The sequence below is a fragment of the Heterodontus francisci genome, chromosome 8 (assembly GCF_036365525.1).
Source record: "Heterodontus francisci isolate sHetFra1 chromosome 8, sHetFra1.hap1, whole genome shotgun sequence".
In the NCBI taxonomy this organism is placed as follows: domain Eukaryota; kingdom Metazoa; phylum Chordata; class Chondrichthyes; order Heterodontiformes; family Heterodontidae; genus Heterodontus; species Heterodontus francisci.
This window is the reverse complement of record NC_090378.1, coordinates 51,758,942-52,047,299: the sequence shown is the minus strand read 5'-3', so window position 1 is coordinate 52,047,299 and position 288,358 is coordinate 51,758,942. Positions and strand designations below refer to the sequence as shown.

The following is a 288,358-nucleotide window of genomic DNA, read 5'->3' as shown; positions in this document are numbered from 1 at the left end:
AAAAGTACTTTAGAACCAACGTATTGCTTTAGAAGTGTAGTCACCATATATAACACTGTGCATGATCCCATTGCATCCTTAAGCAGACCTCTGACATAACTGTGGGAATAAATGGTCCATAGACCCAAGTGGGAGAATACCTCCTAATTGGACTTCTTATATTTTGGAGTAGTTTTATCCTGTGTCTGTTATTTCAACTTTCTCCCTTCCTCCTGCCTCCATTATAAGGTCATCTATCGAAATATCCAGAGCGAACTCCATGGTGAGAGCTCTGTGACAGAAGGGTGGGAAGCACTAGGTTTCCTTGATTGAAACTGCTGAAAGGCAGTCCACCTAAATCCTTTCTTAGTTGCATAGCTGAGAAAAGACTTTATTCAGTCAAAGCTAGTCTTTTAGCTTAAAATTGGGCATCCATGAGGTGCTGTGGGCTATCAGCAGTAGCAGAATTGTATTGCATCACAATCTGTAACCTCTTAGCCCTGTATATCTCTCATTACCATCAAGCCAGAGGATCAACTCTGGTGCAATGAGGAGTGTAGAAGAGCATGCCAGGAACAGGACCAGGCATATCCAAAAATGAGGTCCCAACCTGGTGAAGCTACAACACAGGACTACATGCATGCTAAACAGCAGAAGCAGCATGTCGCAGACAGAGTTAAATTTTCCCACAACCAAGAGATCACATCGAAGCTCTGCAGTCCTGATGCATCCGATCATGAATGGTGGTGGACAAATAAACAACTAATGGGAGGAGGAGGCTCTACAAACATCCCCATCGACAATGACGGCAGCACTCAGCATGTCAGTGCAAATAACAAAGCTGAAGTCAGAGAGGTACAACACCGAAACAAGCCCTTCAGCCCACCAAGTCTGCGCTGACCATCAACCGCCCGTCTATACTAATCCTACATTAATCTCATTTTCCCTCTCACATCCCCACCTTCCCTCAATTCTCCTACCACCTACCTACACTAGGGGCAAATTTTACAATGGCCAATTTGCCTATCAACTCACAAGTCTTTGGCATGTGGGAGGAAACCGGAGCACCCGGAGGGAACCCATGCGGTCACAGGGAGAACTTGCAAACTCCGCACAGACAGTACCCAGAACCGAACCCGGGTTGCTGGAGCTGTGAGGCTGCGGTGCTAACCACTGCGCCGTCCTTTTTTAACAATGTTTTAATGGCCATCATTAGACTAGCTTTTAATTCCAGGTTTATTAATTTAATTTAAATTCCACCTTCTGCTGTGGTGGGATTTGAACCCATGTCCCCAGAGAAATACCCTGGATCTCTGGGTCCAGTGACAAAAGCATTACGCCACCACCTCCCTTTATCTAATTAGTGCGATCCATCTTGGCCACCTGAGGTCCCCAGCATCACATATATACTGGGGAAGTGAAAATTGATGCAGAAAACACACATGGAGTAGGAAAATAAATTGGAAAGTTTGGATATGATTTGGAAAGTTTTGATTATGACTTTTTGGCCAGAAGAGAGAGGTAAATGTTGATGTTGGAAGCAAACAAATAGGAATGGCAGTGAAGGCAGGAGGAATTCAGTCGAACATATTGGTATGAGGTGACTATAATACAGAGAGGATCATAGGACTACTCATGTTGAGGCACAAGAGTTGCTTTAAACTAAAAGCCCCATCAATCATCCCTTCATTTACCTGTCTGCCCAGCCATGTATCAAGCTCAGCAATACTCCCTATCTCCTTTTTCTGCTCATCTTGTTCTTCTTTGCAGCCTAGACTGCACATCCGCTTTCCATCCCTTCTGGCTGAAGAGGATGCCCACTACAATTAGCAAAGTTGTGCAGCAGAAGCAGATGATCTTCATCAGTTTTTTGGGGTTAGAAAGAAGAATCAAAGGGTGTTTTAACATGCCAATTGTATGTTCCATAAGAAATTGGATGGCGATGTGAGCCTTATTATGTTTTTGCTTTACCTTTGGTGTGGGAGTTCCTCACTTATATTAATAACCAAGGGAACAAGGGGTAGCTGTGTTCCCTCAGCAGCCATCCATCCATTCTCCCTGCTTACTCAAATATATGTGGCACCATGGACTGAATGAAGATGAAAGTATCCTGCAGTCACCGAAATTATTCTGTTGTGGTTCCAGACCACTTGGATACTAATCAAATCATATTCCTTGTGATTCATATCAGCAATGGGATTGTTGTTTGGCACCCTGATGTATACATGGGTTCCACCAGTGAACTCCTGCACTTTTGGGAACCTTTGTGAAAACTCTATGCCTTCCTTGGGTTTTTCCCTACTGTCCGCAGGGAAAGTGAAAGATCTATTGCTTCTGACAAATGAGGCTTTGGTATATTGCCTAATACAACAGTGTACGAACGTCTGACTAATCTGACAAATGTCACCAGTGGTGATTTGAAGTGCACAAGTAACATAAATATTCAGTGCAATGCTGACTTTGATTGCAATGGGCAGGGCTGTCCCTATACTGGATGTGGTCTGCAGGACATTCGCAAGTAGACAGCACAACTTGGTGACTGCCTTCCTGCTGAACTGTAGGCAACATGTCCAAGTAGTTTTGCATGGGTTGTATCATTAAGTCCTGGTTTGAGTAAGGATCAGGCACATTTTACTTCCCTCTCTCTGCAGAAATTCACTTTCCACTATCGAAATCTAGGACAGGCATGTCTGGCCAAATGGAATTACTCTATTGGATGGTGTGTGTACAACTGTCTTTATTTATATGATAACCTCAACTGCCTTGGGGAAAAGAGTACTTATGCCTCGGCCATTCCCGCTGAGATTAAACTCGAAGCTCTCCTAGGTGTTCACACTCTATTGGCCTCTCACTAGTCCGCTTCATCCAAACCATTATAATAGGGGAATTACCATTACAAAAGAGATTGATGCCGTTTGTGTTGACAGGTGGCAAAACAATTGACTTAAATTGCCATAAAATTTCAAGAGAACAAGACAGATGAAGAAAAATGGTTAAAAATGGCTAAGTCGCCCCTCATAATACCTTCTTCATTGGCTGGATGTTAATTTTTGTCTAAGTGCACAGCTGTGGAATGCCTTGGGCTGTCTTTCTGTGTTGAAGCTGCATAAAACAGGTCACTGAAAGTGGCAACGCAGGTGGATAAGGTAGTCAAGAAGGCATACGGCATGCTTGGGCATAGAGTATAAAAATTGGCAAGTCATGTTGCAGCTGTACAGAACCTTAGTTAGGCCACACTTAGAATATTGTGTGCAATTCTAGTCGCCACACTACCAGAAGGACGTGGAGGCTTTGGAGAGGGTACAGAGGAGGTTTACCAGGACGTTGCCTGGTCTGGAGGGCATTAGCTATGAGGAGAGGTTGGAAAAACTCGGATTTTTTTCACTGGAACGACGGAGGTGGAGGGGCGACATGATAGAGGTTTACAAAGTTATGAGCGGCATGGACAGAGTGGATAGTCAGAAGCTTTTTCCCAGGGTGGAAGAGTCAGTTACTAGGGGACATAGGTTTAAGGTGCGAGGGGCAAAGTTTAGAGGGGATGTGCGAGGCAAGGTTTTTACACAGAGGGTGGTGAGTGCCTGGAGCTTGCTGCCAGGGGCGGTGGTGGAAGCAGATACGATCGCGACGTTTAAGAGACATCTTGACAAATGTATGAATAAGAAGGGAATAGAGGGATATGGGCCCCAGAAGTGCAGAAGGTGTTAGTTTCGGCAGGCATCAAGATTGGCGCAGGCTTGGAGGGCCGAATGGCCTGTTCCTGTGCTGTACTGTTCTTTCTTTCTTTCTTCTTTAAATGTAAGTTTGTGTTGTTACAATGGTGTTACAATGGTGTACAGGTCTGACATGCCTTCAAATCAACATTAAAATTAGGTGTTAACTAAGCACTTCTATCATTACTGGTTCCATTCACTAGGAGGTCTGTCAGGGTGCAAACAGAGTGCATGTTCTAAGACTTGCACTGATTTATGCATCTCACTGCTATAATACCATATTTTGGAAGGTGTATTATAATTAAGGATTCCTGTCATTATCCACCTTTGTATTCCTGGGAAGCAGTGTTGCCAAGGCAGCAGAGCAAGGCTTTAAGTATTAAAAATCCACCAAACTAATGAGATTGATTGCACTATGTACAGAGTAATGTCCAAAAATTTTAACTTAAAAAAAGTATCCCTTCCAGCCTGGAGGCTACTGCCATGCTACACTGCAGCAAATGTGCAGTCATTTTCCACCCCCTCACCCAAGGTAAGGCAACCTGGTAACAGCACAAATATTGTATTGCATGTGTTAAACCAATAAGAGGCCTAATGCTTTTTTGAAGCTCCCTGTGTAAAATTGGGTTTACCCTGACAGCTGCTGCCTACAACCTACGGCCTAACAGGCGAACTTTAAAGGGATGGCTGCAGGCCACCACCAAAAGGGTAAGATTTTTAAACATACCTACCTGAATTTGACACACCCTGGCTTCACATTCAAGCTACGTGGACTGCTGCTGGCTACCTGTATTGTGACCTTGAGCTTGCCCGATAGCCATTGCCACCCTCCCGATTACTGCCACCACCTTCACCAGTCACTCCCCACCTGATCATCTGTCTTCCCCTCCTGTTTTCACCCTCCTCCCATTTGTCCTCTCTCCCAGTTGCCCCCCTCTCCTTGTCCCCTTGAAATATTTATCTGAGGGCCACTGCTGGTGATGCAGGTGCCCGATCTTCGAGGTCTCATCCCTAGCCAGCTGACTAAGGACTGCCACTAGGGGCTGAATTTTATTCGGGTGCTGCGCTCTGTGGCGGCACCCTTTGAACTTGGTGGCGTGCCCACATTCAGCAGCCACCACCGAGCCCCCGCAATATTACGCGCCGGGGCTCATTAGCATCACTGCAGCGAGCGGCCCCCACACCACTCGCCCCCATATTATGTGGGGAGAGGCGGGACATCTGCCGCAGTGAGGGACCATTTGACAGCTGTGCAGCAGGTGCTGGGGCCCTATTTAAAGCGCCCCAGCAGTTGCTTCCTGATAACTGTCAAAGAAATACTAACCTCACTGTTGAAGAGTGAGGATTCTTGACCAAGTTCACAGATCTGAAAGTTAACTCTGCTTCTCTCTCCATAGATGCTGCCTGACCTGCTGAGTTTCTCCAGCACTTTCTGCTTTGTTGCCACATACTTACCCTGCTGTGTCCCAGTGTCCTGTGAAGTTGCAATCCTCTTCTTCCATTCAAGTGTTAAATTGCTTCTTGTGGGCAGGCCGCACCTGGGTGAATAATCTTAATGTTGCACGTTCCAGGACGTGAGACTTAAATGTACCATAAAAGGCCAATACACAACAGAAATAAAACCATAATTGAAGAATATTTACATACTATGGGCTTCTAATCATCTGACTGTGAAAAGCCACAGATTAATATGTATTTGGGATCTGTATTCATTTCCCTGCTAATTGTTATGTGAAAATATATGTAACTGCAATTAAACAATCTTTGTTAAAAAACAGGAAAATATGTTCATATTCTAGCTGCATTACCAACTAGAAATATTACTCCAATAACTATAATCAGCTGCTGCAGAAGCAAAGTTTTCATGTGTAATAGTTGTAAAACCATGACAACAGCACAGATTTCCTCACTCGTCCTGCATTGGTTTTCAAACGTGTGCAAGACAAACCTCGGAGCCAGAAGTTAGATTAGTTACATGATGGAGTCACCTTTGCATTTAAAGGACCACACCAAAAGCAGAGGATGGCAGAGGTGTGCTCTAGGGGGGCCACATAGTGCAGCGAAGCCTCCCTGCTCACTCTCCTGCAGGCAAGGTAGGCGATCCTTTTCACGAGCGACCATAAAAAGAGGCCCTCCTGCCTGAACAAGGCAGTCTGGCTGGCAGAGGTGGTGAGTAGCCGTGGGGCCATCCGGCATCAAAAGTTCCAATGCTAGAAGGGGATGAACAAGCACTCCCCCAGCCAGCCTCTAGGCCTGGTGTGCACAGGGTATGAGCACCAAAGTCATCCACAGCCAAAGGGCAATCAGGTCAGCAGCCTTCCTCCAGTCAGGCTGCTAGTGCAGAGGTTTCACCGAGAAGGGGCACTCGCAAGCATTTACAGAGAACACACTGACACAAATGGAAATGCATGGGTGTCACAGCAATGTAAATATGTCTTTCACTCATGTGTGTCCTTTTCTCTGTGTGAATGATGTGTGCCAGCATGTAACACCAATGTCACATCCCTTTGCACCGTTGGCCCTTCAGGAGAGCCAACGTATGCAATAATATCATTGCCATGTCACCATTACACATGAGCGTCTCCACGGATGCAGTGGCATGGACATTGGCTCAGTCAGCTGTTGCCTCTAATGGTTTACACAGGGATGCTGCAGATGTGGACTGTGCACAGCAAGTGAGCGAGGGTGATGTGTGGCTTGCAGAGCTCATGTCAGTTCCTATGGAGCAGAGTCTTTGTCTGATAAGCCACTGACGTACATCCCTAGCTCACTGCTAGCCCTGCATGCAGAGCCTGGGTGCCATTTGCCCTCCCATGTGCTTTTCCTGTTGTAGGTCCTCAGGGTCCTCATAGTCTGAGGAAGAATCCTGTTGACATCTCTCCCCATCATACCAGGCCTGGCCCCTATTGGGTGCATAGTTGTGCAGAGCACAGCGAGCAGCAAAGAAAGGAGCTGGCCTTTTCGGGCTGTAATACAGGACATCACCCTATCCATCCAGGCATTGGAGGCATTCTTTCAGCATGCTGATCTCCTGCTCAATGGTGGCTCTTGTAGCTCGGTGGCTGGCGTTGTATCTCTCCTCTGCAGCAGTGGTGGGGTCTCTCACTGGTGTCGGGATAGCCCTGGTCTCCAAGAAGCCACCCCTCCAGTTCAGTGAACAGTGGTGGGAGCTGGGACTGGTGTCGGACCCAGGTGTAATGGCAGCTACCAGAGAAGCGGGCACAGATTTGTATGAAGCATTTCCGGTGATCACATACCAGCTTCACCTAGGTCTTTAATAGTGACATTCGCAGGTGGAGGCTGGCAGGAGGCCTGATGGCCACACAAGTGCAGTCTATGAACCCTAAAACCTTTGGTTATCCGTCAATGGTGCCGAAACCAATTGCCCTCTGGCCCTGACTGTGAGGGTCCATTCCTGAAGCGGACATACTCACTGGCCCTCCAGTGCAGGGCATCGGTGACCTCCCTGATGCAGCAGTGCACTGCTGACTGTGTAACCCCACAAAGGTCTCCAGTGGGCCCCTGAAAAGCTGCATAGGCATCAAGCTTGAGAACTGCCGCTACTATGAGGACCGCAGGCATAGGATGTCCACCGAGGCCCATGGGCTGCAGGTCATCTTTGATCAGAGCATAGCAATGTGTCACCACCTTCTCTACATGCACTATCACCTCTGACACTAGTCCTCTGACATCCAGTGGCATATGTGGGGCCTGTAGATGCATGGAGACTGTAATGGCGAGCTCCCCTTGGGGGCTGCTGATAATGACCGGCGGCCTCTACTTGGACCGCACCTGCCTGATTTTGGCTCTGGCACATACGGATCTTCAGGAGCAGAGGATCACACAATGTAGGATAAGTTCCATTTGATAAATAAAGTCAAACCCCTTCATTTATTGGAAGGTTCCTAACAGGGCAGGGATTGGTGTTGACGGGTACACCAGGTGCTTTCATGGATCAGCTATGTGGTATGGCATAGCATTGTGCATCTTGGCCAATGCTGAGTGGCACAGCATAACCACATCAAGATCCTAACAGCTGCATCGATTGTTCCCACCATCCATATAACCTTAACACTCATACCCTTTCTGGTACCCTCCCACATATAGGGTGACTAGAGTGCCATTGCTCCTTCACACACACACAAACAAACTCAGAGCGTACACTGTTTATAGAGGGAGGGTACACAGTATCTCCCTTCATGCCTGCAGAGCTTTCCCTCTAGTAATCTCAGAACCCTCCCTCCTCCGTTCCAGTATGCAGGGTAAGACCCCAGAATATCTGACCTTGCCTTCGGTAGAGAAAACTTCTGCCTCTGATGACCCGCTGGCTTTTCTGTTAGGGAACGGGACGGCACATGATGGCCACCCGTTCAATGTAAAATCCGGAAGTGTGCATCGAGTGGCAGCTGGCTGCATTATCTGCAGAGGTAAGTACGGTTTTGAATATGGTAATTGGGGTGCCACCGCCAAGCGGCGGGGGGCGGGGAGCTGCACCGAGGTCTCCCTGCCGCCAGTAATATGCGGCGGGCCCTTCTCGACATCAGGCATTGAGGCAGGCCTCTCCCTGCAGAATTTTACCTGCACCCGCTGCACAACCCAGGGCATCAAGGGTCCAGTAAAATTCAGCCCTAGTTGTCCACAGCTGGCCACTCCAGTGATATGGGGGTCCAAGGCCTAATATTAGGTGTGCCTCCAGCCTATCCATTCAGGTGAAAGGTTTGTTTCCTGTGCCTTCTGGATATGATTTTGGGTATGAATGAACTTTTCCTACATAATCTCAGGATTACTCTTATTCTAGTCAGTATCGGAATAATAAAATAAGGGTGTTAAATGCATAGCTGGAGTGATGGAATAGGATGGAGTGGTTCAGATCACTGACACTCGGTCTATTTCTAGATAAGCTGGAATCAATGTCCTGACAGGGATAGTGGTGAAGGAAGGTTTAAACTAATATGGCCAGGGAAGGGTAAAACAAGCTGAGCAAGCAGAAAGGGAAAACAAAAGGGGCAAGGAATGCAGGAAAAATAAAGAAAAAAAGGAAAAAGTTATAAAGAACTTCACAAGGGGAAGAGAATAAGTAACACAAAAGCAAAATATTGAGGATGCTGGAAATCTAAATAAAGCGGAACATGCTGGAAATACTCAGCAAGTCTGGCAGCATCTGTGCAGACAGCAACAGAGTTAATGGGCTGAATTTTGGTGGCAGTCCCGCTTGTCAGGTGAACAGCCGTGCCGCCGTGATTACGTAGCCTGTGGCCATTTTGCATAATGGAGGCGGCTGTTCCCCCCCCCACCCCCTCCACAATCACGTGGCAGGTGCGACAATGGAGACGTCGTTCCCGGCGTCACCTGATGTCAGAGTAGATGCTGACGCCATTTTAAAAAGCCGGCCAACTCTGCAGTCACTCTTGCAGAGTTCCCCCATTCGCACATAAACACCTTGCAGAATTACTCTGGCATGCATAACCCCCATAACTCATGGCAATGGCCGCTGTACTCCCCCCCTTCCCCTTTGCTACTATGATTAGGTTACCTTTCCTTTTGCAGCACTGAGGACCCTTGCCTAGGTAACACCAACTTTTCAGAGTCGTGAAACTGAAGGCAGGTGATTGCCACACGTCATCCACAAAATTGCGGGACATTTGTTGGATTGCAGTGAATTACATTCAAATTTACTTAAAACAGCATTTCAAGCATTTAAATCACGACGCTGTCACGTCAGGGTGTCAGTGCCACCATGGTACTTCCCCGCCTCCAACAGAATCGGCACACTGCAATAGGGCTTTTGTGGCGGATGGCTCTGTGGAGATTCTCCACCTCCGAATACCTGAGGCAATAGAATAAAATTCTAATGCAAATAATAACTAATACTAATAACTAAGCTCTGATGAAAGATCATCGACCTGAAACATTGGCCTGAATTTTACCAGTGCGGCAGCACGCTGTGAAGTCGGTGGCCTTCTGACCCAGAGGCACAATCCATAGACCCCCTGCGATATTATGCGTGGGGGATCATTTAAGTGGAGGGGCAGAGTGGCAGCTCCCAATGATGTAGAGGGGGTAGCCGCCGCGTCCTCGGCAATGGTGTTCGACACCACTGTGCAGGCGCCGGCGCCATTTTTAAAGGGCTTGAAGTCCTTCAGTGACATTTACATTTTTAAAGTGACACTGTTTCAATTCAATTAAAATAAAATTTTCTTAAAATTTCAAATCCCCTCTCCCACCCCCCCCATGCATAAATAACTCGTTTTATGCCCATCCCCATCAAAAAAGTATGTTCTCACTCACGACCTTCCCCACCCTCCAAACTTTATTCCCTTTGACCTTAAACTCCTTCCCACCATCCCCACAGCCAATAAGGATTGTTTTTCGCGCTTCCCCTCCCGCCCTGATTGTTTTATTCCTCCCTCCTCCCCACCATCAGTGTGGGACAGCCGCCGGCAGCAGGTAAGTTAATTTCCATTTTAAATAACCTCTTTTCCATATTTTAATGAAGGGTCCGCTGCCAAGCGGCGGGGGGACCACACCGAGGCCTCACTGCTGCCGCCAATATCCTGTGGGGCCTTCTCAAGGTCATGGGTCCCTCCCACATGCATTTTACAGGCCTCCCTGCCATGACTGGAGAATTGCAATTTTACACCTTTGTTCAAAAAACGATGTAAAGATAAGCCCAGCAACTACAGGCCATCAATTTAACTTTGCTGCTTGGGAAACTTCTAGAAAAAATAATTGGGAACAAAATTAATATAGTTACATGGACAAATGCAGGTTAATTAAGGAAAGCCATCACAGATTTGTTAAGGGAAAATCACGTTTAACAATCTTGCTGGAGTTTTTTTGAATAGGTAACAGAGAGGGTTGATGAGGGCAATGCTGTTGATGTGGTGTACATGGACTTTCAAAAGGCATTTGATACAGTGCCACACAACAGACGTGTGAACAAAGTTATAGTTCATGGAATACAAGGGAGTGTAGCAATATGGATACAAAATTGGCTGAGTGACAGGAAACAGTACTGGTTAATGGATGTTTTTCGGGCTGGAGGCAGGATTGTAGTAGAGTTTCCCAGGGTCAGTGTTGGGACCCTTGATTTTCCTGATCTATATTAATGACCGAGATCTTGGTGTACAGGGCATGATTTCAAAATTTGCAGATGATGCGAAACTTGGAAGCATTGTGAACTATGAGGAGGATAGTGTAGAACTCCAAAAGGACATAAACAAGTTGGTGGAATAGGTGAACAAGTGGCAGATGAAGTTCTGTGTGGAAAAATGTGAGGTGATTCATTTTGGTCAGAAGACCATGGAAAGACAATCTAAAATAAAGGGCACAGGAGCAGAGGGACCTGGGTATATACGTGTGTAAGTCATTGAAGGTGGCAGGACAGGTTGAGAGCACAGTTAATAAAAGCATACAGTATCCTAGGCTTTATTAATAGGGGCATAGAGTACAAGAGCAAGGAGGTTATGTTGAACTTGTACAAGACACTAGTTCGCCTTAGCTGGAGTATTGCATCCAATTTTGGGCACTGAACCTGAGGAAAGACATGAGGGCATTGGAGAGAGTATAGAAAAGATTCACGAGAATGTTTCCAAGGATGAGGAATTTCAGTTATGAAGATAGATTGGAGAAGTTAGGACTGTTTTCCTTGGAGAAGAGAAGGCTGAGAGGTGATTTGATAAACATATTCAAAATCATGAGGGGTCTGGACAGAGTAGATAGAAAAAGATTGTGCCCACTCATGAAAGGATCGAGAACAAGAGGGCACAAATTTAAAGTATTTGGTAAGAGAAGCAAAAGTGACGAGGAAAAACCTTTTCACGCAGCAAGTGGTTAAGGTCTGGAATGCACTGCCTGAGAACGCAGTGGAGGCAGGTTCAATTGAACCATTCAAAAAGGAATTAGACAATTATATGAAAAGCAAGAATGTGCAGGGTTATGGGGAGAAGGCGGGGGAATGTAACTGAGCGAGTTGCTCTTTCAGAGAGCCAATGCAGACATGATGGGCCGAATGGCCTCCTTCTGCGCTCTAACAATTCTGTGATTCTGTGAAAGGGACGAGGACCTGGTGGAGACTCCAGGTGCCTCGTTCCCCTCTCGCCTTGCCACTGCTGCATTGAGCTCATGGACAAGGTGAGGGTATGCAGATCTGCACGCATCTCTAGCATCCACTGAGTGGTCTGATATATCAGGCTATCCATGAGAATAGCCAATCTGTCGAAGGAGGAAGCCACGCATGCTCCAAAGACATGGCATCACTCAGGGCCTGGATGGACTCCTCCATCAACTGTGTTTGGGTCCACATAGCCTCTGGCATCTCTGTTAGATGTTTCCTTACCGCCAGCTGCAGCATTTCCCATGATGCTGGTGATTCCAGAGGCAGGTCATCAGTCTGGGGCTTAGCATGGCCCTGGCCTCCAACAGTCCACCAAGTGTCAGTGGTCTTGGCTGTCACAGCCTCCATCAGCTGTTTGCACACATCTGTGTTCACCAGGTTGTGTGTCCGAATCTAAATGCAAACGGTTACCCACTGACAAGATAGTATCTGTTCTGGTGGAGGGTGCGGGGGAATGATGTGATGGTGCACACTCTGATGGTTCCTCCTCCTCAGAGGCAGCCGGCTGTTCCCCAGTCTCTACAGCTCTTTGTTCTTGTTGATGAACATGACCTTCATGACAGAACAGATAGGTTTATGGGTTTTCCACTGCGACATTCCAACCACCCGGTGGTGGACACATGAGCATGATAGCTCGTTTGTACCACATATACCCTTGTGCCCCAGGACGTCCTCATTTACTCTCATTGGTGTGTGCCCCTGTCTTGCCATCTGCTATGGAGTGGCTACCTTGCTGCCATAGAGTAATTTACAGTACAGAAGGAGGCCATTTGGCCCATCGAGTCCATGCCAGCTCTCCACAGAGCTGTCCAGTCAGTCCCACTTCCCCGCTCGATCCCTGTAGCCCTGGAAGTCTATTTCCCTCATTTGGCCATCCAACTTTCTCTTGATGTCATTGATTGTCTCTGCTTCCACCACCCTTGTGGGCATTGAGTTCCAGGTCATTACCACCCACTGCATAAATAAGTTCTTCCTCATATTCCCCCTGCATCTCTTGCCCAAGACCTTCAATCTGTGTCCCCTAGTGCTTGTACCATTAGTTAATGGGAACAGTTTTTCCTTGTCTAACTAATCTAAGCCTGTCATAATTTTGTACACCTCAATCTCCTTTGTTCGAAGGAGAACAAACCCAGCTTTCCCAACCTAACCTTGTAACTAAAACCCCACATCCCTGGAACCATTCTGGCAAATCTCCTCTATTCCCTCTGAAGGACCCTCACATCCTTCCTGAATTGTGGTGACCGGAACTGGACACAATACTCCAGTTGGGAACTGCCTGTCAAATTCCATTGCCTCCTCTTCTGTTGGCTCAAGACATGCAAATGAGGTGCACCATCATGGTCTTGTCCTGCTCTTTTCGGCTGTGTACTGTCTTCTGGAAATGCAAAGAGGCAATGTTATTCTACTAGTGGAGATAAGCACAACAGCTATGCTGGTGGTAGTGCAGCAGCATGATGGGGGCACACGAATGTCTCCTGTATGTAGCCACTCTCGAGAGACTTTGTGGGGGAATGCAATGACAGACAAGCACCTCTCACTGAGTTGCAGCTATGCCTTAGGCAGCATTTCCTGCTGCCTTACCCCATTGCGCATGACCCTCCTCACCAAACGCTCCCTCCCTCTCTGCCACATGCAAGGCCCAAAGGGTCGAAGGTTCATTGAGCACTCAGCTTAGCAGACCAAATCAGGTCACTGACCAGCTTCTGGCACTGGATCCAGGTCCTGGGGGGTGACTCCACGGCTGCAGACCTGCTCCGCAGTCTCTGTTTAGGCTTACTTGGTCAGGCAGACCAGTCTCCTCCTCCTGTTCCTGGGGAAGAGGACCTCTCACCTTTCCCTTCCAGCCTGGAAGAGAGTCCAGAGGGAGGCATCCCTGAATGGCAGGATTCAGCCATCGTAGTTGGGCCTACCTTACTTCACCACAGTCTTCCAAAGATAAATGCAGTAGTGAAGGCAGGACTGACAGTCCTTTAAATCAGGTGCCAACACCTGCTGCGGGATTACCTGATGCCAACTTCGTTGCACCTCTGACTCCTAATTGGCTGGCCACCATTTGATTGCATGCAGCCGACTGCTCATTGTCCCAACGGAAGCCGCACCCGACATCGGGACCTGCGGCCTCTGAAAAATATTAACCCATAGACCTCTTCCAATTTACTAAATAAGTCTGCAGGCTGGATGCACCTCAGCTGGTGTTAATGAGAATAGGAGTGGTGACTAACTCCCTCAGTTGTGGCACAGGCCCCTGAGGCATCTTGGAGAAAGAGAACAGGAAATTTTAATGCTTGAAATATAGTTTGCAGCATAATCAGTGACACAATATTATTTAAAGTCTAAGCATTGTGGCACTGAATGAGCAAGTGAATAAACAGGGGAGAAGAAAGATCTAGAAAAGGAGACAAAAGCAGAATACTGCGGATGCTGGAAATCTGAAACAAAAACAGAAAATGCTGGAATTACTCAACAGGTCAGGTAGTATCTGTGGAGAGAAAAACAAAGTTAACATTTTAGGTCTGTAACCTTTCATCAGAACTGTCAAAAGTTAGTAATAGGTTTTGAGCAAGTGAAAAGGGGGAGTAAGCTTGAGGAATCACACCTCATCTTTCGACTGGTACTTCACAGCCTTCTGGACTCAACACTGAGTTCAACAATTTTAGATCATAACTTCTGCCCCTTTTTTCTTCTCTTTTTTTTTGCTGGTTCCTTCCCCAACCAATCCTACACACCCTTGTTTCTTTTTTAATCCCTTTACTTTGTGTTCGGATGGCTGCTATGCTGCTGTTTACACCTCATCCAGATACATCTTTTGTTTCTTTACTTGTCCCATTACCACTCCCTTTGGCTTTGTGCCATGAAACCTTTTGTCATTTAATCTCTCCTGTCCTCCACCCTATCACAGACCTTCCCTTTCGTTCTTCTTCACACTTTGAGCAAAGGAGGGTTCTGATGAAAGGTTACAGATGCTATGCTGAACCAAGGAATTATCTCCGCAGTGTTCTGGGATGGTTCTAATAAGGAAATCAAATGGGTCTATTCGGATTTGTGTGGAGTTAACCCAACTCAATAAAGCAGTAGTGAGAGAAATTCACCTGATGACATCAGGGGGAGGGGAACCTGAAGAAGCACCTGGATAAGGCCCGCCATGGACCTCGACGCTGGCAGGGCCTGGCCTGATAATACCGGTGGCTGCGAGGCCTTGTGGTGGCCCCCACCGCCCACTCAGCGACAGGACCGCAATTTATATATTTAAATAAATTAAAATACCTGCATTAATTACTGTCCTGTCGCCTCCTGAAGTCCCGCTGCGATCTTCACCCCAGCGGCACAACACTGGTGGGAAGTGGGGAGAAGGTAAGTTTCTTAGTGCGGGGGGGTGGGGGGACAGGATCAGATTGGACAGGTTCAAATTAACGTCATGGATGCAGGGGATGATGGGAAGGGTGGTAGTTTAAAGTTTTTGCAGTTGGAGGGGGGGATGGTCAGATGGTAAAGGTAAGTGTTTTGGGGGGAAAGGGCAAATAATTAATTTAATTGTTATTTGTCGGGTGGGGGTGGGAGAGGAGAAAAAGAGATGTATTTATTTAATTTCATCTCATCTTTCTTTAAATATTTAAATTTTCTGGTACGGCGAACAGCCCTTTAAAAATGGTGTCAGTGCCTGTGCACAGGCAGCTGATGCCATTGCCTGGGACGGACAGCCCATCCCTTCCACGTGATTTTGGTGGGGGTGGGGGGGGGGGGTGGTTAGCCGCCCCGGCTAGTTAAATGAGTCGCTGCGGTTGGAATTGTGATGGTTCTTTGGCTTGCGGCCTGCATGGGCGGGCTGCCATTTTTTTCGCACGCCGCCAGTTCTCATTTCAGAGTTCCAGCATCCGCTGTGTTTTGCTTTTATATTAGGTCTGAGGATACAATCATCTCCAATGGTTTCAGCTCCTCCGCTGGCCACAGCCATAGTCCTGCAAGAGCAAGGCGAGTCAGTGAGTCTGGTGCAATATTTTTGATTGATGTAGTTGTCATGGTTGAATAGCTGGTTGTGTATGCAAGCTTTGAGATGTGGGTATGAGGTTTTCAGCAGTGCTTAAGTGTGAGGCTATGAATGCAAGGTATGAGTCATGATTGGTAGAGATTGTAGGTAGCTGAGTGATGCAGTGGGGTGTATTAAGTAGTGTGTGAGGCTAGTGGTGCTGTTGATGGGATAAGGCATTTGAAGATGAATTCACTGACTTTGGCCATTTGTGTGAGATTATTGAACTTCTTTTGGAACAGGGTCCTGAGGGCTAGACTCCTGGCATTGACCGCTACAGCCATCTGCTTTCGCACAGTTTGTCTGGCCTATCGATAGAGGACCTCTCTCTTCCTGCTCACCTCATCCACCAGGGCATCCAGTGCAGCATCGGAGAACCTTGGAACATGCTTTCTCCCCTGTTGCACTGTAATTCAGTATTCTTCTTACTTGCACTTCCTCTGCAACGGGTTCCAGCAAGTGTTCCAGCCAGAATGCACCTTCCCTTGAAGAGGTAGAGGCTGGCTTTAAGTCATTAAGTCACAGGTTAGTTTTAAGTGGTGGTGCTAACTTGTGGCCCCTGCTGAGATCTGCAGCCACTCAGCAGCATGTTTAGCACTGACTGTATGTAGCTATCATTCAAATCAGAAGGCAGCTCAAAGTTTGTGTGCAGTCTGCATAAGAAGCAAATAGCTCCGTTAATTATCTATTGCAATACCAACACTTGTTTTCAGACCCTGTCCAATTTTGTGGCTAAAGGGTGGAATCCTTTAATATTGATATAGATAGTGGCAACGTAAAATGGGAGCATATAGGTCCAAATGGTACAATCGGTAACTCCTTGGAACTGCTTTGGAGACATGCTTGCTTAAGCCAGCAGGAAATTGCTCGCTTGCTTCATACAGTTGTTTGGCTTATGTACCCAATGGTTGTCTGTATTGAAGTCACAGCATGACTTTGAAAGCCACTGGTTGGACTGTGACTGTGAATGGGTTTCACGGAGTACGTGGCATAACTGACATGGTGTTCCTTATAAAATGCAGCATCAAAAGGCATTGCCCCTTAAACAAAGGTATGCATACCTCTGCCCATAGATTCTGGAATGGCAGTACTGACGAGCGGGTACAGAATGTCTCGGGTGAAGTTTGACATTCCTGGTATCTCAGAATCACAGAATAATACAGTGCAGAAGAGGCCCTTCGGCCCATCGAGTCTGCACCGATGCATTAAAACACCTGACCTGTCTACCTAATCCCATTTGCCAGCACTTGGCCCATAGCCTTGAATGTTATGACGTGCCAAGTGCTCATCCAGGTACTTTTTAAAGGATGTGAGGCAACCTGCCTCTACCACCGTCCCAGGCAGGGCATTTCAGGGCACTCGGCCAATCTTTGTGTCATCCACGGACTTACTGATCCTACCCCCAACATAGTCATCTATGTCGTTTATATAAATGACAAACAATAGCGGACCCAGCACAGATCCTGTGGTACGTCACTGGACACTGGCTTCCAGTCATTAAAACAGCCGTCTGTCATCACTCTCTGTCTCCTACAGCTAAGCCAATGTTGAATCCACCTTATCAAGTTACCTTGTATCCCATGTGCATTTGCTTTCTTGATAAGTCTCCCATGTGGGACCTTGTCAAAGGCTTTGCTGAAATCCATGTAAACTACATCAACTGCACTACCCTCATCTACACACCTGGTCACATGCTCAAAAACTGAATCAAATTTGTTAGGCATGACCTCCCTCTGACAAAGCCATGCTGACTATTCCTAATCAAATTTTGCCTCTCCAAGTGGTGATAGATTCTCTCCAATAGTTTCCCTACCACTGACGTGAGACTCACTGGTCTGTAGTTCCCTGGCTTATCTCGACAACCTTTCTTAAATAGTGGGACCACATTAGCTGTTCTCCAGTCCTCTGGCACCTTCCCCGTGGCCAGAGAGGAATTAAAAATTAGGGTCAGAGCCCCTGCAATCTCCACTCTCGCCTCCCACAGCATCCTGGGACACAAATCATCCGGACCTGGAGATTTGTCCACTTTTAAACCTTCCAAAACCTCCAATACCTTGTCACTCCCTATGACAATTTGCTCAAGAACCTCACAGTCTCTCGCTCTAAGTTTCATATCTACATCCTCTTTCTCTTGGGTGAAGACAGATGTGAAGTATTCGTTCAACACCCTACCAATGTCCTTTGGCTCCACCCACAGATTTCCCCCTTGGTCCCTAATGGGTCCTACTCTTTCCCTGGTTATCCTCTTCCCATTGATATACTTATAGAATATCTTGGGATTTTCCCTACTTTTACCAGCCAGAGCTTTCTCATATCCTTTCTTTGCTCTCCTAATTGCTTTCTTAAGCTCCATCCTACACTTTCTGTACTCCACTAATGCTTCCGTTGATTTGCTCTCCTTGTATTTGCTAAAAGTCTCTCTTTTCCTTCTCATCGTACCCTGAATGTTTCTGGTCATCCATGGTTCTCTGGGCTTGTTGCTCCTACCTATTATCCTAGAGGGAACATGTTGGGCCTGTACCCTCCCCATTTCCTTTTTGAATGCCCCCTACTGCTCTTCTGTAGATTTCCTGACACGTAACTCTTTCCAATCTACCTTGGCCAGATCCTGCCTTATTTTACTAAAATTCGCTCTCACCCAATCCAAAACCCTTTTTTTGCAACTAATCTATTTCTTTCTCCATAACACAATAGCACAGTGGCGCAGTGGTTAGCACCGCAGCCTCCAGGGACCCAGGTTCGATTCTGGGTACTGCCTGTGCGGAGTTTGCAAGTTCTCTCTGTGACCGCGTGGGTTTTCGCCGGGTGCTCCGGTTTCCTCCCACAGCCAAAGACTTGCAGGTTGATAGGTAAATTGGACATTGTAAATTGCCCCTAGTGTACGTAGGTGGTAGGGAATATGGGATTACTGTAGGGTTAGTATAAATGGGTGGTTGTTGGTCGGCACAGACTCGGTGGGCCGAAGGGCCTGTTTCAGTGCTGTATCTCTAAAATAAATTTAAAAAATTTAAAAATAAATAAATAAATAACAAGCTTAAATTGTACCATGTTGTGGTCGCTATCACCAAAATGCTCCCCCAGCAACACATCAACCACCTGTCCGGCTTCATTCCCCAGAATTAGGTCCAGCACTGCACCCTCCCTTGTTGGATCCTCTACATATTGAGCTAAAAAGTTCTCCTGTATACATTTTAAGAGTTCCACTCCATCTAAGCCCTTAACACGATGACTATCACAATTAATGTTGGGAAAGTTGAAATCACCTAATATAATTACCCTATTATTTTTACACACCTCTGCAAATTGCACACATATTTGCTCCTCAATTTCCCGCTGACTATCTGGGGGTCTATAATAAACACCTAGCAATGTGGCTGTCCATTTTTTATTCCTAAACTCTACCCATAAAGCTTCATTTGATGCCCCCTCCAAGATGTCATCTCTCCTTACTGCAGTAACTGACTCCTTAACTAATATTGCAATGCCCCCTCCTCTTTTACCCCCTCCTCTGTCTCGCCTGAAGATTCTATATCCCGGGATATTGAGCTGCCAATCCTGCCCCTCCCTCAACCACGTCTCCGTGATAGCTACTATATCACAATTCCACGTGTCAATCATAGCCCTTAACTCATCCGTTTTACCTGCAATACTCCTGGCATTAAAGTAGAGGCCTTCCATCCTGGTCTTACTCCCTTGAAACTTACGTCCGCTGTATTCCCCCTGACTTGTTCGCTTTCCTGTGTTTAGCTGTGTCCCTGTTCTGCGAGGAGTCTGCATCCCCTCCCCCTGCCAAATTAGTTTAAACTCCTCCCAATAGCACTAGCAAACCCGCCAGCAAGGATGTTAGTCCCCCTCTGGTTCAGATGTAGACCGTCCCGCTTGTACAGGTCCCACCTTCCCCAGAAACGGTCCCAGTGGTCCAGGAAACTAAAACCCTCCCTCCTGCACCAACTCTTAAGCCACACATTCATCTGGGCTATTCTCCTATTTCTATACTCGCTAGCACATGGCACTGGGAGAAATCCAGAGATTACAACCCAAGGGGTCCTGCTTTTTAGTCTACTGCCTAACTCCCTGAATTCTTGATGCAAGACCTCATCACTCTTTCTACCTATGTCATTGGTACCAACATGTACCATGACCTCTGCCTTATCACCCTCCCCCTTCAGGATGCCCTGTAGCCATTCAGTGACAACCCGGACCCTGGCACCAGGGAGGCAACACACCATCCTGGAGTCACATTGACGGCCACAGTAGCGCCTATCTGTTCCCCTGACTATAGAATCCCCTATTACTATTGCTTTTCCTCTTTCCCCCTTCCTGTGCAGACAGGCTGCTTGCGGTGCCAGAAGCTTGGCTCTGTCCGCACTCCCTGGAGGAGCCAGCCTCATCAGCCTCCAAAATGGAATACCGATTTGCAAGCAGGACCTCAGGGGACTCCTGAACTACCTGCCTGATTCTCTTGGACTGCCTGGTGGTCACCCATTCCCTTCCTTCCTCAGGTCCCTTCAGCTGCAGTGTGACCACCTCTCTATACGTGCTATCCACAATGCTCTCAGACTCGTGGATGCTCCACAATGTTTCAAGCCGCTGTTCCAGCTCTGAAACCAGAGCTTCCAGGAGCTGCAGCTGGACACACTTCCTGCACACATGCTGGTCCCGGGGACTGGAAATGTTCCCGGATTCCCACATGCAGCAAGAGGAACAAACCACAGCTTCAAGCTCTCCTGCCATGACTAAACCCTTTAAATTTAAAACTTTAGAAGATTATAATTTTTTAAAAAACAACTAAGTCTTGCTAAAACAATGACTTACAATTCAATCCACTTTGAAAAATACCCACCAGGACTTATTCACCAGTCAGCTGTGCTCTTTGGAGACTCTCAGCTCCCCTCACTGAGGACAGGTAGGACATGAAAGGAGCTCCTCACTCCCTCCTCACCAAACTCCCTCAGTCACCAAACTTCCACTTTAACACTCTAATGCAACCCAAGTCAGCACTCCAGTGCTAATGATGTCCCGAATGATCCTCTTCTTCTTCCTAAAAGCACAGATTTACCATTTGGAAACCAATGGTGGCATGATTGCAGCTAATTGGAAAAAATGGCTACACTACAATGGTTGGTAAAAAGCCTGTGAAATACCTAAGTGACAGTAGCAAAAAAAAAACCAAGAAATTGAGAACTGTCTTAAAAATTAGAAATGCTATTTGCACATTGATGAAACACCAGATTATATAGATAGATTTTTGCAGAGAAGTGATGATAGATGCTTGATATGTTTATTGCAAACGAGCAAATCCAGTATTTCTGGGACCCTTCTACCATTGGATTCAGCCAAACTAAAGAAAGTTCCCAAACTGAATTTCTGCCAACTTTCAAACTCCTACTAAATAGTCTGTGAGGAAGGTCTTTGTGTAATTACAGTACTATGGTGCATCAACCTTAAAACTTATTCTAATGCAAAACATATTTTACTTGCTGTGTGTAAGGAATGCAATTTCTCATGTTCCTTTTACAAGAGTCCTGTAGAATTTTCTACCAAACACAAATACTTTAAATGCACAGATGTTGGTGTACATGTGGGAGTGAAACAATTTTGTGCATAATGCAGGTATCCTTTCTCTTTGTCCTTTCTGAATTCAAGATTAAAGTTACAGTTTGTAGCACACAAACATTTTTTTGTTATATAATACTGGTAATTCTGTGAGCTTATAAAAACAGTTCTTTATTGGTATTTTCCAATTTAACTGAAAAATGCTAAAAAGATTTAGTGAACTGTTAACCAGAAAAAAGCTCTGATTATACTACACCCATGGTTTTGCCCATTTGAAACTGATGAGTAAAGACATGTTATCAATCTGAATTTGCTCTTGAATCTTAAGCTATCTATGGAAACTTTGTAAATTCAAACTAACTGGAATCAAGCATGCAGATAGGCTAACTGCTGCACTGATATTTGTACACCTTTGTCTCACTTTGTGTTGGCTCAGTAATTAAGCAACATTTTCAAAACTGAACTGTTGATTTCAATGAAATCTGTATAACAAAAAAAATCATGCTTTTCAACAGGTCTCTGATAGAAACTTCACCAATAATTATAAAAATCATTTTGTCAGAAACTATCATAAAAATTGAATACAACATTTACATGTATGAGCTGGCTCAAAGGTTGATTTTTTAAAAAGAATATTACAGGTACACGAAGTGCATTTCAAAGGTATTATGAACTTTATTTTGTTCTGGGGATGTGGACATCGATGGCAAGACCAGTATTTATTGCCCATCCCTAATTGCCCTTGAGAACATGGATTGTGAGGCGCTTTCTTGAACCCTGGAGTTCATATGGTGTAGGTACACCCAGAGTGCTGTTGGAGAGGGAATTCCAGAATGTTGACCCAGTGACAGTCAAAGAACAGCAATATAGTTCCTAATCAGGATGCTATGTGACTTGGAGGGGAACTTGCAGGTGGTGGTATTCTCATGCATCTGCTGCCCTTGTCCTTCTGGGAAGTAGAGGTCGTGGGCTTGGAAGATGCTGTCAAAGGAGGCTTGGCATATTAACGCAGTGCATCTTGTAGATGGTACACACTGCTGCTACTGTGCACCGGTGGTGGAGGGAGTGGATGTTTAAGGTAGTGTATGGGGTGCCAATCAAGCAGGCTGCTTTGCCTTGGATGGTGTCAAGCGTCTTGAGCATTGTTGGAGCTGCACTCATCCAGGTAAGTGGGGAGTATTCCATCACACTCCTGACTTGTGCCTTGTAAATGGTGGACAGGATTTGGGGAGACAGGAGGTGCATTACTCGCTGCAGAATTCCCAACCTCTGGCCTGCTATTGTAGCGACAGTATTTATGTGGTTGGTCCAGTTCAATTTCTGGTCAACGGCAACCCCCAGGATGTTGATGGTGGGGATTCAGCAATGGTTAAGGGTTAAGGCACAGCGAGGAAGTGTTGCAAAATTTAATAGCCCCTGAAAACAGGCACGGGGATCACAATGTGGGATTAGCTGGGCCCTTTGCTCTGATGCAGGCAGCGTGCCAACTTTGTGCTGCCTTCTAATTTACATAATTGCAGCATGCAGCCAACGCTAATTGCTAGCCTCCACTTCTTAAAGCCATCCTGTGCCTCTTAAAGGGAGCATCTGCTAGAAATCATTCCGCAACTAATTCTGAACTGGGAAAGACACAAGGATGGTACAACATGGGAAAGGTTAGGCTCCAAGATTCTCTGCACTGGAGGCCTTGGTTGAGGAGGTACAGAGGAAGACAGATGTGTCCTATCCACAAGGGCCATGGGGCCCTTCAGACAAATTTCCTGAAGATAATAGGACCAGATAGCTGTGGTGGTCAATGCCAGGATTGACCCGAAGACCTGAATGAAGTGCTGTTAGATGCTGCACGTGTGGTCAAGGTAAATAAACCTGTCGTTAAATTCCATATCCCACCTACTGCACCACTAGCCTCACACATTGTTCGATGCACAACACGCCCATCACTCACCTACCAACAATCTCCATCAATCAAGACTCATACCTAATAGTCATGGATTCACTTCACCTTCACACACTTGGAACTGATGCCAGTCTCACACCCACATCTCACGGCTTTCACATACTACCAGTTATTCAACATGACAGCTACATCAGTCAAACGCATTATACCACACTCACTGACACACTTTTCACTCTCTTGCAGGATGAAGTGGTGCAAACTGAGGTCAGTGGGAATCAGGAGGAAAACCCTCCACTGGCTGGAGTCATACCTAGCGCAAAGGTTGTGGTTGTTGGAGGTCAATCATCTGAGCTCCAGGACATCACTGCAGGAGTTTCTCAGGGTAGTGTCCTGGGCCCAACCATCTTCAGCTGCTTCATCAATGACCTTCCTTCAATCATAAGGTCAGAAGTGGGGATGTTCGCTGATGATTGCACAATGTTCAGCACCATTCGTGACTCCTCAGAAACTGAAGCAGTCCGTGTAGAAATGCAGCAAGACCTGGACAATATCCAGGCTTGGGCTGATAAGTGGCAAGTAACATTCGCGCCACACAAGTGCCAGGCAATGACCATCTCCAACAAGAGAAAAACTAACCTTCTGCCCTTGACATTCAACAGCATTACCATTGCTGAATCCCCCACTATCAATATCCTAGGGGCTACCATTGACCAGAAACTGAACTGGAGTAGCCATATAAACACCATGGCTACAAGAGCAGGTCAGAGGCTAGGAATCCTGCGGCGAGTAACTCACCTCCTGACTCCCCAAAGCCTGTCCACCATCTACAAGGCACAAGTCAGGAGTGTGATGGAATACTCTCCACATGCCTGGATGGGTGCAGCTCCAACAACACTCAAGAAGCTCGACACCATCCAGGACAAAGCAGCCCGCTTGATTAGCACACCATCTACAAACATTCATTCCCTCCACCACCGACGCACAGTGGCAGCAGTTTGTATCATCTACAAGATGCACTGCAGCAATGCACCAAGGCTCCTTAGACAGCACCTTCCAAACCCGCGACCTCTACCAACTAGAAGGACAAGGGCAGCAAATACATGGGAATACCACCACCTGCAAGTTCCCCTCCAAGTCACACACCATCCTGACTTGGAACTATATCGCCGTTCCTTCACTGTCGCTGGGTCAAAATCCTGGAACTCCCTTCCTAACAGCACTGTGGGTGTACCTACCCCAAAAGGACTGCAGCGGTTCAAGAAGGCAGCTCACCACCACCTTCTCAAGGGCAATTAGGGATGGGTAATAAATGCTGGCCTAGCCAGCGTCGCCCAGATCCCATGAATGAATTTTAAAAAAACAACCGAAGGTGGCAGCTCCTAATTGACAGAACAGGCGTGGTGGCATGTCCTTACACCTGTGCAGGAGATGGTACTCACCATAACTGGCACGGCCATTATTGAGGCCATAGCCAGCAGCGGGGCTGAAACAATAGAAGATAATGGTATCCTGATACCTAATCCTTCTTCTCATATCCCACTTCCCCCTCATCCCAAAATCTCTTTTGATTTAAAAGCTGCAGATGTGCAAGCATGCATCTCTTAGTTTTACCCCATCCCCTCACCACTACCTTACCCTTGTGCCTTTCTCCTTTCAGATATCTAAGAAGTCACCTGGCCAAACAGTGGTGGAGAGCAACAGGTGGCAGAGCAAGAAGATATGATGATGAAGAAACACTAGGCTGAATTTTAGAATCCCGCTGCCGAAATCGACGGCGGACAAAAACAATGGCGGCCCACCCGTGCAGGCCGCATGTAGCGGAGCTACCATGATCCTAAGTATGGTGGCTCATTTTAAATAGCTGGGGCGGGCCGCTGTCTCCCCCGATCACATGGAGGGGGTGTGCTGTCCATAACCAGCAATGGCATCAGCTACCTGTGCGCAGGCACTGACGTCATTTTTAAAGGGCTTTGAGCCCTGCCGTTAACTTTAAATATTTAAAGGTACAGTGAATAGAAAAAACTAAATCCATTTATTTTGCCCCTCCCCCACCCCCCAATAACCATAAAATTAATAACTTGCCCTCTCCCCCCTCAAAATATTTACCTTGTCCACCTGACCTTCCCCCCTACAAAGTGCATGAATTTTAACCTCAAACCCTTCCCACCATCCCCTGCACTAATAATATCGCTTTGACCTTGCTCCCTCCCATCCCGCATTGAGAAACTTACCTCCTCCCCCTTCCTCACAAGTGTTCTGCTTCGTTTCCCTGGACGGGGATCTGAAGGTGGGGGAGTGCCAGCCAGCGGCAGGAAGATCGCAGCAGGATGGAAGGCAGCAGCGTAAGTATAATTAATGCTTCATTTGAATTTATTTAAATATGCAAATGGGGGTCCCGTCACCCAGCAGTGGAGGGACTGCCACGAGGCCTCACTGCCGCAGGTAATATCGAGCCGGGCCCTCCTGGCGTTGGGGTGCATGGCAGCCGTCTCCTGGAGGCATTTTCCGCACCCCCCCCACCCCCGCCATGAAACCACACGTCAATTTCACGCTCACAGCCACCAGCTCAGATACTGACACTGCGTGTACTTTTGAGGATAGTTTAGAGGCAGGATATTCATGTGGTGAGACACCGGACATGAGTATCATGCAGCCAGCACAGAGGGCAAGACTGGAGCAGATGCCAGCTCCCAGACAGTGAGATCACACATGGGTTCTACTGCAGAGGACTCAGATGAGTACTTAAATGGGGCAGGCTACAGAAGATGGCTGATAGGTATGCACAATGAAATGCTTTGTGAATTGGCAAGCCTACCAGAAAACCCGTGGTTAATATCCGGTACCGACTTTGCACAGGGCTTTGCAGAGAGGTTGGCACCCATTTGTTCCAAGTGGAACTGGTCCCTCTATTTGCATTCCTGTGGGGCCCAACCATGGTGCAGCATCCAAAAGCTGACGTCTCAGCTTCCACTGCAGCACAAGCAGATGCCACCCAAAATCTGGGTGCTGCAGTGGAAACTCAGACTACAGCTATGTGAGGTCAGCATGCTGCCATGTAAGCTCAGACCGCTGCCACCATGGCTGCAGTTACCAGTGTTCAAAGGGACTTGCAGGGTATCACAGCAGTATGGGTCATGCACTGGAATCATGAGACATGTCATCAACCTTGTTGCCCAATAGTCACCCTTTGGTTTGCTGTGGTGAATCAAATGTAGATGGCCCAGTGGACTGCTGTAGAATGAAGGTATCATAACTGCTGCCAGGATATTGGCCATTCACCTGTATGATTTGTTGCCTTACAACCGTGAATTCAAAAGTACTTCATTGGCTGTAAAGCACTTTGAGACATCCAGTGGTTGTGAAAAGTGCTTCCTTAATGCAAGTCTTTCTTTTCTGTGGTTGCACACGAGCTGGACTTTGAGGGAATTGAATCCTTTTCGGGTGCAGTACATCTCAGAGTTGAAATGTGCTGACTGTAAAGTGACATATGTGCAGTCAATGACACCCCACACCATAGAGAAGACTACAATCCTTGCGAAGCCATGTGCTTGCTCTATCTGTTTGTGTCTGGCAAGAGAGAATGAAATGTATTCAGCTCTTTTTGAATACAGAGCTTCAGTGACCTCCCTTATGCAACAGTGAATGGCAAACTGGAAGATGTTGCAACTAACTCCACCTCCAGCCTGGAAGGAGCCCGATGCATAAAGGTTCATGGCTTCACAGCCACTGGCAATGTGGTTTGAGGTTGCAATTGTGGCTGCAGCAGGTGACAGATTTCAATGAGGACATCCTTACTGAAGCACAGACGGCTCACACATTATTCCTTGCTGAGGTTCAGGTCGGAGAGTTGTTCCCTGAACATTCTGGGTGTACATGGCATCCTGCTGAGAGCCCTTCTCCCTCTCCTCCTCCTCCCTGTTCTAGTGGCTTGCCCTGCTTGGTGCCACCTCTGCTCATTCTCCCAATCATGTGGTATTCCAAGGGTAATACCTACTACTGCACCCAAGCCTGGGAGCAGCTGGTTTATGCAGAAGCCTTGAAGCCAGGACAAAGTTCGTCAGCACATGCCACACCACTCCCTATAGACTTTAGCAACTTTAAAGAACTCTAGAAAGCACCAAAGACTTGTACAATTGTAGCAACAGTGAATAGAAATCAATCAGCAACTATGCTGAATGTAGTTGATGAAATCTTTAAATAGCACTGGTTGGGGGAGCAGGGGTCCTTCCTGCTGCTGAACACGTGATCAGCTATGAGAGCTTAAGAGAGGGCATTAGCTAGAGCAATAGCTCTGAAATGGCAGTGTTGCATCAAATCAGCATTACTAAATGATTAACATCATAATCTGCCTACTCTGCATACTTCTGGTGGACGCTCACTGTGCACTTGCACCAATGCCCTCACAAACATGGCATTTAGCGCAATTCACACCAGACGTCTGCGGGCACGCCACAGATGCCTTTTTGGATCATATAGGTCACACATAATGCCCAAAGAATTTGTGCCCCTGAAGTTTTATTATTGACTTTTGTGTTATTTGGTTCTCCATCTTCTCTTAAGACTTCTCCTGCCATTTATAGTGGGTACTGGAGAAAGTTAATTTTTAGATTCAAGAAATTGATTTCCCAAAGGAAATCCCTTATTTTCTATGTCACGAGGAGGAGCAGGATGAAGGAATTGGGAGAGGTTATACTGAAGGAACATAGGGCTGGATTTTATGCTCCGTTGGAAGGCAGGTGTTTTGGCGAGGGGAGGCGGTGGAGGCCGAAGAATCAGCATGGAGTCGTCCACCATGGAACCTGACGCCACAATGCCAGTTTCTGATATTCTCGGAGGCGGCAAAGTTCTGTGGTGGCGATGCTACGGGATCATAAATGAAATCTGTTAAATACTGTTTTGCATGAATTTGTATCTAATTCACCGTGATCCTACCAGGTGTTTGCAATATTTTGCAAGATGTGTGGCACTCACTTACACATTTTTGAAAAGCTGTCAGCACCAAGGCAAGAGTCCTCTATACCTGCAAAGGTTAGATAAGTTATCCCTTGTTATCTTGTAGAATTTTTTTTTACATTGGGCATTGCCACTAAGCTCAATCTGCAAATGTGAGGGGAGGTTGGAACTCTGCAAGTGGATACTGTTGGGGGGGAAGGGGGGAACTCTGCCAGTGGATACTGTTGGGGGGGAAGGGGGGAACTCTGCCAGTGGATACTGTTGGGGGTGAAGGGGGAACTCTGTAAGTCGATACTGTTGGGGGGGAAGGGGGGATCTCTGCAAGTCAATACTGTTGGTGGGGAAGGAGAGAACTCTGGAAGTGGATACTTGGGGGGAAGGGGGGACTCTGGAAGTGGATACTTGGGGGGAAGGGGGGATCTCTGCAAATGGATACTGTTGAGGGGGAAGGGGGAACTCTGTAAATAGATACTGTTGGGGATATGGGGGGACTCTGCAAGTGGATACTGTTGGGGGGAAGGGGGATCTCTGCAAATGGATACTGTTGGGGGGATGGGGGAACTCTGCAAGTAGATACTGTTGGGGGGAAGGGGGAACTCTGTAAGTCGATACTGTTGGGGGGAAGGGGGGAAGCCTGCAAGTCGATACTGTTGAGGGGGAATGGGGGAACTCTGGAAGTGGATACTTGGGAGGAAGGGGAGAGCTCTGCAAGTGGATACTTGGGGGAAGGGGGGATCTCTGCAAGTGGATACTGTTGTGGGGGAAGGGGGGAACTCCACAAGTCGATACTATTGTGGGGGAAGGGGGAAATCTGTAAGTCGATACTGTTGGGGGAAAGGGGGAAACTCTGCAAGTGGATACTGTTGGGGGGAAGGGGAGAACTCTGCAAGTGGATACTGTTAGGGGGAACGGGGGATCTCTGCAAATGGATACTGTTGGGGGGATGGGGGAACTCTGCAAGTAGAAACTGTTGGGGGGAAGGGGGAACTCTGTAAGTCGATACTGTTGGGGGGAAGGGGGGAAGCCTGCAAGTCGATACTGTTGAGGGGGAAGGGGGGAACTGTGAAAGTGGATACTTGGGAGGAAGGGGGGAGCTCTGCAAGTGGATACTTGGGGGAAGGGGGGATCTCTGCAAGTGGATACTGTTGGGGGGGAAGGGGGGAACTCCACAAGTCGATACTATTGTGGGGGAAGGGGGGAAATCTGTAAGTCGATACTGTTGGGGGAAAGGGGGAAACTCTGTAAGTCGGTACTGTTGGGAAGGGGGGATCTCTGCAAGTCGATGCTGTTGAGGAGGAAGGGGGGAACTCTGCAAGTCGATATTGTTGAGGGGGAAGGGGGGAATCTCTGGAAGTGGATACTGTTGGGGGGGAAGGGGGGAACTCTGCAAGTCAATATTGTTGAGGGGGAAGGGGGGAATCTCTGGAAGTGGATACTGTTGGGGGGGAAGGGGGGAACTCTAAGTCGATACTGTTGGGGGGGAAGGGGGGAATTCTGCAAGTCGATATTGTTGAGGGGGAAGGGGGGATATCTGGAAGTGGATACTGTTGTGGGGGAAGGGGGGAACTGTGCAAGTCGATACTGTTGGGGGGAAGGGGGGATCTCTGGAAGTGGATACTGTTGTGGGGGAAGGGGGGAACTGTGCAAGTCGATACTGTTGGGGGGAAGGGGGGATCTCTGGAAGTGGATACTGTTGTGGGGGAAGGGGGGAACTGTGCAAGTCGATACTGTTGGGAGGAAGGGGGGACTCTGCAAGTCGATACTGTTGTGGGGGTGCAGAACACGGTAACCGTATAGGTTGTTTTTTTGGGTGTTGAGTGCAGGCAACTTAAATGGTATTGGTATGGTCATGATGACTTGCATTTATTGAAAAGTTGTGAGAGCAACATCAATTCATACCATAAAGCTCACACCTGAATCCTGCAGAACCAAAATTAACACAAACTTTGCCAACATCGGTATATTTGACCTTTTGAAGGAAGCCAAAGTTACAAGGAGGATAGAGATGAGTTTGATTCACCCTATTTTCTTGGATCCCCTTGCTGTGCATCTCTGTCAGTGGCGGGTCCAAGAGGCAGCTGTGGCTCAAGAGGATGCTCCTAGATGTGAGCAGCAGCAGCTGCCAAGGCAAAGCAGAGCCCAGATATGCCGGCGAGTCTATAGGACTCAGATGACATACCTGAAGATGTCTGAGCGCAACTGCCAGAGGCAACTGTGACTCTTCAGAAAGGCCGTCATACGCCTCTGCGCATTGTTGAACAATGATTTGCAAGCAATGGGTTTTGGTGGTCATCTTATGCCTGTGGCCCTAAACATTTCTGCCTCTTGCTCGTTCTAGGTATCCACTGACGACATGTGTGGGGTCTCTCCATCCACAGAGCATCGCCGCATCAAGGAGATGACCAATGCTCTGTTCAGGAGGGCTGGCGACTATGTGCGCTACAGGACAGACCCGGAGAGTCAGGCCCAGAGGGCCATTGGATTTGGGGCCTTTGCGGGATTCCCACAGGTCCAAGGTGTGGCATGCCTGTGGCCATCAAGGCTCCCAGGGACCAACCAGCCGCCTTCATAAACAGAAAGGAGTTTCATTCAGTTAATGTTCAACTAGTATGTGACCACAGAAAATGCTTCCTACAAGTATGTGCCTGCTTCTTGGGCAGCTGTCTTGACTCATACATAATTTGAGTATTGCTGAAAAGTATTGCTGTCGAAGCTTAAAGTAAGTTCTGTACCACCAAATGACAATACATAGTTCACCAGTCCCAGGTGTCACTGCTTTTCATTCCCCCCGCTTGCCTTCAGGGATGGATTCTTGGGGATAAGGCCTACTCCTTGATGACATGGCTTCTGACACCAGTGAGGAACCCCAGCAATGATGCTGAAGAGCGCTACGCCTGTCAAGGCTCCACCCGAGCAACAATTGAGCAGGTCATTGGTATGCTGAAGATGCAGCTCCGTGATCTCAATAGATCTGGTGGAGCCCTTCAGTATGTTCTAGACGGGGTTGCATGCACAGTTGTAGTCTGCTGCGTTCTATACAACATCTCACTACAAAGTGGGGAGGCCTTGCAAGATGAAGAAGTACGGGAGCATGAGACATCTTCCGACGAAGATGACACAAAGGGCACACAGGGCCAAGCATGCATGGAAAATCAGAGAGCAGTGATGGAGGCCAGACATGGTGAGCAGAGCATAAGGGAGGCAAGACAGGGATTAATAAATGTGTGTTTCCACAATCCATGAATTTCAATAAATATGTTTGCCACCAAAATTCACCATCATGCATGTAGCGTCAAGTCCTCTGCCTCCGTAACATCTGTCTCTGCAGCATGAATAACAGCAACAAACTGAGCATTGCCCATGTGACATCATTCGTGTAATTAAATATCATGCATATTGGCATGCTAATGATGTCAGTGGTCACATTGGCAATGCTGTAAGTCTTGTGATGGAATTGAAAGACACATAATCACTTCATGGTGGAATGTGGTTTTCAGACAATAAAGGCTGATGATTGGCAGGACAACACATTTAATTAAAGTAAACATGTCAGATATGTCTCACCTGTGAATACCCATTTGCTTCAGGTGTCTTTTTAATACGTTTTGTGGGTGCTCCTTTGTGGTGTTACCTCTGTGCAAGCAGCTGGACTGGAGGCAGGCTGCTGATCAAGACGCCCCTTGGCCTGGGATGACTTCGGCAGTCGTCCTCAGGGTGCTTGAGGCCTGGAGGGCCCAGGCTGCCCGAAGTCTTCCTGCACTGGTGCAAGATAGTCTTCTGGCAACGTGGCTGGAGCTGGACTCACTGGAGGAGGAGAATCCTGTGTCCACACTCGAATTGCCTGAGGGGAGACCTGAGATATGAAATCCTTTCCTCACTCTCAGGACTTGTTGGAACCTCCCTGCTCTCTGGAGAAGGGCTAGCAGCGGGAAAGCCCTCCAGGCTCCTGGTCCTTCTCTCGTCCTGCCACTGCTGATTTGGAGTCATGGTCAAGACGAGGGTTTGCAGGTCATTGCGCCTCTGTGGAATGTGGCTCTCCATGAGGGTCGCCAACCTCTCCATGGATGAAGCCATGTGCTCACACGTTTGAGACATGGCAGCAGTCATGGCATAGATGGACTCCTCCATCGTCCGCTCATGGCTGTGCATTGTCTTTGGCATCTCTGCCAGATGTTGCTGTACCTTTCTCTGTAACTCCAGCATGCCCTGTGCTGCCGACACAGAGGCTCATTATCAGCCTGGGGCTCAGCATGGGCCTGGACACCCACAGTCCTCCGATTGTCAGAGGCCTCGGCTGTCTCTGCTGCAGCCAGCTGCTCGGGCCTGAGTGTGATACTTTCACCAGCTTGTGACCTCGAATCTAATGCCGATCGGATACCCACTGGGGTGAAAGTATCTGCACTGGTGGAAGGTGCAGGAGAACCATGGGACAGTACATCCTCAATGTTCCTCATCCTCAGAAGCTGTTGTAGTTTCTTCATTGTCTCTAAGCATTTGCGAGTGCCAGCCTGCAAGATACAATGTAAAGAACAGACCTTTAGGTGTTATTGTACATGTCCCAATGATGATAGCATAGCATTTCTTTATAAAATGTAATTTTGATTCATTCTGTGTTTGTCAATAATCAGTCTCTTCAACTGGAAACCCGAGCTCAACATCGGATATGGCACATCCTCCTTGGCTCCCGGCTAACTCTAGCGCCTCCTCCTTGGCCTGAGACAGAGGCCGCAGGTCGGGGACCCCACCACCTGTCCTGGCCGCCATCCTGCTGTTGTGGGCCCTCTTCTCCTGAAAGATCAAGGTGCAGTTATTGTTAAGTTCCAAACGTCTCTATGTCATGTCAATGCTAACATCGGCTCCTCGTCTGCTCTCACACTGACTGTATCTGTTATGGGTCTCAATTGGACTAAGACAGGAACGAGGGAAACTGATCTTCCTTATGCAATCAGTCATCTGTTATCATTATGCTATGAGCTTCTTATCATTGGAATGGCTGTGTCAACTGTGTGTCTTCACACTTGTAGGTCGCAGATCGCAGCAAGCTATCTGGAACCGCGCAACTTACCTTGGCTGAGTGTAGGAGGTCATTGACCCTCTTCCTGCATGGCACCCAGTTACGATGGGTGACCTCACAGCTATTAACCTCCTCTGTGCTCTCCATCTAGGCTTGTTTGGTCAGGCGGGAGAACCTCTTCTTGGCATCGCTGGGGAAGAGGACCTGTCGCCTTTCCCTTGCAGCCTGGAGGAGAATCAGCAGGGAGGTAACACTGAAATGTATTGTCACCCTTGATCTGACATCTGACATGGTCAGAATGATGCCCGGAGGGATGTTTGCTGAGTTGCAAAATTATAGCAAACCACAGAAGTATTGCTTCAGTAAGTTGCTGTTCAATGCACAGAGTGTAAATGCAGGGCTGCCAGCCTGTTAAAGATGGCACCAGCACCTGATCCAATATCAGGTGACGCCATTAATGGCACTGCCAATGTTTCCCGCACCACATTACTGGGGGGGGGGGGGGGGAAATGGCTGCCGTCATCATGCGAAATGGCTGCCCACTGCGTAATGGCGGTGGCACGGCCTTAAACGTCACAGGCACCCGCCGCCGTTCCTGATGGCAGGATAATAAAATCCAGCCCATGGAGTGAGGCATCAAAGAAGACATTTATTTCCAACACATCAACACCCACACCATAGATTTACAGACCTAGCCAGTCCTAGTTAGAATTCTGTGCCAATTAATGCTTCGCAAGTCTGCACCTTCTCTTGGATGCTACTAAGGTTCTAGCTGAAGATTTGTAGCCCACTCCAGTGAAGAGAGCAGCACGCTCTGTAAGAGCGAAAGTGACTACAACCATGATTTTTGTTTGATGCTGAATAATCCTTCCAGATGTCCTTTGGTGATTTTTGTCAGATTGACAGGCAGCAGCACACCATTGTTGCTGTCTGCTGACATGCCTCAGAATTTCATGCCTTCTCCATGGAATGTGTGAAACACAGAGAACAATCCAACTCTACAAACTGTCAGGATTCCCACAAACTACAATTGATGGAAATTGTGAACAGAAAAGGGTTTCATTCAATTATTGTGCACCTATTGTGCCATGTCAATCATCTTAACATGCATTTTAATGCCCTGGAAGCTGTCATGACAGTTTCATCAGGTGACAATCCATGATCAAGCCCCACTAATGTTCGGTGATCAGGGATATGCCCTGCAGTCCTAACTTTTGACTCCTGTACAGCATCCACCAACATAGGAATCAGAACAAATAATGAGCCTGCATAACAAAAACAATAATATTGTGCCTTTAATGTAACAAAATATCCCAAGACACTTCACAGGAGCATTATGAAACAAAGAATGATACCGAGCCACATTATCAAAGATAAGGGCAGATGACTAAAAACTTGGTCAAAGATGTAGGTTTAAGGAGCATCTTAAAGGAGGAAAGCGAGGTAGCGAGGTTTAGGGAGGGATTTCCAGAGCATCGGGCCTAGGTAGCTGAAAGCACAGCAACCAATAGTGGAGTGATTAAAATCAGGAATGCTCAAGAGGCCAGAATTAGAGGAGCACAGATATCGCAGAGTGTTGTGGGGCTAGAGGAGATTACAGAGATAGGAAGGGGCTGGGCCATGGATGGATTTGAAAACAAGGATGAGAATTTTAAAATGGAGTTGTTGCTTAACCAGGAGCTAATGTAGGTTAGTGAGCACAGGGGTGATGGGTGAATGGGACTTGGTACGTGGTGCAGTCAACCATGTCAAAGGTTGCCGACAGGTTAAGAAGGATGAGGAAGGATAGTTTACCTTTGTCACAGTCACATAGGATGTAATTTGAGACTTTGCTAAGAGCCATTTCAGTACTGTGGCAGGGACAGAAACCTGATTGGAGGGATATAAACATAGAGTTCCAGGAAAGATTGGTACGGATTTGGTAGGTGACGACACATTCAAAGACTTTGGAGAGGAAAAAGAAAACATACTTATTGTACTTGCACAGATCTTTAAATCATGCATGCCACAAATATTAGAACTTGAGAACCGTCTGAAAAGTTCTTTCACTTTTCTTTGAATATTCTGTGATTTGAAAATTACTGCATATTTCGGAGCAAATCCAGTGTGATAGAGAAGATAGATCATTCTCATGCTGAAGCTTCCATTAATTTCCTTCGCTGTGCTACTACATTTTACCACATGTCTACCCTTTGTGACAAATTCCTTCCTTGCTTTAGCTCTAAACGTGCTCCCATACCTAATGAGAACTAGTCAAGAAAAAAGCAGTGAATTACTGGCAGACTCAACTTGGCATGCAGTAGTCCTACCATGCCATTGAACTTGTTCTGCGTGGCAAAACCAGCTTGTTTAAACTGAGCACAAAGCCCTGCAAGACTTGGTAGCACTATGAAGGAGTCTACCAACTATATCTATGTAGTCATGCACAACTACCTATTATGACCAGGTGAGAAAGAGGTCTAGGGTTCCCTTTCAGCCTTCACCTGGTCTTACTGTAACACTGTTTTCTTTTTAAACACACTGTGTTTTTAGCTCCCCCTTGGTGAATCCTTGTTCACCACTTTCCAATTATAATGTAAAGTAACGAGCACAAACAGGCTTTCTTAGGTTTAAAGAAGAAAGGTGAAATTTTAGTGAACTTGAACTCTAATTCGGTTGGCCCCTACGGATACACAACGCGTCCACGCTAGCATGCATATGCAATTCACACATGCAAATAGCGACAGAAAAGAGCAGAAGAAAAATTAAAGTGGAAAGGTTTGAGGCAATATCTGAAGAGTTGTTACGGTTTTTCGGGCTCACTGTATAGTCCTTGATTGTAGATAGGTCTTGCTTTTCGTTGGGGCCCAGTATTCTTCTTAAACCTTGTTCACTGTAGGAGATTTTTCTCTCTTGGGGTTCATGTGTCTTCAGTTGGTTTTTGGAGTTGCGTGAGAAAGAGATGGGAGCAGACAGGACAGGCTGTGGCGAGAAGGTCAGGAGAGGAGATCTTTTCAATCCAGGAGCAAAGAGCTTTCTGCCAGTTCAAACACTGTCTCTACAATTTAAGTACCAGTAGGGTAGTCATGCAACCGACTGGTTTGACCAGGTCTGTTCTGTGTATTGTATTGGAACGGGGGATAGCTCCTTTGTTCCAACACTGTCTATTAATATGCAAAAATGTCTTTCCAGCCAGGGGCCTGGCAACCCCTTGTAGTCTTCTCTTCTTCCCAGCAACAATTTGAAATTTTATGTCCATGTTGCGAAATTAATGTGCCTCATTTTTGGCAGGTGGGGACCTGCATGACATAACTATGATTAGTGCAGCATGGAGCAAGTGATAACTCCATAGGTATATGCAGTGGGGTCCCTGATGACAGAGGCCCACTGAACAGTGGGGGTATCTTTCATGAATGTTCACACTGCTGGTATGGAGGCTTTGAGCTCAAATGTACATACAACAACACCAACTTGCATTTATAAAGCACCTTTAATGTACAAAACCATGCCAAGCCTCTTCACATAAACAGGGGGAAATGGATGTCACATCAAAGAAAGAATGATTAGCTTGTCATCGACATAGGTTTTAAGGACTGTCTTAAAAGAGGAGAGGGAGTTGCAAATGTTGAGGGAGAGAGTTCCAGAGTGGTATCTAGGTGGCTGAAGGTACAACTTTCAATATTAGGGTGAGGTGCGGGGAGGTGGCGGTTGGTGAGATGCACAAAAACTCAGAGTCAGAGGAATGGGTAGCATAAAAGCCATCTTATTTAGCTTCAGCATATTAGGGAAATGGATTGAGACAGTCATTACATAAGGTTTCTCAAACCCTATTGCTGCTTTGAAGTCTGTTGCCATGAGAATCAGTAGGTGTGCTAGGAGAGTGCTCAGTGACAAGTACGTGGCACATGTAGGTCCAGATGAACTGATGTCTCACATTCAGCTACCTGTTTTAATGACAGAAGAAGAGCTAGAAAGTGATTATGGTATTTTCCCTGGTGAACAAAGCATCGGTGACTCGCTTGTTACATCTGTGCACTGTGCATTAACTAATGCTGCAGTGGGATATGGAAGGAATGGTACACTGGTGCAGTAAGGTATATTTGTCTGAGGTTGGAGCTGAGGAATGTTCTTATATAAAAGTACATGTTTCATGCAAGGTGCACTTAAATGCGAAAAGCTACAAGAGTGTCCTTATTTTGTGACTTGAAGTGCAAAAATCAGCCTTTATCTGTAACTTTATAAGAAATTTTTAGATTAGATTAGAGATACAGCACTGAAACAGGCCCTTCGGCCCACCGAGTCTGTGCCAAACATCAACCACCCATTTATACTAATCCTACACAAATCCCATATTCCTACCAAACATCCCCACCTGTTCCTATATTTCCCTACCACCTACCTATACTAGTGACAATTTATAATGGCCAATTTACCTATCAACCTGCAAGTCTTTTGGCTTGTGGGAGGAAACCGGAGCACCCGGAGAAAACCCACGCAGACACAGGGAGAACTTGCAAACTCCACAGAGGCAGTACCAGGAATCGAACCCGGGTCCCTGGAGCTGTGAGGCTGCGGTGCTAACCACTGTGCCACTGTGTAGGCATCTATAGTTCCTATTTGTATATGTCTATAACTTATTAAAAATCTTGCTTAGGTATGTGCTTCATCAAAATCTGTGACGTAAGTATTTTTAATGGAAATTTCAGTGCTAAAACGATAGCACTTATATTTACAGAAATCTAAGGGGAATTCTAAACACCCATCATGACAGGCGGGAGGTAAAATTTCAAAAATCTGAAACCTGACTCCAACCCACCTCAAATGCACCCATTTCCAGTTCCTTGGGAGATGGGCAACTAACCTGCTTTTGAGAGGTGAGTCAGCTATTTAAATATGTTAATGAGGCCATGTATCTCAGATTTTTGCAGCTATTTAGATTTAATAGCTGCAGGCTGTGTTCCCAGGATTCAGGAAACCCAGGAGCTGAAGAAAGGTGAGAAAGGAGAGATGCAGCTGTTAAGTGCAATTCCAGCACAGCTTGTGGAGCATAAGGAGCAGGAGTGCTTCCGCCCACCCCTGCTCCCCCAACCTAACCCTCGCAATCACTTCAACACCCCCTCAACCATCTCCCACAATCTCCCCCAAACCCATTATCTCTCACCTGCAATGTCTTCCCCAACTCCATCCCTTGCTCCATCCTTTCCGTTCCCAAGCTGCGCCTTCCAGTGCAGGCATTCCCATCAGATACCCAGCCAGGAAATGAAGGAAAATAAATTCAAATGAGGTTATGTTGGTAAATTCAGCATGAATTTTGCTTTATTCACATTTCTGGGTTACCTGTCACTACAACCACCTCCCGCCTCACCAACCCCACACTTAAAGATGCAATATGTGCAGCTTCCCACACATGGACATCACTATTGTGTCAGAATCTTAGTTGAAAGCAAAATCAAATGAATTATCCCCTCTAGTGCACTGCTTAACATACTCGATAAAGAAAAAACAATCATTGTCAGGATGAACAAATAATTCTGATTTGCCTCCCTCTGAACTAAGCTATTCAATGTAACAAGTTAGGCCTCAATAGCACTAAGTACAATTCTGGCACCATGCTTTAAGAAGAATGTCAAAGCCTTGGAGAGGGAACAGATGAGTTTACCAGGATAATACCTGGGATGAGTGGCTTCAGTTATGTGGAGAGACTGGAGAAGCTGGGACTGTTCTTAGAGCAGAGAATTTATAGAAACATAGAAAATAGGAGCAGGAGTAGGCCATTCGGCCCTTCGAGCCTGCTCCGCCATTCATTATGATCATGGCTGAACATCCGACTCAGTAACCTTTTCCCACTTTCACCCCATACCCTTTGATCCCTTTCACCCCATGAGCTATATCTAACTCCTTCTTGAAAACATACAATGTTTTGGCCTCAACTGCTTTCTGTGGTAGCGAATTTCACAGGCTCACCACTCTCTGGGTGAAGAAATTTCTCCTTATCTCGGTCATGAAAGGTTTACCCCGTATCCTTAGATTATGACCCCTGGTTCTGGACTCCCCCACCATCGGGAATACCCTTCCTGCATCTACCCTGTCAAGTCCTGTTAGAATTTTATAGGTTTCTGTGAGATCCCCCCTCACTCTTCTGAACTCCAGCGAATATAATCCTAACCGACTCAATCTCTCCTCATTCGTCAGTCCGGCCATCCCAGGAATCAGTCTGGTAAACCTTCGCTGCACTCCCTCTATAGCAAGAACATCCTTCCTCAGATAAGGAGACCAAAACTGCACACAATATTCCAGGTGTGGCCTCACCAAGGCCCTGTATAATTGCAGCAAGACATCCCTGCTCCTGTACTCTAATCCTCTCGCTGTGAAGGCCAACATACCATTTGCCTTTTTAACGCCTGTTGGACCTGCATGCTTACCTTCAGTGACTGGTGTACGAGAACACCCAGGTCTCGCTGCATATTACCTTCTCTCAGTTTATAGCCATTCAGATAATAATCTGCCTTCCTGTTTTTGCTACCAAAGTGGATAACCTCACATTTATCCACATTATACTGCATCTGCCATGCATTAGCCCATTCACTCAACTTGTCCAAATCACCCTGCAGCCTCTCTGCATACTGCTCACAACTCACCCTCCCAACCAGTTTTGTGTCATCTGCAAACTTGGAGATATTACATTTAGTTCCCTCATCGAAATCATTAATATGTATTGTGAATAGCTGGGGTCCTAGCACGATCCCTGCAGTACACCACTAGTCACTGCCTGCCATTCGGAAAAAGACCCATTTATCCCTACTCTTTGTTTCCTGTCTGCCAACCAATTTTCTATCCATCGCAAAACACTACCCTCAATCCCATGTGCTTTAATTTTACATGCTAATCTCTTTTGTGGGACTTTGTCGAAAGCCTTCTGAAAGTCCAAATAAACCACATCCACTGGTTCCCCCTCATCAACTCTACTAGTTACATCCTCGAAGAATTCTAGTAGATTTGTCAAGCATGATTTCACTTTTGTAAATCCATGCTGACTCTGCCCGATTCGACCACGGTTCTCTCAGTGCTCTGCTATAAAATCTTTGATAATGGACTCTAGAATTTTCCTCACTACCGACGTCAGGCTGACAGGTCTATCATTCCCTGCTTTCTCTCTTCCTCCCTTTTTAAGTAGTGGGGTTACATTAGCTACCCTCCAATCTGTAGGAACTGTTCCAAAGTCTATAGAATCTTGGAAGATGACCACCAATGCATCCATTATTTCTGGGGCCACTTCCTTAAGTACTGTGGGATGCATACCATCAGGCCCTGGGTATTTTTTCGACCTTCAATCAATCAATGAGGAGACACAATAGTTATTCAAAATTATGAGTGGTTTTGATCAAACAACTAGGGAGAAAATGTTTCTTCTGGCAAGTGGGTCAGCCACCAGAGGCCACAGATGTAAAATAACTGGCAAAAGAACTAAAGGGGAAATGAGGAGAATTTCCTTCACACAGAGGGTTGTTAAGATCTGGAATGCATGACCTGATGAGTGGTGGAAGCAGATTCCATAGGAACTTTCAAAATGCACCTGGGTGTGTGCTTGAATTTGCAGGATTATGGTGAGCAAGCTGTGGCGTGGGACTAAATTGTACAACTTTTTCAAAGTGCCGGTACAAGTACGATAGACCAAGAGGCCTCCTTCTGTGCCATAGGATTCTGTGACTATCAGACTACTTAATAGATGATAGTTAACAGCCTCCATGTCAGCATCATTACATTACTTTGCTACTCTTCCAATTATACTTCCTGCCTTACACCATTGTTTGGCCTGTCATGCCATTAGGTGGTGCTTTAATGTAACTTCAACTGTTAGTTGACAATCCAGAACTATCATGTCACTATGAGGAAGTTGAAATTGTTTAGGTGCAGTTAGATCTGAAAGTTTGCACTTGTTATAGACGTCTAGGTCAAAAAATTATTCAACTATTCAATAGTTCATTGAGGGTTGAAATAATTCAAGTGGATTGGAGGAAGGGTCATGTAGTTCCATTAATTAAGAAGGGAATCGAAACATGGACATGTAGACCCCTTAACTAGAGGGGTAATTTTGACTTTGGGTGATAATCGGAAACAGGCGATATCGATTCAGCGACCCGTTATATATCTCTTCTGATCTTCAAAAACACAAGTGGCTAGGATTTTACAGGACCCGGTGGGAAAAGGCTCAAGTCCAGATCAATGGCTTCCAACTCCTTCCTCCCTACAAATGAAAAATGCCTCACTCCACAGTTGCCGAATGCAGGAATGACAACAGCTGCTGCGCCGTTGCCACCCTTCAAAGCTTGCTGAGGCTCCAATGCCACTTGTCCCTGTGCTTCCTGTTAAATTCAGAGGAGCCCATTAAATCATGGTCTATTGCCTCGTTAACTATCTTAAATAGCTGTCAACTGCTCATTTTGAAAACGCAAGCAGTATCCCCATGCGGCTTCCCGTCTGCCGCTCATAAAACTCGGGCTCCGGGTGTGATGACATCAGGGGGCTGAGCTGACACCATTCCACACAATTTTACAGCCACCCTCACCTCCATTGCCGTCTGTTTCTGCGGTGTAAAATCCCGGCTACACAACTACTGACGTCTCGGTGAGCATATCCATCAGCGCTCTCCTGTAGGCCTCCCCATCAAGGTCCTCATCTGAGTCCTCCATAGCTGTACTCATTTGCAACCTCGCCCTCCAGTGAAGTGACAAACAAACCATACTTTACTCTGGTCTGGGTGTAGGTCACTCACACCTGAAGGTGGAACCAGAAGCGATTGGCCAAGTCCCTTCTGCTCCGACTCCTGTTTCCATAGTGATCTCGCACTGGACGGCCAATTGACAGCCAGCAGGTGGGGTGGCCGACCACTCAGTGGCTGGAGGCTGGAAGCTGATCTCAATCTCTACTGTCCTCTAAGGTATGTGGTGCTAGTATCTGAGCTGGTAGCTGCAAGTGAGGGGGCCTCTTCATGAGTGCCTTTTGTCCTCCTGGGATTGGTATGGATGGGCAGGCAGCAGTCCTGGGGTGTCCGAACGCAGGAACTCAAAAGGGGAAGTTTGGTGTGGGGAAGGGGAATGGGGTGGGAAGCAAGAAGTCCGTGGTCACACCATCAGCAGTTTGCTCATTATGACAGTTAGCAGGATGAGGGTGTGCTGGGAGTTGAGAAGGGCCATAAGGCAAAAACATAGGGTAACCCTCAATGTTCTCAGTGACGTTGGATGCCAGGGGCTCCATCACAGCCAGCCCCGTGATGTGGACGATCATCACCCCCATAGGGCTCAGGAGATGCCGGCATCCCTGTTCCCCACCACTTCATCTCTGCTTCCTTTTATTGTGTGCCATCTTATCCTGAAAGAAAGAGCAAATTATCAGTGATTGTGTAGCACGGTGTTTGGATGATTTGCCTGCCATAGCTAAATTGCTGGAGGTATGTGGAGGTAGGTGTGAGTCTGGTTGCAGTGGTAGGTCTGTGAGGGTGAGGTCGAGTATCTGACTGTTAGGGATGGGTCCTGGATGCCAAAAAGTACTGCTGTGTGAGTGATCTGGGTTTGCTGCATTGAACAGCATAAGAGGCTGCTGCTGTGGTGGGTAGGAGATGTCATGTGAAGATGCATTCACTGATGTTGACCACCCATGTGAGATTATTAGCCTTCTTGTGGCACTGCTGCCAGGTCCTTGGGTCCAGACATTGGGAGTGATCTTCCTAGCTACCTGCTCACACTCCCTTCTGAGGGTGATCCTCAATGGCCTCCTGGCCTCTCGTAGAACTGTGGTTTCTCTCCTTCTGCCCATTTCTGCCACTAATGCCTCCACACCAGATCTGTCACACTGAAATCCTCTCTGTCCCTGGTGTTCCATTTACCATAATTTAAATACATGCAAGCTTGATGCTGAAATAGAGTGCATCAAAGCTATCCTGCGGGATAATGGCTACCCCGATCAGATCATTGCTCGTTGTATATCGCGCATATTCACAAATGGGCCTAAAGCCGTCACTTTTGGACTTGAAAAGTGCCCAGTCTATCTCAAATTACTCTAGAAGGGTAAGGTCTTTCAAAAATTTGAGCAACAGGTGAAGCTAGCCATTTCACACTGCTACTATGCAGTAGCAACACTAACAGTATGCTGCCATCAAGCCAAAAAGACATTCTGCCTACCACACAACTGAATAATGTGATATATGAAATAAAAACAAGAAATGCTGGAAATACTCAGCAGGTCTGGCAGCATCTGTGGAGAGAGAAGCAGAGTTAACGTTTCAGGTCAGTGACCCTTCTTCAGAACTGGCAAATATTAGAAATGTGAAAAGTTATAAGCAAGTAAAGCTGGGGTGGGGCAAGAGATAACAAAGGAGAAAGCGTAGATAGGACAAGGTCACAGAATAGCTGACCAGAAGGTCATGGAGCAAAGGCAAACAATATGTTAATAGTGTGTTGAAAGACAAAGCATTAGTACAGATAGGGTGTTAACGGACTGAAAATTGAACAGCAGCAAGTACAAACATGAAAAAAAAACAGTGGGTAAGCAAACTGAACACACTAAGATGAAATAAAATAAAATAAACACAAAAAATTTTTTTAAAAAGGAAAAAGAAAAAATAACTAAAAATAAAAGTAAAATGGGGGGCCCGTCATGCTCTGAAATTATTGAACTCAAGTGTTCAGTCCGGCAGGCTGTGTTGTGCCTAATCGGTAGATGAGATGCTGTTCCTCAAGCTTGCTTTGATGTTCACTGGAACACTGCAACAATCCCAGGACAGAGCTGGGAGCAGGAGAGCAGGGGGGAGTGTTGAAATGGCAAATGTGATATATGAATTCCAGTGCCAGTGTTATGCAAGGTAGGTAGGCCACATGTTCCAATGACTGGTGGATCGTATCAAACAGCATGTCCCTTCTGGTGTTCACAGTAGGCAGAGTACTGACCGTACACAACCAGCCTATACTTGCAAAACTCAGAACACAATGTCGAACATTAGATTGATTCTGCAATTGGACAGCACTTAGAGAACAATCCTGAGTGTGCTAAGAATTACACTAACAATCAATTTAAGATTTTATCAGTCAGGCTCAGAACATGGCTCCCTTACGCTTGCTCGAAGCTACATATATTCATACGCAGGGACCTGCCCTCTACAGGCAAAAGGAACATCTCCAGGTGTTGCATCTTTTTTGAACTAAACAAAGCATGGGTGACAATAGTTCCCTGGTGCATTCTCCATGGCAACGCCTTGGCCAATCAGAGTCAACTTGCCAACCAATCAGCACCCTTTTCTCATGCAGTATAAATTGTAGCTCCCTTTGAAATTTGGCATTCTTGCCTGTCCTGATGAGTGCAAAATGAAAAGCTTTGACAGCAGGTCTCTTTTTTCAGCAATATATGCAACATTCTTCAGTACAGCTTCCCTTTAAGAGGAACAGCCTGTCTTTAAGGCTGGCTGGACCATGTGGTTTGCTAATAAAGTTGCCTGGCCTCCTGCAGAGCACAGAGGCTGCAGGAATCATTCAGGAGGGGAGAGCCACTCAGATCAATGCTACCACCATTCAGATTGGGTGATACACCAAATTTGTGTGTTGCCCACCTCAATGTGCACAAGCGTGGGCAGGCCATAAATTGTAACCCCCATGCCCAAAAATGGGCTATATAGCCCTCTGTATCTCAGCTTTTAAATGGCTGGTTTCTTCTGAGCTTTACAGCAGAAACAATCCTGAATGAGGTCATCAAAGTTCTGATTTGATTGCTATCGAAGACATAGCAATTAATGCACAGGATGTGGGCATCTCTGACAAAGCCAGCTTTTACTGCCTATCCCTAATTGCCTTGCAGAACGTGGTGGTTAGCTGCCTTCTTGACAACTTGCTAGACCATTTCAGAGAGCAGTTAAGAGTCAACCACATTGCTGCAGGTCTGGAGTCAGATATAGGCCAGATTGGGTAAGAATGTAATTTCTTTCCCTAAAGGACGTTAGTGAACCAGATTGTTTTTAATGGCAATCTGGTAGTTACATGGGGTGTGATTTTTATTTAAATGGGAGGGTGGGATCAGGGGATTGTGATTGCTTTAACCCACCCCTTGGGTTGGCATGCCAATTTCCTGATGCGAAACTAGCACGCTGTAAGTTTTTTGGCTCCGCTGAGAGCCAAAGTCCCAACCTGCCCGACATCACTAAACGGTCAGTTAAGCCACTTAACAAGCCTGTTAAGCTCATTAAGGGCTAGTTTTGCACTTTCGTTTGGAGGCACGGGATAAAGGCAAGGTCTGAACCATGACGGAGTAGGAGGTGCAAACAAAGTGGGAAGCCACTCAGAATGGCGGGAACGCAGCAAGAGGCTCCGTCAAAGACAAGACCCTCAATCACAAGTAACTGGTCCCACAGAGTCAGGAGAATTATCATTTATATTTCCTCACTCTTGACAAGGAAATTTTGCGGAGTGCGGCTTTTGGGGGGGTGGGGGGGGAGGTGCGGGCAGGGGTTGGTGGCGGGGGGCGGTATGCATGGGTCCCTCTGATTATGGCATTCATGGGTTCATGAGGGGGGCTCAGGAAGACTGCACATTCCAATAGAAAGGAAGGAAGGACATAACAGAAAATTGGATTAAGCTACTCTGAGATAAGGCCAACTAGCGATGAGCAGCAGCATCTCCAGGAGCAGAGACAGACCCATGGGCAACAGGGGCGCAGGGGTCAGGAACGATGGGCAGGACGGCAATGAAGGTGAAATCCCCAAAGGTCTACCGCCAACGGAGATGCTACCTGGACATGTTGGAGCATCAGTGATGTAGAAGGCTGCGCCTGTCCAGGCAGATGGTTCCTGACTTGTGTGCCCTTATTCAAAGTGATCTGAGGGTTTGCGGCAGCCATCGCTATGATAAAGTGAAGACACACATCAGCCTTAGTGCAATTACATGACCAGTGCTTTATCAAAGTACAGTGTGATATTATTCACAACAGATACAGCCAAATGACTCACAAAGTGACATTACCGACGTGGTGGCCTGCACTCATGGCCACCCCTATGAGGTACTCCCCCTGTGGCTGAGGATGAGGTGGAGACAGACTGCTCACTAATGCCAGTCTGGGTCTGAGATGCCCGTGGCGCTCGGCCTCATCGTGGAGGTGTCGGGGGCATCCCTAAAGGCTGCTGCACTGGCATCACTGCAGTGGCAGCCTCTGTCACAGGGCATGACTCTATAGGTGCTTCATCCAGTGGAGGGGCCATGGAGGTGGATGATGATGTCGGAGCCCCATGAAAGGTGGCCCTTCATGGCACCTTTGATCCCTGGAGGGAATCACCAGCTGGGGCGCACCCTCAGGATGCCCCTCTTTTGCACTCTGGTGACCAGGAGGCATGCCATCTAGGTCTATCTTTGGACTCACCTTTCCAGACCTAGGAATGTCATTGAAGAGTTTCCTACATTGCACCCAGTTCCTCCTCAGCAGTCCTCTGCTGCTGACCTCATGAGCCACCTTTAGCCATGCCCTCTTGGTATGCCTTGCAGGCTTTCTGTTGCCACTGGCAAGAAACAGGATGCTTCTGCACTCTGTCACCTCTGCCAGCAGCACCTCCAGTGAGGCATCAGAAAAACCTGGCATTGAGGGCCTCCCTTCACACTTCCCTCTGCTGTGCTCCTTCTTCAATCCTTTGGACGAACAGCAACTTCAGCAATGGCTGCTGCCTTCCCTTTAAATCAGGCCCGCTGCTGTCTATGTCCCACCTCCTTCTCGCGTCCACCGCTGATAAACTGGCAGTGAATGTAACTCTAGGCCAATTAGCTGCTTTCCATATTGAAATTACAACACTTGTGCACCGAGGCGGTGCAGGGTTGAGACCCAGAAGTGGCCATGGCATCGGGGTACTGACCCGGAATGTAAATCCTGCCCATGGTCACCATTCCTGATGCATTTGTTGATCTCAGCTCATTTTTTTCTCTTTGTCATTTGGAAAATGTACATTCTTGTTCACAATTTGTCACTGGCTTAAATCCAATGAATTTTCCCCTCTGAATTGAGAATTTGAAATGTGAAGGTCAGCATGCAATACATCTGACATTGAATCAAATTCTGTCCCATCATATCAATCAATTTGTCATAAATACTTGATGACAGTTAGGGGACTTATCTTTACCCTGTGTCTGAATTTAGTCATGTGATGAGTAACAAATGAATCAATTTGAGCAATGAACTCCGAAGTCCCAAAATTGTCTCCATTATTTGGAGAACTTAACAGCTGGTCTTGAACATGGAATGTGAGTCAGCCCTCCCTTAAGAACGACCACAGCTATCAAATGTTAAGAAAATCCATTGCAGAAATTCTGACAGAAACTGCCAAGGTAGATCTGCATCCACTGTACCCGTTGCCTTTGCGTGACAACTGTTTTGGTATTCCAAGCATATCTCATGTTACTGAATCTTTCAGTAAAGGCACACACTCTGTTGAAATAGGTTTGCAGGCAAAGCAGTAAACATTTCTAGTAGAGGACCAGTAAATATGCCACTCCAATATAACAAATTCACTCTTGTGCTGTCAACATGAAAATAAGATCTTTAGATAGTATCAGTTGCTTCAAAAGAACCTCACTTCTCCAGCTCCTTGAAGTATTGTTTTTTTTTGGTATCTTTCCCAGCAAGGCCATTTCTTTCATCTCCTTTTATTCTTTCTGCTTTCTCTCAGCATGCAACAAAAATGACAATTGCTAGAGGAAACCATCATAGAGTTTTGTTAACAGTAACTACAGTGTCAATCTCCTGGATAATTTTAATCACTCCTCTGATTTGTACAGCACACAGCTTGCAACAACTGATTGAAGCCACAAAATGTTCTGCTTGATCTAATCATGAACCAGACCATACACTGCACTGACATAGCACTATCATTCCCATATTGTCCTGCATATTATTTAAGCAGAATCTGCAGAAAATATATAGGGACCAAAGTTAACAAGTGTGTTAGCAAGATATAACCATTCAATTTAATATTAAGATAATACAGTTGAATGATGTCCAGGTACAGCCTATGCCTAAAGACTAAATAGCCAACCTTGTGAAGATCTGCAGAAGCTTCTAGAAGTTCTTGCACCATGTCTTTGTGCCTACTGTAAGGCTTCGATACCATTTTCCATAAAGTTCCACTCTTCCTGCTCTATGCACTCACTGCTGGTTACTTGTTGTGGCTCCAATAGAATCTTGCACCACCTTTTAAATGGTTGGGTTAACAGCATTTTTCGATTTATTTCTTTGACTGCAATTTTCTCCCCTTCTCTTCTAAAGGTGCTGGGTCATTCTTGGGGTACAGTTTCACAGCTGCTCACACAACTGGCCAGGCCATTCTTTATCTGTGAGCCAAATTTTGAGTTATGCTGGGCATTGGCCACATCGACCTACATGTTAATGTGGTCCTACAAACATTCATTGAGATTTCAGGCCTGAGATCTTACCATAGAAATCACTGATATAAGATCAGAAATGGGAAGCAGAAATAATTTAAATTGCTTTAAATGGCTTCAGTTCCAAAAGATACGATCAATGAGATATTTCAGGATCAGTGAAAATTTTACAAAGTTGATATAATGAATGTTTAGCTGGAGCTGATCTAAATGAGTTTGTATTTTAGAATGGTACTTGCTTCCTGTTGTGCTCTTATACGCCCATCACGAAGAACCATATGTAGGGTGTTCCTTGAATATACATACTCCAGTTGTGTAATTACAATGTAATACAGTCGAAGTAAAATGCATTCAATACCAGACTGAAGCTCTTAAAATCACACCACTGGTCCAACCACCAACAAAGACCTCTTTACTATAAACTTGAAAAGATTATTCAGTTGGTTGTGGCTGTTGATCTTGCTTGTGGAAAGGCTGGTTGCCAACTGCATTTTACTTCAACTGTATTACATTGTAATAACACAACTGTAGTATGTATATTCTCTTTGTAGTCTGAACAACACATCTGAGTAAGACGAAATATTAATTTTAACTATTAAGCAGGTGAAAATTTAATTTCTGAGGAAATAACCTATCCTATCTCAAAATGCAAATATTAAAAATCCTTTATTTTAAATGTCTCCCTTCCATCCTGCTTTTCTGAAAGCTTTAGTTCCTTGCTGAGGTATGGTTCCAGTACCTCATCCAATTGGTTCCCTTATCAGCACTATTTGAGCCTAATTCTGTTTTCACATGATTTCCACAAGTACAAATCTAACAGAGCTGGACAGCATTCATGAATTTTAACTCTAGTTTTACCTTCCGTAACTCATTGATAACAACTTTGGTGCTAATAGTGCACAAACCAGAGACCTCCTAGTTGGGACGTTCCAAGTACTTATTGTCTGAGCTATGAGGAGAATAATGAACTTATTTGGAGAAGAATGCTTAAGTTCTTTGTTTTTTATTTGAGGAAAAAAACATCTCATTTAACTGAACCCAAATCTATAAACAATATGTACCACTTCTGATTAGAGGGTCTTAAAGGAGGATAGGAAGGTGAAGAGACAGAAAAATGTAGGGAAGGAGTTTCAGAGTGAGGTGTCTGGATGGTTGAAGGCATCGGTGCCATTGGTTAGGTGAACGAAGGAGGGAATGTAAAAGAGGTGAAAGTCAGAGTTTAGGCAGGGAGGCTGTAGGGATACAACAGAGATAGGAAGGAACAAAGCCATAAAGGGAATAAAGAAAAAAGATGAAAGGTTTAAATTTGAGGTATAATAATACAAAAGCAAAATACTGCTGATGCTGGAAATCTGAAATATAAACAGAAAATGCTGGAAATGCTTGGCATGTCTGGCAGTATCTATGAAGAGAAACCAAGCTAATGGGCTGAATTTTATCAGTTCTCTGGTGATGGGCTGGGTGGGGGGTGGCCCTTAAAATAGTTTTTTTATTCATTCATGGGATCTGGGCATCGCTGGCTAGGCCAGCATTTATTGCCCATCCATAATTGCTCTTGAACTGTATGGCTTGCTAGGCCATTTCAGAGGGCATTTTAAGAGTCAACCACATTGCTGTGGATCTGGAGTCACATGTAGGCCAGACCAGGTAAGGACAGCAGATTTCCTTCCCTAAAAGGACATTAGTGAACCAGATGGGTTTTTACGACAATCGACAATGGTTTCATGGTCACCATTAGACTAGCTTTTTAATTCCAGATAAATTGAATTAAAATTTCACCATCTGCCATAGCGGGATTCGAACCCATGTTCCCAGACATGGGTCTCTGGATTATTAGCCAAATGACATTACCACCAAACCACTGCTGGTGGAAGGCTCGGGGGGGGGGGGGGCGGGGGTGGGGTGCGGGGGGAAGATTGCCTGTTACCTTCCTGAAGCCATGCAATATTCTCAGGGGCGAGAAAGGTTGAAGATGGCCTTCCCACCCAGAGGCCAATTGAGGCCCTTAAGTAATAAAAACTGAAAGTACTGGAAATACTCAGCAGGTCAGGCAGCATCTGTGCAGAGAGAAGCAGAGTTATCGTTTCAGATCTGTGACCTTTCATCAGAACTGAGGCCCTTAAGTCCTTGGTCTGTTGCAGTGTTCTCATGAAGCTCAACGCAAGCTCAAGGAACAGCACCTCATCTTTCGACTGGGCACATTACAGCCTTCTGAACTCAACACTGAGTTCAACAATTTTAGATCATAACCTCTGTCCCATTTTGTTTTGCTTCTTTTTATTTGCTGGTTTGGTTTCATTTCTCATTTCTTTCTTAATTCCTCTACTTTGCATTCGGCTAGCTGTTATCCTGCCATTTACACCTCCTCTCAACACATCTTTTGTTTCATTACTTGCCCCATTACAACTCCCTTTGCCTTTGCACCATTAAACCTTTTGTCATTTAATCTCTCGTGCCCTCCCCCTATCACAGACCTTCACTTTTGTTCTTCTTCCGACCTTGCCCCCTTTCAATTGCTCAAAACCTATTACGTTTCTAACTTTTCTCAGTTCTGATGCTTCAAGATGCCAATGGTCTGTTCAATGCAGGGCCATGTTAGGAGATGGCTCTGGTTGTAACACCTCCCTCCGTCCGGGACTGGTTTTTGGATGGGCGCCAGGAGCCATCTCTTTAGGGGATAACCCTTATCTCCCAGCAGCCACCCACGGAGTCTGGATGTGGGCCTGAAGAGGTGCTGCACCTGGGACTCTCACAGGATAAAGGAGTCATGACAGCTACCTGGGAACTGGGTGCACATCTGCAAGACTTGCTTCCTGTGGTCACAGACCAGCTGGACATTCAATGAGTGGTAGCTCTTTCTGTTCAGGAATCTGACTGGCTGGACTATCAGTGCCTTCATGGCTACATGGATGCAATCGATGACCCCCTGGATCTGAGGGATTCTATCAATAGCAGCAAAGCCCAAAGCCCTCTCTGCCTGCACTGGCCAATCTGTGACAAAGTGGATGTACTCCCCTGCCCTCTTGAATATGGCATCCATGACCTGCCTGATGGCGTGATGAGCTGCTGACTGTGAGAAACCTCCTCGGTCCGCAGCTGATCCCTGGAACGACTTGGTTGCATAGAAATTTAAGGCGGCGGTGACCCTGACCGCTGCAGGTAAGGGACTGCGAGGCCTCAGGTCATTATGGATCAGAGCACAAATGTCCATGACCATCTGTCTGGATAGGTGCAGCCTCCTACGGCACTGGCACTATCATTTCTAGATAGCTGACTCTTGGGCGGTTCACACGATATGCTGGGTAGTGTCTTCTTTCCCTTGCAGCCCACTCCTGTGCTCCTCTGGCCTCCTCTTGTCCAGGAGGATGCATTTGTTTAAGTTCATCCTGGCTGCTCAGTCCAATATCAGAGTAGCCTGTTCCCATCTGACCTTCCTCAGCTGGCACACGTTTGTTCACCAGGCCTTCCCCTGCCAATCCCAGATGCCCAAGTGATGTCAGTGGCCTCATGTCCCCTCCTAGATTTGTACCACTCACCACTGACAAATGCAAGTTTTTCAGCTCCAACATTGGCTATCCTGTGCTACTTTGGAGCAGCTGAGCTTTATTTTGGGCTACTGCGATATGTTAATCAGTCCTTCCAATAGGACGAGGAAGCAAAACCACAGGACATGCGCTATGCCAATATCATCACCCTCTATAAGAACAAGGGTGACCGCAGTGACTGCAACAACTACCGTGGAATCTCCCTGCTCAGCATAGTGGGGAAAGTCTTTGCTCGAGTCTTTTTAAACAGACTCCAGAAGCTGGCTGTGCATGTCTACCCTGAGGTATAGTACGGCTTTCGAGCAGAGAGATTCACCACTGACATGCTGTTCTCCCTTGGCCAGCTACAGGGGAAATGCCGCGAACAACAGATGCCCCTTTACGTTGCTTTCGTAGATCTCACCAAAGACTTTGACCTCGTCAGCAGATGTAGTCTCTTCAGACTACTAGAAAAGATTGGATGGCCACCAAAGCTACTAAGTATCATCACCTCATTCCATGACAATATGAAAGGCACAATTCAGTATAGCGGTGCCTCATCAGACCCCTTTCCTATCCCGAGTGGCGTGAAACAGGGCTGTGTTTTCCCACCTACACTGTTTGGGATCTTCTTCTCACTGCTGCTGTCACATGCGTTCAAAGTCTTCAGAAGAAGGCATTTTCCTCCACACAAGATCAGATGGCACCTTGTTCAACCTTGCAAAGTACGGAAAGTCCTCATCAGGGAACTCCTCTTTGTTGACGATGCTGCATTAACATCCCACACAGAAGAGTGTCTGCAGAGACTCATCAACAGGATTGCCGCTGCTTGTAATGGATTTGGCCTAGCCATCAGCCTCAAGAAAACGAACATCATGGGACAGGACATCAGAAATGCTCCATCCATCAATATTGGCGACTACGCTCTGGAAGTGGTTCAGGAATTCACCTACCTAGGCTCAACTATCACCAGAAACCTGTCTCTCGATGCAGAAATCAACAAGCACATGGGAAAGGCGTCCGCTGCTGTGTCCAGACTGGCCAAGAGGATGTGGGAAAATGGCGCACTGACATGAACACAAAAGTCTGAGTGTTTCAAGCCTGTGTCCTCAGTACCTTGCTCTATGGCAGCGAGGCCTGGACAACGTATGTCAGCCAAGAGCGACGTCTCAACTCATTCCATCTGCGCTGCCTCCGGAGAATCCTTGGCATCAGATGGCAGGACCGTATCTCCAACACAGAAGTCCTCAAGGTGGCCAACATCCCCAGCATATACACCCTACTGAGCCAGCGGCAATTGAGATGGCTTGGCCATGTGAGTCGCATGGAAGATGGCGGAATCCCCAAGGACACATTGTACAGCAAGCTCATCAATGGTATCAGACACATTGGCCGTCCATGTCTCCGCTTTAAAGACATCTGCGCAATGCGACATGAAGTCCTGTGACATTGACCACAAGTCATAGGAGTCAGTTGCCAGTGATCATCAGAGCTGGCGGACAGCCAGAAAGGCAGGGCTAAAGAGTGGCAAGTTGAAGAGACTTAGCAGTTGGCAGGAAAAAAGACAGAAGTGCAAGGAGAGAGACAACTGTGTAACTGCCCAACAACAAATTTTATTTTCAGCGCCTGTGGAAGAGTCTGTCACGCTAGAATTGACCATTATAGCCACTCCAGGCACTGCTCCACAAACCACTGACCACCTCTAGGCGCTTACCCATTGTCTCTCGAGACAAGGAGGCCAAAGAAGAAGAATAGCCCTCACCGCATTGTTCACAACTTCTACACCCTGCCCCTTTCCTGACATGGCGTTTTCACCGTGTCCTTCTACGGAGACTTGCAAACTGCTGCTGACAAGCCTTTCAATGAGCTCCTCAATGAGCTTCGCAGAAAATTAATTGGAGGCGTTCGCACTTCCCGTTCCCTCTCTCCCAGCATCTCTTCAAAAATGGCTTCACGTTCCGGAGGCGGAGTTACTCAGTGCCGACCTCCGAGAATGTGATCTTCAAATCGCGTACGCATTTACTCCCACTCCCACCGGGCTTTCAAAATCCAGCCGATTAACTGTCTTTCGCTCTCCACAGATGCTGACAAACCTGCTGAGGATTTCCAGTATTTTCTGTTATCAGTTTAAATTTGAGCTGTTGGGGAGCTGGAAGTTAATTAGGTCAGCAACTACAGCAGTTGCAGCCTCCCACCACTGATGACACTTTAGTGCCTCTGTCTCCTGTTGCCCAACTCCAGCATGTGTTGGTACTGCAGAGTCATCTCCACCACCATCAAACCTCCTGCTGCCCATTCTTTGCTGCCCACAGCCGCTCTATTGCTGGGTGGCCTTTGGGGCTTCCCCCTTCCCATTCTCTACTGCCACCTGGCCTGTTCTTGGCCTCTCACCAACTGAAAACCCACTTCTCTGACAGAGTTTGCTGCCTCTGCTCTTCCATAGCACTTCTCAGCCACTGTCTGGCCCATTCTAAGGACGTTATTGGTGTTTGGCCCGCAGTTTGCTCTATCCTGCCAAACACCACCTGTGATCGTTGTTAATTTTTGATTGTAGTTAAAGTAAATTATGAGATTGTTTATTGTAATTAGATTTGACTATATTTTGTTGGCAAATGCTACAGATGACTTGTAACTGTTGCAACCAATTTAACAAACTAGTTCCTTTGATATGAAAATATTTGCTGATCTAACATTACATGTATGATTATGTATCAAAGAGTCATTTTATTCTTAGAATTTTATTCCCTTTAAGTCTGTGGTGACAAGCACAACCAGAACTGAAACACTGTCTAACCACATTGACCAGAAAAAAGACTAAATTAAGTTATTGTCCAGAAACCACATTCAGAACCCTATTTTACAGGATGGAAATAAAATCCTTAATTGCTTCCTGCTGACAATATGTGAATCACCCAGCAAAATGTAATCATGCCTTTTAGTGATTTATTGTATTAATCCTGCCATTATTTCATGTACAGAATCATAAACAATGTCTGTGTATTTCAGATATAGAGTCCTGTTCTAAATCCTGATGCAAACAATGCTGCCACTTTTTTTTGCACTGCTATTTTAATGATCTTGATTGGAATAGAAAGGGAAGGGACAAAGAGAGTGAATTTCTATTGCTTTCTTCTGTCGTGATGAATCTTGCACCTTAAAACAAACATGCAAAATCTATAATAGTATAAAAAAATTCTAGCAATGTGCTAATACAGCACATTGCTAATTAATGCAGTTTTATCTCTGAATATTCATGATTAATCATCAAAAAATAGCTTCATACAGTCATACCACAGCATATAATAGAACTTTCATTGTTTTTTAGTTTGCTCCTCCAGTTATTTTCCTCTTCTCTCCTGACCGCTCTGACTTGTGATATGGTACATTCCCACAGGCACTGAACACTGTACCAACAACAGCCAAAAAGCACAGCCAAGCCTGCAGCTGCAGACCTCATTGCACCCGTTTCAGTCCCCAATTCCCGAGAAAAAGCCCCGCTAGGAAAGTGGATTTATGTTGGGGATGTGAACTAAATTTGGATGTACCTTGGCCTGGACAGAACTTGGCAGGCCTCCATTTATGATGCACTCCATCTGTCATGGGGAAGAGAAATATTGAGTACTATAAATTTTCTTGGAATATGAAGTACTTACATCGTTATTGGACGAAAAGGATTGAGGAAGCTCTCATTTAGTGTATTACATCATTTACACACCATTCATGCACAAGTTTCTTTGATTTTCTGGCAGCTTTGAAGATCTGTCTGCTCAAGTCCCTGGGGCTCATTTGCATAGGAACACCACTTACCTGATGCCACTGTGTCTAGGAATTCTTTCTTTTATAGCATGCTGGGAAAGCTAGACCCATAGAAAACAGCCATAGCTGCTCCTCCAGTCACCTGATTCAGACGGAGATGAGGGTTTTGAGAGTTTTGAACAAACCCCAAACTTAACATTAATTTCTGGCTTTGACATTTTTCAAACTTGATTTTTGACGGTTTTGCTCACTGAAACTTGCCCTTGACTCTGCCTCCCATCTCCACAGTGCTATAGTCTCACCCCATCCCTACATTTTTTGAAGCCCATCCCCTCCTTGAGGACTTGAAGGCTTTCCTGTTGAAAACTTCACAGCCAACCCTGTGGCAAGATACTGCATTGCCATGGAGCCCTGTGGGATCAGTTGGCTTGTGACTGCTCACGGTTCAGGCAAGTGGCACTACAGATGAGTGTGGCAGTCGCCATGGATTAAATGCAATGGAGTTGAGGAAAAAACCTCTGCAACCTCCCCTTGCTGTACCCAAGTGCTGTAATGAAGACAGAAATCTTTACAGAGACTGTGTCACTTCTGCACTGAAATTTCCTGGAGTCTAAGTTTCTCACTGCACTTTTTGGGCTGAATTTTACATACCTCCTGATGTCGGGGGTTGTGGTAGGGGGTGGGGGCTGGAAAATGCCTCCGGCAGAGGCCCGCCACGGGCCTCAACACCGGGAAGGCCCGGCCCAATATTGCCGCCGACAGCGAGGCCTCGTGGCGGCCCTCCCGCTGCTCAGCAAGGGGAGCAAAATCTACATATGTAAATACATTTAAATAAAGGAATTAATGAAACGTACGCTCCTACCGTCTGTCCCAGAGCGATATTAGTGCCGGTGGCCGGCATTCCTGCGCCTTTGGGTCCGGGGATCCAAGGTGGAACACTGGTGAGGAGTGGGGAGTAGGTAAGTTTTGCAGTGTGGGGGGTGGCAGGAGAATGGTGGGAGCAGCGTCAGACTCCTTTCTAGGGGATGGTGGGAAGGGGTAAAGTTTAAAGTTTATGAATTTTGGAAGGGGAGCTCAGGTGCATAACATGTTTTGGGGAGGGGCAGGTAATTAATTCGATGGCTATTGGGGGAGTTGCGAGAGGGTCAGGATCAATTTACTTTATCTTTTAGCATCACTTTCTCTTCAAATATTTCAATTGCAATGTAGGGCTCAAAGCCCTTTAAAAATGGCATTAGCGCCTGTGCAAAGGCTGCTGACGCCGTTGCCGGGAATTGACCGCCTGCCCCCTTCATGTCATCGGGGGGAGCGGTCCGCCCTGGCCATTTAAATGAGCTGCTGCATTGAATATCGCGGTGGCTCCACGATGTGCAGCATGCCGATCACCGATTATGGCAGCGGCACCACAAATTTCAGCCCTTTGAATGCAATTATACCAACATTTACATCACTTCATATACAAATTAAATTCACCCAGGTAACTTGCCTACTATTCTCTCTATTGGTGAACAGCATAACTTTCTGTGCAACAACTGTATAATGGATATTGAGGAAATGTATTTTTATATTAAAGGAGCACAGGTATATTGTTTCTCCTTCATCATATGCACTCTAAATACCCCAATGATCAGGACAATGACTGCACTGTACATCCCCTAAAACTAGTGCTGGTTGCAGTAAATTGGTCTACTGCATGTACAAGACCAGGCAAACAGCAATGCATTGGAGAACAAACCATTTCTGCTCACACTCTGCCATAGTTGGCATTAATACATGACACAGATCGATATACCAACTACTGGGGACAGCTAATGTCTAAGGATAATGATGACAGATGCAGGGTCTAAGAGTGACTGAGTGACCTTGTGCATCCAATTCACAGCATACTGCAATTTGCAAAGCTTGATGTCTGGGTACAAAGTTAATCCATGATACAGGCATGCAGAGTCATATTTAAGTAGGGAAAGTATAAAGATGTAGTCTTATTCCAAATCTCACTATTTTTGATGAGGCTGTGCTCATAGTTCACAAGGCCTAATAAAATAATGCATTGTCTGCTCAAGTAGACTTCTTAAAGGAAACTGACAATGTCAATGTTATTAAAAGTGATTTTTTTAGATTTCGAGTTATATTTTGTTGCAATTTTCTCTGAGAATTAGTTGGTTTTGCTAAATAAACTGTCATTTTTGCAATAAAAGCAAAATGCTGCAGATGCTGGAAATCTGAAATAAAAACAGAACGTGTTGGAAATACTCAGCAGGTCAGGCAGCATCCGTGAAGAAAGAAGTAGAGTTAATGTTTCAGGTCCGTTTTTATGTCATTTTTGCAAATCTTGCTTTTGGTTTCTGCTTGCATTTAAATCACACAACCCTAAGGCTCACATTTATAGATCCTTTCTTGTGTTTGCTATCTCCACTTTTCAAAAGACAGAATTTTGCAAATGCAGATGACCTTATGTAGGATTACATAGGATGACTCTTCCCATAGAATTGAAGGTTATGGCAACAAAGGCTAAGGGCTCTGACAACATTTCAGTTGTAGTGATGAAGGTCTGTGCACCAAACAACAACTTGTATTTAAATAGTGCCTTTAATGTAATAAATGTCCAAAGGTACTTTAAAGAGTCATTGAAGAGTTAACCAGGGTTAGAGAAGCTGTTCCAATACAGCTATGACATTGACTTCTAACTGACAATGTGGAGGATTGCTCAGGTATGTTCTATCCACAAAATGAGGTGTTGCAGGCAAAAGCTTAAAATTGTTCCTCGGGCCTTGTTAAAACTTATTGCACAAACTGCTGGTGCTTGTCGTGCTACTACAGGTAACTCACACATTTACTTCAGGAAATATTGGGTTGCTTACCTCGAGTATCTTAAAGTTAGAATCCAGGTTGGGGGTTGGAGCAGTCAACTGGGGGAGGGGGACAGTGATCATGATAACTGCTCCACGGGTACATTTGAAAAAAAAACTCATTAAAAAAACTGACCTTTAGTTGGCAGACACTGAAGATCCCTAAACAGGGCAGGCCCAACACCTGTCTGTAGCTGCCCAATTTCTGTCAAGGGTTTCAAAACAGGCATTAGGCCCCTCATAAATAGTGAGGAAGAAAGCCTTAGATTACAGGACAATATAGATGGGCTGGTAAGATGGGTGGAGCAGTAGCAAATGGAATTTAATCCTGAGAAGTGTGAGGTGATGCATTTTGGGAGGACTAACAAGGCAAGGACGCTAGGAAGTACAGAGGGTCAGAGGGACCTTGGTGTAAAGGCCTGCTTAGGTCGGGAAAAAGAACCTGACCCGAACCCGACCCGAGTAACTCTAATTTTGACCCGAGCTTGACCCGACCCAATCCCGACCCCACTCGACCCGATCTGAGCCCGACCCGACCATCCCTTCACTTACCTTCCGACTGGGAAGCTCCACAAAGCTGCAGTGCGTGCGTGATGACATCATAATGATGTCACTTGCTCACTGCGCAGACAAGGTTTCATCCCGGACTCCCAGCTCAGCTAAGTTTTTTATTTTTAATACTTACCAGCAGAGCACTTACCCTGTGTGTCCAGCCCGACCTGACCCGAGCATGACCTGGACCCGGCCCGACCTGACCCGAGCCCGAAAGCCGGACCCGGAAGAGGGGCCCGCCCCGACCCAAACCTGACACATGTCGTCGGGTCCCGTCGGGTTAGGGTCGGGTAGCAGGCACCTTGGTGTACTTGTCCATAGATCACTGAAGGCAGCAGCACAGGTAGATAAGGTGGTTAGGAAGGCACATGGGATACTTGCCTTTATTAGCTGAGGCATAGAATATAAGAGCAGGGAGGTTATGATGGAGCTGTATAAAATGCTAGTTAGGCCACAGCTGGAGTACTGTGTACAGTTCTGGACACCACATTATAGGAAGGATGTGATTGCACTGGAGAGGGTGCAGAGGAGATTCACCAGGATGTTGCCTGGGCTGGAGCATTTCAGCTAGAGAGACTGAAAAGGCTAGGGTTGTTTTCCTTCGAGCAGAGAAGGCTGATGGGGGACATGTTTGAGGTATACATAATTATGAGGGGCATTGATAGGTTAGATAGGAGGAAATTTTTTTCCTTAGCAGAGGGGTCAATAACCAGCGGGCATAGATTTAAGGTAAAAGGCAGGAGGTTTAGAGGGGATTTGAGGAAACATATTTCACCCAGAGGGTGGTTGGAATCTGGAATGCACTACCTAAAGAGGTGGTAGAGGCAGAAACCCTCACAACATTTAAGAATTATTTAGATGAGCACTTGAAACACCATAGCATATAAGTCTACGGGCCAAGTGCTGGAAAATGGGATTAGAATAGTTAGGTGCTTGATGGCCGGCACAGACATGATGGGCTAAAGGGCCTGTTTCTGTGCTGTATAACTCGATGACTCTATGACTATGACTCTATTTACATAAGAAAGGAACAGAACAACTGTTTCAGTTGGCAGCCAGTGCAGTTTAAAACTTGGGCACTCCAACTGAGTGTTGGACATTTTTCAGGTGTCTTTGCGGTGCAGGGCATTAACTCCAGGATTTTCCCTTTGTTGCGCCTATTGTACATCGATATAGAAGGTGCAATGAGGTCCAATTTCTACTCCGATAAATCCAAACAGGCTGATATGGCCATACTACTCGCCTGCCAATTAGCAAAGTGATGGAAAGAGTCATCAATAGTGCCATTTACTGATACCTACTCACGGATAATATGCTGACCAATGCTTAGTTTGGGTTTTGTCAACACCACATGACTCCAACCTCATTACAGCTTTGATCCTGACATGGACACAGGAACTGAGTGCCAGAGGATAGGTGAGAATAGCTGTCCTTGATATCAAAGCAGCCTTTGACCAAGCATGACACCAAAGATCCCTAGCAAAAGTGAGGTCCATAGGGGGGTTGTAGACATATCCCTCCAGTGACTGGAGTCATATCTGACAAAAGAAGATGCTTGTGGCTGTTACAGGAAAATCACCACAACCCCAGAACATCACTGTAGAGGTTTCTCAACAAAATGTTTTTTTTCCACATATGTATCTAAATCATCTATCGCTATGCTGTTGCTTAAAAGTGTTAGTCAGAAAACAATCCACACTTCCTTGTAATTTGTTTGGGAACTGATGTGATATAAATGCAGTATAAGCAATCATAAAATTTGGAACATGAATACTTAAAACACAACACTTGTCAGCAGGATATCAGTTTCACCACACTTGTGAGCAAAACAATAACAATCGAACCCATCAAGTTTTACTCATGGTAGAAAAATGGTATCCTGCATCTTTTGAAGCTTAATACAATAAAGAAACAAATGCTGAGAGAATATCAAGAACAGGAAAGCAGAGCAGGGGTCAAAAGACACAACTCAATCATTTATTTGGTTTATTTTAAATGTTATTTGTATGTGTTCCAGTATCGCTTTGCTTCCTGTTTGTGGTATCCTGTGCCAAGCACTCTCAAGTCTGACTGACGAGGTATGTGGGAGTTTAGTTTAGTTTAGTTTAGTTTAGTTTAGTTTAGAGATACAGCACTGAAACAGGCCCTTCGGCCCACCGAGTCTGTGCCGACCATCAACCACCCATTTATACTAATCCTACACTAATCCCATATTCCTACCACATTCCCACCTGTCCCTATATATTTCCCTACCATCTACCTATACTAGGGGCAATTTATAATGGCCAATTAACCTGTCAACCTGCAAGTCTTTGGCATGTGGGAGGAAACCGAAGCACTCGGAGAAAACCCACGCAGACACAGGGAGAACTTGCAAACTCCACACAGGCAGTACCCAGAATTGAACCCAGGTCACTGGAGCTGTGAGGCTGCGGTGCTAACCACTGCGCCACTGTGCCGCCCCACAGCTAGAGACCTTTCCATGACCTCTGCCAGTGCTACTCTGTGATCATTTTGTAGGTGGGGCCTGCTGAATTTCCTTGTCTCTGTATCTGAGGCACCATGCTCTTGCTGACTGTGATGACTCAAAGAAAAATAGCAATGCAAGGAGCATGAAAATTAATATTTTATTTTTCCCCATTTTAAGTTATCTCATTTTCTCCTCTTACGTTTTGCCTTGCCACACACAGTTTAGTCAGAGAGCTGTTCTAGTGTTGTCATCCCTTGCTGCAGAGTTTAGGGATTCTGGAATTTAGACCTCTGTTAAGTTTGCTGATGCTCAGCAAGGCAACAGTATTTTGGCAACCTTGACTACTGTCATGCGAGGCCCCCACCTGCCAAGAATGAGGCACATTAATTTTGTCATGAACATTGATTTTAAATTGTTACTGGAGTGCGGGGAGGAATTGTTGAACAGATCAGCCGTGGCTGAAAAGACATTTGCATAGTAACAAACAGTGTTTGGAAGGACAAAGCAGCCATTCCTGACATTTAACCCACAATGGACTTTTGATCACCAGACGTTGAAGGTGGGGGAGCTCGTATTCCAGGCTGACTGCTAAAATGGCCGAATACACAAATGGACATGGTCAAACCAACTAGTCACATGACTAACCTGCTGGACAACCTGAGTTTTTTGAATTTATACCAACAGTTTGAGCAGAGTGTCTGTTTACTCCTGGACTGAGATCTCTCTCCTGTCTGCTCCCATCTCTTTCTCACAAGCCTCTGAATCCACTGAAGACACATGAACCCCAAGAGAGAAAAGTCTCCTACAGCGAACAAGGTTTAAGAAGAATACTGGGCTCCAACGAAAAGCAAGATCTACAGTGAGCTCGAAGAACCGTAACAACAAATCTTCAGATATTACCTCAAACTTTTCCACTTTATTTTTGCTTCTGCTCTTTTCTGTCTCTATTTGCATGTGCGTATCGCGTATGCATTCTAGCGTGGGCGCATCATGTATCCAAAGGTGTTAACCGAATTAGAGTTTAAGTTCAATAAATTTCAACTTTTCTTCTTTAAACCTAAGAAAGTCTGTTTGTGCTGGTTTCTTTGCCTTATATTTGGAAAGTAGTGAACAAAGATTCACCAAGGGGGAGCTAAAAACACAGTGTGTTTAAAATTAAACCCTGTTACAATAAGACCAGGTGAAGGCTGAAAAGGAACCCTAGACCTCTTTCACACCTGGTCGTAACAGAAATTTGGGGGCTAGGTCCGGGATTTTACCCACAGACAAACGAGAGAAATAGGAAGTGCGAAGCCAAATTACTCCCAATCAAAAAGAAAGCAAGATTTCAATACAGGTTTTCTTGTGGTTATGTGTGCTTGAATACTAACATGTCTGCAACTGAAACTAATAGCTCTCCAAGCCAGGGTGAAGTAACTTGGGATAAGTTAAAAACACTGTCTATGGAGGGGCTGAGAAAAATGGCTGAGCGGTGTGGGATCACTGTATGTGGCAAAGCTAGGACTCAAGTCTGAACTCCTAAGGCTAGTGGCCAACCATTTTTCCCTTGAATCTGAAGAAGCAGAAACAGGGTTAGAAGCAGACCCATACAGGGTACTGCTAGCAAAGATACAATTGGAACAGAGAAAACTTGAATTAGAAGAAAGTGAAAGAGAGAGATAGGAGAGGGAGAACGAAAGAGCCTTCCAGAAGGAACATGAAGAAAATGAAAGACAGGAGAGAGAGAAAGAATATTCCAGAAAGAATGTGAAGAAAGAGAGTTGAAGCAGCTTGAGTTAACTAAGTGGCGACACAGTAACCCCAGTGAAAGCATGGCCAATATGGAGGAGTGTAATTCAGGGCTGGGTACAAATTGTTAAAACTAGCTCAACTAAATCCAAAGTTCAATGAGGAAGATGCAGAAGAATGTTTTGTGTCCTTTGAGAAATGAGCCAGACAGCAAAAATGGCCAGCTGAGACCTGGCCTCTTTTACTACAAAGCAAGCTCATCAGAAAACCCCATGAGGTTCATTCCCTGTTGCCAGAGAAGAGTTCATCAAATTATGAACTGACCAAAAATGCTATCCTTGGGGCATATGAATTAGTACCCGAAGCCGATCGCCAAAAGTTTAGAACCCTCAAGAAGCAAGCTAATCAAACTTATCTGGAGTATGAAAGAAGTAAGCAGCTGGCTTTTGACCAGTGGCTGAGGGCTGTTAAAGAACAGCTCAGCTATGACAATCTCAGAGAAGTAATTGTGTTAGAGGAACTTAAAAACTCTCTTCCACTCTCCATCAAGACACATGTAGAGGAGCAGTGGGTTCAGAAAGCCCAGCAAGCGGCCGTTCTGGCCGATGAGTTTGCTTTAATTTATAAGTCGGTTTCCCAGGGGAGAACCTTTCCTAGTCACCCCCACAAATCCGAAAAGGACAAAGGGTGGAAAGGTGATAGGAGCCCAAGCAGTCCTGGGAGAGAAAGAAAAGCAGGAGACACGGGGGTCCTCCTCTAGCCAAAAGGAAGGTGCTGTGAGCAGGAGTGAGACCCAGAGACCTGTCAATTTTCATTGTAATAAAGCAGGGCATTTAAGAGCTGACTGCTGGAAATTAAAAGGAAAACCTGTAGGGTTAATCAGGGCACACCCACTCAGTGAAGAAAGAATCCTGGAGAAGAGCACAACAGAGCAAGCTGTAGCTTTAACTGCAGCAAGAGTAAGACCCAGGATGTTTACTACTGCAAATGCAGGAAAAGTTAATAGGATTTCTGAAGGCTATCAGGGTTTTGTGTTTGAAGGAAAGTAACCCATATCCCTCGAGTGGGGCAAGCAAGGCCATAGTGATTCTCAGGGACACAGGGGCCACTAGATCCCTTTTACTGGGAAAAGGCCTGACCTTGCCCCCAGAGAATGCAGTGAACACCAGAATGGTGGTGAATGGTATTGGAGGGCAGTGTATGCCTGTACCTGTACACCGGGTACACCTGGAGTGCAACCTAGTTTTGGGACCGGTGACCGTAGAGATTGTCCCCAATTTGCCTGTTGACAAGGTTGACCTGCTCCTAGGTAATGATCTGGCAGGGGTGTTGAGCTGTGAGAGGTTCACAGAGGGCGTTAGCTGGAGTATTGAGTTCCAACATGGCAGAGCTGGTGTCAAATTAGCATTACACACTGATTGATGTCACGATCTGCCTATTCTGCATATTTCCAGCGGACCCTTCCTCCACGCACGCTAAAACCCTCACCAAAATGAGGTCCAATGCTGCTCCACCAGAAGTTTGTTTGCACCAAAACAGCATTGCAGCACTGAAAAACTGGGCAATGAGGAGCCAGATTTCACAGCTAGAACCTTTAAGCAGTCGATGTGAGCACCATCTTGTGGCACCTTTCTGTCAAAACATCTAACATACGAACGTACAAATTAGGAGCAGGAGTAGGCCACTCGACCCCTCAAGCCTGCTTCGCCATTCAATAAGATCATGGCTGAGCTGATTGTAACCTCAACTCCATATTTCCACCTACCCCCAATAACCTTTCACCCCCTTGCTTATCAAGAGTCTATCTACCTCTGCCTTAAAAATATTCAAAGACCCTACTTCCACCACCTTTTGAGAAAGAGAGTTCCAAAGACTCATGACCCGCTGGGAGAAAAAATGTCTCCTCATCTCTGTCTTAAATGGGCAACCCCTTAATTTTAAACAGTGACCCCTAGTTCTAGATTCACCCACAAGAGGAAGCATCCTTTCCACATCCACCCTGTCAAGACCCCTCCGGATCTTATATGTTTCAATCAAGTCGCCTCTTATTCTTTTAAACTCCAGCGGATACAAACCTAGCCTGTCCAACCTTTCCTCATAAGACAACCCACTCATTCCAGGTATTAGTCTAGTAAACCTTCTCTGAACTGCTTCCAACGCATTTACATCCTTCATTAAATAAGGAGCCCAATACTGTACACAGTATTCCAGATGTGGTCTCACCAATGCCCTGTATAACTAAAGAATAAGCTCACTACTTTTGTATTCATTTGCCCTCGCAATAAATGATAACATTCTGTTTGCTTTCCTAATTGCTTGCTGTACCTGCATACTATCTTTTTGCGATTCATGCACTAGGCCACCCAGATTCCTCTGCATCTCAGAGCTCTGCAATCTCTCACCATTTAGATAATAGTCTTCTTTGTTATTCTTCCTGCCAAATGGACAATTTCACACTATACTCTATTTGCCAGATCTTTGCCCACTCACTTAACCCATCTATATCCCTTTATAGCCTCCTTGTGTTCTCTTCACAATTAACTTTCCTATCTATCTTTGTGTCATCAGCAAATTTAGCAACCAACCATCGGTCCCTTCATCCACATCATTTATATAAACTGTAAAAAGTTGAGGCCCCAGCACTGATCCCTGTGGCACACCACTCGGTTTATCTTGCCAATCAGAAAATGACCCATTTATGCCTATTCACTGTTTCCTGCTGGTTAGCCAGTCTTCTATCCATGCCAATATGGTACTCCGTACACCATGAGCTTATATTTTCTACAATAACCTTTGATGTGGCACCTTATCAAATGACTTCTGGAAATCTAAGTACATCTACCGGTTCCCCTTTACCCACAGCACATGTTACTTCTTCAAAGAACTCCAATAAATTAGTTAAACGTGATTTCCCTTTCACAAAATCATGTTGACTCTGCCTGATTACCTTGAATTTTTCTAAGTGCCCTGCTATAACAGCTTTGGTAATAGCTTCTATCATTTTCCCTATGACAGATGTTAAGCTAACTGGTCTGGAGTTTCCTGCTTTCTGTCACCCTCACTTTTTGAATAAAGGAGTTACATTGGCTATTTTCCAATCTAATGGAACCTTCCCTAATCTGGGGAATTTTGGAAAATTAAAATCAACACATCAACTATCTCACTAGCCACTTCTCTTAAGACCACTAGGAGGAAGTCCATCAGGACTCGGGGACTTACCAGCCTGCAGCTCCAACAATTTGCTCAGTATCACTTCCCTGGTTATTGTAATTTTCCTGAGTTCCTCCCTCCCTTCCATTTCCTGATTTACAGCTATTTCAGGGATGTTACTTGTATCCTCTATTGTGAAGACCGATGCAAAATACTTGTTAAATTCATCTGCCACGTCCTTATTTTCCATTAATTCCCCAGACTCACTTTCTATGGGACAAACGCTCACTTTGTCAACTCTTCTTTTTTAACTATCTATAGAAACTCTTACTATTTGTTTTTATATTTCTAGCCAGCTTTCTCTTGTACTCTAATTTTTCCCTCCTTATTAACCTTTTAGTTATTCTTTGTTGTTTTTTATATTCTGTCCAATCTTCTGATCTGCCACCCATCTTTGTGCAGTTATATGACTTTTCTTTAAGTTTGATACTATCTTTAACTTTTTTAGTTAACCATGGTGGTGGGTCCTCCCCTTGAAAGAACCACACAGAGTTGGTCTATCCTTTAACTGTTCAAATCTGCTTGGCTCAGTTGTTAGCACTTTTACTTCTGAGTTAGTAGGTTGCGAGATTCAAGCTTCATGACCGGACATGAGCACATAGCTAGTCAATACATTACTGCTGGAGGGCTATCTTTAGATGAGATATTAAACTGCTTGTTCAGGTTTGAAGTAAAAGATCCCTTGGCACTGTGAAGAACAGCAGGGAGTTCTACTGGTATTCTCGCTGATGTTTGTTTTTTGACTAAAATCACCCAAAAAAATCAGTAATTTGTCTGATTTGCTTTGTGGGATTTTGTGGTGTACAATCAGCTACCACAACTATATAACAGCAGTAACTGCATTTTAGTCTATTGTAAAGTGTTCTGAGAACTTGATTGCTTTTAGGAATGTGCTAAGTATGATATGAATGCAAGTTCTTTTCTTTTAAACAGAATGAGAGTTTTCATGACTCTTGTACATTAAACATTGAACTGTGTTATTACAGAAGAACACAGAGCAGATATTTGTCAGTACAACCTGATATAAAATAGTACCTGGATGGAGCAGAAAGATTGAAAGTTAGCAAAGAGACTAACAACTGCAGTAGAGCCCACCTGACTTTCTTAATATTAATTTAGATCCAAGGAAAATTGGGCAGGTTCTGTTCTAGGTGTTTGATTAAAAGTTTGGTCAAAGAGATGGGTTTGAGGGTTTTAAAGGGAGACGGAGGTGTAGAGACAGAGGTTTAGGGAGAAAATTGCAGAGCTTTGCAACTGGATTGCTGAAAGCATGGGTGTCAGTGGTATAAATATTTTTTTTAACTTATATTTTTCTCATTATGCCCACTATTGTCTTAAGCTAAAATCAGCCCTTTCACTTTACAGGTTATTTTATTCCTTTTTATTAACACGTCCGTGTGTGTGTGTAAAAACCTCTGGTTTTATGAACGCACCCATATCCAAAATGTCAGATCCTCTGTTCTTTCCAAAGGTGCTATTAAATTAACATTTTTATTAAAAGGTGCAAAGAGTACAATGTCTTAGAGATTATGATAAATATGTACAAGCCAATGTTAAGGCTATAATTAAAGTACTGTGTGTAGTTTTAGGGCTGAAGGGCAATGCTTATGATGCCCTCAGATATTATGGACTGAAGCATAGCTCAACACCATCTGTTCATGATGCTGGCCATTAAAAATTTAATTATGAGAAAACATTCATGGTGTACTGGTGGTAAAAACAGATCGTAAAAACTTTTATAAGTACAAAAAAAGGAAGGGAGTAGGTAAAGTAGACGTTGGTCCCTTAGAGGCAGATTCAGGAGAAATCATCATGAGGAATGAGGAAATGGCAGAGGCATTGAACAAATATTTTTGTCTGTCTTCACAGTAGAAGACACAAGTTCCATACCAAAATGGGCAGTAATCTAGGGGCTAAAAAAAGTGAGGAAATTAAGGATATTGATATCAGTCAAGAAAAAGTATTGGAGAAACTTGAGGGACTAAAATCTGACAAGTCCCCAGGACCAGATGGCCTACATCCTAAGGTTCTAAAAGGGATAGCTGCAGAGATAGTGGATGCGCTGGCTATGATTTTCCAGAATTCCTTAGATTCAGGAATGATCTTGTCGGATTGAAAGTTGGCAAATGTTGCGCCGGGTTTCAAGAAAGGAGGTAGAGAGAAAACAGGGAACTACAGGCCAGTTAGACTTGGGAAGATGCTGGAAACTATTATTAAGGAAGTCTTAACATTGCACTTGGGAAAGCATAGTATGATTAGAACAAGTCAGCATGGTTTTATGAAAGGGTGATCCTGTTTGACAAATTTATTAGAATTTTTTTGAGGATGTAACTAGTAGATGTAGTATACCCGGATTTTCAAAAGGCATTCAGTAAGGTGCCACATAAAAGATTAATAGGCAAGATAAGGGCTCATGGTTTTGGGGGTGATATATTAACATGGATAGAGGATTGGTTAACAAACAGGAAGCAGAGAGTGGGCACAAATGGGGCATTTTCAAGTTGGCAGGCAGTGAATAGTGGGGTGCTGCAAGGATCAGTGCTGGGGCCTCAGCTATTCACACTCTATATTAATGACTTTGATGAAGAGACAGAGTAATGTATCTAAGTTTGCTGATGATACAAAGTTCGGTAGAAAGGCAAGCTGCAGGGAGGATGTAGAGAGGCTGCAAAGAGATATAGACAGGTTAAGTGAGTGGGCAACAAGATGGAAAATGGAGTATAATGTAGTAAATAAATAATGTATAATGTATAAAGTTGTTCTCTTTGGTCATAAAAATAGAAAAGCAGAATATTTTTTAAAAGGTGTGAAACTGGTAAGTGTTGATGTTCAGAGAGACTTGGGGGTACTTACTGTAACAGGGTTTTGTTTTTAAACACACTGTTTTGAGCTCCCCCTTGGTGAATCCTTGTTCACCACTTTCCAATTATAAGGCAAAGAAATGAGCATAAACAGGCTTTCTTAGGTTTAAAAAAGAAAAGTGAAATTTATTAAAACTTAAACTCTAATACAGTTAACGCCTACGGATACACACCTCACCCCACGCTAGCATGCATATGCGATATGCACATGCAAATAGACAGAAAAGAGCAGGAGAAAAATAAAATGGAGGTTTGAGGCAGTCTCTGAAGGGGGTTTCTTGTTACTGTTTCTGTGTTTCCAGCTCACCGTAGAATCTTTGATTATAGACAGATCTTACTTTTCATTAAACTTTGTTCACGTAGGAGACTTTTCTCGCTTTGAGTTCACGTGTCTTCAATGGGTCTTCTGTTCCGTGAGAAAGAAATGGGAGCAGACGGGAGAGAGGTGTTCTCAGTCCAGGAGCAAACAACTTTCTGAGTTTTAACCCTGTGGCCAGTTCAAATTCAAAAAACTCCAACAGTCAGTTAATCATGTGACTAAACTGGTCTGACCACGTCTGTTTGTGTATTCGTCCATCTTAGTAGTTAACCTGGAATGCTTCAACGTCTGGTATCAAAAGTCTATTGTGGATTAAATTGGAGCAGGCAGTGGCCGCTTTGTCCGTTCCAAGTACTGTCTGTTACTATGCAAACATCTTTCCAGTCAGGGGCTTGGCAATTCTTTGCGATAGGCCCTCTTTTCTTCCCAGCCACAATTTTAAGTTTTAAATTTCATATGGTGAAATAATGTGTCCCTCAGTCTTGGCAAGTGGTGGGGGGGGGGGGGGGAGTGGTGCGGGGGGCTTGCCTGACACTGTCAAGATAAGGAAAATTCCCAAACTATACATTCTTAATCAAGGATAAATAAAGTTCTATTTGCAGCATCTACAAAGCAAAGATCTAGTAATTTATATTTGTTACCAAAATTGGTGAGATTTATAACATTACATTAAATGTAGTTTATTTCCAGTTTCCTCTCCTTTATTCACTCATTTCTCTTCTGAAGGCCCCAGACTTAACACAAACGTTGGGCACTTTCCAGAAACTCGTCCAAGTGATCAGTCTTTATTTGTTCGCCCAGATAGTGAGTATTGGCAGGCCATTCTATCTTGGAGTGTATCAGAGTTAAATCTAATCCTAAACAAACTCAAAAGGTCTCGCAGATTGGATTAAAGGGAGGCTGCGCTGGTGACTAAAAACTTGGCTAATTGTTTGTTATGGTGTAGCAGTGTGGGAGGCAGGGGATAAGCCGGGGGCAGCAAAGGTCCAAACTTTACTTGTGAGGTCTGGGAAGGACTCAGGCCATTAGCCTACGAAAAAAAACTAGACAAGAGTCTTCGCTTAATGATCAGGCAGTTACTGGCCTAAATGAAGAAAATGGATAACACAGGTTCGAATTCCCTTCCAAGCACCAAATTCCTTTGTAGCAGTCATGGTGACATTTCGATACCTGCTAACTCCTGATTTGTCAGTAAACGCAAGGCTGCATTTGGAGCTTGCATTGCCAAAAAAACGTAGCCCGACTCTTCGGCGGGAAATGCGAACGGAAAGGAAAACCCACGAACCTTCGCGAGATTACAACATGTTGCGTCACAAAAGCTGCGGCGTGCGTCAGCAGTAGGTGTGTGTCGCGAGCGGTCCGCGTGCAGAGACAGTTGGGCTTCCACTATGGCGGCAAAGTGGGAATGGGGGGGGACGGGTGGATAGTAAGATTTCGTTTAACGCTGTAGTTTATTAATGGACGTTGATAAATAACGCATAAATGTTACGAAGGGAAACAGTCTCTTTACGTCCTCGGTTTTGAGACTGTTGGAGACTCGATGTTAGCGAAAAGCCAAACAAAACTCAACAGGTTTACTAGGGCAGGTGAGAAGTTGCTGCGTTATCTTAATCCGTGCTCGTGGCTGTTGACTGTAAAATTGTGCTTCATTATATACACTGATCATTGAACAAAAGTCGTATATAACGTTTCTGTGATTTACAATATTCAGATGACTTCAGTATCTTAACCTTTGCAAATATTTAGCTGAACATTTTTTTAAAAGATTGGTTGAAATATTATTGAATCTTCTGCATGTTGATTCCATGCTTGAGTCCCTACGTTTGGACGAGTTCTGTATGTGGTGAAACTGTCCAGCAACCTGTGTGCCTGTTTCTGGGACTTCATACTGACTTTCTAACCTTGCCCTTTTTAATTGAACACATTTTCGTGAGCAACGTTTTTTACATTCCGAATTACAGGGATGAACATAAAGTTTTGAATTTTCGAGATATAATCGCCACAGTCTTGTGATTCATCCTATTTTAAGTTTATTAGTTCCTGCATTTTCAAACTTTTTTTTCGTTTTCTACCCCAATTTACTTCTTTCTCATTGATTTAATAATCGGAGTCTTGCCTACCTTTTGTTTCTAATTCACCTTCTTTAAGTGTCATTTCCATATACCACAATAGGGCCTGAACAGAATTCAAAGAAATGTATATTTAAGAATGCATACAAGAGTAGATTGATTTCCCTTGACATATCTAAGAGCAAAATACTGTGGATACTGGAAATCTGAAATCAAAACAGAAAATGCTGCAATGCACTCAGTGGGTCTGGCAATGTTTGTGGGGCGAAAAACAGAGTTAACGTTTCAAGTCCATGAAACCCTACGTGGTGCCTCTGGCAATTTTCATGCTTGACAAAGAAATCGGATAGCCATGACCTGCAAAAGCTTTAAAACACTAAACAATTTTTATGATTCATGCCTCATGACAAAATGTGTTTTGAAAGCAACTTTTAAACTTTATTGAAAAATATAGGTAATGCTGAGTAAAATTTAAGACTTTTATGTGACTATTCTATGAATTACAAAAATATTGTAGAATTTCTGAGAAACATTAATACAAGTATTTCTAACCCAGAAACACACTCCTTTGCATTGAGGAAACATTAACAGAAATATTCTTGAAAGAAGATAAGATTGACTGGGGGATGGAAGGAGTTTGTCTCCAGAATAACAAATAAACTCAGGGATGCCTGAATAAAAGTAATTAGACATTAAAAAAGGTTCTTAACATAAGAAAAAAAAAAATGTACTTCCTAACTTTTGGCCCTTCACGTTGGAGTGTGTGGGCCTGCTAACAACAGGGCCAATTCCTCTCCCTTGTGATGCCAGGCAGGTGGTGTACGCTCCTGTTGCATGGATCTGAACCTGCCTGTATTTCTGGTTTCAGATCCTTTATATAGGCCAATCTGTCCTGGCTCAATCCCTCAGACAGAGCATGCCTGCAGTTACCAGAGTGTGGCCTCCACATCCTGTTCCTGGCCTAGAAAAAACCATGAGACTGGATCCTTTACTACTCACATCATTCTTATTCTCCAATTGGAGAGTGCGCAGAGGGCCTAAGGCAACAACTTCTTGGCATCCTGAATTTGCAGTACTTGGCTACGCCTTGTATTATTGCATTCGTCTTTACTGTTTCTTTTGTAAATGCATTGGGCGGCGCAGTGGTTAGCACCACAGCCTCACAGCACCAGCGACCCGGGTTCAGTTCTGGGTACTGCCTGTGCGGAGTTTGCATGTTCTCCCTGTGACCGTGTGGGTTTCTGCCGGGTGCTCTGGTTTCCTCCCACAGCCAAAGACTTGTAGGTTGATGGGGCAATTTACAATGGCCAATTTACCTTAGTGTAGGTAGGTGGGGTAGGAGAATGGTGGGGATGTGGTAGGGAATATGGGGTTAATGTAGGATTAGTATAAACGGGTGGTTGTTGGTCAGCACAGACTTGGTGGGCTGAAGGGCCTGTTTCAGTGCTGTATCTCTAAAAAAAAAAATAAAATAGAAGTAGGTCTCTGAAAACATCTTTTGTGGATTTACAACATTGTATGGGTAATTAACTGTGAGTAATGATGAGCATTTGTACAGAACTGTTTTTTCTGGGTTTCTTATAAATTGTATGTAAACAAATTTGATCTAAATTCTCAACTGATTGTTATTGTTTTGAATCATGATCTTATATTTACAATGTTTGGAGTGATCTGATTGGGTGATTCTTGTTTCATTGGTAGCTGTTACTACCTGCCCAATTTTGATTTGTAGTGATTCATTTTTGTTCTTGGATGCTGTTTTTGGTTAGTACATTGCAATCCTCTTCAGTTGTGTTTTGTTGCTATTTTATTAATATTAAATTTATCCGATTAGGTGCAAATTTTGATAGAAAGGTGTGGATGTAGCCTGGGTTGGTTAATTTGACAGGGATGTGGAAACATGCACTGATGTATTGTTTTACTACGTTTACTATCTGATTTTTGCTGCATTGCTTATTGTGGGTCAGGGATATGATTTAGTATATGGCATAATTTCCATATTATCGGGACTGATTTATAGTGACTAAATAAGTCAAATTGTGTTTTGGCACTAAGATCTTTATTGGTGGGTGTTTTGTAGAGCAAATTGTATGATTTTCAGTTTTTTTTAAAAAACTAACACTACGTACCTCACTCCAATCTGGTACATGCTGTGCACCATCTTGCTGTGTATCCTGGGCTTTGAAAAGAATGCTGAAAATTAAATAGATTTTAAAAAAAAATAAAGGCCACTAATTTGTAGTTTTCTTGAAAATGTAGACCAGAATTGTGGAATCCACTATAATCTATAACATACTGGTCTTCAACTTGCTGCAATGGCAATTATTGGCAGCGAACTGCATAATTTGAACCTTTTGTGCTCCTGAATCCTCCATTGGTGAATTTATGCTATAATTTGCCAGTAAAATTTAACAGCTAGATTTTGTGGGTTAGCGATGAAGTAATGGTGCTCATTGCTGTCCTCAAAACCATTGTTCATAAAGATCTAGCGATCTCTGGTGTGGATTTCCCCTTTCCTCACAGTTTTAATCTGGTTTCAAGTCAAGGGGATTGTCAGGGGTCCAGCAGCAGTGATGTCAACAAGCAAGATAAGTAGCCTGTCACATTGAAGTGTTCTCATAGACAGCAAACCAGGAAGTTAAAGCATTGATTATTCTTCACTGTTACATTTCCAAATAGCAAAATAAATGAATGTGAAGATAAAATAATTTTAAGTTGATATTTTAAGATGTGCATTTTTTTAATCATGGAGAAATTTGACATTCCACGATTGTAAGATTAGCTTTTCTGGGCCATTGAGGATGTTTAGCTGTAATTGAGCTTGATACACCATTAAAAGCCTAGTTACGCCTTATTCAACAAGGTGCAATTTTCAACCTTTTTCTAGTGAGACTAACAGCATTAAAAATGGAAATTCTCATCAATTCACTGATTACACTCTTGGACCTCAATAGTGCGCCCCTCCCGGAGGAGTGTAGAATCACTGACAGCAACTTCTAGATTTCCACATTTACTTTGCGCATTTGTGGATTCCCAAAGTTGCTGTGGAGTTTTAGTGGAGTAATGGCAATGAACACTGACAGTTTCACTGTCATTACTACCATTAAATCCAGCCAATTAGAATATGCTGCAGCAAGCGTAGTGGCAGTTTGGGAGTGACGCATCATGTGGAAAGTTAAAAATTTATTTTGATGATTTTTGCAGGAATGACAATCTAGTTTTTCTTTGTTTAGTCTGTCAATAAACTGCTAAAAATATAAACTAGGATAAATCTTGCCAAAAGAACAAACACTCATCTGTAACACTCGCACTGTCACAAGGCAATGGCTGGGAACTGTGTATTTGATGAGTGCTGTACTTCACGCATGAGTGACATCTGAAAGTGATTTTGTTGCAGAATCAATATAGAAAAGTACCCTAAGAGGCAATTTCACAGTCTTTCTAGGGAGTTATCCTCATTGTCCAGGCCAATATTTATCCCTCCCTCAATCAACATCACAAAAAAAGATTATCTGGTCGTTATGACATTGCTGTTTGTGGGAGTTTGCTGTGTGCAAATTGACAACTGCGTTTCCTAAATTACAACATTGTAAAAGTGCTTTGGGACATCTGATCATCATGAATAGCACTATATAAATGCAAGCCTTTTTTTCCCCCTTCATTACTAACACTTTTCTCACTGGAAACAGAATAAAAGCCCATCATGATTTTGAACACCTCCACTGTGTTGTGTGACACTACCACTGTGATAAGTGGGATAGATTCAGAACAGATCAAGTAGCTCAAAACTGGACATCCATGAGGTGCTGTGGGCCATCAGCAGCATCAGAATTGCATTCCACTATGATCTAACAACATGACCTGCTATATCCCTCACTCTACCATTATCATCAAGCCATGAGACCAACCTTAGTTCAATGAGGAGTGCAGGAGAGCACGCCAGGAGCAGCACCAGGCATACCTAAAATTGAGATGGCAACCTGGTGAAGCTACAACATAGGACTACTAGCATGCTAAACAGTGGAAGCCGAATGCAATAGACAGGGCATAGTGACCCCACAACCAACGGATCAGATCCGAGCACTGCACTCCTGCCACATCCAGTTGTGAATGGTGGTCGACAATTAAACAACTAACGGGATGTCATGCACGGAAGGAGCCATGATAAAATAAACAATGAAATGGAAGAATTATGAATTTAAATAAGTAAACTTCTAAACAAAATCACGAGCGCAGGCATTTAAACACAGTAAAAATGGAGTAGCGGCCATGTGACCTCTCCTGGAAATCCACAAATCCGTCTGCAAGGACGAGGCTTGTTCACCTCATCTGAAGTAGCTCTGGGAGAACCCCTTTGAAATTGTAAGGAGCTATTGTATATTAATGATTCTGATCAACATGTATATTAGCAGAGGATGCTGGATACAGTGTGGTTCATAGCCAAACCAAGATGAATAATGTGTGAAGCAGCAGCATCATAACCGATCAAACATCAAATGATGGCCAAGGTTATCCTGGCCCATTATGTGCTCACAACAGGGGAGAGGGCCATGTGTCTCCTAACAGAAACCCCAGTGTAATAGATTTTGATCTTAAAAAGGTAGCTCTCTGGGGAAAGAGAGGGGAGATCCAGTTGACATCACAGCCTGCAAGAAGGATCCAGCAAGCACGAACCTTGCTGACCAAGAGCAGCCACAACAGCACAGACATCACAAAGTGACTTTGAGACTGACCATCTGTGAAGATTATAAAATACCCAAAACCTGTTTTGGGCTGGATTACAACTCTACAATACTTTCTCAAGTTCAAGACTGCGAATAATCAGGCCTGCAAGCTTTTGGGGGAAAAAAGACTTTTCGTCCTGAGAAGATTCAATAATCTGTAAACCATGAACACTTGCCTGACTTGGGACTTTAAACTACCTTTTTGTCTTTTTTTACCCTTTTCTCTCTATCTATTGTGTATGTAAATTCACATGGGGTTAGGGGTGATTTATTAGCTTGGATGGAGGATTGGCTAACCAACAGAAAAGAGAGTCGGGATAAATGGGTCCTTTTTTGGTTGGCAGGATGTAACTAGTGGGGTGCCACAGGGTTTGGTCCTCGGGCCCCGACTATTTACAATCTATATTAATGACTTGGATGCAGGGATAGAAGGTACTATAGCTATATTTGTAGATGACACTAAAATAGGTGGGATAGTAAGTTGCAATAAAGAAATAAGAAATTTACAAATGGATATGGATAGGTTAGGTGAATGGGCCAAAATTTGGCAGATAGAGTTTAACGTAGATAAGTGTGAGATTATCAGTTTTGGTCAGAATAATAGAAAGACAAATTATCTAAATGGAGAGAAACTTCAGAGTGCTTCGGTGCAGAGGGATCTGTGTGTCCACGTGCATGAAACGCAGAAAACTGGTATGCAGGTGCAGCAGGTAATAAGACAAATGGAATTTTGGCATTTGTTGCTAAAGGAATAGAGTATAAAAGTAGGGAAGTGTTGCTGTAACTGTACAAGATATTAGTGAGACCGCACCTGGAGTATTGAGTACAGTTTTGGTCCCCTTACTTGAGGAGGGATGTAGTTGCATTGCAGGCAGTTCAGAGGAGGTTCACTAGATTGATTCCAGAGAAGGGGGGGTTTGTCTTATGAAGAGAGATTGAGCAGTTTAGGCCTTTACTCTCTGGAGTTTAGAAGAATGAGAGGAAATCTAATTGAGGTATATAAGATGATTAAGGGGATTGACAAAGTAGATGTAGAGAGAATGTTTCCTCTGGTGGGGCAATCTAGAATGAGAGGTCATAGTTTTAGGATAAGGGGTAGCAGATTTAAAACAGAGATGAGGAGAAATTACTTCTCTCAATTGGTCGTGAGTGTGGAATTCACTACCCCAGAGTGCGGTGGATGCCGGGACATTGAGTAAATTTAAGGAGGAGATAGACAGATTTTTAATTAGTAAAGGGTCGAAGGGTTATGGAGAACGGGCAGGAAAGTGGAGTTGAGGCTGAGATGAGATCAGCCATGATCGTATTGAATGGCGGAGCAGGCTCGAGGGGCTGAATTGCTTACTCCTGCTCATAGTTCTTATGTTCCTATGTATGTGACGGTGAATGTGTGTGCGGGCGAGGTTGCGATCATTTCGGGATTTATTTTTTAAAAAATGGTTTTTCATAGGTAAAAATAAAACTGTCATTAGTCTGTGTTTTTGTTGACCCTAAAGACCCCCTGGTGAAAAGCATCGTTTTAACAAAATATGATTGTGGTCAATTGGGAGGTGAACAGTGAGAACCACCCACACCCCTTACTACCCTGTCCGTAACAGAGAGGAGGCTCCGCGCACATTCCCATCCTGAATGATTGGTGGAGCCCAGCACATGAGGGCGGCGCAGTGGTTAGGACCGCAGCCTAACAGCTCCAGCGACCCAGGTTCAATTCTGGGTACTGCCTGTGCGGAGTTTGCAAGTTCTCCCTGTGACCTTTTGGGTTTTCGCTGGGTGCTCCGGTTTCCTTCCACAGCCAAAGACTTGCAGATTGATAGGTAAATTGGCCATTATAAATTGCCCCTAGTATAGGTAGGTGGTAGGGGAAGGTGGGGATGGGGTAGGAATATGGGATTAATGTAGAATAAGTATAAATGGGTGGTTGATGGTTGGCACAGACTCGGTGGGCCGAAGGGCCTGTTTCAGTGCTGTATCTTTAAATTAAAAAATAAATAAATGAGCGCGAAAGACCAGGCTGAAGCGCTTGCAACCATCAGTGCCCAGAAGTGTCGAGTGGACAATCCATCTTGGTCTCCTCCTGAGGACCCTGGCATCACATAAGTGATACTTCAGCCAATTTGGTTTTGGTTCACTCCATGGAATATCAAGAATTGGCTGATCACATTAGATACAACAAAGGCTACTGGCTCTGACAACATCCCGCTGGAGTGTTGGAGACTTGTGCTCCAGAGCTAGCTGTGCCCCTAGCCAAGCTGTTCCAGTACAGCTACAACACTAGTATCAACCCAGCAATGTGGAAAATTGTCCAGATATGTCATGTTCACAAAAAGCAGGACAAATCCAATCTGGTCGGTTACTGCCCCATCTGTCTACTCTTAATCATCAGCAATGAGATGGGTGTCAGCAGTGCTATCAAGTGGCACTTATCAGAAATAACCTGCCCACTGATGTTCAGTTTGGGTTCTGCCAGAACCACTTAGTTCCAGACCTCAACACAGCTTTGGTCCAAATATTGACAAAAGAGCTGAATTCTAGGGGTGAGAGTGATTGTCCTTGACCTCAAGGCAGCCTTTGAGTGTGGCATCAATGATCCTGAGTAAAATTTGAAGTCAATGGAAATTGGGGGGAAAACTTTCCACTGGCTGGAGTCATAGGAAGATGGCTGTGGTTGTTGGAGGCCAATCATTTTGGGCCCTAGATTGCAGATGTTCCTCAGGGCAATCCTTGGCCCGACCATCTTCAGCTGCTTCATCGATGACCTTCCTTTCATCATAAGGTCAGAAGTGGGGATGTTTGTTGATGATTGCGGTGTTCAGTACCATTTGTGACTCCTCAGATACTGAAGCAACCCATACCTGCATGCAGCAAGACCTGGAGAACATTCAGGCTTGAACTGATGAGTGGCAAGTGACATTCACGCCACACAAGTGCCAGGCAATGACCATCTCCAACATGAGAGAATCAAACCATCTCCCCTTGACATTCAATGGCATGATCATTGCTGAATTCCCCAGCATCAACATCCTGGGGGGTTACCATTGACCAGAAACTTAACTGGATGAGCCACATATACCATGGCTACAAGAGCAGATCAGAAGCTGGCAATTCTGTTGGGAGTAACTCGCCTCTTGATTCTCCAAAGCCTGTCCACCATCTACAAGGCCCAAGTCAGGAGTCAATTGGAATACTCTGCACTTGCCTGAATGAGTGCAGCTCTAACACACACAAGAAGCTCGACACCATCCAGGATATAGCAACCCGCTTGATCAGCACCCCATTCATTCCCTTCACGACGGCGCACAGTGACAGCAGTGTATACCATCTACAAGATGTACTGTAGCAACTCGCCAAGGCTCCTTCAGTAACACCTTCTAAACGTGACCTCTACCACCTAGAAGGATGGGGGGTGGGGCGTGCGGGGTAGATGCATGGGAACATCATCTGCAAGTTCCCCTCCAACATGCACACCATTCTGACATGGAAGTATATCACCATTCGTTCACCATTGGGTCAAAATCTTGGCGCTCTACCTAACTGCACTGTGGGTGTAGCTACACCAAATGGACTGCAGTGATTTGAAGGCAGCTCACCACTGCCTTTGAGAGCAATTAAGAATGGACAATAAATGCTGGCCTTGCAAGCGACATGCTGCACTCTAAATAGAATTAGCCCAATTTCTCTCGTCTGCATAACTGAAGTCTCTTGTCCCTGGCACCATTCTAGTAAATCTCCTCTACACCCCCTCCAAAGTCTTTACTTGTTAAAGTGCAATGCTCAGAACTAGCCACCGTAATTCAACTGAGGCCTAACTATTGTTTTATAAAGTTTTAGCATAGCTTCCTTGCTTTTGCACTCTGTGCCTTTATTTATAAAGCCAATGATCCCATATACCTTTTACAACAGCCTTCTCAACTTTTCCTGACACCTTCAAAGACTTGTTGTGTATGTTCACCCCCACAAGTATGATACAAGTCTCCAGCAAATCCCAGTCCATTAACTGTGTTATGTACATTGCAGACTCTTGGGTGTTGCCATTTCATCATCCCACTAGGTAGCTTTTAGATAGAATGTTACATGATTAAGTGAGCAGCTAACAGCTGTCAAATCATGCATGAAGCTGCATTTCTACTACTGCTTCAGAAGCTGCAGTTCCCCACAGATGAGGCTTTAAAGTTGTCTGTGCTTTAACAGCCCCAGAATGGAGCCACTCTTAAAGCTTTCCTGCCTTCATATGAAGTACAGGTAAACTGGTAGGTTTGAATTGTTCTAATATTTTAGAGAGAGAGAGAACAGCGGGAGCAGAGCTTTGAAAAGCGCGCCAAGAAATCGGAAGCCACAGAGAGAGAGAGAGAGAGAGAGAACAGCGGGAGCAGAGCATTTCTCGTGTATAGGCGGAGCGCACGCGGGACTGCTGGGTAAGTGAGGTTACATATTTGGGCGGTTGCTTTACCCGAAACACTACTCGGGTAGTGTCTCCCACCCATCCTCCTCCTCTAACCAAAAAAAAAAAGTTCTGTCCGTCGGATTTCTAAGCTAACAAGTTTTGACTTTTTTTTTTTTGGTTTTCAGTAGATTTGTTGGGAATTTAGAATAGTAGGAATGGAGGTGAAGGCAGTTGAATGTTCCTCCTGCAGAATGTGGGAGGTAAGGGTCGCCAAGAGTGTCCCTGCTGACTGCATCTGCGGGAAGTGCACCCAACTCCAGCTCCTCGAGAACCGCGTTAGAGAGCTGGAGCTGGATGAACTTCGGATCATTCGGGAGGTGGAGGGGGTTATTGAGAGGAGTTATAGGGAGGTAGTCACACCTCAGGTAAAAGAAGTAGGTAGATGGGTTACCGTCAGGGGAAGGAGAGGGAACCAGCAGGCAGTGCAGGGATCCCCTGTGACCGTTTCCCTCAACAACAGGTATACCGTTTTGGATACTGTTGGGGGGGACGACTTACCAGGGGTAAGCAATGGGGTACAGGTCTCTGGCACAGAGTCTGTGCCTGTTGCTTAGAAGGGAAGGGGGAAGAGGAGCAGAGCATTAGTCATTGGGGACTCCATAGTTAGGGGAACAGATAGGAGGTTCTGTGGGAACGAGAGAGACTCACGGTTGGTGTGTTGCCTCCCAGGTGCCAGGGTTCGTGATGTCTCGGATCGTGTTTTTGGGATCCTTAAGGGGGAGGGGGAGCAGCCCCAAGTCGTGGTCCACATAGGCAACAACGACATAGGTAGGAAGAGAGATGGGGATTTAAGGCAGAAATTCAGGGAGCTAGGGTGGAAGCTTAGAGCGAGAACAGAGTTGTTATCTCTGGGTTGTTGCCCGTGCCACGTGCTAGCGAAGCGAGGAATAGGGAGAGAGAGGAGTTGAACACGTGGCTGCAGGGATGGTGTAGGAGGGAGCGTTTTGGTTTCCTGGATAATTGGGGCTCTTTCTGGGGTAGGTGGAACCTCTACAAACAGGATGGTCTTCACCTGAACCAGAGGGGTACCAATATCCTGGGGGGGAGATTTGCTAGTGCTCTTCGGGGGGGTTTAAACTAATTCAGCAGGGGGATGGGAACCTAAATTGTAGTTCCAGTGTACAGGATGTTGAGAGTAGTGAGGTCAGGGATAAGGTTACAAGGACGCAAGAGGGCACTGGCAAGTAAGAACTTGGTTTAAAGTGTGTCTACTTCAACGCCAGGAGCATCCGGAATAAGGTGGGTGAGCTTGCAGGGTTGGTACCTGGGATCTCGATGTTGTGGCCATTTCGGAGACATGGGTAGAGCAGGGACAGGAATGGATGTTGCAGGTTCTGGGATTTAGATGTTTCAGTAAGAACAGAGAAGATGGTAAAAGAGGGGGGGGGGGGGTGTTAATCAAGGAGAGTATTACAGCGGCAGAAAGGACGTTTGAGGACTCGTCTACTGAGGTAGTATGGGCCGAGGTTAGAAACAGGAGAGGAGAGGTCACCCTGTTGGGAGGTTTCTATAGACCTCTGAATAGTTCCAGAGATGTAGAGGAAAGGATAGCGAAGATGATTCTCGACAGGAGCGAGAGTAACAGGGTAGTTATTATGGGGGACTTTAACTTTCCAAATATTAGATTAGATTAGATTAGAGATACAGCACTGAAACAGGCCCTTCGGCCCACCGAGTCTGTGCCGAACATCAACCACCCATTTATACTAATCCTACACTAATCCCACATTCCTACCACATCCCCACCGGTCCCTATATTTCCCTACCACCTACCTATACTAGTGACAATTTATACTGGCCAATTTACCTATCAACCTGCAAGTCTTTTGGCTTGTGGGAGGAAACCGGAGCACCCGGAGAAAACCCACGCAGACACAGGGAGAACTTGCAAACTCCACACAGGCAGTACCCGGAATTGAACCCGGGTCCCTGGAGCTGTGAGGCTGCGGTGCTAACCACTGCGCCACTGTGCCGCCCTATTGACTGGAAATACTATTTTTTCGAGTACTTTAGATGGGTCAGTTTTTGTCCAGTGTGTGCAGGAGGGTTTTCTGACACAGTATGTAGACAGGCCAACCAGGGGCGATGCCACATTGGGTTTGGTACTGGGTAATGAACCCGGCCAGGTGTTAGATTTAGATGTAAGTGAGCACTTTGGTGATGGTGATCACAATTCGGTTAGGTTTACCTTAGCGATGGGCAGGGACAGGTACATACCGCAGGGCAAGAATTATAGCTGGGGGAAAGGAAATGATGCGATTAGGCAAGATTTAGGATGCGTAGGATGGGGAAGGAAACTGCAGGGGATGGGAACAATCGAAATGTGGAGCTTATTCAAGGAGCAGCTACTGCGTGTCCTTGATAAGTATGTACCTGTCAGGCAGGGAGGAAGTTGTCGAGCGAGGGAGCCGTGGTTTGCTAAAGAAGTTGAAGCGCTTGTCAAGAGGAAGAAGAAGGCTTATGTTAGGATGAGACGTGAAGGCTCAGTTAGGGCGCTTGAGAGTTACAAGCTAGCCAGGAAGGATCTAAAGGGAGAGCTTAGAAGAGCAAGGAGAGGACACGAGAAGTCATTGGCGGATAGGATCAGGGAAAACCCTAAGGCTTTCTATAGGTATATCAGGAATAAAAGAATGACTAGAGTTAGATTAGGGCCAATCAAGGATAGTAGTGGGAAGTTGTGTGTGGAATCAGAGGAGATAGGGGAAGCGTTAAATGAATATTTTGCGTCAGTATTTACAGTAGAGAAAGAAAATGTTGTCGAGGAGAATACTGAGATACAGACTACTAGGCTAGATGGGATTGAGGTTCACAAGGAGGAGGTGTTAGCAATTTTGGAAAGTGTGAAAATAGATAAGTCCCCTGGGCCATTTGGGATTTATCCTAGGATTCTCTGGGAAGCCAGGGAGGAGATTGCAGAGCCTTTGTCCTTGATCTTTATGTCGTCATTGTCGACAGGAATAGTGCCGGAAGACTGGAGGATAGCAAATGTTGTCCCCTTGTTCAAGAAGGGGAGTCGAGACAGCCCTGGTAATTATAGACCTGTGAGCCTTACTTCGGTTGTGGGTAAAATGTTGGAAAAGGTTATAAGAGATAGGATTTATAATCATCTTGAAAAGAATAAGTTCATTAGCGATAGTCAGCACGGTTTTGTGACGGGTAGGTCGTGCCTCACAAACCTTATTGAGTTTTTTGAGAAGGTGACCAAACAGGTGGATGAGGGTAAAGCAGTGGATGTGGTGTATATGGATTTCAGTAAGGCGTTTGATAAGGTTCCCCACGGTAGGCTGTTGCAGAAAATACAGGTATGGGATTGAAGGTGATTTAGTGCTTTGGATCAGAAATTGGCTAGCTGAAAGAAGACAGAGGGTGGTGGTTGATGGCAAATGTTCATCCTGGAGTTTAGTTACTAGTGGTGTACCGCAAGGATCTGTTTTGGGGCCACTGCTGTTTGTCATTTTTATAAATGACCTGGATGAGGGTGTAGAAGGGTGGGTTAGTAAATTTGCGGATGACACTAAGGTCGTTGGAGTTGTGGATAGTGCCGAAGGATGTTGTAGGGTACATAGGGACATAGATAGGCTGCAGAGCTGGGCTGAGAGATGGCAAATGGAGTTTAATGCGGAAAAGTGTGAGGTGATTCACTTTGGAAGCAGTAACAGGAATGCAGAGTACTGGGCTAATGGGAAGATGGTAGTGTAGATGAGCAGAGAGTTCTTGGTGTCCAGGTACATAAATCCCTGAAAGTTGCCACCCAGTTTAATAGGGCTGTTAAGAAGGCATATGGTGTGTTAGCTTTTATTAGTAGGGGGATTGAGTTTCGGAGCCACGAGGTCATGCTGCAGCTGTACAAAACTCTGGTGCGGCCGCACCTGGAGTATTGCGTGCAGTTCTGGTCACCGCATTATAGGAAGGATGTGGAAGCTTTGGAAAGGGTGCAGAGGAGATTTACTAGGATGTTGCCTGGTATGGAGGGAAGGTCTTACGAGGAAAGGCTGAGGGGCTTGAGGTTGTTTTCGTTAGAGAGAAGGAGGAGGAGAGGTGACTTAATAGAGACATATAAGATAATCAGAGGGTTATATAGGGTGGATAGTGAGAGTCCTTTTCCTCGGATGGTGATGGCAAACACGAGGGGACATAGCTTTAAGTTGAGGGGTGATAGATATAGGACAGATGTCAGAGGTAGTTTCTTTACTCAGAGTAGTAGGGGCGTGGAACGCCCTGCCTGCAACAGTAGTAGACTCGCCAACTTTAAGGGCATTTAAGTGGTCATTGGATAGACATATGGATGAAAATGTAATAGTTTAGGTCAGATGGTTTCACAGGTCGGCGCAACATCGAGGGCCGAAGGGCCTGTACTGCGCTGTAATGATCTATGTTCTATGATCTCATGTTCTATTTTACTAGTGGATCTCCTTTGGTGTTGCCCTTGGAAAGTCAGGACAAAGTGAATTTCCCGGATGCTGTAGGTATAGTTATGGATGAAGCTCCAATTAGTAGTAGAACTGCGCAGCTGTAGGTGTAAAGGATTTTATTTTATATTTATTTAGAGATACAGCACTGAAACAGGCCCTTTGGCCCACCGAGTCTGTGCCGACCAACAACCACCCATTTATACTAACCCTGCAGTAATCCCATATTCCCTACCACCACTAGGGACAATTTACAACGGCCAATTTACCTATCAACCTGCAAGTCTTTGGCTGTGGGAGGAAACCGGAGCACCCGGCGAAAACCCGCGCGGTCACAGGGAGAACTTGCAAACTCCGCACAGGCAGTACCCAGAATCGAACCCGCATCTCTGGAGCTGTGAGGCTGCGGTGCTAACCACTGCGCCACTGTGCCGCCCTAAATAAATCTCCAATGTAGAATAAATCTCCAAAAAGGGAGATTTCTTAAAGCACAATAGTGCAGAAACAGACAATCATGGCAGAAAAAGCATTTTACAATGCATTTGGTACAGCAAAGAACACTGTAGAATGGGAAAATGGGTTCCAAAAGGCAGAGGGAGGTGGTGAGAACAGCCTGCAGAATTTATTGCAGAGAGCAAGACACTGACGTTCACTTTGTCAGCTGTGGCTTAGTGGTAGCACTCCAGCCTCCAAATTAGAAGGTTGTAGGGTCAAATCCCACTCCACAGACATAAGCACAAAATCTGGGCTGATACTGCAGTACTGAGGGAGCACTGTACTCTCCGAATACTGACTTCTGGATGAGACATTAAAACCTGCCCTGTCAGGTGAGTGTAAAAGATCTGATGGCATTTTATAGAGAGCAACAGAATTCTCCCTGGTGTTCTGTCCTATAAATATGTATATCCCTCGACCAACATCATTTAAACAGATTATCTAGTTACTATAAAAGCAAAATATTGCAGATGCTGGAAATCTGAAATAAAAACAAGAAATTGTTGGAAATATTCATAAGGTCTGGCAGCATCTGTGGAGAGAGAAGCAGAGTTAACGTTTCAGGTCAGTGACCCTTCATCAGAACTGGCAAATGTAATAGGTTTTAAGCAAATAAAGCGGGGGGTGGGGCAAGAGATAATAAAAGGCAAGGTGATGATAGGATAGAGGGTTACAGAGAATAACTGACCAGAAGGTCCTGGAGCAAAGGCAATGATATGTTAATGGTGTGCTGAAAGACAAAGCCTTAGTGCAGAAAGGGTGTTGTTTGACAGAAAAATGAACAGCCCTGGCCCAAAGCACAAACATGAAAAAACAGTAAGTAGGCACATGGTAAAAAAATGAATGATGAAACAAACTAAACTAAAATAAACAAATAAAGAAAAAAATAACTAAAATTAAAAAGGTGGGCCCGTCATGCTCTGAAATGATTGAACTCATTGTTCAGTCCAGCAGGCTGTACCGTGCCTAATTGGTAAATGAGATGCTGTTCCTCGAGCTTGTGATGATGTTCGCTGGAACACTGCAGCAAACCCAGGACAGACATGTGGGCTTGAGAGCAGGGTGATGTTGAAATGGCAAGTAACTGGAAGCTCGGAGTCATGCTCTCGGACTGAGTGGAGGTGTTTTGCAAAGTGGTCACTCAATCTGCATTTGGTCTCCCCAATGTAGAGGAGACCACATTGTGAGCAGCGAATACCGAATACTAAATTGAAAGAAGTAAGTCGCTGCTTCACCTGAAAGGAGTTTTTGGGGCCTTGGATAGTGAGGAGAGGGGGGTAAAAGGGCAGGTGTTACACCCCCTGCGATTGCATGGGAAAGTGCCGTGGGAAGGGGACGAGGTGTTGGGGGTAATGGAGGAGTGGACCAGGGTGTCGCGGAGGGAACCATCCCTTCAGAATGCTGACAGGGGAGGGGAAGATGCATTTGGTAGTGGCATCATGCTGGACGTGGTGGAAATGGCGGAGGATGATCCTTTGGATGTAGAGGCTGGTGGGGTGGAAAATGAGGACAAGGGGTGAGGGTTCAGGTGCGGGAAATGGGCCGGATACGGTCAAGGGCCCTGTCAACCACAGTGGGGTGGGAATCCTTGGTTGAAAAAGGAAGACATATCAGAAGTGCTGTCATGGAAGGTTGTGTTATCAGAGCAGGTGCGTTGGAGACTATGTAACTGGGAGAATGGAATGGAGTCCTTTCAGGAGGCAGGGTGCGAAGAAGTGTAGTTGAGTTAGCTGTGGGAGTCGGAGGGCTTATGAATATTAGCCTATCCCCAGAGATGGAGATCGAGAAGTGTCGGAGATGGACCATGTAAAGGTGAGATGCGTGGAAATTGGAAGCAAAGTTGCTAAAGTTTTCCAGTTCGGGGTGGGAGCAGGAAACTCACTGATACAGTCATCAATGTACCAGAAAATTAGATGGGGGAGGGGGCCTGAGTAGGACTGGAACAAGGAATGTTCGACATATCCCGCAAAAAGATAGGCATAACTAGAACCCATGCGGGTACCCTTGGCAACACCTTTTACTTGAAGGAAGTGAATGAAGTTGAAGGGGAAGTTGTTCAATGTGAGAACAAGTTCAGCCAAGCAGAGGAGGGTGGTGGTGGATGGGGACTAGTTGGGCCTCTGTTCAAGGAAGAAGTGTCTGAGAGTTGGCACTGAGCCTCTGCAAGGTAGATGTTGGTGCGCCAGACAACAACAGCACCACCCTTGTCTGCAGATTTGATGACAATGTCGGGTTGGACCTGAGAAAATGGAGTGTGGAAAGTTCAGAGGGGGACAGATTAGACTGAGTGAGGGAGGCAGAGAAATTGAGACGGCTGATGTCTCGCCGACAGTTTTTAATGAAAAGATCAAGAGCGGGTAAGAGGTCAGAGGGAGGGGTCCAGGTGGAGGGAGAATGCTGGAGGTGGGTGAATGGGTCTGCTGGTCTGGGGGATGCCTACCTTGAAGAAGCTCTGCTCTTCTCTCCGGGATTTTCGTTTGTCGCTTTTACCTTGTTCACCTTCATTGCTTTCTATTTCCCTCCTGGTATTTGATAAAGTGTCTACCAAAACTCGTTTTCACATCCACGTCTCCTTCCTCAGTGACTGTCTCCGGCTCCGACTTATTCCATGTGGATTCCAACTGAAGTCTCATCTTCATATTTTGAATCCACCCAGGATTACAGGTATCTCCGAGAAATTCAACATTCCTTGGACTGCTGTTCTCGCCACGTCCTGAGATCCACACTCCGTGCCATGTGCCGTCACATGTACAAACTGGACACCTCTCTCCAGAAGCACCGCCTCACCTTGTATCAAAACTGTTCTACTCGGCAGTTTCATTTTGTTCTTCGTTTTATCCAACGTATTAACAAAAAACATTTTGTCTTCCTTTCAGGTGTTAAGGAATGCAAGCTCCAGCAGCTGATGGGGACTAATGCACCTCCAGATCCTTCTTACCCTTCACTTCCCTCTGACCCCACCCCTTCTGATCTGACCCCTTGCTGTGTATTCACTATACATTCTGTACTCCGCAAAGGACTCAGTTTTATCCCCTTATATCCCCAGCTCAATGAATTTCAAGCTCGGCCTGTTGTTGAGCTCGTCTTCTGTTGCCTTCGCCTCCAGGCTCACTTCTTTGACCAGGAGTCCTCCCCTCAACCAGAAGACCCATTCACCCACCTCCAGCATTCTTCCTCTACCTGGACCCCTCCTCCACCTGGACCCCTCCCTCTGGCCTCTTGCCCGCTCTTGATCTTTTCATTGAAAACTGTCGGCGAGACATCAGCTGTCTCAATTTCTCTGTCCCTCTCACTCACTCTAACATGTCCCCCTCTGAACTTGCTGCACTCCGTTCTCTCAGGTCCAACCCCAACATAGTCATCAAACCTGCAGACAAGGGTGGTGCTGTTGTTATCTGGTGCACCGACATGTACCTTGCAGAGGCTCAGCGCTAACTCTCAGACACTTCTTCCTACTTCCTCCGGACCGTGACCACTGAACATCAAGCTACTGTCCGCAGGACTGTCATTGACCTCATCTTCTCTGGACAGCCCGCTTCTACCTCCTTCCTAAAATCCACGAAGAGGACTGTCCTGGCAGAACCATTGTTTCAGCCTGTTCCTGCCCCACTGAACTTATTTCTTCCTATCTTGACTCTGCCTTTTCTCCCCTGGTCCAGTCTCTTCCCATCTACATCCGTGACTCTTCTGACGCCCTACGTCATTTTAACAATTTCCAGTTTCCTGGCTCCAACCGCCTCCCTTCACTATGGACGTCCAATCTCTCTACACCTCCATCCCCCACCAGGACAATTTGAGGGCTCTCCGCTTCTTCCTTGAACAGAGGCCCAACCAGTCCCCATCCACTACCACCCTCCTCCGCCTGGCTGAACTTGTTCTGCCATTGAACAACTTCTCCTTCAACTCCACTCACTTCCTTCAAGTAAAAGGTGTTGCTATGGGTACCTGCTTGGGTCCTAGTTATGCTAGTCTTTTTGTGGGATATGTAGAACATTCTTTGTTCTAGTCCAACTCAGGCCCCCTTCCTCAAATCTTTTTCTGGTACATTGATGACTGTATCGGTGCTGTTTCCTGCTCCCACCCCGAGCTGGAAAACGTTATCAACTTTGTTTCTAATTTCCACCCTTCTCTCACCTTTACATGGTCCATTTCCGACACTTCCCTTCCCTTCCTCGACTTCTCTGTCTCCATCTCTGGGGATAGGCTTTCTATTAATATTCATTATAAGCCCACCGACTCCCACAGCTACCTCGACTACACTTCTTCGCACCCTGCCTCCTGTAAGGATTCCATTCCATTTTCGCAGTTTCTCCATCTCTGACGCGTCTGCTGTAATGATGCAGCTTCCACGACAGCGCTTCTGATATGTCTTCCTTTTTCCCCAACCGAGGATCCCCCCCCCCCAACCACTGGTTAACTGTGAGTATAGGAATACGAGGATAGAGCAGATAAATGTGTGGCTGAGGAGATGGTACAGGAGGGAGGGCTTTAATTTCCTGTACCACAGGGTCTGTTTCTGGCAAAGGTGGGACCTGTGCAAGTTGGATGGGTTGGACCTGAACCGGAATGGGACCAACATCCTTGCTGGGAGGTTTGCTTGTGCTTATGGGGGGGATGGGGGGGGGGGGTGGGGGTTTAAACTAATTTGGCAGGGGAATGGGATACAGAGTGGAAGTACAGTAGGGGTTGATGCACAGTCAAATATGGAAGAGAAACTGAGTCAGTCTGGAAGGCAGCACAAATATAGATCTGTTAAGGCACAAGTGAAAAATGCAAGGCTGGATTGCATTTATTTTAATGCAAGGAGTCTTATTAATAAGGCAGATGAATTAAGGGCATTGATTAGCCCATGGGATTATGATATTATTGCTATCGCAGAGAGGGAGAGGCAGGACTGGCAACTCAATATTCCAGGGTATAGAATCTTCAGGCGTGACAGGGGAGGGGATAAAAGAGAAGGTGGCATTACACTGTTGATCAAGGAGTCAGTTACTGCAGTAAGGAGGGATGATATCTTAGAAGGTTCCTCAAATGAGGCCATATGGGTAGAATTAAAAAAAAAAAGGGGCAATCACTTGGCTGGGTACTACAGGTCTCCAAACAGTCAGGGAGAGAGAGAGGAGCAGATATGTAGGCAAATCTCAGAGGTGTAAAAATAATAGGTAAAAATAAGTAATAAGGGCGGCACAGTGGCGCAGTGGTTAGCACCGCAGCCTCACAGCTCCAGGGACCTGGGTTCGATTCCGGGTACTGCCTGTGTGGAGTTTGCAAGTTCTCCCTGTGTCTGCGTGGGTTTTCTCCGGGTGCTCCGGTTTCCTCCCACAAGCCAAAAGACTTGCAGGTTGATAGGTAAATTGGCCATTATAAATTGTCACTAGTCTAGGTAGGTGGTAGGGAAATATAGGGACAGGTGGGGATGTTTGGTAGGAATGTGGGATTGGTGTAGGATTAGTATCAATGGGTGGTTGATGTTCGGCACAGACTCGGTGGGCTGAAGGGCCTGTTTCAGTGCTGTATCTCTAATCTAATCTAATAGGGTAATAATAGTAGGGGATTTCAACTTCCCCAATATCAACTGGGATAGTCTTAGTGCAAAAGGCTTAAAGGGGGCGGAATTCTTAAAATGCATACTGGAGAACTTTTTGAGCCTGTACTTAGAAAGTCCTACAAGAGAAGGGGCAGTTCTAGACCTAATCCTAGGGAATGAAGCTGGACAAGTGGTAGAAGTGTCAGTGGGGAGCATTTCAGGGATAGTGACCATAACACTGTAAGATTTAAGGTAGTTATGGAAAAGGACAAACTTGGGTCAGAAATCTCTTTTTCTCTTTTGGGCCTCCTTATCTCGAGAGACAATGGATACGCGCCTGGAGGTGGTCAGTGGTTTGTGAAGCAGCGCCTGGAGTGGCTATAAAGGCCAATTCTGGAGTGACAGGCTCTTCCACAGGTGCTGCAGAGAAATTTGTTTGTTGGGGCTGTTGCACAGTTGGCTCTCCCCTTGCGCCTCTGTCTTTTTTCCTGCCAACTACTAAGTCTCTTCGACTCGCCACAATTTAGCCCTGTCTTTATGGCTGCCCGCCAGCTCTGGCGAATGCTGGCAACTGACTCCCACGACTTGTGATCAATGTCACAGGATTTCATGTCGCGTTTGCAGACGTCTTTATAACGGAGACATGGACGGCCGGTGGGTCTGATACCAGTGGCGAGCTCGCTGTACAATGTGTCTTTGGGGATCCTGCCATCTTCCATGCGGCTCACATGGCCAAGCCATCTCAAGCGCCGCTGACTCAGTAGTGTGTATAAGCTGGGGATGTTGGCCGCTTCAAGGACTTCTGTGTTGGAGATATAGTCCTGCCACCTGATGCCAAGTATTCTCCGAAGGCAGCGAAGATGGAATGAATTGAGACGTCGCTCTTGGCTGGCATACGTTGTCCAGGCCTCGCTGCCGTAGAGCAAGGTACTGAGGACACAGGCCTGATACACTCGGACTTTTGTGTTCCGTGTCAGTGCGCCATTTTCCCACACTCTCTTGGCCAGTCTGAACATAGCAGTGGAAGCCTTACCCATGCGCTTGTTGATTTCTGCATCTAGAGACAGGTTACTGGTGATAGTTGAGCCTAGGTAGGTGAACTCTTGAACCACTTCCAGAGCGTGGTCGCCAATATTGATGGATGGAGCATTTCTGACATCCTGCACCATGATGTTCGTTTTCTTGAGGCTGATGGTTAGGCCAAATTCATTGCAGGCAGACGCAAACCTGTCGATGAGACTCTGCAGGCATTCTTCAGTGTGAGATGTTAAAGCAGCATCGTCAGCAAAGAGGAGTTCTCTGATGAGGACTTTCCGTACTTTGGACTTCGCTCTTAGACGGGCAAGGTTGAACAACCTGCCCCCTGATCTTGTGTGGAGGAAAATTCCTTCTTCAGAGGATTTGAACGCATGTGAAAGCAGCAGGGAGAAGAAAATCCCAAAAAGTGTGGGTGCGAGAACACAGCCCTGTTTCACACCACTCCTATCCTGGGTCAGAAATAAAGGTACTGAATTGGGGGAAGGTCGATTTCAATCTGATAAAACAGGATCTGGCCAAAGTGGACTGGGAGCAGCTACTTGTAGGAAAGTCTACATCAGACCAATGGGAGTCATTCAAAAAGGAAATAGTGAGGGTTCAGAGCCAACATGTGCCCGTTAAGGTGAAGAGTAGGACCAACAAGTCAAGGGAACCCTGCATGTCCAGGGATATAGAGGATTGGATCAGGAAAAAAAAGGCTTATGGCAGATTCGGAGCACTGAAAACAGTGGCGGCACTAGAGTATAGAAAGTGTAGGGTGGGGGGGTACTTAAAAAAAGTAATTAGGAGAGTGAAGAGGGGACATGAAAAAACCTTGGTGGGCAAGATAAAGGAAATCCTAAGGCGTTTTGTAAGTATATTAAGAGTAAGAGGATAACCAGGGAAAGAGTAGGGCCCATTTGGGACCAAAGTGGCAATCTGTGTGTGGAGCCAGAGGACATAGGTGAGGTTATAAATGATTACTTTTCATCTGTGTTCACTATGGAGAAGGACGATGTAGGTGTGGAGATCAGGGAGGGAGATTGCGATATATTTGAACATATTAGCATTGAAAGGGAGGAAGTATTAGATGTTTTAGCGGGCTTAAAAGTGGATAAATCCGCAGGCCCAGATGAGATGTATCCCAGGCTGTTATGTGAGGCAAGGGAGGAGATAGCAGGGGCTCTGACACAAATTTTCAAATCCTCTCTGGCCACAGGAGAGGTAACAGAGGACTGGAGGAGAGCGAATGTGGTACCATTATTCAAGAAGGGTAGCAGGGATAGACCAGATAATTACAGGCCGGTGAGTCTAACATCAGTGGTTGGGAAACTATTGGAAAAAATTCTGAGTGACAGGATTATTCTCCACTTGGAGAGGCAGGGATTAATCAGGGATAGTCAGCACGGCTTTGTCAGGGGGAGGTCGTGTCTAACTAACTTGATTGAATTTTTCGAGGAGGTGACTAGATGTGTAGATGAGGGTAAAGCAGTTGATGTAGTCTACGTGGACTTCAGTATGGCTTTTGATAAGGTCCCGCATGAGAGACTGGTTAAGAAGGTAAGAGCCAATGGGATCCAGTGCAATTTGGCAAATTGGAGCCAACATTGATTTAGTGGCAGGAAACAGAGGTTAATGGTCGAGGGTTGTTTTTGCGAGTGGAAGCCTGAGACCAGTGGTGTCGCACAGGGATTGGTGCTGACACCCTTGCTGTTTGTAGTGTACATGAATGATTTAGACGTGATTATAGGAGGTATATTGGAATTAGAACATTACAGCGCAGTACAGGCCCTTGATGTTGCGCCGACGTGTGAAACCATCTGGGCGGCACTGTGGCGCAGTGGTTAGCACTGCAGCCTCACAGCTCCAGGGACCCGGGTTCGATTCTGGGTACTGCCTGTGCGGAGTTTGCAAGTTCTCCCTGTGTCTGCGTGGGTTTCCTCCGGGTGCTCCGGTTTCCTCCCACATGCCAAAGACTTGCAGGTTGGTAGGTTAATTGGCCATTATAAATTGCCCATAGTACAGGTAGGTGGTTGGGAAATATGTAGGGACCGGTGGGGATGTTATTGGAATATGGGATTCGTGTAGGATTAGTATAAATGGGTGGTTGATGGTCGGCACAGACTCGGTGGGCCGAAGGGCCTGTTTCAGTGCTGTATCTCTAAACTAAACATCTGACCAAAACTATTACATTTTCATCCATATGTCTATCCAATGACCACTTAAATGCCCTTAAAGTTGGCGAGTCTACTACTGTTGCAGGCAGGGCGTTCCACGCCCCTACTACTCTGAGTAAAGAAACTACCTCTGACATCTGTCCTATATCTATCACCCCTCAACTTAAAGCTATGTCCCCTCGTGTTTGCCATCACCATCCGAGGAAAAAGACTCTCACTATCCACCCTATCTAACCCTCTGATTATCTTATATGTCTCTATTAAGTCACCTGTCCTCCTCCTTCTCTCCAACGAAAACTACCTCAAGTCCCTCAGCCTTTCCTCGTAAGACCTTCCCTCCATACCAGGCAACATGCTAGTAAATCTCCTCTGCACCCTTTCCATAGCTTCCACATCCTTCCTATAATGCGGTGACCAGAACTGCACGCAATACTCCAGGTGCGGTCTCACCAGAGTTTTGTACAGCTGCAGCATGACATCGTGGCTCTGAAACTCGATCCCCCTCCTAATAAAAGCTAACACACCATATGCCTTCTTAACAGCCCTATTAACCTGGGTAGCAACCTTCAGGGATTTATGCACCTGGACACCAAGATCTCTCTGTTCATCTACACTACCAAGAATCTTCCCATTAGCCCAGTACTCTGCATTCCTGTTACTCCTTCCAAAGTGAATCACCTCGCACTTTTCCGCATTAAACTCCATTTGCTATCTCTCAGCCCAGCTCTGCAGCCTATCTATGTCCCTCTGTACCCTACAACATCCTTCGGCACTATCCACAACTCCACCGACCTTAGTGTCATCCGCAAATTTACTAACCCACCCTTCTACACCCTCTTCCAGGTCATTTATAAAAATGACAAACAGCAGTGGCCCCAAAACAGATCCTTGCGGTACACCACTAGTAACTAAACTCCAGGATGAACATTTGCCATCAACCACCACCCTCTGTCTTCTTTCAGCTAGCCAATTTCTGATCCAAAGCTCTAAATCACCTTCAACCCCATACTTCCGTATTTTCTGCAATAGCCTACCATGGGGAACCTTATCAAACGCCTTACTGAAATCCATATACACCACATCCACTGCTTTACCCTCATCCACCTGTTTGGTCACCTTCTCGAAAAACTCAATAAGGTTTGTGAGGCACGACCTACCTGTCACAAAACTGTGCTGACTATCGCTAATGAACTTATTCTTTTCAAGATGATTATACATCCTGTCTCTTATAACCTTTTCCAATATTTTACCCACAACCGAAGTAAGGCTCACAGGTCTATAATTACCAGGGCTGTCTCTACTCCCCTTCTTGAACAAGGGGACAACATTTGCTATCCTCCAGTCTTCCGGCACTATTCCTGTCGACAATGACGACATAAAGATCAAGGACAAAGGCTCTGCAATCTCCTCCCTAGCTTCCCAGAGAGTCCTAGGATAAATCCCATCTGGCCCAGGGGACTTATCTATTTTCACACTTTCCAAAATTGATAACATCTCCTCCTTGTGAACCTCAGTCCCATCTAGCCTAGTAGCCTGAATCTCAGTATTCTCCTCGACAACATTTTCTTTCTCTACTGTAAATACTGACGCAAAATATTCATTTAACACTTCCCCTATCTCCTCTGATTCCACACACAACTTCCCACTCCTATCCTTGATTGGCCCTAATCTAACTCTAGTCATTCTTTTATTCCTGATATACCTATAGAAAGCCTTAGGGTTTTCCCTGATCCTATCCGCCAGTGACATCCCGTGTCCTCTCCTTGCTCTTCTTAGCTCTCCCTTTAGATCCTTCCTGGCTAGCTTGTAACTCTCAAGCGCCCTAACTGAGCCTTCACGTCTCATCCTAACATAAGCCGCCTTCTTCCTCTTGACAAGCGCTTCAACTTCTTTAGTAAACCACGGCTCCCTCGCTCGACAACTTCCTCCCTGCCTGACAGGTACATACTTATCAAGGACACGCAGTAGCTGCTCTTTGAATAAGCTCCACATTTCGATTGTTCCCATCCCCTGCAGTTTCCTTCCTAATCCTACGCATCCTAAATCTTGCCTAATCGCATCATAATTTCCTTTCCCCCAGCTATAATTCTTGCCCTGCGGAATATACCTGTCCCTGCCCATCGCTAAGGTAAACCTAACCGAATTGTGATCACTATCACCAAAGTGCTCACCCACATCTAAATCTAACACCTGGCCGGGTTCATTACCCAGTACCAAATCCAATGTGGCATCGCCCCTGGTTGGCCTGTCTACATACTGTGTCAGAAAACCCTCCTGCGCACACTGGACAAAAACTGACCCATCTAAAGTACTCGAACTATGGTATTTCCAGTCGATATTTGGAAAGTTAAAGTCCCCCATAACAACTACCCTGTTACACTCGCCCCTGTCGAGAATCATCTTCGCTATCCTTTCATCTACATCTCTGGAACTATTTGGAGGTCTATAAAAGACTCCCAACAGGGTGACCTCACCTCTCCTGTTTCTAACCTCGGTCCATGCTACCTCAGTAGACGAGTCCTCAAACGTCCTTTCTGTCGCTGTAATACTCTCCTTGATTAACAATGCCACACCCCCCCCCTCTTTTACCATCTTCTCTGTTCTTACTGAAACATCTAAATCCCGGAACCTGCAACATCCATTCCTGCCCCTGCTCTACCCATGTCTCCGAAATGGCCAGAACATCGAGATCCCAGGTCCCAACCCATGCTGCAAGCTCACCCACCTTATTCCGGATGCTCCTGGCGTTGAAGTAGACACACTTTCAACCAAGTTCTTATTTGCCAGTGCCCTCTTGCGTCCTTGTAACCTTATCCCTGACCTCACTACTCTCAACATCCTGTACACTGGAACTACAATTTAGGTTCCCATCCCCCTGCTGAATTAGTTTAAACCCCCCCGAAGAGCACTAGCAAATCTCCCCCCCCAGGATATTGGTACCCCTCTGGTTCAGGTGAAGACCATCCTGTTTGTAGAGGTCCCACCTACCCCAGAAAGAGCCCCAGTTATCCAGGAAACCAAAACCCTCCCTCCTACACCATCCCTGCAGCCACGTGTTCAACTCCTCTCTCTCCCTATTCCTCGCTTCGCTATCACGTGGCATGGGCAACAACCCAGAGATGATAACTCTGTTTGTTCTCGCTCTAAGCTTCCACCCTAGCTCCCTGAATTTCTGTCTTATATCCCCATCTCTCTTCCTACCTATGTCGTTGGTGCCTATGTGGACCACGACTTGGGGCTGCTCCCCCTCCCCCTTAAGGATCCCAAAAACACGATCCGAGACATCACGAACCCTGGCACCTGGGAGGCAACATACCAACCGTGAGTCTCTCTCGTTCCCACAGAACCTCCTATCTGTTCCCCTAACTATGGAGTATGATAAGTAAGTTCGCAGATGACATGAAAATTGGCGGTGTCGTAAACAGTGAAGAGGAAAGCCTTAAATTACAGGACGCTATAGATGGGCTGGCAAGATGGATGGAGCAGTGGCAAATGGAATTTAATCCTGAGAAGTGTGAGGTGATGCATTTTTGGAGGACTACCAAGGCAAGGGAATGTGCAATGGATGGTAGGACCCTAGGAAGTACAGAGGATCAGAGGGACCTTGGTGTACTTGTCCATCGTTCACGGAAGGTAGCAGCACAGGTAGATAAGGTGGTTAGGAAGGCATATGGGATACTTGCCTTTATTAGCCGAGGCATAGAATATAAGAGCAGGGAGGTTATGATGGAGCTGTATAAAACGCTAGTTAGGCCACAGCTGGAGTACCCTGTACAGTTCTGGTCACCACACTATAGGAAGGATGTGATTGCACTGGAGAGGGTGCAAAGGAGATTCACAAGGATGTTCCCTGGGCTGGAGCATTTCAGCTATGAAGAGAGACTGAAAAGGCTAGGGTTGTTTTCCTTGGAGCAGAGAAGGCTGAGGCGGCACCTGATTGAAGTATTCAAAATTATGAGGGGCATTGATAGGTTAGATAGGAAAAAACTTTTTCCTTTAGCGGAGGGGTCAATAACCAGGGGGCATCGACTTAAGGTAAGGGGAAGGAGGTTTAGAGGGGATTTGAGGAAAAAATGTTTCACCTGGAGGGTGGTTGGAATCTGTAACTGTTGAAGGGGTGGTAAAGGCAGGAACCCTCACATTTAAGAAGTATTTAGATGAGCATTTGAAACGTAATAGCATACAAGGCTATGAGACAAGTGCTGGAAAATGGGTTTAGAATAGTTAGGTACTTGATGACTGACACAGACACGATGGGCCGAAGGGCCTGTTTCTGTGCTGTATAACTTTATGACACTGTGACAGAGCCCTCAACAGTGTCCGGCCCATTTCCCGCACCTCTACCCTCACCACTTCCCCTCCCTCCCAGAACCACAACAGGGTTTCCCTTGTCCTCTCTTTCCACCCCACCAGCCTCCGCATCCAAAGGATCATCCTTTGCCATTTCCGCCACGTCCAGCATGATGCCACTACCAAACGCATCTTCCCTCCCCTGTCAGCATTCCGAAGGGGTTGTCCCTCCGTGACACCCTGGTCCAGTCCTCCATTACCCACGGCGCCTTCCCATGCAATCGCAGGAGGTGTAACACCTGCCCTTTTACCTCCTATCTACTCACTATCCAAAGCCTTCAACACTCCTTTCAGGTGAAGCAGCGATTTACTTGTACTTTCAATTTCGTATACTGTATTCGCTGCTCACATTGTGGACTCGTCGACATTGGGGAGACCAAATGCAGAACACCTCCACTCAGTCCGAAAGCATGACTCTGAGCTTCCGGTTGCTTGCCATTTCAACACACTCCCCTGCTCTCATGCCACCTTATCTGTCCTGGGCTTGCTGCAGTGTTCCAGTGAACATCAACACAAGCTCGAGGAACAGCGTCTCATTTACCGATTTAAGTGTGCTGCAGCCTGCTGGACTGAACATTGAGTTCAATAATTTCTGAGCATGATGGGCTTAACTTTCTATTTTTATTTATTTTTTTCTTATTATTTTTTTATTTGTTTTATTTTAGTTTTTTTTTTAACTTTGTGCCTACCCACTTTTTTCATGTTTGAGCTTTGGGCTAGGGCTGTTCATGTTTTTAAAAATCAATCTGCACTGACGCTTTGTCTTCCAGCATACCATTAACATACCGTTTGCCTTTGCTCCATAACCTTCTGGCCAGTTATTCTCTGTGACCCTCTGTCCTGTCAACACCTTGCCTTTTATTATATCTTGCCCCACCCCTGCTTTAATTGCTTAAAACCTATTGCATTTCTAACATTTGCCAGGTCTGATGAAGGGTCACTGAACTGAAACATTAACTCTGCTTCTCTCTCCATAGATGCTGCCAGACCTGCTGAGTATTTCCAACATTTCTTGTTTTTATTATCTAGTTATTATCTCATTGCTGTTTCTGAGGCCTTGCTGTGTGTGAATTGGCTTCCACGCTTTCTATATTACAACAGTGACTACACTTCCAAAGTGCTAAGCTTGCTGCAAATTGTTTTGGGACGTTCTGAAGCCATGAAAAGTGCGTATGTGACAAAGTACTTTCTTTAAGCAGCTCCTTACTTAAATATAGAAAATGGTTAAATTGAGATAATGGACAAAGAAACGGTGATTAGCTGCTTCAAATATTATTTCAGAAGGCAGGTTATGTGAATAATGCTGCTCCATGGGTATCGATATGAAGCTTCATCTAGTGGTGGACGTGTGAACAGGGTTCAGTGGTTGATGGAGCTTTGTGGTTGGGTACTAGTTTCAGGTTCGCAACTTTGGTGTTGTATTCGTCTCCAAGATGAACTTGGACCACATATCCACTCCATTACCCAGATAGCCTACTTTCACCTCTCTAACCGCGCCTGACGCGGCCCCTGCCTCAATTCATCTGCCTTTGTTGCTTCTGGACCTGACTATTCCAATGCTCTGATGGAAGGTCATCGAGCTTTTTTTCTCCACAGATGCCGCCTGACCTGAGTATTTCCACCATTTTCTGTTTTTATTTCAGATTTCCAGCATCTGCAGTATTTTGCTATTGTATTTCAATGTTCTCCTGATCAGCCTCCCATCCTCCACACTGCGTAAGCTTTAGCTCATGCAAAACTTTGCCTGTATCTGAACTCGTACCAAGTCACATTTGCGCATCACCCCTACACTCGCACTCTATGTTGGCGCCCAATCCAGCAATGCCTCAATTTTAAAACTCTCATCATTGATTTCAAATCCCTCCATGGCGCGCCTCCTTCCTATCTCTGTAGCCCCCTTGTACCTCCAAGCCTTCGATCTCCACACTCTTGTATTCTGGCTTCTTGTACATCCTTTTCAGTTGCTTAGACCCGAAGCTTGGGAACTCCCTAACCTAAATCTCTCTACCTCCTTCACCTTTTTTAGATGCCCTCTGAAACCTACCTCTTTAACCAAGCTTTTGATCATCTGTCCTAATAACTCCTTATGTGACTGAAGGTCCAACTTTGTTGATAACAGTCCTGTGAAGCACCTTGGGACATTTTTACGTTAAAGATGCAATATAAATGCAAGTTGTTTTATTGTAAGGTGGCTGATCCTTTTGAATGGGTGATTTCTTTTTTACGGTGCAATCCTGAAATTTATTTTCAGTACTGTTTTTGGGGGTGGGGGGGAGAAGCGTATGATGAGGGGAGACTCTCTCCTGGTGTCTGTGATTGTCTCCTCTGCACTGAGAAGGCATTGGTGATTTATTTTTAATCCAATATTGGCCAATATATATCTGTCACCCAATATCACTAAGATAGGTTATCTGGTCATTATCGTATTGTAGCTTGTGGGATATTGCTGTACTCAAATTGGCTGCCATGTTTCCTCCATTATAATAGTGACTGCTTCAAAAAGTGTTTCATTGGCTGTAATGCACTTTGGGATGCTCTGAGGTTGTGAAAGATGCTACCTTAATGCCAGCCTTTCATTCTAATTTATCTATGCCTTCCTCATACAGTGTTACTGAAGCACAGGATACTTTCAGTGCTGCTATAACCCCATGATCACCTCATCCCTCCAGTGATGCAAATCACCAGTTTCTTTTCTCCAACCTGATAAACGTTCCCTCCCATCTTGCTGTGTATTCTGGGCTTTAAGTGTGAAAAGAGATCAAATTTCACACAAAAATAATAATCAAGGCCACTGATTTAAAATTTTCTTGGAAAAATGGACAGGATCAGAGAATTCAATCCTGAAAACAATTGCAGAATATCATGTACTCGAAGATTTTCTCGGAGTCTGCAAAAAAATAAAGTTCTAGCTGACACTGTCCTCTGCTCAGCACCACCTTTTGCCACTAACTGGCAGCGATGCTCTTTGCGCCCTTATTTAGAGTAGGAGGGCAGAGCTTTGGGAGCCAATAACAACTGAGACTCTGTACCTCTCAGCCTATCCGTGTAGTTCACGCAGCACCTTGCATGGCCTGAGCCTGGGTTGTATGCAGCGTAGCCGCAATATGTCTGTAGGCCTGCACCAGTGGTTGAGACCTCTCGCCCTGAGGTGGGTGAGAAGCCATCACAGCCCTTTGTTAAATATGACAATGTAGACATATATGTGCTAGGTAAAGTGCTGACCTTGACCCTGGTACTGACTGCAGCTAAGAGCCAAACGCACAGGGATCTTTACAGAGCCTGGAGCATGCAACAAGATGACAAAAAAATTCAATTAATCTGTTTGCAATGTGCCTAATGGTGTAGGAATCAATCCAGCTGCAGGAAATGAATAGTACCAATTGAGGAGACTAATGTCAGGCGGACTGTAACATCGGGCTACTTGAGGGTCGTTGTATCAATTTTACTTTCTATTATTCTGAAAACTGGATTTTAATTTAATCACATGGAAAGAAAACTGAATAATACTGAAATTTCTTTAAGTGTCTTCAGTAGAAGCTGTATTCATTTTGCTGTTGCAAAGCTGGCTGTCCTCTTATACTACATCTGGGCAGCCTGCATGATCCCACTCGAAAGTTGGTCACAGGCTTTCCTGTGATCTTAAAAAAAAAAACTCCTTTGCAAATTTTGAGATTTTCAACTTTTAGAAAATGTTTAATATTTTTATAGACATCGCCACTTATGTTGGGATATGTAGGTTGAGAAACATGCAGCTATTTGTGGGACATAATTTTAATTTTATGATGAAAGCTGAGGCAAAATCCTCGGGGCATTTTCCTGCCGCACTGCAAGCTCAGACATTTCCCAGTCACAGTGTACCAGAATTGCTCTGCAGCCCCTCCGTTGAATACCACGGGACCACCAGTCTGACTAAACTGATTTAGTGCCAGTAAACTGCGGTCCTAAGACCTTTCCATAAGATCATGATGACATAATAATACTGTCCCGCAAACAACCCCCCCGCCACCTGCCAAGACTGAGGTACACATTATTTCACCACATGAACATTAAAACTTAAAAATTGCAAGCTCCTAACTGGAAAGACGTTTGCATAGTAACACAGTGTTGGAACAATGGGGACCCAGTCGTTGCTTCCCCAATACACAGAAGAAGCGATCAGTCCTGTTTTATTCACATGACTAACTGGCTAATAGAGGTTTGAACTGACAATTTTAATTTGGAGAAAACAGTGTTTGAAGTCAGAAAGCTCCTGGCTTCTGGTTTGAGAGCATCTCTCTCGTGTCTGCTCTCATGTCGCTCACACAGCATCGGAAACCATGGAAGACATATGAACACTAAGAGAGAAAAATCTCCTACAGTGAACAAGGTTTAAGAAGAATACTGGGCCCCAACGAAAACTAAGAGCTGTCTACGGCGAGCTGGAAACACAGCACAGTAAACCAGAAAGTCTTCTGAAATTGCCTCAAACCTCTCCATTTTGTTTTCTCTTTTCTGTCCCTATTTGCATATGTGTATCGTGTGTGCATCCTCGTGTGGGTGCATCGTATATCCGTAGGTGTGAACCGTATGAGAATTTAAGTCGGTTTAATAAATTTCACTTTTCTACTTTAAACCTAAGAAAACCTGTTTGTTTCTTTGCCTTATAATTGGAAAGCTGTGAACAAGGATTCACAAAAGGGGAGCTCAAAACAGTGTGTTTAAAATTAAACCTTCTTACAATAAGACCAGGTGAAGACAGTAAAAAAAAATCCCCTGGACACCTTTCTCACCTGGTCGTAACAATACAAGTGAGGTAGGCCATTCAACCCAGCTTAATTCAACCATCCAAGTTTCACATTAAGTAAAAAAAAAAGTGATTAATGGTCTAACTACATTTTCTTTTACAGAACAAATACTTGTGTTACGCTGTACCGTGGATTTTTTTATAAAATGGAAAGGGGGCTCAGAAGCAAAAAGGTTGAGAACCCCTGATGTATTAAAAATAGAATTTAACATATTTAATTACTTTAAATAATTTGTCCCTGATACTATATTGCGTGTTGTATGGCATAACGTCTGTGTTTTTATGAAACAGTGTAACATGCGCCACGGGAGATCATGTTTATGATAGCGACATAAATATTCTAATTACTTTTATTTTAATAATTAAAGACAAACTTGACTGTGACTTCGCACCTTGTCTGAACTATGCCACATGTACTTCATATCCGTTCAGTAGTCTTGGATTCCTTTGTATTTGCCCTCCTGGATATTATGGAGATTTGTGTGAACATCATAAAATAGGTAAGAGCTTGTAAATGAGTTAAATGTACTTCATTTCTCAAGTGACTTTAGTATTTATCTGCGTTATGTGAAAACCATTTAGTGTTTAGAGGTGACCTACTTGAAATTACTAAGACATTTTTTTCATGTGTTTTTATTTAATTTTATCCTTTTTATGATTCTAATATCCAAAGGTTAGGTAGTGATTTTAACCATACTCGGTGGCAGAAAATTGGATAGGCAGAATTGTTCACATATCTTGAGCTGCCTGGATACCACCAACCACAATTTTTTATGCAGACTTATGGATGGAGGACTAAGCTGCCTGTCCAAAGCAAATGAAGTCTTTTTTTAAAAATAGAGATTGGGGCCTGATGACATCATTGGGCTCCCACTGCAATTATAAGCTGAGGCCTGAGCAGGAAAGCTGCTATGGCTTTCCTGCCGGGAAGATGAAGGTAATTTTTTTTTTATACTCCTCTGGGGTCACGTGCAGCAATAGTACAGAGGGCATCACAAAGAACGTTTGGGCTTCCTTTGCCCTGGCTTTCCCCTTCCCTCCTGCAAGCCCTTCTCAGAGACTGCTTTTCCACACTTCTCTGAGTGAGAATTTTCCAGAGGCCAGCAGCTGCTTACTGCCCGGAATGGGGAGGAAGTGGACTGGTGGCATGTTAATAAGGTATGGGAGTCAAATAGCCCTGATTTCTGCAGCAGTGGGTGAATGCAGTGCTCCTCCTGTCAAATTACTTAAATGGCTTAAGCTGTCTCATGCCAACTAGTAAGAAATAGAAAATCTCAAATAACTGGTGTACTGCCATCAGCAATAAAAATAACATTGATAGCTCATCAGCAACTTGCCTTCCAAATACAAGTTTTACTTGTCCATCTGACAACGTGATTAGTCAGAGAATTACTGATGTGGGAGGAGATGATGAGGACCAGTTAGTCAAATCAATGAAGCAAAGTCCTTGGACTCCTAAATCTCTACTCCTCCACAGTTCCGGGTTTCTCACCATGATTTATCTTTCTTGGGTCCAAAATTGACGACCTCACACTTGCCCACATTGAAATCCATTTGCCATAGTTTTGTCCACTCACTTAATCTGCCTATGCCCCTTTGCAACTTCATATTCCCATCTGCACTATTTACTGTCCCTTCCAACATACTATCATCTGAAAATTTGAATATACCATTCTCTATTCCTTCATCCAAGTCAACAGTAAATCTGACGAAAAGCTGAGGTCCCAGGGCAGATTTCTGGGGAACAGCACGAGTCACATTCCGCCTATCAGAGTACATACCCTTTATCCCCACAACAAATGTTTGCACGACTAATCAGTGAGAGTACTGATGTGATAATACAGCACATGATCGTTTTCAACCTTGGGGAGCTTTTGACCCCATGTCCTCTCCATCATAAAGATTGTCCACTTCCACAACCATTACATGGCCCACCTCTTCCCTGACCCCAGCCCAACTGCAGTTGAAACTCTCCCAGATACTCCTGTCACCTCCAAACTTGGTTATTCCAATGCTCTCCTGGCTGTCTCCCAATTCTGCACCTTTTGTAAGCTTCAATTCATCCAAATGTCTGTTGCCCATAACCTATCCTGCGCAAATCCTGGTTGCCCATCAACCCTTTCCACAACCTGTATTGGTTTGTAATTTGCGTTTATATCCCTTCATGAACTTGCCCTTGCATATCTCTGCAACCTATTCCAGCCCTACACCCCCACCTTGAATTCTCCATTCCTTTGACTGGCCTCGTGTGCATCATCCCACCCTTTACCCCACCATTGGCAGCCAAGACTTCATCTGCCCACTCCCCATGCTCTGAAATTCCTTTCCTGAACCCCTCTGCCTCTACACCTCCCTCTCATCTTTTAAGATTCTTAAAACCCACCTCATTGACCAAATATTTGGGCCACTTCTCAAACATCACTTTCTTTGGGTGTGAATTTTTTCCCGATTATGCATATTGGACATATTTTGGGATGCTTTGATATTGTAGAAGGTTCCACATAAATGCAAGTTATTTTTTGCTGCAGTGCCCCAAAAAGGAGTTGCTTTGTGTAACAGTTGGTTTAATGTGACTGATGTAAGATATTTCCGGTGAGGCAGGCACCTGATTATCGCTAGATGTGGATGCTATCCCTCTAGTGTTTCTTTATTGAGGAGGGATAAGAATCATCTAGCACCTTGTAATTAAGGTCCTTTTCAGTTTTGCAGATTTAGCTTTCCTCTTTTTACAGCTTCCAGAACTGGAAAAAAATTGAAAGGCAACATGGGAAAGAAATTGGAAGACACCTGGTGCAGTGTGTGATTAACTGTTCATAATATTGTAGACAATACATTAAATTTGTGTTGCCTGCTCTTTTAAATTATTTGTGGGTGCAGCCAGTGCTCTCTGCACAGTTCATTGGATGCACGCATCAGCAGGGGGCCTGATATCACCAGCGTCCAGCGCTACTTAAAGAAAGACTGCACTTCTTAAAGGGGTGGTGTATTGTGGCTGCAACAAGTGGTGTGAGACTTTTTGCAGCTGAATCAGTGCTGTGATACTTGGAGCAATGGCTGAACATGCGTGCGAGAGAACTCACGCCAGGGTTTTCACACATGTACTGGAAGCCATGGTGCAAGAGGTGGAAAGGAGGAGAGAAGTCCTCTATTTGTGGGGGACCGTCCAGACACATGCACAGAAGGCAGAGGGAATAGCGGCGGTCCTCAGTGCCAGGAAAAAAATGCCTATCGATCATGGATGCAATGCAGGAAAAGGTTTAATGATCTCACGTGAGTTGTCAGGGTGAGTGACTTCATTTTCAAATATCCGACCAACTACATCAATGCCCTCATCCACTGCTCAATTCACTATAATCTCCATTACTCACCTACCAATCAGGACTCAATCCAAACATTCATATGCTTTACTTCACCCTCACACACTTAGCACTGTTGCAAGCCTCACACTCACAGCTCACACACAGCTATTCAACCATGACAGCCACACCTCCTAAACATATTGCTCAACACAATTCCCTCTTCTTGCAGAAGATGTGCATAACAGCAGGGTGAAGGAATTAGCTGGTACAGCACAAGTATGCCATACTTTAACCCTCATATAAAGGAGACAGTGCTGGCCATCATGGGACGAGGCATCACTGAGGCTGTTGCTGCTGAAGCGATTGATAAGGGTATGACATACCTTCTCCTTCTCTCATTCCACTTCTCCCTCATCTTTTTTCTGAGTGAGGGGCTGCAGAGGGTGTAAGCACACACTGCTTACTTTCTCCTCTCCACTCACCGCAACCCAAAGCTTGTCCTTTTTACATTTCAGATACCCAAGAACTGGAACTCGCCCAGTCAGTAGAGGAAGAAAACACTGAAATTAAAGAGACACTGTCACTCAATCTTACACTTGGAACCACCAGCTCAGATAGTGAAGCTGTATGAACTTTAGAGGTGGGATCTGCACATGATGAGACACCGGGCATATGGGCAGAGGGAAAAGCATAGCACAAGTGCCAGCTTGCTAGAGAGTGAGGTTGCACACTAATTCTGCTGCAAAAGGTGCTGATGAGGATTTTGTTTGGCTAGGCTACAGAAGAAGGCTGATGGGTGTGCACGCCCAAATACTTGGTGCTCTGGAAAGCCTGCCAGAAAGCCTACACTCTATGTCAAAGAGCTGGAGGAGTCCAACACTAACTTGGTATAGGGCTTTGCACAGAACTTACAGCATGTCCTTACTAATGTGAAATGGGTGGCCCCGTCTATCGGCACACCTGTGGAACTGAGCATGATTCAGAATCTGATGGCTGATGTGTCAGCTTCCATTGCAGCACAAGCAGCTTCCACCAAAGGTCTGAGTGCTGCAGTGGGTACTCAGACTGCTGCCATCATGGATTTGGATACCAGTGTTCAAAGAAGAGAAACAGCAGTCCATCAACCTGTTCACTGACAGGTTACTGGATTGCTGACACACTGCCCTGGGAGTGTTGCAATGGCCCCATGGTGTATGGACCTTCTGTCCTCTCTCATGAGGACAGCATTCATATTCCCACCCCTGTCTGTCAACCAGCCAGCTCAGGCTAGGCAAGATAGTGCAGGACGTGTCAGCCTAATCTGCTCAAGGTCAGTCTCCAAGGCCATCTGCAGTCTCCTCAATTGAATGTCAGCAGTCTTCCGTCACCCATGCTGCAATCGCTGGGGAAGCATCTCATAGGAGTCCTCGGAGAGGCAGAGACAGAAAGGGAATGCACAAGGGTGATTAATTTATTTTTGTATGCATTATGTCATTAAGTTTATAAATTTCGATTGGAATGTACATTTTACTGGTCGCTTTTATTTTCATGTTATCTAAAGAGGATGATGTGATGATTAGTGAAAGAGGAAAGATGGAAATGTGGGACTCTTGGTGAATGGAGTGTTATGGTTGAGGTTACTGGCATCGCTTATGAATTATTTGATAAAATAGAGCCTGGGAAGAAAGGGGATATCGACATTGTATCCTTTCTTCCTCATCCTGATCCTCTACTTTCTGTTGCACTTGCTCCTTTTCTTCCTCCTCATGCTTTTGCTCCACAGTTTCTTAACTGATAAATGGTGGCAAGGGCTGTTCCCTCAATGCCCAGGATTTGTAGCACATAGCATATTATGACACATCTTGCTAACCACTCAGCTGAGTACTGGAGAGTTTCTCCAGAGTGGCCCAAACAGTGAAACCATTGCTTGAGGGAGCCAGTGGTACGCTCTATAACGTTCCTTGTGGCAGCGTGTTTGTCATTGTATACCTGTTCTGTGTATGTGCATGGGTTCTCAACCAGAGTCACGAGCCTTGTCTTGAGTGGATAACCCTTGTCAATGGTCGGCAGTTGGGCAACTTGCGATGGTGGGTCAAATGCAGTTGGCACAAAGGACTGCACAGAATAAAGGAATCATGGCTACAGCTAGGATAGTAGGCCTTCACCTGCAAGATGCACTGCCTGTGGCCACAAAGCAACTGCAAATTGGGATGGTGGAATCCCTTTCAGTTCAGGAGTATAGGGCCAAATCTTATTCTCCTCCCAACAGTGGGTTTTATGGCCTGGGGGGTTGTGGGGGTGGGGTGGGGGGGGGTGGCGGGTCTGGCCGGAGAATCAGAGCTGCAGCAGCTGCCATGGAACCCAACACTGGGATTGCCGATTCCTATTCTTCTGGAATCGGAATAGGTTGACAATGGCCTTCCCGCCCAAAGGCCAATTGGCCTATAAACGACCACTTAAGGGCCTCTTGCCACCGCTGCTGGTATCTAGCCATTGGCGGGGGAGGATGCCTTGAAAATAAGACGCCTTTCCACGGGCATGTGGGGCATCGGGGTGGTGGGGGGGGGGGGTGGTGATGGGGGCGTGGGTCCCTCCATCGTGGGCAATTTGTGCACATCCCTGGCACCCCTCCCACCCATGACAGAGCACCCACCCCCACCAACGCCCCTCGCCGGGACCATCTGGACTGGCCCCGGCAACCCCGCCTCACCTACCTCTTCTCTGGGGTTCAAGTGCTGGGCCTGGGTCTGAGGCCTCTGCAGTTCCGGCAGTGGCCACCGCTCCCGGTAGAACTGCTGATTCCGCTGAGCTGCCGCCCTATGATTGGCTGGCAGCTCTTGGGGACGGGATCTCCATCCTTATTAACTCTTTAAAGGGACAGGGAACCTGCCTCCTTAAACATTCACCCCAAAAGACCACAGGATCAGTCCAGGGGACTGAAAAAATGCAGAGGCAGGACTTCCCTGCCTTTTTGGCCTAGCACCGGGAACCCTGCTTCCTGCACAAAATTCAGCTCATAATGTGGGAAAATGTGAGGTTATCCACTTTGGTAGAAAGCATAGAAAAGCAAAATATTATTTAAATGGAGAGAGACGAGAGAATGCTGCAGTACAGAAGGATCTAGGTGTCCTTGTACATTTTTAAAATTTATTCATAGGATGTGGGTGTTGCTGGCGAGCAGCATTTATTGCCCATCCCCAATTGCCCTTGAGAAGGTCGCGATGAGCAGCCTTCTTGAACAGCTGCTGTCCATGTGGAGTAAGTACACCCACAGTGCTGTTAGAAAGGGAGTTCCAGGATTTTGACCCAGCGACATGAAGCAATGGTGATATAGTTCCAAGTCAAGATGGTGTGTAGCTTGGAGGGGAAAATGCAGGTGGTGGTGTTCCCATGCAACTGCTGCCCTTGTCCTTCTAGATGGCAGAGGTCGCGGGTTTGGAAAGTGCTGTCTAAGGAATCTTGGTGCGTTGCTGCAGTGCATCTTGTAGATGGTACACACTGCTGCCACTGTGTGTAAGTGGTGGAGGGACTGAATGTTTGTGGATGGGGTGACAATCAAGCAGCTGCTTTGTCCTGGATGGTGTAAAGGCCTGCTACCTGACCCGAACCTGATGGGACCCGACGACATGTGTCTGGTTCGGGTCGGGCTGGACCCCTCTTCTGGGTCTGGCTTTCGGGCTCGGGTCGGGCCGGACACACACGGTAAGTGCTCTGCTGGTAAGTATTGAAATTAAAAAAGTTAGCTGAGCTGGGAGTCCGGATGAAACTGAGTGCGCAGTGAGCGAGTGACGTCACTATGACATCATCACGCATGCGCTGGAGCTTCCTGCAGGTTTGGTGTCAGGGAGGTAAGTAAAGGGATGGTCGGGCTTGGGTTGAGTCGGGCTTGTGACAAAATTGGAGGGACTCGGGTCGGGTTCGGGTCTGCTGTGGTTCGGTCGGGTTCTTTTTCCCGACCTGAGCAGGCCTTTAGGATGGTGTAAAGCTTCCAAGTGTTGGAGCTGCACCCATCCAGGCAAGTGGAGAGTATTCCATCACACTCCTGACTTCTGCCTTCTAGATGGTGGACAGGCTTTGGGGAGTCAGGAGGTGAGTTACATGCAGCACAAAGTAAACATGAGGGTACAGCAAATTAATTAGGAAGGCAAATTGAATGTTTGCCTTTATTTCAAGGGGGATGGAGTATAAAATTAGGGAAGTCTTGCTACAGCTGTACAGGGTGTTAGTGAGACCACACCTAGAGTACTGCATACAGTTTTGCTCTCATTTAAGGAGGGATATACTTGCATTGGAGGCAGTTCAAAGAAAGTTCACTAGATTGATTCCTGGGATGAAGGGTTTGTCTTATGAGGAAGCGTTGAGCAAGTTGGGCCTATGCTCATTGGAGTTTAGAAGAATGAGAGGTAATCTTATTGAAGTGCATAAGATTCTGAAGGGGCTTAACAGGGTAGATGCTGAGAGGATGTTTCCCCTCGTACGGGAATCTAGAACTGGGGGTATAGTTTCAGAATAAAGGGTCGCCCATTTAAGATTTAAGAAGAGGAATTTCTTCTCTGAGGGTTGTGAACCTTTGGAGTTCTCTACCCTAGAGAGCTGTGGAGGCTGAGTCAATATATTCAAGGCTAAGATAGGCAGATTTTTGAACTATATGGAAGCCGAGTGTTATGGGTAATGGGTGGGAAAGTGGAGTCGAGGTCAAGATCATATCAGCCATGAACTTATTGAATGTCTGAGCAGGCTTGAGAGGCTACATGGCTTGCTCCTGCTCTTATTTCTTATGTTCATGTGAAAATGGCTGAGTTCACATGAGGCACAAGCCAAGCAACGTTTGTGCAGTTAATGGCACCCTGCACCATGAGGAAATCTGCAATCTGAGCAAACTCTCATGCTTGCTCTGCCTGCTTGCCTCTGGCAAGAGGAAATAAGACGAAGCTGTCTCTTTTTGTATAGAGATACTCAGGATCCTCCCTTATGCAGCAGTGTAGTGCAAACTGCAAGATGTTGTTTATATCTTCAGCTACCTGGAAGGAGCCAAACACACAAAAGTTGAGAGCATGTCATCTTGACGGCCACTGGCAATATGGGCCTTGCCGTGCATTGAGGTTGTGGTTGTAGCTGCAACAGTTGGGAGGTTTCACTCACAGCCTCTTTAGTGAAGGGAAGACGTCTTGTGCATTGGTCCAGCTAAAGTTCAGGTAAGAGAATTGCTCCCCAAAGACCATGGCAGATATGGTCTCCTGCTGAGAACTCTTCTTCCCCCAACCTCGCCCACCCTTACTCCCTCTGACAGCTTGTCTTGTTCTGAGTGACCTTCATTTTCTCTCTTGTGCTCAATTCCATGAGGAAGGCTCACCCGGCCACCTATGTCTGGAAGCTGCTTGTTTCTGCACAAGCCTCTAAACCACCAAAAAAGTATTTCAGCATCAGCTAGACCAGTCCCTGTAGACTATTGAAACTAGGCAAGTATAGGAAAGATCCAAAAATGCATAAAATTGCACCAGGAGCTAAAATAAATAATCCAGCAACTAACCTGTAAATAATTCATGATTTCTTCAAGTAGCACTGGTGGGAGGTGGTGGAGGGGTGTCCTTCATGCCTTTGAACACATGTTCAGCTGTGGGAGGTAAAGAGAAAGGATTGGCTGCATCATGACATTCGAAAATGGCAGTCACGGCGTCAAATTAGTGTTGCATACTGATGTCATAATTGGTCTACTCTGCATGCTGCTGTCAGTCATTAGGTACATATGCAAACTACTGTACCAAGATGTCGTCTGGCACACTTCCCATCTGAAGTGATGGTACGCATCTAGAAACCGATTTTTGCCCTTTTAGGAAGCCAATTAGTGACTCAAAAAACGGCTGCTGCAAAGCCCAATTTCTCCCCCATAATCTAGTTTTATATGCTTGCAGAACTGAATGTTTTCATTAAAGGAAAAAAAGACAGGTGACATAATCAAGTTTAATATACTGAGAAGCATAGATGATTTAAAAGTAATGTTTAATGTTTAACTTGAACTGTAAGTATAGAATTCGAAGACACAAATAACAAAATTTAAGCTCAAAGCAGGACAGTGAAATAGGAGATTGTTCCCCTGCAGAGGATTGGTTATTTGGCACAGACCCATACTTTAAAATGTACAGTGTTGATTATGTCCTTCAGAAAAGAGCTGGCTAAATATTTGCAAAGAATAAGGATGAAAGCTATAGGAATAAATATAGACAAAGATGATACCATCCATGGAGAGCAGCAGGTTAGACTTGAATAAATGAGTTTTAATTGTGAACAGATATTGGGTGAATATTAGGATTTAATGCGTGCTGCCATTTTTAAATGCCAAGATACAGCCAATGCTTTCTCTTCACCTCCCACAGCTGAATACCTGTTCAAAGGCATGAAGGACACTCCCTCCCCCATCTCCCACCAGTGCTACTTAAAGGAATCATGAACTATTTACAGGTTAGTTGCTGGATTATTTCTTTTGGTTCCTGGTACAATTTTATGCGTTTTTGGACCTTTCCTATACTTGTCTAAAATTTCAATAGTCTACAGGGAGTAGGCAGCTGAGGCTGAAGAACTTCTTTGGAGGTTTAAAGGCTTGTGCATAAACAAGTTGCTTCCAGACATGTGTAAGCCTTCTCTTGAAATTGAGTATGACAGGGAGAATGAAGACAGGTCATGCAGAACAGGACAAGGTGTTAGAAGAGGGAGTGAGGGTGGGCGGTTGGGTAGGAAGAAGAGTTCTTAGCAGCAGGCTATTTCCTATTGTGCAGCGTTTTGCAAAATTATAAACCTCTTCCTGATAAGTGAGTTTACATTATTATAAACAGAATGCAGCGAAATTACATATATGAACACACAGACCCCATCGGGGATTTTTGATTTTTTTTTTTGGAGAGGGTCATTTTGCAACATTGCCTCCATAGATTCACTAAGTGGGTTAAAATCATTGATTGATAGGGAAATTGTACATGGCATGTGGAGGAGCAGCCTTGAAGACCAAATGACTTTTTCTTATCCATACTTTTTTTTTTCCCATGCAGAATGGTTTACCGCAGTTTCATTTATTGGAATCCTCATTATACTGATTCTCATTCTTGCTTTATGCTTTGCCATCTGCTGCCTTTGTCATCGAGAAAGGTATGAGATTTTCCCTTGCATTATATATATCCTGTATTAGGAAATCACTGGTAATGTAAACATAATATAACGAGTAATACTTGCCATTCTCCTTGCTAACTTTACAGAAAAAAACATCGTGTTTTTAAACAAATTAGAAGCTCAGAGAATTGTTTAAACCCGTTACCAGCTGCTTGTGCATCAACGTTTCCACGCTGTTCTTGCCCGCGTACTGAAGGATATCAGGTAGTGACTGAAATATTTCCAAAGGTATAGGTTCTGTTAACTTGCCATTACATTATTATTTCTGAAATCAAAAGAAAAATAACTTTTTAATAAATAATGTAAATTATATTGATTGACTTTAGAAATGATAAATATTATATGTAATCTTAGCCTCACTAGAGAAGACAAACAAGCATTATCATTATGTTGTACCATTTTAAACTGTAGTCTCATGTCTGTTTACCAGTGGAAATGCTTAACTGAAAAAGTAAAGATTTTTTATCAATATAGTAGGATCATTAGCCATTATGCCAACTTTGTTATCTGGTGACTACTTTGGTGAACTTCATTTGCATTATTTTATTTTCTTACTAATCTTCCAAGTGCAAAATCATTGAGGAGGATTTGCACCATCGCTAAAAATATGTAATTAGTTATATTTTGACGTCTGTACAAAAACTGGAAGATGATCCAGCTTGCATCCTCTATTATCCCATCTACGATCTTGTATTAGAAGGCAATGAGAAAGAACGGCTTCAGTGAGTGCTATGAAGTAAAAGGGTAATACTCTTGATTTATATTTTGTTTTAAAAATAACTCCGAATACCTTTCAAATATGTGGCAAGACTTTTGAATTTTGCATCTTCGGAAACTGAAGAACTTTTTTGGGCCAGATAATCTAAATGTTTATACAACTGTTGGGCCTTTTATTTTCTATAAACATCAAAGTATATGAAGCTGAGAAGAGAGGGGTCAGTGGGAGTGAATTTTTCATATACCATGTAAAAAGAGTGGGGGATTGATGGAGTAACCACCTTGCATACCCAATGATTTTGGAGTGTGCCTGGAACGATTTTCATGATTGAGCCTCATTACAATAATATCGGCTAGCTGCTAGTCCTGAATAAGTACGAACTCGCAGATTGATGAACAGGTGGGGGAGGGCAGGCATCTGGCACCTTTTCTATGGAGCTAAGATGGAAGGGGTGTACTTAACGGAGAGGAAACAATCCCAGGAAGAACTGGGGTGGCAAGGGACTGGAAGCAGGTGGGAAGATTTATAGGGCCAGGAGGAGCAGTCATAGTCTGGCAACGATTCACATTTAAAATTCTCATCTTTGTGATCAAATCCTTCTATGGTGTTGCTTCTCTCTATCTTTGTAACCTCCTCCAGCCCGACAACTCTGCATGATTTCTGCATTCCATCATGTTACGATCAGGTGAGGAGGGGTCAAAAGGCTCCACTCTTGTCCCTCCTAGTTTGATCATAACAGGGTTTTATTTGAACAGTGGATATGCTTACCAAGTCAGTATTTAACCCTTTATGTACTATGATTATGAAAGAACCAAAAGACAGATTTTCTTGAGTTTAAATAAGAAAGAGATTCTTATTTATTTTCTTAAAAAGAAAACTCGAACTAAGTAAAATATAAACTATGCTTCAACCTTCCCCCCCCCTCCCTCTTTCTCACACTCTGCCCCACTCTCTCTCTCCTCGCTCCCTCTCGCGCTCACGCGCGAGTGCTCTCCCCTCTCTCTCTCTTTCCCCCTCTCTCTCTCATCCTCTCTCTTCCCCCCCCCTCTCTCTCTCTCTCTCTCTTCCCCCCCCTCTCTCTTACCCTCTTCCCTCTCTTTCCCTCTCTCTCTTTTCTCTCTCTCTCTCCCTCTCTCTCTCTCTTCCGCCCCCTCCCTCTCTCTCTCTTCCGCCCCCTCCCTCTCTCTCTCTTCCGCCCCCTTCCCTCTCTCTCTCTTCCGCCCCCTTCCCTCTCTCTCTCTTCCGCCCCCTTCCCTCTCTCTCTCTTCCGCCCCCTTCCCTCTCTCTCTCTTCCGCCCCCTTCCCTCTCTCTCTCTTCCGCCCCCTTCCCTCTCTCTCTCTTCCGCCCCCTTCCCTCTCTCTCTCTTCCGCCCCCTTCCCTCTCTCTCTCTTCCGCCCCCTTCCCTCTCTCTCTCTTCCGCCCCCTTCCCTCTCTCTCTCTTCCGCCCCCTTCCCTCTCTCTCTCTTCCGCCCCCTTCCCTCTCTCTCTCTTCCGCCCCCTTCCCTCTCTCTCTCTCTTCCGCCCCCTTCCCTCTCTCTCTCTTCCGCCCCCTTCCCTCTCTCTCTCTTCCGCCCCCTTCCCTCTCTCTCTCTTCCGCCCCCTTCCCTCTCTCTCTCTTCCGCCCCCTTCCCTCTCTCTCTCTTCCGCCCCCTTCCCTCTCTCTCTCTTCCGCCCCCTTCCCTCTCTCTCTCTTCCGCCCCCTTCCCTCTCTCTCTCTTCCGCCCCCTTCCCTCTCTCTCTCTTCCGCCCCCTTCCCTCTCTCTCTCTTCCGCCCCCTTCCCTCTCTCTCTCTTCCGCCCCCTTCCCTCTCTCTCTCTTCCGCCCCCTTCCCTCTCTCTCTCTTCCGCCCCCTTCCCTCTCTCTCTCTTCCGCCCCCTTCCCTCTCTCTCTCTTCCGCCCCCTTCCCTCTCTCTCTCTTCCGCCCCCTTCCCTCTCTCTCTCTTCCGCCCCCTTCCCTCTCTCTCTCTTCCGCCCCCTTCCCTCTCTCTCTCTTCCGCCCCCTTCCCTCTCTCTCTCTTCCGCCCCCTTCCCTCTCTCTCTCTTCCGCCCCCTTCCCTCTCTCTCTCTTCCGCCCCCTTCCCTCTCTCTCTCTTCCGCCCCCTTCCCTCTCTCTCTCTTCCGCCCCCTTCCCTCTCTCTCTCTTCCGCCCCCTTCCCTCTCTCTCTCTTCCGCCCCCTTCCCTCTCTCTCTCTTCCGCCCCCTTCCCTCTCTCTCTCTTCCGCCCCCTTCCCTCTCTCTCTCTCCCGCCCCCTTCCCCCCCTCTCTCCCGCCCCCTTCCCCCCCTCTCTCCCGCCCCCTTCCCCCCCTCTCTCCCGCCCCCTTCCCCCCCTCTCTCCCGCCCCCTTCCCCCCCTCTCTCCCGCCCCCTTCCCCCCCTCTCTCCCGCCCCCTTCCCCCCCTCTCTCCCGCCCCCTTCCCCCCCTCTCTCCCGCCCCCTTCCCCCCCTCTCTCCCGCCCCCTTCCCCCCCTCTCTCCCGCCCCCTTCCCCCCCTCTCTCCCGCCCCCTTCCCCCCCTCTCTCCCGCCCCCTTCCCCCCCTCTCTCCCGCCCCCTTCCCCCCCTCTCTCCCGCCCCCTTCCCCCCCTCTCTCCCGCCCCCTTCCCCCCCTCTCTCCCGCCCCCTTCCCCCCCTCTCTCCCGCCCCCTTCCCCCCCTCTCTCCCGCCCCCTTCCCCCCCTCTCTCCCGCCCCCTTCCCCCCCTCTCTCCCGCCCCCTTCCCCCCCTCTCTCCCGCCCCCTTCCCCCCCTCTCTCCCGCCCCCTTCCCCCCCTCTCTCCCGCCCCCTTCCCCCCCTCTCTCCCGCCCCCTTCCCCCCCTCTCTCCCGCCCCCTTCCCCCCCCTCTCTCCCGCCCCCTTCCCCCCCCTCTCTGCCGCCCCCTTCCCCCCCTCTCTCCCGCCCCCTTCCCCCCCTCTCTGCCGCCCCCTTCCCCCCCTCTCTGCCGCCCCCTTCCCCCCCTCTCTCCCGCCCCCTTCCCCCCCTCTCTGCCGCCCCCTTCCCCCCCTCTCTCCCGCCCCCTTCCCCCCCTCTCTCCCGCCCCCTTCCCCCCCTCTCTCCCGCCCCCTTCCCCCCCTCTCTCCCGCCCCCTTCCCCCCCTCTCTCCCGCCCCCTTCCCCCCCTCTCTCCCGCCCCCTTCCCCCCCTCTCTCCCGCCCCCTTCCCCCCCTCTCTCCCGCCCCCTTCCCCCCCTCTCTCCCGCCCCCTTCCCCCCCTCTCTCCCGCCCCCTTCCCCCCCTCTCTCCCGCCCCCTTCCCCCCCTCTCTCCCGCCCCCTTCCCCCCCTCTCTCCCGCCCCCTTCCCCCCCTCTCTCCCGCCCCCTTCCCCCCCTCTCTCCCGCCCCCTTCCCCCCCTCTCTCCCGCCCCCTTCCCCCCCTCTCTCCCGCCCCCTTCCCCCCCTCTCTCCCGCCCCCTTCCCCCCCTCTCTCCCGCCCCCTTCCCCCCCTCTCTCCCGCCCCCTTCCCCCCCTCTCTCCCGCCCCCTTCCCCCCCTCTCTCCCGCCCCCTTCCCCCCCTCTCTCCCGCCCCCTTCCCCCCCATCTCTCCCGCCCCCTTCCCCCCCTCTCTCCCGCCCCCTTCCCCCCCTCTCTCCCGCCCCCTTCCCCCCCTCTCTCCCGCCCCCTTCCCCCCCTCTCTCCCGCCCCCTTCCCCCCCTCTCTCCCGCCCCCTTCCCCCCCTCTCTCCCGCCCCCTTCCCCCCCTCTCTCCCGCCCCCTTCCCCCCCTCTCTCCCGCCCCCTTCCCCCCCTCTCTCCCGCCCCCTTCCCCCCCTCTCTCCCGCCCCCTTCCCCCCCTCTCTCCCGCCCCCTTCCCCCCCTCTCTCCCGCCCCCTTCCCCCCCTCTCTCCCGCCCCCTTCCCCCCCTCTCTCCCGCCCCCTTCCCCCCCTCTCTCCCGCCCCCTTCCCCCCCTCTCTCCCGCCCCCTTCCCCCCCTCTCTCCCGCCCCCTTCCCCCCCTCTCTCCCGCCCCCTTCCCCCCCTCTCTCCCGCCCCCTTCCCCCCCTCTCTCCCGCCCCCTTCCCCCCCTCTCTCCCGCCCCCTTCCCCCCCTCTCTCCCGCCCCCTTCCCCCCCTCTCTCCCGCCCCCTTCCCCCCTTCTCTCCCGCCCCCTCTCTCCCCCTCTCTCCCGCCCCCTTCCCCCCCTCTCTCCCGCCCCCTCTCTCCCGCCCCCTCTCTCCCGCCCCCTCTCTCCCGCCCCCTTCCCCCCTCTCTCCCGCCCCCTTCCCCCCCCTCTCTCCCGCCCCCTTCCCCCCCCTCTCTCCCGCCCCCTTCCCCCCCCTCTCTCCCGCCCCCTTCCCCCCCCTCTCTCCCGCCCCCTTCCCCCCCCTCTCTCCCGCCCCCTTCCCCCCCTCTCTCCCGCCCCCTTCCCCCCCTCTCTCCCGCCCCCTTCCCCCCCTCTCTCCCGCCCCCTTCCCCCCCTCTCTCCCGCCCCCTTCCCCCCCTCTCTCCCGCCCCCTTCCCCCCCTCTCTCCCGCCCCCTTCCCCCCCTCTCTCCCGCCCCCTTCCCCCCCTCTCTCCCGCCCCCTTCCCCCCCTCTCTCCCGCCCCCTTCCCCCCCTCTCTCCCGCCCCCTTCCCCCCCTCTCTCCCGCCCCCTTCCCCCCCTCTCTCCCGCCCCCTTCCCCCCCTCTCTCCCGCCCCCTTCCCCCCCTCTCTCCCGCCCCCTTCCCCCCCTCTCTCCCGCCCCCTTCCCCCCCTCTCTCCCGCCCCCTTCCCCCCCTCTCTCCCGCCCCCCCTCTCTCCCGCCCCCCTCTCTCCCGCCCCCCTCTCTCCCGCCCCCCTCTCTCCCGCCCCCCTCTCCCCCGCTCTCCCCCTCTCTCTCCCCCAATACAATTATTTGTATAATTGTAGAGTTTAAGTAAAAGGACCATGAGTTAAATAGAGTAGCATAAAATGTATAAAATCGCATTAAATTGTATTTATGGAATATGTTGTATAAAGTGTGTGTTTATAATCTGTGCAGAGTAAATATTTTTATTTAATGTAATGTGACAAGTGTTTTATGCAGAGAACTATCTAATACATTGTCAGTCTTGAATCAAGAGGACACTTCTTGTTTGTCATGTTCATGTTTTGTTTGCAGTTACTGTTGAATCAGCAGTGAAAGTGTATTTGCTATACAATTCTTGGTGAATATTGTTCCATAAAGTAAACATAGCTTGTGCACATGGTGCATTTAAATTTCTAGGCCTATGCTCCCTTCTCAGAAATAAATGGGTGCGTAATCCAATACGGTGGGCATGCAGCTTGTGCTCATTTCAAGCCTGGAGTGTACCATTTTGGATCAGGCTTCTCCATAGGCATCCATAATGCTTGCGAGAACTATTTAAAACAATGTATAACTTAATCAAATTAGCATCTTATGCTCATTGGAGGACCCTTTTTCAATTTTGGTATGCCTGACTTGCCACATAATAAACCCGCCAAGAAACTTGCAGTTCTAACCAGCAGGAAGGACCCTTCACTGGTGCAATTTAAAGGGGTCATCCACTGCTCGCAGTTTAGTTACTGTTTTGCTATTTTAGGCAATTGGTTAACTTCTGGGCATTTCTTAGCCTGTTTTCTGACTCTGAAGCATTCAGTTCGATTGCCGAGAAGATTTTGCTGGTGTTGCACTGTTGCTGGCATCATTGTGAGCAACCGCATTGTGGCAATCATGGATGGTTTGGTAGGGCTGTCTTTAGAGCTGGAGGATGAGGGGGAGCAGCAAGGAAGACAGTAGAAAGCAGGAGCAGCCGTGACAAGAGAGAGAGAGAGAGAGAGGAGGAGGAGGGGGAGGGCACTGCGCAATAGACCATACCCAGAGCAGGTAATTAGGGAGCATTTCTCCAACATGAACTTCACTGAGCAATGAATGAGGTGCCTTTGCTGCACAACAAAAACAGCTAGTGTTTATAGAGTGCCTTTAATGTAGTAAAGCATCCCAAAGCACTTCCCAGGAATATAATCAGGCAAAAATTGACATCAAACTGAAGGAGGAATCATTAGGAGAGGTGACCAAAAGCTTGGTCAAAGAGATAAGTTCAAAGTATCTTAAAAGGGGATAGACAGTTGGCAAGGCCAAGAGGTTTAACGAAATAATTCTAAAGCTTGGGACCTTTGTGGCTAAAGGTATGGCTGTGGAGATGGGGAGAGGTGAGGCCATGAAAGGATTAAAGCATGAGGAAAAATTGAGGCATTGGTGGATCAATGCATCTTGGTGAGCACACGGGTGTTGCATGTGGTGAATAATGTGAGTTAGGATACTGACAGCAGGCTTATGGATGAGTTTAAATTTATAGAGGGTGAAAGATAGGAAACGTTGAGTTGGGAGGTAACTAAAACATGGATGAAAGATTTAACAGCAGTTAGATTAGCGCAGGGGTGAAGATGGGGGATATTAAGGATATGGAAATAAGCAGTCATGATGGATAGGATCTGGGTTGGAAATTCTGCTCGGGGTTAAATAAAACACCAAGGTTGCAACAGTCTGGTTCGGACTGAGATAACGGCAAGAGAGGGGGATGGAAGCAGTTTACTAGGGAATGTTGTTTGTGGTGAGTGCCAAAGGTGGTGGCTTTGATCTCCCCAATGTTCAGTTGCAACAAATTGTGCCTTCTGTGGCAATGCAAAAGATGATGCCTTTGGTCTTTATGTGAACTGCTTTTGTCTTGGAGTCAGAAAGTCATGGGTTCAAGTACCATTCTAGAGACTTAAGTACAAAATCTGGCCTCCAGCATAGTTGTGAGGGAACTTTGGGACAGATCTTGTGCCTTGGGAGACCACGTGTGTAGGAAGTGTCTCCAGCTGCTTGAGCTCCGGATTTTTGAGCTCGAGGGGCAGCTGTAGTCACTGCGGAGCACCAAGGAGGCTGTGTTTTTCCAGGATTGTGCATTCCAGGAGGTGGTCTCCCCACAGGCAGTCAGAGTTCAGGATAGTAAATGGGTGGCATCTGGAAGAGTAGGAAGAGGCAAAAAAAAGTACAGAATTCTTCAGGGTGTGTAACACTCTAAAACAGCATTGGAGACTACTGGGAGTGACAACACCTTGTAGGTGTGCAGTCCAGACCGTGGCACCAATGGTCAAGGACTGCACAGGGAGGAACAGCGCAAAGTAGAATTGCAGTTGTCATAGGACGTTCCATTGTTAGGGGGACAGACAGGCATTCTTGTAACGGTCATGAGTTCCGCGTGGTGCCAGGGTTAAGGACATCACTAAGAGGGTGCAGAATATTCTGGAGGCGGAAGTGAGTGAGCCAGCAATTGTGATACACGATGGTACCAATGACAAAGAAAGCAGGTGTTTAGGTCCTACAGTCAGATTTTCAGGAGCTAGGGAGGAAGTTAAAAAGTAATCTCTGGATTACGGCCAGTGCTGCAAACGAGCGAGAGTAGAAATAGGAAGATCGGGAGGATCAGTGCATGGCTTGAGGCATGGTGTAAAGGGAGGGCTTCAGATTATTGGTCATTGGGACCAGTTCTGGGGCAGGAGGCAACAGTGATGGGTTGCACCTTGACAGGACTGGAACCAGTGTCCTCATGGGGAGGTTCACGAGTGTGGTTGGGAAGGGTTTGAATTAAATTGGCAGGGGGTTGAACACCAGCATATCGAAATAGAAGAAAGGAATAAGGTGCATAAAGGTGTCAGCGTATTGGATAGCACTAGAGAAAGAAGTAGTACCATATTTGATAGGAGCAGTCTAAGAAGGATTGAGGAATATCAAGACCGGTTTATAGTGCATGTATGTAAATGCACAAAGTGTGGTGAATAAGATTGGTGAGCTATAAGCACAAATAGCTGTGAGGGAATATGATGTGGCAATAACGGAAATGTGGCTTAGAAATTGTGGTTGACAGGGCCCTGAACCGTGTCTGGCCCATTTCCCGCATGTCTACTCTCTCCTAGAACTGCGGCGGTTCCCCTTGTCCTCACTTTCCACCCCACCAACCTCCACATCCAAAGGATCATCCTCCGCCATTTCCGCCACGTCCAGCGTGATGCCATTACCAAATGCATCTTCCCCTCCCCTCCCCTGTCAGCATTCCGAAGGGATCATTCCTTCCGTGACATCCTGGTCCACTCCTCCATTTCCCTGACACCTCGTCCCTTTCCCATGGCACCTTCCCATGCAATCGCAGAAGGTGTAATACCTGCCCTTTTACCTCCTCTCTTTTCACTATCCAAGGCCCCAAACATTCCTTTCAGGTGAAGCAGCGCTTTACTTGTACTACTTTCAATTTAGTATACTGTATTTGCTGCTCACAATGCAGTCTGCTCTACATTGGGGAGACCATACGCACATTGGGTGACCGCTTTGCGGAACACCTTCGCTCAGTCCAAAAGCATGACCTAGATATTCTGGTTACTTCTGGTTACCATTTCAACACATCCCCTGCTCTCATGCCCACGTATCTGTCTTGGGCTTGCTGCAGTGTTCCAAGGAACATCTGATTTACCGATTAGGCACACTACAGCCTTGCGGACTTAACATTGAGTTCAATAATTTAAGAGCATGACTGGCCGCTTTTTAATTTTTATTCTTTTTTCTTATTTGTTTTATTTTAGTTAGTTCCATCATTCATTTTTTTACCATGTGCTTGCCCACTGTGTTTTTCATGTTTGTGCTTTTGGCCAGGGCTGTTTATTATTCTGTCATTTAATACCCTCTCTGCACTATCGCTTTGTCTTTCACCGCACCATTAACACACCCTTTGCTTTTGCTCCATGACCTTCTAGTCAGTTATTCCCAGTGACCCTCTGTCCTATCAACACCTTCCCTTTTGTTATCTTTTGCCCCACCTCTGCTTTATTTGTTTAAAATCTATTACATTTCTAACCTTTGCCAGTTCTGATGAAGGGTCACTAACCTGAAACGTCAACTCTGCTTCTCTCTCCACAGATGCTGCCAGACCTGCTGAGTATTTCCAGCATTTTTTGTTTTTATTTCAGATTTCTGCAGTATTTTGCTTTTATTAAAAAATTAAGAGTGAGTATTCTGGGTGCTTAATATTCAAGGATACAATGTGTTCGGAAAAGATAGGGAAGGAAAAAGGGAGGTGGGGTAGCAGTACTGATTAGAGAACACATTGTAGTGTTCGAAAGAGGATGTCCTTTGGGGGGGTCAAGAACAGAAGTTAGAGTTGAAAAGCAAGAAAGGTAAACCTTGCATCTGGGGGCATTCTGTAGAACATAAGAGCACAAGAAGTAGGAGCAGGAGTGGATCGTTGCCTCTAATCAGAAGTGCAAGTGGCTCCTGGGCTACTTCGTTACAAAGTTTGAAACCATCTATTCAGAAGCCTTTGCTGCATTCCCCATCCACCACCTGCACCAAGACAAACTTTCCCCAAGGCTTCCACCTGCTCTAGGCTTGAACCTGCATCTTTCACTATCTTCTCTCCTATCTCTCATGCGCTCTGCAGGCTCATCTTGTCCATGAAGGCCATCTCCTGTTTGCAACTCCATTATCTAAACTGCTGACCACCCCACTTCCATTTCAGGCCCCCATGCTGGTTGACATTGTAAATGGTTTGCCCTCCTCAAATTCAAACGCTTTCCCTTTCAAAACTGCCATCATCAGCTCTTCCTAAAAAAAAAATTCATCCTTGACCCTTCTGTCCTTCTAAACTATGACCCATCTCCAACAACCAGACAACTAACAGGAGAAGGAGACTCCACCTCCATAGTGAACTTTTGGTGGAGCCTAAGATACAAGGTTGAATTGTTTTCATGTGGCCTCAGCCAAAAGGGCTTAGTGGATGATCCGATGGATGTGCCATCTTGTGAGTTTCCCGCCATCGTGGATACCAGTGTCCAGCCAGTTTGGAACAACTAACTGCACTGGATACAGCAAAGGCTGTGGGGCCTGACAATATTTCAGCAGTAGCCTCTACACCAGACATAATTGCCTCTAGCCAATCTGTTCCAGTGCAGCTATGACATTGACTTCTATTTTAACAATGTGGTTGTTGGCCAGATATGTCCTATCCACATGGAAAGTTACTTGCCTATCAACCTCCTACCAATCATCAGTAAAATAATGAAAGAAGTCGTTAATTCACCAAGCAACACTTGCTCACCATGCTCAGTTCAGGTTCTGCCAGAGCCACTTGGCTGTAGACCACAACACTTGATCTGGACATGATTGCAAGAGCTGACTGACAGAGGAGAAGTGTGAATAGCTGCCCCCTGACATTTAGGCAGGCTTCAATTGAGTATGGCAAAAAGGAACCTAAGCTCAAACAGAACAGGAGGTAGTGATAGAAAGGAAAACCATCTAATGGCTGGTAACGCAAAGGGTAATCGTTGTGGTTGGGCACTAGTCATTGCAGTAGCAATTCCTTAACGCAATGTTGCCTGTTCAATCATCATCAGCTGTGAACAATAACTCCCTGCATCACAAGGCCAGCAGTGGGGCTGTTCGTTGATGATTCCAGTATTCAACTCAGTTCAACTCCTTCGATAATGAAACAGCCAATGCTAGCCTGTAACTGGAACAAGATAACATCTAGATTTAGCTGGCAATTGGCAGATAATATTCTTGCCAAAAGAATGAGAAAATTACCATCTCAAACAGGGGAATGCCCAGTCATCTGTCCTTGACCTTGAACAACACCAATTCTTTGAATCCCTGGGGGTTGCCACAGACCAGAAGCTGACATGGACTGTAATGGCTGCAAGATGAGACAATTGAAACACCTGCCACCTCAAAACCTCTCCAGTAGCAGCAAGGCTTAAGCCAGGAATGTTATGGAATACTCAACTGTTGTCTGTATGGGTTGTCAGGCTCACGTGATGTGCAGCGATTGAAATACAGAACCCAACTTAAGAGTTATGAAAAATTGATTTTTCCTTTTTAAAAAATGGACAGTATGCTGCAAAATGGATGTCATTTAAGAACAAAAGGATACATTCCAAGACATCAATTACACCCATCCTGAATCCATCGAGACATTTTTGAATTGAATGGGTTCTTCTAAAATAAAGAATGTGTGAGGTAGCCATTGTTGATCTCCACAAGGAGGGGGATCTGTCTCTCCCAACAGAGGCAATATGTGAGGAATTTTTGACCTTAAAATGTAGCCCTCTGGACATTAGAATTAGAATTAGAATATTACAGCGCAGTACAGGCCCTTCGGCCCTCGATGTTGCGCCGATCATCTGACCTACACTATTCCATTTTCATCCATATGTCTATCCAATGACCACTTAAATGCCCTTAAAGTTGGCGAGTCTACTACTGTTGCAGGCAGGGCGTTCCACGCCCCTACTACTCTCTGCGTAAAGAAACTACCTCTGACATCTGTCCTATATCTTTCACCCCTCAACTTAAAGCTATGTCCCCTCGTGTTTGCCATCCTCATCCGAGGAAAAAGACTCTCACTATCCATCCTATCTAACCCTCTGATTATCTTGTATGTCTCTATTAAGTCACCTCTCCTCCTCCTTCTCTCTAACGAAAACAACCCCAAGTCTCTCAGCCTTTCCTCGTAAGACCTTCCTTCCATACCAGGCAACATCCTAGTAAATCTCCTCTGCACCCTTTCCAAAGCTTCCACATCCTTCCTATAATGCGGTGACCAGAACTGCACGCAATACTCCAGGTGCGGCCTCACCAGAGTTTTGTACAGCTGCATCATGACCCCGTGGCTCTGAAACTCGATCCCCCTACTAATAAAGGCTAACACACCATATGCCTTCTTAACAGCCCTATTAACCTGGGTAGCAACTTTCAGGGATTTATGGACCTGGATACCAAGATCTCTCTGCTCATCTACACTACCAAGAATCTTCCCATTAGCCCAGTACTCTGCATTGCTGTTACTCCTTCCAAAGTGAATCACCTCACACTTCTCCGCATTAAACTCCATTTGCCATCTCTCAGCCCAGCTCTGCAGCCTATCTATGTCCCTCTGTACCCTACAACACCCTTCGACACTATCCACAACTCCACCGACCTTCGTGTCATCCGCAAATTTACTAACCCACCCTTCTACACCCTCATCCAGGTCGTTTATAAAAATGACAAACAGCAGTGGCCCCAAAACAGAACCTTGCGGTACACCACTAGTAACTAAACTCCAGGATGAACATTTGCCATCAACCACCACCCTCTGTCTTCTTTCAGCTAGCCAATTTCTGATCCAAAGCTCTAAATCACCTTCAACCCCATACTTCCGTATTTTCTGCAATAGCCTACCGTGGGGAACCTTATCAAACGCCTTACTGAAATCCATATACACCACATCCACGGCTTTACCCTCATCCACCTGTTTGGTCACCTTCTCGAAAAACTCAATAAGGTTTGTGAGGCACGACCTACCTTTCACAAAACCGTGCTGACTATCGCAAATGAACTTATTCTTTTCAAGATGATTATAAATCATGTCTCTTATAACCTTTTCCAACATTTTACCCACAACCGAAGTAAGGCTCACAGGTCTATAATTACCAGGGCTGTCTCTACTCCCCTTCTTGAACAAGGGGACAACATTTGCTATCCTCCAGTCCTCCGGCACTACTCCTGTCGACAATGACGACTTAAAGATCAACAACAACGGCTCTGCAATCTCCTCCCTGGCTTCCCAGAGAATCCTAGGATAAATCCCATCTGGCCCAGGGGACTTATCTATTTTCACTCTTTCCAAAATTGCTAACACCTCCTCCTTGTGAACCTCAATCCCATCTAGCCTAGTAGTCTGTATCTCAGTATTCTCCTCGACAACATTTTCTTTCTCTACTGTACTGGAGAGAAAGATCAGAACAAACATCACGAAAGCCTGTCCAGCTGGGAGAAATCTAACAAAAGCCAAAGAAGATGCCCTGCTGTGAATTCTACACTTCAACTTGTGCAGCAGAGAACTGAAATTATCTCCTATCTCCTAGATTGAAGTCTCAACTGCCAGAGAAATCTACAAATAGTCCAGGCCTTCAGCTTTAAAAGAGAAATTGATCTCCGAGAAGATTTAACAGGTGCACCTCAAAAACCTACCTCACTTCAAACCACTTAACTCTTTTCCTCTCTTTTGTATGTATGCGAGTGGATGCGTGTATGGGTATGGTTGCGACCATTTTGATAATGCATATTGCTCAATAAATAGTTACTCTTCTGTTGTAAACCTACAAGAAAACCTTTCACTGTCTGTTTTATTTTGACAAATAAAACAAAGGGGGTTAAAACCCTGAACAAAAATACTTGCTGCAGTTGGTTGGGAGTTGAACAGTGGGAACTACCTGGCCGTAACGATGCAGCCACAGCAATGTTCAAAAAGCTCCATGCTGTCCAGTACAGAGCAGATTTTTTGATTTGTTTCCTCTATCACAGAACTCTCTCCACCCATCCACTGTGGCCACAATATGTATGATCTACAGGTTACACCACAGCAACTGACCAAGGTACCTGCTACCTCAACCACTGAAAAGGACAAGGGCAACAATGTTGTGGGAAAAACCTGTACCTCCAAGCCATTTGCCATCCAAGCATGTATAGTTCCTTTATTGTTGTGTAAAAGTCCCTGTTCTTACCCTCCCTCCCTTCCAATTAATTTGTTGAAAGTAAGCAGAGGCTCTGCGTCCAACAGGTCATCTTATGCCCTTCTGAACATCTGAAATCACATTCGTGAGTATACTAGAAGTGCTGTCGTGTTTTAGGGAAAATAAATCTTTATGAAAATGTAGTTGTACATGAATCTGTCACAATTTAGTACATCCAGTATGATTCAAATGTGTGTCTCCTAGCTATAGCATGTATATAACACGTATAGGTATAGTTTTAAGTTTTTCTGGTTATGTTACTAAATCATATTCATGTGATGATTATGGAAAATATGTTTTATAGGAAAAATATGAGAAAAGAGACTGTAATCATCAAGTTGAACCTGAAATCTTGGAATATCACCTGTGTGCCACAAGAAATGACCATTGTAAATACTGTCCAGAGTTCACTGGTATGTCACCAAATTGCAGGTGCTTGCATTCATGCTTTGTGTTCTACTCATATAGTTTTACATTGTAGTTTGATTTTCCATTATTAAAATAATGTGCTTGCTGATTTTTGTTTTTTTCCTACTTTACTCCTTTGCCCTTATTAGAATTTGGTGCCATCCCTGTGCTAGCAGATTCTGCAATTCGTTGCAACAGATTGAGAGGATTTTCTTTTTTACTGTTCAGCGAAAGTAGCTTATTTTGGTTTAAAATTTTTACTTATTTTGATGTTTGCTAATCTTATACCTCTAAATGATTTTCGAAATTTGTGTAGCAATGCAAAAGGGGCATGGGATGCATTATTTTATGTCCAATTTATGCATTAAATACAAGTCTATTTTCTGTCCCTTTTTAACACACTTGAAGGGTTGCACTGCTGTATACTGTGCGCTTTCAGCTACATTGAGTTAGTTAAACTGTTGTTCAACCTGTAAGAAAGCTGGAATTTGGTGCCCTGACATATGCCAAGAACTAGATGACTCCTTAATTCCCTCTCTTAACTCCTTACTTAGGAATCGTTTGAGGTTTTACCTCCCAGCAAAGATCCAGAGATGAATGATACCTGACTCGGTTCACTGAATCGTCTTGCACTAACCAGTTCAGATCAAAATTACTCCAATTTACTAACCATTGATTAACTTATCCTCAAGCTGCTGAGTGCTTCAATTAACGTTTGCCAAATCATCAAGGAAAAAGTAGATCATAAGTTGTCCACTAAACACTATTTATTGGTTACAAATCACAACTTACCATTGAAGTTGGACGTATGAATACTTAATAGCCATACATAATTGTGTTAATATTTTGTAACTTGATTTTTGGGACTGATTGTTGAATTATTCATTGCTGACAACATATTAGTTATAGTTATATGGCTTTATTTGGCATCAACAAGGATTAATACATTACAGTATTTAAGCAGTAGTTAACCAAGTATTATTGAGAGTTATATTATCCTTTGCTGTCCTTTGGGCCGAAGGCTTGTTCACCTGTCTGGTGCCCTCCCTGGCCCTTCTACATTGAAAGAGATCTAAGCCCTGTAGAATATACCCCAAAAATTGGAACTCTGGCAAAATCCAACCAAAGTGATAACACGTCTGTGTTAGGCACTGGCCTTGGGCCTCCCCAATCTGCCTTAGCTCAAGCTTTTTCCTGCTTTCTGTTCTTACAATTGATGATGCATCCTATGGACCTTGAAGCCAACAAGATTTCAAATTGTAAATTTAAATTACATTGATTTAATTTAATCACTGATTTAAGATGAATGGCAAAAGAACTAGAGGCGACATGAGGAAAAACTTTTTTAAGCAGCGAGTGGTTAGGATTTGGAATGCTGTGCCTGAGAGTGTGGTGGAGGCAGATTCAAGTGAGGCCCTCAAAAGAGGATATCTGAAAAGAAAAAAATGACAGGGCTGCTGGGAAAAGGCTAGTGTGTGGGACCAGATAAGCTGCTCTTAGAGAGTCACAACGGGCTCAATGGCCTCTTTCTATGCTGTAACCGTTCTATGATTCTAAATGAACCTGAGGTTCAACATTTAATTTCCCTAATTATACCAGAAGAGAAAGAAATGTGAAATAACAAAATTATAGACTAGTGAACTTAATATTAAACTGCAATCTAGCAAAATGGAATACTGAAGAATAGTAAAAAGAAAATAAAAGAAAAATTCTGCAGATGCTAGAAATCTGAAATAAAAAGAGAAAGTGCTGGAAATACTCAGTAGGTCAGGAGAGAGAAGCAGAGTTAATGTTTCAGATCTGTGACCTTTCATCAAAACTGGCAAAGGTTAGAAATAGTAAAAAGGAATTGAATTTGATTATATTTCAACAAGTAAGAGTTCTTAGTATGCATACTAACAATCAGAAGAGAGATAAAAGATAATGATGTAGACAACTTCAAATCTCAAACTGTTCTTCCCTCCCTTCTAGAACTAACAATTAGTTTTCTATAACAACGATGTTGTGATCATTGTCATTCTGTACCTGCAAAAGGCGAGTCAGAGTGTCCAAAAGTAGTGGAATTTGCAGAACAGCAATTCTATCAAAAGCTTGAGGTCATTTAACTCTTTCCAGCCCAGACAATCCAAATACTCTGCTAACTGTACATTCTTACGGATGTAATCAATTACCAAACAATGCAGTTGAGTAGCAAACCATTAACGGACAACATCATCTGAAAATACAGTGTCGTTTTCCACATGCATGCTGATGACACCCAGCCTAACTCACCACCATCTGTCTTGACCTTTCCACTGTCTGTAAGTTGTCAGACTAAAACAAATTTGGAATTAAAAAGCTAGTCTAATGATGGTCATGAAGCTATTGTTAATTATTGTAAAATCCATCTGGTTCACTAATGTCCTTTTAGGGAAGAAAATCTGCTTCCTTACCTGGTCTGACCTACATGTGACTCCAGACCCACAGCAGTGTGGTTGATTCTTAAATGAACTCTCAAATGGCCGAGCAAGCCACTCTGTTGTATCTAACCGCTACGAAGTCAATAAGGAATTAAACCAGACGGACCACCCAGCATTGACCTAGGCACTGGAAACGACAATGGCCAACCCAGCCCTGTCGACCCTGCAAAGTCCTACTTACTAACATATGGGGGCTTGTGCCAAAGTTGGGAGAGCTGTCACACAGACTAGTTGAGCACCAGCCTGACATAGTCATATTCACGGAATCATACCTTACAATGTCCCAGATATTGCCATCACCATCCCCGAGTATACCCTGTCCCACTGGCAGGACAGACCCAGCAGAGGTGGTATACAATCGGGAGGGAGTCTCATGGCATCAGGTTAAACATGGACAATGAAACCTCCTGCTGATTGCCACCGACTGCTCCCCCACGCGCCCCCCCCCCCACCCCCGCAGCTGATGAATCAGTATTCCTCCATGTTGAACAGCACTTGGAGAAAGCACTGAGGGTGGCAGGGGTGCAGAACGTACTGTGGGTAGGGGACTTCAATGTCCATCACCAAGAGCGGCTCGGTAGCACCACGACTGACCAAGATAGCCATGTCCTAAAGGATATAGCTGCTAAACTGGATCCGTGGCAGGTAGTGAGGGAACCAACAAGAGGGAAAAATATACTTGACCTCGTCCTGACCAATCTACTTGCCGCAGATGCATTTGTCCATGCCAGTATTGGTAGGAGTGACCACCGCACAGTCCTTGTGGAGACTACGTCCCGCCTTCACATTAAGGATACCCTCCATCATGTTGTGGCACTACCACTGTGCTAAATGGGATAGATTTTGAAGAGATCTAGCAATGCAAAACTGAGCATCGATGAGGCGCTGTGGGCCATGAGCAGCAGCAGAATTGTACTCAACCACAATCTGTAACCTCATGGGCCAGCATATGCCCCACTCCACCATTTCCATCAAGCCAGAGGATAAACCCTGGTTCAATGAAGTGCGGGAGGGCATGCCAGGAGTAGCACCAGGCAAACCTCAAAATCGTGAAGGTAAAACCCAGGAGTACTTGCTTGCCAAACAGTGTAAGCAGCATGCAACAGGGCTAAGCGATCCCATAACCATGGATCAGATCTAAGCTCTGCAGTCCTGTCGCATCCAGTCGTGAATGGTGGTGGACAATTAAACTACTAACTGGAGGAGGTGGCTCCACAAATGTCCCCATCCTCAATGATGGGGGAAGCCCAGCACATCAATGCGAAAGATAAGGCTGAAGCATTTGCAACAATCTTCAACCAGAAGTGCCGAGTTGATGATCCATCTCCGCCTTCTCCTGAAGTCCCCAACGTCACAGATGCCAGTCTTCAGCCAATTTGATTCACACCAAGTGATAGCAAGAAATTATTGAAGGCACTTGATACTGCAGAGGCTGTGGGTCCTGACAACATTCCGGCAATAGTACTGAAGACCTGTGCTCCCGAACTTGCAGCGCCCCTAGTTAAGCTCTTCCAGTACAGCTATAACACTGGCATCTACCCGACGATGTGGAAAATTGCCCAGGACTGTACACAAAAAGCAGGACAAGCCCAACCCGGCCAATTACCATCCCATCAGTCTACTCTCAATCATCAGTAAAGTGATGGAAGGTGGCTTCGAGAGTGCTATCAAGTCGCACTTCCTTAGCAATAACCTGCTCAGTGACGCTCACTTTGGGTTCCACCAGGGCCACTTGGCTCCAGACTTGGTTCAAACATGGACAAAAGAACTGAACTCAAGAGGTGATGTTTGAGTGACTGCCCTTGATGTCAAGGCAGCATTTGCCCGAGTATGGCATCAAGGGGCCTTGGCAAAACTGGAGTCTATGGGAATCAGGGTAAACTCTCTGCTGGTTGGAGTCTTACCAACGCAAAGGAAGATGGTTGTGGTTATTGGAGGTCAATCAGCTCAACTGCAGGACATCATTGCAGGAGTTCCTCAGGGTAGTGTCCTAGGCCCAACCATCTTCAGCTGCTTCAGCAATGACCTTCCTTCTATCATAAGGTCAGAAGTATGGATGTGCAATCATCAGCGATCAATGTTCAGCACCATTCGTGACTCCTCAGATAATGGAGCAGCCCGTGACCAGATGAATTAAGACAACATCCAGGCTTGGGCTGATGTGTGGCGCGAATGCTACTTGCCACTTAAGTGCCAGGCAATGACCATCTCAAACAAGAGAGAATCTAACCATCTCCCTTGACATTTAATGGCGTTCCCATCGCTGAATCCCCCACTATCAACATCCTGGGGGTTACCATTGACAAGAAACTGAACTGGACCAGCCACATAAAGCTGTGGCTACAAGAGTAGGTCAGAGGTTGGAAATTTTGCGGCGAGTAACTCACCACCTGACTCCCCAGTGCCTGTCCACCATCTGCAAGGCACAAGTCAGGAGTGTGATGGAATACTCTCTACTTGCCTGGATGGGTGCAGCTCCGACAACACAAGAAGCTTGACACTATTCAGGACAAAGCAGCCCGCTTGATTGGCACCCTATCCACCACCTTCAACATTCACTCCCTTCACCATTGACGCATAGTATTAGCAGTGTGTACCATCTACAAGATGCACTGCATCAACTCACCAAAGCTCCTTCGACAGCACCTTCCAAACCCATAACCTCTATCTACCACCTCGAAGGACAAGGGCAGCAGATGCATGGGAACACCATCGCCTGCAGGTTCCGCTACAAGCCACACATCATCCTGATTTGGAACTATATCGCCGTTCCTTCACTGTTGCTGGGTCAAGATCCTGGAATTCCCGACCTAACAGTACTATGGGTGTACCTACACCCCAAGGACCACAGCAGTTCAAGAAGGCAGCTCACCACCACCTGCTCAACGGCAATTAAGGATGGTCAATAAATGCTGGCCCAGCCAATGACGACCACATCTGATGAACGAATAAAAAAAAAAATTCAAGGGCTATAGAAATAATGTTGTTGTTGAGGAGGAGGAGTTGATTACCTCCTTTGCAGCAGGTTTATCTGTTTCATTTGGATCTTCAATTCTAACATCTCACCTTGCACACAATTGGCGCTTGTCTGAGCTGACTTCCCTCTCACCTTTCTCACGCGCAGATTGTTCACATTTAAGTGATTCTTATCCCTGCCTGTAAAAGAGCTTATGTAGCCAAAATATATTTTCTAACTGCTGACCTTGTACTGTTATTCTTGCTGAAGAATAGAAGAGATAAAAGTTTTATCAACAGAGTAAGAAAGACTGCTACTTCTACCAAAGATGAAGTAAACTCTGCTTCTGAGTGATTCATGTGTCAGTACAGTTCGCCTATTTTTCTGCCAGTCATTCCCAATAAGCCAGTACTGAAATAGATATCTACAGATTGTCTTCACTTTTACAATCATTTTCATCCCTCTCTTACACTACACTACATTTAACAAAGGGATTCTCACGAATTGAAGTGGTCCTGGCCTATTTACGAATCATTAAGTGCTTTTTTCCTGGATTTAAGCCAGGGATAATGACTTTATTACTAATTTGCTTAAAAGCCTATATTCATATTCCAGTACTTTGTTCAGAAGCTGAACTCTGTATAGGATGGACAACCTCAAGCAGCTTGCTGATCATATCCCTTACGGATCTCAAAAGCAATCTTTTGGGCAATTTTATAGGCCATGTTCCTCCTAACAGAAGATGCAGTGAAAATGGCACTGAGGCACTGGATAACTAGTTGAACAGCCACTTAGCTTTTATAAATAAAAACAAGAAATGCTGGAAATACTCAGCAGGTCTGGCAGCATCTGTGGAATACAAATTCCACAGATGCTGCCAGACCTGCTGAGTATTTCCAGCATTTCTTTTTATTTCAGATTTCCAGCATCTGCAGTATTTTGCTTTTATTTTAGCTTTTATAAATGGTGTGTGTTGGGCTAGTCCGACTGCTATTTTATGCAGAAGTGGAGGAAGTGTGCAGAATGAGCAAAGTATTGTTGACAAAAGAAGCAAGACAGCTCGTAGTTGGTGGAACATGGTCTTGGTGATTTCTTTGGAGTTGAGGGTCAATTCATTAACAAGCAGTGAAATATAGGATGTGTGGGAAGCAACCATTCAAATGATGTGACAAGCCACATTTAGTGCAAGCTAACCCATAAACCAAACTGTTGTTACTTTGGAATGATTTCCTTAAGAAATTTATTTGGTCGACACTTCCTACTGCAAAAGAATCAGCTACCTAAGTTTGATGGAGCAGTAGTTTCTGATTCGGCGAAACTCCACAATATCTGAAGTACTTCTTCATATCCAGTAGAATCATAGAATGGTTACAGCCCAGAAGGAAGCCGTTTGGCCCATTGCTCTCTGCAAGAGCAGCTCAGCAAGTTCCACTCCCTGCCCTTTCCCTGTAGCCCTGCAACTTTTTTCTCTTTAGGTGTTTATCCCATTCACTTTTAAAAACCATGATTGAATCTGCCTCTACCACGCTGTCAGGCAGTTGCATTCCAGATCCTAACCACTCACTGTTTTTGCTCATATTACCAGTGGTTCTTTTGCCATTCACCTTAAATCACTACCCTCTAGTTCTCGACACTTCTTCCATCTCCCTATCTACTCTGTCGAGAACCTCATGATTTTGAGCACTTCGATCAAATCTCCTCACCACCTTCTCTAAGGAGAACAACCCCAGCTTCTCCAGTCTATCCACGCAACTGAGGTCACTCATTTTTGGAATCATTCTCATAAATCTTTTCTGCACCCTCTCTAATGCCATCACATCCTTCCTAAAGTGTGGTGCCAGAATTGGACACAATACTCCAGTTGAGGCCAAACCAGTGTTTTAGATAGGTTCTTCATAACTTCCTTGCTGTTGTGCTCTATACCTCTATTTATAAAGGTCAGGATGCCGTATACCTTTTTAACCATTTTCTCAACCTGCCCTGCCACCTTCAACGATTTGTGCCCATATACCCCTAGGTCTCTCTGTTCCTGCATCCACTTAAGAATTGTACCCTTTATTTTATATTGTTTCTCCTCATTCTTCCTATCAAAATGTATCATTTCACACTTAATATATACACAACATAATATGTATAACCAATCTGGTGCCTGCTTCACGTGAGGATTCTGAAGTATATAGTGGTCTGCGAATATAGCTGATGATGCACTGGATTTTCTTTTCTTATGATATAGGAAGAATTTTAACTCCCAAGGGTGGGTGGATTGGAGTTAAAATTATTGAATTCTGGATCAGTTTTGCAAGCTGGCTTTGACATATCCACTTCCAGGTTTAACTGAGGCACCTTTGAATGCTCAGAAGAAATCTACTTGTTGAAGTTGAGGATTTAATTATTGCATGTGGGTGGATAGTTATTGGCGTAATTAACATCCTGAGGAGATGGTAATGAGGTCTTTATAAATGGATTTTAACTTTGCTCCAAATTTAAAGTGTGTAGTATAGGTTTCCTAGAGTGGGAAACTAACCAGTGAAACTGAGACAAGTTTGAGTTGCAGTTCAGGTGCATGATTAAACTTGCCACTGTCCCATCTGTTGAAAAGCTCACTTACTGCAGCTGTTGTCTCCGTTCCCTCTGACAAACACTTGTGTCATGCTCACGAGGATTGCATTGATGAAATACAATAAGTAAACTGGAGAGTTAAAAAATTAGAACAATTTTAAAATACTGGTACATTTGCTTTCAACAAGATGGAGGACACTGTCACATGGCAAATACCACCTACTGCACTACACCACACATCCATGTCTACTAGAGCTAAAACCAGTTAACCCCTTCGATATGGAAATGAGACAACTTATCACACATGGATGTGAGCTGTACACAAAACGAGCTAAAACAAAGATGTTTCCAAACTTTACATCTCCAACTACCCTGCACCATAACCCTCATATCAAAATATGAGGGGCCATCAAAAGCCACTGCACTAGCCCATCAAGAACTGAGAGCTAAAGTCACAGGGGCAAAACTAATGCTCAGCGTTTACCTTTTAAAGGTAATCATTTTGAAGAACAAAGGAGTCTTTCCAGTTCAGCCATCGAGTCATTAACATGAGCCTGGTTTCTCTGCAACCACACGGTCAACATTGAAAGCTATCTTAAATTTCAGCACAAGGCTGAGAGAGGGAGAGAGAGACCAGTTCCAGCTGACATTTGAACCCTCCTAAGACAAGTTGAAAGCCAACTGCAGCAGAGAAAATAAAATGTCTTTTTTCAAAAGCCATCACTCCACCTGTGAAAACTAAGAACATCAGCACCGTTTTCAAACTGAGGTGAACCACCAGAAGTCTTCAACAACCCAGCAGCTACAAGACAACCAGAAAACAGGCCTGCAACTTTAAAACTCACCTTCTGAAAGGATACCACAGGTTTTCCTGAAACAACAGACTTTTACACCTTGAATTCTTGAACATCTCTTACCCTTTACCTTCTAGCTATCTTCTTGAGTGTGCTTGTGAGAGTGAATGTGTGCGTGGGTGGTGTTGCGATAATTTTGGGTGAGCAATATTGTTCAACAAAGATTTAATCTTCTGTGTTAAACCTACGAGAAAACCTGTCACTGTCTTTTTTTAATTCATTCATGGGATATGGGCATCGCTGGCTAGGCCAGCATTTATTGCCCATCCCCTGTTGCCTTGAATTGAATGGCATGCTAGGCCATTTCAGAGGGTATTTTAAGAGTCAACCACATTGCTGTGGGTCTGGAGTCACATGTAGGCCAGAACAGGTAAGGATGGCAGATTTCCTTCCCTAAAGGACATTAGTGAACTAGCTGGGTTTTTATAACAAGTGACAATGGTTTCATGGTCACTATTAATTCCAGATTTATTAATTGAATTCAAATTTCACCATAAGCCGTGGTGGGATTCAAATCTGTCTGTCCAGAGCCTGGGCCTCTGGATTACTCGTCCAGTGACATTACCACTATGCCACTGCCTCCCCTGTCTGTTTATTTGGCAAACAAAACACAGGGCCTGAAACATTAATTTAAACAAAATGCAGTCTGTGGTCAGTTGGCAGGTGAACAGTGGAAACCAGCCATGCCATCAACTACCTGACCATAACAGTTGACATAAAGTTCTTGTTTGAGTACAGCTTTTTCAGTGTTGGAGTTTTCACACTGATAAGATCAGATGGGAGGTATATTGGATGTATTTGCCAGCACATGAGAAGAGGACGACAATCGTCATCCACAGCAGTGACAATGTGCTTTGGTGGAATCAGCACATGCACAGGATAGAGGGACTGAGATCACAGGAGGCAGTAACCATTTCACAGGGTTTACAGCTATAACATTGGCATCTAGCGGACAATGTGGAAAATTGCCTACGGTATGCCCTGTCTACAAAAAGCAGGGCGGATCTAATCTGGCCAATTACTGCCCATCAGTCTACTCTCAATCATCAGCAAAGTGATGGAAGGTGTCGCCGACTGTTACTGAGTAGCAAATGCTCAGCAACAACCTGCTTACTGATACTCAGTTTGGATTCCACCAGGGCCACTCAGCTCCAGACCTCATTACAGCTTTGGTTAAACAAAAGAGCTGAACTACAGAGGTGATGTGAAAGTGACTGCCCTTGACATCAAGGCATCAAGGAGCCCTAGCAAAATTGAAGTCAGTGGAAATTGGGGCCACGGCGGGAAGTGGTGGAAACTCTTTACTGGTTGGAGTCATGCCCATCACAAAGGGAAGATGTTTGTGCTTCTTGGAGTCAATCATCTTAGCCCAAGAACATCACTGCAGGAGTTCCTCAGGGTAGTGCCCTCAGTCCAACCATCATTGCTTCATCAATGACTTTCCCTCCATCATAAGTTCAGAAGTGGGGATGTTTGCTGATGATTGCACACCGTATCATTCGCGGCTCCTCAGATACTGAAGCAGTCCATGCTCACGTGCAACAAGACCTGGACAACACTCGAGCTTGGGCTAATAAGTGGCTAGTAACATTTGTGCCACACAAGTGCCAGGCAATGACCATCTCCTGCAAGAGAGAGTCTAACCATCTTCCCTTGACATTCAACCCAGGACAAAGCAGCCTGCTTGATTGGTACCCCATCCACAATCTTAAACATTCACTCCCTCCACCACTGGTGCACAGTGACAGCAGTGTGTACCATATATAAGATGCACTGCATCAACTCGCCAAGGCTCCTTTGACAGCATCTTCCAAACCCGCGACCTCTATCTACCACCTAGAAGAATAAAGGCAGCAGACCACACCACTTGCAAGTTCTGCTCCAAGCCACATACCATCATGACATGGAACTATGTCGTTGTTCCTTCACTGTTGCAGGCTCGAAAACCAGGGACTAACAACACTGTGGGTGTATCTACACCACATGGACTGCAGCAGTTCAGGAAGGCGGCTTACTGCCACCATCTCAATTGCAATTAGGGATGGGAAACAAATACTGGCCCTGCCAGTGATGCTGACATCCCAGGAGTGAATAAAAGAAAATGGTACAAGAACTAGGGGACACAGATTTAAGGTTTTGGGCAAGGGGTTGTGAGGAAGGACTTATTTTTATGTAGCGAGTGTTAAAGACCTGGAACTCACTGCCAACAAGGGTAGTGGGAGCAGAGATGATCAGTGATTTCAAAACAAAATTTGTATAGGCACTTGAGGGAAATAAATTTGCATGGCTGTAGGGATAGAGCAGGTGAATGTGACGAACTGGATGACTCTACAGAGAGCCGGCATGGACTTGACGAGCTGAATGACCTCTTTCTCTGCTGTTATGAATCTGACACTTGGAATCAGCTCTTTGACTTGGATTTCCATGTGTACAGCGTGCCATCATTTGCACACGTGGTTGTATTTGGTTGAAGTTTTCCAGATATTAAGGGGAACTAATACATTAGATAGCAAGAAATTATTCCAGTTGGTCGGGGGCAAACTTATAAATTTGAGCTAAAGCTTTCAGGAGTGAAGTTAGGAAGCACTTCTACACCCACAGATAGTAAGCGTTTAGAACTCTTCCGCAAAACGGCGGTTGATGCTCGATTAATTGTTGATTTTAAATCTGAGATAGGTAGATTTTTGTTCTTGGAAGATATTATGGAATTTGGGGCAATGAAGTTGTCTCAGCTCAGCCATGATCTCACTGAATGGTGAAACAGGCACAAGGGACTAAATGGCGTACTCCTGTTCCTATCTTCCTATCCGAGCACCACCACCGCAACTAGGAGTTTTTATAAATCCCATGGGACTGTTGATGTGCAGCTCGTGTGCAACCACAGAAGAAGTTCATATAGGTCTGTACCATTTCCTTGTGAGCTGTTATGATGCATTCATATTACAGCAGTCCAATATTCCAGACCTTATTGTTTCAGGAAGCAGACTTAAGGGCTAGCTAATAGGAGACAAGCTCATGACACATAAGGAACCCCACTAATGTGGCACAGGATCGCTGCATTGAGGGCCACATGGCCAGCAGGTATTTAATTGAGCAAGTTGTTGAAATGATGAAGATGTGTTTCAGGTGCCTAGATAGGGCTGGAAGCACCCTTCAGTAATCACTAGCGAGGGTGTCCAGAATGATGGTGCTGTGCTCCATTCTGCGCAACAGAGAGGATTTCAGGTGGAGGGGGTGAAGGGTCTCATCACTCACCTTCAGATGAGGAGCATATAAAGGAGAAAGATGAAGATAGGGTACCCAGTGCCAGATTGGCCACTCACATTGCTGCTAGAGATACCCTAACATCGCAAAGGTTTATGTAGTGTGAAAGACAATCTAGTGTCAATTCCAGGACCACCCCACCCATACCTCTTTCTACACTCCGCTGCCCCTCTCACCCTTGCACTGATCAGCCCACCAACCACTCATCCACCCATTACACATCTGCTCAATGGGTCCCATCATGTATTGACATTATTCATTAAAAAGTGCAAGTTGGCAGTCGGGACAGAATAAAGGGCAAGACGTGGAAATGATGCTAATCAATAAACTATGTGGCATTATAAGAAAAACTGGAAATACATTTTAGCAAACGCATGCTCTTGGTGAATTACAATTTCTTACACAGGTGCCACCTATCTTTACTATGTGGTGCATCTGTGTGGCTTCATTGGAGGTAGAGGCAGGCTGTTCAGATCTCTGCCCTGACTTCCCAGATACTTTTGGCCTATTCGCTCTGAGTTTTGGAGCCCTACCAAGGACTACTCCATCACCTGAAGCAGCTTGTTGAGTACGGGTTGAGAGGTGGACAGCAGGTGAGAAATGGATACACTTTGAGTGGAGTTGCCACTTGCATGTCCCCTTTGTACATCATCTCTCTCCTGGGCCAGTGCCACATCATTACAGCTGGAGACGAGCTTGGTGGAGATCAGTGGCACGTTGCAAGGCCCTGGAAACGGTATCTGAGATTCCTGTAGCGTCCACAATAAGATAGATGAACTGGTGGCACAAACAGAGATATTTGATTTAGATCTAATTGACATTACGGCGACATGGTTCCAAGATGACCAAGGTTGGGAAATAAATATTCCAGGGTATGCAACATTTTGAAAAGGCAGACAGAATGGAATAGGTGGAGGAGTATCCCTGATAGTAAAGGATGATATAAGGACAGGAGTGAGAAAGGATCTTTGCTCAGAAAAATCAGAAAGTTGAGTGAAAATTAGGTATAGCAAGGGTCAGAAAACTCTTAACAATCCAATTTGCAAAGATGGGCTGGAAGATGAGTTTGTAGAATGCTTTGTGACAGTTTCCTTGAACAATACATTGTGGAACCAACTAGGATAAAGCTATTTTATATCTAGTATTGTGCAGTCAGGCAGGGTTAACTGACTGATCAGGTTATGGAGCAAAGGCAAATGGTATGTTAATGGTGTGCTGAAAGACAAAGCGTTAGTGCAGAGAGGGTGTTAATTGACAGAAAAATGAACAGCCCTGGCCCAAAGCAAAAACATGATAAAAAAAAACAGTGGGCAGGTACATAGTTGAAAAAAACTAAAATAAAATAAACAAATAAAGAAAAAAATAACCAAAAATAAAAAGGGGGGCCCATCATGCTCTGAAATTATTGGAGCCTTTGCTCCATGACCACCTGGTCAGTTATTCTCTGTGACCCTGCCCCATCAACACCTTCCTTTTTGTTATCTCTTTCCCGACCCCTGCTTTATTTGCTTAAAACCTATTACATTTCTAACCTTTGCCAGTTCTGATGAAGGGTCACTGACCTGAAACGTTAACTCTGCTTCTCTCTCCACAGATGCTGCCAGACCTGCTGAGTATTTCCAACATTTCTTGTTTTTATTTCAGATTTCCAGCATCTGCAGTATTTTGCTTTTATTACAGGGGAAATAATGATGGGAAATGAGGAAATGGCAGAGACATTGAACATGTTTTGTGTCTGTCTTCACAATAGAAGACACAAGTTACATACCAGAAATAGAAGGTAACCAAGGGCCAAATGTAAGTGGGAAATTAAGGTAATTGACATCAGTAGAGAAAAGTACTGGAGAAACTTAAGAGACTAAAATCCATCTAATCCCCAGGACCTGATGGCCTACATCCTAGGGTTCTAAAAGGTAGCTGCAGAGAATGTTGGATGCGCTGGCTATGATTTTCCAAAATTTCCCAGATTCTAGAATGGTCCCTGCAGATTAGAAGTTAGCAACTGTAACACTGTTATTCAAGAAAGCAGTGAGAGAGAAACCAGGGAACTACGGGCCAGTTAGCCTGACATCAGTTGTAGGGAAAGAGCTGGAATCTGAGAGGCTGAGTAAATTGGGTCTATATTCTCAGGAGTTTAGAAGAAGGAGAGATGATTTCATTGAAACATTCAAGGTGTCGAAGGGGCTTGATAGAGTATGCGCTGAAAGGTTGTTTCCCCTGCTGGGGAATCTAAAACATGGGGACACAGTCTCAGGATAAGGAGCTGATCATTTAGGACTGAAATGAAGAGAAATTCCTTTACTCAAAGGGTTGTGAATCTTGGGAATTCTCTATCCGAAGGGGTTGTGGATGCTCAATCGTTGAATACATTTAAGACTGAGATAGATTTTTGGTCTCTCTGAATCAGGCGATATGGGGAACGAACGAGTTGAAGATGAAGATCAGCCATGATCTTATTGAATGGCCAAGAAGGCTCGATGGGCTGTATGATCTACTCCTGTTCCTATTTTCTTACATGGTACACAACTTGACATCCGAAGTATGTATGGTCATGGCCTGCTTCAACGCATTTGAGAGCCATGCTTGAAGCACCTTGGAGGCGGCCACTCTCGCCATGGCAGACATTCTCACAGTTCCCTGTGCCACCAGTGCAAAAATCTGGAATTGAAAGCTGGTCTCAGTGATGGTGCTATGAAGTTATCATCGATGATCGTAAAAACCCATCTGATTCACTAATGTCTTTTAGGGAAGGAAATCTGTTGTCCTTACCTGGTCTGGCCTACATGTGGCGCCAAACCCACAGCAATGTAGCTTAACTGTCCTCTGAAATGGCCTAGCAAGCCATTCAGTTCAAGGGCATTTAGGGATGGGCAACAAATGCTGGCAGGTCAGTGACGCCCACATCTCATGAAAGAATTTTTAAAAATTAACGATTGAGTTGGCCTCTTCCGTCCTCTTTGTGCATAATGTGCATGAAACATCAGTCAGTACCTTGCTAAGTTGTTGCTGCATATATATTACTCCCCTCCTCCATGGTTGACCCTGGGGCTCACCATCTGTGTCAGCTGAGCAGAGCTTGGAGAGGACTGCACCCCTCCACCATCACCCACTGCCTCCGCCTCCCACCCCACTCACCCCTGCTACTGATGCAAACTCTCCACAGCTGTCCGTCATTCGTGTATGCTTGTGCTCACCTGTGAGATGTGAATCACATGGTGAAATCCAAACTCATCAAGTAGATGCACCGAAGTGCGAGTATTTGCACTGGTACATGTTATGTCTGTGATGATGTACCCTCAGAAGAAGTGAGGTTCTCTGAGGAACTGTACCTGTAGATGTCCTCCAACAATTGCTATATGCATAACGGTAACAGAAGACAAAAGAAACAATATGATTTACTCATGGCAAAGTCACAATTTTGACGAGCATCATACTCAGTCTTCTCATAGTTCAGTCAATGATAAAGAGGGAGACTGGGGGGGTTGTTCATGCACAAATCTCAGGTTAATGGGACAGGTTAACAAAGCAGTTAAAGCATGGGGTACCTGGGCTTTATAGCATACAAAAGCAAGGAAGTTATGCCAAAGACATATAAAACACTAGTTCAACCACAACTGGAGTATTGTGTCCAATTCTGGGTACCACACTTTTGTTGTCGTCGTCATTACACAAGATATATTCTAGAATGGTTCCAAAAATGAAAAAATACAGTTATGTGGATAGAGAAGGCTAAAAGGGGATTGATAGAGAGGTGTTTAAGATAATTAATGATTTAGATAGAGTAAATAAAGAGAAACTGTTCGAATAACTGAAGGGTAAATGAGAGGGCACAAATTTAAGGTGATTGGTAAAAGAACTAGAGGTGGCAAGACCAAAGACCTTTTCAATGAGTGGTTAGGATTTGGAATGCATTAGCTGATATGGATTCAATAAACAAGCACCATGACATAGCTTGGCTGGTGGTGAGAAGGGCCCTGCCTGTCAGATACTCCCTGCGTGTCCGGAGTCTCGCTCTCTCCACACGTTGCCCTCGAGGTGGCTGCGGTGGGGAAGAGACAGTTGTTCACCTCCTTCTGGAATGTGTCTTTGCAAAGCAGGTGTGGAAAGAGATGCAGTGGTTTTTGTCGAGGTTCATCCCAAGCAGCTCTGTAACACAGGAATCTGTGTTCGATGGGCTGTTCCCAGGGCCGCACACAGAGATAAACATCAACTGCTGCTGGAGGACCTTCAATTCGGTGAAAGACACTCTTTGGTCTGCCCGAAACTTGCTGGTCTTTCAGCGATAAGAGTTGTCCACGACCGAGTGTTTCAGACTGGCACATTCCAAGCTCCAGGACTAAGTGCTGAGGGACGCACTAAAGCTTGGGGCAGCCGCTGCAAAGCTCAATGGCGAAAGACCACTGTGTAAGGTCCTCCCACCAAAGTGAACTGAGGGGCTGGTCGCATGGGAAACCCCTCGGGCTGTATACACCAAATATGGGTTTGCTGTAAAATGTACATGGCTTGTAAAATGGAATGGAAGGGTTGTGAGGCAGCTCACTCCTGTATCGAAGAAAACTGATTTCCTTTGCACTTTTTGGAATGTCTACTTGGTGCTGTTTTGAACTGTTTTGTAATGCATTCTTTTTACAGATTTTTATGAATAAAGCATATTTTTGGAATAAAAAAAAATACAGATTCAATAGTACCTTTAAAAGGGAATTAGATAAATCTTGAAGGAGAATAAATTGCAGGGATAACATAGGGAAAGAGCAGGGGAGTGGGACTAACTGGATTGCTCTTTGAAAGAACTGACACACACTTGATGGGCCAGATGACCTCCTACATTATACGATTCTATGATTCTATATGTGTGCCAGAGAAATTTGTAACTCTGTCATCAACTATCTGTGAGTCAGCTCCCTGTCTCTCCATTTCCAACTGAGAGGGTACAGATGTGCCATCTAAATCCAGGGTCGTCTCCTCTGCATCTATGAGCTGGACTGTTTGTGGCAGACCACCTTGGTCAAGGTGATTATCTGACAGATGCATAACATTGCGTAAGGATTGGAGTGAATGGCAATGGTGGATGGATAAATGGGGATGGAATGCAGTGCATAAAAGTGAAGCCTGGGTGCTGCTGGAAGTTGAGCAGGTGTGAGGAGTGATGTGATGGGAGAACATTTGGAACGATAGAACAAAAGGTGGAAGTGGAACTTAGAGCATGGGATGTAGTTAAATCAGCGAGAGTACTCACTTTTCCTGACCTGGCTTGGTCTTTAACAGCTCCCAACATTGCATAAAGGACCCTGGCACAATGCTTCTGCTGCTCACCACCTCAAGTACTACAACAACAGTTACTTGCATTTATGTAGCACCTTTTTCCAAGAAACTTCATAGGAACAATATCAGACAAAATTTGATAGAGCCACGAGATATCAGGAGAGCTGATTAAAAAAAACTTGGACAAAGAGGTAAGTTTTAAGGAGCATCCTAAAGGAAGAAAGCGAGTTAGAGATATTTAGGGAGGGAATGCTAGAGCTAAAGGCCTCGGCAGCTGATGGCACAGCCACCAAGGCTGTCTCCAACCATGGCTCCTTGGTGAAAGCCACAGGCTCCTTCCTCCTATTACTGGGGAAAAGTATGTCCCTCCTGCTGATTGCATCCAGAAGTAATTCCAGTGATACATAATTGAATCTGGTTCCTTCCCTTGCTATCCTGAATACCTCCAATTCCTATTTGTGTACTGCCCCTTTAAATACAGCTGCGATTGCATCCCGCGAGTGCGTATCACACTCACCACGCAGCTTGGAGATGCAAAACCCAGATTTCTAAATCGGGATCACAGATTCCAACTGTGAGCCAACTTCTGGGTTTCAACCACACAATTCCACTAGGGCGGCGCAGTGGTTAGCACCGCAGCCTCACAGCTCCAGCAACCCGGGTTCAATTCTGGGTACTGCCTGTGTGGAGTTTGCAAGTTCTCCCTGTGTCTGCGTGGGTTTTCTCCGGGTGCTCCGGTTTCCTCCCACAAGCCAAAAGACTTGCAAGTTTGTAGGTAAATTGGCCATTATAAATTGCCTCCAGTGTAGGTAGTTGGTAGGGAAATATAGGGGCAGGTGGGGATGTGGTAGGAATATGGGATTAGTGTAGGATTAGTATAAATGGGTGGTTGATGGTCGGCACAGACTCGGTGGGCCGAAGGGCCTGTTTCAGTGCTGTATCTCTTTAAAAAAAAACATCTTCATATTAATACCAGACCTATAAGCACACAATCATATTTCTACACTGCATTATCATGGACATGTAAATTTAACAGATCATAGAATATCAGATTGGTACACTTTCGCTAGTTTTCTTGTCCAGTCTCTGCATGTCCATTGCTTGCCAAACTTTTTTCTTTCCCAAGAAACTTGACGTTATTTCTTCAGATGATGTCGCTACCTTCAAATGTATGGTTCATTACCTATGATGGGCCAGGCCCTTTTATCAGGGCATTCCTCTGGTTGTTTATGTGTCAATATAACAACCCCCCATTCAGATTGGTACCTACTGTTCTTACGTGGGAGAATGCCATATTGTGCATTGATTACTGACTTGCTGTATTCCAAGAAACCAATAACATACCCCTGAATGTATGCAAAACATCCCAAAGCACATCACAGGAACATTATCAAACAAAAATTGACGCTGAGCTAAGAAGGAGATATTAGGAGAGGTGACTCAAAGCTTGATCGAAGAGGATCTTAAAGGAGAAGGGAGAAATGAAGGCAGAGTGGTTTAGGGAAGAAATTTGAGAACTTAGCACCTTTGATGGTTGAAGGCACAGCTGCCAATGGTAGGATGAAGGAGAGGGAGGATGCATAAGATGCCAGAGTTGGAGAAATGCAAAATTCATGGAGCATTGTAGAGCTGTTGAAGGTTACAGAGTTAGGGAGGTGTGGGGAAGATTTTGAACATGAGGTTGAGAATTCTAAATTTGGGATGTTTCTGGACTGGGAGCCAATTTAGGTAACAAATACAGCGGTTCTAGCTGAGCAGGACTTGGTGCAGGTTAGCCCACAGGCAGCAAAATTTATGGAGGGTGGAAAATGGGATGCCAGCAGAGTGAGTGTAGAAATAATTGAGTATGGAGGTAACAATGGCTTGGATAAGGTGTCAGCAAAAAAAAAATGGGCTGAGGCAAGACAGCAACTGGCATTCTTATGGAAGTGGAAGTAGGTGGTCTTTGTGATGAAGAGGTTGTGGGTTAGAAACTTCAGCCCAATGAGAGGATGAAGTTGGTGGCTAGGGAACAAGGCTGATAGAACAGACCGAAGACAATGGCTTCAGTCGTCCCTATATTTAATTGGAGGAAATTTCTGCTTATCCAGTACTAAATGTCCAACAAGCAATTTGACAATTTAGAGACAGTGGACGGATCGAGATAGGCAGTGGTGAGGTAGAGCTGGGTATCATCAGTGTACACATGGCAACTGACACTGTGTTTTCAGACAATATCGTCAAGGGGCAACAAGTAGATGAGAAATAGGAGAGGCCAGAGGTATATCCTTGGGGGACACCAAAGGTGACAATGCGGAAGTGGGAAGAGAAGCCATTGCAGATGATATTTTGGCTACGATTAGAACCAGGTGAGTACAGCCCTACTCAGCTGAATGGCGGTAGAGATGGATGGTGTGGTTAAAGATATCAAAGGCTACAGACAGATTGTGAAGGTCGCGAAGGAATAGTTCACATTTGTCACAGTCCATTAATGTCAAGACCAATTTCACCCCCACTGTATTTGTGTGTGACAAAAATATAGAATTAGAAAGGCAGAAGCGCACATAGGACTAGAATTGGTGTGCCCTGGTTTTTGGGCATGAGGCTCATGATTCGTGACCTGCCTGCCTCTGTCCAGATTGAGGTAGGCAACATGCAAATTTGATGTACCCACCTGATCTAAATGATTGTAGTGTTGGCCTGAGCAACTCCAGCACTGCTTCTCTGTCCTCCCATGTTGCCCGCAGCCTCAATGCACAACAGAAAGCCCTGGCAGTATTGTTTTCTGTTCATGTGATATAGGCAGGCTGTACTTTAAAGGGAAGCTGCACAAAAATACTGCTGCAGTGTAAAATTTTGCAAAGTGAACATCAAGGCAGAGAGAGGGTTCCATAATGATGGATACAGTGTTGGAGGCATTAGTGATGCAGGTAGGCAGGAGGAGAGACATCATTGGTGAGGGGCAGGAAGATCTCGAGGACCACCCTCAGAAGGGAATAGAAGCAGGTGGTCAGGGATGTCAACTCCTGGAGTCTAGACCCGAGGACCTGGGAGGAGTGCCACAAGAATCTAATAACCTCATGGGTAGTCATTGCCAGTGCATGTATTGTCACCTGACCATCTCCTACAGCACCAGTCTCTCATGTTGCTCAATGCACCATACCTCCATCACTCACCCAGCAGCATACCTTGGCTCTCAGGACTCATGCCTAATATCCAAATACTCCACCTCACCCTCACATACCTACCAATGCTGCCAGCCTCACAATCACCTCTCACTGCCTCTACATATCTCCAGCTATTCAGCTATGGCAGACACATCACCCATACATAATGCTATGCAGCCACTCACATCCTGCTTTTTTTTTTTGCAGGGCAAGGTGACACTTGTGTTCTCTCAAAGCTGAGCCGGTGTGCTGCCATGCAGAAATTGGGAATGTGCCACACAGGGAACCAACAAGCTGTACACAAGCAACAGTACCTTTCAGAGGCATGCATGCCTGGCCGTGCAGCAATCTTAAAGGGACTACACAGCGCTACACACAGCAAAGGGACATTAAAGCGAACCTTGGGTGGCACACAGTAGAAGGGAGCAGAGCAGAGCAGAACTGGCAGGGGACAAGGATGCCTGCATCACCTCTATGGATGAGATGGTTTCCAGCATCTCGGGGCTAGCTGCGACAGGGCCTGTGGTATCTGATGTCGCTGAGGCCATTGAGGATGATGGCATGTTCCTGCCTTATGCCCTTTCTCAACTCCCAGCACATCCTCATCCAGCTATTTGGTATGATGAGGAAACTGCTGACGGTGTAACCATAGACCTTTTGCTTCCCTTCCTACCAAGGTTGTGTGTGTGATGTCAGGATAGTGTCCATTCAAAGTCTTCTACCCAGCAGTGCCATGCAGGAAGCAGCGGCGGCATCCCGGGAAGTGGAGGTAGGCATCTGTATTGCCGCTCAAGGCAGCTCTATGGCAACGATCCATAAAGTTGAAAACTGGGAATGTGAGTTTGGGAATTGGTACACTGTGTTTCATATATATGCGATCTCTGACCACTGCTGCCTTGAGTGGCTAGCAGTTTTGGTCAGTTCATAATTTGATGAACTCTCATCTGGCAACAAGGAATAAACCTCATTTGCTTTTCCAGTGAGTTTGCTTTGCAATAAGCGAGACCAGGTCTCAGCTGGCCATTTTAGCTGCCTTGCCAGTTTCTCGAAAGACACAAAAAACACTTCCACACCTTCCTCATTGAATTTTGGAATTAATTGAGTGAGTTTCAGCAATTTTGTACCCAGCCCTGAATTCTGCTCCTTTGTATTGGCCATGCTTTCACTAGGGTTACTCTGTCACCCCCTAGTTAACTCAAGCTGCCTCAGCTCTCTCTCCAGATTCTTTCTGGAATATTCTTTCTCTCTCTCTCCCTCTCCTGCCTCTCTCTCTTTCTCTTTCCTCAAATTCAAGTTTCCTTTGTTCCAATTGTATCTTTGCTAGCAGTACCCTCTCTGGGTCTACTTCTAACCCTGCTCCTGCTTCTTCAGATTCAAGGGAAAAATGGCTGTCCACTAGCCTTAGGAGTTCAGACTTCCTAGCCTTTCCACGTACAGTGATCCCACACTGCTCAGCCATTTTTCTCAACTCTTGCCTAGACAGTGCTTTTAACTTATCCCAAGTTACTTCACCCTGACTTGGAGAGCTACTCGCTTCAGTTGCAGACATGTTAGTATTCAATCACACACAACCACAAGAAAACCTGAATTGAAATTTTGCTCTTTTTGAATGGGAACAATTTGGCTTTCTGCTTCCAATTTCACTCGTTTGTCTGTGGGTAAGATTCCGGACGCTAGCACCCAAATTTCCGTTACGACCAGGTGAGAAAGGTGTCTCGGGGTCTTTTACTGTCTTTACCTGGTCTTATTGTAACAGGGTTTAATTTTAACCACACTGTGTTTTGAGCTCCCCCTTTGTGAATCCTTGTTTACAGCTTTCCAATTATAAGGCAAAGAAATGAGCACAAACAGATTTCCTTAGGTTGATAGAAGAAAAGTGAAATTTATTAAACCTTAAACTTAAACTCAAATACGGTTAACACCTACGGATATACGACGCGCCCACGCTAGCATGCACACGCGATTTCTTTCTTTTTGGGCCTCCTTATCTCGAGAGACAATGGATACGCGATACACACATGCAAATAGCTACAGAAAAGAGCAGAAGAAAAATAAAATGGAGAGGTCTGAGGCAGTCTCTAAAGGGGGTTTCTTGTTACTGTTTCTGTGGTTCCAACTCACTGCAGAGGTCTTGATTGTAAACAGCTCTTACTTTTCGTTGGGGCCAGTATTCTTCTTAAACCTTGTTCACTGTAGGAGACTTTTCTCTCTTGGTGTTCATATGTCTTCATTGGTTTCCGAAGCTGGTGAGAGCTAGATGAGAGCAGACAGGAGATGTTCTCAGTCCAGGAGCTAACAGCCTTCTGATTTTCAAACACTCTGTGGCAAGTTCAAAATTCAAAGAACTCCAACAGTCAGCCAGCCATGTGATCAAACCGGTTTGACTACGTCTGTTTGTGTATTTGGCCATTTTAGCAGTTAACCTGGAATGCTCGCCTTTCCACCTTCAACATCTGGTAATCAAAAGTCTATTGTGGATTAAATTGGAACAGGAAATAGCCCCTTTGTTCGTTGAAGTACTTTCTGTGGATATGCTAATGTCTCTCTCCGGCCAAAGTTTCCAATTGATTTTTAAAGCAAGTTAGATTAGATTAGATTAGAGATACAGCACTGAAACAGGCCCTTCGGCCCACCGAGTCTGTGCCGACCATCAACCACCCATTTATACTAATCCTACACTAATCCCATATTCCTACCAAACATCCCCACCTGTCCCTATATTTCCCTACCACCTACCTATACTAGTGACAATTTATAATGGCCAATTTACCTATCAACCTGCAAGTCTTTTTGGCTTGTGGGAGGAAACCGGAGCACCCGGAGAAAACCCACGCAGACACAGGGAGAACTTGCAAACTCCACACAGGCAGTACCCAGAATCGAACCCGGGTCCCTGGAGCTGTGAGGCTGCAGTGCTAACCACTGTGCCACTGTGCCGCCCTTTCTTTCTTCACCGTCAGTAGTTTAAAATTTATGTGGCAAAATTAATTTTCCTCGTTCTTGGCTGGTGTGGGTGGTGGGGGGGGCGGAGTTGCCTGACAATACAGGGAAAAATACTGACTGCCAAATAATTATATTACAATATATAGTCATTTGAAATAACTAGTTGAAGCATGCAGTTAATTTAATGCTCCTTTCCCATTCAGTTCTCAGAGAAAAGTACATCTGTGGTACTTAATGGATTTTTATTGAATGCTTATCCTTCCCAAATGGTCAAACAGTAATGTAGTTGGTAGACATTAAGTTGATAAGGGAAGCAACCAATATCAACTTTTTAACAAGCAAACTTGTCTCAAATATTTGTTAATATTTCTTCCGGCTGAGGAGTTCAGTTCATGTACCATGAATAACATGCCTAAACTATGTTAGCTTATTGGTGGGATGCATGGCACTTTTAAGAGGCTTTTAGAATTCTGTGAAGAAAAATGCTGCCAGTGGTGTAAGACTGGCAAACAACAACTGAAAAATCGTTCCATCAGGAATTTGTTGGCTCCCCAATTTTACAGCCCACCTTTAATGCTCATGTATACTGCTGTCACACAGAACATATTGTAGCTTCATTATGCCTGCATATGACATTTAAATATAGGGACATTGATATTCAGCTGTTTGCTTTTTGAATTTCAGGTAGAAGTCCCATCCAGTGTCAATTACACTAATTGAAAGTGGTTGTTAAAGACACAATGGTAATTCTTCTATAACAGAAGGAAGGTCTTGCAGAGAAACAGCTATTTCATTGGCAATGGAATTTGTTAATAAATATGACACTTGCTTTTAAACACCTCAGTCATAGTTTTTAATGCCTGCCAGACTGCATACACCCATCATTATGCCACAGACCACAACTGTAGGTCCTGGTGCATTTACTTAATGCACAATGACTACACGGCTTTGCCTCTGCATTCTGCATGGAAGCAATTGCAGAGCCATGCCATATGTTACTAAAACACATGCAGACAGGCTGCACTACAGGGGCAACAATGCCAGTGGTATCCCAAATGGTCAGCATAACTTGTATTCCACTGGTTCATTCCAGGCTAGCAAAGGGAACATCAAAAGTATCAGTCAATTCGCTGTCCTTAAATGTATTTTAACAGGTAACTGATGCATGGTTCAGCAGTCAACACTTCCATCTCCTTTCTGACTGAACAATAGCAGAAACATGGTACAGTGAGCCAATTGCTTGATACAGCCAGTCAGTTACATTCTGTTGCTGGATTACCAGATGGTCGTGAATGTGGTACCTAGCTTCACTGCTTTGTCCTACATGAACTGAAAGGGGATCTACTTAATCAATGCACAATCGGTCACTGATCAGGGACTCCAATTCATGTCGGTCAATGTCCTGACATCCAAGACAGCAGTTATAATGCTCTCATTCTAAAACATTCTTCTGCTACCCTTATTTGAGTGCAGAAACAGCCTGCAAGAATGGCTCTTTTGAGACAAAGATTACCCTCTTCAGTCATGGCTTGTGATACCCTTGAGCCATCCTCTTTAGTCATGGCTTCTGACTCCTTTAGCATAGTATAAATTACAAAGAGTTCTATGCAGTTGGCAGGATCATTAAAGAGCACACTATTGGCATCTTAAAGAAGAACTTTTCAGTGCAACCCTACCAGAATCCCCAAGAACATAATTGTCCATTGTTTGCTGCATAACTTTGCATTGTAAAGAGGCATAACCATGGAGTACAATGTCACTACGGAAACAAGACTAGGGACAGAGAATAGTGCAGAGGATGCTGATGCAGAAGCATCTTTGTAATCAAGATGGCTGTTGCCACAGTTTCAAAAAATTTACATTTGACGAAGTGCTTCAGCTGCTCATTTAATGAACTCTTGTGCACCTGTATGCAGCGAGTGACTCAAAACACCATTTCCAATATTGTCCTCTGCATTATCTCAACTACCATTCATACCTATCCTTTGTTATGCTATTACCCTATTCTGCACTATATCTGAATAAAATTCAAATAAACTGCAACCAATTTACTTCTCTGTTTTGTGCTATATGATGTTACCCCCTTGGTGCTTGTGTATTGTGTGTACCATTTAAATCCAAACCAAGGACTTGTAGCTGACTCCGGTGGAATGAGTAAATAATGGTGGCTGGCATGTGTGTCATTTGGACCATCATGATGTGACCAAAGCAGGTGCAGGGCGATCTGCAGAACCAACTCAAGGATATAAAAAGATACCTCAATCTCTCTGATTATTCTGGAGAGCAAGAGCACCTCACAGCTCTGTTTCTTCACAATGCATTGTCTCTTCAAATCCTGTTCCCTAGCTCACTCTTCTAATATCAAGTATGAAGAAATAATGAATTTCTGAAACCATGCATGCAGCTGCCTCTGTCTCTGCTTATCCTTCTCTTCCCTCTATTTAGACCACTCTAGGCCCGTCCATTCTCCCCATATTCCTTAATGTTCTGCAGTTTCTTTCACATCTGCCTCCATGAGTACCACTTCCTGTCCTCTTGATCTTTTCTGCAATCAATTTTTCATCATTCAGTTTGTTGCATTTCCTGGCTCCTCTGCTTGCCTACGTTGTTAGTATCTCCCCTTGCTGAGGTACTGTCCCTCTCCCTTTAAAAACTGTCTTAATCAGATTCATCCTAACAAAGGCTACCTTTGACCTCAAATCTTCTACTACCACAGCAGCTCTTAGCTCCACTCTAAGGTTTTTGAATGTTATTGCTTCCCAGCTCCATTCCCGCCTCTCACAAAACTTTTTTGAATCTTTTTAGTTCAGCTGCTAGCCTGATCTCAACATTGAAATCACCCAGACCAGCAGCACAAAATACATTCTTTATAACTGCTATTGTGTGCTGATGATTGCTTTGGCAAATGCATGCACTTAATTATACCTGTGTTTAGCAGATGCCCTGAGGTATTATGACCTGTGGTTGCAAAAGCTAGGAAGGAGCCACCACAAGACTGAAGTGCTGCCAGGCAGGTCCTTAAAATAAAGGCTCTGTGAAAACTACCTGTGGAATGAGCATCGATTTGAGCATTACTGTGTTGATGTTATAAATGAACTGTACATCCACAAGTGAATTCTTATCCTATTTAAGTAATGCAGTTGTGCAAGGTGACATGTATTGCCCTGTGGATCCTTGGAATTTCAGGAATGCTGCCATGTTATAAAATCACCCGGTCCTGTCATGCTGCTTTTGATTGTCCATAGTAAAGGCAAGCGCATGGGAAAGGTTTCCGCTACTATGTTCAGACTGGCCAAGAGAGTGTGGGAAAATGGCGCACTGACACGGAACACAAAAGTCCAAGTGTATCAAGCCTGTGTTCTCAGTACGTTGCTGTATGGCAGCGAGGCCTGGACAACGTATGTCAGCCAAGAGCGGCGTCTCAATTCATTCCATCTTCGCTGCCTCCGGAGAATACTTGGCATCAGGTGGCAGGACCGTATCTCCAACACAGAAGTCCTTGAGGCGGCCAACATCCCCAGCTTATACACACTACTGAGTCAGCGGCGCTTGAGATGGCTTGGCCATGTGAGCCGCATGGAAGATGGCAGGATCCCCAAAGACACATTGTACAGCGAGCTCGCCACTGGTATCAGACCCACCGGCCGTCCATGTCTCCGCTTTAAAGACATCTGCAAACGCGACATGAAATCGTGTGACATTGATCACAAGTCGTGGGAGTCAGTTGCCAGCGTTCGCCAGAGCTGGCGGGCAGCCATAAAGACGGGGCTAAAGTGTGGCGAGTCGAAGAGACTTAGTAGTTGGCAGGAAAAAAGACAGAGGCGCAAGGGGAGAGCCAACTGTGTAACAGCCCCAACAAACAAATTTTTCTGCAGCACCTGTGGAAGAGCCTGTCACTCTAGAATTGGCCTTTATAGCCACTCCAGGCGCTGCTCCACACACCACTGACCACCTCCAGGCGCTTACCCATTGTCTCGCGAGATAAGGAGGCCAAAGAGAGAAGTAAAGGAAATGAAATTGCTTGCTTGAGCAAATGGAGAATCAGTTACTTGCTTTTTCCATCTATGAACAATTGTTTGGTTTATGTTGCTAATGTCCTGGAATGAACCTAAAAGATAAGGTTCATGGAAATTTTGAGACTGCCATGCCTGTGGAGGAATTTGGCTGCAAGCAGCATGTAGCACTTGCCATGTATCATAACATCTCTTGTGAATTGAAATCTCTGTGGACATTGCTGTTCTGACAAAAGTAGATATAAATGCTTCTGACTATTGATTTTAATATGCTGGGCTGGGCTATTGGTAGGTGGTTGCAGAGCACATCTGCTACACCTTGACCTGTCTGGCAGCACTTCAGTGGTCTTCTACTTCCTTCCCCAAAAAACACAGATTTAGGAGGATTTCCAATGGGAAACATTTTAGGCCACTATTACATATGTTGGGGGAAATAAGGCCGTCACAACAATTGGCACAAAGGGCCCAGACAACCTAAGTGACAACAGCAAAAATAAAACATTAAGAACATATGAGAAATGGCTTGAAAAATTAGAAAACATTCTTCTTACTGGGCTCTTCCAATGAGCTTCAATGTGCAGCGATGGCAATCTGGTGTAATCGATTATTACCCACACTTTATTACCAAAGATCTGGATATTAACAATCAGAAAATATAAGCTCTAAACGCTCGTGCATTTATTTTATACTGAAAATTGTTCGAACATTGAACATGAAGGAAAGCACTATTCATTTAATAAGTACAGAGAAAAAGTATGCCAAGGATTTAATTGTCATGAAGGCCTCCACCTGCCAAGAATGAGGCACATTAATTTTGTCATGAACATTGATTTTTAACTGTTGCTGGAGCAAGGAAATGGCTTGTTAAACAGAACAGCTGTGGGTGGAAAAGACATTTGCAAAGTAACAGACAGTATTTGGAAGGACAGAGGATCATTCCCTGACGCATTCAAGCCACAATGGATGTTGATCACCGGACAGTGAGGGGGTGGGAAGCGCATTCCAGGGCCTGCTGGGGTGATGCAATCCACAGGGGCCAGGACTAGTTAGATCAGCTGGTCACATGACTAACTGGCTGTTCCAGGGCTTTCTTTTGATCTGGCCACAGAGAGTTTGAACTCAGAAAGACTGTTTGCTGTTGGACTGAGAAGATCTCTCCTGTCTGTTCCCATCTCTTTCTCACATGCCTTTGAATCCACTGAAGACACATGAACACCAAGAGAGAAAAGTCTCCAACAACGAACAAGGTTTAAGAAGAATACTGGGCCCCAATGAAAAGCAGAAAAACTTCAGATATTGCCTCAATCTTTTGCACTTCATTTTTCTTCTGCTCTTTTTTGTCTCTATTTGCATGTGTGTATCGCGTATGCATGCTAGCAAGTGTGCGCTGTGCATCTGTAGGCGTCAACCGAATTAAAGTTTTAAGTTTAACAAATTTCAACTTTTCTTCTTTAAACCAAAGAAAATCTGTTTGTGCTGGTTTCTTTGCCTTATAATTGAAAATCGGTGAACAAAGATTCACAAAGGGGGAGCTAAAAAGTGTGTTTTTAAAAAAGCCCTGTTACAGTAAGACCAGGTGAAGGCTGAGAGGGACCCCTAGACACCTTTCTCACTTGGTCGTAAACAGAAATTTGGGTGTTAGCATCCAGATTTGACCCACAGACAAACAAGAGAAATCGGAAGTGGGAAGCCAAATTGTTCCCAATCAAAAAAAAAGAGCAATATTTCAATACAAGTTTTCTTGTGGTTGTGTGTAATTGAATACTAACATGTCTGCAACTGAAGCTAGTAGCTCTCCAAGCCAGGGTGAAGTATAAGTTAAGTTGGGATAAGTTAAAAGCACTGTCTATGGAGGAGTTGAGAAAAATGGCTGAGCACTGTACATGGAAAGGCTAGGAAGTCTGAACTCCTAAGGCTAGTGGCCAACCATTTTTCCCTTGGATCTGTAGAAGCAGAAACAGGGTTAGAAGAAGACTCTGACAGGGTATTGTTGGCAAAGATACAATTGGAACAAAGGAAACTTGAATTTGAGGAAAGGGAAAAAGAGACAGGAGAGGGAGAAAGAAAGAGCCTTCCAGAAGGAGTGTGAAGACGAAGAGAGGCAGGAGAGAAAGAACCTTCCAGAAAGAATGCGAAGAAAGAGAGCTGAGATGACTTGAGTTAACTAGGGGGCGACAGAGTAACCCCAGTGAAAGCATGGCCAATATGGAGGAGCAGAATTCAGGGCTGGGTACAAAATTGTTAAAACTAGCTCAACTAATTCCAAGATTCAATGAGGAGGATGTAGAATAATGTTTTGTGTTCTTTGAGAGACTGGCAAGGAATCTAAAATGGCCAGCTGAGACCTGGCCTCTTGGACTGCAAAGCAAGCTAACTGGAAAAGCCCATGAGGTTTATTCCCTGTTGCCAGATGAGAGTTCATCACATTATGAACTGACCAAAAATGCTATCCTAGGGGCATATGAATTAGTACTCGAAGCCTATTGCCAGAAGTTTAGAACCCTCAAGAAGCAAGCTAATCAAACCTATCTGGAGTTAGAAAGAAATAAGCAGCTGGCTTTTGACTAGTGGCTGAGGGCTCTTAAAGTACAGCTCAGCTATGAGAATCTCAGGGAAGTAGTTCTGTTAGATGAACTTAACAACTCTCTTCCACTCTCCATAAAGACCCATGTAGAGGAGCAGCAGGTTCAGAGAGCCCGGCAAGCGGCCGTTGTGGCCGATGAGTTTGCTTTAATTTATAACTCAGTTTCCCAGGGGAGAACCTTTCCTAATCATCCCCACAGATCCGAAAAGGACAAAGGGTGGGAAGATGATATCTGCCCAAGCAGTCCTGGGAGAGAAAGGAAAGCAGGAGACACAGTGGGCTCTCCTCTGGCCAAAAAGGACAAAGAACAGTATAGCACAGGAACAGGCCATTCGGCCCTCCAAGCCTGCGCCGATCTTGTTGCCTGCCTAAACTAAAACCTTCTGCACTTCCGGGGACCGTATCCCTCTATTCCCATCCTATTCATGTATTTGTCAAGATGCCTCTTAAACGTCGCTATCGTACCTGCTTCCACCACCTCCCCGGCAGCAAGTTTCAGGCACTCACCACCCTCTGTGTGAACAACTTGCCTCGCACATCCCCTCTAAACTTTGCCCCTCGCACCTTAAACCTATGTCCCCTAGTAACTGACTCTTCCACCCTGGGAAAAAGCTTCTGACCATCCACTCTGTCCATGCCGCTCATAACTTTGTAAACCTCTATCATGTCGCCCCTCCACCTCCGTCGTTCCAGTGAAAACAATCCGAGTTTATCCAACCTCTCCTCATAGCTAATGCCCTCCAGACCAGGCAACATCCTGGTAAACCTCTTCTGTACTGTCTCCAAAGCCTCCACGTCCTTCTGGTAGTGTGGCGACCAGAATTACACGCAGTATTCTAAGTGTGGCCTAACTAAAGTTCTGTACAGCTGCAGCATGATTTGCCAGTTTTTATACTCTATGCCCCGACCGATGAAGGCAAGCATGCCGTATGCCTTCTTGACTACCTTATCCACCTGCGTTGCCACTTTCAGTGACCTGTGGACCAGTACGCCCAGATCTCTCTGCCTGTCAATACTCCTAAGGGTTCTGCCATTTACTGTATACTTCCCACCTGCATTAGACCTTCCAAAATGCATTACCTCACATTTGTCCGGATTAAACTCCATCTGCCATTTCTCTGCCCAAGTCTCCAACCGATCTATATCCTGCTGTATCCTCTGACAATCCTCATCACTCTCTGCAACTCCACCAACCTTTGTGTCGTCCGCAAACTTACTAATCAGACCAGCTACATTTTCATCCAGATCATTTATATATACTACAAACAGCAAAGGTCCCAGCACTGATCCCTGCGGAACACCACTAGTCACATCCCTCCATTCAGAAAAGCACCCTTCCACTGCTACCCTCTGTCTTCTATGACCGAGCCAGTTCTGTATCCATCTTGCCAGCTCACCTCTGATCCTGTGTGACTTCACCTTTTGTACCAGTCTGCCATGAGGGACCTTGTCAAAGGCTTTACTGAAGTCCATCTAGACAACATCCACTGCCCTTCCTTCATTAATCATCTTCGTCACTTCCTCAAAAAACTCAATCAAGTTAGTGAGACATGACCTCTCCTTCACAAAACCATGCTGCCTCTCGCTAATAAGTTTGTTTGTTTCCAAATGGGAGTAAATCCTGTCCCGAAGAATCCTCTCTAATATTTTCCCTACCACTGACGTAAGGCTCACCGGCCTATAATTTCCTGGATTATCCTTGCTACCCTTCTTAAACAAAGGAACAACATTGGCTATTCTCCAGTTCTCTGGGACCTCACCTGTAGCCAATGAGGATACAAAGATTTCTGTCAAGGCCCCAGCAATTTCTTCCCTTGCCTCCCTCAGTATTCTGGGGTAGATCCCATCAGGTCCTGGGGACTTATCTACCTTAATGCTCTGCAAGACGCCCAACACCTCCTTTTTGATAACGACATAACCGAGACTATCTACACACCCTTCCCTAAACTCATGATCCACCAAGTCCTTCTCTTTGGTGAATACTGATACAAAGTATTCATTTAGTACCTCGCCCATTTCCTCTGGCTCCACACATAGATTCCCTCCTCTGTCCTTGAGTGGGCCAACCCTTTCCCTGGTTACCCTCTTGCTCTTTATATACATATAAAAAGCCTTGAGATTTTCCTTAATCCTGTTTGCCAATGACTTTTCATGACCCCTTTTAGCCCTCCTGACTCCTTGCTTAAGTTCCATCCTACTGCCTTTATATTCCTCAAGGGCTTTGTCTGTTCCCAGCCTTCTAGCCCTTACGAATGCTTCCTTTTTCTTTTTGACTAGGCTCACAATATCCCGCGTTATCCAAGGTTCCTGAAACTTGCCAAACTTATCCTTCTTCCTCACCGGAACATGCAGGTCCTGGATTCTAATCAACTGACGTTTGAAAGACTCCCACATGTCAGATGTTGAATTACCCTCAAACAGCCGCCCCCAATCTAAATTCTTCAGTTCCTGCCTAATATTGTTATAATTAGCCTTCCCCCAGTTTAGCACCTTCACCCGAGGACTACTCTTATCCTTATCCACAAGTACCTTAAAACTTATGGAATTATGGTCACTGTTCCCGAAATGCTCCCCTACTGAAACTTCGACCACCTGGCCGGGCTCATTCCCCAATACCAGGTCCAGTACAACCCCATCCCTAGTTGGACTATCTACATATTGTTTCAAGAAGCCTTCCTGGATGCTCTTTACAAATTCTGCCCCATCCAAGCCCCTAGCACTAAGTGAGTCCCAGTCAATATAGGGGAAGTTAAAATCACCCACCATTACAACCCTGTTACCTTTACATCTTTCCAAAATCTGTCTACATATCTGCAGTGAAGGTGCAGTGAGCAGGACTGAGACCTGGAGACCTGTGCGCTTCCATTATAATAAAGCAGGGCATTTAAAAGCTGACTGCTGGAATCTAAAGGGAAAACCTGTAGGGTTAATCAGGGCACACCCGCTCAGTGAAGAAGAAAACCTGATGGAAAGCATAGCAGAACAAGCTGTGGCTTTAACTGCAGTAAGAGTGCAACCCAGGAAGCCTACGGCCACAAGTGCAGGAAAAGCTGATAGGATTCCTGAAGGTTATCAGGGTTTTGTGTTTGAAGGGAAAGTAACCCCATATCCCTCGAGTGGGGCAGGCAAGCCCATAGTAATTCTCAGGGACACAGGGGCCACTGGATCCCTTATACTGGGAAACGGCCAGACCTTTCCCCCCAGAGAGTGCAGCGAACACCAGAATGGTGGTGAATGGTATTGGAGGGCAGTGTATGTCTGTACCTGTACACCGGGTGCACCTGGAGTGTGACCTAGTTTCGGGACTGGTGAAAGTAGGCATTGTCCCTAGTTTGCCTGTGGATGGGGTTGACCTGCTCCTAGCTAATGATCTGGTGGGGGTGAAGGTTGTAGGCCCCCCCAGTGGTGAAAGAAAGACTGCAGGAGGTAGAGAGACAGGGCCGTGGCAGGAGACGGACCCCTGCAGTTTCCCTGAATATATAGTTGATCAGGGCATGATCAAACCAGCTCCCCCAGAGAAGACTGCATTAGCACTGCAGGCAGATGACTAGGTCTGTCTGAGACTTTCTTTGGAAAGTTAGGGACCCAGGAAATGAATTAAATGGATTGTCGCTAGCTGAGGCTCAATGAGCTGACCCAGTATTGCGAGAGTTAGCACAGGCTGCCCAGTCTGAAAGTGAAGCAGACGGATTGCTACTATTTAAAGAATGAGGTACTGATGAGGAAATGGAGTTCTCCTCACAGACCTGAGAGCAAGGAGTGGACAGTAGTTCACCAGTTAGTGCTGCCGCAGAAGTACCAGAGAGAAATATTAAGAAGGGCCAATGTGACTCTTCGTGGTTGTACATGCCGATATATGAAAGACCAAAGCCCGCATAAGACAGCAGTTTAACTAGCCAAAACTCCACAAAAATGTGGTGGAGTACTGCAGGAGTTGCCACATGTGCCAAATTGAGGGGAAACCCCAACTTACAGTGAAACCTACACCCCTAAGTCCTGTACTGGTGTTAGGAGGACCCTCCAGCAGAGAGCTGGTGAACTGTAAGGGATACCGCCGAGCACAAAGGGGGACAGGCAGGCACACAAGGCTGGCAAAGGTTTAGAAAGAGAAGGGGAAGAAGTGAACAAGAGGGCAAGTTAAAGGAAGTCTGGGAGGACTCCCAGATGAAAACCCCTACTGTCCAGTCAGCCAACCCCGAAAAATGTGAAAGGTTAGACCCCACAGCCTCCTATGTAAATGCAGACATGATAATCACTCCACCAGAGTTGCTAACAGCATTTACAGAAACCTGCAAAGACAAAGGTATACCTCTGGGGCAGAGAAACCTTGAGGGTGACGCCTCACATAGTCGAAGTGCCAGAGGGGAGTGCAGTAGAGTCTGCACAAATACCTGCAGGCAGGAGTGTCCTGTTGGACAAAGGGGAGATTAGCAAAGAATCCTCCTCCACAGTCAGAACCAAAGAGCACCACCCCTCCCCCAAAGTCAAAATCATTTGCATGACTCAGCAAAGCACTGAAAGAGAGTTCAGGATAGACCCACCCTCTACAGACTCTCTTGAAAAAAAATTACCTCAGCATGAACACAGACCCTTGGCAGCCATGGAACTGGGCAAATGGAAGAGAAACTTCCCCAAAAAAGAACATGTTTACTGGGATGCCAAAAAGGTAGGAGGCGGGCAGTTTTGATAAGTTTTCGGATTTGTGAATGAATGAGAGAACTGCATTTTTTTTTCTGTATCTTATATTTTCTCTCAACCCTTTTGATGAAATGCGCTTTTCTCAAATCGCATTTCATTCCATTGGGTGTGGAAGTATCATGCAGGCCCCACCTGCCAAGAATGAGGCACATTAATTTTGTCATGAACATTGATTTTTAATTGTTGCGAGAGCAAGGAAATGACTTGTTAAACAGACCAGCCATGGCTGGAAGAGACATTTGCATATTAACAGACAGTATTTGGAAGGACAAAGGACTTGTCCCTGACACATTCAACCCACAATGGATGCTGATCAGTGAGGGGAGTGGGAAAGTGCATTCCAGGGCCTGCTGGGGTGATGCAATCCACAGGGGCCAGGCCTGGTTAGACCAGCTAGTCACATGACTAACTGGCTGTTCCAGGGCTTTCTTTTGAACTGGCCACAGAGAGTTTGAACTTAGAAAGACAGCTCCTGGACAGCTCCTGTCCGCTCCCATCTCTTTCTCACAAGCCTTTGAATCCACTGAGGACACATGATCCCCGAGAGAAAAGTCTCCTACAGCGAACAAGGTTTAAGAAGAATACTGGGCCCCAATGAAAAGCAAGATTTAGCTACAATCAAGAACTCTACAGTGAGCTTGAATAACTGTAACAACAGCTCTCCAGATATTGCCTCAAACTTTTGCACTTCATTTTTCTTTTGCTCTTTTCTGTCTCTATTTGCGTGTGTGTATTGCGTATGCATGCTAGCGTGGACGCGTCGTGTATCCATAGGTGTCAACCGAATTTTAATAAATTTCAACTTAAACCTAAGAAAACCTGTTTGTGCTGGTTTCTGTGCCTGAAATTGGAAAGTGGTGAACAAGGATTCACCAAGGGGGAGCTAACAACACAGTGTGTTTAAAAATAAAACCCTGTTATGGTAAGACCAGGTGAAACCTGAGAGGGACCTCTGGACACCTTTCTCGCCTGGTTGTAACAAATCATATTTTATATCCAGCTGATAAACTGATCTTTCTTGTAGAAAGACAACAGAAGATAACTAAAGTTGTAGAACAAAGAACAAGAAAATGTTCATCAAATGCCATATGCCACACTCCATGTCCAGGTACTCATCTACCTACTTAATATACACACCCACTCCTGCTCATTTATGAAGTACATTATGTCACCTGTTTTTGCAAATTTGACCACTTTGCTTTGAGTTTCTGATTTTTAGATGCAGTTGTATGTATTGCACAGCCCAAATCTCAAGGGGGTGAAACTGTGGCACATGCACATTTTATATACCATGTACGATCATAAACTGCATAATCACACTCCATAGTCATTGAATTCATATAATGTTAAGTTACCCATTGTTACAATTTGCATATGTTATACTGCCAGCCTGTTCTGGCTGTGCTTGATACGTTTGTACCTATCTTGAGCTTCCATAGTATAGCTATATAATGTTATAATTCATTTAATGTTATGTAACTATGCGGTTCCAATTAGTAAAGCATCCAATAATGTTATATGGTATTTCAACCCGCCAAAGCAAATTTCAACAACCACAGATTGACTGACCAGATTGTTTACTCACAATTTTCTTTCAAGGTGGGGCTTCACATAAGGAATTGTTATTTAGGATAGGCTGTTACTTTACTGCATTCTTGACCCTATAAGAGTTGTTACTTTTGTGTAAATGAAATTAGTTAAAAAAGAAGGCATCCATATCTGAACTTGAGCTATAAGTATGAAATTATTACTGTTCTGGACACAAAGTCAAAGTCAGAGACTGAATTAGCAAAACAATTTGGGGCTGAATTTTACCGGCCCCTCGACGCTGCAGGTTGTGGCGCAGGGGCCGGTAAAATGCTGCGGGGAGAGGCCCGCCTCAATCCGCGATGACAAGACGGGCCTGCTGCATTTTACCGGCGGCGGCGAGACCTAGTTGTGGCCCCTCGCCTCTGCATGGCAGCGGCACCACAATTAGCATATGGTAATGATTACTTGCCTATGCTGGTAATACAGCTCGCCGCCTTTCCACCGACACTGCTGGATTTTTTGTTGAGCGGACGACCGTCACGTGCCGACCCATTCACGATCCGAAAAGCCGGCGGGTCCTCACTGTGCATTACGGAAGGGAGGGGGGATACACAGGGGTCTAACTCTACATTCTTAAAGGGAGGGGGGATACTCAGGGGTCTAACTCTGCATTCTTAAAGGGAGAAGGGATGGGGGATACGCAGGGGTCTAACTCTGCATTCTTAAAGGGAGGGGGCATACACAGGGGTCTAACTGCATTCCTAAAGGGAGGGGGGATACACAGGGGTTGCTCTCTGCATTCTGAAAAGGGGGAGGTCTGGGATTACTGGAGGGAAAGTAAGCCTCCGTTAACAGTGCACGCTCTGTGTTTGTGGGGAGGGTGCCAGAAAGGGCAGGAACATTAAGATGTTATGGATGGTGGGGGCATTCGACTCAGCTGGTAGGATTTTGATGTGGTCATGTTGTGCCACTCTGAGTGTTGGCCAAGATGGACAATGCCATGGCACACCGCTTAGTTGATCCAGGAAAACAGCTGATGTACCCATCAACACCAATCCATGCCCTGTTAGGAACCTTCGAGTACATGCAGGGTTCAACTTTATTTATCACATGGAAATAGGTATGACTCATCTTACATTGTGTGATCCTCTGCATGTGAGGATGTGCATGCTCCAGAGACAATATCAACAGGCAGGTGTAGAGGCCCCCAGTCATGAGCAGCAGCCCCCAAGGGGAGCCCGCCATAACGGTTGCTGTGCATCTACAGGCCCCAAATGACCTGCCATCGCATGTCAGAGCACCAGTGTCAGAGGAGATTGCACATATTGAGAGGGTGGTGACACATCTCTGTGCCCTGCTCAAGATGACCTGCAGTTCATGGGCTCCGGTGGACATCCCATGCCTTTGTTCCTCATAGTGGCAGCAGTTCTCAAGCCTGACCCTCTGCAGCCTTTTAGGGGCCCACCTGAGACCTTTGTGGGGTCACACAGTCAACAGTGCACCGCTGCATCAGGGAGGTCACCAGTGCCCTGCACCGGAGGGCCAGTGAGTATGTCCACGTCAGGATAGACTCTCACAGCCAGGCCCAGAGGGCCATTAGTTCTGGCATCATTGCTGGAGAACCATAGGTTGTAATGTTCATAGACTGCACTCCTATGGCCATCAGGCCTACTGCCAGGCTATCACCTGCAGATGTCACCATTGAAGGAACCCTCTCAAACTAGATGAAGCTGGAATGTGAACACCGCAGATGCTTGCAGTGAATGTGTGACCGCTTCTCAGGCAGCTGCCATGACACCTGGGTCTTGCACCAGCCCCAGCTGCCGCCGCTGTTCACTGAACTGACTCAGATGGAGTGGTGGCTTCTTGGACATAGAAACATAGAAAATAGGAGCAGGAGTAGGCCATTCGCCCCTTTGAGCCTGCTGCACCATTCATTATGATCATGGTTGATCCTCCAACTCAGTAACCTGTTCCCGCTTTCCCCCCATATCCTTTGATCCCTTTCGCCCCAAGAGCTATATCTAACTCCTTCTTGAAAACATACAATGTTTTGGCCTCACCTGCTTTCTGTGGTAGCGAATTCCACTGGCTCACCACTGTTTGAGATGAAAACATTTCTCCTCATCTCAGTCCTGAAAGGTTTACCCTGTATCCTTAGACTATGACCCCTGGTCCTGGACTCCCCCACCATCGGGAACAACCTTCTTGTATCTACCCTGTCAAGTCCTGTTCGAATTTTATAGGTTTCTATGAGATTCCCCCTCACTCTTCTGAACTCCAGCAAATATAATCCTAACCGACTCAATCTCTCCTCATACGTCAGTCCCGCCATCCCAGGAATCAGTCTGGTAAACCTTCGCTGCACTCCCTGTATAGCAAGAACATCCTTCCTCAGATAAGGAGACCAAAACTGCACACAATATTTCAGGTGTGGCCTCACCAAGGCCCTGTATAATTGCAGCAAGACATCTCTGCTCCTGTACTCGAATCCTCTCGCTATGAAGGCCAACATACCATTTGCCTTTTTTACTGCCTGTTGCACCTGCATGCTTAACTTCAGTGACTGGTGTACGAGAACACCCAGGTCTTGTTGCATATTCCCCTCTCTCAGTTTATAGCCATTCAGATAATAATCTGCCTTCCTGTTTTTGCTACCAAAGTGGATAGCCTTACATTTATCCACATTATACTGCATCTGTCATGCATTTGCCCACTCGCTCAACTTGTCCAAATCACCCTGAAGCCTCTCTGCACCCTCCTCACAACTCACCCTCCCAACCAGTTTTGTGTCATCTGCAAATTTGGAGATATTACATCTAAATAATTAATATATATTGATAAGGGCTATCCTTTGCAGACATGGCTCCCGACACCGGTGAGGGACATCACCACTCCTGCAGAGGAGAGACACAACGCCAGCCACTGAGCTACATGAGCCACCATTGAGCAGGAGATCGGCATGCTGAAAGAGCGCCTCCAGTGTCTGTATGGATAGGGTGATGCCCTGTACTACGGGCTGACAAGGCCATCTCCTTTCTGCACTGCACTACTACGCACCCAATAGGCCTGGCATGATGAGGAGAGACGTCAACAGGGTTCCTCCTCGGATTATGAGGACGCTGAGGACCTACAACATGAAAGACGCAAGGGAGGGCAAATGGCACCCAGGCTCTGCAGGCAGGGCTAGCAGTGAGGTAGGTATGTACAGAAGTGGCTTATCAGACAAAGGCTATCTGCTCCATAGGAACTGACATGAGCTCTGCAAGCCACACATCACCCTCGCTCACCTGCTGTGCACTAGTGCACATCTGCAGCATCTCTGTGTAAACCACTAGAGGCAGCAGCTGACTGAGTCAATGTCCATGTCACTGCATCCGTGGAGACGCTCATGTGTACTGGTGGCATGGCAATGATGTTATTGCATACGTTGGCTGTTCTGAAGGGCCAACGCTACAAAGGGATGTGATATTGTTGCTACATGCTGGCACACATCATTTGCACAGAGAAAAGGACACACATGTTGATGAGGAACATTTAGTGAAAGACATATTTATAATGCTGTGACACCCATGCCTTCCTATTTGTGTCAGTGTGTTCTCTGTGAACGTCTGTAATACCTTTTATGGTCTATTCAAGTTTCACATCCTGGAATGTGCGAATTTAAGATTATTCAACCAGGTGCAGCACGCCTACAAGAAGGAATGTTACACTTGAGTGGAAGAAGAGGATCGCAGCTTCACAGGACACTGGGACACAGCAGGGTAAGTATGTGGCAGCAAAGCAGAAAGTGCTGGGGTCACTCAGCAGGCCAGGCAGCATCTGTGGCGAGAGAAGCGGAGTTAACTTTCAGGTCTGTGAACTTGCACAAGTTAACTCTGCTTCTCTCTCTCCACAGATGCTGCCTGACATGCTAGGTTTCTGCAGGACTTTCTGCTTTGCTGCCAGATTGACAGCAGCCCCACTCTTCAGTAGTCAGATAAGTATTTCTTTTACAGCTGTCAGGAAGCAGGTGCTGGGGCGCTTAAACTAGGGCCCCAGCACCTGCTGCACAGCTGTCAAAGGGTTCCTCACTGTGCCGAATGTCCCGCCTCTCCCCACATAATATCGGGGGAGAGGCTCAGTGCAGTGATGCTAATGACCCCCCGCGCGTAATATCACGGGGGCTCTGCGGTGGCTGCTAATTGCGGGCGCCGAGCTAAGTTGAAAGGGTGCCGCCATGCAGCGTGGCGCCCGAATAAAATTCAGCCTATGGTGTCACAGGCACCATTCGCAAAATAGACAAAGAACAACAGAATTCTATCTTGAAACTGGTCAGAAACTAAGATTTCAGATGTGACATGAAATGGTTGCACAGTTCTAAAGTCGATGATGTTGGAGCAGAATATCCTAATAAGTGGTTCAAGGCAGCATATGATAAAAAATCTCCTGGAGTTTCAGAACAAATTTTATTGGGGGGAAAAGCCATCAAAACTGCAAAAGAAATTGGGTTCAGTGATCTCTAAAGTAAACTTGAGATGAATCATAAGAAGGAAAAATGATCATGCTATAACTCTTAAGCCAATGGTCAGAGAAGCCAATAAGTGACCCCTGAAATTACAAAGGAATAGCTTTCATCAGCTCTGCCTGCATTACTTGCTTCTTATGGGGGACTCGCACCTTTCAAAAAAGGAGGTGGGAACCAAGGAACTTTTGACTCATCTGGGTGCCAAAATGCGCAAATCTGAGAAGCACTCTTTTCTGTTCATCGATAAAAGTAAGTGGTAAAGATGTTTCAAAAATGTTCAGCTTTCTGGAGTTATCAATTACTGTTTCAATCAGCAATCTTGGGTAATTTCTATGAATTTTGAGGAATGCATTCAATCTCTGGACAGAAAATGTTGAGCTCAGCCTAGGAGTGTATGCATCCTGACATTTCGGGCCTAATGACTGCAGAATTGTCCATCTTTCAATGGATACCATTTCTGGACTTCACCTAGTGGATGCTGGAGTTATTAGGGTTTTTAGGGATCGCTATCAGAAGCTTCTGGCTATAAAAGATTAGCTGCTTACAAAGCCAACAGTGAATTCTTGATCACTTTGCAGGATGCCACAACTTACATTGTGTTCTTGTGAGTCAGAGTTACAACACAAACTGCTTTCACCATGCAATGAAGAAGAGGAGAAAATGCTACAGCTCAAAGATTAACTGCAGAACATTTGGGAGCGATGTCAGCAAGTAGGACAGAACCCTCCTGACGTTTCTCAAGCTGTATATTGCAGTTAGTAATTCTTTGATCACTTCACCTGAAACTCATTGTATCTTTGAGCCAACTCAAACCGAAATTAATGAAATTACTCGATAGCAAGAATTCTGCCTGTCTCAAGATGCTCTGACATTTGATATTAGATGCAATGTTCATATACTTGACTTAAAAATGTTGGTTAATTTAGAAAACAATTCAAGAAGCAATCACGTGATTGAATTTTAAAGATAAAACAATTGTAAATAACTTATTTTGATTTTTAAAAATCCTTATTACAGGAAAAATAAAGTAAAATAATGGATTTATTAATGTATTACTCTGATGTTGTTTGAAAATGTAAATACCCTCAAAACAGTCTGGAAGTGTTTGCAAGTGTTTATAAGGAAAGTTCCCCTATTGTCACAGTATGTTATAATTTTAACATCTGTAACTTTGGTGAAAGATCAGCAGAAACTTCATGCATGCATGTAAACCAGCTGTCTTGTGGAACCTGGTGCACAGGTTGACGGTCATGTTTGCCTGCAAAACAATAATGACTACATATCAAAAGTAGTGAAGGGCTTCGACACTTTGAGATTTTCTTAGGACGTGTAAGGTTCCATATAAAAGCAAGTTCTTTCCTTTCTGTTTATTTTTTTTAAAAACCCAAAGCAGATAGACATTTAGATAATGAATTAGGAGACGGAAAAGACCAAGAATATAAATAGAATACATATAAGTATTTCCAGTAAAACAACAATTCTTTTATGTTCAGATAGCAGACAAAACTCTTCAGTAGAAACGCCACGGATGATAACTACAATCTCAAAAAATGATGGGCATTCACTGATGGACAAAGATAATTTACTATGTCAGAACAATTGCTCAGGTACACTTTTTGCCAGTTATCTTAAATCGGTGTCCCCTGGTTACTGATGCACCTTCCAATGGAAATAGATTCTCCCCATCTAATCTGTCAAAATCCCTGATAATTTTGAACACCTCCATTAAAACTCCCCTTGACTTTCCGTGGTCTAGGGGAAACAATCCCAGCTTCTCTTTATATATAATTGAAGTCCCTCATCCTTGGGACCGTTCTGGTATGTCTCTTCCGCACCCTCTCCAAGGCCTTGACATCTTTTATTGAGTGTAGTGCTCAGAATTGGACACCAAAATCTAGCCGAGATCTGCGACTTTTCTCTTTTTCATCTGCTAATTTGTGCCTATATTTTACTTTCACTTTATCTTTGCTACATTCTCATCTTTTTATTTTCCCTTGCTAACTTTTTTTTTCAGTCTCTTCCTGGGACCAGAGCCATTGGGGCAGAGAATAGTTTTTAGGAAGTTTGTAATTTTTATGTGCAAGTGATTATTTTACATGTAAGATGCATTCCAGATGAAGAAAGTCAGGCTATGAATGCTTCTTAAAACATCAATTTTTGGAAAAAATGTTTCTTAAAACTATAATTGCTTTGTCTTTAGATGTTAGACCAGACTCTCCAGCACAAAGTAAACAGTGTATGACTGAAGACTCAAAACATGACAGAAGCTCAAAGATGCACCAAACTAATGATTCCTGTGAATTCAGTCACCGAGGTATTCTTTCTTTCCCTCTTTCTGTCTATCTAAAAAGACCAGATTTAAGGTTTCTGGCAGTGTTACTGTGACTTGCACTGAGTCCTCAATGATATGACTATATTTCAAAGTGTTTTATGAGCACAAGAATCATTATTTTGTTATGCCAGTTAATTTAGTGTGGATTTTAACTCCTGGATGGAAAAACAAGGGAGCTGCCGAACATTGGGTATGGTGACATTGTGGTTATGTTACTGGACTAGTAACCCAGAGGCTTGGACTAATAATCTGGAGATATGAGTTCACTCCCAATCACGGAAGCTGGGGAATTTAAATTCAATTAATTAAGTAAGTAAATGTGGAATCAAAAACTAGCATTGGTCATGGTCACTATGAAACTACTGGATTGTCGTAAAAACCCATCTAATTCACTAATGGCCTATGGGAAAGAAGCCTGCCGTCCTTACCTGGATGGCCTACAGACCCACAGCAATTTGGTTGACTCTTAACTGCCCTTTGAAATGGCCTAGCAAGCCACTCATTTTGGCAATTAGGGATGGGCAATAATTGCTGGCATTTACAGTGACACCCACATCCCAAGAATAAATAAAGAAAACTTCCCGCCCAGCATTCCCTGTAGGCAGCCTGGTCCATTTCAATGGCTGGGCCTTATTAACATCCTGCCAGTTAGCTACCCACCAAAACCAGAATAAAGAGGCAGCTGGCTGATTGGGCATCCCAGAGGCTGACCAGCAACACTCAAATAAGCTGCGGTGGAAGGGGAGTTCGGAAGGGTTCTGCAGATGGGAAGGCGGGAGCCGATGGCAGCAGATGCACTGATGTTCTTTGTCAGGCTCGCAGAAGCATTCCTTTGCCTCCTGCTGTAGGAAGAAAATCTTTTAATTCCTGATTGATGCTCCAACATTTCTTTGCCTCCTGGCTGCAGGAAGAAAGTCTTTTAATTCCTGATTGATGCCCCTGTTAGATGTCTGGCTGGTTTTACTGATCAGAGTGACCACAGTGGTAGGCTATTAACCTTACCTCAGGAGGAGAGGAGAGAAACATGAATGGACAAAAACTGCAATAAAAGTGCTTGACATATGACTGGAGCCAGGGAGATCTCTCACCCTTACTGAAACAAAAACAGAACGTGCTGGCAATACTCAGCATGTCAGGCAGCATCTGTGGAGAGAAAAACAGAGTAAATGTTTCAGGACTGTGACCTTCCTTCAGAACTGGCAAAAGTTAGAAATGTAAAAGGTTTTGAGCAAGTGAAAGGAGGGAGGGAGGAAGAAGAACAAAGGGGAAGGTCTGTTACAGGGTGGAAGGAAGGAGAGATTAAATGACAAAATGTTTCATGGTACAAAGCCAAAGGGTGTGGTAACGGAACAAGTAAAGAGACAAAAGATGTGTCTGGATGAGGTGTAAATGGGCATTTACACCTCATCCATATGCAGATACATCTTTCTTTTATTTCTTTACTTGTCCCATTACTAGTCTGTTTGTCATTTAATCTCTCCTGCCCTACTCCCTATCACAGACCTTCCCTTTTGTTCTTCATCTCCCCCCAGCCTTTCATTGCTCAAAACTTATTACATTTCTAACTTTTGACAGTTCTCATGAGAGGTCAATGTTTCTCTCTCCATAGATGCTGCCTGACCTGCTGAGTATTTCCAGTATTTTCTGTTTTTGTTTCAGATTTCCAGCATCTGCAGTTTTTTGCTTTTGTCTCACCTTAGTGTCCTGGAAATGTCATTGAACCAGTTCCTGCGTTGAAGCAATGTTTTGGGGTAATGCTGTGGGCACTCATTACTTCTGCAACCTCCTTCCAGGTCTGGAACTGGTTCTATTATATTGGAAGAGGACTTAGCTCCTCTCCCATACCTGCTGCATTAGTATCTCCATCATAATACCATGGAAAGGTGAAGCTTTTGCTCTCTAAATTTTTTATATTGCAAGCAAGTGGAATAAAAAAACACATCTGAGGGTCGCAGAACAAACAGCTAATGCTAAGAAATCACAGAACTAAACATCAGAACCTATATCCGTGAGGACCAGTGAAACAATAAAAATTGCTATGAAATCACGCAGTTAGGAGGTACCCTTTTTCTGACGATAACCATATACTTCTCTTGAAGAGCTACATTCACTTTCAATTCTAAAGGTCTGAGGTGGAAGTCCCACCTCTTAATTGAGCAGGTTGCCTGTCAGTGCTCCAAATAAAATGGCATCCCACCAATAAAATTCTAATAAGGTCTAGACATCAAAATCTGTCAGGCCTTCTAGCCATGTGAGCGAGCAGTCGGAACTAGCACTACCTGGTGGCTGCTACAACATCAGTCGAGGAAAAATCTACCCAACTGTCTCGAATTTTCATGCGGCTAGTGTCTGAAGGAGCGGAGAGCAGTCGGACCTGTGGAAACAACCGGGAGCGGATAAATCCAGCGCGGGGCTCGGGGCCTTCACTTTCAGGAGCGGAGAGCAGTCAGACCTTTTCAAGCACACCGGAGTTTTGAAAAAAAAGAGAAAAAAAGCCAACAGTGACATCACAGGAAAGCTGCAAGGTGAGTCACTGCTGTTAGGGAATAGCTCTAAATAGCTGGGTAATTAAGGTAAGAAAGGTTTACAGTTTGTTTCATATATAGTAAGTAGTGTTTTTTTTTAGCGAGTTCTATAGCAACGAGGACCAGGGAAGAAGGGCCCTAGAGTAACTGATATTATTTGACATTAAGATCTTCCAAAAGGTTAATTTAAAGGGTTAAGTCATGGCAGGAGAGCTCAAAGCCGTGTTGTGCTCCTTGTGCTTCATGTCGGAAGCCAGGAACATTTCCAGTGCCCGAGACCGGCATGTGTGCAGCAAATGTCTCCAGCTGCAGCTCCTGGAAGCCCGGGTTTCGGAGCTGGAGTGGCAGCTGGGGACACTGTGGAGCATCCACGAGGCGGAGGGTATCGTGGATAGCACGTATAGAGAGGTGGTCACACCACAGGCTCAGACTCCACAGGCAGGAAGGGAATGGGTGACCCACCGGGCAGAACAAGAGGACTAGGCAGGCAGTTCAGGAATCTCCTGTGGCTATTCCCCTGCAAAACAGATATATTGCTGGATACGGTTGGGGGGAATGGCCTCTGTGGGGAAAGCAGTAACAGCCCAATTAGTTGCACCACGGTTGGCTCTGCTGCACAGGGGAGGAGTAAAAAGTGTGGGAATGCAATAGTTATAGGGGATTCAGTTGTAAGGGGAATAGACAGGCATTTCTGTGGCTGCAAAAGATACTCCAGGATGGTATGTTGCCTCCCTGGTGCTAGGGTCAAGGATGTCTCAGAGCGGTTACAGGACATTCTGGGGAGAGTGAACAGCCAGTGGTCGTGGTACACATTGGTACAAACAACATAGGCTAAAAAAAAGGATGAGGTCCTAAAAGCAGAATATAGGGAGCTAGGAAGTAAGTTGAAAAGTAGGACCTCAAAGGTAGTGATCTCAGGATTACTACCAGTGCCACGGGCTAGTCAGAGTAGAAGTAGCAGGATATATTGGATGAATACATGGCTGAAGAGATGGTGTGAGGGGGAGGGTTTTAGATTCTTGGGACATTGGGACCAGTTCTGGGGGAGGTGGGACCAGTACATACTGGACGGGGTACACCTGGGCAGGACCGGGACGGATGTCCTAGAGGGAGTATATGCTAGAGTGGTTGGGGAGGGTTTAAACTAAAATGACAGGGGGATGGGAACCTTTTCAAGGAGTCAGAGGAGGGGGGATCAAAGACAAGAACAAAAGACAGTAAGGGGAATAAGAAAAGTGATAGGCAGAGAAATCAAGGGCCAGAATCAAACAGGGCCTCATTGAAAAACAGTGGAAAGGGGACAAGTAATGTTAAAAAGACAAGCCTTCAGTCTTTGTGCCTTAATACAGTGAGTATTCGCAATAAAGTGGATGAATTAATCGCGCAAATAGATGTAAACGGGTATGATATAGTCGGGATTACGGAGACATGGCTGCAAGGTGACCAGGGATGGGAAATGAACATCCAGAGATATTCAGTATTTAGGAAGGACAGACAAAAAGTAAAAGGCGGTGGAGTTGCATTGCTGGTTAAATCAGAAACTAACGCAATAGTGAGGAAAGATATTAGCTCTGATGATGTGGAATCTGTATGGGTAGAGCTGAGAAACACTAAAGGGCAAAAAAGCGTTAGTGGGGGTTGTATATAGACCCCCAAACTGTAGTGGTGATGTTGGGAATGGCATTAAACAGGAAATTAGAGACGCATGTGATAAAGGAACATCTGTAATTATGGGTGATTTTAATTTGCATATAGATTGGGCAAATCAAATTAGTTACAATACCATAGAGGAGGAATTCTTGGAGTGCATAAGCGATGGTTTTCTGGACCAATACGTTGAGGAACCAACTAGAGAACAAGCCATCCTAGAGTGGGTATTGTGTAATGAGAGAGGAATAATTGACAATCTAGTGGTGCGAGACCCCTTGGGGATGAGCGACCATAATATGTTCGAATTCTTCATCAAGATGGTGAGTGACTTGGTTGATTCTGAGACAAGGGTCCTGAATATTAGTGAAGGAAACTACGAAGGTATGAGGCACGAGTTGGTTATGATGGATTGGGAAACGTTACTTAAAGGGATGACGGTGGATAGGCAATGGCAAACATTTAAAGAGCGCATGGATGAACTGCAACAATTGTTTATCCCTGTCTGGTGCAAAAGTAAAATGGGAAAGGCAGCCAAACCATGGCTTACAAGGGAAATTAGAGATAGCATTAGATCCAAGGAAGAGGCATATAAATTTGCCAGAAAAAACAACTGACCTGAGGATTGGGAGCAGTTTAGAATTCAGCAAAGGAGGACCAAGGGATTGATTAAGAAGGGGAATATAGAGTACGAGAGCAAGCTTGCGGGGAACATAAAAACTGACTGTAAAAGTTTCTATAGGTATGTGAAGAGAAAAAGATTGGTGAAGACAAATGTAGGTCCCTTACAGTCAGAAACAGGGGAATTTATTATGGGGATCAAAGAAATGGCTGACCAACTAAATGCATACTCTGGTTCTGTCTTCACAAAGGAGGACAGAATTTTCATACCAGAAATGTTGGGGAACACAGGTCTTAGTGAGAGAGAGGAACTGAAGGAAATTAGTATTAGTAGAGAAAATGGTGTTGGGGAAATTGGTGAGATTGAAGGCCGATAAATCCCCAGGGCCTGATGGTATGCATCCCAGAGTACTTAAGGAAATGGCCCCAGTAATAGTGGATGCATTCATTGGTGGTCATCTTCCAAGATACTTTAGACTCTGGAACAGTTCCTACAGATTGGAGGGTAGCTAATGTAACCCCACTACTTAAAAAGGGAGGAAGGGAGAAAGCAGGGAATGATAGACCAGTCAGCCTGACGTCGGTAGTGGGGAAAATTCTAGAGTCCATTATCAAAGATTTTATAGCAGAGCACTTAGAGAACCGTGGTAGAATCGGGCAGAGTCAGCATGGATTTACAAAAGTGAAATCATGCTTGACAAATCTACTAGAATTCTTTGAGGATGTAACTAGTAGAGTTGATGAGGGGGAGCCAGTGGATGTGGTTTATTTGGACTTTCAGAAGGCTTTCGACAAAGTCCCACATAAGAGATTAGCATGTAAAAGTAAAGCGCAAGGGATTGGGGGTAGTGTATTGCGATGGATAGAAAATTGGTTGGCGGACAGGAAACAAAGAGTAGGAATAAATGGGTCTTTTTCCGAATGGCAGGCAGGGACTAGTGGGGTACCGCAGGTATCGGTGCAAGGACCCCAGCTATTCACAATATATATTGATGATTTAGATGAGGGAACTAAATGTAATATCTCCAAATTTGCAGATGACACAAAACTGGGTGGGAGGGTGAGTTGTGAGGAGGATGCAGAGAGGCTTCAGGGTGATTTGGACAGGTTGACAGATGCAGTATAATGTGGATAAATGTGAGGTTATCCGCTTTGGTAGTAAAAACAGCAAGGCAGATTATTATCTGAACGGCTATAAACTGACAGAGGGGAATATGCAGTGAGATTTAGGTGTTCTTGTCCACCAGTCGCTGAAGGTAAGCATGCAGGTGCAACAGGTGGTAAAAAAAGCAAATGGTATGTTGGCCTTCATAGCGAGAGGATTTGAGTACAGGAGCAGGGATTTCTTGTTGCAATTATACAGGGCCTTGGTGAGGCCACACCTGGAATATTGTGTGCAGTTTTGGTCTTAACTGAGGAAGGATGGTCTTGCTATAGAGGGAGTGTAGTGAAGGTTTACCAGACTGATTCCTGGGATGGTGGGTCTGACGTATGAGGAGAGATTGAGTCGGTTAGGATTATATTCTCTGGAGTTCAGAAGATTGAGGGGGATTTCATAGAAACCTATATAATTTTAACAGGACTTGACAGGTGCAGGAAGGATGTTCCCGATGGTGGGGGAGTCCAGAACCAGGGGTCATAGTCTAAGGATACGGGGTAAACCTTTCAGGACTGCGATGAGGAGAAATTTCTTCTCCCAGATAGTGGTGAGCCTGTGGAATTCGCTACTACAGAACGCAGTCGAGGCCAAAACATTGAATATTTTCAAGAAGGAGTTAGATATAGCTCTTGGGTCTAAAGGGATCAAAGGGTATGGGGTGAAAGCGGGAGCAGGTTACTGAGTTGGATGATCAGCCATGATCGTAATGAATGGCGGAGCAGGCTCGAAGGGCCGAATGGCCTACTCCTGCTCCTATTTTCTATGTTTTTATGAATTAAACTACACTGATCCCAGTGTTGTTATCTTATTCGACCCCAATCACATTCCTACTTTATAACAGTGACGAAATGTTTAACGTGCTTTATTGGCTGTAAAGCGCTTTAGCATGTCCAACAAAATACAAGTTTTTTTCATATTCTCTTCAGCACAAAGAATGCATACTTCCATCTCAGTAACATTGCCTGCCTCTGACTCTACCCCTACTCAACTGCCACTGAAGCCTTCATTTGTGCCTTCATCACCTCCACATTCAATTATTCCAGTGTTCACTTAGTAGGCCTTCCATCCTTCACCCTAAGTAAACTTCAACTCATCCAAAACTGTGCTGCCATATCCTATCCTGCACCAAGTCCCACTTGCTCAGCATTTGTCCTTACTGATCTACAGTGGTTTGGTCCAGTGCCACAGATTTAAAAATTTCATCCTTGTGCTTAAATCCTACCATGACTTTGTTGCTCCCTACTTCTATTTCAGTGCCACAAACTCCCAACCCCAAAAATCTCTCCATTCCTCTGACTATTGTAAACAGCCCCCTTTTGCACAGCATTCTACACATGCCTTCAGCTTTCTGCACCCCATGCTTGGAGGAAATTCCCTCCCTAACTCTCTCTGTCTCTTACCTCCCTCTCCACCTCAATGCCCTCCTTAAAACCCTTTTGGCAAAGCTTTTGGTCATCCCTCCCAATATCTTCTTCTTTGGCTCACTATCCATATTTTTACTTAAGCTTCTGTGAGGCACCTTTCTGCATTAAAGGTGCTGTGTATATGGAAGTTATTGTGTTATAGTTGTCATGGGGAAGGTGATAGGAGGAGTAATTAACAGTAGTACCATGTCAAATTCCTTAAGCTTGCAAGGCTTGGTGCACTGCTGCCCTTTGGGGAGTAAGTCTGGAGGGCCTAACAGAGAAAATATCTTCACACCTACCTCACGCAGTAACACATCCACTTTTCCAGCGATCAAATATTTGACCATGTTAGCTTGTCCATCATTTTGGTCTTGCCCATCATTCCAGTCCCCTCCCCCTATCCTCCACCAATGCAGCATTTTGCAAAGATTGGAAAATTAATGGCCTTTTTTTGAGACCTTACATGTGTTCACAACTTTTTTTCTCATTAACATTTAGGCTGCGTTTGCTGACAACACAACCACTAGGTGGTGTAGTACTTGCACATGCACAAATGCAGGCTCTTCAACTGGAATGTCAGTGTCTGCGACGTTCAGGCAGCTGCCAGGATTAAAGATGGCGCTGCTCAATTTATCACAGGAAATGCTTATGGCTGGATCGTTCTAGCAAACTAACCTTACATTAAGTTGGATGGAAGCCCAGTAATATGCTATGTAGTTATAGGACACTAACTGTAATCCTCAGATCCATTTAATATTCCAGTAATCTTATTAAATACAAAAGGGATTTTATGATTGCATTTCCATTGGAAGACAGTGAATTGGCACCCTGATGGATGGAAAGAAAATTCGGGCAGAGTATAAAATGTGCTGCCAATTCGTTATTGTGATTCGATTATCTGACTGATCAGGACTGATTTCACCCAAATGCAACCTCTAGCTCCCGCCCCAACGGCCGCTATCACCGCCCCCGCCCCACCCCCGGCAACTTGCTTTCTCTCCTCCCCACCGGCCGCTTGCCCCCTCAGCCGCTCGCTCCAGACCTCGCTGCTGCCCCTGACTCCTCCGCCTGATTGTTCCCCTCTCCTTGACACCCCGCTCTCCGGTCGCTCGCTCCCCGCTTCCCCCTCCCCACCCCCAGCCGCTAGTTCCATGACGCACTGTTGCAATCGAGCCGGGAGCAATGCACTGTCAATTCAGTCCCCTCACTCCACAGTTCGCAGCATATTATTTAAAGTTTTCCCACCCAACCGGAAAACAGCCAAATTAAACACTCTAGTAACTCCCAAAATAAAACAGACCAAACCAGGTATCTTAACACAACAACAAATTAACTATTAAAACTAAATCTTAAATACAATTAAGATAAATCAATGTCTAAAGACCTGATAACTTCTTATTTTAATCTGACTCCCCCATTCACACACACAAGGCTGAATTTTACCAGCCCCTTGACACTGTGGGTCGCTGCGTGGGGGCCGGTAAAATTCTGCAGGGAGAGGCCCGCCTCGACCCGCGATGTCGAGAAGGGCCTGCTGCAAATTACGGCCGGCGGGGGTACCTCGGTGCGGACCCCCCCACCGCATGGCGGCAGCACCCCAATTACAATATGTTAAACAGTACTTACCTCTGCAGATTATGCAGCCCGCCGCCTCTCCATGGACACCTCCGGATTTTTCACTGAATGGGCGGCCATCATGGCCGTCCCGTTCACAATTTGAAAAGCCGGCGGATCCTCAGAGGCAGAAGGTTTCGCGACAGAAGGTAAGTTCCGTTTTCAGGGGTCTCACTTTGCATTCATAAAGGGAGGGGGGATTACAGGGGTCCCACTCTGCATACTTGAAGGGAGGAAGGAGGGGGGAATACACAAGGGTCTCACTCTACATTCTTAAAAGGGAGGAGGGAGGGGGTATTCGAGGGGTCACTGCATTCTTAAGGGGAGGGAGGGGGGGATTACAAGGGTCCTATTCTGCATACGAAGGGAGGAGAATGGGGGGGTGGATACAAAGGGGTCTCACTCTGCATTCTTAAAGGGAGGGGGTTAGAGAGGGGTCACACTGCATTCTTAAAGGGAGGCGGGAGGGGGCATTACAGGGGTCTCACTCAGCATTCTTAAAGCGATGGGGTCTGGGATTACTAGAGGGAAAGCTCTGCTGGCATGAAGGGAGGTACTGTCTACCATCCTTCTGTTAACAGTGTACGCTCTGTGTGTGTTCGTGTTTGTGAGGGAGCAATGGTACACGAGGCACCCTGTGTCTGGGGAGAATGCCAGAAAGGGCAGGAGCATTAAGGTTATATGGACGGTGGGGGCAATCGATTCAGCTGGTGGGATCTTGATGTGGTTATGTTGTCCCAATCTGAGTGTTGGCCAAGCTGGGCAATGCCATGGCACGCCACAGTTGATCCAGGAAAGCAACTGATGTACCCGTCAACACCAATCCCTGCCCCGTTAAGAACCTTTGAATACATGAAGGGTTCAACTTTATTTATCACATGGAAATAGGTATTGCTCATCTTACATTGTGTGATTCTCTGCTTGTGAGGATCCATAGGCACCAGAGGCAATATCAACAGGCAGGTGAGATCCACGTAGAGGCTCCCGGTCGTGAGCAGCAGCCCCCAAGGGGAGCTCGCCATTACGATTGCCGTGCATCTATAGGCCCCACATGACATGCCATGGGATGTCAGAGCACCAGTGTCAGAGATGATTACGCATGTAGAGAGGGTGGTGACACGTCTCTGTGCCCTGCCTAAGGATGACCTGCAACCCCTGTGCTCTGGTGGACATCTCATGCTTTTGTGCCTCTCAAGCCTGACGCCTCTGCAGCTTTTTAGGGGCCCACCGGAGACCTTTGTAGGGTCACACAATCAGCAGTGCTCTATCAGAGAGGTCGCCAATGCCCTGCACCGGAGGGCCAGTGAGTATGTCTGCTTCAGGTCGGACTCTCACAGGCAGGTCCAGAGGGCCATTGGTTCTGGCATCATTGCTGGAGAACCATAGGTTGTAATGTTCATAGACTGCACTCGTGGCCATCAAGCCTCCTGCCAGGCTACCACCTGCAGGCGTCACCATTAAAGGAGTCCTCTCAATCTAGGTGAAGCTGGTATGTGGGCGGCACAGTGGCGCAGTGATTAGCACCGCAGCCTCACAGCTCCAGGGACCCGGGTTCAATTCTGGGTATTGCCTGTGCGGAGTTTGCAAGTTCTCCCTGTGACTGCGTGGGTTTTCGCCGGGTGTTCCGGTTTCCTCCCACAGCCGAAGACTTGCAGGTGATAGGTAAATTGGCCATTGTAAATTGCCCCTAGTGTAGGTAGGTGGTAGGGAATATGGGATTACTGTAAGGTTGGTATAAATGGGTGGTTGTCGGTCGGCACAGACTCGGTGGGCCGAAGGGCCTGTTTCAGTGCTGTATCTCTAAATAAATAAATAAATAAATAAATAAATGTGATCACCACAGATGCATCCTGCAAATGTGTGACCGCTTCTCAGGCAGCTGCCATGCCACCTGGGTCTTGCGCCAGTCCTGGCTGTCACTGCTATTCACTGAACTGGCTCCGATGGAGGGGTGACTTCTTGGTGATAAGGTCTATCCTTTGCAGATATGGCTCCTGACACCAGTGAGAAACCCCACCACTGCTGCAGAGGAGAGATACAATGCCAGCCACTGTGCTACATGCGCTACCATTGAGCAGGAGATCGCCATGCTGAAAGAGCGCCTCCAATGCCTGTATGGATACGATGATGTCCTGTACTACGGGCCGAAAAGGCCAGCTCCTTTCTTTGCTGCTCTCACATCTACGCACCCAATAGGGGCCAGGCCTGACATGATGAGGAGAGACGTCAACAGGATTCCTCCTCGGACTATGAGGACACTGAGGACCTACAACATAAAAGCACATGGGAGGGCAGATGGCACCCAGGCTCTGCATGCAGGGCTAGCAGTGAGCTAGGGATTTACGACAGTGGCTTATCAGACAAAGGCTGTCTGCTCCATAGGGACCACCATGAGCTCTGCAAGCCACACATCACCCTCGCTCACCTGTTGTGCACCAGTCCACATCTGAACTATCCCTGTGTCAACCATTAGAGGCAGCAGCTGACTGAGCCAGTGTCCATGTCACTGCATCAGTGGAGACGCTCATGAGTAATGGTGGCATGGCAATGATGTTATTGCATACGTTGGCTCCCCTGAGGGCCAACGGTGCAAAGGGATGTGACATTGGCACTACATGCTGGCACACATCATTCACACAGAGAAAAGGACACATGTTGGTGAGGAACATTTAGTGAAAGACGTATTTACATTGCTGTGACACCAATTCCCATTTGTGTCAGTATGTTCTCTGTAAACGGAGAGGTTGCCCCTTCTCGGTGCACCCTCTGCACTGGCAACCTGACCAGAGGAAGGCTGCTGATCTGATTAACCTTTGGCTGTGGATGATTTTGGCGCTCATACCCTGTTCACACGAGGCCTAGCAGGTGGCGCCCAGATAAAATTTAGCCCACACACTCAAAAACTAACAGTTAACCAGTTTAAAAAAGTTTTTAAAATAAGCTCGCTCTTCAGAATAAACCAATAACTGGGTTGTTAGTCTTTGTGGGTTGCGTTCCTGATGCGTGAGATATCCTAGTGTAAAAATAATCAAATGCCACTCCAAGTCTCCATGCGGATTTGAAGAAACAGACTTTTCTTGACAGGCATTCAAAGCACTTTGGCTGCAGCAGGCCTCAAATAGTTCTTTCAATGATGAGCACAGCAATAGGTCTACTTGAATTTTTAAAAATCGGCAGTCTTTTGGTAAAAACTTTACTGCGAATTCCAGAAAACACAATCAATCAGTCAAGAGAGAGTCAATCTTGAAGCTTTACTTCTTGGATTGGAAGTAAAGAAAAGGAATTTTGCTACCTCCAGCAATACAAATGGTCTTTGCAAAGGGTTTTTCCCTCCTTAGGCAATTAACATAGCTTGTAGCTCATTGTAGAATTTCTGGCGAGAGAAATAGACAACTATTTCCTTCAGTAAGCACACTTTGCTGGTGTCTCTCAAAATTGGTTTTAGCTGTTTTTTCCACAGTTAAATTGAAACATTATACCATGTGACCTCCTACTGTCCTGCTGTTACCTAGGTAACAAATGCAGCCGTGGCACACTGTTCTCAGAAATCTAACACATCTCTGTCTTAAAGGTACATTGTTTTTAACAGTCTTAAAGGCACACTGTTTCAAACAGAGAAGAAACAAAATACAGTTCTGTGACAGTACGAAGAGCAAAATTCATTTCAATATTTCTAAGAATATACTGAATATTCTTACCAAATCATAGATACAGGAATCGATCATTCCCTCAAGCCTGTTTCACCATCTATACCTCAACCTCATTTACCCACCTTTGCTCTATATCCCTTGATAATTTTACCGAACACAAATTTATGAACCTCATTCTTGAAAATGTCAATTAATCCAGTATTCACAGCCTTTTAGGAAATAATTTCCAATTTTTTACTATGCTATGTGCAAAGAAGTTCTACTTGTTTTCCCTCCTAAATCACATGCCTCTAATTTTAAGATTATGCTCTACCAGAAGAAATAGTTTCAAAACCCTGTTGAATCTCTATATCATTTTAAAGATCTTAATTAGATGACCTCTGAAACTTCAAAACTCAAGAAAATACAAACCCAGTTTATGCAACTTTTACAAACACATGAACATACGAATTAGGAGCAGGAGTAGGCCACTCGGCCCTTCGAGCCTGCTCCGCCGTTCAATAACTTCATGGCAGAACTGATTACTCCACATTTCCACCTACCCCCCGATAACCTTCCACCCCCTTGCTTATCAAGAATCTATCTACCTCTGCCTCAAACATATTTAAAGACTTTACTTCCACCGCCTTTTGAGGAAGAGAATTCCAAAGACTCATGAAAAAATTTCTCCTCATCTCTGTCTTCAATGGGCGACCCCTTATTTTTAAACAATGACCCGTCGTTCTAGATTCTCCCACAAGGGGAAACATCCTTTCCACATCCACCCTGTCAAGACCCCTCAAGATCTTATATGTTTCAATCAAGTCGCTACTCTTCTAAATTCCAGCAGATACAAGCCTAGCCTGTCCAATCTTTCCTCATAAGACAGCCCGCCCATTCCAGGTATTAGTCTAGTAAATCTTCTCTGTACTGCCTCCAACGCATTTACATCCTTCCTTAAATAAGGAGACCAGTACTGTACACAGTACTCCAGATGTGGTCTCACTAATACCCTGTATAGCTGAAGCATAACCTCCCTACTTTTGTATTCAATTCCCTTCGCAATAAACGATAACGTTCTATTAGCTTTCTTAATTACATGGTGTACCTGCATACTAACCTTTTGTGATTCATGCACAAGGGCACCCAGATCCCTCTGCATCTCAGAGCTCTACAATCTCTCACCATTTAGGCAATATGTTTCTTTTTTATTCTTCCTGCCAAAATGGACAATTTCACATTTTCCCACATTATACTTCATTTGCCAGGTCTTTGCCCACTCACTTAACCTACCTATATCCCTTTGTGGCCTCCTTATGTCCTCTTCACAACTTACTTTCCGACCTATCTTTGTATCATCAGCAAATTTAGCAACCATACCTTTGGTCCTTTCATCTACGCCATTTATATAAATTGTAAAAGGTTGAGGCCCCAGCACCGATCCCTGTGGCACACCACTCATTACACCTTGCCAACCAGAAAATCACCCAATTGTGCCTACTCTCTCTTTCCTGTTAGCTAACCAATCTTCTATCCATGCCAATATATTACCCCCTACACCATGAGCTTTTATTTTCTGCAATAACCTTTGATGTGGCACCTTATCAAATGCCTTCTGGAAATCTAAGTACAATACATCCACCAGTTCCCCTTTATCCACAGCACATGTAGCTCCCTCAAAGAACTCCAACAAATTGGTTAAATATGATTTCCCTTTCACAAAACCATGTTGACTGTGCTTGATTACCTTGAATTTTTCTAAATGCCCTGCTATAACGTCTTTAATAATAGTTTCTAACATTTTCCCTGAGACAGATGTTAAGCTAACTGGCCTGTAGTTTCCGGTTTTCTGTCTCCCTCCCTTTTTGAATAAAGGAGTTACATTGGCTATTTTCCAATCTAACGGAACCTTCCGCGAATCTAGTGAACTTTGGAAAATTAAAACTAATGCATCAACTATCTCACGAACCACTTCTTCTAGGACCTTAGGATGAAGTCCATCAGGATCCGGGGACTTGTCAGCTCGCAGCTCCAACAGTTTGTTCAGAACCACTTCCCTGGTGATTGTAATTTTCTTGAGTTCCTCCCTCCCTTCCATTTCCTGACTTATACAGCTAATACTTGGATGTTTCTTGTATCCTCAATAGTGAAGACCTCCTCTATCACCCCTTTAACCATATTTATTCTCAGCTTTCTCAGGCTTTCATCATCTTTTTAATGAACAGTTTTCTGTGGCTTATTAAGCCCTGATATAGCGATGGTGACTCTGTGCTGTACCCCAACCAAAGCCAATGCATCTTTCCTGAGGTTCAGTGCCCAAAGCTGAAAACAGTGCTCCAGATGAGATAGAAACATAGAAAATAGGAACAGAAGTAGGCCATTTGGACATTCGAGCCTGCTCCGCCATTCATTATGATCATGGCTGATCATCCAACTCAGTAGCCTGTTCCGGCTTTTGCCCCATATCCTTTGCTCCCTTTAGACTCAAGAGCGATATCAAACTGCTTTTTGAAAACATTCAATGTTTTGGCCTCAACTGCTTTCTGTGGTAGCGAATTCCACTGGCTCACCACTCTGGGTGAAGAAATTTCTCCTCATCTCAGTCCTGAAACATTTACCCCGTATCCTTAGACTATGATCCCTGGTTCTGGACTCCCCCACCATCGGAAACATCCTTCCTGCATCTACCCTGTCAAGTCCTGTTAGAATTTTTTAGGTTTCTATGAGATCCCCCTCACTCTTCTGAACTCCAGCGAATATAATCCTAACCGACTCAATCTCTCCTCATACGTCAGTCCCGCCATCCCAGAAATCAGTCTGGTAAACCTTCGCTGCACTCCCTATATAGCAAGAACATCCTTCCTCAGATAAGGAGACCAAAACTGCACACAATATTCCAGGTGTGACCTCACCAAGGCCCTGTATAATTGCAGCAAGACATCCCTGCTCCTGTACTCTAATCCTCTCGCTATGAAGGCCAACATACCATTTGCCTTTTTTACTGCCTGTTGCTCCTGCATGCTTACCTTCAGCGACTGGTGTACGAGAACACCTAGGTCTCGCTGCATGTTTCCCTCTCTCAGTTTATAGCCATTCAGATAATAATCTGCCTTCCTGTTTTTGCTATCAAAGTGGATAACCTCACATTTATCCACATTATACTGTATCTGCCATGTGTTAGCCCACTCACTCAACTTGTCCAAATCACCCTGAAGCCTCTCTGCATCTTCCTCACAACTCACCCTCCCACCCAGTTTTGTGTCATCTGCAAATTTGGAGATATTACATTTAGTTTCCTCATCTAAATCATTATATTCTGAATAGCTGGGGTCCTAGCACCGATCCCTGCGGTACCCCACTAGTCACTGTCTGCCATTCGGAAAAAGACCCATTTCTCCCTACACTTTGTTTCCTGTCTGCCAACCAATTTTCTATCCATCACAATACACTATCCCCAATCCCATGCGCTTTAATTTTACAACATAATCTCTTATGTGGGACTTTGTCGAAAGCCTTCTGAAAGTTCAATAAACCACATCCACTGGCTCCCCCTCATCAACTCTACTAGTTACATCCTCGGTTTCCCTTTCGTAAATCCATGCTGACTCTGTCCGATTCTACCACTGTTCTCCAAGTGCTTTGCTATAAAACCTTTGATAATGGACTCTAGAATTTTCCCCACTACCAACGTCAGGCTGACTGGTCTATAATTCCCTGCTTTCTCTCTACCTCCCTTTTTAAATAGTGGGGTTACATTAGCTACCCTCCAATCTGTAGGAACTGTTCCAGAGTCTATAGAATCTTGGAAGATGACCATCCACTATTTCTAGGGCCACTTCCTTAAGTACTCTGGCTACCATCAGGCCCTGGGGATTTATCGGCCTTCAAACTCACCAATTTCCCCAACACCATTTCTCTACTAATACTGATTTCCTTCAGTTCCTCTCACTCACTAAGCCCTGTGTTCCCCAACATTTCTGGTATGATATTTGTGTCCTCCTTTGTGAAGACAGAACCAAAGTATGCATTTAGTTGGTCAGCCATTTCTTTATTCCCCGTAATAAATTCCCCTGTTTCTGACTGTAAGGGACCTACATTTGTCTTCACCAATCTTTTTCTCTTCACATACCTACAGAAATTTTTACAGTCAGTTTTTATGTTCCCCGCAAGCTTGCTCTCGTACTCTATTTTCCCCTTCTTAATCAATCCCTTGGTCCTCCTTTGCTGAATTCTAAAGTGCTCCCAATCCTCAGGTCAGTTGTTTTACCTGGCAAATTTATATGCCTCTTCCTTGGATCTAATGCTATCTCTAATTTCTCTTGTAAGCCATGGTTTGGCTACCTTTCCCGTTTTACTGTTGCGCCAGACAGGGATAAACAATTGTTGCAGTTCATCCATGCACTCTTCAAATGATTGCCATTGCCTATCCACCGTCATCCCTTTGAGTAACGTTTCCCAATCCGTCATGGCCAACTTGCACGTCATACCTTCGTAGATTCCTTTACTAAGATTCAGGACCCTTGTCTCAGAATCAGCTATGTCACTCTCCATCTTGATGAAGAATTCTATCATATTATGGTCGCTCATCCCCAAGGAGTCTCGCACCACTAGATTGTCAATTATTCCTCTCTCATTACACAATACCCAGTCTAGGATGGCCTGTTCTCTAGTTGGTTCCTCAACGTATTGGTCCAGAAAACCATCCCGTATACACTCCAAGAATTCCTCCTCTACGGTATTGTAACTAATTTGATTTGCCCAATCTATATGCAGATTAAAATCACCCATAATTACAGATGTTCCTTTATCGCAGACATCTCTAATTTCCTGTTTAATGCCATTCCCAACATCACCACTACAGTTTGGGGGTCTATATACAACCCCCACTAACACTTTTTTGCCCTTTAGTGTTTCTCAGCTCTACCCATACAGATTCCACATCATCAGAGCTAATATCTTTCCTCACTATTGCGTTAGTTTCTGATTTAACCAGCAATGCAACTCCACCGCCTTTTACTTTTTGTCTGTCCTTCCTAAATACTGAATATCTCTGGATGTTCATTTCCCATCCCTGGTCACCTTGCAGCCATGTCTCCGTAATCCCGACTATATCATACCCGTTTACATCTATTTGCGCGATTAATTCATCCACTTTATTGCGAATGCCCCGCGCATTAAGGCTTGTCTTTTTAACATTATTTGTCCTCTTCCCACTATTTTTCACTGTGGCCCTATTTGAACCTGGTCCTTGATTTCTCTGCCTATCACTTTTCTTATTCCTTTTACTGTCTTTTGTTCTTGTCTTTGATCCTCCCTCCTCTGACTCCTTGCAAAGGTTCCCATCCCCCTGCCATTTTAGTTTAAACCCTCCCCAACCACGCTAACAAATACTCCCCCGAGGACATCAGTACCAGTCCTGCCAGGTGTAACCCGTCCAGTTTGTACTGGTCCCACCTCCCCCAGAACCTGTCCCAATGCCCCAGGAATCTAAAACCTTCCTGCTCACACCATCTCTTCAGCCACGTATTCATCTGATATATCCTGGTATTTCTACTCTGACTAGCACGTGGCACTGGTAGTAGTCCTGAGATCACTACCTTTGAGGTCCTACTTTTCAACTTACTTCCTAGCTCCCTATATTCTGCTTTTAGGACCTCATCCTTTTTTTTACCTATGTTGTTTGTACCAATGTGTACCACGACCACTGGCTGTTCACCTTCCCCCTTCAGAATGTCCTGTAACTGCTCTGAGACATCCTTGACCCGAGCACCAGGGAGGCAACATACCATCCTGGAGTCTCCTTTGCGGCCACAGAAATGCCTGTCTATTCCACTTACAATTGAATCCCCTATAACTATTGCATTCCCACATTTTTACTCTTCCCCTGTGCCGCAGAGCCAACCATGGTGCAACGAATTGGGCTGTTGCTGCTTTCTCCTGAGAGGCCATTCCCCCCAACCGTATCCAAAGCAGTATATCTGTTTTGCAGGTTAATAGCCACAGGAGATTCCTGCACTGCCTGCCTGGACCTCTTGCTCTGCCTGGTGGTCACCCATTCCCCTCCTGCCTGTGCTGTCTGAGCCTGCGGTGTGACCACCTCTCCACACGTGCTATCCACGATAGTATCCGCCTCGTGGATGCTCCACAGTGTCCCCAGCTGCCGCTCCAGCTCTGAAACCCGGGCTTCCAGGAGCTGCAGCTGGAGATACTTCCTGCACACATGCTGGTCCCGGGTACTGGAATTGTTCCCAAGACTCTATAGCTGAAGCAGTACTTCCTCACTTTTGTATTCCAACCCTCTTGAGATAGAGGCCAATACTGCATTAGCATTCTTGGTATTGTGCATTGGCTTTCAGTGAACATGGGCACCTAAATCTCTTTGTTCCTCCAGTGCTCTGCAACTCTCACCTGCCATCTTCTGCCATTCCTAGTGTTGACAGCCTCATGAGGAAATATTTGCCAGTTGCATACATATATGCAGATAAAGAAATTTACAATGTTCAGTTCCAATTAAAACTCTTCAGATAATGAAGCAGTCTGTGCCTGCATGCAGCAAGACCAGAACAACATTCAGGCTTGGGCTGATAAGTGGCAGGTAACATTCACACCACACTAGTGCCAGTCTAACCACCTCCCTTTGATATTCAATAGCACTGCCATCGCCGAATTCCCCCACATTCTGGAGTCACTATTGACCAGCCACATAGATACTGTGGCTACAAGCAGGTCAGAGGCTGGGTATTCTGTGGCGAGTGATTCACCTCTTGACTTCCCAAAGCCTGTCCACCATCTACATGCACAAGTCAGGAGTGTGATGGAATACTCTCCACTTGCTTGGATGAGTGCAGCTGCAACAGCACTTAAAAAGCTCGGCACCATCCAGGCCAAAACAGCCTGTTTCATTGGTGCCCCATCCACCAACCTACGCATTCACTCACTCCACCACTGGCGCACTGTGGCGGCAGTGTGTACCATCTACAAGATGCACTGCAGCAACTCGCAAAGGCTTCTTTGACAGCCTATTCCAAACCAGAAAACTTTACCACCTAGAAGGACAAAGTCATCAGCCACATGGGAACACCAGCACCTGCAAATTCCCCCAAAGTCACTGCTGTTCCTTAGTCATCGCTGGTCAAAATCCTGGAACTGCCTTCCTAATAGCACTGTGAGAGTAACTTCACCACACAGACTGCAGCGGTTCAAGAAGGCAGTTCACCACCACCTTCTCGAGGACAACTCGGGATGGGAAATAAATGCTGACCTTGCCAGCGATGCCCACATCCCATGAATGAATAAAAAAATGAGAGACAAAGATCAATTTATGATCTCTTATATTACACCCTAATGCATTCATACAGGTTCATTAGTAAGTGCAATTCTGCTTCACTCTAGTGTCACTGACACAGAACTGCAATCACTGCTTTCATACTTTCAAGTATTATTCTTCCTGTTATGTTCAGTATTACAGTTCTAAATTATCTTGGACTAATAACATTTGATTTCTGTAAATAGAATCTTGTGTATTGCTCTGGACTGAACAGCATCTTCTTGAAATAAACACTGGGACATCATTCTTAGAGCTAAGCAGTCCCCCAACCAATGGATCAGATCGAAATCTATAGTCCTGCCACATCCAGTCATGAATGGTGGTGGACAATTAAGCAACTTAGCAGAAGTGGAGGCTCCAAAAACATCCCCAGCCTCAATGATTACAGAGCCCCACATATCAGTGCAAAAAAACAAGGCTCAAGCATTTGCAGCCTTCTTCAGTCAGAAGTGCCGAGCAGATGATTCATCTCTGTCTCGACCTGAGGCCCCCACCATGATAGATGCCAGTCTTCAGACAGTTTGATTGACTCCACGTGATATAAAGAAATGTCTGAAGTAGCTGGATACGGCAAAGGCTATGGGCCCTGATAACATACGAACATACGTACAAACAGACGAATTAGGAGGAGTAGGCCACTCGGCCCTTTGAGCCTGCTCTGCCATCCAATAACTTAATGGCTGAACTGATTACTCCACAATCCCACCTACCCTCGATAACCTTTCACCCCCTTGCTTATCAATAACCTATCTATCTCTGCCTTAAAAATATTCAAAGACTCTTCTTCCACTGCCTTTTGAGGAAGAGAATTCCAAAGACTCACGAACCTCTGAGAGAAAAAATTTCTCTTCATCTCTGCCTTAAATGGGCGAACCCTTATTTTTAAACAGTGACCCCTAGTTCTAGATTCTCCCACAAGGGGAAACATCCTTTGCAAATCTACACTGACAAGACCCCTCAGGATCTTATATGTTTCAATCAAGTCACCTCTTTCTCTTCTAAACTCCAGCGAATACAAGCCTAGCCTGTCCAATCTTTCCTCGTAAGACAGCCCGCCCATCCCAGGTATTAGTCTCATAAACCTTCTCTGTACTGCCTCCAACGCATTTACATCCTTCCTTAAATAAGGAGACCAGTACTGTACACAGCACTACAGATGTGATCTCACCATTGCCCTGTTTGACTGAAGCATAACCTCCCTACTTTTGTATTCAGTTCCCTTCGCGATAAACAATAACATTCTATTAGCTTTCCTAATTGCTTGCTGTACTTGCATACTAACCTTTTGCGATTCATGCACTAGGACACCCTGGTCCCTCTGCACCTCAGAGCTCTACAATCTCTTACCATTTATATGCTTTTTTATTCTTCCTGCCAAAATGGACAATTTCACATGTTCCCACATTATACTCCATTTGCCAGCTCTTTGCCCACTCACTTAACCTATCTATATCCCTTTGTAGCCTCCTTACGCCCTCTTCATAACTTACTTTCCTGCCTATCTTTATGTCATCAGCAAATTTAGCAACCATACCTTCATCTAAGTCATTTATATAAATTGTAAAAAGTTGAGGCCCCAGCACCGATCCCTGTGGCACTCATTACATCTTGCCAACCAGAAAATCACCCATTTATGCCTACTCTCTTTTTCCTGTTCGCTAGTCAATCTTCTATCCTTGCCAATATGTTATCCCCTACACCATGAGCTTTTATTTTTTGCAGTAACCTTTGATGTGGCAGCTTATCAAATGCCTTCTGGAAATCTAAGTACAATAAATCCACCAGTTTCCCCTTCCAAGAACTCCAATAAATTGGTGAAACATGATTTCCCTTTCACAAAACCATGTTGACTGCCTGATTACCTTGAATTTTTCTAAATGCCCTGTTATAACGTCTTTAATAATAGCTTCTAACATTTTCCCTAAGACAGATGTTAAGCTAACTGGCCTGTAGTTTCCTGCTTTCTGTCTCCTTTCCGTTTTGAATAAAGGAGTTACATTGGCTATTTTCCAATCTAACGGAACCTTCCCCAATCTAAGGAATTTTGGAAAATTAAAACTAACGCATCAACTATCTCATTAGCCACTTCTTTTAAGACCCTCGGATGAAGTCCATTAGGACCCGGGGACTTGTCAGCTCGCAGTTCCAAAAATTTGTTCCGTACCACATCCCTGGTGATTGTAATTTTCTTGAGTTCCTCCCTCCCTTCCATTTCCTGACTGACTTACAGCTAATTCTGGGATGTTACTTCTATCCTCAATAGTGAAGAATGATGTAAAATACCCGCTCAATTCATCTACCATCTCCTTATTATCCATTATTAATTCCCCAGACTCACTTTCTCTAGGGCCAACAGTGACTTTGTTAACTTTTCTTTTTAAAATATCTGTAGAAACTCTTACTATCTGTCTTTATATTTCTAGCTAGCTTTCTCTCTTACTCTAATTTTGCCTTACTTATCAATTTTTTAGTAATTCTTTGCTTTTTTTAATATTCTGTCCTATCTTCTGACCTGCGTCCCATCTTTGCACAATTATATGCTTTTTCTTTAAGTTTGATACTATCGTTAACTGTTTAAGTTAACCACGGATGGCGGGTCCCACCCTTGGAATTTTTCTTTCTCATTGAAATGTATCTATTCTGTGTATTCTGAAATATCCCCTTAAATGTCTGCCACTGCATCTCTATTGGCCTTTCCCATAACCTAATTTGCCAGTTCACTAGCTCTGCTTTCATGCTCTAATAATTGCCCTTATTTAAGTTTAAAATACTAGTCTTGGACCCACTCTTCTCTCCCTCAGACTGATTGTAAAATTCAATCATATTATGATTGCTGCTACCTTGGGGCGCCTTAACTATTTTTGTATTTTTATTTATTTATTTTTTATTTAGAGATACAGCACTGAAACAGGCCGTTCGGCCCACCGAGTCTGTGCCGACCAACAACCACCCATTTATACTAACCCTACAGTAATCCCATATTCCCTATCACCTCCCTACACTAGGGACAATTTACAATGGCCAATTTACCTATCACCTGCAAGTCTTTTGGATGTGGGAGGAAACCGGAGCACCTGGCGAAAACCCACGCAGACACAGGGAGAACTTGCAAACTCCGCACAGGCAGTACCCAGAATCGAACCCGGGTCCCTGCAGCTGTGAGGCTGCGGTGCTAACCACTGCGCCACCCATAACTATGAGGTCATTAATTAATCCTATCTCGTTGTGCAATACCAGGTCTAGTGTAGTCTGCTCTCTTGTTGGCTCCAGAATGTACTGTTGCAAGAAATTATCCCGAAAACATTCTATGTACTCCTCATCTAGGCTACTATCTGCCCATCTGATTTTTACAGTCTATATGTAGGTTAAAATCACCCATAATTATCGCCGTACTTTTCTGGCGAGCTACCATTATTTCTTCCTTTATACTCCGTCGTACAGTGTGGTTAATGTTAGGTAGCCTGTACACCACTCCCACAACTGACCTCTTGCCTTTATGATTTCTCATCTCTACCCAAACTGCTTTTACACCCTGATTTCCTGAACTTAGGTCATCCCTCTCTATTGCGCTAATAGCATCATTAATTAACAGAGCTACCCCTCCACCTTTTCCTGGCTTCCTGTCCTTCCTAAATACCATGTACCCTTCAATATTCAGATCCCAATCTGTGTCATCCTGCAGTTATATCCCTGTAATGGCTATCAGATCATACTTATTTATTTCTATTTGCACTCTCAGTTCATCTGTTTTGTTTCAAATGCTACATGCATTCAGATACAGAGCCTTTAGTTTTGTCCTTTTTTGATTTTTGTAACCTCTAGCCTTATCAGTTGATTTACCCTTAGATTTGTACGCTCTTTCCCTTCCTGTCACAGTCTCGTTATCATTTCCCATATTTATACTTTTCTCTCTTGCCTTGTCTCTACTCCTTGATTTACCACATCTTCCTAAATTTGATCCCTTGCCCCCACTATTCAGTTTAAAGCCCTCTCTACTTACCTAGTTGTGCGGCTCACTAGAACACAGGCCCCAGCACGGTTCAGGTGTAGACCATCCCAACGGTACAGCCACCACTTTCCCCAGTACTGGTGCCAGTGCCCCATGAACCAGAACCCACTTCTACCACACCAGTCTTTGAGCCATGCATTAATTTCTCTAGTCTTATTTGCCCTATGCCAATTTGCATGTGGCTCAGGTAATATTCCAGAGATTATTACCTTTGAGGTTATGCTTCTTAAGTTGGTGCCTAGTTCCTCATACTGACTCTGCAGAACCTCTTTCCTTGTCCTGCCTATGTCGTTGGTACCTGCAAGACGACTGGATCCTCCCCCTCCCATTGTAAGTTCCTCCATAGCCCTGAGCACATGTCCTGAACCTTGGCAGGCAACACAGCCTCTGGACTCTCGCTTTTTGCTTCAGAGAACAGTGTCCCCTACTACCACTACTTCCCTTTTTTCTCCCTCCTCTTGAATGGCTTGATGAAGCAGCTGAAGATGATTGGGCCTAGGGCACTGCCCTGAGGAACTCCTGCAACAATGTCCTGAGGCTGAGATGATTGGCCTCAAGCACCCACAACCATCTTCCTTTGTGCTCGGTATGAATCCAACTGTGGCTGTACCATGGTCAGGTTGCTCATCCATCCTGCAGTACCATGGTTGTACCATAGTCAGGTTGCTCATCCATCCTGCAGTTCCCACTCTCATCCAAACAAGCTGAAAGATCCTCACACCTGTTGGACAATCGCAAAGGCTGAGGCTCCTGCACTCCTGCCCTCTGGCTGGAATACTGAAGACTTGTGTTGCAGAACTAGCCACGCCCCTATCCAAGCTCATCCAGTAATGCTCCAACACTAGCATCCATCTGACAATGTGGAAAATTGCCCAGGTATGTCCTGTCCACAAAAAGCAGGACAATTCCAATCCGACCAATTCCTGCCCCATCAATCAATCATCTGCAAAGTGATGAAAGGTGCTGTTGACAGTGGTATCAAGCTTAACTTACTCAGCAGTAACCTGCTCAGTTTGGGTTCCTCCAAACCTCTTCACAGCCATAGTCCAAACATGAACATAATAACTGAATTCCAGAGGTAAGGTGAGAGTGACGGCCCTTGATATCAAGGCAGCATTTGACCAAGTGTGGCATCATGGAGCCCCAGTAAAACTGAAATCAGTGGGAATCAAGGGAAAACTCTCCACTGGTTGGATTCATACCTAGCACAAAGGAAGATGGTTGTGAGTGCTTGAGGCCAATCATCTCAGCCTCAGGACATTGTTGCAGGAGTTCCTCAGGGCAGTGCCCTCGGCCCAATCATCTTCAGCTGCTTCATCAATGACCTTCCCTGCAACATAAGACAGAAGTGGGAATGTTTACCGATGGTTGCACAGTGTTCAGTACCATTTACAACTCAACATAGACTAAATCAGTCTGTGCCCACAAGAAGCAAGACCTGGACAACATTCAGGCTTGTGTTGATAAGTGGCAAGTAACGTTCATGCCACACAAGTGCCAGGCAATGACCACCTTCAACAACAAAGAATTTAACCATTTCCCCTTGACATTCAACAGTGTTATCATTGTTAAATGCTCCACTATCAACATTGTGGAGGTAACCATTGACCAGAAACTTACCTGGACTAGCCATATAAATATTACAAGAACAGGCCAGAGGCTGGGAATTCTGTGGCAAGTAACTCACCTCCTGACTCCCCAAAGTTTGTCCACCATCTACAAGGCACAAGTCAGGAGTGTGATGGAATATTTGCCACTTGCCTGGATGAGTGCAGCTGCAGCAACACTCAAGAAGCTTGCCACCATCCAAGACAAAGTAGCCCGCTTTATTGGCACCCCATCCATCTCTTTAATATCCATCCCTCCACCACCGGTGCACAGTGATAGCAATATGTACCATTTCCAAATGCACTGCAGCAACTTGCTAAGGCTCCTTCGATAGTACTTTCCTAACCCACAATCTCTACCACCTAGAAGAACATGGGCAGCAGATGCATGGGAATGCCACCACCTCAAAGTTCCCCTCCAAGTCATGCACCATCCTGACTTGGAACTATATCACCATTCCTTTTCTGTCAATGGGTCAAAATCCTGGAACTCTCTTCCTAACAGTACTTTGGATGTACCTCCACCACACGAACTGCAGCAGTTCAAGAAAGTGGCTTAGCACCACCTGCTCAAGGGCACCTAGGAATAGGCAATTAATCCTTATCAGTAACACTCACATCCCAAGAACAAATTTAAAAAATAAATAAAATATATATCACAAACAAAGACATATTTGTTTTATGGGATATGATAGCATTGTTGTTATGTAATTGGATCAGTAATCCAGAGGTCTAAATAATGATCTGGATACAGGAGTTCAGATCCTAACAGGCCAGCTGGGGAATTTAGAATAAAGTCATTTAAGGAAATCTGAAATAAAAATCTGGTATCCTTAATGGTGACCATGAAACTGTTGGATTGTTGTAAAAACCTATCTGTTTCATTAATGTCTTTTAGGGAAGGAAATCTGCCGTCCTTACTCGGTCTGGCCTTCCTGTGACTAGACCCACAGCAATGTGGTTGACTCTTAACTGCCTTCTGAAATGACCTAGCAAGCTACTCAGCTGTATTCAAGAAGGTGGCTCTCAAGGGCAATTAGGGATGGGCAGTAAATGCTGACCTTGTCAGCGACACTCACAACCAGTGAATGAATAGAAAAAAAGAGAAAAACTGACCACAAATGCATTTGAAGTATATATGTTTCTTAAATCTACTATTCTACTGTATTCAGATGATAGATTGAATTCTCCAGCAGGAAGTTGCCATAGTAGGACTACTCTCTCAAAAAGTCATGGAAATATATGCTTATCAATAGACAAAGGTTCCGCACCATTGCAGTCCGATTGCCCAGGTACTCATTTATTTATCAAAAAACTCGATTTTCAGTTTGTAGCAATAATACTTAATTACTATCACAAGTTATATTTCATTGTCAATTTTTTCATCCAAAAAAGCCAGATATGGGGTAATAAAAGCAGAAAATGCTGGAAATAATCAGCTGGTCAGACAGTGTGTGTGGAGAGGGAAACAGAGTTAACGTTTCAGGTCAACGGCCTTTCATCAGAATAGGGACAAGTTAGAAATGTGATAGGTTTTAAGCAAGTGAAAGAGGGGAGGGTGGAAAAAGAACAAAAGGAAAGGGCTGTGATAGGTGGAAGATAGGAGAGATTAAATGACAGAAGAGTTGGTGGGGCAGGGCCAAAGGGAGTGATAATGGGACAAGTAAAGAAACGAGATGAGTCTACAGTAGGTGTGAACGGCAGAATGATAAATAGCTGCCATCTGAAAGCAAAAACAAGAAAAAAATGAGAGTAAAACTGAAACCTACAAAGAAAAATGAAACAAGATGGGGGCAGGAGTTATGGTCTGAAATTGTTGAACTCAATGTTGAGTCCGGAAGGCTGTAAAATGCCTAATCGAAAGATGAGGTGCTGTTCCTTGAGCTTACGTTAAGCTTCATTGAAACACTGCAGGAGGCCGAAGACAGAGAGATCAGCGTGAGAACAAGGTGGAGAAGTAAAATAAATACAACTGGAAGCTCGGGTCATGCTTGCGGACTGAATTGAGATGTTCTGCAAAGCGGTCACCCAATCTGCATTTGGTCTCCCCAGTGTAGAGCAGACCACATTTTGAGCGGCGAGTACATTATACTAAAGATATAGGTGTATTCCAAATGGAGGACAAACCCCTGTAGGCTCTATAGAATTTGGGGGTGGGGGAGTAAACAAAAAAACTGAGTAACACAGCAGCATACACAGGTAGATGGACAAAAAATTGTTGGGAGCAAAAAAAGTTAAGAAAAATGACTAACAGGTCGATTTTAGCTGTCTCTATGCGGTGCAAACAGCACCAGCAATCTGAAAATGTCAATTGTTTATATACTACCCCATTTATGTTGGCACTCCACCCATTACCATTTTAGATCAGGTTTTGGGAAGGGCAGACAGCCACTGGCTGTTTCAGACCACTTTTAATATGCAAATTAGGATCCAATGATCGGGTCCTGCATACACTCCACCTACTTGTAGTGGCATGAATGACTTTGTCAGTGATCCTTAAAGGAAGTGCTGGAGACCACTCAAAATATGCCCAAATAAATCTTTAATGTTTATTCTTGTGGAACCAAAAACAGCCGGAATGCTTTGCTGGACTCCACACAAATACTCCAGTTTGTGTGAGGCTGCCCTTGGGATTATTTCCTCACATTTCCCCTCCCCCACCGGACTGTGACCGTCAGCCGGCTCTGCAAATGGAAGCCTTTTCAGAGGATTGGTTTTGTGTGCACAGCTCGCCGGCTGAATGTAACTGAAGCTCGGGCATCAAAATGAAGTTGGTTTCACAGCAGTTATAACAGGTGGGAGATGGGCATACTCAATTTAATGAAAGCTGCTTGGGCTCTTAAAAATTCACTTTTGCCTTTCACTTACCACCTAGCAACATTGGCAACCTATTTTATGCAACCATAATTAACATCCAGCATAAATGAGACAGTAATGTTGGAAAGTGGAATGTAAGCCATCACATAATTACCATTCATTTAAATATATTCATCGATATTTGGGGATCTAATGTAATAGGACCCTGCCCCATTTATGCCATACTTCCTCAATTCTGCTTGAAATTCAGGTGTTTGAAGCACAAAATTCAGACTATAATTTCTAAAAGCATGCAGAATGCTCATACCAAACCTTTTACCATTCTCAATGTTGTCTAGCCCAAAAGGAAATATTTACTGATCATGCAATTATACTAGTCTAAAGAGAAACCAAGATGATTTTCTGACATTCTATACATGTTAATGAATTTGGTATCTAATTATACAACTTCATTAATAAATGCAACTTTGCTTCACTAATCCTCATGTCATTAACGAACCAACCATAATGCATTATCATTTGAATTGTTATTTTTTTGTCATTATTCACTGTAATACTACTGTAATTCACTTTGGTCTAATCATGTTTCAGTTCTGTACACTAAGAGTCTTGCACATTGCTCTGGATTGAACAGCATCTTTTTGAAATAGATAAACACTAGAACATAATTCTTAAAATATATAACACAAACACAGATAATTGTTTTATAAGTAAAGAAAAAAACTGACCAAGAATGTATTTGGGGTATATATGTTTCTTAACCCGACAATTCTTTTGTGTTCAGATTATAAATTGAGTTCTCCAATAGGAAGTTGCCATAGTATGTTTACTGTCTCAACACATAGCAGAAGTACAAGTTCATTGATCAGCGAACATCCTGCTGCAAGTCACTCAGATTGCCCAGGTACTAACATGCTTATGAGAAAGCATTGAATTTTCTGTTTCTGCCAAAAATATTTCTTCTGTATCACAGGTTATATTTCAGTGTCAAACTTCTTGTCAGCATCAAAATCAGTTGCTTTGAAACAAGGCGGTATTGAAACCAGTCTGGCTACTATTTTACTAGTCGGTGCTAATTGAGATGCTAGGAAGATAGTAGAATTGAGTGCAAAGCTGCCGCACCAATGATTTGTTTAGGTGAAAATAACTAATTCCTCCCAAAGGCTATTGATGACCAAATGTGGGCTTCACTGGGACACACCTGAACCTTCTGTATTTCTGTGGTCAGGTGGTTTGCAGACTGGGTGTATTCTTCTGCTAGGGACTGCATCCCACTATGGAGTGCATATCCATTACAGGAGGAAATTGAATGCTGTTGCAACCTTTAATGACCTGCAGCAGCTTAGAACCAGGAATGGACCATTTATCCTCTCATGCCTTTTCCACCATTCACTGAGATGATGGCTGATTTGTGACCTAACTCCATATACCCGTCTTTGCCCAGTGTCTCTTAATACCATTGGTTAACAGAAATCTATCAATCTCAGATTTAAAATTAGCAACTGATCTGGCATCAACTGCCATTTACGGAAGAGAGTTCCAAATGTCTACTGCCCTTGCATGTAGAAGTTGTAATATTACTTGTTCCTTTGGTATGTGAACTATTGTAAGACTCACAGGACTCCAAATAATATCCAAAGAAAATGTGGGGTTTTTTTATAACTTAACTGGGACACACACACACATATATATATATATATTCTTTTCTTTCTTTTTTTCTTTTGGGCCTCCTTATCTCGAGAGACAATGGATACGTGCCTGGAGGTGGTCAGTGGTTTGTGAAGCAGCGCCTGGAGTGGCTATAAAGGCCAATTCTAGAGTGACAGGCTCTTCCACAGGTGCTGCAGAGAAATTTGTTTGTCGGGGCTGTTGCACAGTTGGCTCTCCCCTTGCGCCTCTGTCTTTTTTCCTGCCAACTACTAAATCTCTTCGACTCGCCACATTTTAGCCCTGTCTTTATGGCTGCCCGCCAGCCATTAAACCATATATATATATAGTCAGGCAAACCCCCCACCTGCCATGAGGAAAATTAATTTTGCCACATGAACATTGATTTTAAACAGTTGTTGATGAAGAAAACACTAGCTTGAAAAAACAATTGTAGACTTTGGCTGGAGAGAGACATTAGCATGTCCACAGACAGTACTTCAAAGATCAAAGGGGCTATTCCCTGCTCCAATTTAATCCACGATGGACTTTTGATTACCAGATGTTGAAGGTGGAAAGGCTAGCATTCCAGGTTAACTGCTAAGATGGTCGAATACACAAACAGATGTGGGCGTACCAATTTGGTCACATGGCTGGCTGACTGTTGGAGATTTTTGAATTTGAACTTCCAACAAGGGATTTTAAATGAGAAGGCTGTTAGCTCTTGGACTGAGAACACCTCTCTCCTGTCTGCTCTCATCTAGCTCTCACCAGCTTCGGCAACCAATGAAGACATATGAACACCAAGAGAGCAAAGTCTCCTACAGTGAACAAGGTTTAAGAAGAATACTGGGCCCCAACGAAGAGTAAGAGCTGTTTACAATCAAGGACTTCTTGGCAAGCTGGAACCACAGAAACAGTAACAATAACCCCCCTTTTGAGACTGCCTCAAACCTCTCCATTTTATTTTCCTTCTGCTCTTTTCTGTCCCTGTTTGCATGTGTGTATCACGTGTGCATGCTAGCGTGGGCACATCATATATCCATAGGCGTTAACCATATTAGAGTTTAAGTCTAAGGTTTAATAAATTTCACTTTTCTTCTTTAAACCTAAGAAGGCCTGTTTGAGCTCATTTCTTTGCCTTATAATCGGAAAACTGTGAACAAGGATTCACAAAGGGGGAGCTCAAAACACAATGTGCTTAAAATTAAACCCTGTTACAATAAGACCAGTGAAGACAGTAAAAAAGACCCCTAGACACCCTTCTCGCTTGGTCATAACAATAGCTACTGCAGGAACCACACCAACACACATCTTACTCTGTCAGGCTACAACCACAACTCCCTGGTCATGTGTGACGCGACATCACTTCCTCCATTGACCTTCACTTACAGCTTCTTAAGGTGGTCCTCTTAAAGTCATCCTAAGATGTTTCCTAACTTCACTCCTGAAAGGCCTGACTCTAATTTTTATGCTATGTCCCCTAGTTTTCGATTCTCCAACCAGCAGCAATTGTTTCTCTCTATCTACCCTTTCAGTTCGCATTAATATCTTGAAAACTTTGATCAAATCACCCCTTAACCTTCTAGGTTCCAGAGAATACAATCTTAGTTTGTGTAGCTTAAAGGTGCTGTTGGGGTCTAAGCAATGTGGCTGTGTAGAAGAGTATGACAGGACATGCCATAAAGGATCAGTGCCAGCTGCACTGTCTAGAGGATATTGCTACAGATCAGGAAAAAAAATCAACTACCTACCTCACTAGTATGGGCAAGATAAGTTATGTCAATGAAATATTTACTTTTCTTTAAAAAACTATTTTGAACTGATTTGTAAGGTTTTTCCCTGAGGAACAAGTACCTGTTGTGTTTCAGCAATGTGACCTTAACACTTTTGAATGTAGCTAACCCAGGAAGACAAAAATTTCCCAGTTTTTACTGCCTGTCTAAAGGATGATCAGAGTCGTAAATTTTTACTGTTTACCTTGATTAATGTTTGTTGAGCTATGGAACAATTTGTACACTCCCTCCTTGAAAGAAATGAGGCAGTGATTTAAATCTATATCCTCCCATTGGGAGCTTAATATGCGAGAGTGGTTGCTTTTAAAATAAGACAATATACTTTATCTTGCATTTAAATCTTAATTTTTAATACCGATGTATAAGTATACTTATATACTTTTGAATGCCACTGACAGTTTTGCTTATGAGTACTTTGGGCTGTGGCTTTTAACAATGAGTTTACTTGTCAACAATGCTTCCTGGTTTGTAAGCAGTGTTTGTATGAAAGACTTATTTGAGGTACCTGTCAATCTTCAGAATCTGAGCCAATTTTCAAATGAGGTAAAGCACTTTTCATCTCCAATATGTGTGGTGGGAGCAATAAGACAGAAGAGTAAAGTTAGATTGCATTTTAAACTGAAATAAAACATACAAATAGCTTAGGATATGTAGGGTTGAATAGTTGGAAAAAATGTAAAATAAAAATTAAGTAAAATTTGAGAACGAGAATTGGAATTAAAAAGAATCAGTAGGAAAAGAGGTGAAAAGGTAAGTACAAGCAAAGCGCTTAATGTTTTTAGTATTCGGTAAAATCCTCTTCCATGGTCCAAAAATCTGTACTCTTAGCAGCACACTTCTGCTGTAATTTGTCCAGGATTGCAGCAGAGGGGGCAGGAGTTCCACTGAGCAGTTGGTACCCATGGACAATCCTAGCATTTTCACCGACAGGTGCAGGAAAACAGCTACAAAGTTCATCCTTCTCTGGATTCTGACCATTCCTGGATGTGGGTGCAGTCATTTATTAATTCTCCCAGCTGACATTTGTTCAGGCCTGGCATTCTCCTCACGCCCCTCCGATAATCTCATTGTGCCCACCCACAAGGCAGGTGTGACCATAGTTTGGGAACGTTTATATGAAATTTCTTCCTCTAACATAGATGTCTTAAGTGATCATATGCTAATACCCCATTTCATAATTTCAAGGCCATAATTAATATGTTTTTTATTCATTCATGGGATGTGGGTGTCGGTGGCTAGGCCGCCATTTATTGCCCATCCCGAATTGCCCTTGAGAAGGTGGTGGTGAGCAGCCTTCTTGAACCGCTGCAGTCCATGTGAGGTAGGTACACCCACAGTGCTGTTAGGAAGGGAGTTCCAGGATTTTGACCCAGCGACAGTGAAGGAACGGTGATATAGTTCCAAGTCAGGATGGTGTGTGACTTGGAGGGGAACTTGCAGGTGGTGGTGTTCCCATGCATTTGCTGCCCTTGTCCTTCTAGTTGGTTGAGTTTACAAGTTTGGAAGGTGCTGTCTAAAGAGCCTGGGTGTGTTGCTGCAGTGCATCTTGTAGATGGTACACACTGCTGCCACTGTGCATCGGTGGTGGAGGGAGTGAATGCTTGTAGATGGGGTGCCAATCAAGCAGGCTGCTTTGTCCTGGATGGTGTCGAGCTTCTTGAGTGTTGTTGGAGCTGCACCCATCCAGGCAAGTGGAGAGTATTCCATCGCACTCCTGACTTGGGCCTGTATAAGAAATGTATAAGAAAAGTTTGAGTTCTAAATAAAAAAACAGACCAGAGATTTGGATCAATATATTTCTTAAAACCAAAATTCTTTTGTATTCAGATGAAAGATCTAATCAACAGAATCTGACTGCAGTACCAATACAATGCAGGTGTACAAGTCCAGGGATGGACAGCAGTAATGCTGCACATCAATCTGATATTACAGGTACTGTATTTTGTTAGAATCACTGAAATTGTAGTTCTTTCAATGATTAATTCTCTACTGACACAAGTGATATTTCATCACTGTTTCCAATAAATATCATGGTAAGGCTTAACTCCAAAGATGATGAATGATTTTGGAACCAGTTTTAGCTCCGTTCTGCTTGTCAACTGAGGTGACAAGGATAGATAATATAAGATGCAAGCTTTCGTGTCAATATTTGGGTAGATGAAGGACAGATTTTCTTACCCTTCCACTGACCTGGCACATCTGAAGTATGCTGTTCCTGTTCCCTAGCAGCAAAAGTCAGGTCAATTTTGAATTTTTTCCCTTCCTCCTAGAATCTACATGTGGTGCAGGAATAACTTAGAGAAATTATACAACCAGGTAAAACACTGAAATGGACTTGTAGATTGTTGGAGATGTTAAAAGTTATACGGATCAATTTGAACTATGGGTTTTGGGAAGGTAGGGGGTGGGGTCAGTGCAAAACACTACTTCAGTCCCAGAGTTCAGACTTGTGTTACTTTAATTTGTAATGAGGGGGTTTTAAAAGTGTCTTAACTGGAGGAATAGGACACGGGACGCCATGATTTCCCTTATGGCGCATGGAGGTTTACCCCTGTTTCTCCTGGCCTCGCAGAGGTAAGATTTCCACTTGCCTTGGAGGGGTTCTTTCTCCTCTCCACAGCTTCTGACCTGCTTTCACCTAGTGAGAAAGTCATAGTGATTTGATTACTCAGATGCAACATAAAATCCATTGATATAATGAGACCCTGATTTGCACAAATTTATGAAGCCTCAGCCATCAGACTGCAGTGAACAGTTAAAATATTGATCAGCACAATTCCAGCAAGAACAGGGTGCTAATTGAAGGCTCCATTTTAAAATTCCTCCACCATTTGTGCAACTGAGTAGTCAGAACTGTTTTTGAAGGTAAGATGTTTGTCATAGAAGTAGGGAAAATGATGGTACTTCGACATTTTTAGTGTTTACTTAAGCGTAGAAGGTCACTTTGGTCTTCTTGTTCTTGTGTAGATTGTTGCTGCTCCTTATTCAATTTCATGCCAACGCTTGAGCCATTGCAACAATGCACAGTGCCAGTCTTCCAAGTTGACCATCAATGGTCACTCCCATAAGCAAGCCCTACAATAAGGAATTTAGTTTTTATTGCCTACTTTCTAGCTAATGTTAACTTGATCCAGTGATCATATTCTCACTTCATATAGCATTACTAAAATGCATGTGATAATCATACACATTCTCATCTCTTTACTTTGAAAGAAATTCCATGAGACAGTGCACATATTGGGCTGAATTTTAATGGCCCCTCGACACCACGGGTCGCAGCGTGGGGGCCGGTAAAATTCTGCGGGGAGAGGCCCACCTCGACCCACAACGTAGAGAAGGGCCCACCGCATATTACTGGCGGCGGGGTGGGGGGGGACCTCAGTGTGGCTCCATGGGGTTCTGAGTTGAGAACCTGGAGGGAGGGGGGAGGAATAAAGTTTTCAGGACGGGAGGGTTGGAGAAGCAGGGAAATCAATTTTTATTGGATGTGGGAAGGGGTTGAAGGGCAAAAGATTGAAGGTTGTGGGGGGGTGCGTGAAATGTTCGGCTATTTGAAAAATCAATTGGTGGTTATTTCAGGCAATGAAATTACCATTGCGGGGTTGGGGGGGTGGGTAGCAGGGGAGGGGGGTTAGGAAAGGGCCTGCACAATTATGTTTATATTTAATAAAAATCAATTATAATTTTTAAAGGGAAGATATAATTATGTGTAAGGGCTTAAAGCCCTTTAAAAATGGCGCTGCGCCGGATACCATTGCCCGGGATGTGGCGGCCGCCCCGACACATCATCGGGGGCAAGCGCTCCACCCCCACTATTTAAATGAGCCCCCACACAAAATATTGCAGGGGCTCCTCGGGCACCCTGCTGAGTTCAAAGGACGCCATGTTTTTTACATTTAAAGAGCGACTACACATTGGCTGTAAAGTGCTTTGGGATGACCTGAGGTATTGAAAGGTGCTTTATAATTACAAGACTTTCTTTAATTTTGCATGATTGGTGAATTAATAGCATAAAGGTTTTACTGTGGGGTGCATTCATTTCTTATAGACTACAGTTGCATAAAATAATGGATTAAAATTAAAAATAAATTAAAATAAAATAATAAAACTTGCGCCCTTCAGTTCAAATATAATTTGAGCTGTAACTTGCTGGAAGTGCAAACCTAGAATGGTGCACTGAAGACAATGAGGCATCTGGGGCCTTTGAAAAATAAATAAAGAGAGGATAATAAAGATTGCATTAAGAGAGAGTGACAAAAGAAAAGTAAGAAGAAAATTAAAACATTTAAAATGTTAAATTTTTAAAAATTTCTGCCAACAATTTGCTACACACAGGAGTGAGACGCAACAGTTTAAATTGTTCCCTTTCTGGAATGGAGAGACTGATTGGCATCACATTAATAATTATCATGTCATTAAAACAGTTGTTTTCAAGCTGGGGTCTGCAGATCCCAGGGAGTCCAGAGACCTTCTGGGGGTCCGCAATGCAGGGCCGGCTTTTACAGGTGGGCAATGTGGTTGACCACCCAGAGCATAATGGTCAAGAGAAAGCAGTGTGCAGTGGTCAGAGGCTTGATGTGCTCCCCTTGCTCCTCTCTCCATGCTTCTGCTTCCCATGCTCCTACTGTCATCATGCTCTCTCTAGGTTCCAGCTTTCTCCTGCTCCTGCTTTCTGTGCCTCTGTCAAGGATAGACAAACTCTGCAGTGAGAAGCAGGCACACCCATCTCACTGATACCTGTAGGAAAATATCTGTTCTCTTAAAATTATTAAAACACTCCTTAAAGGCAGCACTTTCATATTATAGATATTATCTATTATTATAATTTGGTTGGGAGTCCTGATTACTAATCCATTTGAAAAAAAGAGGTCCTTCAACCAAAAATGTTCTGAGAAACATTGTTAAAACAGTTACTGCTAATTATGAGCCCTAACCTCCTGGATGATTAAGGTGCAAATCCAACAAGTTCGTAAAAATAACAGGGACGCTAAGAGCGAGATCCTGTTTATGCAAGGCAAACATCTGGAGCAGCATAAATCAACCAGCATGTTCTGGGGATTCGTAACTCATGGCATATCTTTTGATCTCTTGAACATGCAAGCCAATTTGAGTATTCATAATGATAACATGCAATTATTTTTCCAGGAGAATTTGGCCCATTAAAGTGACATCTTACCAACTCTTTGAACATTGGCTTACCTCTCCAAGTTATGTCCCTGAAACTAGCTGGTTGAGACTTGTGGCCCAGTTTGTCCACTGTGTCTGAGAAACAGAATAAAGGCAGTAAGGTTGGCAGTTTGGCTAACTGAGGTATTAGTCAAAATCAACACCCTGATTTAAATAAAAGCAAAATACTGCGGATGCTGGAAATCTGAAACAAAAACAAGAAATGCTGGATTCACTCAGCAGGTCTGGCAGCATCTGTGGAAAGAGAAGCAGAGTTAACGTTTCGGGTCAGTGACCCTTCTTCGGAACTCCGAAGGGTCACTGACCCGAAACGTTAACTCTGCTTCTCTTTCCACAGATGCTGCCAGACCTGCTGAGTGAATCCAGCATTTCTTGTTTTTGACCCTGATTTAAATGTCTACCCTTTAATGTGGGAGCATGACACTCCCAAATGCCTGTCCCTATGAAGCCCCCAGCTGTGCTACTTACATAGATGTATACGTACATACGAACTAGGAGCAGGAGTAGGCTATTCAGCCCCTAGAACCTACTCCGCCATTCATAAGATCATGACTGATCTATTTGTGGATTCAACTCCACTTTCCTGCCTACCAGATACCCTTTGACTCCTTTGTTTGTCAAGAATTTGTCTACCTCTGCCTTAAAAACATTCAATGACCCTGCCTCCCCTGCTCTCCGGGGAAGAGAATTCCACAGACTCTCAACCCTCTGAGAGAAAAAAATTTCTCCTCATCTTTGTCTTAAATGGGAGACCCCTTATTTTTAAACTGTGCCCCCTAGTTTTAGTCTCACCCTTTCACAGAAGGAAACATCCTTTCAACATCCACCCTGTCAAGTCTCCTCAATAAGATCACCTCTCAACCTGCTAAACTCCAATGAATACAGACCCAACCTGTTCAACCTTTTCTCATAAGATAACCCTCTCACCCCAGGAATCAGTCGAGTGAACCTTCTCTGAACTGCTTCCAATGCAATTATATCCTTTCTTAAGTAAGGAGACCAAAACTGTATAGTCTAGATGAGGCCTCACCAATGCCCTGTACAACTGTCGCACAATACTCTAGATGTGGTCTCATCAATGCCTTGTACAACTGTAGCTAAACATCTCTACTTTTATATTCCATTCCCCTTGCAATAAATAACATTGCTTAATCACTTGCTGTACCTGCATACTAACTTTTTGTGTTTTGTGTACCAGGACACCCAGATTCCCCTGCATCTCAGAATTCTGCAATGTCCCTCCATTTATATAATATGTCGCTTTTCTATTTTTCCAGCCAAAGTCGACAAGTTCATATTTTTCCACATTATACACCATCTGCCAAATATTTGCCCTCTCACTTAACCTATCTATATCTTTTTGCCTATCTATATCCTTATGTCTTCTTCACAACTTACTGTCCTACTTATCTTTGTGTCATCAGGAAATTTAGCAACCATATATTCTGTCCTTTCATCAGAGTCATTGATATAGATTGTAAATATTTGAGACCCCAGCACTGATCCCTGTGACACCCTACTAGTTACAGCTTGCCAACCTGAAAACAATCGATTTATGCCAACTCTGTTTCCTGTTAGATAACCAATCCTCTATCCATGCTAATATGTTACCCCCTATACCATAGGCTCTTATTTTGCTTAGTAACCTTTGATTGTTTTAAGTTCCTCTCCCTTTCAACTCTTGATTCACAATTATTTTTGGGATGTTATTTGTATCCTCTACAATGAAGACAGATGCAAAAAATCTTTTCAGTTCCTCCGCCATTTCCTTATTTTCCATTATTAACACCCCAGACTCACTCTTTCGGGGACCAACACTCACTTTAGTTACTCTTTTCCTTTTTAAATACTTGTAGAAACTCTTACTATCCATTTTTATATTTCTAGCTAGGAGTCAACTTCTCAATGGTGTGAAATGCTTCAGATTGTAACTACTCTATTACCTTTGTTCACTAATTAACACTCCAAATTACTATGATAACCATCCTGCTTTCAGTCTTGTTCAGACAAAATGCTGAATATAAATTACAGAATTATTGTAAATTAAATTGCTTATATTGGTGAAGTCTAAATTGTTCTATGGAGCATAAAGTGTACATTCAGTATTTTGCTTGCCTTTTCAGGATCATATTGTAAGGGGCTGATGAGTGATCTGCACACCTGAAGCATTGCTTGACTACCTCCATTGTTACTCAGTGATCATTCTTGCTTCGACATACAGGAATTTTATTCAGGTGCCGCGCTGCACGGCGGCGCCCTTTTAACTCAGCAGGGTGCCCACATTTAGCGGCCGCCGCAGAGCCCCCGTGATATTACGCGGGGGTGCTCATTAGAATCACGGCGCCGAGCCGCCTTCCCCATAATACGTGGGGAGAGGCAGGACATTTGGCGCAGTGAGAGTTTTTGACAGCTGTGCAGCAGGTGCTGGGGCCCTGTTTTAAGCACCCCAGCACCTGCTTCCTGACAGCTGTCAAAGAAATACTTACCTGACTGCTGAAGAGTGGGGCTGCTGTCAATCTGGCAGCAGAGAGTGCTGCAAAAACCCAGCAGTTCAGGCAGCATCTCTGGAGAGAGAAGCAGAGTTAACTTGCCCAAGTTCACAGACCTGAAAGTTAACTCTGCTTCTCTCTCCACAGATGTTGCCTGACCTGCTGAGTTACCCCAGCATTTTCCGCTTTGCTGCAACATACTTACCCTGCTGTGTCCTTTGTCCTGTGAAGTTGCAATCCTCTTCCATTCAAGTGTAATATTCCTTCTTGTAGGTGTGCCACACCTGGGTGAATAATCCTAAATTTGCATATTCCAGGACGTGAGACTTAAATAGACCATAAAAGGTATTACAGAGGTTTACAGAGAACACACTGACACAAATGGGAATGCACGGGTGTTATAGCAATGTAAATACATCTTTCACTAAATGTTCCTCACCAACATGTGTGTCCTTTTCTCTGTGCGAATGATGTGTGTCAGCATGTAGAGCCAATGTCACATCCCTTTGCACTGTTGGCCCTTCAGGTGAGCCAATTTATGCAATAACATCATTGCCATGCCACCATTACACATGAGCGTCTCCACGGATGCAGTGACATGGACATTGGCTCAGTCAGCTGCTGCCTCTAGTGGTTTACACAGAAATGCTGCAGATGTGGACTGGTGCACAGCAGGTGAGCAAGGGTAATGTGTGGCTTGCAGAGCTCATGTTGGTTCCTATGGAGCAGATAGCCTTTGAATGATAAATCACTTCCGTACATCCCTAGCTCACTGCTAGCCCTGCCTGCAGAGCCTGGGTACCGTCTTTCATGTTGTAGGTCCTCAGCGTCCTCATAGTCCGAGGAGGAATCCTGTTGACGTCTTTCGTCATCATGCGAGGCCTGGCCCCTATTGGGTGCGTAGTTGTGCAGAGCAACAAAGAAAGGAGCTGGCCTTTTCGACCCGTAGTACAGGGCATCACCCTATCCATACAGGCATTGGAGGCGCACTTTCAGCATGCCGATCTCCTGCTGAATGGTGGCTCATGTAGCTCAGTGGCGGGCATTGTATCTCTCCTCTGCAGCAGTGGTGGAGTCTCTCACTGGTGTCAGGAGCCATGTCTGCAAAGGATAACCCTAATCTCCAAGAAGCCACCACTCCGTCTAAGGCACTTCAGTGAACAGCGGTGGCAACCGGGACTGGCGCAAGACCCATGTAACATGTCAGCTGCCTGAGAAGCGGTCACACATTCGCTGCAAACATCTGTGGTGTTCACATACCAGCTTCACCTAGATTGAGAGGGTTCCTTCAATGGTGACATCTGCAGGTGGTAGCCTGGCAGTAGGCCTGATGGCCATAGGAGTGCAGTCTATGAACATTACAACCTATGGTTCTCCAGCAATGATGCCAGAACCAGTGGCCCTGTGGGCCTGGCTGTGAGAGTCCAACCTGAAGCAGACAGACTCACTGGCCCTCCGGTGCAGGGCATTGGCGACCTCTCTGATGCAGCGGTGCACTGCTGACTGTGTGACCCTACAAAGGTCTCTGGTGGGCCCCCAACTGGCTGCAGAGGTGTCAGGCTTGAGAACCGCTGCCACTATGAGGAACAAAGGCATGAGATGTCTACTGGAGCCCATGGGCTGCAGGTCATCCGTGAGCAGGGCACAGAAACGTGTCACCACCCTCTCTATATGCGCAATCTCCTGGTGACACTGGTGCTCTGAGATCTGATGGTATGTCATGTGGGGCCTGTAGATGCACGGCAAGCGTAATTGCGAGCTCCCCTTGGGGGCTGCTGCTCACGACCGGGGGCCTGTATGTGGATCGCACCTGCCTGTTGGTATTGTCTCTGGTGCATATGGATCCTCACGAACAGAGGATCACACAATGTAGGATGAGCAATACCTATTTCCATGTGATAAATAAAGTTGAACCCTGCATGTATTCAAAGGTTCCTAACAGGGCAGGGATTGGTGTTGACGGGTACATCAGCTGCTTTCCTGGATCAACTAAGTGGCGTGCCATGGCATTGCCCATCTTGGCCAACACTCAGAGTGGCACAACATGACCACATCAAGATCCTACCAGCTGAATTGATTGCCCCCACCATCCATAAAACCTTAATGTTCCTGCCTTTTCTGGCATCCTCCCCGCACAGGGTGCCTAGTGTGCCATTGTCCCCTCACAGACACAGAGCGTACACTGTTAATGGAGGGATGGTACACGATACCTCCCTTCATGCCAGCACAGCTTTCGCTCCAGTAATCCCAGACCCCTCCCTTTAAGAATGCAGAGTGAGACCCCTGTGTATCCCCCCTCCCTCCTCCCTTCCAGAATGCAGAGTTAGACCCCTGAATATCCCCCCTCCCTCTTCCCTTCCGTAATGCAAAGTGACCCCTGAATAACAGAACTTACCTTTGCTGGCAACAACTTCTGCCTCTGAGAACCCGCCGGCTTTTCAAATTGTGAACGGGACGGCACGTGAGATCAAGGACTCTTGCATCTCCTGTGCCCTATGGAAGAGACGGTTGTCTGCATCATGCAGCTAGCTTTGATGGGCCCATGGCACCAGCATTGCTGAGAACATTGAGGATGAAGGTATGTTTCTGCCTTATGCCCCTTCTGAACTCCCAGAACACCCTCATCCTGCTACCTGGCATGGCGAGCAAGCTGCTGATGGTGTGACCATGGATCCCTTGATTCCTGTCCCTCCCCTCTTTCCTCAAACCAACCTTCCTGTTTACTTCCTGCTTTCAGACACTCAAGAACTGCTGCCTGTCCAGCCACAGCAGCCCAAGAAGGAAGAGAGAGAGCAACAGCACTGATGAAGAGGCCTCATTGCTCGCAGCCGTGGGCTCAGATACTGGCTCTGCACATACCTTGGAGGCTAGTATAAAGTTGGGATCAACACGTGGTTGGCTGCAGCCTGGTAATGCTTAAAAAGGATGGTTTTGCCAGTATATCAGAGGGTGAGGTCACAGTTGAGTTCTGTGGAGGACTCAGATGAGGACCTTGATGGAGCAGCATACAAATGAGCACTGAATGGGTATGTGCACCAAGATGTTGAGTGCATTATGTGACCTGCCAAGCAGCTCCTGTCACTGTCAAGAAGTGTGGAGGAGTCTGGTTCAAAGTTGGCAGAGGGTGTGGTGCAGAGCTTGCCCTCTCTGCAACCTCTGCTCCATCTCCCTGTTGTCCTGCAGACCCAAGGGCACTCAAAGTACCGGTCCCAAACCTGTTTCAGCTTGGACAGGTCACCCACTCCTCTGTTCCCCACTCTCTGTCTCTCTTCTTGCCCACCCGCCCTCCCCATCCCCCCGGGAGGATGCAACAACACTCGCTGCCAAATCCTGGAACTCACCAAAACACCTCCAAAAACACTCAAGTCCTTCCAGACACTCTGCAATAAAAAAGTTGTCAAAAATTGCAATTTGGGTGCCTGGCCTTTTAAGGAATGTTAGTGCAGTGCCCATCTTGCAGCCTCACACCTGATCATCAGAGTGACACGCAAATTGGTTGCCAGATCGAGCATTGCCTAAATTCAAGACCCTGGAATCACACCAACCAGTTGGGTTGTGTAACGCCAAGATAGTGCTGCTTCACAGGCTTCCAGAGCACGTTTTGAACAGGCCCCCTATTGTAACTTTGGTGAAATACACCCTAACATCTTGATAGGAACTGTGTGTCCTGTAAATTCTTTGGGGGTAGTGACAAGAGTAATATCTTGTAAAGCCTCATTCTCCTTTTCTCAGTCCTGTACTGCTCCACATCTTCCATTAACATTGAAAACAAGGGAATTCGGATAGCAAATCCCAAGCCTGGTACTTAGAATCTCTTACTGTTGATGGGGACAAACATTTTCCAGCAATCTCAGTCTGTGAGGCGACCAGCTTGCTTAATCCAGATGCAGAGCAAAAAAAAATTGATTTAAAGGGCAGAATTTTGCCAGCCCCATTTTATGAGATGCGGTGGCTGGATGGATCAGTGACACATTGGTGGTGGGCAGGTAATTAAGGTTAAACAGCCAAGTGTCAGGTATTTTCCTACCTTTTTTCTGATTTTACAAACAGCGCAGTTTAAAAAAAATTATTCATTCATGGGATGTGGTCGTTGCTGGCTAAGCCAGCATTTATTGCCCATCCTTAATTACCCTTGAGAAGGTGGTGGTGAACTGCCTACTTGAACGGCTGCAGTCCTTGGGGTGTAAGTACATCCACAGTGCTGTTAAGAATGGAGTTCCAGGATTTTGACCTAGCAATGGTGAAGGAACGGCAATATAGTTCCAAGTCAGGATGTTGTATGGCTTGGAGGGGAACTTGCAGGTGGTGGTGTTCCCATGCATGTGCTGCACTTGTCTTTCTAGGTGGTAAAGGTCGTGGGTTTGGAAGATGCTGTTGAAGGAGCCTTGGTGAGTTGCTGCCGTGCATCTTGTATATGGTACACACTGCTGCCACTGTGCGTTGGTGGTGGAGAGAGTGAATGTTGAAGATGATGGATGGGGTGCCAATCAAGCTGGCTACTTTGTCCTGGATGGTGTCGAGCTTCTTGAGTGTTGTTGGAGCTGCACCCATCCAGGCAAGTGGAGAGTATTCCATCACACTCCTGACTTATGCCTTGTAGGTGGTGGACAGGCATTGGGGAGTGAGGAGGTGAGTTACTCGCCGCAGAATTCCAAGCCTTTGACCTGCTCTTGTAGCCACAATTTTATGTGGCTGGTCCAGTTCAGTTTCTGGTCAATGGTAACCCCCAGGATGTTGATAGTCAGGGATTCAACGATGGTATTGCCTTTCAATGTCAAGGGGAGATGGTTAGATTCTCTCTTGTTGGAGATGGTCATTGCCTGGCACTTGTGTGGCGCAAATGTTACTTGCCACCTATCAGCCCAAGTCTGGATGTTGTCCAGGTTTTGCTGCATCTGGACATGGGCTGTTTCAGTATCTGAGGAGTCGCGAATGGTGAACATTGTTCAGTCATCAGCGAACATCCCCACTTCCGACCTTATGATTGAGGGAAGGTCATTGATGAAGCAGCTGAAGATGGTTGGGCCTAGGACACTACCCTGAGGAACTCCTGAATTGATGTCCTGGGACTGAGATGATTTACCTCTAACAACCACAACCATCTTCCTTTGTGCTATGTATGACTCCAACCAGCACAGCGTTTTCCCCGATTCCAGTTTTCCTAGGGCTCCTTGGTGCCATACGCGGTCAAATGCTGCCTTGTTGTCAAGGGCAGCCACTCTCACCTCACCTCTGGAGTTCAGCTCTTTTGTCCATGTTTGGATCAAGACTGTAATGAGGTCAGGAGCTGAGTGGCCCTGGAACCCAAACTGAACGTCAGTGAGCAGATTATTGCTGAGCAAGTGCCGCTCGATAGCACTGTCGCGACCCCTTCCATCACTTTGCTGATGATCGAGAGTAGACTGATAGGGTGGTAACAGGCTAGGTCGGATTTGTCCTGCTTTGTCTACAGGCTAGGTTGGATTTGTCCTGCTTTGTCTACAGGACATACTTGGGCAATTTTCCACATTGCCAGGTAGTTGCCAGTGTTATAGCTGTACTGGAACAGCATGGCTAGGAGCGTGGCTAGTTCTGGAGCACACATCTTCAGTATTGCCAGAATGTTGTCAGGGCCCAAAGTCTTTGCAGTATCTAGTGCCTTCAGCCATTTCTTGCTATCACGTGGAGTGAATCGGATTGGCTGAAGCCTGGCAACTGTGATGCTGGGGACCTCAGGAGGAAGCCAAGATGGATCATCCACTTGGCACTTCTGGCTGAAGATGGATGTAAATGCTTCAGCCTTGTCTTTTGCACTGATGTGCTGGGCTCCCCCATCGTTGAGAATGGAGATATTTGTGGAGCCTCCTCCTCCTGTCAGTTGTTAAATTGTCCACCACCATTCACCACTGGATGTGGCAGGACTGCTGAGCTTAAATATGGTTGTGGGATCTCTTAGCCCTCTCTATTGCATACTGCTTCCACTGTTTGCCATGCAAGTAGTCCTGGGCTGTAGCTTCACCAGACTGACACCTCATTTTTAAGGTATGCCTGGTGCTGTTCCTGGCATGCCCTCCTGTACTCTTCATTGAACCAGGGTTGGTTCCCAGCTTGATGGTAATGGTTCAGTGGGGGAAATGCCGGGCCCCGAGGTTAGATTGTGGTTGAATACAGTTCTCCTGCTGCTGTTGGCCCACAGTGCCTCATGGATGTCCAATTTTGAGTTGCTAGATCTGCTCAAAATCTATCCCATTTAGCACGGTGGTAGTGCCACACAACACGATGGTGGGTATCCTCAATGTGAAGACGGGACTTCGTCTCCACAAAAGACGGTGGTCACTCCTACCGATGCTGTCATGGGCAGATACTTCTGTGACAGGTAGGTTGGTGAGGTCAAGTAGGTTTTTCCATCTTGTTTGTTCTCTCACAACCTCCTGCAGACCCGGACTAGCAGCTATGTCCTTTAGGACTCGGCCAACTCGGTCAGTAGTGGTGCTACTGAGCCACTGTTGATGATGGACGTTGAAGTCCCCCATCCAGAGTACATTCTGTGCCCTTGCCACCCTTAGTGCTTCTTCCAGTTGGTGATGAAGCACTGATTCATCAACCGAGGGGTGGTGTTAGGTGGTAATCAGCAGGAGGTTTCCTTGCCCCTGTTTGGCCTGATGCCATGAGACTTCATGGGGTCCGGAATCAATGTTGAGGACTCCCAGGCAACTCTCTCCCAACTGTACACCACTGTGCCGCCGCCACCTTTGGTGGGTCTGTCCTGCCAGTGGGACAGGACATACCCAGGGATGGGGATGGTGGTGTCAGGGACATTGTCTGTAAGGTGGGAGGCACAGAGGCTCAGAGCCTCACCACCTCAAAAGGAGGGGAGATCTGAGCAGCCGTTGAGCGGTGGAGGGAACTGTACTCATGTGGCTATCAAGGCTCCCTCAGAGCACCTTTGTGAACTGGCAGGGGTTTCACTCCCTGAATGTTCAAGTCATCTGTGACCACCGTAAGAAAATCATGCAGGTGTGCGTGAGGTTTCCGGGAAGCTGCCACAGTTCCTACATCCTTAGACAGTCACAAGTGCTTCAGCTGTTCTGGTCATCTGAACTCCTTTGTGGATGGATACTAGGGGACAAGGGGAAGACATGGCTTCTGACCCCTGTACACAATACCAATGCACAGACAGAAGATACATACAACTGCTGACATATGACTACCAGGGCCACCATCAAGCTGTTCATTGGCCTTCTGAAGATGAGGTTTGATGCCTCGATAGATCTGAGGGAGAATCCTGCATCATTGTCATCTGCCGCGCATTTTACAACCTGGCGCTTCTGAGAGGAGTAGTGCTAGAGCCAGAGGAAGACACTGTGAGCAGCATCTTCAGAGGAGGAGAATGAACATGAGGATGCCAGCTGTCAGCCGATGAAGTTGGGGCCGCGGGGCGCCGGTCACTGGGCATTGACATACTTGGCAGGGAGACTCATGACACTCTGATCAACAGATGCTTCACATGAGGTAAAGTGCAACGGGTCACTGAACCAAGAACTTTTCTCCCAGAGATAGCCTTTCTGACTTTTTATTAAGCTCTTACCATCTCTCTGTACCCATTAGCACTATATGCCAAGGCCTCTGTCAACATAGGCGCCCATGAGGCGCTCACCTTTACAGACACCGTCTTCATTGTCATTGTTGCTCAAACATATATTCAATTCCATATCTGTCAAGAGATGCACAAAAATAAATACACGAGTCATTATAGATTGTATCACAAGACCTTTAACTCTCATAACACGTTAAAGCATTCTGCATTTAACAAAAAATTATGGTCAATGAAACCCCAAGTGTTAGACCATGCATTTACACGCTCACTTACAGTTACCACTATGGGGTGCTCTCCCTGCGCTTGGAGTTGATGTGGGGGCAACCAGCTGACTTCACCGGTGCATGAGATGGCCGTGGCTTGCATCCTCTGGTTGCCCAAGCCCTTCTGAGACCCAGCACCTTTGGGGCCACCTGTACCTGTGCAGGGGCTGCCTCAGTCATCAGATCGGCACACAGCACTGGTGTCACCACCTGGCCTCACATTTCATGAGTGCCTTTTAATTCATGCTGGGCTTTCAGTTTGCCACTCTAAATGCTACTTATTTTTCCAGACCGCATCAGGTAATTAAATCTCTTCCTGCACTGGATTCAGGTTCTTGTCGCCATCCCTCAGCACTAATCAACTCTTCCAGTTGCCTTCCTCATGAGGCTGGCTGGCTGGCCTCCTTCTCTTGTCTGCTGAAAACAGGACATCTCCTTTGCCTTACGGCCTGCAGAATCACCTCCAGGTGGACATCACTGCTTCATGATGAAGCCATTCCTCCGCAGTCTCCATTGATATAAACCGCTTCCTTTGTATCCTGTGTCTGCAGCCTGCCTGAATGCTGTACTTGTGTCTTTAAAAATGATGCCTCATAGCAATCTGCTGCCAATATGACCCACCTGCCACCCCAAATTGGCAACCCCCCCCCCCCCCACGCTTGCTTGCCCTTAATTGGCATTTCCTTGTAAAATCCTGCCACTCATCCGTTTCCCTGACCCGAATATCCCCCCTCACCTCCCCCCACCCAACTTTGGGTCGTCCACCTGATCGGTAAATTTCAGGCCAAAACTGCTTCTGTAACTCCAGCAATCTCTCTTGAAAGTCTTTTCAGTTTGCAGGTGCCAAAGTAAAGCATTTCCTCTAGTATCTGTTGACACTGATAGCAAGTATGCCTGATTTATTTTGTTCTAAGTACCTTTGGTGCACTAGGACCACATATCATGTGATTTTTGGACTGCCAACACTATTCAACTTTATTTTAATAAACTCTGTGCATCATTAGCGATTACACATGTGGTAGGCCCCAGATTACTTCACAAACTCTAGTGTTGTCAATATTGAGGGGAAGTCCTGTGGAAATGGGTCCTGCCCCAAATTCACAAACAAAAGTGCCAGTACATACTTAAAACAGAAATCTGTCCAAGATGGCCATTTTTTTTTAAACCTTCCACCTCATCATTTGTAATCGATCACACTAGGCAATATAGCCTTTTAATCTCACTACTTGTCTGTGCTGGATGTCAGGAATGCAACAGTATCCCTATTGCCAAGCATATCCATTGTGTTAATGATAAATATGTCAGATAACATATTTCCATTATTAAATATTCGAATATTTCTGGAAAACCTGTGTAAATCAAGAAAAACAAACACTTCACTATTTAGGATCCCAGATGAAACATGGTCATGCTATGAGGGCGATTGATATCATAGAACTATGCCACAATAAGGATACATTTTCTAAGTAAGGAACGGAGGCCGAATTGAGAGTAAAAACTGTTGGGGGGGGGTGTGGTGGGGGACAGAATATTTTATGAACTGGAGTGCATCTGCAGGCTCTGCAAGGGAAAAAATGTATTATTCTTTCATGGGATGTGAGCGTTGCTGCCAAGACCAGCATTTGTTGCCCATCCCTAATTGCCCTTGAGAAGGTGGTGGTGACCCTCCTTCTTGAACTGCTGCAGTCCATCTGGTGTAGATTAGATTAGATTAGATTATACAGCACTGAAACAGGCCCTTCGGCCCACCGAGGTACACCGACAGTGCTGTAAGGAAGGGAGTTCCAGGTTTATGACCCAGCGACAGCCAAATAGCGACATAGTTCCAAATCAGGATGATGTGTGACTTGGAGGGGAACTTGCAGGTGGTGGTGTTCCCATGAGTCTGCTGCCCTTGTCCTTCTAAGTAGTAGAGGTCGCGGATTTGGAAGGTGCTGTTGAAGGAGCCTTGGTGAGTTGTTGCAGTGCATCTTGTATGTAGCATACGCTGTTGCCACTGTGCGCCGATGGTAGAGGGAGTGAGTGTTTAAGGTGGTGAATGGGGTGCTGATTAAGCTGGCTGCTTTGTCCTGGATGGGTTTGAGCTTCTTGATTATTATTGGAGCTGCAGTCATCCAGGCAAGTGAAGAGTATTCCATCACACTCCTGACTTGTGCCTTGTAGATGGTGGACAGATTTTGGGAGTCAGGAGGTGAGTTAATCACCGCAGAATTCCCAGCCTCTGACCTGCTCTTGTAGCCACAGTATTTATGTGGCTGGTCGAGTTCAGTTTCTGGTCAATGGTAACCCCCAGGCTGTTGATGGTGGGGGATTCAGCGATGGTAATGCCATTGAATGTCAAGGGGAGATGGTTAGATTCTCTCTTGTTGGAGATGGTCATTACCTGGCACTTGTGTGGCGCGAATGTTACTTGCCACTTATCAGCCCAAGCCTGGATGTTGTCCAGGTCTTGCTGCATTTCTACCTGGACTGCTTCAGTATCTGAGGAGTCACGAATGGTGCTGAACATTGCACAATCATCAGCGAACATCCCCACTTCTGACCTTATGATTGAGGGAAGGTCATTGATGAAGCAGCTGAAGATGGTTGGGCCTAGGACACTACCCTGAGGAACTCCTGCAGTGATGGCCTGGAGCTTAGATGATTGACCTCCAACAACCACAACCATCTTCCTTTGCGCTAGGTATAACTCCAGCCAGCGGCTGTCAATGGGATCTTCCTAGAACAGTTCTTTTCAGGCGATGTTGATGATCAGTTTGTGTAGGCTTCCAAGAGATGCAGCTACAGAAGGCTTCAATCAGGTCTTAAAGCAGAAATGCAGCAACCAAGGTTTCAATTTCACACACTTGACATTCAAGTTCTTTAATCATGCAGGCTTTCTTCAAATATAGGAGGAAATAGGAACACTCTTGATACAGGATTCCTTTTCAAAAGAAAGATGGACTGGTAGTCTCCTGGTAGGTCAATACGCAAACTACTTCTGTTCCAGGCCAAACACCAACAGGCTTTTCACAGTTCAAAATGAAACTAAAACTTTTCCGGAAGTCTAGATCATGACCACTGAATCTTGGCCTGTCACCTCTCTTCAAACGAAAACAACCATGCTGGGTTTTTATTTGAAAACAGATGCCTTCCAGTAACTGTTTACAGTTCCACTCATTGTCCCAACCTTCTGGTGACCTTCCTTTTTAAAAAGCCACCAAGTTCAGTTTCTATGAAATCCTTTTCAGTTTTAAAATATAAATTCTCAAGTTTTAACAAAAAATGGAAACCCTCATAACAACCTGCATGCTAACTTTGTGATCCATGTACAAGGACACCCAGGTCACTCTGTACTGCAGCATTCTGCTGTCCCTCTGCATGTAATTAATATTCTGCTTTTCTCTTCCTGCCAAAGTGTACAACTTCACATTTTCCCACGTTATATTCCATCTGCCAAATTTTTACCCACTCGCTTAAACTATCTATAGCTAGTCATTTGGTAGTACACTTGCCAACCAATCAGCACTCTCTCCTCATACAGTATAAAGCTTTTGCTTTCCCTTACATTGGTGTTCTTATGAGTGCAAGACAAAAAGCTTTGACAACATGACTCTATTTTTAGCAATACTATCCATATCTCTTTGCAGACATTTTGTGTCTTCCTCTCAATTTGCTTTCCTACCTATCTTTGTATCATCCACAAATTTAGCTACTATACACTCAGTCACTTGGTAGTCATTTAAGGAAAAATGTAAATGCGTTGGAAGCAGTTCAGAGAAGGTTTACTAGACATACCTGGAATGGGCACGTTGTCTTCTGAGGAAATGTTGGACAGGTAAGGCTGGTATCCGCTAGAGTTAGAAGAGTAAGAGGCAGCTTGATTGAAACATACAAGATCCTGAGGGGTCTTAGGGTGGATGTGGAAAGGATGTTTCCCCTTGTGGGAGAATCTAGAACTAGGGGTCACTGTTTAAATATATTTTTCTCCCAGAGGGTCGTGAGTCTTTGGAATTCTTCCTCAAAAGGCAGTGGAAGCAGAGTCTTTAAATATTTTTAAGACAGAGGTAGATAGATTCTTGATAAGCAAGGGGTAAAAGGTAATTGGGGGTAGGTGGGAATGTGGAGTCAAGGTTACAATCAGCTCAGCCATGAATTTATTGAATGGCAGAGCAGGCTGAAGAGGCCGAGTGGCCTACTCCTAATTCTAGGAATAAATTGGGCCTTAATTCTCTGGAGTTTAGAAGAATGAGCGGTGATCTCATTGTAACATATAAGGTTCTAAAGGGGCTGGATAGGGTAGACACAGATTATTTCCGCTGGTGGGGGAATCTAAAACATGGGGGCACAGTATTAGGATAAGGGGCCGATCATTTAAGACTGAGTTGAGGAGAAATTAAAACAAAAATTGCTGTAAATACTCAGCAGGTCTGGCAGCATCTGTGGAGAGAGAAGCAGAGTTAATGTTTCAGTGTCATGTAAATCAGTTGGATTCTACAACATGATGTGATGCAATGTGCTCCACCAGATTACCACCCTGCTGGTGAGGATGAACATTTATCCCTCTGATTCAAAAGTTTTGCTGCCCAAGCTAGGTTGGGACCTGGTTATGCCATGTGCTGGCCTTCCTCTGGAGTTTCCTCTTTGCCCTATTGGCGACAGAACCACCACTCACCCCAAACATGAACATTGTCACAAGGGATGTTTGGCTGGGGTGGGTTTTTCAAATTCTTGCAAGCCATTCTTCAAGTGGCACCTCACATACAGTCAGTACAGGTACGACTGGTTAGACCAGACATAATTTACTGACAGGGCCTGAAGTGACAAACACCTGGAGGGCAGGACAGAGGCTTGTAAGACCTAAAGAAAAACAGATTTATTTTTTAAAATATTGTTCAATGTAGCCCTCTTGCCAAGGGGCACCATTAGGTTGTTTATGGGAAATGGGGCCAGATGCCTCTCCACCCAGGATAGGTATTCTGTCAGACTTTAGAGCCTGGATGTGCCCTGGTGGGGCGAGAACCTCTGTGATCCCAAAAAATCCACCTGGATCAGTGACAGCGGGCATGATCTAGACATAAATGCATTTGGGGAGGCAGTGGCGTAGTGGTATTGTCACTGGACTAGTAACCCAGAGACCCAGGGTATTGCTCTGGGGAAATGGGCTCAAATCCCACCACAGCAGAAGGTGGAATTTGAATTCAACTAATAAATCTGGAATTAAAAAGCTAGTCTAACGATGGCCATGAAACCATTGTCGATTGTTGTAAAAACCCATCTGGTTCACTAATGTCCTTTAGGGAAGGAAATCTGCTGTCCTTACCTGGTCTGGCGTACACGTGACTCCAGACCCACAGCAATGTGGTTGACTCTTACACGCCCTCTGAAATGGCCTAGCAAGCCACTCAGCTCACCACCACATTCTCAAGGGCAATTAGGGATGGGCAATAAATGCTGGCCTGGCCAGTGACACCCACATCCCATGAATGAATAAAAAAAAAGCTCATGGCCTCTGTGAGCAAGAACATTTAACTATTTAAAGAGTAATAAAGACGCTTGGCTAGACACCCCATTAAATGTTGTGATAGATTTGCACACTTGCCTTAGCAACCTATACAGGTTTAAAAAATTATTTCTTATCTGCTTCGAAGTTTGGGCCACTAATGAGACTGCATTCACATGTTGTTGGATCCATCCGTGCTGCTCTGGCTTACTTGTTGATGCTGAACACACAAGAAATAGGAGCAGAAGGAGACCATATGGCCCAACGAGCCTGCTCCGCCATTCAAGACGAGCATGGCTGGTCTTGAGCTTCAATTCCACTTTCCTGCCCTTTTCCCTATATCCGTTGATTCCTTGTGAGACCAAAAATCTATCACTCCCAGCCTTAAATGAATTCACTGATGGAGCATCCACAACCCTCTGGCATAGAGTATTCCAAAGTTTAACAACCCTTTGAGTGAAGTAATTTCTCCTCAACTTAGTCCTGAATGATTGGCGCCTTATCCTGAGACATTGTCCACCTGTTCTAGATTCCCTGACCAGTGAGAACAATCTCTCAGCTTCTACCCTATCAAGCCCTCTCAGAATCTTGTATGTCTCAATTAGATCGCCTCTCATTCTTCTAAACTCCAGAGAACATAGGCCCAATTTACTCAGCCTCTTATAATAGGACAACCCCCTCCTCCCAGGGAACAATCTAGTAAATCTCTGCTGCACTGCTTCCTTGGTGTAAGTTTATCCTTTCTTAAATGTGGAAACCAAAACTGCACACAGTATTCTAGGTGCAGTCTCACCAAAGCCCTGTACAATTTTAGTAAGACTTCTTTATTCCTGTACTCCAATCCCCTTGCAATAAAGGCCAACATGCCATTTGCCTTCCCAATAGCCTGCTGCACCTACATGTTAACTTTGTGCGTTCCTTGTACGAGTACCCACATGTCTCTCTGAACATCAGTACACATCAGTTTCACACCTTTTAAAAAATATTCTGCTTTTCTATTTTTACGACCAAAGTGAACTTCACACTTCCCTACATTATACTCCATTTGCCATCTTGTTGCCCACTCACTTAACCTGTCCATATCTCCCTGCAGCTTACCTTTCCACCGAGCTTTGTATCATCAGCCAATTTAGATACATTACTCCCAAGTCATTAATAGAGTTTAAATAGCTGAGGCCCCAGCACTGATCCTTGCAGCACCCCTGCCAACCTGAAAATGCCCATTTTTGCTCACTCTCTGCTTCCTGTCTATTAACCAATCTTCTATCCATGCTAATATATTACCCCCAATACCATGAGCGCTTATCTTACCTATTAATCTTTTATGTGGCACCTGATTGAATGCCTTTTGGAAATCCAGGTATACTACATCTATGGTTCCCCTTTATCTACCCTACTAGTTACATCCTCAAAATCTCTAATAAATTTGTCAAACAGGATCTCCCTTTAGTAAAACTATGCTGACTTGTTCTAATCGTACTATGCTTTTCCAAGTGCCATGTTAAGACTTCCTTAATAATAGTTTCCAGCATCTTCCCAATGACTATCTCTTTTAGAACCATAGGATGTAGGCCATCTGGTCCCGGGGACTTGTCAGATTTTAGTCCAATACTTTTTCTTGACTGATATCAATATCCTTAATTTCCTCACTCTTTTTAGCCCCTAGATTTCTGGTATGGAACTTGTGTCTTCTACTGTGAAGACAGACACAAAATATTTGTTCAGTGCCTCTGCCATTTCCCATGATGACTTCTGCGCCTCTAAGAGACCAACGTCTACTTTAGCTGCTCTCCTCCTTATGTACTTATAAAAGCTCTTACAATCTGGTTTTATATTGCTGGCTAGTTTACTCTCATTCTATTTTTTCCCTTTTTATCAACGTTTTGGTGGCCCTTTGCTGGTTTCTAAAACACTCCTAATCCTCAGACTTGCTACTATTTTTTGCAACATTGTAACCTTCTTCTTTTAGTCTAATACTCTCCTTAACTTCCTGAGTGAGCCACAGATGAGTCTTTCTGGACGAGTTTTTGTTTTTGAACAGAATGTACTTTTGTTGAACCCGTTGAATTGTTTCTTTAATTGTTTCTCACTGTTCATTTATTGCCAGACCTTCCAGTCTATTTACCCAATTGACCTTAACCAGTTCTCCCCTCATACCTTCGTAATTGGCTTTGTTTAAGTTTAAGATTCTTCTTTGTGATTGAAATGTATCACTTTCAAGCTTAATTTGAAATCCAAAGGTATTATGATCACTATTTCCCAGTGGATCTTTTACTATGACATTGCTTATTAACCCTGCTTCATTACACAATAAGAGAACTAAGATACGTTTATCCCTAGTTGGTTCTACAATGTATTGCTCCAAGAAACTGTCACGAAAGCATTCTACAAATTCATCCTCAAGACCGCTGTTGCCAATTTGATTGTCCCAGTCTATATGCAGATTAAATTCCCCCACAATTAATACATTACCTTTTTTTACATGCTCCAATAATTTCCTGTTTAATGTTCTGCCCTATAATATAACTACTGTTAGGGGGCCTGTAAATTACTCCCACCAGTGTTTTCTGACTCCTGCTATTCCTAATTTCCACCCAAACTGATTCTACTTCATGATCTTCTGAGGCCAGATTCCTTCTTATTCATGTCCTTGTGCCATCCTTTACGATCAGGGCTACGCCTTCTCCTTTGCCATTCTGTCTGTCTGTCCGAAACATTGGAATACTTATTTCCCAACCTTGATCACCTTGTAACCATGTCTCGGTAATGGCAATTAGATCCAGATCATTTATGGTTCTTTTCACCAAACAAAGCTACTATTTGCTTTGGTATTTCCTGCAACAGGATTTCCAAAATCTGGTCACTGAATGTGGCCATTCTGACCCTCGTAAAAATACACCTTTCAGGGAAGCCTGAAATCAGACATCCTACCCTTAGTTTAGTGTCAAAGTATGCTAATAAATTGAACTCATTTTGAACAAAGTCAGCTTCTTTGGATATAGTTGCACTAGCACCCAATGTACAGTGATCACTGGACCACAATTTCTAATTCTTGAATTCCAAAAGCATGGTTTGCCCCAATTTTTCTCATTGGTGAATTCCTACCAGAATTGTGATGGGATGGGACTTTAATTCACCTGTAACAATCACTGTTATCTCAGTCTAATTCCCCATGGTGAACATGCTTTGCATAATAAAGATGGGTTTCCTTCATCATGCTCACTTCCTATTGAGACCTCACTGCTAGGTTAGTGAGGGTTGGAAATAGAATCTGCAGCAGCTTAAATTACCCATCACCAATTCTCGAGGGAGGAAGAGGAAAGAGTTTATCAAGATTGAATACAACTGCTGCACATCCAAAATTCTCTGATGCTGCTATAAACAGCCTTCTTGGTATGTAGTTGGTTGTTTTGTGTACCTCTCATTACATTATGGTCTGCCTTCTGACACCTAACTTAAAGTGAATACCATGGCAATGAGAGAGAATTTACACCATCAGCTCACTTCTTAAAGGATAAAAGAGGTCATAAATCACCAGGAAAGGTTGTCCATGGGTGGTGGTCTCCTCAACCTTCAGCATTTTATACTTACTGCTCCGGAACTCCACCCTCTGAGTCTTCTCTCTGGAACATTCTTGGCATTAGGCAGAATGTGAAAAATTTGATGTCTAATATAAACTTGATCTTACTGTTGCTGTCACTTCCAGCAGGAAATTGGAAACCACACTTTTTAGGCAGGGATTTGTTCTTGCCCAATTTTACGCTGGTGACAGCCGAAAATGGGTGAAACAGAGGAGGAAAATCTTATCCATTCTCCTAAGGACAATACATATAACCCTGATATGACATGGGTAGACTAAACAGCACAATGGACTGTATTTTCTCTCACTTATTTTCTTGCAAAGGCCATTTGTAGGCATTTGTCATGTTTGTCATTGCCAACTGTTATTTTACTGAATAGGCACCACCATTTTTTGCTGTGAAGTATTTAATTATTTTGTTACATCTTCCAGCACAAATGCCCTTGTCTTAATTAGGTATTTCCTAGATACTAATCAATGTTCTGTGACGTTGCACACAGAATTTAGTTAATCTCATCCATTTATGATGCCTTTGTATTGTTGTTGCTCTTCTGCTTCGGTCTCACTTTATCTTCTCTGTTGCTTTTTGTGTGGCTCACTGTTCTATTTTCTTTCCTTTCGGGTAGGAGGAATGGGATAGTGTGGCAGAGAAACTGGCCACCAATGGCTGGAGGCTGCATTTGGATGTGAGTTCAAGAAAATGTGGCTCTCAGTGGCTCCATTCCTGTCTGCTGCCCGCTTTCCTGTTGCATTTCCTAACTTTTCATCCCACTATCTATTTCAATTCCTACTACCCCCTTACTTCTACCCCAACCTCTTCCCCATTGATCTATGCACTGAATCCCTATACCTTCCCCTTGCCCCTTGTTCACCTCAGCTATAACCCTCCATTCACACCTACTTACCCAACAAGGGTAGGTGCCAGGAGGTCAGAGACCTTATCACCTTCCCATTACTTTCCTCCCTCCTTCCCTAATTTTCCCTCAACAGAAATGTATTAACCTTTAAAATTGAATGTTCTTTTTAAATAAAATTAAAACGAGTATAAAAGCTGTCAACTTTTCTTTACATTTGTATTTTCTCTTTCTCCCTCTGACTCCTCGGTGTTAGAAATTCAAATCTCTGTTTCACAGAGTACACGATGTTTTCAATTAAGAAATCATCAGTGGAAATAATTAGTTGGTTTCAAAATTCAACTGGTGTTATTTTTGAGTGTTTGAAGGGATATCTCCTGGCCACCACAGGAAAATGCCCAACCCTCATTTGTACCCCACAGAACCTTCTGACTTTGCCATGGGAGATAGAATAATGCAAGAAAAATGCATTATTGATTAATACCACTCCAGTAAAAATTTTAGCTCATGTTTACCCATTGTAAGAAAGAGCTTGCATACCATTCCAGTAAACATTTTAGCTCATCTTTACCCACTGTATTAAAGAGGTTGCATTTATAGAACAGTTTATCTGGATATTCCAAAGTGCTTTGCATACAATAAATTAGTATTGTGGTGAAATCTCTTTTGTTATATAGGAAAACACCAGTTTGCACACTGCAAAGTCACACGAACAGCAAATTAAATGAATGACTGGCTAATCTGCTTGTTTGGTGAAGGGAACAATGTTGGCCAAGAAAACTTGCTGCTGTTCTTCATAAAGTTGCATGGATCATTTATGTCCATTTAAAGAGGCAGGTGGAATCTTGATTTAATGGCCATAACTAAGGCAGACACCCTGTTTATATGGCGGTGCAGGAGACGGGGGTACGGTGGCATAGTGGTAATGTTACAAGACTAGTAATCCAGAGGCCCCAACTAATACTCTGGGGACATGAGTTCAAATCCCACCATGGCAGCTGGTAGAATTTAAATTCAATTGGTTAATAAATCTAGAATTAAAAGCTAGTCTCAGTAATGCTGACCATGAAATTACCAGATTGTCATAAAAACCCATTTGATTTACTAATGCCCTTTAGAGAAGGAAGGAAGTCTGCTGTCCCTGCATGTGACTCCAGTCCTACAGCAATGTGGTTGACTCTTAACTGCCCTCTGAAATGGCCTAGCAAGCCATTCAGTTGTACCAAACCGCTACAGAAAAGTCAAAGAATAAAACTGGACGGAGCACTCGGCATCAACCTCGGCACTGGAAATGACAACAGCACACCCTGTCCTGTTGACCCGCCTCATAAACATCTGGGCACTTGTGCCAAAATTGGGAGAGTAGTCCCACAGACTCGTCAAGCAACAGCATGTCATAGTCACCAAATCATACCTTATAGCCAATGTCCCTGGCACCTCCATCACAATCCCTTATTTTCTGTCCCATCAGCAGGACAGACCTACCAGAGGTGGCGGCACAGTGGTGTACAGGAGGGAGGGAGTCGCCCTGGAGTCCTCAACATTGAGGCCAGACCCCATGAAGTCTCATGGTATCAGATCAAATATGAGGCACAGAAGCCTCCTGCTGATTACCACCTACTGCCCTCCCTCAGCTAATGAATCAGTACTCCATGTTGAACACCATTTGGAAGAAGCATGAGGGTAGCAAGGGCACTACCGACCGAACTAGCAGAGTCTTGAAGGACATAGCTGCCAGACTGGGTCTGTGGGAGATGGTGAGGGAACCAAGAGGTAAATACCTGCTTCATCTTGCCCTCATTAATCTACCTGTCGCAGATGCATCTGTCCATGACAGCATTGGTAGGAGTGACCACCGCAGAGTCTTTGTGAAGACGACAACCTAACTTCACACTGAGGATACTATCCATTGTGTTGTTCAACATGACCACCGTGCTAAATGGGATAGATTCAGAACAGATCTAACAGCTCAAAACTGAACTCCAAGAGGCATTGTGGACCAGCAGCAGCAGAATTGTATTCAACCACAATCTGTAACCTCATGGCCCAGCATATCCCTCACTCTACCATTACCAACAAGCTAGGGAATCAACCCTGGTTCAATGAGGGGTGCAGGAGAGCATTCCAGAGGCAGCACCAGGCATATCTAAAAATGAGGTGGCAACCTGTTGAAGCTACAACACAGGATTACATGCATGCTAAACAGCTGAAGCAACATGCGATAGTCAGGGCTAAGCGATCCCACAAACAATGGATCAGCTCAAAGCTCTGTAGTCCTACTACATCCAGTCGTGAATGCTGGTGGACAATTAAACAACTAACTGGGGGAGGAGGCTCCACAAATATCCCCATCCTCAATGATGGTGTTCCCAGCATGTCATTGCAACATCTTCAGCAAGAAGTGCTAAGTTGATGATCCATCTCCTGAGGGGCACTCGGCTCTAGACATGGACAAAAGAGCTGAATTCCAGAGGTGAGGTTAGAGTGACAGCTCTTGACATCAAGGCAGCATTTGACCATCACCTTAAACATTCACTACCTCCACCACCAGTGTACGGTGGCAACAGTGTGTACCATATACAAGATGCACTGCAGCAACTCACCAAGCCTTCTTCAACAGCACCATCCAAATCCTCTACCATTCAGAAGGACAAGGGCAGCAGAAGCACGGGTACCCCACCACCTGAAAGTTTCCCTCCAAGTCACACATCATCCTGACTTGGACCTAAATCACCGTTCTTTCACCGTTGCTGGGTCAAAAACCTGGAACTCCCTAACACTGGGTGTACCTAAACCAAATGAACTGCAGCGGTTCAAGAAAACAGATCATGACCACTTTCTCAAGAGCAATTAGGGATGGGCAACAAATTCTGGCCTTGCCAGCGACACTCACATCCCATGGAAGAATAAAATAAGCTCCAAGGAAATTTCTGACCAATGTCTTATGCAAAAGGCAGCACCTTCAGCAATGCAACACTTCCTTCAGTACTGCATTGGAGTGTTAGCCTGGATATGTTTGAGTAGGGCTGAGAACTCAATCTCAGCCAAGTTGACACTAACAGATAAAATGTTTTCTAAAATTCTGATTCCTTTGTATGCAGCTTTGGAACTGATCTGTCCAGAAAGAAGTGTATCTGGGACATCTGAAGATTCCGAGGATAGTACTAGTACAACAGAATCATGTGATGAAATGTTAGTGGATAAATGCGATGCTGAATGTCAATCCAATTATCCAGGTAAACATTTATAATTTTCCTCAAGATTACTTCTTTGCTGTCATAAGTCATATTTCATCCCTATGTTCCTAATGAGTATCACAATCATGTTGGGTAATTGGATAAAACTAAATGTATCCTACAATAATGGATTCCATTGCATTTGTGAATGAATGTCGATTCCACTGAGAAAGGAATGATCTTACAGCTAGCCTATTAGCTATAACCTCAATCTTTACAGTCTGCAGCCAGTCATTGGGCTGGATTTTACCTTAGGCAGACGAGAATTCGCCACCGACATGAATTCTGCCTGGCCCGGGGATCAATCCCGCATTTTACGGGCCCCCGGGATTTAATTGTCCCGAGGCGGGACTTCCACCCGCTTGAGGGAGGAGGTTCCGCCTCAGTAAGCTGCCGGCCAATCAGCGGGAGCAGTGGCCACTGCTGGGACTGCAGCCCAGCCGACACCAGGGAGCCTGGAGGGAAGGTTAGTTGGGGTAGCTTCACCAGGGGGAGCGGTCCTTTGGGGAGAGGGGGCGTCATGGGTCCAGGGGTGGGTTGGGAGGCGGGGATAGCCCTAAATTAGGCACCCTGTGCCTGACTGCCATGTCCCCACCCCCACCCCCCTCCCCCTGGGGCACGGAAAGGCCAGCAGCTCTCGCTGGGCAGCCTTTCACTCACAGCACGCCCACTTGCCAAGGGCAAAATACCCGTGGAGGCGGGCAAGGGACGTTAAGTGGTCACTTAAGGGCCTTGATTGGCTCGGGCGGGCGGTTTCCTACCCCCCCACCCAACACCATAAGCTTGACCGGAGAAGGAAGAGCGGCAGGTAGGCCTCCCAGAGCCTCCCCTCAATCTTACGCCGCCCCCACGCCACCATCCAACCAGCTGGGGCGGCGTAAAATTCAGCCTATTGAGTATTCCTTTGCTATTTTGTTTTCAGGGTTGCTTCACTCTGCTGGCATCAGTTAGTTCTTTGCAAAGCTGAGTTTAGGTTGTGATGGGGAGGGTTTATTGGTTCAACTAAGCCTGATGTAGGCACATGGGACCAGATTCCCTGGTCAGCAGCAAAGTGATGGTGCTCATCGCTGACCTCAAAGAAAGCTGACCACAAAGATCTGGCAATTTCTATGGTTTGGATTTCCCCTTTGCCAAAGTCAGTTTGAATCTGGCACTAAGTCAAGGGGATCTCAAGGTGTCCAGAAATAGTGATGTCATCAAGCAAGGTAAAGCAACCAATCACAGTGAAGCATTCTCAGAGAGCAAACTAGGAAGTGGAATGCACCGAAATTTTCATTTTTAATTCAAAATATCATAGAATGAAATAAATGATTGAGACATACTCATGAGATTAAAGTAAAAGCTGAAGTATCAAACAAACCCATTTTCAAAATATAATTTAAAAATGTGAATTTTGTTATCATAATGGAAGAATTTGACATTCCACATGTATAAAAGTATTTTTTCAGGGACAGTGAGGCTGTTCAGCAGTAATGATGAAGTGAGTACACTGTTTAAAACCTGGTTGCACCTCATTCAACAAAGTGTAACTTTTTCAAGGATTTTTGCAGCTAGACTAATAGCATAAAATGTCAGGTTTTTGTCAATTCAGTGACTTGTACTTGATTACAGTCTGGAGGGACTTCAGCAGGACAACCTGTGAGAAAGTCTAGAATCACTGACAGAGCTTCTGAATTTCTGTATTTAACTGCACATGTGCGGACTCCAAAAGTTGTCAGTTTCAGAGGAGTACCTTAGTGTACACTGACAGTTTTGCCATCATTACTACCACAAAATTTGGACTCCTGATATTGTTTCTGTACTAATAAAAACGATACATGTAACTTCCCACTCCCAGCTCAAATAAAACCCCAAGATCTGCATCAAATAACTGTTAATTGTTTCCTTGTTTAATGGTTATATGTAACTATAATCGAAAAACTTTCAACTTGAGGTTTTTATATCTTTGACTGATTTCTAGTGTTTTGAGTTATCATACAGTGTTTCAATCATGTTCCTGTCCAGCTCTATCTCTTTACATGCAGCTGAAAAGGGACCAACTCCATTTTCTGATAACTTCAAGCAGTCTAATAATCTTTAACTGTCAGACAAATGTTGCCAATTTCGGGACATAAATACATGACTTAAAGCTTTTGTTAAAATTTCTTAACTCTCAGGCACCTAGCATTTTCCAGATAGATGGGTAGATGATCAAATTAAATAATAAATAGGGAATAAAACAAATACTATATTGGGCAAAGACTGGAGGGCACGACATAATTAAGAGAGAGCAATATGTTGGAATTGATCTCCACTCTAATGTATTCCGTTCAATGGTCACAGAGGTAAGTACAGATGAGGGACGTCATTCAGCCTATTCAGCTCATCCTTTCATAGCGACTAACAATTCTCCCACTGCAACCTTCAACTGCCTCTTTTAATGGCTCGAGTGAATTTTGCCTCCAGTACATAATTATGCTTTGTGTGAAGAGGTACTTTCTAACCTCAATTGTGAGATTTCTTTCTGCCAATTTGTATCTGTGTCCCTTTGCCCTACAGTCATGGTTTAATTTGAAATAGTGCTCAGGATTAACTTTTCTATTCCATTCAATATCCTCTGTACTCTGGTCCCCTCTCACGTGTCTTCTTTCAAGCCTGAAGTCCAAATTTTCCTCTTAGTTATCTAATATTAAAGAATAGCCTAATTGTCCTTCTCTATATTACATCCATAGTATGGATACTTCCTTTGTGCATCATACCTGTGATTCCAGGATACTAAAATGAGAAGAAAATGACAATGGCCTTGAAATAGCATTGTTTGCTGATGTTAAACTGCTGTTAACTAGGCAGTTGAGGGCCAGGAATTACATTGGGATTTGGTTATGTCAATTCCCCGTTCTTTCTACCACCGATCAGAATTTCTGAAAAATTGTGGGGGCAAATGTCAAATATGGGCACACAGATTAGGACACCATATAAATGACAATACTACATTATCTGATGTAATGTTTTCTATTTGCATTTCTGGCATCCAGGGGATTTAAAATTGGAGACTGGGGTTTCCCCAACTACAGTCTATACTATTACTGTACTACTATCAGACAGTAAAAGCTTTTGAAAATATATAAAAAGGAAGAGAGTAGCTAAATTAAGTGTTGGTCCCATAGAGTATGAGACTGTGGAATTAATGGGAAACAAGGAAATGGCCAGACTTTGAGCAAGTATTTTGTATCTGTCTTCACACCAGAAGACAGAAAAAGCATCCCAAGAATAGTAGAAAATCAGGATGCAGAAGAGAGGGAGGAACTCAAAACAATTAGAGAAAAAATACTAGGAAAACTAATGTGACTAAAGGTTAACAAGTCCCCTGGGCCTGATGGCCTGCATCCTAAGGTCTTAAAAGAAGAGACTGCAGCGATAATGGATGCATTGATTGTAATCTTCAAAAATTCCTTAAATCTGGAAAGGTCCCAGCAGATTGGAAAACTGTAAATGTCACATCTCTATTCAAAAAAGGTGGGAGACAGAAAGCAGGAAACCATAGGCCAGTTAAACTAACATCTGTTATTGGGAAAATGTTAGAATCTATTACTAAGGAAGTAGTAGCAGGACATTTAGAAAATCATACTGCAGTCAGGCAGAGTCAACATGATTTTATGAAAAGGAAATTGTGTTCGACAAATCTATTAGAGATCTTTGAGGATGTAACAAGCAAGGTGGAGAAAGGGGAACCAGTAGATGTAGTGTATTTGAATTTCCAAAAGACTTTCGATAAGGTGCAACATAAAAGGTAACTACACAAGATAAGAGCTCATGGTGTTGGGGTAATATATTTGCATCGATAGAGGATTGTTTCCTGTTAGCCAGAGAGTCAGGATAAGTGGGACATTTTCAGGTTAGCAAACTGTAACCTGTGGAGTGCCACAGGGATCAGTGCTGGGGCCTCAACTATTTACAATCTAAATTAATGACTTGCATGAAGGGACCGAGTGTTTGTAGCCAAATTTGCAGGGATACAAAGGTAGATAGGAAAACAAGTTATGAGGAAGACAAAGTGTCTGCAAAGAGACATAGATAGGTTAAGTGAGTGGGCAAAAATTTGGCAGATGGAGTATAATGTGGGAAAATGTGAGCTTGCACACTTTGGTGGGAAGAATAGAAAAGCAGAATATTTACATGGAGAGAGACTGCAGAATGCTGCAGTATGGAGGGATCCGGGTGTCTTTGTACATGGATCACAAAAAATTAGCATGCAGGTACAGCAAGTAATTAGGAAGGCAAATGGACTGTTGGCATTTATTGCAAGGAGGATGGAGTACAAGGGAAGTTTTGCCACAACTGGACAGGGCATTGCTGAGACTGCACCAGAGGATTGCATACAGTTTTGGTTTCCTTATTAATGAAACATAAGATTGAGGGGACTTGACAAGGTAGATGATAAAAAGGATGTTTTCCCTTGTGGGGGAATCTAGAACTGGGGGCACAGTTTCAAAATAAGGGGTCTCCCTTTTAAGACTGAGATGAGGAGGAATTTCTTCTCTCAGAGGGTTGTTAATCTTTGGAATTCTCTTCCCCAGAAAGCAGCGGAGACTGGGTCATTGAATATATTCAAGGCGGAGCTGAACAGATTTTCGATCTACAAAGGAGTTGAGGGTTATTGGGGGGCAGGCAAGAAAGTGGAGTTAAGGCTAGTCAGATCTTATTGAATGGCAGAGCAGGCTCAAGGAGCCAAATGGCTTTCTCCTGCTTCTATTTATGATCTTATGATAATCCATTGCAGAACAATTGATTCCTATATTGAAACCAGCCAATTAAAACCAAAAATATATGAAGATCTTTCGGCAGTTGTGGGCTCCACCTACACTGCGGCAAGGCAACTAGCTTCCAATCCCTCAACTGAGGAGACATCCCAACATAAATGGCAGAGGTGTCGACCAGAAATATTTTAATACAAGAAATTCTGAGAACTGGGAGCTGGTCATAGGTGCAATTTTGAGCGGAGGTCTCACCCCACCACACTTACAGCAGAAGGAGATGAGCAGAAATTTGTGGATTTCTTCTGCTTCCAGGCTTTTACCCACATAAAATTGCAATAGCTCATTCTGTATTGCAGATAGCTGTAGGAATTGTTTAAATTGTGGTTCTCAAATACATGATCCTGTAAATGTCTTTGAAACAATGCAAAGTCTCTAAACTAAAAAATGTGGTGAAGTATCAGTATTTGGAGTGGGCATCTTAAGATACATATTTGGATTTTTGACACCAAAGATGGATTGTTAGCTTGATTCCTAATATACATCCTCTGTATTCTATATTTCTGCTAAATGTTACTGGTACTTTGCATCATGGCTATTAAGTGATCTGTCTGAAGACTGTTCCAATGTCAATCAAACTTTTCCTTATAGTTGACAGCAGGGCCCGTTGAATAGTAGACCCCATGCAAACCAAAGCTTTTTGAAGTGAAGCCTCTGTGCTGCTTAGTTATCACAAGATTCTAACTCAGTCATCATGTTATCATGACCCAGTGCAGCTTTTCATTAATCCAATACATTATACGTCTTAGAATTAGATATTTCCATCCTCAAGTGCATCATATTCTGCAGATTTACTACCATATTGCAGGTATCTTTCTGACGCTCCAACATTCTCACTTTGATGTCTAGCCTCCTGACTTCTCTTGCTATATGTCCTGTTTATGCCTCAGATCTAGGATGCCTGAAATCTCTTACTGTACTGCCCAGTGCACCCTCAACCAGTACAGATGCTGCATCCTCCATGCTTAGTGAATCATCATGTGTTGATGGTGCACTGACTTGTAGAGGTGCAGGTGGCTTTGTATCCTTATTGGTACCTGCTTTTGTGGTGGTATTGTGCAAGGATTCAATGTAGTTGTGCTTTCTCTACTCCAGATGTCATGTTCCTTTGTGAAGATTGAAAGGCTGCATATTAGATTTCTTTGATTTAATCACTGGAAGGGAATCATGGGGTGGAATTTTATGGGCTCTGCAAGAGCGACTTTGGTGGCATAAGGAGTGATTTAATCAGGCACGAGTAATTTTTTCAGATTTCCGACAGCAGGATGTTTTAGCAAAAATTAAGGGTTGGATTTAATGATCACGCTGCTGCACTTGGCAGCGGGTGTGCAGAATGGCGGCTCTGCTGCTTGTTCTGTGATTGGCCGCACCACCACGATTACACGGCGGGCAACCATTTTGCATAATGGAGACAGCATTCACGGCATCACCTAATGTTGGACCAGATGCTGGTTCCATCTTTAAAAGCCTGCCAGCTCTGCATTCACTGTCTCCCTGCACTCTAAAGAAGCAATGCTTATGTGCTCTTCTAAAAAGAGCAAGCTCAACAAGCAGCCCCACTGGGCTTCTGATCATATCAGAGAACCGAGCAACGTTGGCCCCACAGTTCAGTGATGCCTCCTTGCTTATTCTCCTCCAGGCTGCAAGGGAAAGGCGGGAGCTGCTTTTCCCCAGCAATGGCAAGAAGAGGTCCTCCTGTCTGACCAAGCAAGCCTGGATAGAGATCAGAGGAAGTTAGTAGCCGTGGGGTCACCAGACGAAACTGGGTCCTGTGTAAGAAGAGGGCCAATGACGTCCTAAGTTCATCAAAGGAAAGTTGCATGTTCCAAAATTGCTTGGTGTGATTTGGTTATCACGACACAGTATATCAAATTGGTGCCACTGCCATTTCAAAGACAGGGAGGTCATAGATTGCTGGCAGATGACTGGCTGCATATGTGAATGAAGTCTCCCTCGTTAATACCTTAGACCAAGTTAGACCCATGACAGGTCTAGTCAGAATGTCAGACAAAGCATTCCCCAGGTGTTGATGGAATGCCCACGTTAGTAGAACTGTGATGTTGATATTTGGCAATATTAGATATCTGCATCCTTACTCTTTGAGCAGAGGGCCCACAACAGGAGGGAGAAAGCCAGGACTGGTGGTGGAGTGCCCAACCTGCATTCTTTAAGTCAAGCTGAAGAGGAGGCACTGGAACTAGCCAGGAAATAAGGAGGATGCACCATCTCAGACCTGGAGCTCAGGGTCCTAATGCAAGAGTGGTTATTGCCTATCAGATAAAAATGCAATAGTCATGGTGAATTAGCTCAGGCATGCTGTCCTTAATGGGATGTGTAGCCAAACCCACATGTTTTCATTGTTCCTTGCAGGTCGCCATTCGCAGGAGACCACAGACCCCAAGAGACTGATGACAACCTCTGAGGACGAGGAGCACTCAGAGGGTGCACCATCCCATGACTCTCCTGCACCTCCCACCAGTACAGATACTTTCACCTCGGTGAGAATCCACTCAACTTTACAATCAGAGTCACAATCTGGAGAGCACAACACACACACTGACCAACTGGCTGAGGCTGAGACCTCTGACAGTCAGAGGACTTTGGGTGGCCAGGCCCATGCTGATAAGCCTCTGGTTTTGGCTGCATAGGACATACTGAAGTTGCAGGGAGAGGTAAGGCAACATGTGGCACAGATGCCAGAATCCATGTGTAGCCTTGAGCAGACAGTGGGGGTGTCCATCCATGCCATTACTGCTTCCATGTCGTAGGCATTTGAGCACATGGCTTCATCCATTGAGAGGTTGGCAACCCTCTTGGAAAGCTATATTCCACAGATGTGCCAAGACGTGCAAACCCTTGCCTTGGCCATGACGTCCACTCAGTATTGGCAGGGTGGGAGAAGGACCAGGAGCCTGGAGAATGTTCCAGCTCTTAGTCCTTCTCCGGTGAGCAGGGATGTTCCAAGGAGCCTTGACGGGAGAGGATGTGCTCCACATCTCAGGTTTCCCCTCAGGGTGATTCGAGTGTGCACACCGGTGCCTCATCCCTTCCATCAGTGAGCCAAGCTTCAGCAGCCATGACACCCAAGTACACTCTTGCACCAGCACAGGAAGCCTTCAGGCACCCAGAGGACACCCGCTGAAGTCATCCCAAGCCAAGGGGCATCATGATCAGCAGTGTGCCTGGAGTCCAGCTGCTGTCGCAGGGGATGTACCACGCAGGACCACACACAGATGTATTAAAAAAAAGACACCTTGACACACGGACATTCATGGGGGAAACATCTCATGTTTAATGCAGTTAAAAGTTCATTGGTGCAAATTCCACCATGGCGTGATTGTAAATCCTGCAATCTCCTCAAGTGCCTTACTACGTTGGCAAAGTTGTTTAGAAACTTCCAAGCCTGATTGTGAAGAAGACATTGAGACTAGGGTGCTTTGGTGGAGACTGGTTATTGCTTGCCACAGAGCTTACTTCTCCACTCCTAACACCTAGCCAGTGCTGGCTGGCTGGCTCTTTATTTAGATATCTGAGTACAATTAACTAAACACCCAACACCTGTTCACCCTATTACCTTCAACTTCTAGGTATTTAACATCCATTAGCAGAGCTTAAGACACCAATAGATTCCCTGTAGAAGAGACAAAATAATGGTATTTTTCTGTATCTTACATTATACCATTAACCTTCAACAGCACCAGCCATTAACATATTGTATATTCCCTTTTTTAAAAACTTGTTTGAAGAATTACAAAGCGATCTTAACATTAAAAAAAAATCCATTTTTTCCTAATTCTTCTTAACAAGACAACCCTCTTCGACGACATCCAACAATTTGTTTGAACAATCCGACAACTGATGACTTGCATCGACCCATTTTATTTTTGAAATTTCGTTTCTTTCCAACATTTCTTTTCTACTCACGAGATCAATCCTCAACCTCTTTTCCATGACTTTTTGTCGAATAGTCTTTGTCCCAGAGAGAATGGTTAGCTATATAGCATTCAAGAGGAAAATGTTTCTCCGATTGCCCCTCACAAGAGTTCCTTTAAAATGCTCGATAAATACATACCCCTATCTACTGTTTCTATCAGCGTAAGCGTCTCAGCAGCTAAGTTGCTTTTAACTATCCCCTTTATTTTCTTTGATTCCCAGGCTAATGGACAACATTTATCATTTCTTCCCACCAAAACTATGAAGAACCCTGCTGCGTTCGAATAACCATCGGGAAGATTAGCGTGTGAGGCATTACTAAAAATGACTAATTTCATTTCTTCTGGGCCACCCAAGGCTGAAAACTTAAGTGTACATTTGTCGAAACTCAATTTCTTCAATGTCTTATTTGTTTTCTTCACTTCCCCAACAGTAGCATGTTTCAGCATGATGCTCAATTCGAATACATTATAGCAGCATCTGGCCTAGTTTGTGTGCACAACCAGTTTAATTGCTCTATTAAGCTCCTCAACCAGTCTGCTTCTTCCTTGGTTGCAGAATCTTCCTTTTGAGAGGATCTGGCCCGATTTATTGGGATCCTATTAACATTCTCTAGGTAAGACTGTTGATTTAGTGTTACCTCCAACTTAGTCTGCCCAACATTCAACCCTATATATTTAAAAGCTCCAGAAGCCCGACTTCCAACTTTAAATTCCTGTAGAACTTTATCTACCACAAATTTCTCAAATATCGCAGATCCTCCCCACAGAAAATAGTCTATGTGCATCAAGATATTGCCTACTAATTTTTCTTCATTGTACCAATAAAACATTGCCGAATCCACTTTTAGCTGAATACAATCAGCTTTTAGTAGGATGGACCGAACTGAAAAAAACACACCCTGGATGCATCGTTTAGTCAATAAACACACTTGTTTAGCTTCCATAATTTCCCCTCTATCTTCAGCTTCTTTTGGTGACTTTAAAAATACTTCCCTTTGAAATTTCTCCCCTTGCAAAAATGCTGCTTTGATATCAATGAACTTACATTCCAATGAGTGTGTCGCTAAAAGGGCTAGGGAAATCCTCAAAACTTGCTTTTCCTGTTGTTGGGGAGTTCACTGTAACTTCTTGGTCACCTAGTCATTCCTCAAATTCCCGAGCTACAAGTCTGACCTTATTTTTATACGTACTGTTGGGAAGTACTTCCTCTGTACAGATCCATCTATGGGACAATGCTGGTTGTTCTCTATCTGGCACCTCCGTGTATATGCCAAACTCTCTCCAACTGTCAGTCTTTTAGTTTTGCCCCCTTTACCAACTTATCTAACTTGTTAGTAGCCACTAGAGCTTCTCTATTGTAAGGGCTCCTACCTGTGGCACTCCTTGCCTACTCTCTGATCCTTGCTCTTGTGAAAACATGTCCCCTACTAGATTTCCTATCCCTTTCTGGACTTCTACTACTCGACCTATCCCTCCTACAACCAGACTTCTTTTCACATGTTCATTACCTTTTCCTTGGACTGTGATCATCTTCAGGCCCACTGTCTGAACATATACTACGTTTACTGGCCTTCCACCAATCTATAGGTCTGCTATCCTGTCCCTTGTCTTGCACATTCAGCTAATGTTTGTATTTCCCTATGGCCTTTCCTGTCATACGTCACTCTAGTCTCAACTTTCGGTAGTTGACCTTTGGGATAGCCCTAACCCTAATCCTTATCTCGATTTTCACAATCACTTGGTCCACTCTCAGTTAGCCCGTTATCTGCCACAACCTGTTGTTTGTAAAGGTTCCATATATCTGCATGCGAAGTACATGGTGCATCAGTGTCCATCATTTGTTCAGATTCTGTCAATGTGTAATCAGTCGGTGCCAATAAGCCATGAGGAACACGTAACAGCTGTAACAGTTTGGTTGCCTTGTTGCAAATTAACATTTTGCCATCAGTGCCTATAACTTTTTCTGGGCCTCTCCATTCTTTCTGCCCTTCTCTTTTGTAATACACCATGTCCCCGGTTTTAAAATTATTTTCTGATGGCCTGATCCAACACCTCAAAGCTCTCCTGATCTTTTCTGAAACCTCCGCCTTAATAAATGCTCTTCTCCCCACATGCATGGCATTCAAATGTTCTGCAAAATTGAACTAATTGGAGTGCCCTCTAAAGCTGGGGGATGATCCCACATTACCAAAGGTATTTTCGGATTCCTGCCATGAGCTAATTGATGGGGGTTATAACCCCCAACTATTTGAAGCTCATTTTTTGCATGTATTGCCCATGCCAGAGCAGTTATCAATTTACAATTTGGTTGGTTGGCTAAAATTTTTCAGAACATTTCGTCAAACGCGGTGTAATTTCTCACAAATCCCATTATTAAAAAGGACTTTCTGCTTCCTTGTGCATTTCTGCAATATTCATATTTTCACCCATACACCTGAATTCATCATTGGCAAATTCTCCTCCATTGTCAGTTAGAAATTAGCCGATGCTCCCAGTCCAGTTCCTATCCACCTTTCCATTATCTTGTCCACTATTACTTTTTTGTCTTTACTATAAATTACCATTGACAGACTGAATCTAGTTGCTATGTCTATAAAGTGTAGAAAAAATGTTTGTCTTTATCACATACCTCTAAGTCCATCGCTATGGTTTCATTAAGGTCCCTTTGTTAATGGGAGACACATTACGGGTCACAATGGCGTTCTCCTGTATTTTATTAAAACAGATATCACATTTTTCACTAACATCCTCATTAAGTTTAGTGTAGTCATCATCTGTTACCCCTGCATCTTTTAACAGAATCTTCAAACTGTGACAAGATGGATGTGCAAACTGTCGATGTAGTTTTGAAATAACTTGCCTTTTCACCTTTAAATCCCTACTCCCAGATGACATTAATATCTCTAATATCCTCCTTAGAGATGTTAGTTCTTGCTAAAAGAATGCAATAATGTCCCTACTGTGTAAATTGCAAAGCGACAGCCTTATGTTCCATATCCAATTTCATCTGAGCCTTTTTCTTAGCTGGTTTACTTAACAAAATGTATTTCACTGGATACTACATCTGTACTAATAAAATGGTTTACCCCTGCTATTTTACAAGGAATTACCACTCTTTTTAGTGATTTCAACACGTTGTCGTCCCCAAACCTGAAACAGGTAGAACTGTCGTATTCTTTGACATTACTTCAGTCTTCCTTACTTAAAGACAACATGTAACACCTTAACCAGTCCACTCCACCTACCCTAGAGGTACACCCACTGTCTAGTACTGTGCAATTGAACAAATCTGGAACTCTTTCTGATGGATCAGTAGCGTCATCCTCGCCTTCCACGTCATGTGTCATCTCAAAAACCCTGTTATTCCTTTTTCGACAATGGAACACAATGATACTTGAGTCACATCTCAAATACCTGTTGACCACCACCACACCCCCCCCCCGCCCCGCCCTTGATTATTCCTGGGGTTCATCCTTCTGCCATACTTGCCCAATTTCTGCCATCTGTTATAGCTGCCAAAGGATCTCTATCCTCATTTATTTTGTTTGTGAATCTCCTTTCATACTGGCATTTGGGCCCCATATTTGAACAGCTTCAAAATGCTGCTAGCATTATATCCTTCACCTTTGGTGTCACCACCGAAGAGCCTATTTGCACCATGAAAGCAGCCGGAAAGGAATGTTTTCCCCAAAATTTTTTTCAGGGTGTCTGATATCTGATCAAAAAGCATACCTCCAGTTAATGCCAAGAGCCTATCCATGTTCGATATCCTAGCACAATCCAACAATTTGAAGGTAAGTACTGATCTAGGAATTTCCAAGTAGAATCACTGCAACCTTACATATGATGAATTAAGCTCCATAATATATTCTTCTATGGAAGAACCATCCATTTTTCTAAATTTATCAAAGTCCGACCACACCTCATAGGCACTCAATAATTCATTCTTTCATGTATGTTTTATCCATAAATTAAGAGATTGTCCAAACCTTCCTTATTGTCCAAATGATGAGCCTGTAGCTCCGAGAACACTTTGCCCGAGCTTGCTTTTGGCAAAAAGTGAAAGTGCAAGGGCTATTCTTTGCTTCCTGTTTGGTAAAGGCATAACCCGTGTCCATACTTCATTCTTCCATTGATCATAAGGTTCGGTGTCATGCAGGCCCCCAAGAATGAGGCACATTAACCACATGGACATTAAATTTAAATTTGTTGGTGTGAAGAAGTGAAGGCCTGTTACAAGGAATTTCCAGGCCCCTGGCCGGAAAGACATTTTTGCATATTAGCAGACAGTGTTGGAACAAAGGACCATTCCCTGACCCACCCAATACACAAAGTCAGAAGTGGTTATACCAGTCACGTGACCCTGCTGGCCAACTTGGGGAGTTTTAAATTGTAGAGACAGTGTTTGAACTGGCTGGAAAGCTCTTTACTCCTGGACTGGAAAAGACCTCCTCTCCTTCTGTCTGCTCCCATCTCTTTCTCATGGAACTCCAAAACCCACTGAAGACATGTGAACCCCAAGGGAGAGAAAAGTCTCTTACAGTGAACAAGGTTAAGAAGAATACTGATCTCCAATGAAAAGCAAGACCATATCTTCAATCAACGACTCTACAGTGAGCCCGAAACACAGTAACAAAAAATCCCTCCTCAGAAATTGCCTCAAACTTTTCCACTTCATTTTTCTTTCTGCTCTTTTCTGTCCCTATCTGCATGTGAGTATCACGTATGCATGCTAGTGTGGGCGCCTTGTGTATCCGTAGGCATCAACCAAATTAGAGTTTAAGTTTTAATAAAATTTCACCTTTCTTCTTTAAACCCAAGAAAGCCTGTTTGTGCTCATTTCATTACCTTATAATTGGAAAGCGGTGAACAAGGATTCACCAAGGGGTAGCTAAAAACTGTTTAAAAATAAAACCCTGTTACAGTAAGACCAGGTGAATGCTGATAGGGACTCCCAGACCTCTTTCTAACCTGGTTGTAACAGAAATTTGGCTGCTAGCGTCCAGAATTTTATCCACAGACAAATGACAGAAATTGGAAGTGGGAAGCCAAATTGTTCCCAATCAAAAAAAGAGCAAGATTAATACAGGTTTTCTTGTGGTTGTGTGTACTTGAATGCTAACATGTCTGCAGCTGAAGCAAGTAGCTCTCCAAGCCAGGATGAAGTAACTTGGGATAAGTTAAAAGCCCACTGTCTATGGAGGAGTTGAAGATTACAAAGGAGGAGGTGTTGGAGGTTTGAAGCGCATTAAGGTGGATAAATCCCCAGAGCCTTACCAGGTGTATCCTAGGATGCTATGGGAAGCAAGGGAGGAGATTGCTGGGGCCCTGGCAGAGATTTTTGTATCATCGTTAGCCATGGGTGAGGTACCAGAAGACTGGAGGATAGCTAATGTTGTGCCTTTATTTAAGAAGGGCAGCAGGGATAAGCCAGGGAACTACAGGCCGGTGAGCCTTACATCAGTGGTGGGAAAGTTATTGGAAGAGATTCTGAGAGACGGGATTTATATGCATTTGGAAAGGCAAGGTCTGATTAGGGATAGTCAGCATGGCTTTGTGCGTGGGAAATCACGTCTCATGAATTTGATTGAGTTTTTCAAGGAGGTGACCAAGAGGATTGACGAGGGCAGGGCCATGGACGTTGTCTACATGGACTTTAGCAAGGCTTTTGACAAGGTCCCGCATGGTAGGCTGGTCCGGAATGTTCGAACATATGGGATCCAGGGCGAGTTAGCCAATTGGATACAAAATTGGCTTGGTGATAGGAGACAGAGGCTGGTAGTGGAGGGTTGTTTTTCAGATTGGAGGCCGGTGACCAGTGCTGTGCCGCAGGGCTCGGTGCTGGGCCCTCCGTTGTTTGTCATATATATTAATGACTTGGATGTGAATGTAAGGGGCATGATTAGTAAGTTTGCAGATTACATCAAAATTGGTGGTACAGTGGACAGTGAAGAAGGTTGTCTAAGGTTACAACAGGATATAGATCAACTGGGAAAGTGGGCAAGGGATTGGCAAATGAAATTTAACGCAGACAAGTGCGAAGTGATGCATTTTGGGAAGTTAAACCAGGGCAGGACATATACAGTGAATGGCAGGGCCCTGGGAAGTGTTGTTGAGCAGAGACACCTTGGGGTGCAAGTACATAGTTTCCTGAAAGTGGCAACACAGTTAGACAGGGTGGTGAAGAAGGCGTATGGCATGCTTGCCTTCATCGGCCGAGGCACTGAGTACAAGAGTTGGGACGTCATGTTACAGTTGTACATAATGTTGGTTAGGCCGCATTTGGAGTACTGTGCGCGGTCCTGGTCGCCGCACTACAGGAAAGATGTGATTAAGCTAGAGAGGGTGCAGAAAAGATTCACAAGGATGTTGCCTGTTTGGAGGGCTTGAGTTATAAAGAGAGATTGGATAGGCTGGGTCTGTTTTCCCTGGAGCAAAGGAGGCTGAGAGGGGACATCATAAAGGTATATAAAATTATGAGAGGCATAGATAGGGTAGATAGTCAAAGTCTGTTTCCCATGGTAGGGGTGACTAAAACTAGAGGGCATAGATTTAAGGTGAGAGGGAGGAGGTTTAAAGGGGATCAAAGGGGCAAATTTTTCACACAAAGAATAGTGGGTATCTGGAATGAGCTGCCAGAGGGGGTAGTGGAGGCAGGAACAGTAGCAACATTTAAGAGGCATCTGGACAGGTACTTGAATGAGCAAGGCATAGAGGGATATGGAATTAATGCAGGCAGGTGGGATTAGTATAGATAGGCATTATGGTCGGCATGGACGCAGTGGGCCGAAGGGCCTGTTTCTATGCTGTACGACTATGAGTCTAAAGTGGCTGAGCAATGTGGGATCACTGTACGTGGCAAGGCTAGGAAGTCTGAACTCCGAAGGCTAGTGGCCAACCATTTTTCCCTTGAATTTGAAGAAGCACAGTGGCGCAGTGGTTAGCACCGCAGCCTCACAGCTCCAGGGACCCGGATTCGATTCTCGGTACTGCCTGTGTGGAGTTTGCAAGTTCTCCCTGTGATCGCGTGGGTTTTCGCCGGGTACTCCGGTTTCCTCCCACAGCCAAAGACTTGCAGGTTGATAGGTAAATTGGCCATTGTAAATTGCCCCGAGTATAGGAAGGTGTTAGGGAATATGGGCTTACTGCAGGGTTAGTATAAATGGGTGGTTGTTGGTTGGCACAGACTCAGTGGGCCAAAGGGCCTGTTTCAGTGCTGTATCGCTAAATAAAAATAAAGCAGAGACAGGGTACTGCGAGCAAAGATACAATTGGAACAAAGGAAACTTGAATTAGAAGACAGGGAAAGAGAGAGACAGAGAGGGAGAAGGAAAGAGCCTTCCAGAAGGGACGTGAAGAGACAGGAGAAGGAACAAGAGAAAAAGAATATTGAAGAAAGAGAGTTGAAGTGGCTTGAGTTAACTAGGGGGCGACAGAGTAACCCTAGTGAAAATATGGAGGAATGTAATTCAGGGCTGGGTACAGAATTATTAAAACTAGCTCATCTAATCCCACATTCAATGAGGAAGATGTGGAACCATTTTTGTGCCTTTTTAGAAACTGGCAAGGCAGCTAAAATGGCCAACTGAGACCTGGTCTCTTACTACAAAGCAAGCTAACTGAAAAAGCCCATGAGATTTATTCCCTGTTGCCAGATGAGAGTTCATCAAATTATGAACTGACCAAAATGCTATCCTTGGGGCATATGAATTAGTACCTGAAGCCTATCGCCAAAAGTTTAGAACACTCAAGCAAGCTAGCTAATCAAACTTATCTGCAGTTTGAAAGTAGTAAGCAGCTGGCTTTTGACCAGTGGCTGAGGGCTGTTAAAATACAGCTCAGCTATGAGAATCTCAGAGAAGTAATTCTGTTAGAGAAATTTAAACACCCTCTCCCACTCTTCAGCTATGAAGAGAGACTGGAAAGGCCAGGGTTGTTTTCCTTAAAGCAGAGAAGGCTGAGGGGGGAACCTGATTGAGGTATACAAAATTATGAGGGGCATTGATAGGTTAGATAGGAAAAAACTTTTTCCATTAGCGGAGGGGTCAATAACCAGGGGGCATAGATTTAAGATAAGGGGCAGGAGATTTAGAGGGGATTTGAGGAAAGGTTTTTTCACCCAGAGGGTGGTTGGAATCTGGAAAGCACTGCCTGAAGGGGTGGTAGAGGCAGGAACCCTCATAACATTTAAGAAGTATTTAGATGAGAACTTGAAATGCCATAGCATACAAGGCTACGGGCCAAGTGCTGGAAAATGGGATTCGAATAGTTAGGTGCTTGATGGCCGGCACAGACACGATAGGCCAAAGGGCCTGTTTCTGTGCTGTATAACTCTATGACTCTCCATAAAGACCCATGTAGAGGAGCAGCGGGTCCAGAGAGCCCAGCAAGCAACCATTCTGGCCGATGATTTTGCTTTAATTTATGTCGGTTTCCCAGGGGAGAACCTTTCCTAATCACCCCCACAAATCTGAAGAGGGCAAAGGGTGGGAAGGTGATATCCGCCCAGGCAGTCCTGGAAGAGAAAGGAAAGCAGGAGACACAAGGGGCCCTCCTCCAGCCAAAAAGGAAGGTGCTGTGAGCAAGAGTGAGACCTGGAGACCTGCGTGCTTTCATTGTAATAAAGCAGGGTATTTAAAAGCTGACTGCTAGAAATCAAACGCAAAACCGTTACGGTTAATCAGGGCACACCCGCTCAGTGAAGACGGGAACCCGATGAAAAGCACAGCAGGACGAGCTGTGGCTTTAACTGCAATAAAAGGAAGACCCAGGAAGCTAACTACTGCAAATGCAGGAAAATTTAAAAGGATCCCTGAAGGTTATCAGGGTTTTGTGTTTGAAGGGAAAGTAACCCCATCCCCCTCGAGTGAGGCCAGCAAGCACATAGTAATTCTCACGGACACAGGGGCCACTAGATCCCTTATACTGAGAAAAGGCCTGACCTTTCACCCCCCCCCCTCCCCCGAGAGTGCAGTGAACACCAAAATGGTGGTGAATGGTATTGGAGGGCAGCATATGCCTGTACCCCAGGTGCACCTGAAGTGCGACCTAGTTTCAGGACCAGTAACCGTAGCGATTGTCCCTAGTTTATCTGTGGACGGGGATGACCTGCTCCTAGATAGTGATCTGGCAGGGGTGAAGGTTGTAGCACCCCCTGTTGTGAAAGAAAGACCGCAGGAGGTCAGGGCACTGGCAGGAGATGGTCCCCTGCAGTTTCCCTGAATATGTAGCGGATCAGGCTATGATCAAACCAGCTCCCCCAGAGGAGACTGAATTGGCACTGCAGGCAGATGACCACGAGGTCTGCCTGTCTGAGACTTGCTTTGGAAAGTTAGGAGACCCAGGGAATGAATTAAATAGATTTTCCCTAGCTGAGGCTCAGCGAGTCAGCCCAGTATTGTGAGTTACTACAGGCTGCCCAGTCTGAAAGTGAAGCAGAAGGAGTCCCTGGTTGCTACTATTTAAAGCATGAGGTCCTGATGAGGAAGTGAAGTTCTCCTCACAGACCTGAGAGCAATGAGTGGACAGTAGTTCACCAGTTAATCGTGCTATAGAGGTACTGGAAAGAAATGTTAAGAAGGGCCCACGAGACTACAGTGGCTGTATATGCTAGTATACGAAAGACCAAAGCCCGCATGAGACAGCAGTTTGACTGGCCAAAACTCCACAAAGATGTGGTGGAGTACTGCAGGAGTTGCCACATGTACCAGGTTGAGGGGAAATGCCAAACTACAGTGAAACCTGCAAGTCCTGTGCTGGTGTTCAGAGGACCCTCCAGCAGAGGCCTGGTGAACTGTGAGGGACCCCCGCCGAGTACAAAAGGGGACAGGCAGGCACAAGGCTGGCAAAAGTTTTGAAAAGGAAGGGGAAAATGTGACCAAGAGGGCAGGTTAAAGAAAGTCCAGGAGGAACCCAGATGAAAACACCTACAGTCCAGTCAGCCAGCCCCAGAAAACATGAAAAGTTAAACCCCACATCCTAAGTAAATGCATACACTGAAGCCCCCCACCAGAGTTGCTAACATCATTTACAGGAAACTGCAGAAACAAAGGTAGACCTTTAGGGGCACAGAAACCTTGAAGGTGATGACTCACCCAGTAGAAGTGCCACAGGGTAGCACAGTAGAGTCTGCACCACTACTTGCAGGCAGGAGTGTCCCAAAAAACAAAGGAGAGATTAGCAAAGAATCCTCCCCCAGTCAGAGAAAAAGGGAACCACCCATCCACTGAAGTCAAAAGCCTTTGCATATGACTCAGAAAAGCACTGAAAGTTCAGGATAGACACACCCACTACTAACCCTCCTGAAAAAAAAAAAATGAACTCAGCAGGAACAAAGACCCTAGGCAGTCATGGCAATGGGCAAACTGAAAAACTTCCTGAAACAGCTTTACTGGGATGCCAAAAAGGGGACAATTAAAGCAGCAATGGCACAAAAAGGTTTCAGTAAGTTTTAGGGTTCGCAAATGAAAGAAATGCATGAAATAAAAAAAAAAAATGCTGGAAATACTGATCAGGTCTGACAGCATTTGTGGAGAGTGAAACAGAATTAATGTTTTAAGTCAGTGACCCTTCATCAGAACTGAATGAGAGAAATGCATGGTTTTCTAGATATATATTCTCAACCCTTTTAATGAAATGCACTTTCTTTTCAAATTGCATTTCATTCCCCTACATGTGTCATACAGGCCCTCACCTGCCAAGAATGAGGCACATAAATTTAATGTTCATATGGTGAAATTATAAATTGTTACTGGGAAGAAAATGCCTGTTACAAGGAATTGCCAAGCCCCTAGCCAGAAAGACATTTTTGCATATTAGTAGACAGCATTGGAACAAAGTACCATTCCCTGACCCACCCAATACACAAAGCCAGAAGTGATTATACCAGTCACACAATTACCCTGCTGGCCAACTTGGGGAGAGAGCATTTGAACTGGCTGAAAAGCTCTTTGCTCCTGGACTAGAAAAGACCTCCTCATCTATCTCAGAACTCCAAAACTCACTGAAAAAGTAAAACCCCAGGAGAGAAAAGTCTCCTACAGTAAACAAGGTTCAAGTAAAATACTGGGCCCCAATGAAAAGCAAGATCATATCATCAATCAAGGACTCAAGCACAGTAACAAAAAACCCTCAAATTGCCTCAAACTTTTCCTTCTGCTCTTTTCAGTCCCTATCTGCATGTGTGTATCACATATGCATGTGAGCATGGGCACATTGTGTATCCATAGGCATCAACCAAATTACAGTTTAAGTTTCAATAAAATTTCACTTCTTTAAACCCAAGAAAACCTATTTGCACTCATTTCTTTACCTTATAATTGGAAAGCAGTGAACAAGGATTCACTAAGGGAGAAGCTAAAAACACTGCTTAAAAACAAAACCATTACAGTAAGACCAGGTGAAGGTTGAAAGGGACCCCTAGACTTCTTTCTCACCTGGTCATAATATTCAGCTTCACAAAACAGCAGTGGAAAATCATATCCCAACACCTTACATCTGGTTTCAGTCATCTTAAAAAAAAAGCCTCCAATTCTAATCTGCTGAAAACAAATCATAGTTTCCATCTTCACTTCCAGCAACTATCCTCTGCTACCAATGTTAGCAAAACTTCCACAGCAGTTTCTGAAGTAGTCACTGAAACTATGCTACTTTGACCACAACAGTTTCCTATTTACCACAAACCTCACTTCTCTAGTCCTGGTCGGCTCTTTATATATACATAATCTGAGTGCAATTAACTAATCAATACCCAACACCTGTTCACCCTATTACCTTCAACTACTGGATATTTAATATCCATTAACAGAACTTAATAGACACAAACAAAAGTGACCACTGACATAATTGACATGCCAATGGGCACGATTGTTTCATTACTCAAGTGATGTCACATGGGCACTGGCTGAATTGGATGTTCCCATTCATGTTGGAGGGCAAGATAGTATGGAGGCAGAAAACTTGACATTACATGCATAAGGGTGAGTTTTTGTCAGAAGTATATTAATTGCATGTCATGAATTTTGGATACACTCTATTCTAAGACTCTGCCTTGCCTCCCTTGTGCATTGCTCAATATGTCTGCTTTCCATCACTCTACTAGGATCTTCCATGGCTGCCTGGCCTTGTGTGCCCAATGTATCCTCTTCATCAGAAGAAATCTCATACTCCCACATGTCTTCCTCTTGCAAGGCTTCCCCCCTTCTTTGGTGTTATGTTATGTAGAATGCAGCAGACCACAATGACGCACGCAACCTTCTGTGGGGAATACTGAAGGGCTTCACCAGATCTTTCGAGGCAGCGGAACCGCATCTTCAGCATACCAATGGCCTGCTCGATGGTCGCTCTGGAGGAGCCATGGCATGTGCATCATTGTTAGTGTTCCTTACAAGCGCAGAAGCCATGTCCTCAATGGGTAGTCCTTATCCCGAGAAGCCACCCTTGAAGGCGAACAGGAGAGTGAAAAGATGTGGCAGCTGGGACTGCCGAAGTAGGTATGAGACATGGCAGCTTCCCAGGAAGTGGGAAATGTACAAGTTGTACATTAATAAAAACCCTTCCTGTTGATGAAGGTGGCTGGTTGGTCCGTGGGAGCCTTGATGGCCACATACCTTTTTTTTCTTTTTCTTTTTTTTTCTTTTAGAGATACAGCACTGAAACAGGCCCATCGGCCCACCGAGTCTGTGCCGACAATCAACCACCCATTTATACTAATCCTACACTAATCCCATATTCCTACCACATCCCCACCTGTCCCTATATTCCCCTACCACCTACCTACACTAGGGGCAATTTATAATGGCCAATTTACCTATCAACCTGCAAGTCTTTTGGTGGTGGGAGGAAACCGGAGTACCCGGCGAAAACCCACGCAGACACAGGGAGAACTTGCAAACTCCACACAGACAGTACCCAGAATTGAACCCGGGTCGCTGGAGCTGTGAGGCTGCGGTGCTAACCACTGCGCCACTGTGCCGCCTGTACATGTAGTCATTTGCACCTTGGACCTGTGGGAATCCCGAAGTGGCCCCAAATCTAGAGGCCCTCTCGGCCTGACTCTCAGGGTCTGTCCTGTAGTGCACTTGGTCGCCGGCCGACCTGAACAAAGCATTGGTCACCTCGTTGCAACGGTGCCCTGCAGATTGAGAGACCCACACATGTCCCCGGTGGATCCCTGAAATAATCCAGAGGCATAAAAGTTTAGGGCCACAGTAATCATCAGGGCCACAGACATAGGGTGACCACCAAAACCCATTGGTCGCAAATCGTCATTGAGCAGTGCACGGAGGTCTGTAACGACCTCTCTAGACAGCCGCAGTCTACTCTGGCAGTTCTGCTCAGATGTGTCAGACGAATTCTATATACTCGCTGCTCTATCTGTGCTCTTTGTTGCGTTGTCAGCTGATGCTACTCACGACTGTCAGGTTCTTATTGTGCCGCAGCTGCCTCTTGGGCCTGCCTCGGCTGATTCGCCTCAGCACAGCACTGGGATCCAAGAAAACAGGGTGAATCATACCCACCTCAATCCTCTATGGGCCTACGTGTTAAGTTTATCTATCTTGGCAATGAGATGTCTGAATTTTGGTTACAGGAAGCCTACATTAGCTCCATGGTATGGATTGATATTGAACCTGCAACATTTCCAAAAGTGCGAGCCATCATGAGTAAAAGAACAACATTTCAGTGCCCTGCACTGGCCTTCCGAAAGACAACACCCTCTACACTTGCAGAGTTCTCCCAACTCCCCCCTCACAGACAAACCACTTGTCGAGTTCTCCCAACCCTCCCCCCACCCCAACTGACAGTGCAGCTGCAGAGTGCTCCCAACAGCGCCCCCCACACACAGACAATGCAGCTGCAGAGTTCTCCCAACTACCCACCCCCCCCACCCCCTCATAGAAAGAACACTTACAGAGGTCTCCCAACTGCCCCCTCACAGACAATGCAGTTGCCGAGTTCTTCCAACCAACGACTTCGCCTTGATAATAGCACTTCAGTAAATTACCCTTTTGAGTCACCAAGGACTCTCCCCTCGGTGACGATGGCTTTTTAAAGACCCAAAACTGAAGGCATGTGAGTGCTGCACATCCAACACAAGATTGAGAACTCCTGGTAAGAGCACTATGAATTACACTGTGAAAGAGTGTTTAACATATGTAAATGCCATTGCCGTTGTGGCAGTGTGGAAGTGTTACTACGGCACGCTTCTGACAGAATTGGAACACAGTATTACAGCGTTGGGTTCCATGGCAGATGACTCCATGCCGATTCTGTGCACCCCGCACCCCCCACACCAAAAAACTCGCTTTCCAGAGGAGCATAAAATTCAGTCCTAAGTCAGCAACATGTTTGTAGTGGTCCAGGGTTCCCCCTGCATGGTGGCAGATTAAGACTTTGCATTCATTACCATACCATGAATACTCATTACCCTACACTTAGTTCAAATTAAGTCCGACCTGCCAGATTAAATTAACAGCGAGTTGTATTCCCGTGCCACCTGATTCATGACTGTTTGAACATGGCTTGCTACAGTCAGCTTTGTGCATTGTGTTTGAAGTCAGTGTTTTCTTCCTTGAACTCATCAGCACAAGGAACACCAACATTGGAATGGATGTTTGACCCCAGGCTGGGCACCAACAACAGCAATTCTTCTTGGGATGGCAGCAAAGGCATGGGGGGTCTACATGGAGGAGCAAGGCAGGGTACTCGGAGAACAGGGTAGGGTTACCGGGTACCTGGATGGCAGGGGACAGAGGAGGGGAGGACAAAGGGTGGGGTGATCGGGTGCATGCAGGAGCAGGGGAGGGAGGAGGGGAGCGTCCAGGGTGTGTCGTGATTGTTTTGCTGTGGAAGCTGGATATGGGCGGCTGCAGGGGTGGTGGGTTGATTTGACCATTACGGGTCATGAGGGGCCTAAAGGGAGGGATGAATGCTGGCAACATCAGGGACCTGTGGAACAAAGTCAGGGAACTGGCTGGCAGAGGGAACGGTCACAGTCAATGGGGGCAAACGGATTCTGTAGGGGAGAAGGTCGAGACTTAGAGTTGGGTACTCTACGGCATCATAGGGAGGGGAACAGGCCTTGGCAATAATCAGGTAAATTTCAGAAGGATCAAGGGTCAAAGTGGGCATTTCAATGGTAACGGAGGGATGGCATGAATAAATTGATACTGTGCAAGGTAATGGGGGAGATTCACTGGTAACAGAGGGAAGGGTTAGGTTACATTGGGTGGGTCAAGGGTGATGGGTGCAGGCTGGAAGGTGGCAGGAGGAGGTTGGAAGGTGGGGAGACTTGCTTTAAATTGTACATACACCATTTTCTCGAAGGATAATGAAAATCACATCGCCACTGAAGGATTGCAAGGCGCGTGGGAGGAGACAACGATGGTGGGCGGTTACTCGAGCTGGCAATAATTTTAAGGCATAGAAAAGAGAACTGTTCATTACCTCGATGGTCTGGTTGCAGAAGGCTGAATTTGAACATTCTGCTCATTTCATTATTTGCAAAGCTGCAGCAACATGGGTGTCATACACCCAATTTGTCTAATACCATAGGAAGAAGAGCAGAGAGAGTGACTAAGGGTGGCTCTTTTTCCTCAACACATGATGCCTACATGCCACCAACAGGCAGAACAAGAAGGTGAGGATGCTGCGAATGACAACATCCAGGAATGGCATTATCAAAGACGGGTGCTGGCATGTTATTGCACCTCAGGAGAACGACAGATCACCTTCAGATGTCAGAGAGGCAATGCCAGAGATGCCTAAGGATGTCACGTGAAATGGTCACAGAAATTTGTAGGATCCTGCAGCATGCCCTGCAACTGCTTGTGTTTGGTGGAAATCTCATGCCACTTGTGCTCAAGGTGATTGCTGCAATAAATTTTTTGGCTAGCAATGCCTTCCAGGGATCAACAAGCGACATATGTGGCATATCATAGTGTGCGACCCATAGTTGCATCAAAGAGGTGACCAGTGCCCTATTTCGTTGTGCCAATGAGTTCATCCTACTTACCTGTAGACAAGGACAGCCAGGCAGCAAGATCTGCGCCCTTCGCCGCAATCGCTGGGTTCCCTAGAGTGCAAGGGGTGATCGACTGCAATGATGTGGCCATTAGAGCTCCCTGGGACCAGCCTGCTGTCTTTGTGAATCGCAAAGGCTTTCACTCCGAATGTAGTTTTTAGTTTAGTTTTAGTTTTAGAGATACATGTGGATGTACAACTGGTTTGGGACTACAGAAGAATAATAATGCAGGTTTGTGCATGTTTCCTAGGAAGCTGTCACAACTCATCCATTTTGAGGATATCACAGCTGCCAGGAGTTTTTGATGAGCAAGCCAAAGTAGACGGCTGGATCCTGGGTGGCAAGTGTGACCCCCTTTGTACATGGTTGATGACACCAGTGCGGCATCCCCAAAGTGCAGCTGAAGAGAGACGCAATGCTGCTTACGCATCCACCAGAGCCATCATCGAATACACCATTGGCATGCTGAAAATGCGCTTCTGCTGCCTTGACCAGTCTGGAGGGCTGTTCAGTACATGCCGGAGAGGGTCTCGCGAATAATCGCTGTCTGCTGCGATTACACAACCTGGTAATTAGACACAGCAACTTTCTGCAGGTGGAAGAACAGGAGGAATACCAGTCCTTCTCTGATGAGGATGACTATGAAGAGTGTGAGGAGGAGGACAACAATGCTAATGATGCCATTATAGTTATAAGGGCCATGCAGAGACATGCAAAGGACATCAGGGAAAACCTAATATTTGCACATTTCATCAACATGGACTCGATGGGCCGAATGACCTCCTCTGTGCCATAAATGCCTCTATAACAATAAGCTACTTCAAAAAAGAACTTTGGGAGGAGAAAACAAACATTCTCCAAATATGTTCACATATGCCTGAGTTCTTAATCATTGCTGTAATCAAAAAGAAGGACTTGTCTGACAACAGCACATGAACCTGCAGTGGAGATGTGGCAAAGAGCCTGTATGTTATCCACTTCATTAAAAGCGATCTGCATATCCATTGATAATATTGTTCTACATCAAGGCATTAACCCGCACGCATAGGAAGCTACAACGTTGCAGCACTTTGATGTGACCAGCATATCTAATTTTCTCTGGACTATGATGGAATGGAGAACACAACAATGGAAGGAAAGTAAGGATGTGACTGCAGAACCACGAATGGAAGGCATGTTGGTAGTTTTACAACTGAAAAATATGCAAACGAAAAAGAGCCATCATTGAGTACTGAAGGCTAACATCAAAATGAAAAATGGACACTGGACACTTTCTGAACTGCATTGCAAGCATCAGTGTGTTCCTGCCATATGCCTCCAATAACCATTTTCCTTTTCAAATGAAACCAAGCAAATGATTTACAGGAGTGCATCAAATATTAAACTAAATAAATATGTATTGAAAATTCAGCAAAATGTGCACAATATTTACAGCACCCGTGCCACCTTCGTGCTCAAAACTGTTTCTTCTTGCGTTTCCTGCCACTATGTCTAGGTGCAACCCTGACATTAGCAGCTGAGGTGGAGGCAGTCTGCCCAGTGCACTGCTTACCCTGGGGTGTCCTGAGAAGAGGGCCCTGGGGCAGCTGGCACGCGTTCCTCCTCCATGTATATGTGTGCCTGATGGCATCTACCTGTCTCCCTGTGAGGAGAAAGAGCACTCGTAGGGAGGTCGAGGTTCCTCAACCCCTTCTCCTTAGATTCTGCTGCATGGAGCCCACAGCAACAGTGATGGAGTGCAGGTCAGATTGCATATGGTTCGAGCGCTCAACTTGACTTGCCACAGAGCTCACCGAACTCTCAATTGAGGAAGCCATATGCTCATATGCCTGAGACATGGCAGACGTCATAACCTGCATGGACTCCATGGCACGTGCAAAGCCCCGCAGGATCTCAGGCATCTCCAACATATTTTCCACATGGCTTTGCTGCACATTCAGCAGACGGCTCGTAGCAACAAACAGAGGATCATCATGAACATGGGGCTGAGCAGGGGCCTGGTCCCCAGCAGTCCTCCAATTGTCAGGGGACCCGGCTGGGACATGCTCCCTCAGCTGCTGGACGTGTCTGTGTTATGACCACCAGCTTGTGACCCTAATTCTAATCTTAAACCCCGCACGGACCGTGTGAATGTATCTGCACTGGCGGAGGTGGAAGAAGAGGCAGCTGTTGGTGCACCCTCTGGGGAATTAACTTCGCCTTCCTCCCCAAAGGAGGAGTCTTGGGCCTTACGACGTTCTGCGAATTGAATGGAGACACAAACAGAGGTGCATTAGGCATCAGCTGAACACGGGTTCACACACTTTCCGTTGGTGTGCACATATGGCAGCAAGAGTGACGATGACACTTCATCCTTAAGCCTTGAGGATCCCTCCTCGCCATCTGCAATCACCCTGCCTCCTTCCTTTCTTGAATTTCTGACGCCTCCTCCTCAGCAGTGCTTTTATGTCTGGGACACCTCCACCTGTTTTAGCACACCCACACTGGTTGTGGGTGTGTTTATCCTGCAGGAGACAGTGCAGATTTAATGAGGTCAAAAGATGCATCACAGCCATTGCATACGTGCATCAACATCATTCTGGAGTGGCTTTCACACAACACATCCAATCACATAAACAATGCCAATCATTAAATTGGCGCACAACCATTTAGTTTATGGCACCAAGGCTGCTCACGCATTCCACTGCATGCCTTGTCAACCCGGTGTCTTAAAGTCACGGAGCCAGGAAGGAAAACAATGGAATTGCTTTGCCAAGACCCCTTACCCTCGCTGATCTGAGTGAGTCATTGGTACGTTTCCGACACTGAACCCAGGTTCTGCACGTCACCCCACGGTTCGAGACCTCCTCTGCTACCTCCATCCAGTCCGCCTTGGACAGGCAGAAAGGTCTTCTGACTCCATCTGCAGGGAAGTGGACCTCCCACCTTTCCCTGATAGCCTGGAGGAGGAGCTGCAGGGAAGTATCACTGAACCGTAGGCGGGATGCTGCCTCCTGACTGACATTTGCTTTGCTTTTGCTGCAGGGGAAAAGAAATAATGTGGAGTTGGTTTGACAAATTAAGGAAGGAAAAACTACAAATAAGTAAAAGTTTTAATTTTGGTAGCTCTGAAGAGACTTACATAACACAAAGGCTGCTACTCCTTGCGGCTGGAAACACAATGCTTTATAGCCATGGTGATCATGGTGCTTGGCCCAGTGACGGCGGGTTCCACCAATGAAAGGCTTTCCCCACCGCATGATCCCACATGTCTCCCGTGCCTGTCGCCGCACCATTCATTTAAATATAGAATTGCATGGGATTTGGGAAAAATGGCAGATGTGGAAGTTATACCAACTTCCAGTCTCACCATCGAGAACACTGCGGGACTCATAAAATCCCAGCCATGGTCTCTAAAATGAGAACCTGACTAATTTTTTTACAAGTAGACTTTAAGTCTGGTGCAGCAAAATACGTCTTCCTCCCAGAACTGTGAATGAGCAGGCAGCATTTGCAAGATCATCTTCTTATAATCTGAACCTCAGAAGTCAGCCAATGCCAGCCTCAAATTGACCTTAATTTCAGGTTTGGCTGCTAGCCTTCTTCTGCTGACTTTGGCACTGACAGAGTGATGATGGTGTCCATACCTTTAAGCAGCACCCAGGCTATACTGTCACCTCGCCATAGTACCTACTGCCTCATCTCCATAATTTGATGCAATTCAGTTTATTTCTGCCATGGAGCAATGGTGGAAGGTGCACAGATGCTGGCAATAACCCACTAATGTCAGAGTTCATGTGAGAAACACAATATGAAGGTATTGACCTATTGAGATTAAGATCTTATCACCAAATGTGACAAGATTTGTCCAGACACCAGCAGCAGCCCAGTGACAGCCCAAGCATACCCAACATTCAGGGCATTGATCCTGTTATGAGCATAGGTAGAAATAAATCAATGCAGGAACAGCTATGGATTCATCCAGTATGGGAGAATCCAGCACCAAACTTGAGTTGCCTAAAGAAAGTGTACTGTTCATTGAGATTTCAGTTTATTTTGCTTCATCATCTCCAAAAGTTTGGTAGGGGATGATGAAGAAGATGAGGAAAATAAAAGATTTCCCTTCTTTGGAGGATCATTAGTCCTCCATGGGAAGACAAGAAAGGGTATAATCTTGGATTTGTCAATATACTCACAAGCCAAAGCTTAGCAGGGTTTTGCCATCACCTTCATAAAACCACAAGTAAAATTGTCTGGGTGCATTTCCATTAAAACTGTAGCTCTGTTTCCAAGGAAACTCCAATATTTCCCTTAAACTTCATATGACTCTTTGGAGGATTGCCTTAGAATGGACGGCTTCATACTGGACAAAATTATGCAACAGAAATTGTTTTTTTGATTACACAAGTCTAGCCTGGAACCAAGATCCAGGTATAGGCTAATAAGAGCAACACTGGGTTGGATACAAAATTAATGCATTATTACACAATCATTTGCGACATGAGACATAGGATGGCAGTCTAAGTCATTGTTCTGTGCAGATTTGCTCAGCTCCAAACATCAGGATTTGAAAAAAAAAGTTCACTAAAATTAGATAACTATGTACGAGAACAATTTAATGGCACTTTTTCAGGTAAAAATATATTTTTGACAACAGGTTAATGATGCTAAAACATTTTGAGAAGTGCCAGCAGAATCTGAGGGCAGTCCATTGAATGATAGTGTAGGAGAAGCCCTAGTGCTTCCATTACCCAACACTTAAAAGAAGTACAAATACTCTTTTGTTTTGCATTAGGATTCAGAACAAACTCCTATATACTCTCCCTCAACTCCAAATAGCACATGCGAGGTGCTCATGGGGTACTTTGTCACTAAATTTGAGGCCATCCTTTCAGCTTCTTTTACTGCAACCCCTCCTTTCCCCTTGCACATCACGTCTAACCTCCCACTGTTACCGCCACCCCCCTCCCCACCCTAGCCTTCTCTAACTTCTCTCCTGTCTCCTCTCATGCCATCTCCGAGCTGAGTTTCTCCTTCAGATCCATCTCCTGCTCTCTTGACGCCCTTGCCAGAAAACTGCTAACCACTCAACTTCAATTTCTAGCATTCATGCTGACACTATAAATTGTTATCTTTCCCCAGGTATTGCCCCCTTCCATCCAAAATAGCTGTCATTATCTCCCCCTTAAGAAACCACCCTTGCAAACTATTTGCAAACTACTACCCCGTATCCAATGTTCCTCTCCAAAGTTCTTGAACATGTTGCCGCTCCCAGATCTGTGGCCATCTTTCCCGTTGCTGTATGTTTGAATCTTTCCAATAAGGTTCCTCCTCTGTAACAGCAATAAAACAGCCCTAAGCAAAGTCTCAAATGACGTCTTTTGTAACGTGACCTAGGTGCATTTTCTCTTCCCAGTCTTCTCGACCTCTCTGAGGACAGTCAATGCCACAATCCTCCCTTAACACCTCCTCCATTGCCCTGCTATGTGAGACTGTCCTCGCTGGGTTCCACTCTTACCTATCAAATCATAGCCAGAGCATCTCCAGCAACGGCTTCTCTTCCTCCCCCAGGACTGTTACCTCTGGACTCTGCCAAGGATCTATCCTTGACTTCCTCCCTTTCCTAAATATCATCTGAAGACATGAGGTTAGCTTTCACATGATTACTGCTGACACCCAGTTCTACCTCCCCCATTTCTCTCAACCCCTCCGCTGCTTCTGTGCTGTCACACTGTTTGTCTACCATCCATTGAGCAGCAGTTCCCTCCTGTGGCACTTTGGGAAGACTGAAGCCATTGTTTCAGCTCCAAATTCAATATGCTTGCCACTAATTCCATCTCCCTTCCTGGTCACTGTTGAATCAGACTGTTCACAATCTCAGCTTCTGATTCCATATCCTCTTCAGTACCAAGACAACCTACTTTTACTTCTGTAACATTGTCTGTCTAAATCCATTTATTGTTGAAACTCTCATCCATGCCTTTGTCACCCCCTAATTCAACTATTCCTGTGCTGTCTTGGCCAACCTTCCTTACCCCATCAACAACAATCTTAAACTACTCCAAAACTCTGCTGCCATATCCTATTCCACAGCAAGTCCCATCACCCCATCCCTGCAGGCCTACAGTGGCTCCCATTCCTCCATCATACTCAATTTAAAATTCTCATCTTCATGAATAAATCTCTACATCCTACCTCTATAACCAACTCTTAGGAGCAGGAGTAGGCCATTCAGCCCATCGAGCCTGCTCTGCCATTCAGTGCAATCATGGCTTCAATGCCTTTTTCCCACATTATCCCCATATTCCTTTATATCATTGGTATTTAAAAATCTGTCAATCTACTTTAAACATACTCAATGACTGAGCTTCCACAGCCCTCTGGGGTAGAGAATTCCAAAGATTCACAATCCTCTGAGTAAAGAAATTTCTCCTCATCTCTGTCCTAAGTGGCTTCCCTCTTACTTTGAAATTGCATCCCTGCTTCTAGACTCCCCAAACAGGGGAAACATCTTAAACCTGCATCTACCCTATCTATCCCTTTCAGTATTTTGTAAGTTTCAATGAGATCACCTCTCATTCTTTGAAACTGTAGAGAATACGGGCTATGTTTCCCAAATCTCTCTTCATAGGACAGTCCCGCCATCCTGGGAACAAGTCTGGTGAACCTTTGTTGCACTCCCTCTCTGGCAATAATATCCTTCCTAAGGTAAGGGGACCAAAACTGCACACAGTACTCCAGGTGCGATCTAACCAAGGTTCTATACAATTGAAGCTAGACTTCACTACTCCTGTACTCAAATCCTCTTGCAATAAAGGCTAACATACCATTAGCCGTCCTAATTGCTTGCTGCACCTGCATGTTAGCTTTCAGTAACTTATTGACGAGGGCACCCAGGTCCCTTTATATCTACATTTTCTAATCTCTTACCATTTAAGAACTAGTCTGCACATCTGTTCCTCCTACCAAAATGGATAATCTCACATTTTTCCACTTTATATTCCATCTGCCACGTTCTTGCCCACTCACTATGTCTGTCCAAATCCCCTTGAAGCCACTTTGCATTTTCCTGACAATACACATTCCCATTTAGTTTTGTGTCATCTGCGAACTTGGAAATATTTCATTTGGTCCCCACATCCAAATCATTAATATATATTGTGAACAGCTGGGGCCCAAGTACTGATCCTTGTGGTACCCCACGAGACACAGCCTGCCAATGTAAGAGTGACCAGTTTATTCCTATTCCCTGTTTTCTGCCTGTTAACCAATCCTTAATTCATGCCAGTATATTACCTCCTATCCCATGTTCTTTAATTTTGCGAACCAACCTCCTGTGGGGGACTTTATCAAAAGCCTTCTGAAAATCCAAGTATACTACGTCCACCGACTCTCCTTTATCAATTCTGTTAGTAACATCCTTAAAGAACTCCAACAGGTTCATCAAAAATGATTTCCCACTCATAAATCCATGTTGACTATGCAAAACAGATCATTATTATCCAAGTGTCCATTTATCACAACCTTTAGAATAGATTGTAACATTTTCCCTACTACTGATGTAAGGCTAACAGGTCTGTAGTTCCCTGTTTTCTCTCTTCCTCCCTTCTTAAATAGTGGGGTGACATTTGCTACCTTCCAGTCTGCAGGAACCATTCATCTATGACCTTCCAGAACTCTGACTCTGGTCTCTTGTGTACCCCTACCTCCCTTTGCCCCATCATTGCCAGCTCTGCCTTCAGCTTTCTAGGCTGCACCCTTTGGAAATCCCTCCCTGATCTCTTTCTCTCCACCTTCCTTTCCTCTTTAAGTCCCTCTTTAAAAATCACCTCTTTGACTAACCTCCTACTATCTCTTTCTTTCTTTGGCCCTGCATTCATTTTGTCTCATTACATCTATGTTGAGTGCATTACGACATTGTTGTACATTAGAGACACATTATAAATGCAAGTTCTTGTTAATTTGTTCAAAGAACCACACAAGAATACCAGCAAGTATCCACAAAGAAAATCTTGTTGTCCATGTGTCTTTCTCTGGACAGTCCATGAGTATAAATACACAGGGTCTACTGCATAATGAAGTGCAGAAACTGTTGTTCCCTAAGGTTGTTGAAGGGCCAGGAAAATTCAGTGTTTTACTCCAGTTACTTGCTTACCCCAAAGGTTCTGGAAGGATTTTGATACATCCTGGATGTCTATCATTGAATATCTGCAATCTGAAGAGGAAGCTCAAGATTATTACCATGCGACACATCAGCTGAACAATATCACAGAAATACTTCAAGATTCAGTTGGTGCCCAGGCTATGGGTGCTGCACATCATGGACGTGACAGTTTCAAGCATGCTTATTTAAAGGGCTGCTGTAAATGAATCTTCTCACTCATTCTTTCCCTGCTCTGTTATACAGCCCAATAATTTATTATAATGAAAAAGCATTCAGTATCTTCAAATGGAAGCTCAGTTTATTGATTGGGTGTGTAATTGCAGCTTCCTTCTCCAGAAATAGCTCTAGTGATAGATCTGTCCTTAATAGATTGATTCTGGTCGCTAATAGTTTTTATTCTTCTCTGCAATTTATGGTACATGAACTGTCGATAGCTATTGTCTCAGTGAAGGAGTGCACATTAATACAGTGAATGTATGGACCAACATGTCAGCAGTCTTAATCATTGAGCTCAGACCTTGTTTCTGATAATCCGACAGATACAGTACTACTGCAGACTAAATGAAGAGAATCAGTACTCTTTAGGAATGTGGAATAACAGCATAAGAGAATCCAGAAGATTCTATCTTGAACTTTCTTTCCCCCACTTTAGGGAAAACAAGTTTCCTCCTCCTTAGGAAAAGAAATCAATAGCAGTATTGTCAAATATTTCTAAAATGCTTTTAAAAATCAAATAAGCTGTGTTTTTCTTTAGAGATAATCAAATGGCAGAACCAACAACTTCTCTGCGAGTCTATACCACAATCCATTATCCAGTGGTACAAACATTTTTTCTATTCTCTAAATTTGCTTGAGGCTTGCCAATTTGCAAGTTGTATATTCATTGTCCAAGAGAAATTGTTTGTTTACTATCATCTCATCTATCTCTTGTTACTTTTAACACATTCATCACATCTTCCCTTAGTCTTCTCTCATAAGTTATCTGAGATATGAGACATGGGTGGTATCCATTTTTACACATGATTCCTCCAATTTAAAGCTATGAAAACCATCTTCAATAGATGGGACTATCCATAGATAAATTTCAGGAGATTTTTAAGAACAAGTCGCATATCAATTTTCTGCTCCCACTTCAGAGCAGCCTCTCAATTCAGTGACAAGGTTGATTCCTATACACCTCGCACCAATTCTCCCTCATTCCAAAGATCAACCATAAGATTCAGGTGGAGGTTGAACTCACTCTAGTGATCCTGTAATGGTCTAGGGCATGGCTATCAGACTCAATCCTACATCCTGGCCCTTGGCATGGGCTACATTCAGTGAAAGTCATTTGCACACACTCGGGTAGAAGTAGGTATGCATTTTTCCTGTTTCTAGGTATAAAATGTATACCAATATCTGGGTGCGAGGTCTTGCTCACTAATCTGCGGCGGGCACCAGATTGCTCCTCACTATTTCCAGGCATCTTTGGCAGCTACCTGAAATCAGATTGGATCAATTTAAATATGCAACCAAGGTTCCTGTGCCTGTTTTAGAACCCTTCTGCAAATAAACATGAAAAACGAAGTGGAATATGCACTGTGCAAGCTCTGACTATTTTTTTCCAGTTCTACAGCGACTTAAAGGTGCACTGGAACCTGCTAAAGAAATGGTAAAGAATGTTTTTTTACTTACCCTTCTTTGGGGTGTGGAGAAACAGACGTGCTCCTCCCAACTCCACACCACTACTCTGGGCTGCTGCAGGCCGCATCGACCATCATGCAACTCTTGCACCTCCTCCATGTATTGGAGCTTGTGATCCATGTATTGGAGCTTGTGATGTTCCCTGAGAGCAGTGAGAATCCTCGGGCTTCCTCCCCTTCAACCACCCACAGTAAAGTTGCCAGGTTTCATTCTCCCATTTGCTGGCTGTTTTTCTCCCTCTGCACCAGTTCCACTCATGATGTTGTTGCTGCTTCTCCCAGCTGTGCAATTTTTTAAAATTCATTCATAGGATGTGGGCATTGCTGGCAAGACCTGCATTTATTCACCATTTCTAATTGCCATTGAGAAGGTGGTGGTGAGCCATGTGGTGCAGTCCATGTGGTGTGGGTATTCCCACAGTGCTTTTAGCAAAGGAGTTCCAGGACTTTGACCCACTGACAATGAAGGAACAGCAATATATTTCCAAGTCAGAATTGTGTGTGTCTTGGAGGGGAACTTGGAGATGGTGGTGTTGCCATGCGCCTGCTACCCTTGTCCTTCTAGGTGGTAAAAGTCATGGGTGAGAAATGATCTTGGATCTCTCGACCCTCCCCCCCCCCCCACCCCAGGTCCCTGACCCCATCCTCCTGTCTCAGTCTGGGTCTCCTGAGCATCCCTCACCCCGTCCCAATCTGTCTCCCAACTCACCCAAGTCCCAATCTTTCTCTGCATAGACTATCCCCCGACACTGATCCCAATCTCTGTCTTCCAAGTCCCAATCTGTCTCCCAGCTCCACACCTCTCCATGGTTTTCTCAATTTCTTCCTTTCACCTCAAGGTCAATTCTAAGTGAGAGCTGACTTTCTATCTGTGGGGGATGGAGGTTAGGATGTGGGGTGTGGGCGCTGCTGCAGCACAAAGTTTAGAAGCAGCAGTTCTCCCGGGCTGTGAGAAGCCGTGTCCAGCAGATTTGTGTCTCCTTTCAAGCGAGACATGAACTTAAAAATTCAATTGCACAGTGCATGTATTATAAGCATAAAGCAGGTATTTAAGGGTACAAGGCAGCCATCAGCACACATTTATTCTACACTGGACCAGACTCCTCCAAGATCCAATGTAGAGCGCTTTTGTGAAATTGGTCTGCCTTTGAGAATAAGATGATTATAGGGGAGCAGCCAGGAAGTCAAGAGAGAGCACGAGCAGGTGGGAACAGAAAAACTTTGAGAAATTAATATCAGCAGAGAAAAAGTATTGGAGAAATTTAGGAGACTAGAAGCTGACAATTCCCCGAGGCCTGATGGCCTAAATCCTAGGGTTCTAAAAGAGGTAGCAGCAGAGATATTGGATGCACTGGTTATAATTTTCCAAAATTCCTTGGCTTCTAGATAAGTCCCCGCAGATTGGAAGTTAGCAAATGTAACTCTACTATTCAAGAAAGGAGGGAGAGAGAAAACAAGGAACTATAGACTAATCAGCCTGACATCAGTAATCGGGAAAATGCTGGAATCTATTATTAAGGAAGTCTTAACAATGCACTTAGAAAACAGTAGTATGATCAGACAAAGTTAACAAGGTTTTACGAAAGGGAAATCGTGTTTGACAAATTTATTAGAGTTTTTTGAGGTAACTAATAGGGTAGATAAAGGGTAACCAGTGGATGTGTTATACTTGGATTTCCAAAAGGCATTTGATAAGATGCCACACAAAAGATTAATATGCAAGATAAGTGCTCATGGAGTTGGGGGTAATATATTAACATGGATAGATGAATAGTTAATGAAGCAAAGAGTAGGGATTATTGGGACATTTTCAAGTTGGCAGGCTGTAACTAGTGGAGTTTCACAAGGGCAAGCACTGAGGCCTCAGCTATTTACAATCTATATAAATGACTTAGACAAAAAGACCAAGAGTAATTTATCTAAGTTAGCTAGTGATACAAAATTAGGTGGGAATGTAAGCTGTGAAGAGGACACAAAGAGGCTGCAAAAAGATATAGATAGGTTAAGTGAATGGGCAACAAGGTATCAAATGAAGTATAGTGTGGGAATGTGCGAGGTTATTCACTTTGGTGGTAAGAATGGTAAAACAATATTTTTTAAAAGGCATGAAACTTTTAAATGTTGATGTTCAGAGATACTTGAGTGTACTCATAAAAGCAACACAGAAAGTTATCATAATAGGTGTAGCAAGCAAATAGGAAGGCAAATGGTGTGTTGGCCCCTATTGCAAAGGGATTGGAGTACAAGAATAAAGAGATCTTGCTACGATTGTACAGGGCTTTGGTGAGACCACAGCTGGAGTACTGTATTCAGTTGTTATCTCCATATCTAAGGAAGGATAAACTTGCCTTGGAGGTGGTATAGCGAAGGTTCACCAGATTAGTTCCTGGGATGAAAAGATTGTCCTATGGTGAGAGGCTGTGTAAATTGGGCCTATAATCTCTGGAGTTTAGAACAGTGAGAGGTGATCTCATTGACACATACATGATTCTGAAGGGTCTTGACAGGTTAGACACTGAGAGGTTGCTTCTCCTGGCTAGAGAATCTAGAACACGGGGGCACCAGTGTCAGGGTAAGGAGTCGATCATTTACGACCGAGGTGAAGAGAATTTTTTTCACTCAGAGCATGTGAATCTTTGGAATTGTCTACTCCAGAGGGTTGTGGTTGCTCCATCGTTAAGTATATTCAAGACTGAGATCAATACATTTTTGATGTTAGGGAATCAAGAGATCTGGGGAGCAGGAATCAAGGGATCTGGGGAGCAGTCAGGAAAGTGGAGTTGAGGTAGAAGATCAGCCATGATCTTATTTAATGGCTGAGTAGGCTCGAGGGGCCAAATGGCCTACTCCTGCTCTTAGTTCCTATGGAAGGAGGAGGGCACTATGCTGAAGACTATACCCACAATGGATCTTCAGGCAGCACTTCTGCTACTTTAACTTCAGGAAGAGTGACGTGTCAGGTACTTTTGCTTCACCAACGAGGCTATCACCAAGTTATATTGCCTACTGCAGTCACAACTTGAACCTCGAACCAAGCATGGACAGCATTGCCTGTGACTAGCAAGGTCTCTATAGCCCTTAACTCTTGTGCCACGGGGTTGTTTCATGCTGCAATAGGTGACATGAGTGACATCTCCTAGTTTGTTATTCACTTTTGTACCAGGAAGGTGACCAAGGTGGAACAGCTGCATTACTTTCCCACTTGACACAGCAAAGCAGGGCAAGCGAGCACTAGGTTACAAACACATACAGACTTTCCGACATCCAAGGTGAAATAGTCTGCACTCATATTGCCATATTGTTTCTGATCAGCATCCTGACAGAAATCATGACAATTCCTGCACCAGTCCTCTGCTGCCTTTTAGTCTAACTAGAGAGTCAGGTCAACAGCTGGCTACTGGTTATGTTCAGAATTGGCACATGACTCCTGTTAGGAACCCAAGCACAACTGCAGGTGTGGCGTACAATAAGAGTCAGGCCAGAAATGTCTTTGAGCAGGCCGTTAGCACGCTCAAGCAATGCTTTAATTACCTGGACTGTGTGGGAGAATGTTTGCAGTACAGCCCTGTTTCCAGATTTGTGGTTGTGCGCAGCATGCTGCATAACTTTGAAATAAAGTGGGATCAGCTCTTACCACTATTTGGGTAGCTAAAGGTGCAGGAGAAGGAGCAGAAAGAGCAACATAAAGAGGACGAAGAGCAGCACAACATTAACAACCCGTTCCCCTAGCTGTCAGAACTCTTAAGAGCAACTCAACCAAGAGTGCTTCATGAAAGCCATCCCTAATGTACCAACAATCCTTCCTACCACCAACCAATTACTTTCCTTTTTTGGTCCAGTCTTATAGGTCTTGCCCTCACTTTACTACAAATATTTATGCCTACACCAAATCCAGAGGACAAAAAATGAATACAATTCAATTCCATCTGTGTATAATAATTAATAGGGATATTTAAGGATCACCCTGTGCAACCCTTTTAGTTTGTCTTTTATGCTTGTTTACTCAACCTAGTGCTCCTACAAAGTATTTTCCTGGTGGCTTCATCTTAGGAGATGGATGGCGGATGGGTTTCTAGTGAGGATACTGCAGAGGCTGTGGTGGGTGACATTGAACAGCTCTGGGCCTACAGGGCCTGGCTGCAAACTACTGGATCTCAGCATGGGTGAGGACAGTTTGGTCCAGTGGGTTGTTTGTATTAACAAGGAGTGATTAATGGGGGTGCAAGCATGTTGTCATTCTGAGAGAGGAAAGCAGCTGCATCTCCCATGAAGCCAAGACTACTCGCCTGGGACTGCACCTCAGCACTCCTCCAGCTCTGCACAAGAGCAGAATACAGAAATAATGTAAAGTTCTGGAGGCCCCTCTCAACACTGGCCGCTAAAACCGAGATGGCAGCAATCTGAGGGTCCATGGCAGCCATATGAGCCGCCCTGGAAGCTATTAGAAGTTGCAACAGAGATGCCATCATGATGGGCAACACTGTCATGTTCATGGAGCTGATTTTGGTGCTCCATGTTAGACAGAATGCTCTCCCAGCCCTACCTGAAGCCCCAACACTTCTCTATTCTCTCAACTATGTGCACAAGCTTGCTGGTGGGCTGCCCGTTGCACCTATCATTTTATGACATATGCCCATCAAGCTTAGATAGCCTGGGCCCTCAAAGTCAGCATGGGTCTCTACAGCAGACCTAGTATATGGCAAGCTGGCACCTGTGACATCATATTCCGTGCACTAATTCCTGCATACTTGTCCCTGATGATTCACCACATTCCTACCCTCTAAAGTATGCATGGTGCTAATCTTTGAGCTGGTGCTTGGTGTGGTCAGATTGAGTGATACTGTATCTTCAGGATGGCTGGTCTTCTCTTCCAGCCACTGTGAACTCAACATTTTCAGCATCTGAAATAAAAGAGACAAGGGTTAGCTTTTAATGCAGAGGGAGATGAGGGGCTGATGAAAGGAGTTGTAGTTTGTCAGAGAAGTAAGAAATGAAAAAGAAGTCAATATGTGAAGGAACCATATGTGACGTGTCTTCCAGCTGTGCCACCCACCATGGCCATGTCTCTGCTCTTGCTGTCGATGGCCAGCATGTTTTCTGTGCTTTTTAAGGCTGTCATGGCATAGGGTTCAGACAGGATTTACTAGATGAGAGACTTCAGCTATATTGTGATGCTAATGAAGGTAGGATTGTTCCCCTTAGAGCAAAGAAGATTTGTTCTAGTGAGGCCATTGAACTTATTCAACAATGCACCCATGTCCTGGGTACTTAACTCCTGGCATTAACATCCTCTACAACCTCTTCCCACTGTATCCTGATTTAATGTCTCAGAAGAAGTGGGTAGTGGGGTACCGCAGGGATCGCTGCTAGGACCCCAGCTATTCACAATATACATTGATGATTTAGATGAGGGAACTAAATGTAATATCTCTAAATTTGCAGATGACACAAAACTGGGTGGGAGGGTGAGTTGTGAGCAGGATGCAGAGAGGCTTCAGGGTGATTTGGACAAGTTGAGTGAGTGGGCTAATGCATGGCAGATGCAGTATAATGTGGATAAATGTGAGGTTATCCACTTTGGTAGCAAAATCAGGAAGACAGATTATTATCTGAACGGCTATAAACTGAGAGGGAACTATGCAGCGAGACTTGGGTGTTCTCGTACACCAGTCGCTGAAGGTAAGTATGCAGGTGCAACAGGCGGTAAAAAAGTCAAATGGTATGTTGGCCTTCATAGCGAGACGATTCGAGTACAGGAACAGGGATGTCTTGTTGCAATTATACAGGACCTTGGTGAGGTCACAGCTGGAATATTGTGTGCAGTTTTGGTCTCCTTATCTGAGGAAGGATGTTCTTGCTATAGAGGGAGTGCAGCGAAGGTTTACCAGACTGATTCCTGGGATGGTGGGACTGACGTACGAGGAGAGATTGAGTCGGTTAGGATTATATTCGCTGGAGTTCAGAAGAGTGAGGGGGGATCTCATAGAAACCTATAAAATTCTAACAGGACTTGACAGGGTAGATGCAGGAAGGATGTTCCCGATGGTGGGTCATAGTCTAAGGATACGGGGTAAAACTTTCAGGACTGAGATGAGGAGAAATTTCTTCACCCAGAGAGTGGTGAGCCCGTGGAATTCACTACCACAGAAAGCAGTTGAGGCCAAAACATTGTATGTTTTCAAGAAGGAGTTAGATATAGCTCTTGGGTCTAAAGGGATCAAAGGGTATGTGGCGAAAGCGGGAACAGGCTACTGATTTGGATGATCAGCCATGATCATAATGAATGGCGGAGCAGGCTCGAAGGGCCAAATGGCGTACTCCTGCTCCTATTTTCTATGTTTTCAATGAGAAGAGTAAGTCCCTCCACTCGTCCACTGCCTGCATTGGGGCCTCCAAGGCAGCATCAGAGAACTGTGGTGCTCTCAGTGTTTGTTGCAGCAATTTAAGTATTTAAGAATAGTTGAGTGTTCCCTTCATTCTGAAGCCATGTTACACCTCCTCTTTAACTGGTGTCAAATGCCTGATATCTGCCAATGAGTACCACGGGGAGTGCTAGCTGCAAGCCTGTATTTTTATATTTATCAGGCATCACAAATATTGAATGCTGCCTGAGTCAACTTTACTAGGTGCTTGCAGTTCCTGCCCTGGCACTTAGTCAACCATCACTGGCACTTAGTCAACCATCACAGGCAGGTCAAATTTCTAGGTTATTCACTGCATTGCCAATAGGTATTTAGAAACAGCAATTTGAATTTGTTAACTGTAGTTTAACTCTTTATAATGTTTGATTATATCAAGTTTACTTTGACTTTACCACACCACACACTTTACCAGTATAATTTATACTTTTAGTCTTACATTTGCTGCTATGAATACTCACTAATATTTATAATTAAATTATATCACATTTGCAAAATAATTTAGTTCATATTTAATTTGAATTAAAATATGCATATGAAATGATAATTATTGGATCTTAATAATAGACATTCAGAAAAAAAGTACAAAAACAAATAACATAACTAGGCTTCAAATGGTCTATGTTCCTAAAATGATTTTTATGTGTTTTAGTTTCTAGAATGCCGTCAGAAGACTGCAAATCAACCAGCGTTGCTTTATGCCTAAACAAAGTTGAAGAAATATCATCAAATTGTCAAATAATACAGAGCAACAGTCAAGCTCAAATGATGCCATGTGATGATTTATCTGACAGCACTTCCTCATCTCAGAGTTCTTACCAAGAATATCTGTCTAGTTTACCAACTGACATTTCAACACCAAGATCTGAGTCATCTTCACAAATTTCTTTGAGTTCAGAAATAGCAGATGATTTTGTAAACAACTCTGAATGCTCTGTAAATAGCTCAATGCCAAGTGAAACACTTCTAAACTTAATGCAGAGATACTTTGCAAGTGGTGATGATGTTAAGTCTGTGAAGATTTCAATACTTCTGGATAAGTCCCAGTCTGATGACTTAAGTCACAGTAGCATTGTAGAAGAAAGCACCAGTGGATCATATTGCCAAAATAATTCTCAGTCAGATTCTGAACAATATTCCAGAATTGGGTTAAAAAATAAATGCGGTTTTCTACATTGTAAAAATAACTCAACAGATGTGGAACCTTCCTTGGCTTCAGTTGAAAATCATGCAAGAAACAGTTCCAGTGTTCATTCACAGGTTGTTGTTCATTTTGATTCTCAGATCCCATCAATGGTGGATGGTTCCAGTGATCGGTACTGTGCAGAGGATAAGGAACCATGTAGCAAAACTACTACTGTTAGATATGTGTTTACTGATAGTGAAACTGATGTTTAAATACTGCTATTGTAACTAAAAAATATATGTAAATCACTGAACTAAAATCAGTTTAATTGTATGGCTTAGGTAGAAGTGATTATTGAATAAAATTATTTTAATCCTACTTACAGCCAACAAAGACAAATAAAAATCAGATAGTTTTACATTTTAGAGTATTCAGTCCAAGTCTTGAATGTTTCTTTTGTGACTTGATAACTAAAACTGGACATTGTGCTCAATGTGCACTCTCCCAGATCATTATATTGTTTTACATAACCTTCTCTGACATAAAAGGCTTGATTTTTCTCCACCATCTTGCCCTAATCTGGCACAATTGTAGGGAAAGTCAGATGGCAAGGCCTGCTGCTACCTCCATGTGTCTGCTGGTATCTCCAGTCAATGCATGCAGATACCAAATGGAGAGGCAGGCACAGTTCCTGGCCTATTTCTGTCCCATCAATTCCTTTTAGCACAGTTCTTCGGGACAGCCAAGAACCCTGCCAACAGGCAGGTTCCAAAATTCATGGATGTAGCAAGAGAACTTCATATTCATCATTTTGTACATTTTCTCAACTGTTGAAGGTCTAGATCTTTGCTGAGGTCTTCAATTTTTTTTTTTCATTTTTGACCATTGAAATCTACCTGCCAGTGGAAATCTAATAAAAAAACTTGCATTTTTATAGCACCTTTCACTACCACAAAAGATCCCAAAGTGCCTTACAGAAGTGTAGTCACTGTTGTAATGTTGGAAATGCAGCAGGAAGAAATCAAGGGGAAAACTCTCCACTGGTTGGAGTCATATCTAGCACAAAAGAAGATGGTTGTGGTTGCTGGAGGCCAATCATCTCATCTCCAGGACATGGCTGCAGGATTTCCTCAGGGTAGTGGCCTAGGCCTAACCACCTTTAGCTGCTTCATTAATGACCTTCCCTCCATCATAAGCTTAGAAGTGGGAATGTTTGCTGATGATTGGTACTGAGTACTTTGCATTCACAACTCCTCAAATACTGAAGCAGTCTGTGTCCATATGCAGCAAGATCTGGACAACATTCATGCTTGGGCTGATAAGTGGCAAGTAATATTCGCGCCACAAGTGCCAGGCAATTATCATCAACAAGAGAGAATCTAACCATTTCTCCTTAACATTCAACAGCATTACCATTGCTGAATGCCTAACTATCAACATCCTGTGGGTTACCATTGACCAGAAACTGAACTGAACCAGGCATATAAATACTGTGGTTACAAGAGCAGGACAGAGGCTAGGAATTCTGTGGCGATTAACTCACTTCCTGACTCCCCAAAGCCTGTCCAACTTTTACAAGGCATAAGTCAGGAGTGTGATGGAATACTGTCCATTTGCCTGGATGAATGCAGCTCCAACAACACTCAAGAAGCTCAACACCATCCAGGACAAAGCAGCCCACTTGATCGGCACCCCACCTTAAACACTCCCTCCATGACTAGTGCGAGTGGCAGAAAGATGCACTGCAGCACTTCCCTTGTGGAAGAATCTAGAGCCAGGAGTCACTTTAAAAATAAGGGGTCGCCCATTTAAGACAGAGATGAGGAGAAATTTTTTTCTCTCAGAGGGTTGTGAGTCTTTGGAACTCTCTTCCTCAAAAGGCGGTGGCGGCAGAGTCTTTGAACATTTTTCAGGCAGAGGTAGATAGATTCTTGATAAGAAAGGGGGTAAAAGGTTATCGGGGGTAGGTGGTAATGTGGAGTCATCAGTTCAGCCATGAACTTATTGAATGGTGGAGCATGCTCGAATGACCAAGTGGCCTAATCCTGCTCCTAATTCGTATGTTTTATGTTCGTATGTTAGAAGGACAATGGCAGCAGATGCATAGTAACACCACCATCTGAAAGTTTCCCTGCAAGCCACACACCGTCCTGTCTTGGAAATATATCGCCATTTCTTCACTGTCGCTGGATCAAAATCCTGGAACTCCCTAACAGCGCTGTTGGTGTACCTACAGCCCATGGACTGCAGCGGTTCAAGAAGGCTGTTCACCACCACCTTCTCAAGGCTCAAGGGCAATTAGAGATGAGCAACAAATGCTGACCTTGCCAGTGAAGCCCACGTCCCATGAAACAATTTTTTTTTAAATAGCTTGCACACAGCAAGCTCCCATGACCAGCAATGTGGTAATGATCATATAATCTGTTTTGTGACATTGGTTGAGGGGAAAATATTGGCCAGGACACTGGGGATAATTCTACTGCTTTTCTTTGAAATAGTTCCATAGTATCTTTTAATATCACCCTGAGAGAAAAGATGGGATTTTGGTTTAATATCACATTGTGACACTCCCCTGTCGTGTCAGCCTAGAATTTGGTGTTGAAACCCTGGAACGAGATATGAACCCATAACCTCCTGATTCAGAGGTAAGTCCTGCTACCAACTAAGCCATCATTGACACACCTTGTGATATACCTTGTGTGCAGGGGCATGAAGCAGGCAATAAGTGGGATCAGGTGCCCATTGTATACCCTGCTGGAATTTCCCTTCACATGACTTCATGAAAAGGAAAATTATGTATGGCAGCCGATCCATTACTGCCCATTTTGTTGTATTTTACTGGTATGAGCAGACAATACAAACATGGATTTAGTTGCTGTGAAGTAGTTAAAAGTCTATTCTTCAATGTTTTATCTTTTTCTCATTGTTTCTTTTAATCTCTGTATTACATTACCTTTTTTTTTATCCTGGCTTTTTCCTCTTTCTTTGGAACTAATTGTACTGTACCATCACAGTGGTGGCAACATCTCTCAACTTGCAGTGCAAGGTGTAACAGTGACAGGTACAGCTGACAGTATGCCACTTTGCAACTCAATTAAGTAATAGCATGATGCTCCCTGGACAGATTGATTGATATGAAGGGAATGCGGTTAAGGTAGGATGAAATATTAAAAGTTTAGCTGCACTCTTTGAGGGGGGTTTTTAACTTACGGGTGGGAAGCTGGGAGAAGCCATGGTGAGGCCTCATTTACACCCAGCTGCCCACCCCGGTGGGAAAAGGCTTCAGGCAGGTCAAAATTTCTACAAGGGCTGCCCTCAGTGTCATGATTGTATATGTGGGCTTGAGTATTCAAGACTATACGGTACTTGGAAGAGAAACTGAAAGTATCTTTGTGCTTTGGGGAAAACACCTGACCTGGGCGTTATTGTAAGGTCAGATAGGAATATGTAGCAACAGTGAACAGAACTCTTTATTAAACACTTGTTAAATCTTTGTTAAAGTTAAATCTGTGATTTGAAGTGTGATTCTTTTAGTCTGAGATGTGACATTGGCGATGATATAAAGAGAAACAATACAAGGTTAAATTCTGAGATATTTAGGATTGTGTCGTGGCATTTGCTGGAGCTGATGTGTCTGCAGTCCATGGAAATGAGATGTTTGATCCAAGGGGTGATGCCAGCACCGTCAGTGCGAAATGGAACATGTGGCTGGAGGAGTTTGAAGCGTATGCTGACAGTCCCGGTTTGTTTTTGGATGGGCGACGGAGGTTCAGAAAGCACAGTGACGGGCCTTATTGCTGTTCAATGCGGGTGCGTTGGTGAGGGAGACTTTGAAGATGTTGCCTGACACAGGAGAAAAGGTGGATTATGAATGTGCCATGAAAGCTTTGAAGGACCATTATGCGGTGATGCCAAATGTCACATTCCAAAGGCATGTTTTCTGTCAAATGAGACAGAAAGAGGGGGAAACAGTAGCCCAATTTGTGACTTGTTTGAGGCAGACATCAGATGGACGCAATTTTGTTGCAACGGATCTGAATAACCTGATAATAGATCAGGTTGTCCAGCAAGTTGGATAAGTTGAGGTGTAGGCTGCTGGACAGAGGAGGTGACTTAAGATTGGATGACACTTTGAAAGTAGTGGCTGCATTGGAGCAGTGGATGAACAAGTTCACAGCATGAAACTAGCTCCCATTTCCGCCATTGGTACAGCAAAATCTGAGGTTAATTGAGTGACAGAATGGAATCCAGATACACGTAAATGTAAACAACAAAAGTCTGAGAGACAGTGTTTCAGATGTGGCAATTTGGGGCACTATGGAAGGGATGATTGCTGCCCTGCCAAGGCAAAGATATGTAGAAAATGTGGGGGCAGAGATCATTTTTCCAAGAAGTGCAGAAGCGAAGCTGAACAGAGTGGAAAGTCTGGCAAACCATGTAAGTGAAAGAGAGATGGAAGTAGTACAACTGTGAGACAAGTTGAAGAAGATACAATGACTGAGGACACAAATAGCAATCGTGGATACATGTTTTCTGTCAATGGAAGCAACCATGAGAAAGTTCCAGTGATTGTTGGGGGTGTTGAAGTGCCCATTATTGTAGATTCAGGCATTGACAGTGTGAGCACTGTGGGAGGAACTGAAGACAAAGAGAATCAAGTGCACATCGCAAAAATGTGTCAAAAAACTTTATCCTTACACATCTAAAACCCCACTTAAAACTGTTGGATGCTTCACTGCAAGTGTGAGAGCTGGGGATCAGAGTGTGCAGGCTGAATTTGTAGCATTTGAGGAGGATGGTGAGTGTCTTCTGAGTATAGAAGCTGGCCAAGCCTTGGGGGTGCTACACATCGGATTGAAAATAAATTCTTTGAAATCCTTTGTGGAGCTTTGAGAGGTGTTTGGACCAGTGTTTCAAGGAATTGGGAAGTTGCACAACCGCCAAGTGAGATTAACAATTGACAAGAACGTAAAGCCTGTAGCTCAGCCTGTACTCAGAACACCTTTTGGTCTGAGGGAAAATTGAGGCAAAGATCAATGAACTGGTTGACTAAGACATCATAGAGCCAGTTGAACGACAAACACACAGATCCTAGAGAAGGAAGCTGAATCATTTGTGCACTTTGTGGCAGTTAATGCTACACCCAGAGAAATGACAACTAGAGAGATTGAAAGAGAGTCAGGCAAAGATCCAAAATTGAATGACATCAGACAGAGAATCCAAGCTGGAAATTGTGAGAATTGCCCATTCAAGACACATGTCATTGTACAAGATGAACTGTGTACAATAGGAAAGTATATTCTCAGAGGTAACAGACTTGTAGTGCCACAAAAGCTTAAGTCTAGACTGGTGTTGCTAGCTCATGAGGGTCACTTGGGAGTGGTTGGTACTAAGCAAAACTTACACACCAAAGTATGGTGGCCAGGGATGGAGAAAGATGTGGAGCAGTTTGTCAAAACATGTCATGAATGTCAACTTGTCAGTATATCCAATCCCCCAGCATCATTACGCAGCACAATGTTACCAGCTGGACCATGGGAGGACTTCTTAGGCCCATTTTCATCAGGAAAGTCCACACTAGTGGTGATTGACGATTACAGCCGTTATTATGAGTATGTGGTAATGAAGTGCATGACGGCAGAGAAAACAGTGTTTTCACTGACTGAAATATTTGCAAGGTATGGTCTACCAGTCACTCTGTATTCAGACAATGGGCCACAATTCATTTCACAGACTTTTGCAGATTACGTGCAAGTCACAGGCATTCACCTTCACAGAGTAACACCTAAATGGCCATAGGCAAATGGGGAAGTGGAAAGTAAAAACCAATCCTTAGAGAAATGGATGAGGATTGCTCAGGCTGAGGGTAAAGACTGGAAGGAGGTGTTGTTTTCATATGTGGCTATGTACAGAGCAGATACACACAACGATGGGAAAGAGCCCAGCTGAGGTGTTATTTTGATGCAAAATACGTACCAAGAGACCATAGCTGAGGGACATTAGAGTTGATCAGGAGCTTTCGGGCTCTTGATGCTGACAAAAAAAGGTGCTGCAAAGTTTTATGCAGACCACAGAAGGAGAGCTAGTCAGTCTGATGTGATGCCAAGTGATGAAATATTGCTGCGATGGGAGAGTCCGAGTAAGGTGGATTACCATATTATCCCAAGCCGTACACGGTTTTTTCCAAGAAGGGAAACACTGTGACTGTGCAATCGCCAGAAGGAGTGCAGTATGACAGAAATTCTTCAAGCATTAAAAAGTATCATGGTGACAAAGACACAATAGCAGATGAACCAGATGTAGGAGCTGAGGTGAAGCTGACATCCAGCAATTCAGATGTCCAAGCCAGTGATGCTGTTGGCAGGCAGACAGTTTACTATCCAGAGGGAGAAACATCGGTTCCAGAGGGGCCGACGACATTTCATAATCCTGACGCAGTGACCAGAGTTCCTGAGATAAAAGGCAGACCACAGCGTGAGAGGAGACTACCAAAGTAATATGAAGATTTTGTGTTGTGATTATGTTCAAAACAAAAAGGGTGTACGCTGAACACTAACCTTGAAAGCAAATGTAATTGATAAAATTAATTTACTCAGTTATTACGACCACTCAGGACAAAGCCCCCAATCAAAATATATGATTCTGATTGTGGTGGGTGCAACACACTGTCAATTCAAGCAATTAATATGATCCTAAATGCAAGCCTTCCATATTAGTCTGATTCTGATCCCAGATACAAGCGCCTAATTAAAATATGATTCGACTGCGGATGAATCCCCAATTAATATATATTACGACCGCTCAGGACCCCCAATCAAAATATATGATTCGGATTGCAATGGGAGCAATGCACTGTCAATTCAGTCCTGTCGCACCACAGGTCGCATCATATTGCTTTAAACTTTCTAAATCGAAGAAAGCAGCAGCCGAATTGAAACAATCTAGTAACCCCCGAATGAAGTGAACTAAACCAGGTATCTTTAGATACCAACAAATTAACTTTTTTTTTAAACTTAAAATCTTAAACATTACAAGATAAACCAATATCTAAAGACCTTATAACTTCTTATTTAAAACAAATCTAATTCCTGTATTCGTATACATATACTCAAACTAACAGTAGTTTGTTTTTTAATTAGCTGCCCCAAAAAATAGAAACAACAATAAAGTCTTTGCAGATCATGCTTCTGACGAACCGTCTTCTAATACAACACAGTCAAAGTTCACTTGCATGCTTCCAAGGTCCGATGAATCCTAAGATCCTTCCAAAGATAGGAATTCAGCAGTTCAGTTCAGCAGTTGTAGTATTAAATGCTTCTTTTTTCCAGCGATGAACACAGCAGATGAATAATTTGTTGTGAAAGAATAAAAAACCTTATATATTTATTTCTTTAAGGAATTAATTTGGCTCAAAGCTTTTTAGTAGTTTGATTGAGAAACTACCCAGGGTTTAAATTGACTTAGAGAGCTCTTCTGTTTCCTTCAGGTGCTGGAACAGTCTGTCAACTGAATTAACCAGTTCTTTGCCAGCTAGTTTCAAAGTCAGAATGGATACATTGAAGCCCTGTTCATTCTCTCTGTATGGTTGTTGCCTGGCAACCAGAACACACTTTGGCTCACTGACTCTGGAGCTTGTTGCCTTGAAGAAGTACTGATCTTTTACAGCCTTAAAGGTGCACTGCAATATTTCCGGAGGAGAGAAAAGAAAACACAGGATCATGACACAGTGAATTAGGAAAATAATGATTTGTTAAGTTTGGTTACAAAATTTATTACGGTATGTTTTTTAAGAGATGGAATTTAAGCTACATACACCAAGCAGGAAAATCATGGACATGTTTTAATCTGATAAGGAAGGAATGTCATGATTGTTGTGTGGGCTTGAATGTTAGAGACTATACAGTACTTAGAAGAGAAACTGAAAGTAACTTTGTGCTTTGGGAAAACACCTGAAGTTGTTGTAAGGTCAGATAACCTTATGTAGCAGCAGTGAACAGAACTCTTTATTAAACACTTGTTAAATCTTTGTTTAAATTAAATCTGTGACTGCAAGTGTGATACTTTGAGCCTGAGATGTGACAACCGGCACTATGGCAAGAAATAATGAGATATTGGGTCATTTTTGCTCCTCCTGGCCCTACTAAGTAACGGTTTTAACAACTTAGAGGGGGTCCTCTTCTTTCCCAGCATGTCAAGTGAAGTGCTCAGTAAGCCGTTAAAATGCCGTAGGGGTCCTTTGTAAGTCATAGAGCCTAATTAGCATATATTAATGATGGTCCTGCCTTTGACAGGACCTGCCTCAGCCACCCATAAAAAAGACTCAGTTAAGATGATGGTGTCTTAATACTGCTGTAATCAACCACATTATCACAGTCTCTATGTCTGCTACAGGCCATGCAAAACGTCCTGCAATGTGTTGCAAGTAAAGGTAGCGACTTCCTCCCATTTGTCCATTATTTGTACCATATGCGAGAAGAGAATCTCCACTGCTTGCACATGAGAACCAATGCTCCCTGATCACAGTTCTTTTGAAAACCTGGCCCCTGGAATCTGGGTCTCTAGGCTTCTCACCTGAGGGTGGTCATTTCTGTATTCTCTGTGATGGAACAGCACTCCCTCTCTTCCATTCTCAGCTACTCGTGCTCAGTGTTACTCCGTGCCTCATCTGCTGAAAACCATTGTGACTCACTAGCTACTTGAGTAAGATGCCATGACAGAATGGTAAAGAAGTGGCAGCAGTCGTGGCTGTGGCTCTGCAAACTAATTCCATTTTGGAAGTGCCTGGCTGGTTATTGTCATGTCCAGCCTCTTTCTGCAAGGCATACCCTATGATATGAAACACAGTAGAGCTTGTTCAGTCTTGTTCATCTAGGCTGTAATGACTATAGTATTAAATGCTTTAAGATAATAATTATGAAGGACACAGGTCTGTTGAAAACCAGGATAATAGATTGGAGAAAAGCCAATTTTGAGGGGCTGAGAATAGAACTTGGGAAAATAAAATAGACAACAATATTGGCAAACAATGATATAGAACAGCAAAGGGAAACATTTAAAATGGTGTTCAGAGTCCAGAAAAAATATATTCCACTGAAAAACAAGAACAAGCTAAACACAAATGAGTCACCGTGGATGAATAAAGACACAAGGAAACATTTGAGGGTAAAGAAAGAGACATACACTAAATACATAGACAGCAGGGGAGAGCATGACAAGGGAGAATATGAAGAGATTGCAAGAGAAGTAAAAAGAAAACAATTATGAGGACAAAGCGGAACTATGAAATAAAATTTTCTTATAAAAATAGTAAAATATCTTACAGGCACAGAGAAATTGAATATTGGGCTGAATTTTCCTAGCCCATTGGAGGTGGGAGGGGTGGGATCATCGTGACGGAAGCCCAACAACTTCATATCGGAACCAGATATTCTGCCATGAGGCTGGCATGGTGGGAGGACCTCGCACTTGTACTCAGCAGGCAGATAATTAAATATATTAAAAAGATACTTAACTTGAATTTTACCAGGGTTTTCTGATTTTTCTAGAAGCGCACAGAGGCTTCGGAGCCTCACCAGGTATAAGGAGGCTGTGAGCTAGTGGGAGGTCAGTTCTGGCTCCAAAGAGCAGCCATCCTGAGTCCAAGCATGCCTTGGCAGGGAGGATGGAACAGCATGGGCATTGGCATAGTCAGTCGGGAGAAGAGGAAAAGGTGCCAAAACTGCAGGGGCATACTGCCAGAGTGGCATATCGAAGCTGGCACCTGTGTGGAAAAAGCAGAGGTGGAAAGAGGCCCTGGAGACTGTGAATCTGCATGCCATGGGCATAGAACTGCATTTTTCCAAGTGATCATTCTAAAATTGAACCCAGTGCAAATTGTGAACGATTATGTGTGCTTCCAACAGAGTTCTATAAATTTTGTTTGACTTTTCTGGAAATACCATTTCACTTCTTAAATCTCTTCTGTGTGCTCCTACTTGGTGCTTCCCCTGTGCTGTTAGCTGAGGTGGAGGTAAGGTGCCGGCCTTTCTGCCCTGTGGCTTGGAATGACCTTGGCCATTGTCTTCTCGCTGCCTGAGGCCTGGAGGGCCCTGGCATATCATGGGCCTCCAGCACAAGTGCAGGAGCCCCCCTGTTGTCGTGGCTGTGAGGCGCTGGCGTCACTGACAGGGCCGAGGGGCTGCTGTCGATGCCAGGAGTGGCCTGGGAGGATCCCCCAGATGCATCAGGCAGCTGCTTCTCTGCCCTTTCAAGGCTTATCTGTTCCTCCCTGCTCACCTGAGGAGTGCACAAAGCACATGGATGTGGTGATAACGGCACAGTGGCGCAGTGGTTAGCACCGCAGCCTCACAGCTCCAGCGACCCGGGTTCAATTCTGGGTACTGCCTGTGTGGAGTTTGCAAGTTCTTCCTGTGTCTGCGTGGGTTTCCTCCGGGTGCTCCGGTTTCCTCCCACATGCCAAAGACTTGCTGGTTGATAGGTTAATTGGCCTTTATAAATTGTCCCTAGTATAGGTAGGTGGTAGGGAAATATAGGGACAGGTGGGGATGTGGTAGGAATATGGAATTAGTGTAGGATTAGTATAAATGGGTGGTTGATGGTCGGCCGAAGGGCCTGTTTCAGCGCTGTATCTCTAAACTAAACTAAACATGCAGGTCTGGGCACATCACCAGCATCCACTGTGTAGTTTGCTGGATATGGCTCTCCATGAGGGTAGCCAATTTATTGGATGGAGGATGCCAAGCGCACACATGCCAGAGACATGGTGGCACTCATGGCCTGGATGGACTTCTTCATCAACCATGTCAGGGGGCGTGTTACGGACAGAATTGAGAGAGAACTGAAACCCCAGTTCTTTTTCCTTTACTGTCCGTAATCAGTGTGTTTTTGAAAAGGAAAATGTGTGTGTTTCTTAACCCCTGAGTGTATGGCCAATTTGAATTACATGCAGCACACATTTTGTGGGTTTAAATAAAGAGGATTAGTTTTATTCACACATTTGACCCGAAGATCTGACGCAACATCATTCATTCACCATTCACACACACACACACACGCACTTGAGAAAGAAACCTGTTAAAAAAGTAAAAAGAATGGTGCACTTTTTACAAATTACATGCAAAGGAATAGTTCATACGTCACGTGATTTGGCTTAGGGGAAAAGGCATGCATTGTGGGCCTGATGAAGAAGGCGTTTTCACTCCTGAACTGTAGATAGGTGGATTCAATCGCTGGAGTCATATATCTATGTCATCGTAAGATTCTCTCAAAGAAATGGATTTTCAGCAGGTCATGAAGTTACTTGCTTGTAGTCTCATTAGTAGGAGGTTGGTTTTCTGGACTTGAAAAGGAACAGCCTTGGAGACCTTAAGATGTTACAGTCTCCAATTCTTTTAAGACATGATGGTACTCCCTTGTCTGCTTGCTGCTTTTTCTGCAGTCTGTATTTTAAAAGATTTTTAAAAGCACACCAACATGGCTGCCCACCATGTGATTTGTCCCAGTTCCTTTTCCAAATATGGTGGCGGTCTAGTTTGATTAGCCCCATCCTGGTTTATTGTTGTAAGCAGGGATAGGCACCGATATGTTGCACTGCGGACATTTGACAAATTATTGACTCAGCCACAGACACGGGGGCAATTAATCTGTATATAAAGTGTATAGCCATTTTAATGTCATCAAAATACAATCCAATTTAAAACGCATTTCGCCCTATAAATAAAGTAGCTAAACACACAAACATCAATGGAGAACAATACAACTGTATCAGCTAGCTAGCAAGCAAAATAGTTTGCAATGCCAATGCAAATTACTTTTGTTGACAGAATAGAGCTAGCTACACCACGTCACGGGGTGGTCGATGAACCTTATCGGATGACCTTTGTGGATTCACACTGTGTCAGGAGTACAAATTCATTAAATAAACCATGAAACTCAAGGAGAGGATTGTTATTGTGGTTATTGAGATGCGGTAGTAGAAAAATCATCAATAGGAAGACAGACCATTGCTCACACTGCTATTGTCACGAGACAATTTAACCTGTGATGGTTAATGTTCGTGCAACTTCTCCACCTGCTTGTAATATGTGTCTGAAGACAGGGCAGCCAACAAAAGGGCAGTGATCTCCAAATCAGGAGAATTTTATAGGATGGAGCAGAGAGTACTTCAGAAGAGTCATGTAAAACAGAAAAGCAGAGTGGGACAGGAAGGGACAGAGAGATTATCAGAAGGTAGTCAAGATTACTTTATTCATCTTGGCAGGCTGTTAAACTAGGTCCTGGATTCCAAAATAATATCTCTCATGGACAAAATGTCACTTGCTCACCAAAGCTAATGACAAAATTAAATAAACACAATTACAAATAAAGCGCACCCTTCAGTTCCTCCAATAAAGCGATTCTCTTAAATTCACTTATGTCTATATCTCACTCTATCACTGCTGATTCCAATTCAGCTCTGACAAGATAATTATTAACAAAAAACATTTCTGCAAAAAATTGAGCAGTTGTTACTGCAGGTATCTTTGGAATTCTCTACCCCAGGAGGCTGTGAAGGCTCAGTTATTGAGTATGTTTAAAGCAGAGATTGACAGATTTCTAAATACAAATGACATAAGGGGATATGAGAATAGTGTGGGGAAAAGGCATTGAAGTGGATAATTAGCCATGATCATATTGAACGGTGGGGCAGGCTCGAAGGGCTGAATGGCCTACTCCTGCTCCTATGTATTATTCAGTTACAAAATGTTTAGCCAATATTTCTATGCTGTACGACTCTATGACTCTATGACTCTAATATCTGCAAGATTGTACTCCAGACTAACCAATTTATGAACAAGCCAAATCTACTACCTGTTAGCAAAGGTGCACTTTTAACAATGTAATTATATGACACAGACAACTTTCAAATGACATTGGCCACTCAGGTTATTTGCCTTCAAACTGGATAGTAAATGATGTACATAGGAGTTACTGATCTTTGACAAACTTGGCATAAGACAATAGTTTGACTGGCCAAAACTCCACAAAGATGTGGTGGAGTACTGCAGGAGTTGCCACATGTGCCAGGTTGAGGGGAAACCCCAACCTACAGTGAAACCTGCACCCCTAAGTCCTGTACTGGTGTTAGGAGGACCCTCCAGCCAAGGGCTGGAGAACTGTAAGGGATCCCCACCAAGAACAAAAGGAGACAGGCAGGCATATGGGTGGCAAAGGTTTGGAAAGGGAAGGGGAAAAAGTGACCAAGAGGGCAGGTTAAAGGAATTCCGGGAGGAATCCCGGATGAAAACCCCTACAGTCCGGTCACCCAACTACGAAATATTTGAAAAGTTAGAACCCACATCCTCCTATCTAAATGCAGACCCAGAAGCACCCCACCAGAGTTGCTGACAGCATTTACAGGATCCTGCTGAGACAGAGAGAGACCTCTAGGGGGCACAGAAACTGTGAGGGTGATGCCTCACCTAGTTGAAGTGCCACAGGAGAGTGCAGTCAAGTCTGCACAAATACCTGCAGGTAGGAATGTCCCAGAGAACAAAGGGGAGATTAACAAAGAATCTTCCCCCACAGTCAGAGGAAAAGGGAACCACCCATCCCCTGAAGCCAAAAGCCTTTGCGTGACTCAACAAAGGACTGAAAGAGAGTTCAGGATAGACCCACCCACTAGCATTCCAGGTTAACTGCTAAGATGGCCAAATACACAAACAGACGTGGTCAG

At 44.9% G+C, this 288,358-nt stretch overlaps 1 protein-coding gene across 10 annotated transcripts; it reads left to right on the top strand.

The window, feature by feature from the left end:
- The first annotated feature begins 71,291 nt into the window (after positions 1-71,291).
- Positions 71,292-274,972, top strand: LOC137372521 (uncharacterized). 10 transcript variants are annotated; one of them, XM_068036403.1, is made up of 12 exons: positions 71,292-71,484; positions 104,259-104,390; positions 114,212-114,308; positions 114,416-114,533; positions 128,844-128,952; positions 171,216-171,329; positions 171,923-172,036; positions 198,771-198,890; positions 201,200-201,319; positions 205,686-205,790; positions 232,391-232,525; positions 274,171-274,972. In XM_068036403.1, the coding sequence occupies exons 1-12, from the start codon at positions 71,439-71,441 to the stop codon at positions 274,914-274,916; spliced, it is 1,956 nt and encodes a 651-aa protein (XP_067892504.1). In that variant the 5' UTR covers positions 71,292-71,438; the 3' UTR covers positions 274,917-274,972. The 10 variants fall into 10 exon arrangements, with proteins under 10 accessions (XP_067892504.1, XP_067892503.1, XP_067892512.1 ...); XM_068036402.1 differs by having other exon boundaries at positions 114,416-114,557; XM_068036411.1 differs by lacking the exon at positions 274,171-274,972 and adding an exon at positions 257,525-258,258 and having other exon boundaries at positions 114,416-114,557.
- Positions 274,973-288,358: the final 13,386 nt, after the last annotated feature.

Coding starts and splice junctions, on each gene's coding strand:
- LOC137372521 (XM_068036402.1), top strand. CDS start 71,439: ATGTTAGCGAAAAGCCAAACAAAACTCAACAGGTTTACTAGGGCAG. Junction 104,391..114,211: donor GTGTGAACATCATAAAATAG/GTAAGAGCTTGT, acceptor TTTCCCATGCAG/AATGGTTTACCGCAGTTTCA. Junction 232,526..274,170: donor ATGTCAATCCAATTATCCAG/GTAAACATTTAT, acceptor TATGTGTTTTAG/TTTCTAGAATGCCGTCAGAA.